The sequence below is a fragment of the Barbus barbus genome, assembly GCF_936440315.1.
Source record: "Barbus barbus genome assembly, chromosome: 17".
In the NCBI taxonomy this organism is placed as follows: Eukaryota; Metazoa; Chordata; class Actinopteri; order Cypriniformes; family Cyprinidae; genus Barbus; species Barbus barbus.
Genome location: NC_136745.1, coordinates 24302084 through 24583556, shown reverse-complemented (window position 1 = coordinate 24583556; position 281473 = coordinate 24302084). Strand labels below are relative to the sequence as shown.

At 38.3% G+C, this 281473-nt stretch overlaps 7 protein-coding genes across 13 annotated transcripts; all 7 read right to left on the bottom strand.

Moving 5' to 3' along the window:
* Positions 1 to 6531: 6531 nt before the first annotated feature.
* Positions 6532 to 13218, bottom strand: LOC306883621 (cytokine receptor common subunit gamma-like; the record flags this gene model as incomplete). Its single annotated transcript, XM_079438983.1, has 7 exons — positions 6532 to 7763; positions 7867 to 7951; positions 8473 to 8566; positions 8663 to 8810; positions 8896 to 9035; positions 11866 to 12018; positions 13203 to 13218. 7 exons carry the CDS (start codon positions 13216 to 13218, stop codon positions 7242 to 7244), a joined length of 1158 nt encoding a protein of 385 aa, XP_079295109.1. The 3' UTR covers positions 6532 to 7241.
* A 1482-nt stretch (positions 13219 to 14700) lies between these two features.
* Positions 14701 to 16277, bottom strand: LOC306883358 (UDP-N-acetylglucosamine transferase subunit ALG13-like). The gene is made up of 4 exons (XM_079438548.1): positions 16143 to 16277; positions 15821 to 15983; positions 15053 to 15191; positions 14701 to 14933 (listed from the first exon to the last, which is right to left on the bottom strand). Exons 1-4 carry the CDS (start codon positions 16221 to 16223, stop codon positions 14822 to 14824), a joined length of 495 nt encoding a protein of 164 aa, XP_079294674.1. The 5' UTR covers positions 16224 to 16277; the 3' UTR covers positions 14701 to 14821.
* A 623-nt stretch (positions 16278 to 16900) lies between these two features.
* On the bottom strand, positions 16901 to 22194 carry LOC306883470 (ras-related protein Rap-2c). Its single transcript, XM_079438754.1, has 3 exons — positions 20865 to 22194; positions 19700 to 20004; positions 16901 to 18642 (listed from the first exon to the last, which is right to left on the bottom strand). Exons 1-2 carry the CDS (start codon positions 21135 to 21137, stop codon positions 19726 to 19728), a joined length of 552 nt encoding a protein of 183 aa, XP_079294880.1. The 5' UTR covers positions 21138 to 22194; the 3' UTR covers positions 16901 to 18642; positions 19700 to 19725.
* Positions 22195 to 27547: 5353 nt separating this feature from the next.
* Positions 27548 to 77187, bottom strand: LOC306883653 (muscleblind-like protein 3). Of its 6 annotated transcripts, none has more exons than XM_079439020.1 (9): positions 76906 to 77173; positions 60681 to 61769; positions 50026 to 50190; positions 49727 to 49927; positions 47005 to 47238; positions 40052 to 40202; positions 33888 to 33995; positions 32872 to 32960; positions 27548 to 29132 (listed from the first exon to the last, which is right to left on the bottom strand). In XM_079439020.1, exons 2-9 carry the CDS (start codon positions 60852 to 60854, stop codon positions 29130 to 29132), a joined length of 1125 nt encoding a protein of 374 aa, XP_079295146.1. In that variant the 5' UTR covers positions 60855 to 61769; positions 76906 to 77173; the 3' UTR covers positions 27548 to 29129. The 6 variants fall into 6 exon arrangements, with proteins under 6 accessions (XP_079295146.1, XP_079295148.1, XP_079295147.1 ...); XM_079439021.1 differs by having other exon boundaries at positions 27550 to 29132; positions 60681 to 61765; positions 76906 to 77187; XM_079439018.1 differs by having other exon boundaries at positions 27550 to 29129; positions 76906 to 77170.
* A 730-nt stretch (positions 77188 to 77917) lies between these two features.
* Positions 77918 to 82677, bottom strand: LOC306883110 (heparan-sulfate 6-O-sulfotransferase 2-like). Of its 2 annotated transcripts, XR_013785338.1 has the most exons (3): positions 81814 to 82677; positions 78298 to 79961; positions 77918 to 78179 (listed from the first exon to the last, which is right to left on the bottom strand). XR_013785338.1 is itself a non-coding variant. In XM_079438209.1 (2 exons), the coding sequence occupies exons 1-2, from the start codon at positions 82371 to 82373 to the stop codon at positions 79118 to 79120; spliced, it is 1404 nt and encodes a 467-aa protein (XP_079294335.1). In that variant the 5' UTR covers positions 82374 to 82500; the 3' UTR covers positions 78295 to 79117. The 2 variants fall into 2 exon arrangements, 1 of the variants encoding a protein (XP_079294335.1); XM_079438209.1 differs by lacking the exon at positions 77918 to 78179 and having other exon boundaries at positions 78295 to 79961; positions 81814 to 82500.
* A 1331-nt stretch (positions 82678 to 84008) lies between these two features.
* On the bottom strand, positions 84009 to 121868 carry LOC306883078 (glypican-6-like). Its single transcript, XM_079438160.1, has 9 exons — positions 121125 to 121868; positions 98310 to 98468; positions 90605 to 91002; positions 89037 to 89202; positions 88316 to 88446; positions 88064 to 88210; positions 87820 to 87944; positions 86732 to 86904; positions 84009 to 86619 (listed from the first exon to the last, which is right to left on the bottom strand). Exons 1-9 carry the CDS (start codon positions 121276 to 121278, stop codon positions 86405 to 86407), a joined length of 1668 nt encoding a protein of 555 aa, XP_079294286.1. The 5' UTR covers positions 121279 to 121868; the 3' UTR covers positions 84009 to 86404.
* Positions 121869 to 127166: 5298 nt separating this feature from the next.
* Positions 127167 to 279492, bottom strand: LOC306882977 (glypican-3). The gene is made up of 8 exons (XM_079438015.1): positions 279000 to 279492; positions 268266 to 268427; positions 203184 to 203872; positions 189407 to 189549; positions 186853 to 186978; positions 169395 to 169506; positions 150900 to 151104; positions 127167 to 128560 (listed from the first exon to the last, which is right to left on the bottom strand). Exons 1-8 carry the CDS (start codon positions 279154 to 279156, stop codon positions 128382 to 128384), a joined length of 1773 nt encoding a protein of 590 aa, XP_079294141.1. The 5' UTR covers positions 279157 to 279492; the 3' UTR covers positions 127167 to 128381.
* Positions 279493 to 281473: the final 1981 nt, after the last annotated feature.

Sequence of the window (281473 nt, the reverse complement as noted above, 5' to 3'; positions counted from 1 at the left end):
GTAAACAAATACAAGTGTCTTTTACTCTAATCTGAGGCAGAACAAGCAGTCGATTCAGCTGCCTCACTCTTCTGGATCCCTCAAAAGTACCAGTTACTGCATCACAAGTATTGAGGGTGACCCAGAGTGCAATGAATGCTTAAAAAATAAGACCCTCTGTCCCACAAGCAGAAGGGACTTGTGTTCCTGTGTTAACAGTGAATAACAGTCTTTTGAAAAGGCTTTGGATACATACAGAAACTCACAACAGCACAAACTGATGCATAAAGAAGCAATATAAACCATAATTATTTACAAAATGTACAATCAAAGCACATTTATTCGTATTATTAATTCTTAATATATATATTTTTTAATGATTACATTGAGTAGTAAGATTTTTATATTGCATTCTAGTAGATTACTGAGGATTGGAGAAGGGGCTGGGGGAGTGGTTAATTATCATAAAACGCAAATGCAAGAAATCCTAAAAATAGGCTTAGCTTTCTTTATGCAAAGTTGAAGATTTAATTTTGGGTTGAAATATGATCCATGAAGACTCTGAAACCAAAAATAGGAAACATTAAAAATAAGGAATATGTCACAACTATACAACAACTAATAAACAAAAAAAAAATTATAATGAAAGATAAAAACTAAATAAATAAAATAAAAATTAGACCAATATCATCAACATTTTGATAAATTAGAATATGCTTTTATTTTCACTACTACTGCAGTTTCTTTAAAGTACAGCCACAAGGGGGCAATTTATACAACTTTACTTTGAATATACTGTAGTTGTACTTATACAGAATTGCTCATTTTTAACATTCATAAAAGCATAATAGTTTCTTGTCTGACATTACTGTATATCCTCCTGAGACCCCCCCCCCCCCCAAAAAAGCTTTGTGAATTTAGTATTTTTTCATGTCATTACATTGTTTAGAGCATTAGAAAAAAAATTAAAATTAACATTTTTGAAAAATTATATTTTATTAATATTTTTTTCGATGTCCTCTATAGAGGACACTAGGACTAAGTTTTCCTAAAAATAAAATGGCATGAATAGACATCAAAAAGGCTAAAACAATGGGATTTTTTTTTTAATCACCAATACATTTTTAGGTTTCAGGATTTTTTTCTTCTAAACTTTGTTTAAGGATGATTCTCAACTGTGTTATAAAATATATAACAAAATTATTTGATATACCATTTTGTTTTATGCAATATGTCTGTACAAATTTCCATAAACTGGTTTTCCCTTTAAAAACAGTGTATCTATACTGTATCTAATTTGCATATTAATGGGTTGCTGTTGGGACAGCATGTTGAAAAAAGAATTGTCATAATGGGAGTAATAATTGGCCAGATTTTCATAATAATATCTAATATTTCATAACAAAATAGATATATAATTTATTTTCCTATTCAATTGTAATGTCTCCCAAAATGCATAATAAACATAATTTTAGTCCTGGTGTCCTCCACAGTGGACATGTATGAAATGATGTCCTGTTTCATAACAGGAAGTCATATTTGAATTTGAAAACCCATAACATTTTCCTGAGATGTTGCTTTATGACAAACAATTAGAAAATTATTCAGATTTAAATGACAATTACAAAATATAATCATATTTCCGTAAGGATGTAAAATGTTTCACTAAATTAAATTCAGCCATCTTTAAAGACAGAGGAGAGGGTGTGGTCCTGGTGAAACTTCCAATCATTTAGTATCTCTATGAAGCCCTGAATGTGCTCTGTACAGGACATCCAGACTTACAACTGTGACATGTGAGGTCTCAGAGAAATTCACTAAAATAGAATGTCCACTACAGAGGCAAAAACTCCATAGCTGGGTCTCAGGAGGATATTTAACTTAATGATATTCAATAGAGCTTATGTAAAATACAATAAGAATGTGAATACAACTTGGAAATATCATCATGACACTTCCAATTTATACCAGCACCCTCAACTAAAATGTCTTTATAAACCCGTTCTAATACATATCTGAGAATGTTGACTGATATTTAATAACGAGAATGAGAAATTATTAATTAAATATACAAAATATAAAAAAGCAATATAAAAATATGCACAGAGATATACGTAGTTCACAGAGGAGGAAGTAAGGCTGCAAACCTCGGTTTTTAATATAGGCCAGTAGACAGTTTCAGTTCAGTCCTGTCAATCACACTCAATCTCATCATAAAGTATGACTATCCTTTCTATACAGCTTCCACAATAACTGACATCTGACATTTCCAAATTTCACAAGCAAGGTTTTAAAGGGAAAAAGCAGATAGGAGGTATGTGTGCTGTACAACATAGGATGTCATGAAAGATTATAATGGCCATAGACGGTAAAACTGCTAACTGGCATTTCACCCACTCATTCCTGTCTAATGGCTGCATTCCGCCCACATTGTGCTCTGGTGAAATGCTGAAAAGGAAAAATCTATGTGCTGAGTAACACATCATAAAGTTCCTGCACCTGCAAGGCCTACGTACGTCTTGCTGATAGTCTGCAGGTGCATGGATGAGAGAGACAAACAAGATACTGATCTTGAATTATATTTCAAGATATCATCATGCCTCTGACATAAAACTTATTGCAAAAATACAGTTTACACCCACCCACTCCATCAGCATTCAGACAGATTGATTGCGTACCAAATATAGATCCAAGCATAAAAGTGTGTTCAGTAACTACACACACCAATCTATAAATATTCCTCCTTAGATTCTTACTCAATTTGCACCCAGCTGGGGAAAGCTTGGTAACAAACAGGTATTCATACTAGCCAATCATAGGCAAGACGATGACCTCATCTGTTGCTGAATTTCAAGGGACCAGTGGAAAATTCCCACATTTTTTTAGAAACACAGAAATAAGAACAGACGGACGGACGGACGACCGACAGACAGACAGACGGACGGACAGACAGACGGACAGACAGACGGACAGACGGACGGACGGACGACTGACAGACCGACAGACAGACCGACAGACCGACAGACATACAGACAGACAGACACAGACAGACAGACAGACAGATAGACAGATAGATAGATAGATAGATAGATAGATAGATAGATAGATAGATAGATAGATAGATAGATAGATAGATAGATAGATAGATAGATAGATAGATAGATAGATAGACAGACAGACAGACAGACAGACAGACAGACAGACAGATATACAGACAGACAGACAGACAGAGACAGACAGACAGACCGACAGACATACAGATAGATAGATAGATAGATAGATAGACAGACATACAGACATACAGACAGACAGACAGACAGACAGACAGACAGACAGACAGACAGACAGACAGATAGATAGATAGATAGATAGATAGATAGATAGATAGATAGATAGATAGATAGATAGATAGATAGATAGATAGACAGACAGACACAGACAGATAGATAGATAGATAGATAGACAGACAGACAGACAGACAGACAGACAGACACAGACAGACAGACAGACACAGACAGACAGACAGACAGACAGACAGATAGATAGACAGACAGACACAGACAGACAGATAGATAGATAGATAGACAGACAGACAGACAGACAGACAGACAGACAGACACAGACAGACAGACAGACACAGACAGACAGACAGACAGACAGACAGACAGACAGACAGACAGACAGACAGACAGACAGACAGACAGACAGACAGACAGACAGATAGATAGATAGATAGATAGATAGATAGATAGATAGATAGATAGATAGATAGATAGATAGATAGATAGATAGATAGATAGATAGATAGATAGATAGATAGATAGATAGATAGATAGATAGATGACATACATTTGCATTGAATCATTGCTTTATTAAATTCCTTCCTAAGTGTCTTCTATCCCTCTTCTGGAAAATATGGTCCCTGAGTTTTATGTAAAGTTATAAAATCAATGTAGCAACTTTCCTGAATCACCAAGTAAAAAGATAAATAAAAGTTTAAAAGTTTTTTTTTTTAAATAACACAGCATTTCTGATGAACACGTCTGTAATTTCAATAAATTATACTGGGACTCATCATTAAGAATGAGCATGAATGCTGAATGCTCGGATGTGAGGACCTTTGTTCAGTTCCTGCTCTTCCTGTCCCCTGTGTGGTGCTGAACTTCTTCATCAGGGGCATTTGCATGTGTAACTTTCTTGCGCTTTTTAGTCTGCAGAGCCACATGAAAACAAAACACAAGATTATTGTTCACATAAAATTATATTACATATCACAAGCACCAGTGTCCCCCATAATGGATGAAACATTGTCACTTGTATGTTGTGCATTGTAGCTGAATAATATAAAAGGTGAGAGCAAAAAGAACTATAAAGGACTCACAGTTTTACTGGACAGAGCCTGAGCATTGATTTCCTCTGATGTAGCCGTACAAGTCTCCACAATATGAAGCTGCTTCAGACGAGTTTTCTCAAGATTGTCAATCTGAGTCTGCAGGGTCTCTGGAAGACATAGACATTACAAAACACACATTAACAAACAACAGTGTAAAAGCAATATATAATAAAATGCACACAACTGCTTCAAACAATTTAGGTCAAACTGTAACCCAAGAGTGATATATAGTGAAATAAATAAATAAAGATTTTGTCTGAATTTCCATTAAAAATATCTAAACATTAATTCACTACATATACAATATAGAATAAACTATATATATTTATAACTTAATAATAGTAAAAACAACTAAATTGTTTACTTACTTAAATTGTTGTTACAAAATATTATCTGAAAACAGAATTGTACTTTATAAGTAAATTATGTTCAGATATTATAAAGAAGAAAATGAAGAGTTAAAAAAAAAAAATCAGTTATCTGTTTTTGCACATAAACTCTTCAAATAATTAAGAAAATAATTGATTGCAGTGGCACCTATTACAGCAGGGTCAACACTGGATAACAGTGATGTGACAGAGTTATAAGCCCCATCAGATGTTCCTGTAAACACACACAAGAAAACAATTAGCTTCAGCTTATTAAAAAATATCACGGGACAAACTCAAACTCACGCTTAATTATGCAAACAATCAATGACTCTTTAGCCTTTAGCAGCCCACGAGCAGATTCCTGTGAATTCTGGGACAGGAAGAGGAATTTCAGCACTCCTCGTTCATCGCACAGATCTATAAGCTCTGAAACACACACATGCACACAGATTTGGATGAGTAACCTTAAGGGATATTGTTTCAAACACGTGTCAAAAAAACTGTCATATAGGCCTAATACGTGTTTACTGTCTCTTTGCAACATTTATGCACGCACAGACGCATTAGTGAGGAGGACAGTGTTAATGACAGTGGTAATGAGTTTTCCATTAGTGATGGGCTGATCCCAGGTAACGTGCCTTACTACATGCCACAGATGTAATCGGACACCGTCGTAGGAGTATGTGCTAAGAGAGAGGTACGCTGGGCTCAACTAACCTCCTCTGACCTGAGATCTCTAGAGCATGCAACAACTCGCCTGAGCTACTTTAAGATATCCTTAGGGGCCATTCACATAGAACTCGTATTTGATTGGACTTGGGGGGAAAAACAACTCCAACTCTTGAAATAAGTAATAAGCGAGATGCTGCGAAAGATGAGAGAGAGCATCATTCAAACACGTCCGTTTTAGCCAGTGTTTACACAGAAAAACGCTGCGTGAAAAAATACTATAGTCATTTATAGAAAATACGATAGTGTTTTTGAACCATACTTTAGTGAAGTACTTGAATTAATTTGTTGTGGCAATTCTATAATTGCTGTGGTAATATAACAAATCTAGTAATATAAACAAATTACGGTACTTTACTGAAGTAAAAACTAAAGTATACTACAGCATTTATTACAGTTTATCAGTTCATCATATTTAAGATTCTGTTAAATGAAAGCTGGAAAAGAACTAAATTTGACTGATTATGTGCTTATGATCATCCACATATCCTCCTGATGTATGAAACATACCCTCGAGAAAGCTGTACATACCTGACTCAGCAAGTCCCAACCTGGTTTTTATGTATTCCATGAGGACAACAGTTGAACAGTTGGTGTTAACTAGGAACTGGTTATTATCTAAATACACAAATATCACATTGATATCAGCTTCTTGTCATTTACATGAACAGATAAAATAAAGATATTTAAGTACACAGATAGCATATTTTGTCAGTTACTAAGCCATATATAAATCTAAACATAGAATGCTTGTATTGGATTGATGTTTAAGCAATGTAATTCTTTTTCAAATTAAAGACATGATTGAGATCCTTACCTCCATGTTTAATGTAAATAAACATTGTGGCAGAGAAGAACTTGACACCTTACTGGCTGCTGTTCGGTTTTTAAGATGCTGCCTGCTGTAGCCGGGGGAAGAAATTAGTGACACAGCAGACTAAGAGTAACGTAATCATCAAGACTGTGATGTCACAATGACATGGAATCAGAGTGACATGAGGAAAAACACATTTAAACTAGAGCAAGAAAGTACAACATTACTCATTGAACGTTACTAAAATGAAATAGCAGTTTTATTAATTATGTACTGTACATACCTTACAAATATTATTTGGTTTGATATTTTTTAAATAAGACATTCATGTATTTTTAACGTTGGCTCGCAACACTACTATTCAAATGATTGGGGTCAGTAATTTAAGTATTTATTTTTTAAATCATACTTTGTTTCAGCAAGGACACATTAAGCTGATCAAGACTTACAGTAAAGGCACTTATTTAATAATGCTAAAGATTTAGATTTCTAATAAAAGTTGTTTCAGAAAATGTCGAACATTCTATTTATTAAAGAATCCTGAACAAAATCATGGTTTCCACAAAAACAACTGATTTCAACATTAATAATAAGAAATGTTTCTTGAGAAGCAAATCAGCATTTTAGAATGATTTCATGTGATATAGAAGACTGGAGTTATGCTGAAATGATGCTGAAAAAATGTAGTTTTGCCATCACAGGAATGAATGCAATTTTATAATATATTCAGAGAAAAATACTTTTTTATTGTATTTATAATTTCTACTGTATTTCGATCAAATAAAAGCAGCCTTGGTCAACATAACCCCAAACTTTTGAGTACACTGATTGAGAAATGTCAACGATTACATTTTTCATCCTTCTTATACATAAACTCAGCAGATATGAGATGAGATATGAATGAGGTAAAATAAACGTGCAAAGGAAAACATTAAAATGTAGCATGTGAACATGTTCAGTAAGAATGAGCTGATAGTGCAGGTGAACAGTCAGCACCACTTTGGCTTATGAGCTCTGCTGTCCTGCAGGCTTCTTCAGTGTTTGGTTCATCTGCAGGCTCTTCGTCAGTGTTTGGTTCATCTGCAGGCTCTTCTTCAGTGTTTAGTTCATCTGCAGGCTCTTCGTCAGTGTTTGGTTCATCTGCAGGCTCTTCTTCAGTGTTTGGTTCATCTGCAGGCTCTTCGTCAGTGTTTGGTTCATCTGCAGGCTCTTCGTCAGTGTTTGGTTCATCTGCAGGCTCTTCGTCAGTGTTTGGTTCATCTGCAGGCCCTTCGTCAGTGTTTGGTTCATCTGCAGGCTCTTCGTCATTGTTTGGTTCATCTGCAGGCTGTTCGTCAGTGTTTGGTTCATCTGCAGGACTGGCCACAGGTGTGGGACCGGCGTCACAAGAGGGCGTAACCTCACACACATCACAGGACGGCTCTGTATAGTCAGGCTCAAAGGCTTCCTTCAGCTCTCTGGAGATGTGAACCCAGCTCTGAGAATATAATGAGAGGGTTACAGTGTATTCAAATCTGAAGAGCACATTTACTCTTAATGACCTCATAGGAATACAGTAGGAGCATTAAAAGAGTGGATACCTCAACATTTCCATCATGTTTATGAAACAAATCCTGTAGGTTCTTGCTAGGGTCAGGCACGACTGGAAGTAAGATGTTCTTTTTCCTGTATATAAATAATTAATGTAATAATAAGAATTATTATAACTCAGGTTTTCTGAAGAGAAATGTAAGATTTGTTAAAGACCATTTTAAGACCAGGTAAAGAAAATTGAAGACATAAAACTATTAATTTTACTGTACATTTTGTAAGATACATTTACTTAGCAAGGAAAATGACAAGAAAGTTGTGTTCGTTTTCTCAGAAAACACAACTTCATACCTTAATTTTTTATCTCAAATAAATGTATCTTGATTAAAGAATGTTTAGATATTTAAACTAAAAAACTAAACAAAAATACAGAGAAAAATATTCATTTTTGTAGTGAATGCAACATTTAATGCCGTGACTTTCTTCTCATATTTAAGACCCTTTAAGGCCCTAATTGTGGAAGGGCGTCTTTTTAAGACCTGCAGAAACCCTGATTACATAATATTATTGCAATAAAATAATCTTTAATAACATCTCAAGTATATAAATAAAACATTTTATGTCTTTAAGTTTTAAGTCTTTTAAACATCTCTCACCTCTCACAATAGCACATCATCAAACCCAGCAGAAACAGCAGAACGACTGACAGAACAGCATAAAACCCCTGCAATCCGCCTTGTCTGCTGTTCCCTACATAACACAGAAACATGATGGGGAAAAAACTGTAAGAAGACAAATGAGAGCAAATCCATCCATGTCCCTCTCTCTGTGCTAGTAGTATCTCACCGGTACCCGACTCCACCGAGTTACTCCAGTCACTCCAGAGATCTGAACCACCGCAGACATCAGCAACAGTGCTCCGCACTTGGAAAACATAGGGCTTGTTCTGTGAGACCTGAGACATACTGTATGACTTTCCTGTCACGTTTGAGGACTGGGAGCAAAAGAGAGATGAAGATGAGACAGTTGGCCGTTTGAATGCAAAATGATCATCATATGATATATATCTCTTGTTTCACCTGTCTTGTGTCTTTCTGGTTGCGCACCATATAGACTACACAGTTTTTTGCGCAGGGGCAACTGCTGTTCCAATGGAGTGAAAGTGTGCCGTCCTGCTCATTCCACACCCCTGAGAGGTTATAGGGTGGGTTTAACTGCACTAAACAAATATATGTACGAACACAAACAAATGAGCCACGGGTTTGGATGGAATTATATCAGAAAATTTACATCAGACTCATTAAACATATCTAATACAATATGGGATAATGGATCATCAGTTAGAGTCATTATAACAAAAATCCTGATAGGGTGATGAGGAACTTAATGGACTCAGTTATTACATGGTTATTTACAAAATAAATAATTAAGTAGACATTAAATATTGATTTGAGTTTAAATTATTTTATTATGCAATAAGAAACACTGTGGAGTGATAGAAGACTGTAGCACAGCTGGAATCTGTTCCCTGGGATAATGGTCTGTTGGCCATATGAAATATATTGGGCCTAAGAGTGCTATGACAAATCGATAGTAAAAATAAAGAGAGAAATAAAATAACAAAATAAAATATTCAACTGGAAGGATGAAGAACTTATGTAAATTATTAAACTACACTACTGTCCAAAAGTAGTGTAGTTTAATATGTGCCCCCCTCCAGCTCTGCCTCCCTCCCAGACGAGCTCAATCACTTTTATGCTCGTTTTGATCAAAATAATAAGGAGATCTCACTCAAAGCTGAGCATCAACCCAGTGAACTGTTGCACTCACCCCCATCCTTGCCAAGTGTTTTGAGAAACTGGTTGCATCCCACTTAAAATCCTGTCTCCCTGCTACACTAGACCCATTCCAATTTGCCTATCGCCACAATAGGTCAACAGAGGACGCCATCTCAACAGCACTTCACTCTGCCCTCACCCACCTGGACAGTCAAAACACACATGTGAGAATGCTGTTCATAGACTTCAGTTCTGCATTTAATACAGTAATCCCCTCCAAGCTGATCTCCAAGCTCAGCCAGCTTGGAATCAGCACACCCATCTGCAATTGGATTCTAGATTTTCTGACTAACAGACCTCAGTCCGTTAAGTTAGATAACCTCTCCTCCTCCATCATCACCCTGAACACCGGCGTGCCACAGGGCTGCGTACTGAGCCCTCTCCTGTACTCCCTCTTCACTTCACCCATGACTGTGTTCCTGTTTATGGCTCCAACACCATAATTAAATTTGCAGATGACACCACGGTGGTAGGTCTGATCAAGGATGACGATGAATCAGCCTACAGGGATGAGGTGCAGCACCTGGCTGTGTGGTGTGCCACCAACAATCTACAGCTAAACACCCAGAAGACAAAGGAGATCATTGTGGACTTCAGGCGGACTAGGAGTCATGCACACACACCCATCTACATCAACGGAGCTGTAGTGGAGCGTGTGTCGAGTTTCAAGTTCCTTGGCATCCACATCTCTGATGACCTCACCTGGTCCCATAACACCTCCACTCTGGTCAAAAAGGCACAGCAGCGCCTTTACTTCTTAAGGAGCCTTAAGAAAGTTCACCTGAATCCCAGGATCCTTGTGGAATTCTACCGCTGTACCATTGAGAGCATACTCACGAACTGCATCTCAGTATGGTACAGCAATTGCTCCGCATCTGACCGCAAAGCACTCCAGCGGGTGGTGAAAACTGCTCAACGGATCACCGGCACCCAGTTAACTTCCATTGAGAACATTTATCATAAGCGCTGTCTGGGCAGGGCAAGAAACATCATCAAGGATGCCTCTCACCCCAACCATGGACTTTTCACCCTCCTTCCATCCGGCAGGCGTTACAGGTGCCTACGCTCTCGCACTAGTAGGCTCAGGAAGAGCTTCTTCCCCGAGGCTGTGACACTTCTGAACGCCACACCACCAATCTAACTCCTGCACCTGCTTATTATTACTGCACTGGTCACAGTACTTTACTCACATGCATTTGCACTACTCATATTTTGCACAGACTGCACATTGTCAAAGTTATTACACTATAAACTGTATAAAGTTGTTACTATACAAAGCACAGTAAACTATTTCTATAAAATATTGCACTACTGCTATTTTGCATAGAATACATTGTTCTATCAATATTTTGCACACTCATCCAGCTGTATTTATTTATTACCACTGTTCTCACGTTTCTGCTGTTCATAATGTATATAATCCTACATTGCTCTGTTCATAATGTACATACAATCCCTACATTGCATTCCTATTTATATTCTGTATATACTCTGCTCAATACTGTATATAGCAATTCCACTGTACATTCTGTAAATCATATCTTCATTTACTCTGCACTTATATGTATATAAAACACTATATTCTTGCACTTCTGGTTAGATGCTAACTGCATTTCATTAGCTCTGTACTTGTACTCTGCATAAATGACAATAAAGTTGAATCTAATCTAATCTAATCTAATCAAAAGTTTATGTTTGGTAAAGTCTTTAAATGAAGTCTCTCATGCACAGGGCTTCATTTATTTGATCAGAAACACAGGAAAACAATTATATTATGAAATACTACATTTAAAAGAACCAATTTCTATTCTAATATATTTTAAAATGCAATTTATTTCGGTGATGCAAAATCTTCAGTGTCACATGATCCTTCAGAAATCATTTTAATACGCTGATTTGCTGCTCAAGAAACATTAATTATTATTATAGATGTTGATAACAGTTGAGCAGCTTAATATTTTTGTGGTTATCAATTTTGTCAGGATTCTTTGATAAATAGAAAGCTCACAAGAGCAGCATTTATTTGAAATTAAAATGTTTTATAATTATTATAATAGTTCTAATATTACAAATATTTTTATTATTACTCAACAAAAACAAACAAAACAAAAAAGCTTACTAATCCCAATTTTTCAAACGGTAAAAACGTGTAAATTCAGAAGAATGTTTTGAAAGACCATTGAAATGCTGTAAATCTGTTCGTTTCCTTACCTTTTCTCTGGAGGGAATCAAATTCTTTTGAAAAAATGTGGTTTCTTTCAGTGGATATATTTGTAGAAAATTGTGTAAACCTCAGACCAGGGTCTTTGAGAGGAATTCTGCAGCCTACAGTGTAACTGTGCTCCATTATGTATTCTGGACAGTCTTGTGAGGGATTATGCAGAAATCTGACGAAAAAACGTATATCATCAATATTAATTATATATATATTAGTGTTGTCAAACGATTATCCAAAATAAAAGTTTTTGTTTACATAATGTGTGTATATATAAATACAAACACATGCATGTATTTCAGAAATGTTTTATATTTATATATTAAATATTTATTTACAATATAAATTATATGAATATAGACATGTAAATACTTTCAAAATATATACTGTATGTATGTGTATTTATATATACATAATAAATATACACAAAATACACATTATGGAAACAAAAACTTTTATTTTGTATGACAGCACGAACACACACACACACACACACACACACACACACACACACACGAGAGCACAATTACAGAACAACCTACAATTTCCTAAATTTCAAGGTCACAGATTAGTCCTATTTGAATTGATCCTAACAGGAGTAGAAGGGCAGATTTTTTTAAAGCATATTTCATAAATGTATTCTGAAGCACAGTATAAAAAACAAATCAGATATTTGAAAAATAACTCTGATCAAAATTAGAGAACACTTGACACCTCCAAGTTATTGGTGTTAATTGTGTCACTGGATGTGAAAACCCAGCTAAAGTCATTTTTTTGTGATTTGATATTTTCTTCATAAAATCATCCTTCATAAGGTTAAGAACATTCTGTAAAAATGTAACCTTGATAGCTTTAATATTGACCGAGTAAGGCCATGTCAAAGATTGAAATCATAGTGAAATTAATGGTTGAAATCAAACTTTGATGCTTGTTATCTTGTAAATTAGATTTTGAGACTTCAGCCTGGATTTCACAGACAGGGTCACAATTATAAGCCAAACCCTATTTAACTGGCAACATTCATCTAATTTTCACTGATATTGCAAGATGGCAGGCTGCTCTAAAGTGACTGAAACCGTGCGACAGGAGGTTGTCCAGATGAAGGCCAAAGGGATGACCTTTTCAGCCAGTGCACTGTCATTCCCAATCTGTAATTTCTCCAAAATTGCAGCTTTACAATGACACTATAATTCAAGTCCCCCAAAAAGGCTGGCCGTCCATGTAAGAAATTCAAGAGAAGACATTATAATGCGGAGACAAGGTAAGGACTGTAAACGCACTCTCCAGTGACCAAAACTCTCATCAGCAGAAAGAGTCAAAAGGCTAGTCTAACCTTTGCTGAGGAGCATGTTGTGTGGACAGAGGAGAACTGGTCCAGAGTTCACTTTAGTAATGAGAGCAAGTTTAATTTGGTTCCAATGGGAAACATTTTGTTCTTCGTCAAACTAGGGAAAGACTGAAGCCCAAGTGCGTAAAGAAGTCAGTGAAAGGTGGAGTTTTCTACAGCAGGAGTTGGGCCTCTTACACAGATACAATTATACAGATACATAGCAGAGTGAATGCAAATGTTTATCAGAACCTACTTCAGCAACATTCAATACCTTCCCTGTAATCTCCCAATCGGCCTACAATTTTCATGCAAGACAATGCCCTTGTCACACTGCAAAGTGCAAAACAATTCCTTGAAGCCAAGAACATTAAAATAATGAAATGGCCAGCACAAAGTGATGAAAAAAAATCAAGTATTTATAGATTGTTGTCTAATTTTGATCTCCACTGTATATATATATTTGGGACGAATGTAGGGAAGGTGAGTGAAATGGGCTGTGACTTACGCACTGCTGAAGGTGTAGTTCATTGTTGGTATGTTTGGGTGCCAGAAGCACTCCACATACTCGAGGTTGATGATCGTACACCGCACACCTACATGGGCCAAGATGATTCAAAGTCATTCATGTAAAAATTCATTAATACATTTCTTCACTTCACTTTTTTTTTTTTTACTTTACTTTTGAATTAGTTTCCCGCAACCCACATAGACATAAAACTAATCAGTATCATAATCTCAAACCTCAAGAGCATCATCACAACCATCATACACACAAATGACATACAAGAGAAAAACCGTGGAAATCCCCACTAAAGCCATCCAAACACATCTCTCAATTTTTGTCTTTTAGAAAACCAAAACTAAATGCAAACATAATCAGAATCCTCTAATACAAACTGCATTATTATTAAGAATTATAAACCCAATCTTGTGATAAATCATTTGCTCGCCTTTAGTATTTAACCCCATTAACCATAAAAACATTATTCAGTACAAAACGGTGTGTAATTATATACTTACTCAGATCAACTGTTGAACAGCATTGTTGAAAGGACAGAAATAAGAACAAAAGCCCAATATATTGTTTTGACGTGTGAATGTAAGTCATGCTCTCCTCTAAGCGTCCGAGTAACAAATGACTGAGGTCTAATACTACACAGGATGTTCACTGCGTGTTTCCTTCACAACTTCCGCTTCTTTAACAATAAATATCTTGATAAGCAACCTGACATTTTTCATTGTCACTTCATAGAACAAAGTCATAAAGAACAAAAATAGGTATAAAAAAACATTTTTATTAAATACTGTAATCTGAAATTATATAATAATAATAATAATAATGTTAACTAAAATGTATTACTATTGTTAAATAACAGCTATTTTCCTATTTACACACAAATAATGTGTCATAAAAGAGAGCACTGCATAATACAGCTGCACCACTTGTGTCTGCACCATTATTATACACTCCAGTGCGTTTATCATCAAAGGTCAATTATCAGTTCGGTAAGAACCAGTTCTTCTCATACAATCGACTCCTGAGGGTCCAGTGCAGGTTCTCTCATTAAAACAGCCTGCGCTCAATTTCTCACCAGTAACCGTCCCAGTTCAAGAGAGAGCTCTCAAACAAGTCCGACGGCCTTGTCTAAAAAGTTGGCGAAGTTCTGCGGTTGACCAGGCACGTAGGTTGTCAAAGCAGACAGATCCATATCCCTCAAAGTCTGAGGCAGAGTACTGTGATGAAGGGTTAAAAGCACATAAAGATGAACATTTACAGTCAGCACATCAATTTAACCATAACAATAAACTTGAGCACTAACACAGCTGAGGAAGTGCATGCCCATAGAACAAACCTGCAAGTGCAGTAGATAAGATGTGAATCTGCCTGCAGCTGCTTTGCAAGCTCCAGCTGGTGATTGTCCATTAATTTATCATTGACCACAACGAGGAGAGGTTTATTTGCTCCGAGTGCTTCCAAACAGCTTCCTGCTCCTGATTAGGATAGAGCTGATATTACGACATATTGGGCCGGTTGCATAAACTTCGATTTTAAAAATGAAGACTCCAATTTTTTCCCAAATTTTTTAAAGTCCATTGCATAAAAAGGTAGATTAGTCTACTTGGAATTCGAAAAATAACACACATTACCCCCTTGGGTAACTGCTGGATGGTCAAACACAGTCTTAACATAGTGGCTACGTTTATGCAACCGGCCTATGATCTAAAACTCATTTGTAGGTTATTATAAAGTCAACAACAACCAAAAATGTCAGGTCAATGTTTTTTAATTGTTTAGATACCATGGATCCCAAATATGATCATCCTCATGCAAGGGAACCTCCCATTCTAAAATTTAAAATGCATCTATATATTTTCAAGTATAACGACCCAATTTATACTGTGAAAAAATATTTTGTAATATTTAGGCCCCCCCATCTCACATTTTAAAGTGAAACCATGAATATTTGATTATCTTATATTTATATCCGTCAGTATATGAACTACTGATCTGTTATCTGATGATTATTGTAAAGAGTTTCCTTAATTTTCCTGCATCAAAAACAATAAAATGAATTTGTGTTTGAACTGTAGTGTTTGGGCCAAAGTTAGCTCTAACCCACCAGCATGACTGATGACCAGATCTGAGTGTGTCATGTGCTCGGCGACCGAGTCTTTGAACCGAAACACCTGCAGTGTCAGTCCTGGACAGCTGTCTGGTTCAGGCACAGCTGACCCTCTGCCAACCTGAAGCACCACGTCTGTGTAGCCACGGTCGAGTAATGCCTGCATTCACAAACAGTCATTAAAGTGAGCCAGGCAGGATGCATTTAAAACCTCACGGCTTATTGCTTATAAAACTAGCTCACAAATACCGACAAGTATACATTCCGCTTAAGTTTCCCTTGCCGTTCTCACGAGGTTATTTATAAATGACATTCTTACCTTCACGGATTCATCTGAAGTCACGGCGACGATCAGATCGTCAAAACTCGTCGTCCCGACAGTTACAAATACAGTTTTCATTATATCAGAGTAGCAGGCTTTGCTAAATGTAACAGAAAACAGATGTGAACAAAAATGAATAAGGAAACATTGAAGAAAATACAAACAAAAAGGGTCTCTTAACACGCCATACTTCAAAATAAAAGTCCTACTGGCTTAAAATGGACCAACTAGAGTCATGTGTATGATTTTAACAGAATATAGTGGTTTATCAAATTAATTACTATTAGCCTTGTCAAAGGTGCGATTTATCTCTAAAATGATCCCCCTTCTTACTTATTTTTTTTTTTTGAATAGGAAAGTGTTTATGCAGTTTGGCAAAAAATAAAAATAAATTACAATAATAAAAAAAAAATCTTTAAATCTTCATGACCCATTCCTTCACATATTATATATATATAAATCACAATTACTGTAGGAGAACATGGGGAGAATTGTAAGCATGGTTACTTTAAATTAAAATTTTCATAGAAATATGTCCTTAAACACAGGCATATAAAAGCTTCAATGACCCACTTAATTATTAGAACCTTCTATATTAAAAACCTGTTCAGCACCCTTTAGGCAATTAAGTGGTTCAGTCAGGTGCCCTCAGAAAACTCCCAAGCGGGTGGCAAGATGACTTCAAATTATTTTAATAAATAATACAATTCTTATTAAACTGTATAAATATGTTAAAATAACTAAAAACATAAGATGTACAGTAAATACATTTATTTTTTGTTTTGAATGTTCTTAACATTTCTGGAATCACAAAATAAATTGTGGTGTGGGAGTCTTTGGGTCAAAAACAGCTTTAAAACTTTTTTAGCAGTTAATTACATCTTCAAATGTTCATAAATCTCCATTGCACACCTGAATTTGGACACTTAAATGTCTTTTTTTCCCCTTTAAATAAATGTATTCTCTAAATCAGTGGCAGACTGGATAGTAAAATCTCATCAGCCACAGCTATGATCAAGTGCTGCAGATGCTCATCATTCCAGCAGGTTTTCCCATCTCCACACAGAATGTTGCAGCTGTTATACTAATCATTTTGTTCTTGCCCATCTCCAAGATCACAGGCGGTCAAAAGGATGAAGCTTGGTTGTTTAAAATTCTTGAAGGCCCTCTCTTTTTTTGTATTTAGTGCTGTCTTAAATACTTTTGGATCTTATTTCTTTGTCTCTCAATTTCGAAAAAAAAAATGTCCTGAACTTCAGTCCTGAACTTCAGTCAGATGTGCACGACAAAATGTATTTATGGCATTAGCCCTATCCATGTCAAAATGTAACCATTTTAAAAGCAAATGAAATGTTTTAGTCGGAAAACACCCTCATCATCTACTTAACTCTGCAAGCAAACAACCTCTTTCTTCAAGCTCATCACGAGATCCTCACATTTCAGACATTGTGTTTCTCCCACAATAAGACAGATTGTTGGAACTGATAATGGCAGTTTAAAGGTCATTATCAAAAGCCTATTGTGAGGTATTGCATGCATTGATTTCAAGTTCTTTATTTAGTTGTTTTGGTTTAAACGTCTCAAAAATGTCAATGATAACCAACTTTGGCATGTGTACATTTTATGTGCTTACAGTGTTAAAAGCCAAAAGTAACATCCGTGATACTGTGCTGAATGGACTGCTGACAATTTAAGTTCATATTGAAGCAGTTGGAAACGTGTACAAAACATTGTAACTTGGGCACAAATGATATGCAAGAAACATCCTAGCAATGAAATTAAAATACAAGAAAAGAAAAGAAGAACCGACTCAACAGGGGTTTCAGACTGTAATCATTTAAGGCATCATCAATACTGTACTTCAGAAACAATGCATACTGTAGTCACAAAAAGCCAAAACAGCCAACAGAATATAAAAATGCAATATTTATCTATCTCGGAAATTAAAGACTTTAATAAATAGAGTATTAGGAGAGAAAGCAAACATACCAGTAGTTTAAAAAAATCAAAATGGGGAAAAAAGAAACGTTAGATATTGAGGTCTCAAACCTGCATAATGGCTGTTACAGCTTAATAATCAGATATCAAACTTTGTTAAAAGAAAAAACAGGGAACATTTACAACGGAGCATCTCCAGGGGTATTATAGCCCTGAGCTGACCTGCTCGTCATAACCCTTTTCCCTATATAAGAAAAATAGCTATTAATAGCCCTGTCACAGATATCCCCATTCCCAAAAGTTTTCTGTGCTCCAATTCGCAGACTTGATTTGTTTCCAGGTAACCAAAACATAACTTGAAGATATTGTATATGTGCTCTACAATCCAGACCCGGTGGATTTGAGTTTTGAAGACCCTGCGATGGTTTATTTCCGGACAGCAAAGCCTCAGGCAGATGTCTTAAGTGTCAGAGTTCAAAGGGCTCAGTGGCACAGGTGTGGCTCAGAGGGTCATACGATCAGAGACTGGTTCAAGAGAGCGTCCATCTGGATCATGTGTCTAAGAAACACAGAAATGAAAAATGTGCTGAAGTCACAAGAAAAAAATAAAAAAACATATCCAAGAGTGGGCGTGGCCATATGTAACTGTGATGTGCTTGGGCTTCATTCATTTCCTGTTGCGTTAGCTGTACAAACACTTTGTTATTCTGCTTGATATTGCAAATTGGTATTTCTTATTATTTTAAATTCTTGTCATGGGATAGTTCACCAAAAAAAAAGAAAAAAATACAATGGAAGTCAATGGCTACCAGCAACTGTTTGGTTATCAACATCCTTCAAAATATTATCTTCCAACATATCCCTTTAACACACTGGTTTGTAGCACAAAATATGTTTACCATTTACTGCATAATTCAATATTTATTTATCCATAGTGGCTAATGAATAGGAAGGTAAGCACATTCACAAAAAATAGCTTACTTTCTGATTGAAAACGAAGGTGGAGAAAATTATATCTATAGCATTATATGATACTATGCATTGCCTTTGGAATTTAACTTCCAAATAAATGAACCTGTATGATGTAAGATGATTTGTTTGACTTAGATCATCTTACATCAGCAAAACATTTGTATATAAGACTATAAAAAAATTGTTTACATAAACACCACTAAAATGGCACATCTGGGTCATCCTAAAATTCTCCAGAAGACCATTTCCTGTTTTGCGACATCACTTTCCATTCAGGATGTTCGGTTTTCCTCTTTATTCATAAGGATTGTCCCTGTTCTCATGCGCCTGACTGCTAGTCCAGACAGCGCAGTCTTTTCATGCTTCATCTCATCGGTATTGGGATTAAGCATTTTATTCTTCACGCCACATTCTTGGTGCGATCCAATGATAACAGAGCTGAGTCAGCCTAGATAGCTGCTTTCCTCAATTTTATTTTATATATTATATATATGTATACACACATATGAGATCAGACATCACAATATTATGTGAACATATTTCAATGTTTGTGTCAATCATCATGTACTCAATGAGATGTGAATGCACTAGAAAGCCTGAATGTTGGTTTGTTTTTTTTCCCTCATGGTTTTGCTCTCTCATACCTGGACTGAAAGTAAGGCCAGGACGCTCATTGCACAACACAGGCGGTGCAGCACTGCTCTTGCTTCTCGGGCAAAGTGGTGTAGTTCATCTGCCTCACAATCTCAGCGAACAGCTCATCAACCATGCTCTTGCTCTTGGCCGAGGTCTCTATGAAGGGGCAGCCCCACTCTTGTGCGAGGGCACGTCCGTCAGAACCTGCCACCTCCCGCTCGGACTCCAGGTCCACCTTATTCCCCACCAAGATCAGAGGCACCTTCTCAAAGCGCTTCACACGAACGATCTGGTCCCGCATGGGTCTGATGTCCTGCGGAGCAGAGAGAGAAGGTAATGTATAATGTATAAGAAAGTTAAAACTCAGGACTCCAAATAAGCCAGTGTATGGAAAAATTAATGCTCTTAAAGTTGCAATGAAATGGAAGTGGTGACAGATCTTTTCTTCCATACTGTGACGTACATCCAAGTGAAACGGATTAACGAAAAAGACAAAAGGGCAGGGCCTTGGTTCTGTGCTTTGATTTTGAAAAGCACAAGTGATGGCAAATAAGCTTGTAGGGGCGGGGTTTAAGCAAACTAAATGATGGGATTGATTAAACTGTTTTTAGAATATATATATATTTTCTGTACTTCATCTGGCTTCAAACAGAAGGCTTGTTAATAATAATAATCTTATTTTTGTTCTACTTCGTGTTTTAGGATCCCTTCCAGTGCTGTTGTTCTTTTCATCATGCTTTTCTTTTTCTGATTTTTGTTATTTTTTGAATAAAATGCTTTTCTTGTACAAGTATTACAAAATGTTATGTACCTCATGTGAACAATGTGTTGTGAGAAAGAGTTGGATAATAAAGATAAGTAAACAAACAAACAAATCCAGAATGATAAAAAGTGGGTGTGACCAGGATTGGCAATAGTGTATTTGAATATAAGAAGTTTCAACCTGTTGCATGTATGCCATAAACTACTTTTTAAAAGAGACATATGTTTGATTTCCTGTCATTTACAGTTTGCCTAAGAGGGCTAAGGTTTGGTGCTCTCCTAAATCACAGGAGTTTCCTTGCTAGAGTGATTTTCTGACCTCAACTGTGGTAATAGTGGGAAGGATGTCCTAATCTAAACCTCAAGTCTATATTGTACTAGCTGAGCCCAGACATGAGATGTAATACTCACCTGAAATGACTGCTGATTGACAAGGCTGTAGACTAGAATGAAGCCTTGCCCATTTTTGATGTACAGATCTCGCATGGACGCAAACTGCTCGGTCCCAGCGGTGTCCAGGATCTCCAGCACCGAGGGGGACGAGTCCACCTCGATCTCCTTCCTGTAGAAGTCCTCGATGGTCGGGTCATATTTCTCTATGAATGTCCCGGTCACAAACTGGACCGTGAGTGCGGACTTGCCCACGCCGCCGCTGCCCAGCACAACCACCTTATACTCCTTCATTTGGTCTGATCCAGGCTTAAGCTACAGCTAACTTTATCTGCTCAGCAACGGCCATAAAAACATAAAAATACCACAGCACTTCTTATCGAGGCGTTTTATAACCAAAACAACAACGGGGGAGGCGTTTAATGACCAAAACAACAACGGGGGAGCACTTTTATCAGGTTCGAGGAAATCAAAGCCACAGATTCAACAGCGGACGAGAGTGTTTTCTCTGAGTGAATGTCTAGCTAAATCCACAACACCCCTCCATCTGCGCTCTATCGCCATTGGGATCCGTTCATCCGAGAGTTTGTTAGCCACAGAGGCGATGTAAAACAAGTATTGTGTGCAGTCGTGTCCATGTTTGGCGTTCGTGTGAACGGAGCGCTACATGACTAGCGTTAGCTGGCTAGTGGTTTTCAAAGAGAGCGAGGCTGCACTCGCATAAAAACGGCCCTTTTCTGCTTTAATATCGCTTCTGGGCGACGAATATTATCACCGGGTTCAGGTTTCTTGCTCTGAGATCCTTAGCTCATACACGCCGCTTCGGAATCCTGCATTTCTTTCCCTTCTTGTGCCTCTTTTCCCCTGCCCGCCTCTGCATATCGGCCCCAGACAGCAGCAGCAGCGGCGGAGCTCCTCTCTCACTCTAGCGTGAACGAACTGTTCGGCAGAGTCGAATCTTTTCAGTGAATCGGTTGAATTGATTCACGGATTACGCGAATCGAACTGAATTGGGCCAAAGTGGTTCTCGGGTAAATTTAGCCGGGATCCGTATATTTCAAACATGTTCAATTTGTAAGACCATTTTGAGTTAATAGCCAATTAGCAGAAATGTTACAAAAGAAAATATGTTTACGACTCTTGTATGGCGGTTTTATCAGCACATAATTGGTTATGATAAATAACTAATTTAAAACGTTTTCCAACAGATCATTTTAGTACTGATTAATGTAAACTATAATGTACATTTACCTTTTACATGACTTTGTTTCATTCACTGAATGATGAACGCAACAAACGGCAATGGCACACTTTTGGGGACGTTATGACGCAATTACGCTGACACCAATGCATAGGTTTTTGAATCGGTTCTTTGAAATGAACTGTTCGAAGGAACCGATTCGCGGAAATGAGGCGGCCCCGCCGAGGAACTCCTCTTTCTCACACGCCTCAAACTGACCAATAAACATCCGCCGGAAATCACATCACTCTAACAAAAATGTGAGTTAGAGGATAGCAATTTTAAAATAATTTAAATGTCACTTTTTCTATCATCTGAAAGGAAATTAGTGGCAAAAACTTGAAATTAGTAGGCTTATATCAGTATCTTTGCTAACTACCGAAATCTAATTACTGCATGACATATTAAATAATTCATAATAATATTATTTTTAGTGCTATTTTTTATTTTAATGACTTTTTAAAAATATAAAACCCTCCGATATATTCTACACTGAGACTATATTTACAGATAGATAAAGTCTAATATTGTAAAATGAGATCAAAATGAGCAATCAATGCACAGACTATTTATTAATATCACTGGCAATTTAAAGCTTGTGTAATCATGAAGTGGTCAAAGAGCGGACTCACCTTGGGCATCAGGAAAATGTTAAAACTAATGACATTATCTTGGCATGTCCAGTGATTTGAGTAGTTTTGTATTGGTACAGTTAATAAAATTAACTTAAGACACTGTAATTCTTAAATCCAATTCGTTTTGTTGACGTCTCTGTAGGGCAGTCTGTGAATACAACCAGGAAAAACACACCAAACACGGTCCAAAACTGCCTTTAAGTGCTTTATTAAAATGTCAAACAAAAAGAACAGAAGTCTTATGTATATATTCCATACATTTATATATCGCAAAGGGATTGACAAGAAGCACAATTCTTGAAGCACATACAAGCACAATAAGCTAAATAGAAAGAGAAGCATTTCATATAAAGAGTCAAAGCATTCAGTTTTATCTTGTCCTACAGTGGGAGAGAGAGGAATCTATTACATATGGCTTTGAAACAATGTAGACATTCTTTGAACGGTTCCACACACACAATAGCATTTACACAGGCATCGGCGTCGGTCACCAAACGTCCGCCGATGCCTTTAAAGGGACATAACCTCTGCATCGATGAGCGATTTCATTCGAAACTATACAGCTTTGTACAACATTAATGTGATGCTCCGGTCTCAGGGACTTCTACAGGTTAAAACACGAACCATTGACGTTAGGGTTCCAGTCACAGAAATGACAATGACGTGACTGAATGCAGGGCACAGTTAGGTGGAAGTCTAACCTCAATGGCTTTCTTGACAGACCAGTCCTTTCACATCACACAAAATGTTTAGGCACAGGATAATGGACAGCAGAAGAGTGTTTGTCGATTTTCTCTGTCAAGCACAGTGGTAAAAGGAGCACCCCTATGTTCGCATTCAGCTTCTGGATGCAAGTCGGGACCCCTTAGTCTATGCTAAGTCCTAAGTGCTACCTCAGCTTTACAATCAAAAGGCTGAGGACCATAATCGATTGGTCCAAAGGTGCGTCTATATGCAAGAACCTACAAAAGACTCAGTCTCTCCCTCACTAATAGGGCAAGTGCCATGGCAACAAAATTATTGGCTTCCAAAGCAACTGTAGAGCACAGAATGTACAAGTTTTCTTCAACAGAGGGTTCTGTCTGGCGATTTCACGTCGGATTTTGGAGCAATTTTGATTGAGGTTATCCTGTGAGATTTTCAGGTTATTTGTTGGTCTTGGTGAGTGCACAAGAATGGAAAACTGAAATATGTTATTTTGTGTAACCTGCAGCAATGCTTTCCAGCTGCGGTCTGATCCTAAGGTGTTCTTTACGCTGCCCTCCTGGTCTTCCTGTAGGGGGCAAAGCGGTATTACACCCCCCCTTTTCATCGCGTCCCACGGGACTACACAGAAAGCAAAACTGCACGACGTAGAGGTAACAAGAGAAACAAGTTGGCCGTTCTTTGGTTTCTGGACCTCAGGATCAGACGCGAGCGGGCACAGTGCTCAGGTCGCTGCGCTTTTGTAAGCTACGCAAAACTACAAAGCCTTTTTTGACATCATTTTCTCCGCAAAATGAGAACGAGGGCATTAGCAAACAGAACAAACAACAAATTCCTCAACACCCCAGCGAAACAGCATCTATCTCTTTGACAACCCTTTAAAAGGATAACTGTTTACCTGTATTCCGAACGATACAGACATTTAATTTGAATCTGCTCTTCTACATATATATATATTTATTCATCTATGTATATTCAAAATAAATTCTGAATATTTTGAATCAGTTATGTACATAAGTGCAAACAAGGTGAATAACACACATTCGTACACCGATGGGGTGACGTGAGTCACCAGGTCCCAGCACAGCTGGGGTGCAGTCTGGGTGGGCCAAAGGGGGGACAGAGACTTAAATCAGGGGGCTCACGTATGGCTGATACCGTCCCGTTACTGACATCACAGGGCTGCATTGCTTATAAAAACCGCCAAACCTTTTCGGACCAAATATGAGACTAGAAAGTCTCTTTCCCCCAAACTGATCCATCAGATTAGTTCAAAAGCTCAGATGCTGTTTACGTAAAGATCTGGTTCTTATCTAAAAGTGATCAGCAACCCCAATAGAAAAATAATAATCATTAAAACAGAAATAACATATGATGTCTCCAAAGGGCCTTTGGACATAAAGTATCTCACAAGTCTGTATATATATATACGTTTATATATACTGTATATATAATTTTACAAAATAGTCAATCATCTCTTTTTCCAAGAAAACTTAAGAACACATTCCCTTTCTGAATAAGTTAACGTTGTACATTATTTCACTTGAAGTGTGAAAAAATTCACAATTAAGATATACAAAGGTAGCCATGTTGTAGTTTTGTTGCCATAGCAACAAGAACTTACTATCATAGGTAACAATGAATCTATCATTGTAATACATACAAATGTGAATATTGATATATAGATATATAGATTAAGTAATTTTTTAAATCTTAAACCACTAACTGCACAAACTATGATGTAGATTATTCAGATTATTTTAATTTCATGCGATGACAGACTTTACGATGTAAGGAAAGGTAAACCAAGTAACGCTAATGATCAAACTCAAACTACCATTGACAGCTGTGTCAAAACAACACACCGTAACATGACTGAAGTCGTGAGGGTATAGCTAAAACAGGTACCGTTACGAAGGTCAATAATGTGAAAAACTAGAATGACGATGACAATGCGTTTGTAATACGTACACATAGATTATTCTAGCTAACTACTTTATGCAGGTATGCACACTTCTTAAAAAGTGAGTTCTTAAAATGCTAAAGCCCCCGATGAGGCACATTGTTTTTTCTTTATCAAGTATTTCGTTGATTCCAGCTGGATTGCAGTTGGAGAAGGCATAATTCTTTATATGAGAGAGAGAGAAAGGAGCTTCTACACCTTGGCTGGGCAATGGAACTGAATTATAAAACACAATCCAACACATCAATAAACAGTAGAGATCCTTCCTAAAGGAATCCACACGCACTTGCCCCAGTATTTCTTAAAACAACCTTAAAACACATGAACATTATACAGAGATGTTTACAATACAGATACTATTTCAGTTATAACACAGTATAGTATCATCTCGCTCTGATTTTGTCTTGGTTTAGACCACCGCTGTATGATATCGTTTCACTTGTGTTTGGCCTAGATAGTGTGTTTGTGCTGATCAGCAAAAAAGTTGCAATGATGTTTTTAGGTCATAAAATCAGCTTTATGGCTCTCTCTTGGGGTTACGCCGCTGAAAAACAACATGGCTAGAGAAGGGTCTTTGAGATAAGTGACGAAAAACGCTTTTTGTACATCAACAGTGGATGGCATTGGGAGGCTTTCACTTCCTTGATATGTCGAGAAAGGTTGTAGTTTCGTTCGAGAGAAATGGTGAGACAGGCATCCAAAACCTCTCGTGACATTCTCTCTGTCTTAAATGTCACATTCATATATGCATGTAAAGGCCCGCGGAGGGGCTCGTAAATGAAGCTTTGGCTGATGAGGGCCTTTTCTAAGTGCCCAGTCTGAAAAGAATCAAAATTTCTTTTAATTGTAACATGTCTACACGAGAGCCGCAGCTTTCAGCTCACAGTCCAAATATTCAGATATCACGCAGTCATCTACACCCTTGCATTTTAGAGTCTGCCGACTTTTGAAAGTAAGGACACAGTCAGTGATTTAAACCACATGAACACAACAAACACAAGAACAACTTAAAGAGTTCAATCGGCTGTCTATCTCAAAGTCAAAATGGGCAAAGAAACTCCCCTAATGGATTGCAGGCCTCTGTGTATTGTCCGTCTGACACAGTTTTCATGTTTCCTCCATGGATAAACTATCAATAATGTATTACGGCAATAATCTAATAGAGCTCTTGGTTGGCAGAGGCCGGAACTCTATTAGCGGGTGTACACTGATGCAGTAATAAAAACAGCTGTTGAAAACCGCCTTACTGTCAGTTTCCCAACTGTAGGACTCGCCATAATGAACGGTAGCCATAACTGAGATGTTTCAAAACAAAGCACAAGATGATAGCTTGCTCCAATAGGTTTAGATTTGTCGCTTGGGTGGGCACATTTGCAATATTGCAATTTAAATCCATCTGGCTCATGACCTTGGCATGTCAAGACTTGATTGTGCAGTCTGAGTTCTCTAGTGATTGGCACAGGGTGACCTGTCTGAGAGTCATTGGCACAAAAGCAGTGCACTTGACATGTCTGTGCAGGGGGCGTGCGCATATGCTGCTGAATACAGCAAAGTAATGGGAGAGACGCTGGATATTCAAATCAGGTTCCAGTCTGTGACTTCTAGAAAGGATTTTGCATATCTCCTTGTGATTTTAATGATTGGGATTCAACATATGTGTGCCAATCTGAGTGTGTAAACCACTAAACATGCAGTTTAAAGAATAATTTTGGCAACTAATGGACACTGAAAACTGATCTCATAGTACTCAGGGTACCAAACATGGCTGAACAAAAAGTGGAGACGAACAGACTGACACACAGCAGGTGGGGCAGAGCAGGGATTTTGGCAGAAACAGTCCAGCCATCAGAAGGGGTTTGTCTACAAGAGATAGACATGGTAAAAGGGTGAATCTTATGAAAACGTCACATTTCACACCAAAATCAAAACAAAGAAAATTTGATTTTGCATATGCCTCTTTTTTCATTTTCATGACAATTAAACTACATTTCCGTAATGCATGGTATGTTTTTGCCCCGGAGCAATTGCATTTTTTCAAAATCCTCTATGATTTTCACTAGTACAACATAGCGATTATAATATAATTGTTTTTAGTATTGTATTTTGTTAACAACAGAATTAGAACAAATATAACCAGAATACTTAAAAAAAAAAGATTTTTGTGTAATTATGTAGTTATTTATTGCACATTATAGTGATAAAAGTGAGATTTGTTGCATTATGGTAATAACAATAGAAGTGCAAAAAATTGTCATAAAAATTTGTTTCAGCAAAAAAAAACATTTCTTCTGCTTTTGGGATGAAGTATGACTTGCAATATGACTTTTTGACGGTTTTCATGAAATTCACCCAATAATTGAAGAAATGCAATATATATAATCTAAAAAGGAAATAAACATGACAATTTGTTTAGAGCATTTGAATATCCAGGACATCAGACAATAAAAAATAAGAACAAAGACCAGCTAGAATAAAAATAAAGTCCAGTTAAAATTTTCTCAATGAGACATCTTTTACATCCAGAAGGCCTGCAATCAGACCTTATATTTCAGTGTGCATCACACTGCGAAACAAGAAGTGCTCATATTTAGTCTGCTTACGGCAGTTCTATTTTTAAAATGGAGGTATGAGTATGTGAACCAATCTTCAGTTTGACCGTCTCGATGTGGAGCTTGAAATGCGAGGTGAGATACTTCAGGCATGAATAACAACACTTATCTCAGTAGACCAGTTTTAGCCTGTTGGAAAGTCATTAAATAAATAATACTCTTAAGAAAAACTCACAACAACACACATCCCTAAGTAGACGGAGGAACGACACATTCTGATTCTGAAAGGCTACACAGGTATACTTTCTTAGTCTATGATAAAATGTAAATCAGTCGAGTACAGAAGAACTGGGGGGGGCAAAAGACATCCACAAACTTGTAACTCAAAGGCACGAACAACGTCATTTTGAAAACCTAAATTAACGAAAAATCAGTATCATGATAATCAGTATCAGATTATCTTACAAAAGCATCAATCATTTTCAAATAACCTTTTTTTTTAAATGTAAACATGAAATAAAACGTGCCACGTTCATTAACCATAATTAAATGTGAAAGAAATTACCACCACCACCACAACTATGTAAAATTTCATTAGGTGTCGCTCTCACACACTCTGGGTTTTCTCATTCTACGACGGAGAAACATTCTGTCTCTGCTGATGATCTGCATCGACTCTACCTCTTACCGTACATCAAACGAGTCGGCCCTGAAATCTAATGTTCACCTCCAGAGAATTGACTCTTCTCAGCTAATTGGTTTGCATGTATTCGTATGGCTGTGAGTTACGAGAGCGCTCCATCTCCTGATTCAGCATCTGCGCGCTCCTTGCGTCTCCTTGCATCGAGATGGCATGCTTCCTTAAACAGTTGTAGGTCCAAGCTTAAGTATTGCCTGTTTCAATATCAACAAACCACTGTTGACGTCAAATGAAGTGGGAATCTCTGATATGAGGATGAATGTATTGCCCGTTAAGGACGTACTGATTAGGCACACGTTTTGTTGCATTCATTTTTCTGTTGTTTGGGCACATGTTGCATGATGGGCCTGATTAGGTTGTGGGATTGCGGGAGAGGCTTACTGGATTCAGCGTCATTGGTGCAGCCACCAGGAGTTTAGGAACGGGACAGAAATGGGCCTCCATGGGAACGCACTGGAGGTCGATGGGGTCAGCGCTCAGTACCTCGGTGGCGTCTACTGGAAGACAGGTACAAACAGCCCAGAGATAAGGAGGTGAACCTCTCACAGTCAAACAAACAATATGCAAAGAGAATTTAGTCAATTCTTATCTTATCTACTCCAACATCAAACCTGTAGTTCATTTTGAAAATGAGAAAAAGAATTACAAGAGTATGAATAAATATTGTGCCATATGATCATATAATGCATCAGTTATCTTGAGACAGCGGGTGCAGACCTGCAATTCCACAATCGTAATTTTGCAAGACGTATTTCGGCAAAAAAGCAAACGAAGCAGGAAATGAGTGCTGACATCTCAGGTCTGTGCAGCGTTATTGGTCTATACCTGAACTCCAGAATTACCATTACATGCTAAACTAGAGCTGAAAACCACACCGAACATTTCGGCAGCGTACATAATGCTAAACACAGGGTTCCTACGCATTTTCCATTTCAAAATTACACACAGACTTCTCTATGGATTGTTCAGACCATACTTCATAGTAAAAAATAAACGATTAAGGGTGTAACGATTAAGTTAAGTAAGTTCAATTCCCAATATTGAATTCATAATCTGATGCTCTCACAAAAACTAGTGCTACCAAAATGTCTCTAGTCAGTACCAATACCAAGAATTGGTTCTTGGTAACATAGCAAAAACTATTGGAACTACTTTACTAATTTTATTTAGCTATTCAATAATAATAAATATTAAATAAATTAAATGAGTTAATTATTAATGCTAACCATAAGTAAATACATTAAAAGAGCATGTCACCTTCAAATATTTTTCAATTAAGAAAACATAAAAATGTCAAGTAAAAAGCTACTAATAAAATGAAGAACAAAGAAACTCATTATACATAAGTGGCAAGTCTATTAGTTTTCTTTACACTTCAAGATTTTTTTTTGTCCCATCCGCTGCTATGGTTATCATTGTGACAATCATCACAATTTCAAATTCAATCCCACATTTAAATGTGTTTGTCACTCCCCAAAAAATAGCAGTGCGTAAAAAAATTAAAACTTTTTCCAAATCAGCATGAAAAATAATACTTTTACAAGGAGTTCTGCACTCTTGTGAAAACTCCCATTATAATCATTGAAAATGTCTACACTGCACAATGAATCTCTTATTTACATTGTGTTGTTGGTTACAACAAAAGGATTTGTGAGCGTGCATAATTTTAAAGTGGACCTATTATGCAAAAATCACTTTTATAAGCTGTTTGAACAGTTGTGTGGCCGCAGTGTGTGAAAACAACCAGCCTATAATGTTAAAAATCCACCAACTAATTTTTTTATAAAACCAATAAATCATGAACAGTCTCTCCAAACGAGCTGTTTCAGATTCTCCCTCTGTTCACGTCACCGAGGGGAAAAAGTCCCACCCATTTGTGACGCTCTCTGTCCTATTAGCATAAACACAGCTCTGAGTGAGAAGCTGCAGTCCACCATTACTGGAGTTATATACAATGTTAGCACCAAAGAGGCTTTGTGTTGTGTTTTGGGATGCCCTAATGAACATACTACGCCATAATCTCCCCCCATCTGAGCCGAGGACACGGTGGTTAAATTTCATTTTCGAAGGAAATATCAAGTGTTATCAGAATGATCGTGAATAGGAATGTGGTAATTAAAAATTGCATATGAAAGCAATGTGAGTCGATCGCTTGAAGTTGTCGAGCTCATAATCAGAAGTGGGACTTATAAAGTCTGTGATAGCATGAGACCAGCTATGTTGTTATTTTTATCCCGCAGTGCTCCCCGTCTGTGTAATTCATAAACGCGAATTTATTATGCACAGTATAATCAGATGACTGACTTTGAAACCAAGTAGTTTTCTGTAAAGATAACAGGCTTGTATTAATAGTGGAATGTTTATTTGCAAAGGCTAGCACTGCTAATGCGGGAGCTCTAGCTCTTGAAGCTCCGCCCTCTTCTCCGGGAGCAACAGCTCACTTGCATTTAAAGCAACATACTCAAAACAGCGCGTTTTGGCTCACACCCTAAAAGTGGCAATTTTAACAAGCTGTAAAAATTTATCTGTGGGGTATATTGAGCTAAAATTCACATATAGGCCATCAGAGACTTATTTTACATCTTGTAAAAAGGGGCATAATAGGTCCCCTTTAAAGCATGCGCTGACAAACAACTCTAGCATTTCAAGCAGTATTAAACAAATTCTCAACATAAACATGTCTGGCCATTGAATATGCTCAACAGACATATCTGTGATTGGCTCAGTGCTTCAAAAACAATTGTAAATAGAAACCTTTGACGCTCTTCACAAATACACCAAGCACAGGGGCAACAGTTACACCTGAATAGAAATATTAATAAGTCTATAAACAAACTTTTTTCCATAATTCTTCTTTTTTCTCTACATATCTAGACCTGAAAATTACTAAAATCAAATTCTATACTTTTCCAAACTGCGTAGGAACCCTGTAAACGATCCACAATGTAGCTCTTTAAAAAATAAAGAGGCAAGCAAAACATGTCCCTTTTTCAGAAAGTGTGGCCTGGTCAAGCTAGTGGCTTGCCTATGATTCTGCAGAACACATTACCTAAACAGACTAAATGGTGAACTTTCAGCTTCCCTTAAAGGTTAAATTTAAGACAATGAAGGAAGTACAAACAAAAATTCTGACAACTGTCATCTAAAAACAGACACCCACATCCTATTCACAGAAAAACGCACAAATACCATCTCACTCTAATGTGAGCCACAGAAACAACTTGCTCCAGTGCAAAATTCTTAAAACATGGTGAAGGGGGAAGAAAAGACAATGCACTTTTGAACTTTATCACTTAAAGGGATAGTTTGTTCAAAAATAAACATTCTGTCATCATTTACTCACCCTCATGTTGTTCTGAATTTTCATTCTGATAAATTAAATCCATACCACTTAAACTGAACTTGAGAAACAAATCAGTCCAATTCTCAAAAAAACTAAAAACATTTACACTTACATTAAGTCATTTAGCAGAAGCTTTTATCAAATGAGGACATTAGAAGCAATCAAAAATCAAATACATTCCAAATGAAGTAATTTGAGAATCAGATCAAATAGTTTACCGAAAAGAACTGAATCAACAGAAAAAATATTAATTCAAGAATCATTTAAGCAATCTGGGAATCTAATCAAACAGATCACTGAAAAGACCTGGCTATTTTATCATATAAGCTAACATTTAACTTCAGAAGACTTGAAGCCAAATTGTACAGCGCCTTTTTGTTGTTTTTTTCCTTAATGTGGTCGCTATAAACTGTTGTATGGAAAGAACTGGCTAATGATTCATTATTAATGTCTAATGTTGTGTTCCATGGAAAGAAATAACAGCATACAGGTTTGGAACAACATGAGGGTGAGTAATTAATGACAGAAATGTTATTTTGGGTGAACTATCCCATTAAATGTAGCTATTTGCTCTCTAACACAGTGAAACAGACAGACAGAGATGTGAACACACATACACACACACACACACAGATACATGGTGGAACTGGGACATTGTGCTAAAGAGGTAAAGAGGCTCCTCGCTGGTCCATAGAGAACTCAAAGACTCAAGGTCGTCATGTTCTGCCATTTGGAATCAGAGAATAATTAACATTATCTTTACATAGATAACAACTTCAGAGATTGCATTTAGATTTTCAAGTCTACATATAAAAACAAAGCATTTTTGTCTATGGACCAGAGTTGGAAGCCTTACAGCTGTAAGAAGGAGAGGCCAAAATGAAGGGGCAAACCTGGTTGGAGGTGGCTGATTCAGCAAAAGGAACATTGGTGACTGGGGTCGTAGCCGACGAAACAGTGGTGGCACCGTGCATCATGGGAACTTTTTTCAGGCGAGTCAGACAAGAAACAAGGGAAGAGGGAAGGTGGAGGGGAGGAGGAATGTTATGAGTACCATGACATAATATGCCAGAAGAATAGGCTGAGTCATGGCAACTACGTTTTCATGTATTGCAAAGATGATGTATTCACTCAAGTACAAACATGCAAACAGAACTTAAAAACATTTCGTTTCATTACCTTATAGCTTAGAGAGTTTTATCCGATCACCATTACATTTAGATAAAACTATTAAGGGTAAAATAAAAACATGGCCGTCATCAAAATCACAAACATGTGGAACAGACAGGAATGTCTGACTGTCGTATTTTGATGGGGGCCGGAGAATGGATAAATATACAGTAGGGAAAAGAAGGGGAATGTAAATATGCAGTTCATTCCCATTCAAATTGCCTTAAAATAATATGACACTTTAATTCTTTGGTTTGGAGCTAACCTGATAATGAATGACATAACCGTTCTACAACACTTGTAAATATGAATTAAGAATTGAATCTAATAAAATCAGCTAAAGATAAAGAGATAAAGGTCATATTATAAGGAAAACTGCAAATTAACACAGCATGATATGTACACAGCAAGTGCATCACAGATGTCAAATAATGTCATAAAAATGTCAAATACAGGCATGCGTACAGGCACACACTGGCACACTCACTGGTTCAGCACAGGTCTAGTGTGTTGACTGGATTGTTACCAGCTAAATGACTGTTAAGGACAAATTTAACTTGGCCAGCTAAAAAATAAAAGGAGATCATTATTCGTCTATGGGCATGGAAGTGTGTGTGCAACTGCATTTCTGCTAGGCTTTGTTTGAGATTTTTAACACTGAAAGTGAGCAGGGGTGATTTCTAAATGGTAAGTTAGTGTGTGTATTCATGAGGGGAGGGGACCTAGACTCTACCCTCACCAGTATGTCCAGGCCCTGACAGGTAACGGCTTTGGGGGGCCCTGCAGCTGGTCCAGTACCGCCTCTCCCAGCGGCCCTCTGTCATTGGGCCTGGGGGTTTGAAAAAGCCTATAATAGATTTCAGGAGGTGAGGGAGAGGAGAGGATGAGGAGGAAAGGGCACAAAGAAAAAGGAACCAGTCTTAATGAGTCACTCTGAAGGCTTTGGCCTTGCTTGTTTGTGCCCGCACTGTGCTGTCAGCTGCACACGAAATCACACGCACACATGCATGCACAAACACATACGACAAGCCGAAATAATGAGCAAATGATAAGAAGCGGTGAAAGCAGACAGGTTGGGTGTAAACGCAGTGACAGACGGGACAGGTTTGGGCCTCCAGTTTGAGACCTAATGAGGGAAATGATTGTGCAAGGTGCACATGTTAAGGTGTTTCTTTGACTATGAGCACTTTTTTTGTCCTTTCTCCTGAAAGTCAATAGTCATATATTGCGTTTAACAGTATTCTTTGGTAAAAATGAAGGTGATGGAAATGAACTGCTAGATTTAAAAAAAAAAAAAAAGGGGAAAAAAAGATCACAAATTAAATATTCTGTTTATGAGTGATACATTTTAATAGCTATGAACAATACAATCATAATGTGTAAAACATATATATACACACATGGTCAGAATTGTTGGTACCCTTGGTAAATATGATCAAAGGCGGCTGTGAAAATAAATGTGCATTGTCAATCCTTCTGATCTTTTATTAAAAAAACACAAACGTTTTCATTGGAGAATAAGAATTTAAAATGGGGGGAAATATCATTATGAAATAAATGTAAAATATATCTGAAATGTATTCCCATTCATATTCACAATTTTGAGCACACCAGCATGATTATGAACATGAAATTATCCAGCCATGGCTTCCTGTTTCACAGAAGTATAAATAGGAGGGAAAACAAAGCCCAGATTCCCTTAATCATCCATCATAATGAGAAAAACCAAAGAATATATTTCTGATGTGCAGCAAAAGATAATTGAGCTTAAAGTGGTTTTAAGAAAAGAGCTAGAGCAGTGAAAATTCCCATTTCCACAATCAGGGCAATAATTAAGAATTTCCAATCAACAGAAAATGTTACGAATCTGCTGGAAGAGGACATGTGTATATCGTCCTAATGCACGGTGAGGAGGAGAATTTGAGTGGCTAAAGACTCTCCAAGGACCACAGCTGGAGAATTGCAGAAAATAGTTGAGTCTCGGGGTCAGAAAACCTTAAAAAAAATGATCAAACAGCACCTACATCACCACATGTTGTTTGGGAGGGTTTCAAGAAAAACTTTCCTAGCTCATCCAAAAACAAACTCCAGCATATTCAGTTATCAGACACGACAGGAACTTCAAATGGAACTGGCTTCTATGGTCAGATGAAACTAAAAAATTAGCTTTTTAGCAGAAAACACTCAAGATGGGTTTGGTGAACACAGGGATAAAAAGTACCCCATGTGTACAATGTAATATACTGCTGTATTTTTGATGCTGTGGGCCTATATTTCTGCTGGAGGTCCTGGACATCTTGTTTAGACACATGGCATCATGGATTCTATCAAATACCAACAGATAAAAAAATCAAAAAGTGACTGACTCTGTTATAAATTTTATAATGGGCCATGTTTGGATCTTCCAACCAGACAATAATCCAAACACAAACCTCAAAAACAACACAAAAATGGGTTACTGGGCACAAAACCAAACTTCTGCTGGCCATTCCAGTCCTCTGACCTGAACTCTGTGGAAAATGAGTGGAGTGAACTGAAGAGAAGAAGCACCGTCATGGAGCTGTGAATCTGAAGGATATAGAGAGATTCTGGATGAAGGAATGGTCTCTGATCTCTTGTCAGGTGTTCTCTAACCTCATCGGGCATTATAGGAGAAAACTCCTATACTATTTTGGCAAATGGAGGTTTCAAAAAGTATTGAATAAAAGGGTACCATTAATTGTGTCAAATATGTATTAGTGAAAAAAAATTATTTCATAATATTTCCCCCCATTTTAAATTCTTATTCTCCAATAGGTTGTTTGCAAACATGTGATTCTGATGATGCGTGAAACGCGAGGAGCGTCTCGCTGCAGCACACAAGATCCAGGGGGCGTGGCTGGATCCAGATCCAACTCCTCCCACCTTACATATACCTAAACCTACCCATCTCCACCCCCTGATCCCTAAACCCACCCCATCCCCATCTCCACCTCTAAACCTACCAATCTCCACCCCCTAAATGTGGATCAACCACACCCCCTGGATCTTGTGGTCTGCAGCGAGCCCTACTTGCGAAATGCAGCTGGAGGGCAGGAAGTAATTTTTGCTCCATAGTAATCAGTAGCACAAACTGTGTGCAAATGGTTAATAGAAGTTATGATAATATATTAATAAAGACATATAAATAGATACAAGGTAACCCAGTCCGAATTCACTCAGTGCTAAAAGCTACACGTAGACACGATGTAAATAAGATATTATTTGCAGTTCAGAGAGCTTCACTGATTGTAAACAACTGTGAGATTGCGATAAACAGCATTAGTGATTACATGGAAGCGCTATTTGCTCCTTTTCTAGGCTATAATCAAATCAGAATTTAAATAAAAGTTGTTTTACGTGCTGCTAACAGGACCCACGGCCACAAACCCTGTACATGCAGCAAAGTTTCAGGAGTGACATATATCCCACATCCCTCATGTAAATACAGGATTCACTTACAAAATAGCTTGTTTGCAGTCAGGGTAAGTTGCTTAGCCTATATCCACCGCTTCAATGGCATGCAAGTATTTCAATTTAGTTCAAAAATCGCTCCTCTTTATAAAATAAGGATCACGTAACATTGTGTTTTTCTGTTTATACCTTTCTATTGTTATAGCACCTAAACCAGTACAGTACGGACTTCTACGGAGAGCTCATCCTTTCTCTTTATTTTTCAGTCACTCCTGACACTTTGCTGCATACAGGGTTTGTGTACGTTGGTCCTGGCAGCACGTAAAGCAAAACTTATTCAAATTCTGAATTGTTTACAGCCTAGACAGCTATATAATCACTAAAAAGCTGTCACTCACTTCAATTTATTGCAATCTCACAATGTTCCGTTATAATCAGTGAAGCTCTCTCAACTGCAAATAATATCTTATTTACATCATGTTTACGTGTGGCGTATTTTCTTACACAATAAAAGCTCCTTGTGTTTTCTCGATTTGACCGATCGGAGCATTCATAAACAACGCAAAACACAGGAATCTTGAGTTTCTGCTGATTCCTATAGAGATAAAATTACTTCCTGCCCTCCAGCTGCATTTCGCACCACAGCAATGACATCATGTGCAAACAACCTAAGAAAGGTTAGATTTTTTGTGATTTTTTAAAATAATAGATCAAAAGGATTAACAATGCAGATTTATTTCCACAGCCTTCTTTGATCATATTTACCAAGGGTACCAACAATTCTGACCACGTGTGCATATTGATTTGAATACTGTTTTTTTGTTGTTGCAAATATTCACAATTAAAATGGAAATGGTTTATGATAATTCAATTTTCACAATCATAATTTTTTTACTTTTTCTCCTCAAAGTCCTGAGCATTTCTATCATATCCCAAATTATATAATATGTTAAATAGCATTCTTTAGTGGAAATAGAATGTTAAACTTTTTTTATTGCATAATTTAAAAAAACAGCAGCTAGACTGAAAGTGCCACACAATAAAAATAATAAATATAAAAAAAAAAAATTTCCTACTTTTTAAAAATGTATTTAGTTAGTTTATGTAGTAATAATGTGTTAAAAAATTGTTGATTTGAATGAATGATTTGTAATTATTTTCACAATTATTAAGAATTGAACTGAAAATGGTTTATGGTCATTTCTGTTTATAAAGGTTTATAATATTATTTCTTTGTTTAGATTAACCATACATGTGAAATGTTGTAATTCATATTGTTTCATTTTATGATGAAATTTCATTATTTGGATTACATTTCTGGTTCTGGGACAAGTGTAAAACAATGTAATCTACATATAATAGACATGTGAAAAGTAGCAAAAATGAAAGATGCTAATGTGACGAGTGGGGCAGGCCCGAGAGCCGTGGGAGCGGAGCGAGGCCGGTGGACCAGGCCTGGACCTCTCTCATCTTGCACTGTCGTCGCTCCTCCTTTTATCCTTCCGGAGCTCCTCTGTGGGACTCGAGACCGGTGAGTGGCGCAGGTGTCGCTCATTATCATTAAACTCCACCGGCCTCGCTCCGCTCCCACGGATCTCGGCCCGCCCCACTTGTCACAGGTAAGTTTTAACAAAACAAACCAAAACCAAGCAAAACACCAAACCAAAGAAAAACCAAACCAAACCAAAAAAAAACAAAAGTGCCCACAGCTGAAGAAACACCCCATGATACACTGCTGGGCCTGCTGGGAGTGGATCACCCTCCTGTCTGTCACAGATCTGAGATGCTGCTGTAAGGAAACCGCTGATCCAGTGAGACTGGGAAGTGACCTACCAATGCCTCCAGATGGAGCCATGCAGAATACGGAGCCTGCAACACCATGCACAAAGAGCCCAGGAGAAGAGAGACCGAGGAGGATGGAGGAGTGGAAGAGATGCAGAGAAGGGGGAGTGAAAGCAGCATGAGAACAAGACAAAACAACTTTAGAGTTAGTGACACACAGAGAAAGAGCAATGACCATCATTATGGGCGACATGGTGGCGAGATGGAGACATGGACACAAAGCAGGGAGAAACCAAGAGGAAATGAATCACGCTGGTAGAAAGATCCTCATCAGGAGGGGGATGTTAACCTGGCCGCCAATCCGTTGTTATGCTGATACGCTTTCTTGTCTCATCAGCTGATTAGCCTAATGCTAACAAGTCAAGCCTAATGCTTGATTTTTGCAACAGCATTCACAGCACATTTACATTTCGAAATGTGCCTTATATTGGAGTTAAACAAAAAATTCAGTGGGATCAAATCTAGGATTGAGCTTCAATTCATCCATCAGGGTTTAACTGAATGAGGAAGGTGCAAAATATATTAGCTAGGCTATGATACAGCCATTATGTCAATAGAAAAAAGCAATTTTACAAGCAGAGAAAACTATTTGCTTGCTTTAAAATAACATGCAATGCATAATCAAGCATGAAACATTTATTAAAAAAGTTAAAAGAGCCCATTTTGATTTCATATTGCCTATAAATACCTCATGAAATGGCAGTTTTCTTTCCTACGCTGATGTATTTCCTACTGAAGCTAAATGTTTGGGTGGGGTATTTTTATACTGCCAATATAATGTAGTTTCCGTCACATGCTGTGAAACATTATTTGCTCATCTACGCACTAGTCTGCCTTTACAGCCTCATTTCAATAATAATCACTCTCTTGCTAGCTATTCAAGCTTATATTGGGGTGTAGTTTATTTATAGCCTTCATTTAGCCTTTTATTTCTGGTGATTGTATTTACGCTTCAAAATTTATAAATTGTGTTCATTTCTGAAGATTATCATGATGAACAAAATGTGTAAGGGTTATATATCATAGTTGGTCACAGAGCTTATTATCTGCAATTGTCCAAAACCAAATGAACAAACCTACTGGGTTCTTGTCAAGGGAACTTATGGGTTGGCCTAGAAAAAAAATGTCAATCACTGCAGTGCTCTAGATTTGGACTAAAAGCCACAGAACTCCTATTTTGATTAAACTAGGTCTTTAATCTGCTGGGTGGCAAACGTACTGTAACTATCCACTCAGAGCCTCTTTATAAGGCCGAAGGGTTGATGCTACAGTCATTTAAGCAAAATCCAATCTAGCTTTTTTACTGATTATGTGAGAACAGTGAACATAGTGCAGTGCAGCATCAGAAAGAGAGTAGCAAATGTTCAGGTGCAGGTGCATGAGGAGACGTGGGACTGTATGCATCATGGGACTAATTAGCATGACATGTGCATAGGGTGGACTACTACGAGATAAAGAGAGCAAGTGGGCTTACAGGGAGAGAGATGGCAAGCAGAAAAAGTGCTCAAGTCCTCGTCTAGCCAGGCACTTTGTCTTTGAAGTGCTGTATGAATGCAAGCCAAACTATTACAGGAATACAGTAATATTAGAGCGCAGCTCAGGGGGAATCATCTGTCTGTGTGAGCTCACCTGTGGGAATGAACGTTGGCTGCTGCAGCTGCATGCTGGCCAAAGCCTGCTGGTAGTGGAACATGCTGGGGTTGAAGACGGCAGCCGCGCCGTTAGTCTTCTCCAGGGTCTGTCTCTTTGGTAGCTGTTGCATGGCTCCTGGTGGCAAAGCCTGAAGTGATCGGGATGACAAAGAAGAAAGAGGGGAAAAAACAAAACAAAAAGAAAGATGGTGGGCAGAGGGAATGTTAAAGATAGCCATGACACTGAGCTACAGGAAACTTTGTACTGTGTGTGTTCATGTCCATTCATGACAATAAATCTGACATACTGTGTTTGTCATTGTAAGTGTTGCAAACCATGTTTTATAAATAATAAAACATTTTCTAAACATTGATGGAGATATACTTGACTACTTCTTTTAGGATGACACAGAAAAATGTATAAACAATCTTTTTTAATCATATGTGTGTGTGTGAAGTTCAAACTTTTAAACAGTACCGAGTATATACATACTTCCAATCAGTGTTGGGGGTAACGCTTTACAAGTCAAACGAGTTACATAATCCGATTACTTTTTTCAAGTAACTAGTAAAGTAACGCATTCATTTTAAATTTACAATGAAATATCTAAATTACTTTTTCAAACAAGTATGCAATTTCCTTTGTTTTCCAATTTAATTACTGACACCTCTCCTGCAGTGAAATTGTTGCACAGGCACTTGCTTCAGCCTGAGGGGTATTCATTTCACTTTACAGTTGCCAAAAGTATAACTTTTGGGTTTCTGGTATTAAAAAAAAGTAAGCAATCACAGCCCAGGTGACAAAAAGTAACCCAAAAGTAACAATGCATTACTTCCCATAAAGAGTAACTTAGTAACACAATTAGTTACTTTTTTATGGGGTAACGCAATATTGTAATGCATTACTTTTAAAAGTAACTTTCCCCAAAACTGCTACCAATATATATTCATATATACAGTTATGGTAATTAAGTTTGTGAAAATAAACCTGCCTTGTTTATTCTTTTGACCTTTCATTCAAAATACTCACAAAAATCCAATCTTTAATTGATGCAAAACAATTGAAAATGGGGGAAACTTTCATTATTAAATAATTTTATTTCTCCAATACATCTTGGCTACAATTATTAGCCCCATTTTATTTAATATTTTTTGCAACATCCATTTGCTGAGATAAGAGCAAGGTAATAGCCTATAATGCCCTGAGGAATTTGGAGAATACCTGGCAATAGATCAGAGACCATTCTTATCTTTAGTTCACACCACTAATTTTCTATAGGGTTCAGATCAGAGGACTGGTGGCCATGGCAGAACCATTATTTTGTTTTTGATTATTGTCCTGATGGATTATCTAACCAGAACCCATTATTAGATTTCTAGCAGAGACCGTCAGGTCTTGATTTTTTATCTATTGCTATTTCACAGAATCCATGATGACATCTATTTGAACAAGTTGTCCAGGACCTCTGGTAGAAAAATAAGCACACAACATTAAACATCCAGCAGTGTATTTAACCGTGGACATTGTGTATAATGTGTGTCAAAAATGATCATTTTTTTGTTTCATCTGAGCACAGAAGCTGGTCATTTTTGAAGTTCTAGCAGTGTCTGACAGCTAAATATGCTGGAGTTTGAGCAGAGGATTTCTCTTGAAATCCTCCCAAACAACTTGTGGTGATGTAGTTGCTTTTTAATATTTTTTTAAGCTTTCTGACCTAAAGACTCAACTAATCTCAACAGTTCTCCAGATGTGATCCTTGGAGAGTCTTTGGCAACTCAAACTCTCCTCCTCACCGTGCATTAGGACGATATAGACACACGTCCTCTTCCAGGCAGATATGTAACACTTCCTGTTGATTGGAACTTCTTAATTATTGCCATGATGGTGGTAATGGGGATTTTATTGCAGCCACTTTCTATTTTGTGAAGCTGAAAAATATTTTGCTGCACATCAGAACTATATTCTTTGGCTTTCCTTATTTGAATGGATGATTAAGGGAATTTGGCGGGACATGGCAGGACAATATCATGTTTGTAGTCACCCTGGTGTGCTAAAAATTGTAAATATGAATGGGAATACGAAGGGGTGCTAATAATTGTGGCCAACGTTTATTGGAGAAAACATTTTATTCACACTGACCACAACTGTTCTAATACATGGTTTCCACAAAAATATTAGTAGTAATTATTTTAAACGATAACAAGAAATGTCCTTGAGCAGCAAATCAGCATATTAAAATGATTTCTGCAGGACACTGAAGACCGGAGTAATTATGCTGAAAATTCAGCTTTGCCATCAAAGGATTAAATTACATTTTAAAATTTATGCAAATAGAAAACAGCTATATAAGTATTTCACTTTCTCTTAGAAATGTAATAATTATGTGCCTAGGATTATTTAATAGTATTTTTAATAATCTAAAGGTTTTTATGTATTTCCTCAGCCAGTTTGTGACAGCTAGTGCTGATCACTTGTATGCTCATCAACTACATGGTGTTCTGTAATTTTAATGCAAAGCAAAGATTATTTAATTAATGGTATGCTGTGCTTCCTTCTCTGACAAATGTCTGGGAGTGCTTCTCCATTTTTGTAAAAGGGGCATCAGAAGCATGCAGCCTTGCATGAGGAAGAGCGATATCAGAGAGACAAACTGAGGTGAGGCGTCTTTATCGGCCTCTGATAATTAAACACAGAATGCTCAGTCTAGATGAAGGCATAATGAGGAGGATGTACGGCTGTTTTCCACTGTGTAATTCTGTCTGAAGACTGATATGCAACATGATAAGAGCAAGGTCAGCAGGAAAGAGGATATCTGTGATTCACTAACCGAGGGATGATGGGAGGAGCAGTCCGACTTCATGATTTACACGAGTGAACTCAATCCCACAACCTAATAATAATGTGCTGTACTATATAGAGCTCAACAGTCGGGTTCCTGAAGTAAAAATCTCAATCCAATTCTCCACAGTGAGACTGATATTAAACAATAATGCATAAACCTTTCAAGAAAGACCACCTTTGAGCTCTAAGGCTATTAAGACGGTGGTATATGTTTCTGTAGGTTGCATAAGCCAGTGATTTAAACTTCACTGAAAACAATTGCTTAACTGCCGAATTAATTACAGATGAGGTATTGCACTACCCACAATTCTGTTGCAAGATTCACCAATCAGAAGTTGTTGTTTCCATGGCAATGAGAACTGCAAACCCCACAAAATGATTTTTTTTTGTATCTATATTATTGTTACACAGCAACTTATCTGGTTAGTTATTAATAGATGTTGTAATGTAAGAGCAAAAAACATGTTTTCCAATAAGGAAACACATGAAAAAGTTAATTAATCACGCACCCTTGTGCCATTCCAAACCTGAATGACTTTCTTTCTTCTGTGGAGCATTTTTGGAGAAATGTCTCAGTGGTTTTTGTCCATACAATAGAAGTCAATGATCATCACCAATACGGTTTGGTTTCCAACATTCAGAAGAAATAAATCCATAAAAGTTTGGAATGACACGAGGGTGAGTAAATGATGACAGAATGTTCATTTTTGTGTGAACTATAACTTTAAAACAAAATATTATTTAACAGTACATAATGGAACAAGTATTCATTAATCCCTCATTAAAAAGAAGATATGATATTAAATTCCTGACCAATGCTTACAAGATGAAAACTATTTTCATGTAATTGCATATATAACTCCTAAATGCAGATGTTAAAATGATCTAAATAAATAAAAATAAATATTGACAACTAAAATCAATCATTGGTAACACTTTATTTTAAGGTGTCCTTGTTACACGTTACATGTACTTCCTATTATAACAACACTTAATTAAGAATAATTACATGCAAGTAACCCTAAACCTAACTGTAACCATACAGTAAGTACATGTAGTTAATTAATATTACTCGGTACTTAAATGTATAATTACACTATAACATGTATACCTTAAAATAAAGTGTAACCCAATCATTTTAAATGCTACAATCTGAATTTGCACCACATTATAATGTACAGTATGAAAATGGATATTTCTTTTGAGATTTGCTTGTTTGCTTATTTTGACAAAGGTAATCTAAATGTAAAAATAGAAGAAATGAGCATGAACAATTAAATATCCAATATTAATTAATATGTAAAGAACTATTATTGGATGACAAGCAATATGGTACTCATATGAACTTATTTTGCATCTCTATTAAAGATGCACTCTTGCGTCGTTTTTCAGATTTTCAAAATCTAATCAAGTGATAGCGATTCCTCTCTGAGCTAGTTGGTTTAGTTTAAATTTTAAATTTTATGAAGTGCCTGTGGAGAAAAGTATTGAGAAATCTACTTCTAGAATCTAGACTACAAATGTATTCGGTTTCATTTCACTTCTAAGACAATGATTAGTTTACACAGAGATTGTGGCTGGTTTCTTGCAGCATTAACTCTTTCATCCAAAACACAAACTGAGCTATTAGAAATGAACAAATCAGCAAACAAAATGAAAAAAGACAGAAAAATGGGTGAAAGATTAAAGTACCAAAGTGAAAGTTGGTTGCAGGCCGCTCTGAGGGCTGGGTAAGCGAGCAGTGACCACATGATGATGGCAAACCAATCAACGACAGTGGACATAAACACGAGACAAGACAATGAGCCGTGAAGGAACAGAAGCAGCTGAGGTTAGAGAGAGAGCTGGGTAATAAGCTTGTAGGACAACAAAGAGAGCTGTGAGGATGTAAAGACAATCAAGCAGTGTTCAAAAAGAATGACAGCATGAACCGAGAGGGAGTCAAATAAAGCCAACATATGATAAAGCCTCAGGCAGACCAGGTGACCGCAGGAAGCAGAGGAGGATTTTTGGATAAGGTCCCCACGTCTGTGCACTGTAAATAAACCTTTGTAAAAAATGTTACATGATAAGACTTGGGAGAGTGGGGTAAAAATGACACATGAAAAAAGTGAAAGTCATGATGTATTGTCAAGTATGGTGGCCCATACTCGAAATTGGTGATCTGCGTTTAACCCATCCAAGTGCACACACACAGCAGTGAGTAGTGAACAAATGCACACACACACACACACACCGTGAACACACACCCGGAGCAGTGGGCAGCCATGCTGCGGCGCCCGGGGAGCAATTGGGGGTTCGGTGCCTTGCTCAAGGGCACCTCTGTCGTGGTATTGAGGGTGGAGAGAGCGCTGGACATTCACTCCCCCCACCTACAATCCCTGCCGGCCGGGGACTCGAACCCGCAACCTTTCAATTACGAGTCCGATTCTCTAACCATTAGGCCACGACTTCCCCATTCCACATTATGAAAGGGAAACTGTCTGCCGTACACTCTCGGGTGGGAGGCTGCAAACTAGTGTAGGTTTCCGTGGGAATGAATTGCTTGTTTTTTCCTTTCTTATCGTTTTTCTCTTCTGCACTGCAGACACTGTTTGCAACCGATCAGTGAGCCCAGGTCTTCATACATCACACAGGAGACAAAGAGCTCGCTTACAGACACACACACACACACACCCTCCTGCGGGGGATCTGAATTATTTAATACACTCCTGAGCCTCACATTGAAGGTGTGTGGAAAGTGAGTTATAAATACACACACCTTCATCTGACACTAGTAAAACTTATAGAAAATGGCATACTGGCCAAATCTAAGGCTGCTGGTCACTTAGGTTACTCTAGTGGGACTCTTCCTGTAATATGTGTAGTGAAAGTTGCCTTGGATAAAACCTCATGCTAAAATGGCCCAGTATGACATGAGATGTGATGAATAACTAACCACATATAACAAAAAAAGATTTAACTCTGTTTCCACTGAAATGGTGCTGCGACGTAACTTCCTACATAACACCATGCATTGTGGTCTTTGTTTGTGAGACTTGTGAGTTTGAAAACAAATGTGAACATCCCAAGTAATTTAATTCAGTGTTTATGATCATGAGCTCCATAAGCTGATGCAACTGTGAGAAGTTCAAATGGAAAAAATAAAAATGAATAAAATCCAAAGAAATCTAATAATGCATACACTACCGTTAAAATTTTTTGGGGTCAGTACGCTTTTTTTTTTTTAAAGAAATTAATACTTTTATTCAGCATTCATGCATTAAATTGATGTTGATTAACGTTACAAAAGATTTCTGTTTCACACAAATGCTTTTGAACTTTCACACAAAACTATTAAGCAGCACAACTGTTTTCTTTGTGATAATAAGAACGATAATAATAAATGTTTCTTCAGCAGCAAATCAGCATATTAGAAAGATTTCTAAAGGATCATGTGACACTGAAGACTGGAGCAACGAAGCTGAAAATTCAGCTTTGCATCACAATTACAATGTAAAATATATTAAAATGATTTTCCATTGTAACATTTCATAACATTATTTTTATAATTTTACTATATTTTTTATCTATATATGCAGCCTTGGTGAGCATCACAGACTTCTTTGAAACACACACACACACCTTACTGACCCCAAACTTTTGAATGGTGTGATAAAATATAATTGAATAATGAATGGTAATCATGAATTTAATAATAATAAATAAATTATTCACTCACTTGTTATTCATTTTAACATTCATTATTTAATCTTAAAACAAAGTGCCTTGAGTTTGCAAGTCATGTTTTGACTAAGTCTGATTTATACCACAACAAGCTGCTTTTGATTATACGGTCAGAAGTTATTTAAATGTGTAACAAATTCAATTAACAGCAATGACTTTGATATATGATATTTGTAAATAATTTTATTTTTGATGGATGAATAAAATAAAGCATTTTTCACAAATTAATATGTAGCTTAATTATCAGTATGACAACTCATCCATATTGTTGCCATATTGTCTTTACTGAAAGCATCATCTTCTGCACTGTGATGAGTGTTTGTTATAATCATGAGAATTAGTGCTTGTGATGTCACTGTAATGGGATGGTCTCAGTAACTCACCATGGCAGCAGCATTCTGGCTGGCTTGGTGCTGCGCCGCCTTTATCCGGGCCTGTAAGTGAGCCGGAGGGTGAAAGTACTTGCATTTGTCACGGGTGCATCGGCCCTTGATGTAATCCATGCAAACAATGACGGAGTTCTCGCTGCCGTCCACCATGGCGGCTTCCATAGGGTGGGCATAGCGGCAGTCGTTCTCCCCGCGTGTGCAGTTTCCCCGCTGGAATTCTCGACACACCTGAGAGCAGGACAGCAGAGATTTACTACCACTCATTACTCACGCTGAAAATCACACTTAGTGCCTCAACTTCAATTCTCATCATGGCCCAATAGCATTAGAAACTAGATTTTTACATTTGGTAAAAGAAGTGTTACCCTTGCCCAATTCAATGTTGAATGAATGGTTGCCAGGGTGTTTATATTAGCGTTATCTTTTAGCATGTTGCTTTGTAGTTGCTAGGGTGTTTGTTAGGTGTTTGCTGCTCATTGGCCCAGGTCAAAATATGCTCAGCTCCAAGTCTGTATCATATTCTGGCCTATATTTTTGACTCATTTAATGCAAGTCTATAGGATTGTTCGTAACACTTTACAGTAAAAGTATATAAATAATCATATACACTAATATCTAAATTAAATATAAAAAAGTAATCATAACGATGATATGAGTCATATGAATTCATGTGTGAAAAATGACCACTTTGACTATATTCTAGTACATATTTGTTCAATTTATTAATTAACACTTCATTCATACGACTCATGTTGTAGTTAAAGGTGCACTAAGCAATTTTTGAAAAACCCTTTTGACCACACCGTCGGGCCGAGTCCCAAAACACTCCTGTAGCCAATCTCAAGGAGCGGGAAGGCCTGGAATCGGATGCTGAGGTTGTGTTGGTTCTTCTTGATAGGTGAGTAACGTTGATTTTGTTTTGTTTCACACATTCTTGTTGGCTTTTGTTTGAATATGCTTGTGTGTCATCTTCACTTGTTTCCGCGATTGTCGTTGCCATGGTTGTGTACGTACGTGTGGGGCAGAGATTTCAAAACAGGGTTTTGTTGGGGTCCTGTTGGGGTATGGGGGCGTGTTTGTTTTGGTGCTTTCAAATATCAACATCGTTTGGCAAAAATTGCTTTTCACCTTTAAGATTAATTCCTGATTTATACATGCCATAACTCATCAACAGTTCATATTAAATTAATATTTTATTAAGGTATATGATTATTAATGTACTGTTACTGTAAAGTGTTATCGGATTGGTTCACCATTTGCACTTGTTTTATCGCCAGACATGGTCTAACTATGATCTGATGACTAAAATCTGGAATACACTTCATGACTTTCTCACAGATTTTTGCCCTGATTGCAGTCTGGAAGAGTCAGCGATAGATGCCAAAAGTCAGAGCCAGACTGCAGATTTTGGGCAGTCAGATGACAGCTTTCACACAAAATTGCATCGTGCATGACGGGCACAGATTTCTTTTAGCTTCAGACAATGATTCCATACAGTCTGAGGATATCAAACATATTGGATATTATGAGCTGATTTAAGAACACATACTGAATTCATTTGTCATGTGACTTAAAATTGGTCATGAACTTAGAAATCAAAATTCCCTTGATCTTTTGATATATAAGAGGTTATTGTGCTATAAAAATATTCTGCAAGTTTTAGAACTAGAACAACTTTCTTGTTAGTCTAAAACAGCTTATACCGAAGCCAATCTGCCAAAATGATGTGTTTTGGAATATGCCACTTTATGATGTGACAGTGTGGCTAAACAGCACCTCCACAGAAGATCAACTCCTGCTTCTCCATCACTGCCTGTTTAGACCCGCCCACTCACTTGCACACATAATAGATAAATGACAAGATTGTCAAATGTAGGTCTACGCAGAAACCAAACGATAAACTTTATTTGATGAACTTTATTTTTAATGAAGATCCAGACAGAATGAAGATTTTGTTCACTTCATTTTACCGTGGATTCATTTAGCCACAAAGCCAAATTCGACGCAGGATTTTCAGAAAGATTGAAACTAAAAGACGATGCTATGCCGGCTATATTAGATCACAAGTGTGAGTAATTGTTTGCATTTACGTGATCACTATTGCTTTGTCTGTTAAACAGATCATTGGATATGTACAGAGAATTTAAGCATTTTTAACCTAAAACACAGCAGCATCTCCCTAGGAAGGCTGTAGGCTGTATAAAACATATACAAGTGTTAGCCAATCATAGCAGCGGGTGTTTAATTCTACAATCTACAATCTACTACGCCTATTCAAACAGAGCGTTCTGATGAGGGGGGTCAAAACAGGACAGAAAATAGTCTATTACTTCTAAATTATGATGTTTTTTAATGTTAAAATCTTGATAACATTATAAGTTGGCCTTAGAGAAAATAATAAAAAGGCAGTTCATGACCCCTTTAAGCAATGAGGCAAATTTCTGCATGAATTTGTTGCGTTTGGAATAACCTCAGTCGTTTAGTGTACAGTTTTTCTCTGTAAACACTAACAAAATATGCACATGTATGTGACGCCTAGTGTTTAAAAATCTGTTCCTAAAGTTGTGTAGTGTATTCCAAGCTTTAGAAAAGTGACAGCACACTATTTGACATGTTTTTAAGTCTGTAGCACAAACGGTTTAGAACAAGTTACATGCCGAATACGTTTAGCAAGATATTTCTAGAGACAGAACAAGTTGTTCACTGTGTTAAACACCTCAAGCTTGTCTGTGCGAACATGCTTCTGCGTTGAATTTCCGTTGCCCATGGCGATGCCGGTGGGGCTCCCCGGGACCAGCACGGGGGCGCTGGGCAGAAGCTCGGGCATGAGACTGATGCCCGGGCTCATGTGGCTCAGGTACGGGCTGAAAGCCATGCTCGGACTGTTGGCCAAGGAAGGCATTACTGGGAACGAGGTCTGGATGAGAGACACAAAGATAACAAGGGATAATAAAGCAACATTTTCAAGCCGAGAGAAAGGTCGTGATGTTATTGGTTATTAAAATGGGATCTTACTATGGGCTGCAGCTGAGCGCCAGGCAGCATGAACTGCATCTGCTGGGCCAGCATGGCGGCTGCGGTCTTCTGCTGGATCAGGTTGTTCCTGCCGTTTATCTCCAGCTGGGTCTTGAGATGAGGCGGAGGATGCAGGTACTTACAGTTATCACGTGTACAGCGTCCCTTAGAGGGGTTGATGAGGGAGACACAGAGAGAGAGAGAGAGAGAAATGAATTACACTGAATATCAGCTACTAAAAGATCCAAGACTGCGTGACAGGAAGATAAGGGCTCCGTGATTGAGAGGATAAATTAAACGGGAATCCCTAGACATTCAAGCTTACCGATTCCAACTTTCCACTACAATAGAAACATCCAAAACCCCATCAAATGAAAAGAAAACAGCGTAATCTCAGGAGTGCTGGAAGGAATGAATTTCAAACGATCAGAGGAAACAGCAAGATGACAGCACCGGGACACGGGCGGAAAAATGTTCACTACCTCCAAATGAATTGACAGTGACAGCCTTCTCTCTCTGTCTGTCTGTTCGCATCAACAATCTGTCCGTCTGTGCAGTTGACAGATTATAGAGCCCTTGTGGCTGTTGTACATGCTCATACTACATATGGGTTAGACATATAGCATTATGTTTATCACCCAACATGTTGAACGGCGAGCAGCAGACACGGTTAAATACACACACCAAACGTTCATGAGCGGGGTCGATTAGCTGCGAGACAAACTCAATGAACCCATGGAGCAACGCCACTTGTTCTGCAATGCGTAAGGTACTGTAATAACCCAATAGGGAAAGATGTCCTTCTTTCAGTCCAGCAGTTACATATTTCTGCTGATGGTCTGTTGATAAACCGTCTCTATTTCCCTTAACACACATTTCTTTTTTATTCCTTTTTAGGTCATTTTAGGTTTTAATGGTTAAATAAAAATAAAAAAATTAATGAAAACGCATGCCTAATTAATTGAAATCATGAAACTTTCACAATTTATCAGAAATGTAATTAAAAGTCTAATAAAAAATATTTTTTTTAGGCCCAATGTAATACATCTGATTTTTTTCCCCTCAAATTCAGGTTTATTTTTACCAAATTCTGTTTTCCATTAATTTTCTGAATTCCAATTTTTCATTCAATTTTAATAATCAAAAGCATTTGTAATTAACCAAACCGGAAAATGTGCATTGGCACCATTCATTTCCACAGACGCAGAACATGCAGTATTCATATTTCAATTGTATTTTTTCAGCTTAATATTCACAGACACTAGTCCATTTTGACACTAGTCCACTAGTCTATATTCGTGATATTCCGCCTCATACACAAATGTCTTTTTTATGACTGGATTCCGGGATTTTCCGCCTCGCAGAAAACATAGGGCCCTAATAGGGAATGGTCACAATGGTTGATTAACTGATTAAAATGCAAAAGTAATGTAAAAGTAATTAATGACAGAATTTTCATTTTTGGGTGAACTATCCCTTTAAAGCTTAAATGATCTAGACAGTTTTTTAATAGTTAAATAGCTAAAGTACAGGGATTAGGAAAAGTCAAAGTCACTGATGACAGCTGAAAAAGAACAGTGTTTGAGAGTTGGAGTGATTTTGACAGATTAAATCACACGTTCTTTCTTAAATGGACAGTACATGCAAAAATAAAAATTCTATCATCATTATCATCACCTCCACAATGTTTTTCTTTATGAAAACAAAAGACATGGCCTGCTTCTCTTTTACACTCAGTGATAATGAATGGTGTCCAAGGTAATAAACCAAGATTTATATTCAGGTCTAACTTTTGATCTGCTCCACACAGAAAGCTATCATATGGAATTAGAGTGTGCAAGTTATGTTGACTATATGGTAATTCATTTTGGGGCTTGACAGCTCATGCCCACATTCACTCTGACTGCATGGAAAAGAGCCGCTTGGTCTCTGCTAAATATCTCCTTCTGTGTTTTACAAAAGCAAAAAAACTTACGTGTTTGAAATGACATGAAGGTGAAAAAATGATGACAAAACGTTCGTTTCATTTAACATTAAGAAAAAACAGATTTAATGTAGACAATTTATTCTAAAAGAAGATTAGTACTCCTTATGCAACTCTTCTGTGCTCACGAAAACTGTACTGAATGTCTTCCTTTAATGCATTTATATCTTTGAGAGAGGAAGAGCTAAAACACATCTAAATGCGTCACATTGCTCTTGCAGACGTCATCAGCCTGATCACCTGGAGAGTTACGACTATCTGCGTCAGCAGGCATGCAAAAGCAACAATGACTTGATTTGCTGTTAAAACTTTTAATTATTTTTTGGGGGGGATTGGATAATTGGTGGGATAATTCTTACTTATGTCATCGCAGCTTTAATGGGTTGTTGAGCTCACAAACCCAATTGAGCTGCTTATCAAGGAGCGCATGGTTCCAACAAAATGGAATCTGAATGGAATCCTAACGCATTCTGAATGGAATTTGCGGAAACACTAAATCCCAATGGTATCTGTGCAATGCTAACTGTTCAGACGGAATGTCAAAGTGTCACTCCATATGAGTCAGATCTATAACCGTCCACCAGCTACTGCAATTTAAACACTTGCTTGTGTCTTCAGCAACCTCAGGGCAGCTTTTAACAGTGATGAAGTCCTAACAAAATTTGAAGTGAGCGAGTGTGGGGGTGTCTCCTTGCTGACCAGTGTGATGTGGTGCACTTAATGGAGATGAAAGTGGGTGTCTGGAGTGTCAGCGTGCAGGGACAGCGTGATCAATGTGTGCTGTCGAGGACTTGGAGATGGTCCACCATCCAACTGCATCATTCAATTCAACTCCCACACATGCAGCTCCATATGACACCTAGTCACATGTAGCCAAACCTTTGACTAAATGGCATAAAGTCTGGTCCACACTGCAGCCGGTTCTGGCCAAGAACTGCCAAATAAAATGGGTTTAACAATCAGAGTTGGAGCGTTTCTCTATAATAAAAGATAACATTTGCTGCAAACACTGTGATAGTATTTTAAAGTACAACATGACAATAAGCAATATTCCTCCATCTCCCAGCATCATCAGATTTGAGAATCATGCCAGTGCTCAATGGAACAGAAACATGTAAATGTTTTTAAATTGTAAATAAATTTTAAATAATGTTTTAAAATAATATATAAAAAATAACAAATTATCCATTTTTTCCTCATGCATTGGCTGTATTAATGTTGACGATTAATTATTTACTTGATGGCATATTTGCAATGACAATTATGACAATTTCTTCAAATATACATTTCTACAATGTATGAACATTTAAACAGAAAATACCACAAGAAAAATAGGAAAATTTGTATAAATTCCGTAATCCTTATTTCTTTCTGAAAAAAGCACAGAAATTACTTTTTTTAATCAGATTAGAGCTTGCCAAGTCAAAAAAGTACTTTTGTGGGCAATATGCATCAGACGGTCTACCAACAGACTGCTGTAGTGGTTAATGGGATGCTCGGTGGGTGTGCCGTCTGAGGCTGATGCCATATACAACACATCGCTACAGTTCTTCTTAATAAAACAATCACAGGCACTTGCATGCAGAGATGTCACAGATATGTGCAACATTGTTAATTGTGTGCCCTGACACTCGTATGATGCTTTCACACACTGACATTGAGAGCAATTGCATCAGCGGCATGTGTTGTGGGAGTGTGTGGGTAATGAGTAGACCGTCTCAAAGGAGCAGACAGGTCCTGCCAAAGCATACATGAGAAGCAGCCTCACAGACAAGCTTTAACATTCTGGAAGAGAGTAAGAACATGCCGCTCATTTCAATAGAACACAGCGAAACAAAAAAAACACGGGTCGTCACCACAGAGAGATGCGGGAAATATGCTGAGGGCTCTAACAGCGTCCCCATGAGCCGAGAAACACGAGAGATGAAAAGCTGTAAGTCATGTCATGTAGGATGGACTAGGTCAGGGATCTCCTTTGCGTAGTCATGGTAACACACCCAGCAACCGAGAGTAAGTTTTGCCTCATACTGTCTCCTCACTACCCAGGGCTCGCAAAATCACTAGCCTGACGTCCCGGGGCTATTGTGTTTTCCAGTCGGGCTACCAAAATGCATCACTGCCCTGCCCAACGGGCTACCTTAAATACAGGGCTCCCACGCAGTGTTCCCTCTAAGCTGAGCAAGCACGCGACCGCACTCTTCTTCCACCGCGGACGCGCAGAAGAAATAATGTGCCTCACGCACACAAAAATGAGTTGGAAAGCCATTTGATTGAATGCCGCCAGTAAAAGGGAAAGAATAGCAATGCTCGGGCAAACCGCTATAGAGCTGATGTCACGACAGAGTTAGAGCCGGTGAATGCGGTTTACAGGTTTCATAGAAACAGAACGATATGCACCAAATGAGTCGCTGTAGAAACTCAATACTTCAATAGTTGCGGTGCGCTCAACACGAGAGACAACGCAAACGCAATGACACGTGAAATAAAACGTCATGTATTAAAGAAGAGCGGCTTGATTAAGTGCTGGAAATAGCGGAGGATGTGCAAAGAACGGTAACAAAACTCTGAAACATGTACAGTCACACACAAGAGTATTGTACAAACTGTACTTCAGATCGATGTTTAGACAGCTATAGAAGAATTCATATTTAACTTACAGATCTCAGCTTAAGTTTTGCTTCAGTTTGTATTCTATTCTATTCTATCAGTTTAAATAGTTTGTTTTGATAATATATTATGTTAGGGCTCTATTATAAACCTGATAAATAATTGACCTTGTTTTTGAGTCTTTGACTTAGAGTCTCTTGCTCATCAAGGCTGTATTCATTTCAAGTTAAAAGCTACACACTTTGTGTGCGTGCTGTACAGGTCTGGTATAAAGAATGCTTTTGCTCAGGTGCCCGAAATGTCTGCCCAATAAAGAAAAGTTTTGCTCGGCAAGAAAAAAAATTAGAGAGAACATTGCTCCCACAGGTCCTTAAATTTGATACAACTAAACTGAAGAGTTTTTAAGGCCTTAGACAGTTTTAAATACGTTAAATGGTATAAAAAATAATTTTTCAAATTGCCTTAAATTAAGAATTCTGCAGATACCTTGTAAATAGTAAAATAAAACTCTTTCCTTGATATTCGTTGATATTTGTGTATTGAAAATGTTTTTGATTGACATTTATGGTCTTTATTTTATTTGGGCTAGTTAAATTAATTTTCGGGCTACCAAAATCTGAAGAGTACCTGCCCGAAGTGCTACCAGGGATTTAGAAATTTTGCGAGCCCTGCTACCGATTGGCCAGAGAGGAAGAAAGGGAGAGGGAGGAAGAAAAAGAGAGAAGGCACAAATGAAGAAAGCAGACTGCATATCTGATTAAACTACAATATCCTTCGATTAAAATAGCTGAACCTTTTCATGGTGAATCTTCATGTACAAAAAGCTAATTCGTAAAGAGATTTATTCCCCAGAATTAGATTTTTCCTTTCCGGATTGTTAGACTGTCAACTAACAATCTTAGTGCCCAAAAACAACATCATGTTTTTCATTTAAAATTTCTAACGTCGTTTAAAGGCGCACTCAGTACTTTTTGTTTACGTAGTGATTGTGATAATATGGTGATTTTCTAGGACTTGTAGCAAGAGGAACCACAAAGCAAGTAGCATTTAACTGGTCATGTGATTTCAACATGACAGCCCCCATAAGGGGGGAAGGGAAGGGAAGTGGTGTGTGGCCAAGTATGGTGACCCATACTCGGAATTTGTGCTCTGCATTTAACCCATCCAAGTGTGCACACAGTAGTGAACATACACCCGGAGCAGCCAATGCTGCGGCAACCGGGGAGCAGTTGGGGGTTCGGTGCCTTGCTCAAGGGTCTCACCTATTGAGGGCGGAGAGAGCGTTGGTTATTCACTCCCCCACCTACAATCCCTGCCGGACCTGAGACTCGAACCCACGACCTTCAGGTTACAAGTCCAACTCTCTATCCATTAGGCCAGTGGTTACAAACCTGGGGGTCGCGACCCCCACTAGGGGTCGCTAAAGATGTACAAGGGCTCGCCAAGCTCACTCTAGTTTGACCACAAGATGAAATTCCCGACAGTTAGTGCCTACCGTTTAATATTCTGTATTATGATTAAAACCATTTGTTTACCAGGACTATAAAAACTCACCTAAATACTGTCCAACATTAAGCAAACATAGTAGCAATCTCACACAGTCGCAGCATGCAGCGTAGGTTTCCTTTTGTTTGAAAATATGGCGGAAAGCAGTGAAAGGTTTTACAGAGGGAAATTATATGAATTAAAATATGAATGAATTTGGGGTGTGCAATATGACGATTTTTGATCGTGGACGATAAAATGTCTCCACGATCTGCTTTTGAAGAAATATCATAGTATCGTGCCAACTTTTTCTGAGCGCATACACCAGAAGCACGCACACTAAAAAGCCTGTCTAACGGCGCCTGATTACTCAACTAAGTTATCGTTTGCGCTAATACTGTCAAAACACACAAGGTTTACATACAGACTCGGTTATGTCTAAAATGAAAGTAAACTGTTGAGAGAAAAATGGATACGTGCCTGTAGATGCGTGCAGGTCTTAAAGGGACAGGACACTAAACATGCTGTCGACTGTCATTAAAGGGATAGTTCACCCTACAATTTAATTTCTATCATCATTTACTCACTCACATGTATTTTAAAATATATTCAAATAGAAAAGTTATTTTTAATTGTAAAAATATTTCAAATATTACTGTTTTTACTGTATAAAATGAATGCAGTTTTGGTAAGCATAAAGAGACTTAAATGCGACCCCACATTTTTGAACAGTAGTGTTCTTTAATATTCACATGGTACATCAATTTTGTTATTGCAAAAGGGCTAAAAGTATCCTGTTTTCCATGATATGTCCCCATTAAATGTACTTCCTGGAACAGTGTCTCTCAGTGTCCATTTAGTTGTCCTATTTCCTAAAAATAGCTTTTCAACTCATGTTCATGTGAATTAGACACCGCCAATGACAGTACATGCTGATTTAGTTTTTCAGACAGAAGCCTGTGCCAGCACCAGTGCACCATCAATAAACGAATCACATTTACATAGACTAGCTGACTGCCTAATTCATGCATCTCAGATACGTTTTCAAGCAAATCAAACCAGATTAATGGTCAATGAACAGCAAAAACGCAAGAGCAGGGGCTGATGGAAGGAAGGACACAGTAGCAGCCATTAGGGGAAGTCGATAAATTATCAGAGATATGGAGCTGTGGAGGGGCGCAGAGGAAAGAGATGCCTGGGGGGATGAGATTGGGACTGGAGATACATGTTGAAGATATTTCAACATAAAAAAAAAATAAAGATCATGACTGAAGGGGGCTACACTTAACACCTGAGATATTACACAAGATATACATAAATGTTAAAGGGGTCATCGGATGCAAAATTCACTTTTACATGTTGTTTGAACTGAAATGTGTCTTGCCAGTGTGTGTACACAACCACCATATAATGATAAAAATCCACCCAGTGTTTCTTTTTTTAAATCCCCAAAAATTCAGGTGTTCTGTTGGGTGTAATAATGAACATAGCAGTTGTCATTTACTCCCGACATCTGAGCCGCTGAAGAAGCAGAGGATTACTTTTGTTTTTAAAGGGAATGCACCCCCTGATCTACCTAAATGTGTTTATGTTTTCGCGCAAATCATTTGTGATCCAGCTTCACCTACAGAAGAAGTGAGTGCAAGGTTTTTTATGAATCTTTGCAAATCGCCTTTCCTAATAATGTGCTAGTTAGTAAGTTCTCGGCTAAATGCGGCTAAAGTTAACAGTCTCTGTTAAAAGTCAGAGAACTGCTCATCACCCCATGGAGGTGAGGGGCGGGGTAAGCAGTAGCTCATTAGCATTTAAAGCGACATGCACCAGAACGGCTCGCTGTGAACAAAGGTGTTATGACCAGATTAAAGGGTGTCGTTTTACACTACCATTGAGAAATTTTAACCAAAGTATGTTATAGACTTTTCACTGAGACCCTAAAGAATCATATCAATTTGTGGAAAATGGGAATCCGATGACCCCTTTAACATAAAGGTTTTTCTTGTGCGTGAAAGTCTTAATATTTTTTTCTGAAACTGCCACAAAGTCACCAAGCAATCAAAATGGACAATTCTTATGTTTGTATGGAATATTGCAGTGTTTGACATATTTATCCATGCACATCATTTCATGGCCTTTTTTTTTTTTTTACAGTATGTGCACTTATATGTACTTACAGTGTAATACAAGGCAACTAAATGGTTAAGATTCAGTTTAGGGGTTGGTTCAGGGTTAGTATCTAGTTATTGCCCAGTTATTGTAATTACTTAAGTAAAATTGCTACCTATCATATTTTATTCATGTGTTAGAAAACAACAACAATCCAATCAATTCGATTAGAACAGACAAAATCAAGTTCCACACTACGCTTTTTCTGGTTCAAGGACCCTTTTCACTCAGATTTGTCACAATGGAGAAAAGACGATCATAATTTCCGTTTCATGCCGACTTTAAGTGCACCTCTCCTTAGCACTTCAGCAGGCACCATTAAAACTCCTCAGAGACACACACACAACCAAACATCACAAAGGGTTTCTCATTTATTTTCTCTAGCTTTATTTGATCTCCCTCCCGCTCTCAGTCATAACGGCAATCTAACCCTGAGTTTTTAGATAGTGACAGCTAGCTGCGTTTACTGTTCTGATAAAAACAATTAAACAATTGGATGAGCAAGTAATCTACACAGGTCACTGGCGCCCAGTGCTAACAACTGTAACACGGTTCAGAGGCATTACTGTATCCAGTAGGTCGGTGCTGTTGCTAGGCCTCACGTAGATTTCTCTCTTACTGAGCTCCCCCACACATGCTGCACACAGCCAAAAAATGGCCAAATAATACATTCTAGCTCAATAAAGGAGGAGACAGCTTCTGCACTCAGACAGAGAGGGCCTTGTCTGGCTCTTTCGCTGCACATAAACACATACGCAGAAACATAAACACACAAACACATTTGTTGTGCTCATAACTCAATCCTCAGTGCCACGGTTAATGTGAGTCCTGATTGAGCCACAGTCCAGAGTGCTGCTGCTTCCTGAGATTAACATGGGCAAATCAGAAAATAAAAGGTACAACAAATGTGAGCTTATAAATTGATAAATCACTAAAATATCTTAATATCTATGACAATTCATCCAAAAATGAAAATTCTGTTATATTTTACATATTGATGTTCAAAATCTCATTTAGAATGAGCATCTCATTTAAATCTTTTTTAAAACTGTGCTCAAAATATTCAGAAAAGAGATGTTATCTGATGTTCTGTTACTTTTAATGCAATTACAATGAATGGGCGCTGAGGACTGCAAGCTCCAAAAGCATATAAAAACACCATGAATGCATCATAAAAGTAATTAATATGATTTGTGTGCCATATTTCAAGTTTTCTAATGCCGTACAATGGCTTTGTGGAAGAAACAAAATAAATTTCTTTAGATCCACTAATGACGTTCAATTCATTAATTAATCAGTCATTTGAGTCTGATCTTTTCAATGAATCTGTCATTTATGAATCAGACTGACGTAGGTCCTACTCACTGCTCACCAAGGCTGCACTTACTTGATCAAAAATACAATTAGTAATCTAATGAAATATTACTACAATTTAAAGTAACTGTTTTCTATTTGAAAATATTTTAACATTTAATTAATTCCTGTGATGCAAAGCTGAATTTATCATCATGAATGTTGAAAACAAGTGAGCTACTTAATATTTGCGTGATATATATTTTTCTGCATTTTTGATGAATAGAAAGTTCCAAAGAACAGCATTTATTTGAAACAGAAATCTTTTGTAACATACTGTAAATGTATGTACTGTAACTTTTGATGCATCTGTCAAATAAAAGTAAAACTTTTTAATGGTAGTATATATGAAGTCACTTTTTGACGCATCAAAGCTCCAGTTCCCATTCTTTACAACTGCATGGCATAAAAAGGTAAATTCCAGCAAATTCTTCAAAATTCCTCCTTTTGAGTTCCACAGAAGAAAGTCATAAAAGTTGAGTGACGTGAGGGGTTAATGATAATGGGATTTTTTCGAGTGAACTATTCCTGTTCTCTCTAAAATTACTTCATCGTGCTTCCAAAGAAAAGCAGTATTTTAAAAAAATATATAAAAAATGACCATGGATGGTTTTGTAGATAATCTCATGGCGTTAGCATGTTTTTTGGATACACCATAAAACACATCCAGAATTCATTGGTAGTCAATCAATATGCTTTTTTCAATGACATATTAGTAAACTTTGACATTTGCTATCCCTAACCTCATCTTGAACATTCGTTGACTGTCCCATAGTGCCATCACAGTACTTTTTTTTATCATAATTGACAAATCCATGACCAAAGGTTGCAGTGTGTTAGGCTGAATCTGACAGAAATCTACATTCTAAGGCTGAGAAAAATCACTCAACAGTACAGCAAAACAGCCTGGAGGTGTTAGTGATATCTGACAAAATGACCAAACACACCATGTGTGAATGATGAAATCTGTAGTAAAACATCAAATAATGCTCTAATGGTTAATATATCACAGTGCAATAGTAAAACAAACTTAAGTGTCTGTGTGCATGTGCTTCCGGGTTACCTTGAGTGAATCGAAACAGGCGATGACACGGCCATTCTCCACGTGGCAGGTGCGAGAGGGGTGAGCGAACTTGCATTCAGTGTCCGAACGCGAGCAGGTTCCTCGCTGGAACTCTCTGCACACCTCCAGCGTCAGCCACTTGGTGTCGCGACCCATGGTCACATTGACGGCCATGGCGGTCCCTCTGCGAGCGGCGGGTGAGTGGAGGGCTGGGGTGGGGCAGCCAGGCGTGATGAAGCACAAAAGCTGTAAAAAATGAGCACAGTGGCAAGGAGATCCTCAGACTACCAGTCTAGAAATGAAAACCAAACTCTCTTATGGACAGGAAGGGGGCATAGTCTGCTGATCAGCCAGTGAGGAAGTATGAAGAGAATATGAGATCAGTTTAAAGTCAGGCAGGGAGAGTGATGAATCGAGCGTGCTGAGGTGGAGTAGGTCAATGTGACATGCTGCGGTGCATCTTCGGCTGCCGTCCAGGAAAACGAGGCATTAAAAGTAGAGTAGAGCGGCACTTTGTATTTGTCTGCAGTGGTCGCCCCACTGTCTAGACTCACCCTCCGGAGCTCTGGGATTAAAATAGCCCTCTTGCATTGATGTAAAACGGACTTTCTCTAAATTTAAGCTTCTGAAACCCTCTGCCCTGTTGCCATGGGTGCAGCAGTCCCTAAAGATACTCGCATGTCTGGGTCACCAGGGATGGAGAGACTGCAGAAGTGAAGGGAGAGACACTTTGAGAACCCAAAAGGGAAACTAATCGACTGGCGTCCTTGTATTAAAAGGTGAAATGGCGAGCAGGCGGAGCTGGAATCGAGGAACAGGCAAATGGGTTGATTGACTGTCAGAGTGAAATATAGCCCCAGCCACGGCCAAGCGCACACGCACACGCTCAAGTCAGCGGGGAAGAGAGTGCTCCGTAGCGGACACAGAGAAGGGCTTCCGCAGCATCCAGATGAGGCACTTTATGGTGATGCGAGACTTCTTTCACTTGAATCGCTTTCTCATCCCTCCTGCTCTCCCTGCGTCCCTTTTATCGCACTGTGACGTGTCCTCGCGCACTTCTAAGAGAGTCCTTTGCGGCAGGAGACCTGTCTTTGCGAAAAGACACAAAAACAAAAGTGACAAACTCAGTTAAAATGACATGTCCTGTTTGAAACACATACAAGCGATAAAACACAAGTGATAAAAGTTCAAAACAACAAAGGAAATGCCTGAAGCCGCAGCTGTTTAAGTTGCAAACCTGTAACTGGGGAATACAGAGGTGAGCGACAAACAGAGAGAGGCTGAAAGCGCATGGCAGAAAGCGCGAGTGAAAGAGTGCAAGAGAGGTAGAGGAGGAGCGCAGACGGGAGGCAGGCAGCAATGCAAAGGAAAGGGCAGGCTGTGTCTTGATTAAGAGATCCAGGGAGGGAGGGAAAAGAGGGAGGAGGCAGGAAAAGGGACAGAGAGAGAGAGAGAGAGAGAGAGAGAGAGAGAGAGAGAGAGCGAGCAAGCACATGGGAGACAGCTACGTCACATTACGAGTCTGGGGTGACAAAGTCAGCTCAAAACAAAACAGCGAGACCATAAACTACGCGCCGATCGCACGCTCCCAGAGTTCAGGATCTAAACATGGCTTTTGTGATTGAAAAAGAAAGTAGAGCAGTCGACAGGAAGGGCAAATCCCCATAGCTGCAGCTGCTGAGCACGGAACACTGCAACAGCCAATCAGCAGCTGCGATGCAACCGGGCAATGTGGATCAGCCAATCGGGAGGAGCCTAATATATCGATTGTTAGTCTCCCCACCCTCTTTGTCATTGCATTGCTCCTTGGCTGAATCCGAAGGAGAGTGGCTCTCTAGCTTTCCTGGAGCGTTATCGGGGTACAGGCCATCACAGACGGGAAAAGAAAGGAGAAGTGAATGGATGGTTATCGCATTCGTTCTACACGGGATGGTGTGCGAGGTGGAGAAGTGAAACATGGGGGGCGGTGCCACAAGGGGATGTGAGTGGGTGTCTTGGGTGGGTCTGACAGCTGATATGCTGTCCCTTGAGAGAGAGGGAGACAGTACAGTGAAGAATAATCAATGGCGTGATGACCAAGCACATTTGAACCGATGCAGGAGGGAGGGAGGGAGGGAGGGACGGATAAATTAATAAAAGGACAGGAAAATGAAAACAAATAAAGCAGAGGTGAACGAGCAGACATTGAGGGGATTAGAAGAGAGGTTAAGCATTATCTGTCCCCGTGTCTCACAGCGACAGACACAGACGGAGGAGGCGGCAGGTGGAAGGGATGGGGTGGGGTTTGGTGAGCGCATGATCGGAGCGCGCAGACAGACGGTCCAGAAGGAGAGCAGTGCGGTGAGGGAGATCGGGAGAGAAAATGAGGGAGAGAAGATGGAAATTGAATTAATGACACCCACCTCCAAATACAAGAACAAAGGCACTAAATGCAGTGCAACCTAACACCACGCAAAGCAGAAAGTAGGTTTTACAGCAGGCTGACGTGTGCACCCTCCCCCAATATCAGCCCTACAGTAAGATCGATGAAGACACCCCCCTGGGGAACGCAGACCTGCATAGAGCTGTTCGTCAGCACTGAAGTTAGCACATCTCTGTCTCAGAGCTGAGCAGAGCAGAGCAGCACGGCACCTCAACCCCACCTGCTTCCTGCACGCAAAGTGAAAGGCCAATTATCTCATTTATATGTAGGCAGGTGAAAGGAGAGGTGATCCGTGAAGAGAGCATGTGGCTGTGACGTCAGCCGCTGCGTCTGAGTCCTTCCGCAGATGCTGCTATTACCCTAATGTGTAGTACAAGCGTCGCCCGCCCGACAACTGCTAATCCCCCACCCCCCATGATGATAATCATCGTTATTTCCAAAATTGGATGATTTTTATCTCCGCGGCTTGTAGAGCTAACGATCACACACTGCCCGAAACAATGGGACTGGTTATAAATAGATGTCTCGAACTGATTTCCCAACGTGATTAAGTAAATTATTAATGCAAAGTAGACCTACGAAACACAACCTGACTAGTTGGTGTACGTCTGCCCTGGTTATTACAAGCTGTAGTTACTGTACAGGCATAAAAGCAGATAACGCTAGAAGAAAGGCGTATTGTTTCATCTAGAAGGATGGCTGAATGAAAAGTGAAAAAGCAAAGCACTCTGACAGCAGCTGGCCAAGTTTACTTATAACTGGTTAAAATACAGCCAAGATATTTTATTGTAAAGTTAGTTATTTACACTACAAGAGACTAAAAACAAGCTAACTACAATCAAATTACTTAAAAGGGGCAAAAGCTTAAAAAAATTTAATATATTGGGACCACATGGGTTATTGGCTTATATTTTTTTATTTAAAGGTTTAAATGTTTTATTTAGTTTATATTGTGTCTATATTGAATCTATAGGCCATTTTTGGATATTTTCAGTCACAATGAAATTGAAGCAGGGATTTTTATTTCTTCTGTAACGTGAAATACACTAACAAGAGTGAAATGGATTATTGTAAAAGAAAGAAATGTGTAGACTGTGGGCTTTCCAATGGTTTTTGTTTGGTTGGAGGCTGATCTTGCAATCGATTGTAAGAAAGGTGCAAACTAATTGATTGGGGAAGTCCGGCATACATCACCAGATAAAAGCCAGATCGAGTTATGACATCTTAATTAAAAATTACAAGGTCAAATTTTTTATGAAACGCGCATGGATGAATTGTTCAGATCTGTAGCATGCATTTAGAAAACAGGTAGGGTGAATTTTCATTTTAAGACAATTTTAATTATTGATGCTCATTTCCACCATTTTTAGAATTGAAAAATAGATTATTTTAATTTAAGTGATCATTAGATGTGTAAAGGTAATCTAAATGTAGAAATAGGGGAAATTAGCATTTACAGCTAAAATGTAAAATCAGCCAATACCAATATATAAAAAAAAACCTCTAATGATAATTGTCATGGTACTGATATATCATGTGCCCCCAATATTTTACTCTAACAAAGAAATACAATGATACCAGGGACTGTAATCAGTTTATTTATGGTTTCATAAACCATTTGAACGATGCAAGAATGAATCAGAATTTGAATTCCCTCAGCTTGCTCAGGCTGAGCATGCAATACACTATGACATTAAAAAATTTTAATGCACGTATTGGAAAAACTAGCTTGTTAATGGAAAAGCCATATTATTTTGAAAAGAGCTGGTAACACACTACTGAAAAATTTACAGGCTAGATTAGACACAGCAAAACTTGCACTAAACCTGGAAAGAGATGAAAAAATAATGGTAGAAAAATCTCAAAAAACCCTGAAAACCTGACAGACTTCAGAGAGAATGAATATCTCTAATGCACAGACAAGACGACAAATAACCTTGTGCTCAATGCTAATAACGTCAGCTATATGTAGTACAATTTTTATAAAGCTAGTGTAAGTGCTGGTTGTGTTTACTTTGATGTTCTACAGCAGGAAGGTGGCTGGGCGGAGGATATACAGCACTGCATAAGTGTGTGCGTGTTTCTAGCGCAGATCTACAAAGGAGGCTGTAAATATCAGAAGTGTGGAGGTGGCGAGTGTGTATTGTTTCTCCAAGGTCACTGAGCTGAATACACATTGCACTTGTAGCAGTGTCCTTCAGGTGCCGCATGTGTATGCACAAGAATCAAGGAGAAAGTCAATAACTGGAATGTATAGCAGAATACAAGGCATCTGTGAAACAAATATCTTTTAACAGCACTTGACTGTGGTTTGTAGACACTAGTGTGCTGTTCAGGACCGTCTCAGTTGGAAAAGTAAACAAGAATCACAACTACTGTCTGCCTGTGAGAAATTAATGATATATTCAATATGACTGAAGTTGGCATGAAATTTTGTAAATGTATGTTATTGATCTTATTGTAACTGATTCTTCTGTGTAGTCATTCTGATTAGTCGACAATATAAAATAGCTGACGAATATTTTTGTTGTCGAGTAGTCCTTCGACCTGAAATGACCTAATGAAGCACTGTAGCGCAAGACTGTAATTCAGCCCTCCTGGATGCAATTCAAGAAAAGAAGGCACAGCGCTTCAGAGCAAACACTGGCCCTGTCCCAAATGGAACACTTCATGTGCACTTGCGGACTTACAATGGCTGCCACATTTGCGTGTCCGTTAAGTTCACGAGACCGTATGGTGTCCCATTCGTCATTTTAGCATTCAAAAGGGTGGTCGTGAGCGATGCGCCCTCGATACGCACTTCAATGGCTGCAGACTTCTACCCGACAGTCAAAGCGGCATTATGTCATGAAAGTGCGGACTCAGAGGAAGACCGTGAGGGTTTAGGGTGCCATTTGGGACAGGGCCACTGCCGAACGGCATTTGGATGAATATGTAAATATACGCTGCACACTTTCCTCTCAATAATGCAATAAACACAACAAAAGCGGTGAGAAAGTAGCAGTTAAGAATGCATCTGATTACAGCGATCCAGCCATGTTTATTTTTATAGTACTGAATGTTATAGATAGCCTTAAATCAAGCAGTATTAAACATGAAAAATCAGAGTCAGTGCCACTTGTGGGGAAGTCGTGGCCTAATGGTTAGAGAGTTGGACTCGTGATCCAAAGGTTGCGGGTTCGAGTCTCCGGCCGGCAGGAATTGTAGGTGGGGGGAGTGAATGTCCAGCGCTCTCTCCACCCTCAATACCACGACTGAGGTGCCCTTGAGCAAGGCACCGAACCCCCAACTGCTCCCCGGGCGCCGCAGCATAAATGGCTGCCCACTGCTCCGGGTGTGTGTTCACGGTGTGTGTGTGTTCACTGCTGTGTGTGTGCACGTTGGATGGGTTAAATGCAGAGCACGAATTCCGAGTATGGGTCACCATACTTGGCTGAATGTCACTTCACTGCATGGAATTGACTTTCATTGCATGGAAACATTTCTCAAATGATCTTCTGTTGTGTTCCACAGAACAAAGGAAATCAATCGTTTACCCATCCTAATTTTTGGGTGAACTATACCTTTAAATCTAGAAAAGCAGTCTCCAGAGTTTTCTGTCTATTCCAGACACACTTGCTGAATGACCTAATATTAGATCTTGGAATTATCGATTATACAGATCAATATGACAACAGCTTCCCTAGGTGTAATAATTACAGTGATCACTACAGTAAACACAATTTAGTGCTCATTTGAGGTCTATTTTAACCATTTTCAAGAAGTCTTTTACTGTAACTCACGTCCCGAATCAATCATTTGTGTGCAATAGGAGGAATATTAATTAAATTGCGGTAAACAAACATACTACAATACAGTAAAACCTTGCTGACCAATATAAATTAATAGCCAACGCAAAGCTAGTGGCTTGATAAAGCAACATTCTGCAGACGTGTCTTTTTTCAGGTCCCAACGGAGTGCAACATTTTGCTTATGTAAATAAACCAGAAGCCACGGGGCCTTTCGTATATTTTATTTTCATGGAAGCTCACACTCTTTGGGACATGACTCATGTGTGAATGGGGAAAACAGAACAATGCGGCACTTCCATGCACATAATCATAAAGCTGACATTGAATTGCTGGGAAGATGACGACGGGCAAACAGTCGCTGCATTCAAACGGCAAGCCTTTTCAATACGGGCTGCCACTCGGACAGTATGTGGTACTGAGTTCCCAAATAAGCCCAGAAAAGCAAGTGAAGTAACTACATTGGAATGACATGCAGAACCAATGCATGATTGAATCTGGTCCTCCGCCTCTGCCACACTCGTCCGCAGAGACGCCAGTGGGAGTGTGAGGGTCAGTTGGCAGAGGTCAGGGCAGGAAAGAGAGGAGTCTGCTGTTCCAACGCACTGCAGCGCTCAGCAGCACTGGAGCGCCACAAAATAACCTTCATACCACAGAGCTGACGCATGCCGGCGAGCCCAGCATGACCAGCACACACTGCAGCTCCACCAGCACAGCACATGCTCCCCACATGCATTCTGCTTGCTGCAGCTTGTACTGCATTTCTCACAGCTAGGAGAGAGTTCAGTAGCTCACAGTTAACCTTTGCATTGCTTCTTCGTGACAGTAATCATTTACGTTATTTACTCACCCTCATGTCGTTCCAAACCTGTATGACATTCTTTCTTCTGTGGAACATAAAATAAGGTATTTTGAGAAATATCTTTTGTCTACACAATTGAAGTCTGTATCTTCTTTTGTGTTCTGCAGAAGATAAAAAGTCATACAGGTTTGGAACGGCATGAGCAAATGGTGACAGGCTTTTTATTTTTGGGTGAACTGTCTCTTTAAATGTCTCTTGTGCGCCGCTTATCCTGCTGAGGTGAAACCGTAGGCAAACAGATCTAAAGTAGAAGGAGAAATGAAACTGAATCTACACTTATTCTCAGAAATAAAGACATTTGAGATTTTAACAAGCTTTGGCATTTTAATATGATTTCAAATAGTTGTTTATTCATCGTTTACTTTATTTAAAGTGACAGAACATCCAGGGCATTATTTTCTCACCCTCGTGTCATTCAAACCTGATTCTCCTGGTCACTCTTTTCAAAAGTGAATGAAGACTTAGGCTGTCAAGCTTCTTAACAGTAAAAAGCATCATAAAGTATCATAAAAGAGGTCCATATAACTTGTGCACTATATTCTGTAAGTCTTTTGAAGTCGTCAATGGCTTTGAGTGAGGAAGACTAAAATGTTTGGTAATTATTCATGGAAAATCTTCTCATCCACCCTAGGTGTCCTTAGTGTGTTCATGAGAGAAGTAGCGATACCTGATTCATAAGCAAATTATTCTTACGAGTCAGATCTTTTCAACTAATTTGGTTCACAAAACTGGACTAGTTACAAAGCCACTCCCAAGACTCTGATCTGGTTCACAGTGCACTAGAGTGGAAAAATATCAGTAAATAACTTAAATTTCACCCTGTCACTCAATAATTGTAGTGTGCAAGTCACATGGACTACTCAATACTTTCAAAATTAGCAATTTGGAAAATTGGAGCTTGACAGCCTCAGCTAACCAGAATCTCACTATATGTGTACAGGCTTATAACAAAATTAGGGTGAGTAAATGATGGTAGCATTTCATATTTGGGTGGACTGTTCCTTTAAGAAGAGTTTTAACAAAAACATGCATGCTTCTTTAAATGTTTGAATCTTTTACTTTTCTTATATGAATAGTTCAGCCAAAAATGATTAGTTCATTAATCAGACTGATCCACTTCTCAGGATTTGATGTCCTGGCTGCAATAGTTCATAATCCAATGGAATCTTAGAGTAATAACAGAAATGTTGCTGTCACACAAAGATATCAAATGGCTTAATTGAATTATAATACTTGAGACATGTAGATTACTTTAAAGGACACTTTTATTGTGCTTTTGTCAACTTTGGAGATTTATTTATCTTTTTTTTTTTTTAAATCACTTTTTTTAGTTCCTTCCTTCAAGAAGAGTTTCAGTCAGTATAAGATGGCTGCATACTTCTTTAAAAGTTTGAATCTTATGAATAGAAACACTGTCCTGGCCATTACAGGGAACAAACTGTCTGAATGACATTTAAAGGACAAGGCTGATCAGTGCAGAGAATCTCATGCAGAAGTACGACCCAAATGTAACCGATATTAAGCCATGTGTGCACTTCCCTTAATGAAAGGAAGCAATGCATAAATACATGGACACACAGTTCTCTGTTCCCCACAGCCAAAACGGCAAGTTCACTAAAGAAAATCAAAAAGAAATGGACAGTTCGTACAGCTTAAGTTGGAGACGTGCAGGGCCTAAGATGGAGAGAGGTTTTGAGACTGAAGAGCTTGTGAGACAGGACTGGCAGAGGAGAAAAGCCCCCAGCCACAGGGAAAAATAATTAGGTTAAGTATATATAATCCTTTCAGCCTATTACAGCCCCACTGCCTCCATTCATAAAAACATACAGCTGCCTGAGCTGCTCACAAACTCACAGCAAGGACAGAGACACGTACGGTGCTCTGGAGAACACAAACAAACTCTAAAATCATAGGCTTAGAGCTACATGACACATTACAACAGGCTGAGCCTCTTCCCCTCTGCCCAGCTCAGTGTAATGTTGCAACAACAAACTGGTGAAACAAGACAACTGTGAGGAGCAAGTGCACTATCAAAGATGATATTTTATGTCCTTTTTTTTTAACTGGTGCAGATTTTCAATGTAAGAAAACAATCTATGGAATACAGGGCTCGCAAAATCGCTAGCCCGACGTCCCGGGGCTATTGTGTTTTCCAGTCGGGCTACCAAAATATATCACTGCCCTGCCCGACGGGCTACCTTAAATGTTGCCTCTAAGCTGAGCACGCGCGTGACCGTGCTCTTCTTCCACCGCGGACGAGCAGAAGAAATAATGTGCCTCGCGCACACAAAAATGAGTTGGGAAGCCATTTGATTGAATGCCGCCAGTAAAAGGGAAAGAAAAGCAATGCTCGGGCAAACCGCTACAGAGCTGATGTCACGACAGAGTTAGAGCCGGTGAATGCAGTTTACAGGTTTCATAGAAACAGAACGATATGCACCAAATGAGTCGCTGTAGAAACTCAATACTTCAATTGTTGCGATGCGCTCAACACGAGAGACAACGCAAACGCAATGACATGTGAAATAAAACGTCCTCATGTATTAAAGAAGAGCGGCTTGATTAAGTGCTGGAAATAGCGGAGGATGTGCAAAGAACGGTAACAAAACTCTGAAACATGTACAGTCACACACAAGAGTATTGTACAAACTGTACTTCAGATCGATGTTTAGACAGCTATAGAAGAATTCATATTTAACTTACAGATCTCAGCTTAAGTTTTGCTTCAGTTTCTATTCTATTCTATCAGTTTAAATAGTTTGTTTTGATAATATATTATGTTAGGGCTCTATTATAAACCTGATAAATAATTGACCTTGTTTTTGAGTCTTTTGTTCATCAAGGCTGTATTCATTTCAAAAATACAGAAAAAACATTGATATAGTGAAATATTATTGCAATTTCTAATATTGGTTTCCTATTTTAATACCTATACTATATAATAGTATTTATTCCTGAGATCAAAGCTGATTTTCATCATCATTACTCCAGTCTTCAGTGTCCCATGATCCTTCAGAAATCTGTCTAATATGCTGATTTATTATCAGTGTTGAAATTGTTGTGCTCATTAATATTTATTGTGTTACCTGTGTTACTTTTTTCTTTGATTCTTTGATTAATAAAAAGTTTAAAAGAACAGCATTTATTCAAAATTTCTAACAATAGAAGTCTTTATTATCAATTTTATCCATTTAACACCTCCTTGCTGAATAAAGTTTATTTAACTTTCTTTAAACTTTTTTAAAGTATCTTTAAATTTAAGCTAGTTAAATTAATTTTCGGGCTACCAAAATCTGAAGAGTACCTGCCCGAAGGGCTACCAGGGATTTAGAAATTTTGCGAGCCCTGGAATATATTCATTTAAACTCCTGTCTTGAGAAAACATCTTGAAATTTTAATGCGACATAACAGTGAAATACACAAAAACTATATCTAAACAGTGAAATATTTTAGTATAAAAGAATCGTAACGCTTTACAATTACGTTCAACTGGTTAACATTTGCTAATGTATCAGGTATACATTATTATAACTATGCTATTGTTCATTGTTAATTCATATTTGTTCATAATACATTAACTAATGTTAATGCAACTTAAAAGTAAGTATTGTGACACTTTAGTTTGGAAAAGGAAAGGAAAGGAAGTGTGGCCAAGTATGGTGTCCCACATTTGGAATTTGTGCTCTGCATTTAACCCATTCAAGTGCACAAACACAGCAGTGAGCAGTGGACAAACACACACACACACACACACCATGAACACAAGGGAATCACGATTCACGATTTTATCACGATTCTTTGTCATGTTGGTTTTACTATTTTGGTTTTACAAGTTGTCTGAGCATTACAGCCAAACTAGAAAGACAAAGCCTTTCAAGGTAACAAAAAACAAAAAAAAGACATGGCAGATATTTAGGCCAAAGTGGGCGAAAATAAAAATCTGTCATTATTTTATCTTTCTTATTAAAAAATAAGAACAAAGATACACATTACAAATACACATAATATACAAATAAAACAAACAGTGCTTAGGTGTATTTAGCAGAGCAGTCAATGAAATTGAATGAACAAATATAAAAATAAAACACTATATAGACTGATTCCTAAAGCAACTGTATTAAAGTTTTTCAGTCAAGAATACTGAGTGATTTTTCTCTTTGCGTTTTTGTTAACGTTAAATGAATAGTTCCCCCAAAAATAAATATTCTGTCATCTGTCTGTCAATTCTGTCATAATGTTTTATTTTTATACCATCATTTACTCAAAAGTTGTTTTAAACCTGAATGCGTTTCTTTCTTCTGCTGAACATAAATGCTATTTTGAAGAAGGTGGAAAACCAAACAGTTGCTGGTCCACAGTGACTAACAGGATTTTTCTTTGCTACTATCAAAGTCAATGTAGACCAGCAACTGTTTGGTTACCCTCATTCTTCAAAATATCTTATTTTGTGTTCAGCACAAGAAATTAATAGAGCTTTGGGACAACATGTGAGTGAGTAAATAATGACAGAAATTACATTTTAGGGTGAACTATCCCATTAATGACAGTCGACAGGATGTTTAGTGTCCTGTCCCTTTAAGAGCTGCACGCATATAATATACAGGCACGCATCCGTTTCTCTCTCAACTGTTTACTTTCATTTTAGAGATAACCAACTGAGTCTGTATGTAAACCTTGTGTGTTTTGACAGTATTAGCGCAAAAGATAACTTAGTTCAGTAATCAGGCGCTGTTAGACAGGCTTTTTAGTGCGCGTGCTTCAGGTGTATGCGCTCAGAATGAAACATTTAACCAGCAAGGCTTGTGTGCAAATAATGTACTTTTGCGATCGCGAATAAGTGCAGTGTCCTGTCAGAGTAACTCTACTGCTGTATGTCGTGTTGCACAGTACATAGAGACGGAGGCGCCAGAACTGTATTTGCCATAATGTGCGCTGTAGCACGATACTACGATATTTCTTCAAACAAATCGTCATATCGCACACCTCTATTAACATATATTTCAAGTTAAAAACTTAAGTTCAGTTGCTGCCTTAAATTTTCAAGTATAATCAACTTTGTTGTGCAAGTCAACTTAAATGAAGCTGACTAAAAAAAAAATCAAGTTGAATTGCATATATCATTTTTTTACAGTGTGGAGAAACAAGACATGACATCAAAGATGGCAACGACATCTTTTTTTAAACAAGGCATTCCCGAGGCATTCAAAAGCAGGTTGACTGCTTTAAATGAAGCACAGACTTGGCAAATCCTCATTTGAGTTTGTGCAAATGTGCCCCAAATGATATTTACTCGGACAAATGGTGCATTGCATTTTACAGAATAGTGGTTAAAAGCTCATTTGTGAGTAACACAATCCAAGCGTGTCATAACCTACTTGCGAAAAAAGAGGGCAGTGACCATATTTATAGAACCCAATAGTCTAGTTCTTACAGATTCGGTAGAGAACCCATATTTACAGTAAGCTAGCTAAATATGACAGCTCAATCAATATGCTGTAGTCACTCAGAGTTTGATCATCTGTAAATGGTGTTGCTTTATCAATCCAGCACCACGTTTTATTGCCATTTCAAAGCATTTGGCATAACGTACCATATTTGGTCCAGCAAAGCGGGAGAGGGGAAATGAGGACATGTGCTTTGTGTATACAGTAACCTCACTCTCTGTTCTTATCATAAAATTTATAGGGTGAATGAAAGCGAGAGCAAAGTCCACAACGGCGGTGGCAAACGTGCCTGAACCTGTGGTGCAGTTTCAGCACATGCGCCAATATGCAGATGTGAGGTGCATGCGTGTGCACGTGGGCCGCCAAGGGGCTTCCTAATATCTTATTCCCTCTCTGCTCCCTGTGTGGTGAAGGGTTATTGCCGTCTTAGCAGCTCACCTGATTTAACCCCACACGTTCAACAAGAACAGCTTTCGTTTTCTCACGTCTGCGACTGCCTGACCAGTCGGGACTACCGGGAACTAATGGAGCTTGTCGTCCAAAAGCATTCTGTCTCCCCGTATGTAGGCCTAGTTCTAATTTAAATCAGGAAGCGAAGTATAAACAGACCCCTCGGGGAGAAGCAGGGTATGTGCTGAGTATTGCCCTGGTATTGCCATCAAGATATATGACTTGTCAGCCATGTGAGGACCGCTAAATCGCAGACATAACTAAAGGGCAGCGATGCCACTGAAGTCTGACCGACACCAGGCCACTGGAGCAGCAGGACTCCTGCGACCTGACCTTTGACAGCGCACATCACAAGGTGTGAAATCAAACAGAATGTCAACCGCCACTCACACGACTGCAGGTGCTCTCGCACCATAACTGTAGGGTCTATGTTATGCACTTGACTTGAAAGCAAATGCATTGTTGTGGCTATATAAAATGTGATATTCTTTGCACAAAACCTATGGCCTGTAACCAAATAAGATAAAAATGAATGACATTTTTAATATGAAGCAATTTCTAAGTGCAATGCAACAATTGGCAGGTTCAGGAAGCTCAATAGCTTAACGGTTTTAATTTGTGTACAGTTAAATAAAACATACTCAGGGTTCACATCCCTTTTGATAACGAATTTCAATATGGATCGTCAGAAATAAAAACTGGTGCAGATTTTTAATGTCAGATGGAATATATCAATCAGGGGCGCAGAATTAGGGGGGGACGCTAGGGACGTGTCCCTACCAATATCTAGCCACTAAACTGTCCCTAGCAATATTTTGCTCAAATAATTAAATATATGCATATGTTTTTGTCATTTCAGACTCATCTGAAACATCATATCATTGATATTACCTAACAATACGTTAGAAATCTGCACGCTCTCAAGGATGCGCATTTAATACATGGGAGAAATGTAGTCGCACACCAGACTAGAAGCGCAGCCTCTCAGATATTGCCCCCAATTTAAGACAGCAGTCTAAAACAGTTCATATAAAAGCCCACTTCAGGAATTAACTAAGTTGCATCGATGAGTTTGAAGTGGTGTTTGTTTGCCAAAACAGAGCAAACGGAAAGAGAAAGCATTATCTATGGCTGTCATTAGCTCCCTATATAAAGCATACGGATAGAAAGACAAACGTACACAACATCTTTCAGCCTATGATAAAGTCATGAACATCAACAATAATTTGGGACAAACATAATGTGATTTTTTTTGGTAAACTATGTAAGTGGCACTCTGTGGTGCAGCAGGATTTGGAACATGCATCCTGAGTCGCCAGGGACAGTCTTTTACTTTAAATTAATGTTGTTCAACTGAATGTACAAATCAAACTGTTAGCTGAAATATCCACAAAATAAAAAACAACACTGATATAAGAGCATGCACTTTATCTGTCAATCAGATGCGCAGGAGTTTCGTTACTACAGCAACAGCAGAGTATTTCAGAATCATCCTGGGTCCAATTCAATTAATATTAAATAAAATGCGATGTGTGATTAAAGGGATAGTTCACCCACAAATGGAAATTCTGTCATCATTTACTCACCCGGTATGAATTTCTTTGTTCTGCCAAACTCAAAGGAAAATATTTTGAAAAAAAGTTTGTAACCAGGCTGTTTTGGGGCACCATTGACTTCCATAGTAGGAAAAAAAAAATACTTTGGAAGTCAGTGGTGCCCCAGAACTGCTCTGTTTCCCTCATTCGTCAGAATATCTTCCTGTATGTTCAGCAGAACAAAGAAATTCATACTGGGTGAGTAAATGATGACAGAATTTTCATTTTTGTGTGAACTATCCCTTTAAGACACCCAGCGCTCTGATGCTGATGTTGTTGGTTCACAAAGTCATAATTGTGTAATTATTGTCTGTTAAACATACTATTTAAAAAAAAAACTCTGTAAGCTATATGAATTATAACCGGGGAGTTGTGGTCGGGTTTATGTCCCCACCAATGTCGAAACCTACGCCCTTCATATCAATTATACTTTTTAGTATTCAAATGTCTGTTCCTGAGAAAACATCTTGAATTTTGAACACAGCACAGCACAAATGAACAAAGAACTATACCCAGCCAATTAAATATTTTAAAGTATAACTAATACAATGGTAACACTTAAAATATTGTTACTAACTATAATGCATAATTAACTAACAATTAATATGTTTGTGCATTTATTAGTTTAGGTTCAAGTTAATAGTTGAATTTTATTAATGCAACTTGAAATTATATAAAATATATATATTTGTGCATGTAAAAATTGCTATTGCATTAGCTAATGCCAACATGTATTAATATAAAATCACTGCACAATGTCTGACTTTTAATTAATAACTTGTTAATATCCATGACTGTAGGAACCCTCTTGCTAAAAAGGTCACATAAACAGGCTTGACAGTGCAAAATAAAGTTTTTCAGATTTTTTTTTAACGAATGCACACATGACTATCGACTTTTATGCAACAACTCAGACATGGATGACAAAATAAACTAAAGCATTCAGCTTTAGACAGTTGTCTGTGCTGGCAAATGTCCGATGATGTTAAGGGTTAGCGGGTTAAAGGCCATTTAACTTAAACACAGCAAAATACAAAACCACCCTCACCCACTTTTCCAGTACCAAATTTTTAAAATGTTCCAGGAGCCCAAGGACAAATTCAGCTCCTATCGTGGGTGAACACCTTATGTTTGGGACTGCACCCAGCCCTGGCCATGGAAATTCAAATGTCAGCGTGACAGCATTACTAGTTTTAGATGCCAGACACAAAAATACAGCATCAGAAAATATATACAGCCCACTGCACCTGATTATAACAGGGGCTCGTGACATGTGAGAGAGTTTGAGCTCCATCCAAGCTGTTTACAAACTAGGCGCTGCTCAGGGCACCACAGCATGGATGGGAAGCTCAACAGCTGTCAGCAAGTGTATGATCAATCTGTGACACCTTACTTTTATTATAAGTGACGGCTTGTGCCTTAAGGTCAGTTGAGAGACCTGGCTACTAAGCATATTACGGAGAAATGTAAATTCTAGACTTCTGCGTCACGGTGCGAAGAGGCCATGTGCGTAAAAGCAAGGTTAGAGATGGAGACCCATAAACGAGCGAGCGTCAGTCGTGACAGCGAGCAATGCATTACACCAATCACATTTGCAATAACGTGTGCGGCAAGATTGGCTAAAGAATATGAACTATTGGTCTTTACGAAAGAAGATGACTCACCTGTGCAGACAGCGCGCGACTAGAGCTCGGGTGCCATCAAATGCAGCGCAAAGCGAAATAAAGATTTGTCAATAACTACGTCACAATCACTGGCTGATGTGAGGCGCGCGCTTTGGTTGCAAAAGTTCCCGCGTTGAACCGAGAGCTTTTGATCGCGCGGTGTGCTGCGTAAAGCTTCGGATAATGACCAGCGGCTGCGGGGTGTTTCGAGTTGAACGACGAAGCGAGCGATGGGGAAGCGTGAAGCGAACTTGCTAGCTGCTGCTAGGCAGAAGACGAGACGAGGGAGGGCAGAAGGGAGGAGTAGAGCGAAAGTGTGCACGGCACTACGTGCATTCCCATGTATTGCCTCCATTTTAGGGGGATTCCCACTCGACCTCAGCGCAAACTGCGCCTCGTGGATGAGGACACCTATGATGAGATATATTTGACGCTAAGGCTTCAGGATTTAAATGCATTTAGTAAATATCGTACTAGACAAGAAGATACGTCTACACTCTATAAATTATACTTTGCTTATGAGTGAATGGTGTCTTAAAGGTGAACTTAGCATTTTTTTTTAAATGAGAAAACTTTACACGTTAAAGAGTTGAATCTAAATATTATTAAAATCACTCGCATGAGATGAAGCACAGACATTATTCTTCTAGAAATGACTGTTTTACTCTTCACGGAGCGGGTCGCCCTCTCGTGGACGCAGCCATGATCACATCACATGACCTGACGTGTCACACAATTGTCTAATTATTATTGGGAGGGAAAAAAAACGAAATGATTTACTATATTGCAAAACAAACATATACATGGGCCTGGTCCAAAATGTTGTACAACTTCAAAACCACTGGTACTTTGGGGGCAAATATGAACTAAACATAAAAACGTAGGTTAAAGTTTAACATGCATTTTTCTTCTCAGGTTGGCCAATTAAACCAGTTACATCCCTTTTTTTCATTCACAATTGTAACTTGTCCTTGCTCTATAAGATCCATACATAAATTTAGGGAAAGGGAATGATAATCTAACAAATGCATTTATTTTTTAGATTGGATACAATGGAACTCTAGGTTTTCCTACAGGTCCCAAATTTGACAACTGAAAACTTTAAGAACCTACAAACACGAAAAATACATGTGTCACAAATGTTATCAGTGGGACTAAATGGTCAAACAAAATTAACCAACCCCATAACAAAATGAGCATTTTATTCTACAGATTAAGGGAGTTTACTGTGAGCTTTCATTCGCAAACAGTGAGTGTTACTTTGGCTCCATCTGCTGTAGAGAGAAAATAAAGCAAAAATTAAGACTCACCCACTCGGAGATAATTTATTAACCATCCACAAACAACTTGGATTTTTTTTTATTATTATTATTTTTATTTATTAGTACTCACAAATTTGATCCATTTTCCAGTAGAGCAATCGGTGCTCCTCAGAATAACCTATGGTGTGGTATAAATTCAGCAGATTTACAATGGCTTTTTATTTTCAAGTAACAAAATATTATGAGCCAACCCATAACCTGTGATTCTAGGAGCAAACATATAAATAAAAGGTATGAGAAAGAAAGAAAGAAGAATCTACAAAAACATCTTAAATCAAAAAATAGTGTTGGACTTTAACATAAGGCTGACTTGTGATGTGCATGGGATTGTAACATCTGAGGACACTTGAGAGAAAAAAAAAAAAATGAAATGTTACTTACAGGAATGTAAATAAAACCGTGCTGCCACCAAATTCTTCCTCAGAACAGCAAGGTCTGAAAATGGCATTTCTGAAACATTCCAATCTTTGGCTTTCACGATAAGCATATACTTTTCATTCACAGTGATTTTCAGTACATTAATTGCAGGGACTATTTCCCTGGTGCAACCTGGAGTCATAATGCCCTCTCTCAAGGGCAGAGTGGTGATGGGGCAGTGCATTTTATCATCTTTTCGGTTCACAAGACACAAGTCAGGCTGCAAGACGATAATTCAAATATGATATCTGACAGAGAACTGGTGCTAAAAATCAATATACATGAGAATTTTGATGTGCGTTCCACAAAATGCATTTGTCACAGAAAAAGCAACCCGCAAATAACAACCCGTATATGCTAATATTTAGCAGTGATTTGGGCTTAAAGGATTATAGGTACCCCAAAGTAATCAAATGGAATCACCATTTTCTAGTTCGGTATTGAGTTCAACCCTCTTCCCAAACAGCTGGTGGCTACCGCCACTGCTCTACGTTTTCTAAATAGTCCAATGTGGTTTCACTGTCATCCTCTAACCAGCTGTCCTCTACCTGTCCTTCTGTCTCTCTCTCCAGCGTTTGTCCAGCATCTGCTTGTTTTTCTTCCGAAAAAACAGGAGATTGTTCTGTCATTGGTGGCTCCTTGGTAGGTTTAAAAACAGCTTTTCCAGTCACCCCCGACCAAGGCTTCACCTTGGCACGTAACTTGCGCCTCTCCTGGAGGCGTCGCTGCCGGGACTCCCTGCGCTCCTGCTGTCTGGCGTACTGGAAGCGCTGGAGGAAAAGGTCCCGTGCGTATTCGTACAGCTCCACATCCCACTGGTTAAGCTCTCGAATCCTGCGCTGGGTCTCCGGTTCCACCTCTACGCTCGCAGCACGCGTGCCATTGAGCTGCGTGAACGGTGCGATGAAGGACAGGCGGAACGTGTGCTCGAAGAGGTACTGCGTCTTACGCTGGTATTCAGTCAGACCAAAAAAGGCCATGTTTCGCAAGTTGCGTTTGGCACTTTCCAATAGCATGGCCCAGCGCTGGCTCTCATTCATGATGGAGAGGTTATAGCAGCCCACCAGGCTGAGGTCGGCCAGCATACGGGTCTGTCTGTTGTTGGCCAGGTTGTGATGACAAGCCATGAATTCCTCTAACGAACAACCCGACCAGTCGTCACCATTGTAACAGCTGGGCAGCTCGGACAGGGTGGGTAAATGGCCATCGCACATGTGTTTAGAGGCCTTCCAGGTGGCACCTCGCTGAACATGCCTCCATTCACTCAGGTACCGCCACACCGGATCCCTCAAGATCGTGATGTAGTAGTAGTTCCTACTATAGGAGACAGGAAAGAGAAGAGTTTAAGAAAAAGAGCTCAAAATAAAGTAGTCACAATTGACTTGAAACAAAATGAAATGTAATATCGCGTATGAATCATTAAGTTGGGTAAAGCTGTCATATTTTGTGCATGTTCACATTGACAAAATTATTCATGGCGTAGTTTCGGTTGGAGCGTGTCAGGGGAGCGATCTTGATGGAAACGGAATGAATTATTGCTGGTTGACTGTAATTATGGGCATAATGAGCGAATGAGAAGAATCATCTTTCAGCTCACATCCAGAACACTTTCCATATGAATATCAATTAAGACTGTCTGGACAAATGCATTCAACAACAGCGGAGAGAAAGTCTCTGGAGAGCCACAACTTTTCCTTTACTTACAAGCCAAAGATGAGCCCATGGGATTTTGATTTGATCTAATTGTGTCCATTTGAAAAGCAGGCCTTTCATGGTTTATATCTGTATACATCAGTCTGCATATTTAACTGTGCATGCTCATTTCCCTCATTTAGACTATATTTCTCACCTTAATGTTAATATTTTAAAAACACTAATAATTTAAAAACACTTAAGCAGATCTCAATTAATATCAATACTTTACATTGTTAAATGGTGATGCTCAAATTCACTTGAAAAACAGTTGATTTTAATTTTTAGCTTTTTATTTGTAATTTAATTAGATAAAGCATAGATTTTTACTATCTGTCATCCATTGGCTATATCAACCATAACAGAATGAACTAATATAATTTGGGGAACTTGCCAAATCAGAATCCCAACTCATTCCAAGCCTCACCATTAAAAAAGAAACCATCAAGCAGGGCTCGGGGTAAACTAAAGATGATTATTGGTTAATGCTTAAATGCATTCATTCAAAAGGATGGACATCAGCATTCAAAAGATTGGGCTTAGTTTCTAAATGTTTTTTAAAGAAGTATCTCATACTCGCTAGACTGCATTTATTTGAACAAAAAGTACATTATTGAAATATTACTATTTAAAACTACTTTTTTATATTGTAATTTTTTTTTTTTTTTCAAATGTTACTTATCCCTGTGATGGCTAAGCTAAATTACTCCAGTCTTCAGTGTTGCATGATCCTTCAGAAATCTTTCTAAAATGCTGAGTTGCTGTTTTAAGAATAATTTCTTATTATTAATGTTGAAATTAGTTGTGTTGCTTAACAGTTTTGTGGAAACCTTGATACATTTTTTCCAAGATTTTTCAATGAAGAGAAAGTCCAAAAGAACATTAATTCGAAATCGAAATTGACAGTTTACGGTTGACACTTTTGACAATTTAATGCATCTTTGCTAAATAGAAGTATTCATGTTTTTCAAAAACCCTTGAACTTTCAAATGGTAGTGTACATTTAAAAACACTAGCAAACTACTACACTCGAAACAACACTTATTCATCAAATCCGATGCCTCCCAATGCAAACATGTTTGGTACACTGTTCATCCATGCCACGGGGCGTTTATTTAAAGGACGAGCCTGAGAGAATGGCAGATGTTCTGGTGCCAGCAGGCTGTCTGCCCTCCAGGGCGTCTGAAAGGGTGAATGATTATGATGATGGGTCCCCTGTTGGAGGAATGCGCTGAATGAAAGCAGACTCTCCGGGGTTGAGTCTGACCTGTTGGAAGCTTTTGTCTCCGCATAATTGACTTGCCAAGAGGCTTCAGCGCTGAACTGAACGAGAACAATGTGAAGGGAAGGAGTGGCATAGCGCACCGTGGCACCACACAACACAATAACAAAAGAAATAAGTTTATTTATCAAGACGTGTTTCAATCCATTACAGACACTATATAACGTTGCTGATAAAAACCTATTAAACTCTCACCTGGGAGTCCTGCGCCTCTCCTGAGACTCCCGGTTGCTCATGAAGGAAGGCACGCAGCTGGTGAGCTCAGTCCAGTCCGCGTGCAGCCCGCAGCTCCAGCCGGTGGAGAACCGGGAGAACAGCCAGGTGTCCCGTTTGCCCGGCCGGTAGCAGGTGCACTTCTTCTGGCCCGCATGGCACTCGCAAGGCCTCTCCAGCTGGATGTTGCGGACAAGGTGACGGCCGAACGTGGTCCCCCCGGTTTTCTGAATGTGGAGGAACACTATAACATCGTTCCCCTTGATGTTGAAATCTACAGCGCGTTTAAGGTCTTTGGTGGTGAAATTAAAGCGAGGCACGAATCGAACCAAAGCACCGTCCTCGGAGCTGTACGGATCTCCCGCACCGGCTCCGTTCATGCGATCCCCGCGTGCGCGACTTCCCAGTCTCGAGGACAATGATGCCAGGTGGAGCAGCTGGCAATCGGACGTAGGGCAGACGTATTGTAGCACAATGACGCCGAAACACAGGACCATCAGGAGTGCGATGAGGAGCCGGCTGTAGTAGGATTTTTCATCCATCTTCTCGCTGGAAAAGTGAAAGCATTACTCAGTTGCGCGGTTCCCCCAACGCGTCGCGTCGGCCAGGAGCAAATGTTGAACAAAACCTGAGACTCGAGCCTAAGCACATCAAAACATGAACACGCCCAGCGCTCTTTCTGGGTGTTTGTCTGCTCGTGTTAAACGTAGTTGATGTCTACATGTTTCCATGAGGCTTTCCTGCTCGTACCTGCTTCGCATTGCTTTAAGATCTTCAGATAACTTCTGCTGTTTACCTCTGACACAGTTTGTACTCGCTCTTCCCCGTTCCTCCGGTAGTCCACACCGCCCCCATTCGCCTTTCCCCCTTCACAATAAAAGCCCCCTTAGAGCCGCTATTTTGGAAATCACAACTGAGATATTTGACAAATTCTACACTTCTTTTTTTCTACTTCAATTATTGATTGCTTATCATATGCACGCCAAAGTCCATATGATTTTCAAACAGAAAATCGTGCTATTTATACGCATTTTTCATGAGACCGAGCTCTTTTTTTTAAATGCCACAATTATTTGTTGTACCATAAATGTAACAAAAAATAATTTGAAAAAAAGTTAATGCAATGACTTGTGTTTGACGATATTTGTCTTTATTTACTGTGATTTATGGAGTAATGTGGATTTCTTAACCTGATAAATTAAAAGGATCTGTGTTAAAATAACAGAGCAATAACATATTTTTTACATCTATGCAAATGCATACAATATTTGTAACTTAAGTAACAATAAAATAAATAAACAGTTATTTAGGAGGAGTAGCATTTGTACAGTCTTACAGTTCCTTTGATGGCAGCCTTAATGTTGAAATGGCCTTCAGTGAAAATGAGTTTGACAACCCTGGGACTTTGCCCTAAACCTACCCCTCACTCAAAACTTTCATGATGACACAAATAAAGAAATATAGTAATAATAGTAATAATAAAGGTCCCACGAGGTCAATATTTAATATATTACTACATTTGGTCTCTATAGGGAATACCCGACCACACACACATCTTTAATTGAATTACAGAATACTGCTTTACAGGCAAAGCCAATGTAATTTTTACTGGTTGATATTGTCTTGTAGGCTCCTATATTTGTAAAGCACTAGGTATATATATTTAGTGCTATAATAAATATATATTCAAAATAACATGCATAAATCTTAGCTAACATTAACTACCAGATATGAATGTCAGGTTATTAATGTCCCATACCGGATACGGTTTTCTTTAAAGTGAGAATATTTTAACATCAGGTATCTAAGCTAACATTGATTAATATTTCACTTAGAATTGACCATTTTTATATTTTGCGTAATGAGTCTGTGAAGGTGTACCATTCTCCATACATGGTCTCCATCACATTTATTTTCTATACTATTGGAAGAAAACAACAAGGGCTGGTTATTTTTGAGATTTTAATAGTCTGGTAGACTTCATCTCATATTGACAGTTTGTTGATTTAACAGATGAAAGGAAGGTTTAACACAGCAGCTTAATTAATGGCTGTGATTAATCAATGTTCATGATTGTTTCAACTCATCCTTTGTGTTTTACTAATTGGTCTCTCAGAGAGACTTTCAAAGCATTTCAGTAAAACTAATACTGGTAAAGCAGAAATGACACACATCACATTTAAATATCTGCAGTCTTTATTTCAACAAGACTAAGAAATATTTAATATAACTTTTCTCTTACATTTTTAGCATCTATCTCTTTGTTTCGCCCATATTAAATCTGATGAACATCTCTCAGAGACCACTAAAACGACTGCTTATTTACATTTTTTTATTTTCTTTCTTCAGTCTCTCACTCCTCATCGCAGATGACTCCACTGATGTACAGGGCTGCAGGCCCTGCGATCTGTCCACCTGAAGGTCAACATTCAACCTAAAGATGACATTGCAGAGGTTCATTCAAGAGTCCATGTCATCTTCACATTGACTCTGAGTAGCTTGACATATACTAAGGACAAGACACTTCCTTTCCTGGTCATTACATCAGAGCCATCTTAACATGTGACAGTGGGAAGCTTTGGGTCAAAGGTTTAGAAAACACACACATATTGCTTTCTATTCCTGGCAGCACATCAGACTAGAAAAATACATAACTGATCTGAGGTGCGTAGCATTGCTGTAGAGATCAGGCTCATGAAACCCTGACGATGTCTGAGGACTGGCCATTCATCCATAGATACTGAATAAACCTCCAAACGAATGAATAAAAATGAACGTAAAAAGTATGCATGTTACAGATACGATTAAAAGCATCATTTAAAACTCTCTTGCCGTGAGGTATTTGAATGCCAATTAAAAGTGCATGTGACATCAGGAACGATCAAGGACCGATGGCCAGCCCTGTCCTTGCATCAGCTTGTACAATTTTCACAATCCCCTTACATAAATCTATAACGACAAAACAAATGCTTACGGTAGCTCGGTTTACAAAATCTAAATATTATGTAACATGAAATTTGAAGCCAATATAAAACCATCAGTTAAATTGTGATTTCATTAGAACGCATTCATCTACAGACATAAATATTTTGAATACTGAAATCGAGATACCTAGGAAAGCGATGCTTGCGAATGCCTTTTAAAGAGACATGTGGTTAAATAACTTACTGTACAAGAGCGGGGGGACGCTAGTTTTTCTGAGAGGTGGGTGAAAAGCCCTTGAAGATCGAGAGAGATTTTCTTTTAAACCAACAAGCACTTGTCAGACATCTGAATGGGAAATCGCATACATAGCCACTTTTGAAACTAGTGTTGGAACGCACCACACACGCGGTCTATTGCTCTGTATGAGGAATGGTCTTAAAATGTGTACCGACTTCTATGGATATCAATCGGGAATGGGGAAAAGGCTAGACGTTTTATGTTACAAACAGAAATTAAAGAAAAACCAAAAGAGGCCACCCAACCTCTCAAATCAGCACCGTTTGTCACTGTGCAGTGAAATCTGTAGCAGTACCCATCATGCAGTTTTATACCTTACAATCCACTTCTAGCAAAATAAACACCTCCACATAAAACCCTGTGTAAAATTCCTCCAGACAGCTCAGTCTTAAGCCATCTTAAGCATACGCTCGTATCCAGCTGGTCCAGTAAAAAAACAACTTTACTCAGGCCACACAGTCCACATCATGCAAAATACATGATAATTTTTGAGGCCTATTTAATGTATCAACTTTCAGACAGACCTTACCCAACCAAAACTCCTCCATTACACACTATTAAGTTATTACTGAAGACTATATTCTCAAGTTATATATTATATTGCCAAGAATACTTGGGATGATGATACAGGGGCTGTGAGAGTTACAGGAAAACCTACAGAAAAAAAAAAAAAAAAACGCTTTGTGTCTGGGATCCTCTAGTTTTGACTTCACCCAAAAGGCAGCATTGCATACATTTTTGTTGGCTGCAACCCTATTAAAGGCCCCATTTATGAATTTTTTAAGGCATCATTAAGTTTTTATAAAAAAAAAAATTCAGGAACATATGAACTGAACTGATCTGCAGCCAACCAAAGCCTCCATGCACACCAAATGAATTAAAAAATATCGGAGTACTTCATACAGCTTTGCTTAAATCATACGTGTTATATGGGTTGATTAATTGTTTACCTTTTATAAAAAGCGCTCGGATGATATATACAACTAATCGTATATACCATCCACCCAAACACACACTCAGTCCTTTCAAACTAACACTTATTTAAACCATAACTGAAAAAATCATGAGTCGTCAATGATTCTGGACACTACAGACACGGAGGAATAAAACCCAGCTGACGTAAAATGCGGCGTGGAAACGTATAGCTGTACATAAATGAAGTCCATTCTTATAAACACAAAAAATACACTGAAGGGAAGTTATTTGAGTATTAATAACTTGAGTGTCTTCCCCAGATGGCAGGCAGACGGAGATCCTGAAAGCAGTGTCTTTAATGTCCTATGGCAGTTTTCAGCTCTCTTGTTCAAATTCGTACAAACACACATCCTCTTCCTCTTCTTCTGGGCCGGTCTTATCTTGTGTGTGGGGTGAGCAGGGCGAGCAGGAGTGCCATCACAGCCAGTGTCAGGCTGAAAGGTGCCAACCGTGTACCACTAGAGGGCTGATTGTCAGGTTGAATCTTGATAATGCGAGTTTTAGCGGGCACTGGGGTGGAGAAGTAGATGTCACTGTCGCAAGGGGGCGAGTCACAGCCGCTTCCGCTTTCCTCTCCACTGCCGACATCCTCTGAAGAGCCAGGGAAAAAAAAAAAAAAAAAAGAGATAAATGTTAAAAACAGGCTTGTATGATATCATTTTGACATTTCATACTGAACTGAACCACAAGTGATGCCTCGTACCATTGACAAATGAGATGTCGGTGCCAGTGTAAGCAGCCTTAAGTCGACTGGTCATTTCCTTCAGCACTGCTATCTGCCGCCGAATCACCATGTCTGGTTTGGTGATGTCAACTTCCACATCTGGATTAGACACCTGATTGGCTAAGCCATTGCCTATGACGACAGATTCGTACCTGCATGTGAAGAAAGGAAGGAAAATTGGCCGATGTTGCAGCTTGAGTGAGGAATGAAATGGAGTTTACTGTCTCTGGGTTAGTGACCAATAAGAGTGTCTTTTAAAAACTCTTAGAAATGTACTCTTTGTATTTATGTCGGTTTCATATGGTTTTGAAAAACTATAAATACCATTATTGATATTTCAATATAATTCCTCGTGGTTTAACAAGTAAACAGTAACACCTTATTTTCCTTATACTACAAGTGTTCACACCTTAATTTTCAAAAATGTTTTTCAAAGCTAATTTTTTTTTTTTTAAGTAAAATTTGAAGTGAGTTGTACCACATGATCTTGCTTTGTCATAAAAAGATCAAATTATTTTAAGAGACTTTTTGAAAAAAAAAATTCTAAAGATAAATTTTTTGCCTTTTTTTATTAGGATAGGACAATATATGAGACAGGAAGCGAAGTGGGAGAGAAAGAGGGGGGTCAGGATTGGGAAAGGTCTGCGAGCTGGGACTCAAACTTGGGACGCCCGAAGCGCAACGGCACTATATGTTGTTATTATGATGACATAATTTCCTTTTAATGCTTAATTTTGCCCCTGCTGATTTGTTGCACCACATGACTTTGATTTGGCGAACACAAGTTTTCCAAAATGTTGCTTCACTGGTTATTTTTACTACTTTTCTAAGAAATAATAAAAGATTGTCAAACTACTTTGAAAATTTCATTCTTAAAATTAAGGCATAATGATAGACTTAGCGCTCTGAAATTTCTGACTTTACACATTTTAATTTGGTAATTAAAAACATGTAATGACTTCAACATACCTTGCATATGACGAGCAAGTATAAACTGCACTTAAAAGCAAATTTTGAATAACCTTATAGATCTGTTCAAAAATAGGAGCATCACCTCGTTGACCCACCTGCTTTTGGCTGTACCATTCCAGCATTCATCGCCGACAGAAATTCGCTCTTCAACACACACAGCGTCAGGCAGGGTGGACCAGAACTTTTTGGCATGCTTCAGTTTCTTCTTAACATCAGTCAACTAGAAAACAAACAGTTTTACAGTTTAGTGTTACAAACAATACATTTTGATCTGGCAGAATCAATTGACATTTTTTTAAAGAAAATAGAAGTGATATGAGTGGAGTCCATTGTGCTTACCAGTCGATCCAGACTAGTGCCAGCAGCGGTGGTGGGTCTGGCATCAGGACTGTAGGGTCGGAAACGCCCAGGGAAGCCTGAATCTTTAGGAGAGCGCCGGGTGCGGAAAGCCATGTTGGGTTTGGGCTGCCCGCATCCCTGAAACACCTGAAACAGACAAATAACTGTCAATATATATGCACCAAAATCAAATCAAATCAAATAAAACCTGCATTACGCATGTGAAATTTTGAAAAGAAATGAAAAACATACCTTCTGTGAGACCTGTATGCTGTTTTCCTGCATATTCATGATGGCGTCTGAAATCTTCACGTCTATGGGATCCATGACTGACTCAAAGTTAAATGGTCCTTCTAGTCTCTCAGCAAGACCCAACATGGCATCTAAAATTCATGAAATCCAAAATAAATGCATTAATAAAGGGAACACCCTTATGTCAATGCTTTTAATTACCCATGCCCAAAAAAATGCAGTCATTTCCACCACTAGAGGGCAGCATACAGTCATCAGTCCAGGATAAGGAACTGTAGCTTGTTAAACAGTCAGAGGCCTGAACAAGGCGCCCCAATTAAGGTTCCCCCCAAAGCTGACAGGCAGGGTGAGCGAAGCCAGTCCCACGAGCCAGGAACACTTTGCGAGCGCGCACGAGAATGTGTGACGGGACCCGAGACCACACGGCCTTCAGAGTCACAAGAGGTCCAAAACACTTCATGAAACACATGCAAGGATAAAAACAGAGCTGCTCCCCAGTGTTCACTCCTAATCCAAGTCAATTCCAATTCTGCTTTCAAACTGAGGCTTCACATAAATTGTTTTGGCCTCAGAGCAAGTGGAAACCATTTCAATGTGACCGGTTCATTTTTAATCTGTGCTTATGATACTCCTCTGCTTAGTGTGTGGAAAACTGGCTCCATTACATTTAGTAATGGTTGAGTAATAAATCAATTACTTGAGCCATTTAACACTCTCTTACCAAGGAAGTTATTCCACTCTGTGTCCAGATCGGCCTGATTGGCCAGGCAGCCTCGCATAACATTGAGACAGTAGTTCTTGCAGGGATTCAGCGCCACTTGGCCGGTACAGTATGGGCAGTATAACATCTTCATAGCCGCACGCACACAACTTGGAGAGGCGCTTACCTGAATTAGAGGACGAACAAGAAGATTGAGCAGAGTCAGCAAAATAGACACAGGAGGAAAAGGTTAATGAGTCCGTAACCTAATTCATATGCTTGATGTTGCTGATAAAACACTGAACAAAAGAGCATCAGCGACCCCGCCACCTTTTATAAGGTCACTGCTGAAGTTGTGTTTGCTCAATTTGTCATTGCAGGTTCAATTGCTTCTACTAACTCGCTACACACACACCAAGAAGCCTTGGCCTCTGATCTTTTAATGCTGGAAGATAAACCCTGATTGGTCCATCCAGGTGTCCACCTTCACATACTGATAAACCCTATAGAAACCCTGTACTTTCGATCTCTGCTGTCCCTGATCTCTGACTTGCTTAATAAACATAAGTCACCATGCTATCCACAGTCAACTCTAGGGCTGAGTATTGATGAAGATTTCCATGTTTCAATTTGTTTCTGATTTACAAACTCTTGATTTGATTCTGTTGCATTTGATTTTATTCTGATTCGCTGGAGTATATGTCAGTTATGATTTTGTCTACATAAAGACATTCTCTGTTAGCTAATGTTTTAATCAGGCCAGTGTTTCAGACTGATTCAAACTTAATTAAACTGACCTTTTTGAACTATTCAATAAAATAATCTGTTCATAAGCAGAGTTATCTTCAACTAATACAAAAAGTAAAACATTTCTGTTAATTGAAATAAAAGTGGAAAAAAAAAAATGATTAGATAAGATTTAAAACTTAAGTTTTCAGTTAGCTGCTGGACATAATTCAACTAAAATAAAAGTTAGTATATACCATATATATATATATATATATATATATATATATATATGGTAACACTATTTTAGGGTTACATCTATTAGTTGCTTATTAGCATGCATTTTACTAGAATATTAGCCATGTATTAGTGCTAATTAAGCACATATTAAGGCCTTATTCTACATCCCTAATCCTACCCAATACCTAAACTTAACTACCTTACTAACTATTAATAAGCAGCAAGTTAATAAATTATTGAGGGAAAAGTCATAGTTAATAGTTAGCAAGTGTTACCTATTCTAAAGTGTTACCAAAACGAATAATAAAATAACAATGTTCATAAGAGTCAGGCTACACTGATAGCGATGCACGTTTTTAATTCCCTAAAAGAACAGACTTGCATCTTCATGAATCAAAACTACACTAGTCATGCTTTTTAATTCACTACAAGAAATAATCATAAGTCACTTGTTTATGTATCCGACTACATTGGTAACATAGTAATTTTTTTGCATGCAGCCCTTGAGGACAAATCACATTTCTTGCCATTATTTTGTCTTAGTATTACATCACATTCAATTATTATTATTTTTTTTTTTTGGAAGATGTACATTTTTACCCCTCCCTGGTCAAACTTCTCACCGTGGAGACTTTCCCCACCACCTCAGGCATTAGCGCTAGGCCGCGGGTGAACGTGCGAACTGCGATGAAGGACCGGGTCAACTGCAGGCGGAGCTTGCGTGGAACATCGCCGAAGGGTTTGAGCTGCTCCATGTGCCTGCTGACGCACTCCATGTACGAGTCGCTGAACTCATACTGCACGTTGACCAATCGGAACATGCGCTCCAAAAGCTCCGTCCAGAAATCCGTTAGCATGTCGTCCAGGTTGACGGCGCTGCTCCCGTTGTTGTAGTAGCGGCGTAGCTCATGGAAGAAATGCTCAAAGAGCTCAGCGTTCTTCACATACATCAAGCCGTAGGTCCGCACGAACATGTCATTGAGAGATTTCTCTGCATTGCTCAACAGCTCTCTGAAGAACTCTGAAAAGAAAAGATAATAACGAGAGAGTTGGTTAGTTGTAAACGTTAAAGGTGATGAAGGCTTTCAAGTGCATTCCTTATATGACACCTGCTGGAGTGAATGTTCTGATAAGATGCATTGAGTGTGCATTTGTAGTGTACATCAAATCTTAATGATTTGCATAATGCATATATATTTTTAAATTTACTTATTTATTCATTAAGCATAAATAAATTAGTTGTTTATTAGGGATGACAACCACGATCAACAGCACATAACATGCCTAAACAGCGAGACAGAGAGAGAGAGAGAGAGATTGCCTGAATGACAAAGTCAAATTCCATAAAAATCCCGTGTTTTCTTTTCAGTGTTTTAGGGTAACGTACTCCCTCATGTCTGGTGTCAGTGCTATAAAGTGAAGCATCATCTTCAGCTTTTCCCCTGTTTATCCCAGCGTGTACCCCTCACATCACTAGCTCTACATCACTCTGCCCTTGCGCCATCACTTGTGACCAGAAGAGTAGAGGAGTCGTTTTGATGGGGAGGGGAGGTTAACGTTTTTGATTAAACATTACGAGGGCACATGAATTAAAAAAATTTAATTATGAAGTGCACAGATAAATTATTTATAATAAACACTACAGCATTCCATTAAAAAAAGAAGAATATTCAATTTTCATTTCATGCCGACTTTAAGCTTGAAGTTTTACTTTAAGCTACTATTAACCATCTTAAATATTTTTGTACACTTATTTTGTTGACTAACATATTAAAGCACATGTAACTTTTGTTAAGTGTGTTAACACTAGTGTGTTATTTGATAATATGCTACATTTCAGTTTCATCATTTCAAATGTTTAACTGTCAAAAACTCCAAAAAGGACCAGAAGGTAGTCTATGTACTATATTCTGAGTCTTTTGAAGCCATATGATAGCTTTATGTGAGGAACAGATTAAGAGTGATTTTTCACTCACTGCAATTCTCAAATAAAATATAGTGCAGGTTTGACATTATGATGCTTTGTTATAAGATGCTCAAAAACCAATAACGATTGATTAAGTCCAACCTATAGGTTTATTAAAAGTTATTGTCTTCAAAAGAGCTGGAATACAGGCAAAGTCATCCAGACTACATTTACAGTGCTTTTTTGCCCTTTTTGAAAAGTTACAGATGTGACCACTACGAACTGTCAGAAAAGATCTCAATGATTCATTAAAAATTCCATTTAGAACAACATGGCAGGGAGCAGCTAAATGATGGTCATTTTCATTTTTGAGAGAACTACCGTTTTAACATTCATTAGTTGGACATTAAGAAACTTTTTGCAAATGGGTATTTTTGGCAAGCCCTCATTTTTAAAGTATTCTCGCATAAGAAATCAGACAAGATAAGAAATGAGATCTCTATATCTTATCTTAAAAAGAATGTGCACTTACTGGCCATGAACACAAACATAATAGATATGAACTGGAGCACATGAGTAACATGGAACAGAGTATGCACGCAGAAAGACTTCACTTCAGAAAAAGCACACAGACTGTCAACTTCAACACGTATAAAATGAATTGTTATTAACTTTGGAACTTCAGCTGGCAGCACGTCCGTGACTTTGTCATTGCAATGATGCCCGAGAGACAGCGATTTAGTGCTCCGCAGAGCCCTCGGCCTAACTTGCTCTCACTGACTGGAAAACCTACCAGAACCACAAGGGAGGCCAGAAAAGCACACGGTTATTATCTAAACAGATTAATGCATATTCCATTTGACCCAACGCAAGATTTTCACTCGCTACGCTCCAGGAAAATAACTTTTGTGTCTAAGGAGAAAGAGCTGAGAGCGCAGAAAGGATGAAGGGCAGCTAATGTCTCGCCCATCAAACCGGCTGAGGCTGACCGCTATCAATGGCATTTGCCTGTTGTCACATTCCATTCGCTTTTCTTTCTCTCCGCACTGCTCTCGCTCCATCCTTCAGAAGGCTTTTCAATAGGATTACTGAATAATGCTGACCCCCCTCCCTGAAAACGGACCTGTACCCCCCCGGAACCCCTTGCACTCGCTGACTCTCTCCTGCTTTCAGTTCATCAGTGGCTTCAGAAGGCTCTCTTCATTGGAGACGGGGAACAATGCCCTACTTCATCCTGAGGAATGTCAGACCCCCTTCCCTCCCAGCCTCCCCAAATAATCCAGCCCCTCTCTCCCATGAGACCCCCTCTCTCTCCCGGGCCGGCAAACCCTACTTTCTTAATCTGAACAAAATGAGAATTCCAAAGAAATGCTTCACCTCTCTTCCCGCACTCGCCCCACAAAGCGCACCATTTGTTTTCTGCCTTTGTATCACCTTTCTCCTCTCGCTAAAAGCCCACTGTCCCACAGCACAGATGCCCTGCACATAATGAGTGAGACTTTGAAGTGTTAAGTGTCCATGCATCTGTGTTCTCGTAAACCGTCTTTCACTACCCATAGGCTTCGTCGACACAAACAAGACACCTCGGGTTTATAAACAAACAAAGCACGCTGTGCTGCTGTCAATTCCAGCTCAAGCTAACACACAGCCAGCTGAATGACAAGAGGTGTGTGTGAGAGAGACGGACAGGGGAATGCGAGTGTATTTGAGGACTTTTCTAAATGCCCCCATCCTGCTGTGTAACCACGGATACCGGAAACACCGCAGCCCTCGCATTTAGCTCCCCTCCCATGAGCGGCCCTCAGCCCCTGGCCCCACACAGGGAGAGAGATAGAAGGCAACCAGCTCCACGCTCCATTGACAGAGATTAAACTTTAAGGGCCACTGCACCCGCCTTCCTTCAGATCCCCAGGAATGCCAGAGCTGTCACAAGTTTAAAGTCAGGGGGAGGAAAGAACGAGGTGAGGGTGAGGAGAAGATTTTCCAGGTTTGCAAGTCAGTGTGCCTTTACCAAAGAAAACACGAATTTACATGAGCCACTTGTCATAAAACCACTTCAAGGAAGTGCATGCTAAATCACAGTCAAGCGAAATGAATTTCTGTAGTTCTTGGAAGATTTTTGTGCAAATGCATCAAGGCATGACTAGAGACAATTATACCCCAGCTAGATGCAAAAAACATTTGTGAAACTGCTCATGGGTCGATGGCATGACACTTTAGTCTAGGGACCAATTCTCTCTATAAACTAGTTGCTTATTAGCATGCCTGTTATAAACATATTGCCAGTTTATTAGTGATTATAAATCACATTTTCTGCATGACTATATTGTACATCCCTCATCCTACCCAATACCTAAGCTTAACAACTACCTTGCTAACTATTAATAAGCAGAAAATTAGGAGTTTGAGGCAAAGGTTGTAGTTAATGGTTTGTTAATACTGAGAACTGGACCTTAAAATAAAGTGTGACCAGTTTTTTTTTTTTTTTATCTAAATTTAATAAATTACTTAAAAATACTTAAATGCGAATCATGCATGTAGTGATTACCAGAAAAAAAGCAGTGAAGCACATTTTTAAAGTATTAGTATAAAAAAAAAAATAACTAAATAAAATATCTTTGAGACTATGTGCAGATCCTTATGACTGTCAAGGTCAGTAAGTCTCATAAAATATCAGATAGACTGACCTTTAGATGAGAAGAGAAGGCAAGGTTAGTTTAGTTTGTAAAATGTCAAGGGAAAAAGACATCATGTCCGCTAAAACTAAATAAAATTACTGAATTTTTATTGAAAAAAAAAAAAAGTTTTAAATTTTTTTTAAGACATACATTCACATTTTCAAGGTGTGTTGAAAATGTTTTCACTTATTGTGTCATGTTACAACATAATTTTTTTTACTTTTAAACCATTTAAGAAAAAATAAATAAAAATCCAGCACAACACAGCACATTTGTTTTAAATGAGTTTAAAAGATTTTCCCTTTTCTTTATCGTGGACACCAAGTTGTGCATAAAGCAAAGTCAGTCACTCAACATTCACCATCCCCCACACTCTTTCCTCTCCACATCCTTTCCAACATAACTGCTGAGATTTTGGGACCCAGTGTTGTAAGCGTTACAGTTGGAGGGGTGTTACTCAGGCATCCTACTTCGTCATTAAAAGACACTTTATGATACACGGGAGTCTGCCAACAAGCGGACTGCGGACCTCCCTTCTGATTTTTCCATTAAAACGACCTTCCCGCATCGGTTTGGAAATATGTGGGAGAGGTTATCCGGGAGCGTGAACTACAGAACCGTATTACAATATCTATGAGGAGGAATAGAAAGTGTTGTTTGGACTCAACAAATGCCTCAACACAGGTCCCAAATCTCTGAGCGCTCAAACATGTTCCTCAGACATCCAGAGGAGGGAAAACTCCTTATTCACTGTCCCGCCCTCCACACCAGCGTATTCCTCTACTCATCCCCCTTTGATAACTCTTCTTTATCCCAGGCAGTAATTGTTCCCCATTTGTGCCAATTAGTTGCTCAGCTTCTTTCTTTCCTTGTGGGATTTCAAACCCCCCTGCAGAGGCGTCGAGGATGAGAATTTGGTAGGGGGTTAATCCTAATTCTTACAGCGCAATCGCAACTCCTCCAGACGGGGTCACCTAGACCCAGACCGGACGCACGGGGAGGAACAAACACACCAAGCTCTAGAGGAAAACTATTTCTGGAAGGGGACTTAATTGCCCGTGACTCCAACCTCGAGGCTTTGAAAGCAGAGGCTGCTTCCAGTGCACACGCACCCAAACTCACTTAAGTGTGTGTGCGCTCCCCATGTTGCGGTTTGTGTCCGTGGGGGGCACTCGGTGCATGTTTGCATTTAGTTTTTAGGGATATTGTTAAATCTTTTGTTTCTTCTTTTTGAGGTGTAGTTTGTTTTGGATTTGTGTTTGGTCATTTCCTGCTCAACAAGTTGTGAGTAACCATTTAGTCTTCATTACCTAATATAAATACATTTAACTTCTACATCCTGTAGGCCTGACCAGCACGGAAGAAACGTCTTGTTTGTGCATAAAACAAGAAAAATGGGTTTCTTCTACAGCAAAAACACTCTCAAAGACACTCAAGCATCTCATTTACACCTTAGACATTTCCAAAGCAAAGAAAATACTTACGTTTCAATGAAAGAACGCATTGAGGGTGTCTTTGTTTGCAAGCATAAAAGCTACTGGTATTTTAAGGCCGTTTAGCTCATTAAGTCACATGCCAGGGTCTAGTGCACATTTTACGCAGACTGGCGATTCAGAGCGTATTCCCACGGTAAGAGTTCAAAAGACCTGAGAACCTGGAGATGGAGGAGAAATGAAAGGCATAACAGACTTATGGCAGTGAGAAAAGGGGGAGAACGGGGACAAAAGGCAGCAGAGAAAAAGAGCAGAGGAGGCAGCGGGCAGGATCTGGCCACTGCCGCATTCCGACACGTCACATTCCTGCTCGCATCTGGCTGCAATACACACGATCCCTGTTACCATTCACTCCCTGAAGTCTCACTTTCATTTTACATTCACACAAACAGGCAATCGTGAGAGCCGACCAGGTCACCTCTCACTTCCATCGATGTTCCCTGCAAGCCATCACCTCTGATTCAGTTCCCTTCCTCCACAACAGGGATGCAAAAAGGTGTTACTTCAGTACCACGATTCTACTCAAACATAAATGTAATAAATGCCTAATAAACCAATCTAATATGCCTGATAGTCCTGTCTATTATCATCAAACACTGACAAGAAAAAGAAAAACACCTTACACCACAAAGCGAAATGAATATGCTATTGAAGGCACTCGTATCCAAATGTAGGAGAAAAAAAAAGCTAATCCAGTATTTTTTTCTTGTTAATTTTGTTTAATAATAATAAATACTGATAGAACAACAACTATTCTTATTATTTTAATAATATCATTAATATTAAACAATTAAGAGAGGAAAAACTATGAATTTTTATAAAAATTATATTTCATAAGTTTCTTTTTTAAGAAACTTATGTTAATTGTTAATTAAGTTGCTTAATAATTATTATTGACAATAGAAAATTATTTTATTAATATTAAACTAGACAAATTAAAAAAACATGTTTTGCTATAGTTTTGCAAATATAAGTAATGCAAATATTTTTCTTGCTAAAAATGTTGCTTAATATCAATATTATTAATTAATTTTTGATAGAACAATAACAATTTATTGTTAATATTATTAATTAAACAACATCAATAGCGAGAAAAAGAAAACACTGCCTTTTATTTATTATATAAAATAAGCATGTATGTTCAAAAGCATATTCATTTTTTGATTAATAGAGAACTGTGGAAATTTCACTGGTATTGCTTTTGACTATTGAAAATTTAGCATTATGACAAACTAGTCCACACAAATGCTCACATTATCATCAGATGTTGTTACACATCATTAAGGAGTTTGCTTCAAACAACCCAGAACATCATAACACACCCCAGCTCTCGCAAAACTGGCCAGAAAACCATCTGTGTTGAGTCCATTTAAAAACCACTTGGTTTCCAGAGAAACAGCGCTTTGGTAAAGCTGGATGGCCACATGTGAGTTAACATGGGTCTCATTTAGAAATAGCTGCGGCTCAGAGCGGATGGGTGACGAATCATGTGAGAGTGGAGGGAGATGTGTCATCAGCACTTCATTTATCCTTCCTTGTCTGTCCAGTCATTGACCAATCAATCCAAACACCATCTCACCATTTCATTTCAGAGGCTACAGTCCTTTACAGTCCTGGCTCAATTCTAGCTACTCAGAGAGATGTTTTCTTTAAAATGTACCCTTGATGAACTCGAGCTGGATGCGTGTGATCTGGCCTTTAGTTTGTCTCACTTTTCCTCATTTGACACACTCTTTATGGCATGAAGAGAAGCAAACACATAAAACAGGCATTATAAACCGGGCAACAGTGTGTGTGTGTGATAGCTGGCGGAGTGTCTGTGGGGTTTTCCCCTCCTGAATGAGTCAGCAGTGTCGATGCATGTTCCCATGCACCCCCTCTGCCCTGCATTGGGGAAACCTGATCCCGTTCTCCCAGCCTGATATTCACTGCCACATGCACTGCAGAAAGGAAGCCAGGCCTCTGCATGTGTGTGTGTGTGTGTGTGTGTGTGGTCTGTCCGTAAGCCTGAGAGTGTGTGTGTGTGTGGCAGATGACTGTGGGATATTGAGGGACAGGTGGAGAAATGGATGTATAGACTGTGTGTCTGGCAGCTGGGGGTGTCTGTCAAACTAACTGTAACAGTGTACGGAAGGGCAGCATGAGCGGATCAACAACTGATTAACCGACAATATCGCAACACATTTTGATGCAAATGACGAGCAAAGCGTTCAGATTTGCATGCGTGAACGTGTGCAAGAGCTGTACTGACGGTCAAAGTGACTGTGTCTCTGGGTGAAGGTGTTTTGCAGGTTGGAGCTGAGCTGATGAACGGGGGCTTTCAGGTCTGTGTGGCTCTGCTGACTCAGTTTCTCCTCCATCTCCAGAGTACAGCAGGAGAAACCTTGAGGACACACCTTCAGATGATTTCCTGAAAAAGACAGAATTGTAAGAAATGTAAACGGGAGTAAAAAAAAATCTGACAATATATTGTTAATTTTATTAGATGTAAACCAGCTTTTCACTGTTATGCTATGTAATTTGTAAATGAAAAGGCATTTTCAGTAGTGGTGTCAGACTTTTTGGACCCCACTTTATAATGTAATATAATGCTCTGACAGCATAAAACGGTTTTAAAATGGCAATAAAGCGCTTGCATTTTAAATGTTAGAGAGCAAGTCATTTTATTTACTCATTCTTCAACGAATGAATTCGGTCTAGACGTTTGGCGACCTGAAAGCTGAAAACTCATTTCCAATACAAATCAAACAAAGAACAGAACTGAACACAATGTGCTTACAGTATAAAGTGAGCTGACAAGCCACAGGCATCCAAGATAAAAAGAAAAAAACTGAATATTCAAGACCCTGTGGACGCATGTTTCAGTAGTTCTAAGGGAACCTGGGCTTTCTTCATGATTCGCCCTCTCAGAAGACAAGTCTGCGCTGCAGTCGTCGAGTGAACGGCACAGATGGACAGCGAGCGGCTGGATTAAACAAGGCGTCACATTAACATGGGGAGTGTGAGCAGGGCGGACTGCGAAGTCGCAGCTGCAATAATGTTTTGTTTTTCTTTCTTTTTTTTTTAATGCGGTTGTTGGAATTCAAGAGAACACAAGGGTCCTTTCAGTGGACTGGACTCCGACCGGCGGTTTGGCTACCCATGCTGCTTTTCAGCGAGACTGGCCACTCAGGATAGCGATGAGAGATCCTCACTCTCAGGCCATTTCTCAATGTGAATATACATTTAGCTCCATGCATTTCATATTTATTAATTGAGATTTAGATGGTTTTGAAGGCCACTGTGTTTCCGCTGAAGGATTATTGGGGCACAAAAACAATCTGAAAAGATTGCAACCTTCATCAGCATGTCTCATGAATATTAATTAGGTGACAATGCTCATCCAATGGTCGTAAGTGACTTATTGAAAAACAGATTAGGACCATTCAATAGACTGATCTAAACGCATGAAAGCACCGTTATATTTTAAGATTTGACATTTTTTCTTTACAAAATGACCAAGCAAAAGTTTTTAATGAGATTTCTGACCAAAAAATACATTTCTAAAGTGGCTATTTATAATGTTTGTATATAGTTATAATAATTGACAAACTTGGGTTTACTCATGCACACTGCTCACTGTCTGTAATGCGTGCAGTGCATTCTGTCATATGCACTACGATATCTGTGACACGACTCGTATCGGAGCATCTGCTGAACACATCGGCATGGGTGAAAAACGAGGAGCTGTTGAGAGCTTACAAATAATCACCATCTCACAAAATATCCAAGAGGAATTGTCACTAACCATTGCCAAGGCTTGTTTTACACAGGCGGAGCAGGAAGGAGAGGCAGCGTGTGTTTGTGCATGGATATGGTCTGCTCTTTTTTTAATAAATATCAGTGGTATTGACTGGTGTATCAAAAGCCTTAATCAATCCTGAACTGAAGCAGATTTGCAAAAAAATCTAAAGAGAAGTTATGGCTTCATACTCTAGGAGTCTGAAGGAACTGGTCTACAAATTTGAGAAAGAGCAGCACCTTCACCCTTCCGCGGCCCCAGACCAGCTATACCCCTCAACTCCACTGGGACCCCCGTCCAAATCACTCGCTCACTTTCACACACTTGGCATCAGGTACATACAAGACCTGTACATCATATCTCAGCCCAACAGACAGCTCTTTGTATATGAGCATTTGGAGAGAGCGAGAACCTAACCTGTAAAAGCAAAGCAAATATTCTAGTAAAAACACAGAAAATGGAACCAAATTTAAAGGTCTCGCAAATTACTGAACGGGGAAAACAATTCTGAACCTTTGACCATTTCAATACAGACCATTAACTAATCAAAACAATCAACGCAGGGGAAAACGTGATTTCAGTAACAATTTTTCAGCTATGCATGCACTGTTAAAAAATTGCTGTTAATTTACGGCAGAATTTCAACAGTATAATCCTATTATGTTCAAAAGCAGTACATTACTGGGTTTTTTTTTTTTTCCGTTTTTGTGAAATGTATAAACAATATAACGTCATTTTACTGTATTTATTACTTGAATGAAATAAGACATTACTATCCAGTATTTTTGTAAACTGGTTTTATTTTGGGGTGAAATAAATTTTTACAATACACAATTTACAGTATACACATTTTGACTCAAAGGTCTGTCAAGACCAGTCCACGTTGAAATGCTTTTCTTATGTCAGAAATGCAGAATTCTGTGACTGTTTAAAATGATTTTAGTTTTCCTTGTATTCATTTGTAATCTGGCAATGTCAAATTAATGTTATGTCAATGTTGAAATGTGTTTTTCTTTTTAAGGTTCAGGTGAAACACCAGGAAGAAGAATCCAGCACTGGATGATCAGCCTTGAGGAGCACACCATCCAGTCGGCTTTTCTGTCTGGGCTTGCAGCTGTTTTTTCTACTTGCAACCATTTAAATCTTCAATACCAAGCTGAAGACGCATGCACGTTGGAATTTATTCAAAGGTTAGATACTTGGATGCATACATTCAATTCACTTCACATTTTATTTGTATATCACTTTTTACAATACATATATTTTTAAAGCAGCTTTACAGAAAATGTATGTTTCATTGAAACATTTGGCCCTAATAAACAGGGAATCTATCATCAAATAGAGAAGTTTCCCATCAAGGGGACCAAGGCTGGAGGAGTCATATCAAAGCGGACGGGGAAGGTCACCCAGAAAAAGAAAACCGTGAACCCTAGTGTCTCCAGTCTGCCTAAAATATTGATGGATTTTGAGTGGGACTTTATACAAGTATTACACACCACAGACCACACACACACTCACATCACACACACACACACACACACACACACACACACAGTCTCTTGATCTCTATTTTTTCAGGTATTCATGAATTTCTATTCACAGAGTTCATTTTTTGGACAGCCTGCATGACCTATTAGTATGAATTGTTAAAGAGTTGTTAATGCAATTTATTTATCATTTATACAGCTGAAATGTACGTTTATTGTCATAAATGTAATAAGCTTTGGGCTTTATTTTACAATTTGTTTTCATTTTGTACCAATGTTCTGTAAGTCAGAATCGGATTTGGGGAATATTTTGAGTTTATTTCTGTTATGACCACTTCTTCCCATTAAATTTCAATTATTTTCTGTTAATGTTATTTAGGTGTTTTCTAAGAAAGTTTTTTTTTAATAAAGCAGAGACATGTTTTGAAACAACACTTTAAAGCTGCTTTACTTGTGATACATTTCAAGCCACTATTTCAAAGGGTATAAATATATATTAAAAACCAAGAGGAAAATATTGTCCTTTTTATTAGCTACCAGTTCTTTACTGTTTTTTTAACAGGAAATTTTTTTACAGTGTAAAAATACAGCCTTCAAAATGTAAAAGTGTATGATTTCTGGGCCATTAGCTGCACTGAACATCATTGGTTGAGCCAAAAGTTGACACATCAGCTTGCTAAAACAAACAGTCACCATATTTCACATTTTACTCAATAGGTTTATAATCAAAATTCAATGTCCATCTTTTAAGAGTCCAAGTCAATACGCCTGCATGCACAAGCTAATCTTGGCAGATACATGCAGAAGGGAGGCTTCTGTGATTTCATGTTGCTTTAACGCAAGGCCAAACTTTTTGACAGCAATAAGATCCATTTCCATGTGATCCTTAGGAGTAAACCACCTGACTATAAATCTGAAGAAGAGATTTGTTATTGCTGTCTCCAATTAGTCACTTCCTGTTGCTGTTCTGGAGTCCCAAGAACATTCTGTTTTGCTGACGGATGAGGGGATGGAAATTGCCCTGTGGACAAAACCCAGATTACTCCTGACGCCCCCCCATTCCCCTCTCTCCTTCTTCCCCAGCCATGACGTGCCCCCAGCCCCAGACAGACTTCAGCCCCCATAACCCCATGCCGCTAGCCAGCAGGCTTAACCACAGAGGTCAAAGGTTAACAGCCACTCCTCTGAGACAGGCCATGCACCGTGACCCTGCTAGGGACTGACCAGCAGACCCACCACCCACACATATTACACACACACTCTCAATCACAGGCCGGACCCTCTGAGTCAGAAGTCATAAATTCTCTGGGGGATTATTTCAGGCCGGCCGTCACTATAAATCGCTCTGGCCACCACATCAACATTCTGTTGCCAAAAGAAACATCCCTGTTGTCTGCCTAATAAGACACATGCGGCGACTTCCACATGCCTGCACGAGTGTCAACAACACCATCGCTTCTGCATACAACCATCATATCAGGTGGATATGAGCCATGGAGAATCATCATTCAGCTTCTAATATGAAAAATAAAATCCTATTTGTATAGCCATTTCGCAGCTCCCCTTTTCCGCAATAGAATAGATTGAAACATTTTCAAGTCAAAATGATAGAATAAAAAAAAACAAAAAGGCAGGAAACCAAATACACAATACTTTGGAATGACATTGTTGATGTTCGTCACTCAAAATTGAACTGTCTTTTCATATTTACATAATTAACTGTGATTGGTCTTCTTTCGTGCATTTATTTGCACACTGAATTGTATTGGACAAACAACCTTAGGTAAATGGCATATTTAATTACCATGAATAAAAACAAGGCTGAGGGATAGAAGTACACTTCACAGGGCTGTAATATGTAGCTGACGCAACAATGGAAAATCCTGGTGAAAAAAAAAATCTAAGGAAAATGCGTTGTGAAAATTATGTGACATAGGATCCAGACATTTAAACTGACTGGATGTCTGCCCCTCACAGCTTTGTTTTTAACAACAAAAACATGCCTACCACAGTGTTATTTTACTATAATTAATATATTATTATATTACTTTAATTTTTTTAGTTTAATTGCATTACTTAATCTTATTTTCAGTTAGTTGCCAAGGTAACATTTCTAATTTTCCAAAAAAAAAAATTCAATTCCCAAATAAGTTTAAATTTTTTCCAAAAGTTTAAATTTTAGTAGTTTCAATAACAACACTGGCCTATACCCGCTCTAAGGTCAAATGTCAAAATAAATAGTTAAATAATTCAGTATACAAAATGCAAGAAAAACAACTAAAATCACAAACAAAGGTGTCATCACTGTCCATTATAATTTAAATTAAGATGAAAAATGTCAGTCAGTGGAAGATTTCCAGACTTTAATCTTGAAAATGTCAAAACTTGAATGTTAAGAGGTTTAAGCTAGTTTAACTGTAGAAAATGGAGCATTTAGTTTGTTTGAACTTTAGTTTTAAGGTGCAAAAAAGACAATTCCTCACAGTGATGAGAGACATTCAAAATGGAAGTGACAACATGATTCACACACTCCTGTGAGAGTTAACTACAAAACAACATGTCCGACATCCCAACACCAGAGCCATCTTTACACAAGCACAAGCTGCAGTTAACCACAGGAAGAGGGGAACTACTATTTGACAAGAAGCTTTTTTCTCAGTTGTGGCCTGGGGTTCGAGACGGCCCGACCCAACTAAATCAAATTTGTTTTTTTGGCTAGATTTCATAAGAGATAACAACAACTTGCAGATGGTGATAAAACATCAACCCTTGAGGGGAAATGATCCAAATGAGTATTGCTTGAAACCTTTGTGGAATGAGCGTTTAATGAGTACACTCCCTCCTTTTGGCAGACGACGCTCAAGCATTGCTATTAGCTTTGAAATGAGAGCGGTTTAATGGGATAAAAGGCAGAGCGAAAATGAGCGTAGGCATTGCAGACAGATAAGAGCTAGATATTTGATTTCTAAATCATAGCCTTTCTATTATACGGTTGTCTCCTCCAAAATGTGCCTTGCATGTTCAGACATGTCTCTGCTGATGCACTCTCCTGCTTACACACCATCTGCATGAAGACAGATCTCAGCACTCCTCTCTTTGTGTGGCCTGAGGCTATCTTTGGACTGTCCATTCTTCATTTACAGACTCATGAATACAGGGTGGAGGAAGGAGAGCTTTCACAATGTCTCCTTCCCTGAATTCTGTCTAATGGCCTGAATGGACAAGCACCTTGGTATCAACAAGTAGGAAATCGTAGAACAAATACAGAGACCGATTTAGACCTTTTGTTTTAGCTATATCATCTAGTCTTGGTCACCATTAGCACTGATTCTTTATTAAAATCGAGCCTTAAAATCTAAATACTTTGTTTCACTCAATGAGCATGTGAGGCCACAACTGTGCTCATGAGGAAACAGCTGCCGCTCTCTATTAATGGAGTTGTACAGAAGGTAAAGATACAACTCAGGTTTTCATTGTGGAGCGTATTCAAATGGGAAAACTGTAACAGGAACCCATTATTACAGAGCAACTGCTCATATGGCGGTAATAAAGAGGGGAATTACTTTCCCTTTCTCTCCAAATCCAATCCAACATCTCTCAAACGCTGTCATGACAAGTTTACAACACTATTGCCAGCACAATGATGCCTTTCAGAGACTTGCAATAAATGTAGGATGGCTAAATGGAAATGACAGCAGAGCTGGCCGGTGCATACGATCACTAAACAAAATGGTGGATGATGTCAAGGGGGTCGTTTTATGGCACTTGGAGTGAAGCACTGAGAAAATCAGGACTCTGTAAGGAGGCACTTAACGCTTACATGTAGGCCATACTGTCCTGTAACATTCACTAGATTTAATGAGACAAGCTTTTATTCTCTCAATATCAGTCTAAATGACTACCTTTTTCCCCTTCTTAAACAACATTCTATACTTTTGCATTTTATTTTAGTATTTTAGTAACATTTGTCAAGTTTTCTTTTTTTCAGGGCACCATAAACAGTTTTTAATGACTATTTTTGCTTTCACTATAACATAGGCAGTTTTTGCTATTGTACCTGCAATTAAAGCTGAAGTGTATGATTGTTGTATGTTAAAATAAAATACTAATGCTTCAACTAAAAGCAAGCAATTATAGGCCGATTCCCTGGAAAAGACTCGCCCAAACATTAAGGCATGATCAAAACATTGCTATGTTTGTTGCCGTTTTAAGACCAGGGTCAGCCAATGCCATGCATTTGAGCCGGAACCGTCTGAGAAACCGGTAAATGGTCAATTCCAATATGAAAGTGGCATTTGTTATGATTAGCTGGATATATTTGAACATTTTTGTCAGCCAAACCATTTAAACAAAACATTTACTTGAAATACCCCCTGAAATTTTTGGTAAATTATTCAATAACTTGCCAATAATAATAATAATAATCATATGTTAATACACTAATAGTTCATCATAACCATGATCCATTCAGAATGACCCACTTTTTCCACTTATTTTCCACAAATGAGCTTGATGAGCCTTAGAATTTGTCTACATAGAAGATCAATCTCTGATTCAAAAGAGCAAAGAAAATCCTATTTTCCCCAAACAGGCCAATGCACTCATGCGTGTTCTGTTGAAGCTGTTAACGGCCCTAACAGGCCTGAATGCAGGGGTAATGTGAAGGGGGGGCGATTCAAAAAGCTCAGAGACTGTGCTCAAGGACACATTCCTCAGGTCTAACACTATGAAAACATTAGCAAAAACTCACTTCACAGGTCTGTTGACCTACAATCAGAGTGATGTTTTTCTAATCCAGCCCCCCTTTCCATTCCTGATATATCCTCCTCCTGCTCCACGGAGAGCACCAACTATTCCCTGATCCTCTGAGGCCACATTCACAGGATACACTGCTGATCCAAAGCTGGGCATTTTCTATAGTAGGTTGTTTACGTGCTCCATCTGGTTGATCCATCCGCAGAGGTCAAGAATCAGACCTCGTTTGGAATGAGCGCTGCTAATCCCTTTTGCTATTTAATCTGGAGTTATGAGCGATATCCTCTGAGTGACACATCTCTCTGCAGCCCCGTGGGGCAAGTGTTATATTAATGAGGAACTGAGTTAACGAGCAGGATATCCCACGCCAAGTGGCCCAATTGACACTCGTGCAGGGCAGGAAACCCTGTTACAATACGGTACAGTCCAGCCAAGCGGGGACACGCGGGCTCATTCTGCAAACTATGGCCCTTGTGTCCGGCAAAGCCGAAATAAAGCAAGCAGGACACAGAGTGATTAGACAAAAATCAGATAACTGCCAGATAACTGCTTGGCCAAAATATTCAATTCAAATTCATGACAGGACAACAAGTTTAGGACTAGGCAGACTTTTCCCTCACCTTCAAATTGTTAATTAATGGTTTAACAGAGGTAATTATGTAGTCAAGAATGTGACAAATTTTCAACAGCGGTTGATGGGTAGTTGATGCAAAACATGTCCATGAATTTTTTAAGGTTATATTTTATATATATAAAATACATATTGCATATATTTTATATTATACATAATGGAAAATGCATGTTTTAAAGGGATTGTTCACCCAAAACTTAAAATTCTGTCATTACTCACCCTCATGTCATTCCAAACCTGCAAGATCTTCTTTCATCTTCTGAGCACAAATTAAGATGAAATCTGAAAGCTTTGTGACCCTCCTCAGACAGCAATGCAACTGACACGTTCAAAGCCCGAAAAGGTAGTAAGGACATCGTTAAAATATTCCAAGGCCAATTTGTCTCGTAGCTTCATAAAATGAATGTTGAGCCACTGATGTCACATGGACTATTTTATAGGGATGCATCGATCCGATACTCAGGATCGGTATCTACTCCGATACGGTCATTTTCTGCGGATCGGGTATCGGTCAGACGAGACAGATCCAAATCTGATATTGTGCGTATACTATTCAGTGTTATTGTTGAGCCCCACGAAAGGCACAAAAACATTATAAAGCACCATAAAGTTTTCGTGCACTATATTTCAAGTGTTCTGAAGCTGTTCCACGGTTTAATCTGAGGTACAGATGAATATTTAAGTCTTTAAATTCAAGTTCAGGTAAACTCTTCTCTCCGCTGCGGCTATCTGTCATCCTCCATTCAGCAATCAAACTACGTGTCACGTTCGGTTACTACAGTCAAACTCTTCAAGAGCGCACAGTTACTGAGGTTTAAAACTGTTAAAAGAAAAGTTTCTATGCGGACTCCGTGTTGCTTCAAGCGCTTTCTGCTGCTCTATATTGGAGCCTTACTTATTATAATACTTTTGCGCAAGGAAAGATTATTAACAGTCTTTCTTGTTCTCTCCTATCTATCATATGTTGCTGCCTTCATTACGGTGCTATATATTTAAAAGAAATGTCTTTTAATTTTATAGTAGCTTATATATTTATATATAAATGTATTTGCTTGTTTTTTCATGAATGTATTTTACAACAATTCAAAGAGCAATGTGTATAATTTCGCCAGATTTAGTCCTACACTTATTTAATTTTAATTAAAATGAAGTTATCTATATGTAGTAGATTGTGTTTAACACACACAGAAGTATAGAAATTCTACATCGATTTAAAAAAAATCTGCGTTGGTATCGGATTGGATCGGTAGGTATCGGATTGGATCGGTATCGGCAGATACTCAGAATTTTCAGGATCGGATCGGTTCTGAAAAAAATGGTATCGTTGCATCTCTACTATTTTAACAATGACCTTACTACTTTTCTGGGCCTTGAACTTTTCAGATCCATTGCTGTCTATGGAGGGTCAGAAAGCTCTCAGATTTCATCAAAAATATTTTAATTTGTATTCCGAAGCTGAACGAAGGTCTTATGGGTTTGGAACGATATGAGGGTGAGTAATTAATTACAGAATTTACATTTTTGGGTGAACTATCCCATTAAGTAGTATTACTTACTTTTTTACGGTTTTACCTTCATTTTAAAATGGCCTTGCAGTATATCAATACATTTTTAAAGTTGGCATGATCTGTTGGCAAGTATGTTATTGATCTCATTGTGAATGACTGCACACGTTTATTTTTTATTTTTTGACCTTGTTCGGCAATTATTTAGTGTATTTTGCCAGTTATTTAATGTATTTTAATGCTGGCCCTTTCTTGCAATGGACTTTAAGCCTGCATTCAGCCATGAATATAATCAACAACTGATGGACAGAACAAAGAGTCTTCCATTTCTATTACATTGTAACTTAAAAAATAAACTCATAAAAACAGCATAAGAATTATGCATAAAAATAGTTTGAGATTAACTACATTAGGTTGCATTTGGTATGCTAACATACCAAAAAAATATTTCATGTCAACTACCCTTGTTTCAGTAAAAACATCTAAGAGTTACAGTCAGTGTTACCTACATCTGGTTGCACTCACATAAATCACATCCAAAAAAGATTTAGACCCACAGAAATGGTTAAATCCACTTCTTGCTGATCTCTTCATTCAAATCATATAAAACAAGCACTCAAAGTTCGCTTTGAAACGGTTCAGAGATTAGGAATTTCAGCTGAGGAGAATTAGAGTTGAAGACACATGGCAGTCTGCCACAAGGCCAAGAAAAGCATGTGTGCGAAATTATGCTTCCTTAAATTAATCAGGGACTAAAATCTCACACACAGCTGTCAAAACACCAAACCACCAACATCATCTTTTCAGATGGCACGTGTGTTAATGAAGAGGAAATAAATGTGCAAAAAACTAATTAATACGGCTGTTTTCACCAAAAGTCAAGGTCCTGATCATATCCTACCAAGTCTTAACTCTTGACTCTTAATCACAAGCTTATGAGTCTAGACGTTTGTGTGATCATTAACCAGGGTTAGAGCGCAGCAGTTAAACATCTCCTGGTCTTCTGTGGTGCACTTACAGGCACAAAGCAACATCAAGACTACACAAAACATAAACCAGATGTAAAGTATGATGCCGGGCAGGGAGCCTTAATACCACGTAAATCCTCAAAAACCCTGAATCGGTGCAGTGAGACACACATATGTTAGATTGATGTACACACTTGAGCGATCACCCACAAGCTCTCATCCTTTTGTACCAGTCAATCTCTGATTGCTATACCAGAGCAGGGCCTCTGGCCAATTAAAACTCCCCACTGGTAAGCATTCCAAAAGGCTGCCATCCATGAACATTTACCCAGAAGTCCCTGGGGAGATTCCACAACATCGCTCCGGCCTCTCAGTCCATGTCTGTCTCTCTCTCCTGCCCCAGTGTGCCGTCTCCGGCTTTGTCTCCGCTCACAAAAGCTCCCTGCCTACACCACTTCCCAGGTCACCTCATTGTGAATCATTTAACTTGGACTGGCTCTTTCACAGACACATTAAAAGTCAGGACACTGCATGTTTGGAGTTTAACAGAGGAATCGACGGATCTCTGTTGTTCATTACTGATAAAGTCCTTTCATGAATGCCGGAGTGTGAAGTTTCTCATTCAAACTTCATGGATGTCAGTTAATGACCAAACAGGGTCAGATCTCATGGACGAAACTAGACAACATGGTGATGAAAAGATCAAGTTCAATACATTGATTTCATAAAGTATTAAACATTGGTTTGACTGCACATTAAAATGTTTTGATGCCCGATTTCTATGGATGCACTGATATGGCCAAAGGAGATAACTAATTTATTGACCGATATTACATACCACTCTATATTTTAAATGATTAAAGTCACTTAAAAGTTTACAATACAATCTTATCCCACAACCCTTCAGTCTTTGTTATTCCACAATTATTTAACAAACACTATGAATCATTGGAATGAGGATTATACAACCATATCCTTAAAAAAGCTACAAAATTTAAGTATAAAAAAGATTGTAAGAATTTAAAAGGGGAAAAAATAGTTCAACTAGAAATAACTAATATATCGATCAAATACAATAACATTAGAGAATAAACTTTACAAGATCACATGTATTGGCTGATCCTAATGACTTGTGATTTCAATTGGTGAATTTTTGTTGAAAAACAGGCAACATTATAACATTACCCATCATGTTGTTTAGGCACCATAATTGAGTACCAATAAAATTTTCCATAGTGCGTGAAATACCAGAGAACATGGTTGATTCATCCCCTTATGGAACCAAGCATGGGACGTGGTGAAGGAGTGGACACACCGGCTCCACAAAATGGAGCAAAGTTCAGTTGGAAGCAATTATACACCTCCAGCCAGAGATACAATAAAAGACAAATTACAATGAGCCTGTGCATAAGCAGAGACACTGACAGCCTGGAATGCACCGTTTATTTACCCATGAGGAAAAAGGGGGCAAAAGGTACAAGCCAGGAAGAGACGAGAAGGAAGAGGGGGTTGAAAAAGATAATAAGAAAAACACATGAAAAGCTGATGACACAGCTCACTCTGATGATACAATGAAGGAATCCTCAAACCCTCTCCAAAAATGAACATCTGTGCACATGTTTGCATGAGGACACACAAAGATGGATGACAGTGGAGAGGTTAGCAGGGGGTGGGAAGATCCAACGTGAGAAACTGCAGGCCTGGCTGAGCAGTGACAATACATACATCACCTAAAATAATCAGTCAAATGGTAACAAACGCTCTGGGGGATTGCAGGAAACTCAATTTCCCCTCAAATGGCAACAGTCCCAAACCAAAGCTCTGCTGTAAAGTAAGAGTTACACTAAGAGGTAAACATAGGATGATGCACATCATCAAAATGTAATAAAACCATGCTTGCTGCCCCTCCCAAGCACATCTTTTCATGAAATTCTTCATGACAATATGGAATAAATGAAAGAGCTTTAGATTAGTTGCTATGTAACAAAAACAAACAGCATAAGCGTGCTTTCACTGCTAGACGCGCTTCAAACGTCTATTGTGAGTGATTAAATCTTAGCTGAATATATTAGCAAATAATATAAATATTTTGCATGAATTGAGTGGTGACTGGCAGTTAATTAACAAAAAAATCGATTATGATTGCTCTGAATATACAACACACAAACCTATTAAAAAGCCACCACTTCGATCAACATTCAAACCACATGAAGTTTGAGTTGAGCGGATATGTACATCATAACGTATAAAAAGAGTCACCAGAAGGACATTTCCCACACAACTCAACTCTCTGTATATTTCTCTGTCTGCGTCTCATACAGTAAAGAATGGAGCAAAGAGAGCTCTTTAACTTCAAACAGCCGTAGAAGATCCACACAAACAAAAAGGGGGTTCAAAGGGGGGCTATATCTAGGTCAAAGCACGTCTTGTTTGGAAATTTTGAAAGCCCACCATAAGCCGCATATGAACGAAACCACAAACACCATCACTGCATGGCTCTCCAATTCTAGATCCCCTTCAGTTTCACATTTATATTCTTCCTGACTCCCAAAATCCGCCTTTTAAAAACAACATCTACTTAACCTTCAGCATATGAAAGGTTTTAACGCATCTTTGGTAAAGCAAAGCAGCGGAAGCCCGAGCCGTTCTCTGACAGTGTTTATAACCGACATCTAAGAGCGGCTGAAATCTACCAGATGTCAAAACTGACGGACAAGCATCGAGGGAATGCGCAAGCTGTGTGTTAGAAAGAAGAGGGGATGGTGAAAGAGAAAGGGAAAAAGAGGGGCCCACGGGCAGGATAAGGTCAGGCCAAAGATCATATTTCCAAGTCCTCAAAGCTACAACACTGCAACAATGATTCTGATATACCTGTTGGGCTTAGGAAACTGGATAGCCGTGAAGTTGATGGGAAGAGCGGCGGCTATAAGCGATTGTACCGGGAGTAAACCTACACGGGATTAACTTACTATGCTTTTGACTGACATCTCGACCCATCTAGGATATGCACAGGAACGTCAATAAATCAACCAATAAGAGGATCTTCTGCTCTCAAAGAGTGAAAGGAGATCAAATGTGGCCATTTTGAGGTTTTCAGGCCGGTCCTCCATTTTGTTTTCGTGAAATCATCGCTATGACTTTGCCCCACCTCAAAAACGTTCATCCAGGGTCTGTCTGAGTGACTTGTGGCAAACTGAACAGTCATAGTAGAGTAGGAAAAAAAAAAGAAAAAAGCACTTAAACATCTGAGCCAGAGGTGGGACCGGAGCCGAGGCATTTGGTTTTGATGACCGTTTTAAGAGTTCCCATCACCTCGTCAGTTAAATTGACGGAGGTCTGCGAGGGAGCTCTTTAACCGCCTCCGCCCGTCTGCCCAAACACACCACCTCAATTCTCCATTCTCTCCAAAGGCTTTTTTACATGAGCATGAAGTGCAGAATTAGGTAATCGAACGGGCTGAAACAAGCCCTGGACTGATAGAGGCTCATCAGGGGGATTCTTGATGTTGGCTGTGGGAGTAATTAGCAGGGATTAAAGGAAATCTGGAACATTCCCAGAGTGCAGGGCTTCTGCCCAAAACCCAGATGAGCCCCTGGCCTACATCTCTCGGCTCTCAAAACAGCCGCAAATGATTGTGAGAGGCGGGAGAAAAACCACAGACATAATATAATCATAATTATCATTACTGCTGTACATTAAGGCTGTTATGATACAATCATATCACATTTCTGTAACACTTTACAACTGAGGTTCAATTTGTTAACATTAATGCATTTGCAATGTCAGTTGATGATTCAATACTTCCACTGTATTTATAAATATTTTTACAGATACTAATAGATTTTAAACATTAAATTTCGTAAGTTAACAGTTAAAATATTATGAATGAACATGAAATGCTCATAAAATAACAAATGCTTTTAAAAATTGTTCATTGTTAGTTCACGACAATGCATTAACTAATGTTAATGAATTGAACTTTATTCTAAAGTGTCACCAACCCAAAATTTATTTGTATGGGCATTCATATTGTTTTGTGTCATGATGACATATACCACCCTTTAAAAGTTTAGGAAGATTTTTTTATGTTTTTGAAAGAAATCTCTTATGCATTTGATCAATAATACAGTACAGCACTAATATTGTGAAATATTTTTACAATTTAAAATAACTTTTCTATTGGGATATTTTTAAATATAATTCTTGGTGGCAAAGCTGAATTTTGAGCATCATATCTCCAGTCTTCAGTGTCACATGATCAATCAGAAATCATTCTAATATGCTGATTTGCTTAAGAAACATTTATTGCTATTATCAATGTGGAAAACAGTTATGCTGGTTAATATTTTTGAGGATCCTATGATACAATAGTGGGCATATTGTGATGTACTTATATGCACCAAGTAGTTTGTTTTACATACATGTTTGTGAGACACAAAACACAAGAGGAGAAAGCAGAGCACACTAAATCTATGCTTAACCTCTAGCATTTCTCATTTGGTTATGTTTATGCAGGTTTATGTAGAATTTATGAAGTGAGGAACACACCTTGGGAGAAGGTCTCTGAGCACTGCTCACTGCTGGAGGACCAACACCAATGTGACTGAAACCAATGAAAGAAAAAAGACACACCACCTCTCAAATAACACACACAAGGAGTTTTGCAGAGGAATGAGGTTAGGGGAATGTCCCAGAGGAGAACTGTCTCCCAAAGCTCAAGACTCTATCTGCTCGAATACTCCAGCACATATCATCCATGCTAATGCCTGATAACAAAGCCACGGGAGGAAGGGTTTGAGCAAACAGCAGCCTTCGCTGTGGCAGTCTGTTTTGGTATTTAAATCATCTGGAAAGCTTCCCACTCACAGAGCAGATAGGGAGGTGAAAAGAGTGGGACAAATGAAAGGAACGGGGGGATAACACTTGGACAAGACTATGTAGAAATCCAGGATGGATGAAACGGCACAAGGAGAGGGAGAGAGTGAAAAAAAACAAAGTGTAGAAAAGCTGCTTCGGCACAAACACTTCCTACAAAGCCATCCCTATCCAGTGGGATGCGAGGGAACAGACCCACCGGCCAAGTTTGGGGGCCCAGGGAGTGTCGATTTAACAGCATGCAAATGGGAAGTGTTAACAAGGAACTTCAGTGGCAGCCTGTATCTGCCTTCAAGTGTGGAAAGCCACAAACACAGGGCCAGATTTTACACAGCACCCATCCGACATCACTCTGTACGGTGCCAGATTTACTCAGGGAAAACCACAAACTATACTAACAATGTCACAAGAGAGACACGTCTTGAGCAGAGGAAGAGTGGGGCTTTTTTTCTTCATGTCTGTGCACATCTGCCCCATTCGGAGTGTACAGATGACTCAGGGTGAGTCAGAGCCCACAAATCTCGCCCAGGGCCACATTTCGAAGCGTTCCACACATTCCCCGCTAGCGGGTCACACGCTCTCGCTCAATCAAACACGGTGGCAGCACCTCTTACTAACATGTTAAGTTACCTCTCAGTGCAGCCCTTCTTCTGTCAGTCAAAACTCCCTCCTCTTTCATTCAACGGTGAGTCAATCCTCTGTTGAAGATCCTCCGGCTGAGTCTTTGTTGCCGCTCCTGGCTCTAGGGTCCCAGTGAGGAGGTCTTGGTGGTCCCCTGTGGAATGCGCTAAGGAGGGGGCAGACTTGGGCTAAAAGGGGGCGTCCCATTGTTCCCACACACTGCACTTACCCCCCACTAGGCTGTCGCTCTTGGGGTTTTTTTGGAGGGGGATTGAGAGGAAGCAGAGGATGAGTGAAAAGACCTTCTCCATACCTTTTCCTTACTTAGACCATGACAAAAGTCACAGATCATAAAAATCTTGAAAAGAACATGGATGTAACCCAGGATCAGTACTGCATCCAGGATTTATTTTGGTCCAAGCCGATCTTATGAAAAAAATGATCTTTTATATGAAGTAGCAATTTCATATGAATTTGCGTAAAGTATGACTTTCAGAAAAAAAAACTAAATAAGCATGACGTTCCACCCCTAAATCGAACCGTCAGTGGGGCATAAGCAGATCATACAAAAATGTACCAATAAGATTGTATGACTTCATATGAATCAGCCAACAATTTTCCAAAACCTAAAATAGTTATGAATTATCATGAGTGTGTGTTGGCCCAGTCGCATGGCACTACTACGTTCTCCTCCTGCCTGCTCATTACCAAACACTGCTCGGGTCTCATTCACTAGACCACTAACTCCTGATAGCCAAACTCAATTACAGGCAGTTATCCACTGGGCTCAGGTCACTGAGAGCACAGCGCACAGATCAGTCTCTCCCACAGCAGAGCAAGCGTGCACTGCAAACCCACCTGACCATCTACAGACAGTGTAATAGTTGACATTTTAAACAGCAAAGGCAATGTTTTGCAGGGACACATGGGACAAAAACTATTTTAAAAACATTATAATTTTAGTAGAATTATTATAGAAGCAATTTTAAGATCTCATATTGATATTAGTACATTTAAAAAATTAATTTCACTACCTGACTATAAGCAAACGATTAAAAAATGTTGAAAAATAAAAAGGTGACTACTGAAATTACACTATAAACTACATTTCAGTCAGTAAGATTTAAAGAGATATTAATAATAGTACCTGTATTGAGAAAGGATGCATTAAATTTAGCAGAAGTGACAGTCAAGACATTTATAACATTATTTATAACGTAAAGATTTCAATTTAGAATAAATGCTGTTCTTTTGAACTTTCTATGAATCAAAGGGTCCTGGGAAAAAAATTCCACAAAAATATAAAGTAGCACAACTGTTTTCAACATCGATAATAATAAATGTTTCTTGAGCAGCAAATCAGTATATTAAAATGATTTCTTAAGGATCATGTGATACTGAAAACTGGAGATATGCAGAAAAATCAGCTTTGCACCACAGGAATAAATTACATTTTACAATACATTAACGTAGAACAGTATTTTAAATTGTAATATCTCAAGTAGAAGGACGATAATGTGCATAATCATTGTAAATCTATTAATTCACCAAATAATGAAGCATTTTTTATTTAATATTACAGTAATATCTAATTTAATGAGTGACATCTGCTCTGATAATAGTACAAACAGCTGTCAATAGCTACAACAAACATGATTTGTTCTTTAATTATCACACAATAATTAATTATCAGAGTGATTATCCTCTGATTAGCTGGAGCGGTGGGGAGGGGGCTTGCATGCTCTGATCTGACACAGTGACATACAAGGGTCTCATTAACATGGCATTAATGAACTTCTTACTGGCATGATCAACATCTTGTGACTCATCCCATCTGACTATCAGTGGAAACAGTCATTTGTTTGCATTTTACAGCTGAATTACAATCTTATCTGTGATGCACTGACTGCATACCCAAACCTCCATAATGGATTTAGACATGGTAAAAACAAAAAAACAAGAGTTAAGAGTTCAGCAATTCTATCGGTAGCCGGAAACATTATCAAATTAGCTGAAGTAGTTAATAAACACACAAGGGTCTAGAAAAGAGCAGAACTACTTCCTGCAAAGTTCTGTGCTCAAAGATTCAATGTTGGCCTGCTTATCTATGACGTGACAATCTTTCAACTCTTTATCAAAGTGAAAATACAAGGCAAGCAATAATAAAAAAAGACTGGCATGCAAAAATAAATCTATTACGTTGATGCATCCAAGCTACAGGCCAAAGATCAAGTATGTCCAATTCAGATCTGATCTGTACAATATCAAGAGGCCAGTGAGGTGAAGTCATCACCTTTCCGAGTCTCAATGTACTGAAGTAATTAAGAGTGGGATGAATCTTTCAGTAGAAAGGGGAGGAAACATGTTTGACCTTTGCCATTGTCCATACCCAAGGCATGACATAAGAGCAAACTGCCAACGTAAAGCAAAGCAGATTTCTCCAGAGAGAGCAGGGAAAAGCATTCTGCTAGATTGCTATGAGGAGCTGTTGACAAGGTGAGATACCGATCTGGTGAGTATTAACCACCCCTCCTCTGAAACTTTTGAAGATGGGCCGCCTGCCACTGGGCGAGAGGCACTTGACAAACGTGGTTTACGACATCTAGGCCAATCAAACCATCACGAGCAGCGAGGCTTTTTATAAGGAGGCCAGGCAGTACTTTCAGTTTAGCTGAGGATTGGAGGATACGGGCGGTTTAGTCGTCAGCAGGGATCTATGTACTTCACGGCTTAAATAACTATGAAGCTTCCTAAGGTGCAATAATCCGCAGTCCTCTCAAACTGAGAGGATCCAGAGAGGCACTCTGACCATGAAGAATGATCTTACCTCTGCTTAACCAAATGCTCCCTGCTCTCAAAATCTCCTTATAAAACCATGCTTATCCAGCAGAGAAACACACAAAGTTTCTAACACCAATTTCACACCACAAACTCCACTTGAGTACAGCTCGGCTGAAATGGTCGCAAGTGTAGATCGCAGCGAACTTGTTTCCTAGGGGTCCAAAATATGATACTATAATTAATTAAAACCATAAAACTTTCATTAAAAAAGTGCCATACACTTTCTTCCTGGAATCCCACTTGCTTTTAAAGACACAATTAGCTTTTAAAACATTTTGCTTCAAGGGTCAAGGGTTGTAGTGAAGTATTTAAGTAACTCATCATCATTCATTAACCACATTTGTTGAAAAAACAGCTAGAGGCTATAAGAAGCTAAATTTTAAAGGGATCATTCCAAACCTTTATGCACTTCTTTATATAAAGATAATATATATATATATATATATAAAGTTGACAATACAGTGAAAGTCAAAGAACATCACTCAACATATATTCTTATATAAAAATACATCATAAAGGCTTGGAACAACATGAAAGTGAATAAATGAACATTTTCTTTAGAAATTTGGGTGAATTACCCTTTTTATAAAAGGGTTTCTTCTGAGAACTTCTGGCTAGCATTTAAAGACACAAATAGCATTACAAGAAAGAATTTGTGGTGGAAATGTGTGATATTAGCAACCAAATTACTTCCTCATTTTAGGTGTACTTCCATATAATATACAAGAAGCCTTTAAGCATAAGATCTCAAGTTAGAAAGTTTAATCGTCTTTCCACTGCAAAAGATACTCTTGGCTGCAGGAAATCTTGCCGTGTTGGATGTCATGCCTGCAAAAGCCATAACATTCTAAACTTCTGATTTATGATACTAACAAAAGCAAAACAACATTCAATCGAACTGGTCTTTGAAAGAAACTGGCCTTCCGAATGGCCTTTCTTGACTAGCATGAGTCACACGAAAAACGCCTCTGTGTATAATTATAATATAATATCTTTCCTGGAACGCAGAAAAAGCGTCATGCATGGGACTAATTTGCCTGATTAGTGCTATGTGTAGGACAGGCTCAAAGCATGAGGATGGAACTGAGCTTCAGGACTACAGAAGAATAAAGAAGACATGTTTTGACCACAAGGTGAAGAGGGCCAGCTCTGAAAGCCAGAACCGGGGAGCCGCTACCAGTTCAATTAGGTTCTCCTGTGGACCATTTTCTCCCTAGCAACAGGAGACATTGTTAAGCCAAAGCAGGGCTGTTTGTGCATCCTTTTTTGCTTTCTAAGGACCTCCACCCCTCAGCGACAGAAGACCTTGTCACTTTCTCTGTATCAATTATCCCAGTCTCTTATTGACAAAGGCATACTAACTAAGGTTAGCCTTGCGCAGGGTCCCGACGCATATTGTGCACCATTGTGAGAGGCACACGAGCATTGCACCCAAACCTACCCTCTAAACGAGCCTTTATAAATCATTCTTTAAAGCAATCACAACAAAACTAGAGATTTGACACAATAAAACATGACAAATGCAGGCATATTGTGGAACACTCAAAGTTTGCATTACAATGACACCTCTGGGAAGACAATGGACCTGTTGGCTTGGTGTAAAGTACAGGGAAAATTAAACCTCGGTTGTTCCCCTTCACCTAGCTGCAGTCATGCAAGCAGCCTGTTCAATTAAGAATTACAGGAATACATTATAGATATTATGCAACAATTCATTCTGGTCCTTAAATTTGATTGAACAAAGTTTCAAGAGTACAGATATTTAGTTTACATCACCAAGCTTGCATGTGTTCCCTGCATTATAGATCATATGTGTGCAGTATGTGGCTAAAAGGGATTGATACGAAGCCCAGAGCAGTGATGAGCTCAGATTGATCAAATCACAAATCATATGATGTATCGACGCACAGTATTTAACAGTCAATATTTACTTAGGATTTATGTATTTTTTTCCTCATTACGCTTTTAAAAATAAAGGTTCTTCATTAGCATCTAAGGTTCCATGTAGAACCTTTAGATTAGATTAGATTCAACTTTATTGTCATTTTGCAGAGTACAAGTACAGAGCTATGGAACCTTTCAATTGCACAAAAGGCTATGTGAAAAAAGTTTTTTTAGATGATTAAAATGTCATTCACGTTAAGAAAAAAATGTAAAATATGCACATGCATAATACTGTTTGCAGGCCCCTGAATATAATCAAATTGTAATTGTACTGTGACATGCTTTGGTACATGAGGTATTTGCAAATGCTATATAGAACTGTCAGATTGTATTGTGATAAACTGTTCGATTTACACCCCTAGTGAGGAGAAAGCTGTCACTGTGCTCCACACATGGACTCATCCCTCAACTGCTTCATAACACTTTAGCTTCTTTAGGGATATTTTCACTGGTGGAGAGGAAATATACAAACTATTTTACTTGTATACTCTTAATACCTGTAAACTGCTGTATGTAGTTGTGCTGTTGACCTGAATATCAGCATGGCTGTGATTACCTGCAGCATCATGCCAACAACAGCACTCTTGCTCATTAGAAATTGCTTAAACTTCATAAAGCATACACTAAATATGTCCGTTTCAGATGCAAGTTATCTAGTGAGTTTCCTTCATATCTTTGCATTGGTTTATGAATTTGCACAACTCCATGTAGATGTAATGCCTTAAATACAGAGCATAGAGGAAGGTCTCCTTGAACTATTCTAACCGGTGTTCAAGTCGGGAAAACTTTCTCTTTTATTTACGGGGAAATAAGGCAGTGGTTATAGCCCAACTGTGTCCTGAGGCTAGTTTCCCCTCCTCGTTCAGGCCTTGAAGAGGATCTAAAAACGGCAACTTGTTGCACTCCCCCGCTCCAGATAAAATCAGTGCATTTACATGAGCATTAGTGCTTCTGAATGACAATCACTGTCCGATGACTGACTCTCGCTTACAATGACAAAGCACGACACTTTGAAACAAAGCCAGCAGCTGGGGGTGCGGAGGGGAGGAACGACTGAACACTTGTAACTATAGAAATTAAATCACAAGCTGCATCCCGTTAAGATGCAGTGATGCCTATTTACAATCCGAGGTGCGGTAACTTACACGTTAGCCGGAGAAAGCGACTTAAAGGGACAGTTCATACTAAAAAAAAAAAAGTTTTCCAAGCCTCTATAACTTTTCTGTGGAGCACCAAAAATTATGTAGGTAGAATGACAGCCCCACCATTCACTATAATTGCATTAATTTTATTCATTTAATGCAAGCGAATGGTAACTGAGACTGTCATTCTCCATAATATCACCTAGTTCCACAAAAGAAAGAAAATAATACAGAAATAAAAATGAGGACGTGTAGACGGTATATTTGCATCATATTTGTAAGTAATATGTTAGTCACCTTAATGACCTAAGCAATCCTTTTTAAAGGACAATATGATGTGTAAACAAAATATTAGAAATGCAACAACAGAACATCAATACGGGGTATGGATACACTATACAATTTAAACACAAAAGTAGAAAAGACATTTGCAGCCTTTCTGTCCCGATTTTTCAGAAACACTTGATTTCCAAGTGTCACAAACTACTTCGAGTTAATAAAATCAGTGCAACTCACCATGAACTCCTTTGTTGGGAACATCGTTGACGTTGAAACCTTTCGAGCTGTAGGCAGTTCTGACTTCATTGCAGTTCTTTACCTTCTGATCAGCTTGAGCCGACGCCAAAACCACCAGCGACATGCATACAGTGAACACAGCGAACATCTTCATCGCTGACTGCTCGAGCAATCGAGAAAAAAAGTATAAGAAAACAAAGTCAAGTCAAGAAATCTCTTCGATTCGCGCTTCTGGTTTCCTCATGGGGATGCGGCGTATCTGTTTAACTTCTTCTAAACGCACGGATCTCGCGGACTGGATTTTCTTGGAGCAATAAAAACCTGGCCTCTGAAGAACAACGAGCGAAACAATCCCGCAGTATGTGACGAATAAAATGCGACAACAAACAGTGAAGTGCTCAAGACTTTGCGTTTTTTTTTGCGCAACTTTTTTTAACGAAAAACAAAAGCAAATCTGCGCTACGTCCAGCGCTATGCACGCGCACACATGTTCAGTGCTGTAAAGGTAAGGCACTTCTTGACCAGTTTCTTCTTCGGTTGAAGAGTTCCGCGAAGTAGCTTGCTCTTTAGGAGGAGAAGCGAGAAAATTGGGGTAAGAGGTTTTAAGAAAGTTTTCTCCTCTTGCGCTGGTGTGCAGTCTGGACGCAGAGTGGAAATCGAGGAGTCGCTTGTGCGCGCGGCGAGATCTCAGAGTCAGGACTGCGCGTGCACGCAGCTGAGTTCCGGACAAAGAGAGCTGGCCACGAGAAACACACGGGGTGGAGCATGACGTGCGCAGGAGGTTACACTGTCTTCTTAGAACATCAACATTTGCAGTCTGTCAGTACATATTGTTCAAATCATTCTCGAACCGAGTAAATATATTGTTGACATTTTATAGGAGTTTTTGCCACTTTAATTGATAAAGTGATAGTTCACCCCTAAATTAAAATGATGTTATTAATTACTCACACGCATGTCCTTCCAAACCTTCATTCACCTATAGAACACAAATTAAGATAGGTCTATTTTTTATTCAATCTGAGAGCTCTCTGATCCTTCATAGACAGCAAAGCAACTGAAATGTTCCCAGTCACAAAAACGTTGCAAGGACATCAGTAAAACAGTCAATGTAACATCAGTGGCTCAACTTCAGTTTTGTGAAGCTACGAGAGCTCAGAACAGCTCAGAAGGGCTCTAAACATAGGTGAGAACTTAACCTCAGAAATGTCTGCATGTCATGAAATGTGACACAGATCTGTAAGAGCTGTGGTGTGAATAAAGTCCCAATGACAGTCAGGAGGAATGGGAGAGAGAGGCCAAAAGAAACAGAGAGAGCGAGTGAGAGAGACACACACAGTGGAATCTCAGCCCTGCTCTCATGACGAGCAACATAACCAAAACATCTCACTTAGATTATGACAGTCCTCAGGGACAGCAGCCCGTCTTTCCAACAATGACACAGGCCATAATTAGAGCGGTTTTGAACTGTGCTTAAGTGTGGTTGTTTTGAAACTCCTGAGATTTGAACTCTTTCGGAAAGTAAAGATGTTTTATGCAGTCTTTATATAATAGATGAGAAAGTCATTATTGGTTCAGATTGTTCTGTATCATTGTTATCTGCAATGATGCCTGATGTTCTCTCAAATGCTTTTCACGTGGAAATGGGGCCTTTATTATACGCAGTGCTTTTTCCTTAATCTCATTCACATTGCTAATCGTTTTCCGTTCATTGTTAACCTTGAAGTGCATGAGCACAGAGAGCACACGTTGACATGTATGGATGTGCTGGAGCATGTGTATGTTTCCATGTGTGTTGTTGTGGTTGTGTGTGTTTGTATATGGTATATGGGGGAGCTCTTAGCAAACTGACATCCCAACTATTGTGTCCCCACATTCCTCAGCCTACCCCATTCATGCTGTGTGAAAAAAGCTGAGAAAGCCAGTGGCCAATGAGAACCTGCGAAGGGGTTCTGGGGTCCGTTGATTGTGGATATGAGAGAGTGGACCGGTGGTACACTCAATAGAAAACAAAAGGTGAGAGCTCTTTTTCCCAGAATACTTAGTAACGGATATATATCCGTCATATATCGTTTCGGTCTGGATTTGATTTCCTTTACAGTTTGCTATGGCCAAGAAAAATTATTTATGAATTCTGAATGAACATAGATTAAGTACATTTCCATTTTACAAACCTAAATTGATTGCACACATTGAAATTGTGATAAATTGTTCAAGATGTGTGTTGCTCTAGCTTGTTTTAATTAACGGAAATCCATTTGTTTGAATGCATTACCATAGTGGTCCATTAGAATGGAGATGATTTTCACCCACAGAATCACAAAAGCAGCAATAAACTAGTAACAATTTCTGTAGAACACAATTAGTCTGACTAACTGTGCCACCCTAAACAAAGAAGACCAGTTGGTCCTAAAAATGGGGGATCCCTGTATAGCCACTTTATTACCCTAAGAAAACATTCAACCTGCGCATTTCAATGGGCCTGTTTGCCCATTCTTACTCGTCCATTAACATTCAGAGTGTAACCAACAGCCCTGCTCAGCCCCTCTGCTGTTCTCTCGCCTGATAACCAGCCTCCCTTCACCGCTTTAGGAGAGAAAAGACCAGAGGGACGCAACAGGATCTGAATCTGTGAAAAACATGAGTGTGAAAATAAGTGCATAGCAGCCTTGAAGTCAGATTAGGTTAGTAACGAGATACAGTCTGGTGTTAAACACACCAAGGGGATTGTTGTGTGTGTGTGTGTGTGTGTGTGTTTGGGGTGGGTGGGGAGGGGTGACAGAATATAAACAGACTAAATAAGGTTTAATTTGCAACTGTAGGTGTGAGGCACCACAGGTGTGTCTGACAGCTTTAGTCAGCTAAGAGAAGATCATCAAGACAAAATGGAGATGAGGGGAGTTGATTATATGCTATTCATTTGCCTTCACTTTCTGTAATTAGGTCAGCATGCATTTTTTGATACTACTGAGACACTGGATTTCGAAAAGACATCCCTCGACTGGTTGGAATGAGAACTGCATACAGACACGGAAACATATACACCTCACACACTTGTACGTATCATCAAAAACACACTTTTTAGTTCTAGTAAGACTCCAGTATTTCACCAACTCACAACTGTTAGAAAAACATCACAACTGCAACTTTAACATTTTATTTGATTATCGTTTACATTGAAACTTTTAAAATTATAACACATGTACTTTATTGTCACAAATAAACAGCATTTGCACTCTGAACGTTCAGTTTTGAGCAGTATTGACCACCTAACATTCTGTACACTAGGTTAACCAGAAAAGCAGGTACAGACAGGACGGTTTCTCCAGTAATTTAAGGTCTGAGTAACTGTACCCTGGCGTGAATGAAGGGCTTAATTTTATCCCCCTCCCCCGTCGCTCTGGTTACTGAACGGCTCAAGCCAAGCTCAAGAACTCAAATGTGCCAAATGGCCCCTGAATGCACCCCCACCGTGCAATCAGTACCAGTATAAACAGTATTGCAGAATTCAGAGTTTAATTACGGCACTCAACACATTCCATTACACATCCTTCATTTAATGCATACAATATGACAATAAGCTATTTGTTTCAATTAAACTGAGATTTTTGTATATCAATCATTTAGCCATAGTTTGTTTTTAAAAGTTTTTTTTTCTTTCAAACTGAATGCATTAAGCCTCCTTGCAGCCGAGGGTTTATATTACTTACAATTTTACATAAAGCATATTACTGTAAATATCCAGTGCCTAGCAAAAGACCAAATCTATTTTTGAATAAATTGTGGTATTTTTATTTGTAAGCACTTAAACTCAAATGTATTTATTTTATATACTGTGAAATAAAAGGAAAGCTCAAATAAGCAGAAGCTCTGAGTTTACACAGATGCAAAACAATTGCTGCAACCATTGCCTCACAATTGGCCTCTACCTGTGACTCATTAAAATAACCACCACATTTTCTGGATAAAACCCACAGTTAAGTGATCATTATCTAGGCTGTGAATGTGAAGGACAGCTGTGAAAATGAAGACAAAAGAGCATTACGGAGAAATTTGAGCTGGAGTAAAACAAATGTTTGAATTAGGAAATCGCCACAAAACATGAACCAAGCGCCTGGATGTCCCAGCGGGCACTGTTGCGCAGTTATCAGTAAGTTGGGGCTAAATCCAACCCTCCAGAAATTGCCCCAAAACGATTGTCCCTCAAGGCTCTGTGCATGAACAAGAGAGCTGTGAGGTGAGCTACAGAGAGGCCAGTGATCAGTGAAGGTCCACCAGTCAACCATATCAAGAGCTCTGCGTATCACTGGCCTGTTGGGGAGAGGGGCACAAAAGCTCCCATTACTGCTAAAGAATCACATAAAAGCATAGCTGCAGCCTGGCAAAAAGCATAATATTGACTGAGCTGCAATGTGTGAAAAGATTTCTTAGTCAAGTGGGACTAACATATGTGGCATGACATGTGTGGAGTAAATCACAAAGAAAATACCATTCTTACTACAAAGACTAATGCTGTAAAGTCTGGGGCATCTTGTTAAACTAAAAGAATTGATGTTGGATAATACAGAGAGGTAAAGCAAGAAAACATTATTTAGTCTGCTACAAAACTAAACTCAAAGAAAATTAATTTTTCAGCAGAACAGGAACACATGGTTGAATGATGTATCATGGTGATGCATACTCAACTCGGCAGAAAACCTTGAATTTCAGCCATTTGATTTTTTAAATGTATTAGTATTAGGCAATATTCAGTATTTAAAGGGGTAATTTACAGCTGGCGAGAAGGGTCTTTAATAAAACTTGGCTGTCTATAGAAAGGCAAAACATTTTCAGAAATCTGTGCTACATGACTAGAGAAAAATAGCTGCAACTTTCCTTTTTGGTAAAAACTTCAATTAATTTTTTATTTTGGTGCTGCCCCTCAGTTGATCCAAGTGTCCTTAGGTGGGAATACAAAAATATTATGGAAATTTAATGAATTGAAGTAATAATTCACCTCCAAAATTAAAACGTGCACTGAGAATTGACTCATCCTCAGGGCATCCAAGATGTAGATAAGTTTGTTTCTTCATGGGAACAGTTTTGTTGAAATTTAGCATTACATAACTTGCTCACCAATAGATCCTCTGCAGTGAATGGGTGCCGTCAGAATGAGAGTCCAAACAGCTGATAAAAACATCACAATAATGCATAGCAATCCACACCACTCCAGTCCATCAGTTCACATCTTGTGAAATTAAAAGCTGCATGTTTGCAAGAAACAAATCCATCAAGACATTTAACATTGTTCTTTCCAGTGAAAAAGTCACCCTGTCTGAATCATAAGAAAAATATGCACAAATCAAACACCGTTTATAAGCAAAAACAGTCCAAAACAGTTCTAAATAAATATGCTGGTGGATTTGATGTTAGACAACAACAGGGGAAGGACTTTATCATTGGAGTAAACATTACTATTGATTATGGACTTGTGTTTCAGCCAGAATTGAACACCTTAATGATGGATTTGTTTCTTACAAACACACAGCTTTTCACTTCACAAGATGTTAATTGATGGATTGAAGTCATGTGGATTATTGAGATGTTTTTATCAGCTATTTGGACTCTCATTCTGACGGCATCCATTCACTGCAGAGGATCCACTGGTGAGCAAGTGATGTAATGCTAAATTTCTCAAAATCTATTCTAATGAAGTAAAAACTCCTTTACATCTTGGATGGCCTGAGGGTGAGTCAATTTTTAGACTGTCTACATGAAATGTATATTTTTGCCACTAGTTGTACAAAATGGAATTGACAAAAAAAAAAAAAAACAGGTTCCCAAAACACTTTGATCAAACAGTTTTGATCCAAACTTGAGTCTCTGGTTGAATCAAAGGTTGACATGACCACTCAAACAAACAGTGTTTTGAAAAAGCCCAGTGTTTACAATCTTTGAGGAAGTCAATCTACAAATGGATTTGGATGGTTTTCTGAGAAGCTGGGAAAGGAGGCACAAACACACACACAAAAAAATAAATAAATACATTACACTCTTCATCTTCAAAATGACTTTGAGTTTAAATGCTTTGAAATAATACAACAACAGAAAAAAAGTGTATGGTTTTAAATTGGTAATCATCTGAAAACTTGCAGGACAATTTGTCATTCCAGTTGGGAGACGTCTAACACAATGAAGCTGATTCTTTCATTTTGTTTAAAACACACATAGCAGACGATGACATGCCTTTGAGCACTGTACAGAGAACAGTAATGAATTACGTCACAGGTTATGAAAGGAAAACTGTGTCCATTTGTAAACACTAGTTTTCCAATTCTGATCTGAAATGACAGCTTTAGCCCTTTGTATATGAAGATGTCCAGAAACAGAAAACTTTACAGATACACAAATCCAAGCCATCTTTCATTGAATGCAAATGCTATAGTGACCTGGGAAAAGAGGGAGGAAAAAAACAGGAGGTTTTGTGGGTGTCCATTTAAGAGAACGCTTTAATCACACGATTATAATACAAGAATAGAGGAAATTAAAGAAAAAGGAAGAGAGATAATGAGTGACGAAATCAAAGAGAGATTATAAAATACCACAATTTCTGAAAAGGGAAAGTCAGCATTCTAATAAAACAGTTTAAAAGCATTTTTTTGTAAATGAAGTACAGCTGTGTCGTCCTGTAAGGAGAGGGTTTCACAACGACATGCCGATGCCTTGATGTCCTCCACTCCAAGTGTCATTTACTGCACAGGAAATGAGCGGCAGAGGAGAAGCTCACTGCAGTGTATGTATGAGAGACAGCCTGAGCCACTAGAGCGATCGTACGTAATCTCAGACTCTGTCAGTCACGCTTCCATCTCCTTAAGTGTGCCCATTTACTCACAAAAGCTGAGCCTCTTTGTCTTTTCAAAAGCAATTTAGCTCCTTTTCCTCCAGAAGGCTTTGGCCTTTGTGTTAAACTGCATGTGTATAGCAGAGGGGAGGCGATGCTCAATGTTAAACACATGGCTGTTGTGTGGCATACGAGTTCGGAGGGAAAGAACATGATTCTTGTATGTATAAGTAATGCTCTTCATGCTGTAGAAGAATGAGTTCATAGTCTGAGCGTTCAGGTGATATTGATCTGAGGTCCACACAAAATATAGAAAAGAAGAGGTTTATATAGCAAGACTTGAGGCTGAGAAAAGGAAAGGTTCTTGTCCTTGGCCAAAATCATGGAGCTATATGTACATATGGGCATCAGTAGCGTTTCTCTTCAAACAGGTGCAATCACTGAAGGCCCAACATTATGAAGATGATGATGGTAAAGATGAAGGTTGCACTAGGAACATGTGCCGCCCGTGCGGAACCAGGTACGGATGCGCCGCCGTGGGTGTCTGTGGCCAGTCTGGGAGTCAGGAGCAACTCGTGAAGCGTTAAGTCGTCAATTGCCAAGTTATCCGCCAAGTCTTAAAAGAAAAAAGAGAGGGAGAAAAAAATTATGTGGACAGACATGCTATTATATGGCTTCAGATGAGTCTAATATTCTTTCTAGTAAAGCAAACATATACAGTGCAACTAGTGTAGTCTGATTTTCGAACAGATGACTTTAATGAGTCAGTTCATTTATTATATAGAATGTATGTGAATATGCATGATTATAACATGAACATAAACATTTCCAGCCATCTTGGCAACGTATGTGTGCTTACTCAGTCTGGAAAAATAACTGCTTTCATTGTCTAATAACCAGTCATTAGTTATGTGTTATGTTGTCATCTTACTGGAATGAATGAGGAATATGGCAGCATTCCACCATTTAACAATCTTTTTTTGTCACTAAAACATCTTCTCATTTATCTCAGCATCTACAGATGAGGTGTTCTGTCTGGCCAATGTCAGCCATGAGGGAGACAGAACTATGAGGTGAAAATGATGAAAAAGGAAAGCGGATATCAGTAATAAAGTCAAGTATGGAGAGGCACGCCAGCTATGTGTCCCCTGTGAAGTGTCCACCTAAACTGAGGAGAATCAAATTCGTTCAACACACAGATGAGCTATTGCATGTATGCACACATGCTCCCCTGCCTTATGTAGCTCATACCTTAAATTCCAGTTCTCTGTCTGACATAACTAAACCATACAGGCAATATACAGAGAAAACATGAGACACACAAAAACCTGGGATTTAAAAATGGAAAAAAAAAAAATCTTCAAATTGAGAAAACTTTTAAATGTAAAAGAGACATAAATAGAATAAGAAAGACATCAAGGTCACTGAAAAATACAAACGTTCAGATTAGTGCTAAACATACTCCTTGGTTAATTTTCAAATCATGCTAGAGAACATGGTTATCAGAATTTAAACAAACTCAGGAAGTGCATGTCAACTTAAAAGCTGCTGGGGATCAAAAAAATAGAGACATTCTTAAACTCACATTCGTTTTTTTCTCAGTTCAACTTTTCACCCAAATCATGCAAAAAAAAATATTAAATTAGACAAATTTATTTATATATATATATATATATATATATATATATATATATATATATATAATAAAATGCATAAAACATGGTACATTTTTCTCAACATCTTATTCTAGATTGCTCTTATAGTTCCTTCAAATATTTTTTTTTAAATGTATTTTTTCATATATCTATTTAAAAAAAAAATTATGTAATAGAATCTTAATTGCCAATTATCTTAATTCTTTTGAGCTCATTTAATTATCCAAACTCCAGGATGAGACAAACATTTTCACCTCAAATTTTTTCTTCTTTAATGATACATTTCTCCACGTTTCTGGTACAGCTATGGGTACCAAAATGGCACCTGGTTTTGCGTGCCTGTTTGTAGGTAAATTGGAAGAAATATTATATAGTAATAATTTATTTTCATCCATTATCTCTTGGAAACGTTATATTGATGACATATTTTTTACTTTGGGAAGTCGCTGCCCTTTTGGATTTTGTATCATTTTTAAACAGTCATTTTTTGGGGGCTAAAATTTACAATTAATTATAGTAGAGATGAAATTCAGTTGTTAAATATAAATGTTAAAAGAATGGGAACAATTTTAACATCTTCACTATATACAAAACCTACAGATAGAAATACAAAGCTATCATCCGGTGGCCTTGAAAAAAGGTTTACCTATTAGCCAGTTAACAACAATTAAAAGGATTTGTGAAGATGATTAATTTAAGAAAGAGAGAAACATAATGTTGCCAATATTCAAAAAACTTTAAGAAAGGCGGTTAAGAAAGTAGATCTTAAAAGTCGAGATATGCTTGTGAACTCTAAAAAAAACACCTAAGACTACTCCAGACCTTATTTTTTGTACTACATATTCCCCAAAGACAACAAACATTAAAGATATTTTATTGAAGTATTGGTACGTTTTGAAAGATGACCCAAAACTTAATGGGACATTTAATAAAGAACCATTAGTTACATACAAAAGGGCTAGTAATATAAGGAATAGAGTTGTAAAAACATGTTCCACTAAAAAACTTTACCAAAGTACCCTTACAGGTCAGGTTTTATTGGGTCATTTTAAATGTGGCAATTGTGTTAATTGTCAATTTACAAAAAAAATTAAGTTTTTTAATCATCCTGATAATAAAAGTCCAATTTTAATTAAGAGTTTTATAACATGTAAGACAAATAATGTGATTTATATAATCCAATGTCCATTTAATAAAATTGATGTTGGTGAAACATCCCGCTCATTAAAGGAAAGGATCACAGAATATAGAAGTGCAATAAATAGAAAGGATCTAAAGAGTCCTGTTGCAATGTAACCATAATATGTCATCTTTCTATTTTCTTGGAATTTAAAAGATTAATCAGAATTCAAGAGGTGGTAACACTGATTGCATAAGAAAGAAGCGGGAAGCTTTTTGGATTTTTTATTTGAAAAGTCTGTTTCCATGAGGATTTTTCCCTTAAAGAGTTTCTATGATGGTGGTTTTATGTGTGTTTTTCTGATACGTGCTGATCTGAATCTGCTCTGATTGGGTGATTACTTTATGTGGATAGTTAATTCCTATTAATTAGTGTGATGACTTGAGTTAAGCTTGTCAGCTGTTGCTAATTTGTAAATGTGCAATCCTATATGGAGAGGTGCCTTTTAAATGATTGTATAGAGTGTGTATAACACCCTGAGGAAGGCTCTTAGGCTGAAACGCGTTGGTACTGTTATAATAAATATCTCCTTATCACAAGTAGTGCTGGAATTTTTCCTCACACCTCACTATATATGCATACAGATGTACACACAATAATCAAACAAAACAAATACAATCTGTGTTTATCATATAGTGATGAACTCAACAGTGGTGGAAGGCTGAGCACTTAAAGGGTCTTTAGAAATCAGTTTACTCAACATAGTGGGAGATTTTTAATTATAGACACACTGGTCCCATCCATATTCTCTGCATCTTGAATTAAATTGACAGGAAAGATGTGTTTAATCTCATCTACTAAGATCAAATGCCATATTTAATACCCATCACACCAGTTTGAGGGGAATTTTAACCCAACAGGGAGGAAGTCCACCACTTGGGCCAGCGGCTGCGTAGTGGTGGGATCAACAGGAGGGCATGCAACTTAATTAATTCTAGGCCCTGAACTCAGCATGCCAGCCAGTGAGAACCAGGCAGAGAGCAGGAAAAGAGATGGAGGCCTTCTTTCAGGGGGTCCCCTGGATACCCGGGGGCCCATTTCAGCACAGTCGACTTTAAAACAGAGGAAGGAGGCAAATAAATAAAGCCTTGGCGCTGAAACCTCCTTGAGATTTCTGTGCAATTACGACAGAGCTTGAATGTGCGCCAGAGAACAATTAACTTCTTCTTTCCCTCCGTCCACTGACAAGCCAGCGGTTAAACATTCCACGGGCCCTGAAAGGCCGATTTTTCAATGTGACAGCGGCACACTGTACCACTAGTCCAATTAAAGCCGATGTGTAATTCAATACAGCTTTTATACACACTATACCCTAAATCAGACGAGATGTGTTTGTGGGTATAGGCAGGAAAGTGAGGATTGTGTGTGTGTGAGGTTATTGTTTGCTGTGTGAGTACAGAGAGGTGCGAGTAAAACCTGAAATGTTCATAAAAATAAGAGGATTGGAAGATATGGAAATGACACTGAGTGCAAACCATGTATAACCCAGCTCCACAATGTGACTAATAATATCCAGTAATAATGAGCCGCGAACACTTGCAAATAATGATGAGAGTGACGGGATCCACAAAATGGCTGACGGTCCGGTTGACTCTTGTTTTGGATCTGATATCCATACAGTGGCAATTAGTGGGATGGATGTGTGGAGGCTGGCATGCTAAATATAGAAAATAGACAATCCAACCGACAACGAATGAGCATGAGATAGCCTGACCAATAGCACAAAGGCTCGCAAAGCCTATCAGTTTTCAGCAGTATCAGTCTCCAGGGGTCTCTGCCATGCAAGCGGAGCTCTGACTGGCTTTATCACAGAGTTACGAGCTCCAGTTACGACACTGGTCAGAGGTCAACAGTCAGCCATTGATTGGTAATGGTGGGCTTGGACCGGCTCAATGCCCGCAGTGCAGTACATCACAGGCACGGCAAACAGGAACACTGAAACAAGTTTTAAATATTTATTGCAGCCCTCCATAGTAAGAATAAGACACTAGCTGACTGCAGAAGACTAGTTTGTTTCAAGACCTGGTTAAAGAAGATTTATAAGCTCTTAGGGTTTAAAAAGAGGCGATGAGGGTGTTTAAGTGCCTCATACTATATGCTTTGCTCATCTAAACTCAAGAGGATAATCTTTGTTCTTCCAAACAACTTCTAAACAACAAACTATGCTACATGTAGTGTGTGGAGAATTTTTATTAGGGTGCTTCCTACTATTACTACAACTCATTGTTTGGGTTAGAGATTTTAACAACTTAGCCATATATCTCAAACAACTTTTGACATTAAATTGACATTTTGTTGATTTTAGTTTATGTCTATTAGCTTTGCAATGTACACTTCCATTGAAAGTTTGGGTTTTTTTTTAATGCTTTTGACAGAATTTTCTAATGAAGTCTCTAAGGCTGCATTTATTTGATTAAAAGAAAGTAAAATTGTGAAATATTATTACAAATTAAACTAACAGTTTCTGTGGTAATATATTTTAAAATATAATTTATTCCTGTGTTCAAAGCTGAATTTTCAGCATCATTAATCCAGTCTTCATTGTCACATGATCCTTCAGAAATCATTCTAATATTCTGGATTGGTGCTCGAAAAACATATCTTATTATTATCAATGTTGAAAACAGCTGCGCTGCTTAATAATTTTGTGATTTTGGCTTTTTCAGGATTCTTAGATGAATAGAAAGTTCAAAAGAATAGCATTTATTTGAAACAGAAATCTTTTGTGACATTATAAAATCTTACGGTCACTTTTGTCCTGGTTTTATAAAAGCATTATTTTCTTTTAAAAAAATCTTTGAAAATTTGTGTGTATTTCTGCTTTTTGCAATAAAATCACTTTTCTGTGCATCGAGTGTAACCCTGGAGCAATACTCTGGGCTGGGCAATAAGACTCTGTTTGTTTTGTATCTTAATGTCTGTCGGGAAAGGATATTGATATGAAACATTTGGAAATGAAAATGTTCCATTTGACACCTGCGCAGCACAAAACATGCTTTATTGGTTCCAGACAGCACATCTAAATCACCATAATCACCCATAAAAGCCAAGTCAGTAGCACAGTCTAATGATATTTTGTGATTTATAAAAAGTGTCTTTATATATGATACTTAAACTGCTATAAAAATAAAAAGATAACTGGAAAAATTAATAATCAGATAAATATATTGAAGGAATGCTCTATTACATTTTTGTCATTTTGTGTGTTTTCATAACCCCGGCTCCACAAATGTAGCAGCAATGTAAAGCAGTATTGGCCACTTTCATAAGGAACACCTGTGTTTGGAGACTGACATTCCGTCCACTTATCTAGTCCTGAAGAACACCTGTAAGGAGGACGAGAGCTCCAGAATAAACACGACAACTGTATGTCCAGGTGGAGGTCTGTCTGGAAGTAGGCAGAGATCCTGTGCTGTCTGATGAACTGCATTTCAAATCTTTTTGAATCTCTCTAAAGAGCTATTAGATTTTGATGAATGTCCTGCATGGAGGCTGTATACATTGTTAACTATGAAGGCCAGACTGATGAGAGGCATATGTTTTCTTTTTGTAAGCATTTCAACAGAGCAATAATTCTATAAGGACTGAGCTTATATGTGTACACTTTGGTGCCAAATGAGCTCTTAGTTTAGAAATCTATTTATATTACATTTAATGAAGAAAATGTGACTGTCCACCAGTGCAATGATGCTAATTTGTTGTGGCTGGTTTGCAGGATGTTACTATGTTGTTGCTGAGTAGTTGTTTGCTAGCTGCTGCTGTGGAGATGATTGTGGACTTCAGGAGAAACCCCCCTGCTCTCCCTCCACTCACCATCATGAACAGCACTGTGACTGCAGTGGAGTCATTCATATTCCTGGGCACCACCATCTCTCAGGACCTGAAGTGGGATATTCACATAGACTCCATTGTCAGAAAGGCCTAGCAGAGGTTGTACTTCCTTCACCAGCTGACGAAGTTCAGTCTGCCACAGGAGCTGCTGAAACAGTTCTACTCCGCCATCATTGAATCCATCCTCTGCACTTCAATAACTGTCTGGTTCAGCTCAGCTACCAAATCTGACCTCAGGAGACTACGGAGGGTAGTCCGGACTGCTGAGCGAATCATTGGTACAACCCTCCCCACTCTCCAAGAACTGTACTCATCCAGAGTGAGCAAAAGGGCTGGTAAAATCACTCTGGACCCCTCACATCCAGCACACAGAACAACCAGACACAGCAACAGTTTCTTCCCTCAGGCAATCCATCTCATGAACACTCAACAATAAACACGGAACACACAACTATAATACATTATCCATTCACCACACTCACTAATTTTATTTTTATTTTCTAATTTCTAATTTGCACATACTTGACCTGTACATACATAGTTGTCTATATTATATATTGTGTTTTTGCTGCTTTGTACATTGCCTATTTGGATATTTGTATATTATTATTTTATTATCTGTGTCCTGTCCTGTTGCTGTCTTTCTGTTGCACTGCGGAGCTTCTGTCACTACAACAAATTCCTTGTATGTGTAAACATACTTGGCCAATAAAGCTCATTCTGATTCTGATTCTGATATATAAATCGGTAGTGTATATCATATATAAAATATAGTATATACAAGACCTCTGTATATACAATACAAGATGTCAACACATGTAAGACCCTCTGTAAACACACTCTATGCTCCCACATACAGCACAGAGTCTCAGGCTGATGCTGCTTCTGGTGAGGACAGATGGAGGAATGTGAGCGTATGTCTCCACACCCATCACCCTGACCACAGGCCCACTCCAGCAGGCAGCCAGCAGCTAGCCAAGAAAAACTAGCCAGCCATGAGGAGGTCAAGACACAATTACAGAGCCCTGAGACACAGCTAAAGCACATCCAGACACAACTAGATTAGAGACGCCACTACTGCACACTGAGCAACAGTAATACTGTTATGTTGAGATATGCTTGGGATATCGTTAAGAAACGGTTTTCTGACTGACATGTAAGACGACCAATCACAATTGGTATGTTTAGATTTTCTCAACAGTTTATTTGTTCTGTCGGTGCCATTAACAATAGCGCTATTGCGCTCTGGGCATCCCGTGTTCGAGTCCCAGCTGGCGGACCTTTCCCAAGCCCCACCCTCCCTCTCTCTCTCCCGCTTTGCTTCCTGTCAACTTACTGTCCTATCCAAAAAATAAAAAGCCATAAAAGTGTTTGTTTGTTCTGTTATTAATACATTTTTAATAAATGGGGAAGTCGTGGCCTAATGGTTAGAGAGTCAGACTCGTAATCCAAAGGTTGCGGGTTCGAGTCTCGGGCCGGCAGGGATTGTAGGTGGGGGCAGTGAATGTCCAGCGCTCTCTCCACCCTCAATACCACGACTGAGGTGCCCTTGAGCAAGGCACCGAACCCCCAACTGCTCCCCGGGCGCTGCAGCATAAATGGCTGCCCACTGCTCCGGGTGTGTGTTCACGGTGTGTGTGTGTGTGTTCACTGCTGTGTGCACTTTGGATGGGTTAAATGCAGAGCACGAATTCTGAGTATGGGTCACCATACTTGGCCGTATGTCACGTCACTTTCACTTTTCATTTTTGATTAACTTCATTTGGAATTGGTTTGGTGACCACTTATCAAAATAACTTATTTTACAATACCATAAAAAAAATCAGCAAAGATGCATTAGATCAAAAGAAACAGTAATTTTAGATGTATCATTTTAATTTATAATTTTACAAATGTTTTTATTTCATATATTCTGCATGACCATATTCTACATCCCTAATCCTACCCAATACCTAAACACTAACTATTAATAAGCAGCAAATTAGGAGTTTATTGAGGCAAAAGTTGGCCAGAATTGGACCTCAAAATAAAGTGTGACCAAATGCGGTTCTTTAGAATTTTCTGTTCATCATCCTGAAGAATTCTAAAAAATTTAAGCAGCACAACTGTTTACAACAGGAATAAACTATTTAAAAATGTATTAATATTTCACAATATTACTGTTTTTACTGTATTTGTATCCAATAAATGCAGCCTTGGTAAGCATAAAAGACTTCAGCATGAAATCTTAGTTTGCATTGAGAAGTATTTCATCAATATATGGCTGAGGAAGTCAAAAGGTGGGAAAAAGGTGGAATTCTGGGAGGTAAAGTAGGAAAAACTCTTTAGCAAGAACAGAATAACACAGTATAAGAATGTATGTTTGAAGAAATGTTTTTTTTTTCTTTGTGAACCATCCTAACCTCATGTCAGCATTCCCCATCAACTCTTCAATGGGTGCCATTGTGGGGCAAATTCAAGTCAACACATATTAATTAGCAAAACCCAGTGTGAGCGAGGCCACTGGTGTCAGCTATAGTGCTCCTCTCACTAAATCTGCACATAATTAGATCTTCTCAAACATATTTTTAGCTCTGAAGTTCAGATTAGACACAGAAAGAAATGGAAATGCACAAAACAAAGAGGGATCAACAAGATTCAGAGACAGATCTTACCACAGTGGGAATGTGATTTCCTGTGGGATGGTGTAGGCCTTAGTTGCGTATGGTGAAAAGGCCATTTCAATGAGCTGAGCTAATGGCATACGTGAACTCAAATGTTCAGAAACGCTTGTAAATGCTACTGTTAGCACCAGAGAGGCTGTGGACATGCTGACTGAGTTTAAAAGATGAACCAGTAGAACCTGAAACCTCATGAATGGGAATGATGATGGCAGGTCATTACAAAAATGGGATATGAGAGATTACTCCAACTTTTAGTCGCTCTGTCATTTCATTTTGATGACTAATGCCAAGAAAATGCAAGTCGTGCTTGCATGTATCGTCACAATGATGTGCTGTGCGTGGTTGCCAGGGTGTGGCTATGTGGTTGCTATAGGGCACTGTTTGATGCTTGCTAGCACACAGTTCTTCGACAAGCCACGTGAATTAAGGTATCATTAATGCTCATACTGCAAAGTTTACAACTTTATGTATGAGTGCAACAATCACTGTCCACTTTTGTCAATTCAGTAAAGAGTTCTAAACCATGAACCAAACTAACCATCTGAGATGAATATCATAACATTATAAACTTAGTTTTCAAGCAAATAATTTGGAACAACCCATGAAGCATTGTGAATGATAAGCTTAGTCATGTCTTTTATTTTGTAATTCCTCATCATCATAGTCTTGTTCATGGTTTCACGTCATATGATCTGTATCCCGTTTGTTTCCTGGGGCATGTTCTCACTGGTTCATTGTCTTACTATCTTGTCATCAGTTCTGTCTTCTCACTGGTTCACAGTCATTGTCTTGATATCTTTTTCTATTCTGTCGTTGGTGGTTTTTGTCATGTGTTCCCTGGAGATTTAAGCCCTCATGTTTGCCTTGTCATGTATTGAAGAAAGTTATGCTGTTCTGTGTCCACGTGTTAGGTCATTGTTTATTGTCAAGCTCATAGCTCATCGATTTGTTTCATGTCTTGGATTAAGTTCATAGTTTGTTTTTGGATCATTATAATTTTAACTAAACCTACACTTGGGTTCTCTGTGCCTTCATCCTCGCCTGCTTAAGGCCAGGAAAGTTACAGAAATACCAACGGATTTATATGTTGTAATCATTAAACATTTTCTCTATGGAGTAAATGAATGGGATTTTTACTTTCATTATCGGACTGTTACAGTCTATAGTGATGCTTGTCATAGCATGGTGTTTTGGTAAAAACTATGGTTACTATGATGATATTTTGTAACTATTTTCCATAAATGCACTGAACAGAAATAACTGTCACTAAGTAAATCCCTATTAACCTCAAAAGCATCCTCACGGCTCTTTCTGTGCCTCCCAGTTTACGGATGACCCACAGTAGGTGAGACAGTTTGTGTTTCCAGACGTTGTGGTGGCTGACAGACATGACGCAGGAAGATGTCTGGAATCAATTCTGGACGTCAAAAGCTCCTGCTAATGTAAATAAAACTCTTACACAAACAAACACTTTCTTTTGGGAACTCTCAAGCACAAAAATGTATTGGACTGAGAAAAAAGGTGTGAAATTTGATTTTAATTGTTTTTTTGTTTTTTTGTAAAACAACTGTCAGGCTTCCTTCATTATCCTCTTGTGACAACATCACCTTTGTCAGTCTTTGAAGCCAGCCTACCGCATACAACAATGTTTGGTGAGACGCCATAAACTCCCAGCCACCATGTTAAGCCTTCCACAATGGGACTGACTGTAGATGTAATCCATCCAGCTCTTGTGCATATCGAATCAGGCACTGTTTACACAAATGCTGTTTAGGTATCATTATTTCTCTGTGTATGTGGTTATCTGTTAAGTGCATACGGTTGAGTGTGTGTGTGTGTAGGGAGGGATTGTTGTTTATATACAGAGGAAGAAATAAGGACCCCTTGTAGAAGGAGCCAGATCCACTGGGCTGTTTCTCATGGCAAACTTCCTCTCTCTGTGATCAGGATTATTTGCAGATGCGATGGTGCCATTGCTTCTTTCTCAAAGAGGAAAAAAACACCATCTGCTCTCTTTTCCGTTTACTGATCTCACTTTTCTCATGTTGGAAACAGCCTTAATCTAACTCTACAGGTCATAAGTGCAGAGATTTTACCATTTTCTGTTGTTAGGTGAGAAATCTTAACATCCTTGAATTCATTTTGAAGCTTGAACGCTTCCGTGCCCATTCATCTGCTGGTACATTCTTCATAATTTCTCCTATTGGGTTCTACTGACGAAATAGGCCACATGGGTTTGGAATTTCATGACAGATTTTTTATTTTTGGGTGAACTATCCCTTTAAGAGTTGTGTGCTCAAAGAACCCAAGATATAATAATTTCTATATAAGCTATACTTAATGCAAAACAATTAACAAATGAGGAAAGAGAGCAAAGAAATAGACAAAGAAATAGGAAGCGGCACACCTGTACACCAGATGGTTCTAAAACTGCATAAGGGAATATTAGGAAATGTTAGAAAATGCTAGAAAACATACACTCTTAAAAATAAAGGTGCTTCACGATGTCATAGAAGAAATGGTTCCATAAAAAACCTTTAACATCTGAAGAACCTTTCTGTTTCACAAAAGGTTCTTTGTGGTGAAAGAAGGTTCTTCAGATTATAAAAAGGTAAGCAAGAGATGGTTCTTTAAAGAACATTTGACTGAATGGTTCTTTGTGAAACCAAAAATGGTTCTTCTGTGGCATCGCACCTTTTGAAGCACCTTTATATTTAAGAGTGTACTGTATATTAACCACAAACAACCATGTTTCTCTACCATTAAAAAGTTTGCAATTAAGGATGCATTAAATTGATAAAAAATGGCAAAACACTGACATTTATAAACATTTGTAATATAAAAGAGGTTAAATGCTGCTCTTTTAAACTTTCTATTCATAAAAGAATATTGAAAATATAGTAAGCAGCACAACTGTTTTCGACATTATTAATAATGATAAATGTTTCTTGAGCAGTAGATCAGCATATTAGAATGATTTCTGAAGGATCATGTGACACTGAAGACTGGAGTAACGATGCTGAAAATTCAGCTTTGCATCACAGGAATAAATTAAATTGTTAAATATTTAATACAAGTAATATTTCATATACTATATTTTCAATCAAATAAATGCAGCCTTGGTGAGTGAGGAACACTCTCAGTCTTATTGGTTTTAGTCTTACTGGGTTGACATTCACCATATATAAGGGGAAGCTAAAGATAACTGAGAAATGACTTTACTCTTGCTCATTTCCTGAACATTTTGGCCCTGTTCATTTCCAGGTGTGTTTCAAGTTTACACTGAGCAGACATCTGTGTTGTCTGTAGCTCCAAGCACCTGGGCCACTGCAGCCAAACATCTGCAGTCCAAACACCACTGAATATGCCCTTAAACACACAAACATGACATGCATTCTCATACCTGCATACAAACTCCCATACAACAGCAACACACGCACATTCACACATGTGCACACTGTTTATCTAAATCATAACGCACCGTAGACCTCTGTTGTTCTTATATAAAATTAAAAACATAAATATTGCAGATTAACTCAAACTCTAAATCTATCTTAAAAATGTATTAATTAAATAAATAAATGTATTTAAATATTGGACATTTTTATTTAATCAAGTAAAATAACTTAATGTAACCATGCAAATTTAACCAGATTAATGTTTTTGGTAACACTTTAAAGTTAAGGTTCACTTAACATTAGTTAAAGCAACAGCTAACATGAGTTCATGGAAAATAACAGTAGCATTTTACAATAAAGCCCCATTAGTTATAATTAGCTAATGCATCAAATTACATTAAATAAAAACAGGCAAACCATTTATTACAGTATTTAATACATCTTAATTTAGTTAATAAATATACAACTGTTCAATGTTAGGTCATAGTTCAGGTCTAATAAATAATATAAACAGATAAAAAAATGTGATTTTAATCTAGTAAATATCAGGCAATGTACATTAACTAAGATGAATAATATTGGTAACACTTTGGGAACACTTATTCACTATTCACTACGACTTTTCCCACAATAAATTCCTAATTTGCTGCTTATTAATAGTTAGTAAGGTAGTTGTTAAGTTTAGGTATCGGGTATAGGGATGTACAATAAGACCTTAATATGTGCTTAATTACTACTAATAAATGGCTAATATTCTAGTAATATGAATGCTAATAAGAAACTAGTTAAGAGACCCTAAAATAAAGTGTTACCATATGTTTTCCCATTGCTAGACCATGTTAACTAATTTAGATAACTAATGTAAAAAAAATGAAACCTAACTGTAATGTGTTACCAAAATAACACTTAACATATGTGTAACATTGATATATACATTGTTGCATAAAGTTGTATTAATTAACATTAATATTATTAAAAACACATACTATATTTGGTTACAGTTTATTTTAAGGTGTTCTTGTTACAGTGTTATTATTTGAGTACTGAGTAATATTAATGAACTAGGATTAGGGTTACTTGCATGTATTTATGCATAATTTATTGTTATTATAATAGTAACATGTGTAATGTGTTACAAGGACACCTTAAAATAAAGACACCTTAACATAAAGTGTTACTATATATTTATATTGTGACGAGTTGGCTGCCTCCCCCCTTATTGTCATCACCACCCCGTCCCGTATTCGCCGCCCTTCACCAGGCTCCCGACGGGAGTGGGTGTGTGAGAGGAGGGGCGCTGAATCAGCCAGGGCTGGCGGCGTGTGATGAGGCGCACCCGATGTGAATAGGGCCTCATCACCGCCGCTGTTTAAATGCCGAGCGCGCCTCTCCTCGAGAGACCGGTCTCTTCCCCGTGCATGCACGCTGGTGTCCTCGTGGGTCCAGGAAGGGAGTGTAGAGGGGACTCCCGCACCGCCAGAGACGTGAGCTGCTGGACCCGCAGTCTGGACGAAACTGCACCCGTGAGATGGCCGTCGGGCCAGGATGCCGGGCCGACTAGCCCCGTCAAGTAGTGCCATGGACCAAGATGTAGACGAAGCCGCTGGAGAAGCCATCGGACCTCAGAGGGGAGTGCGTGCGACCGCCGGACTCTGCCCCTTACCTGGACCCTTCCTTCCAGAACACTGCCCTCCCTCACAAACCCCGCAGCACGACGAGGACACCAGATCCCCTGTTTATTTTGGACACTTTATCCCCTTTGGACACTTTATTTTATTATTTCTGTTTAATAAAAGCCTCTCCGAGGCCTGACGCCACACCCACTGTGTCTGTCGTTTGCTCTTCCCGCCACACTATATTAACTATATTAACACTATATTAAAATGAATAAATGCTGTAAAACGTTGTTCATTATTAGTTTATAATACTTAACTAATTGAACCTCACAGTAAAGTTTTACCAAAAACTTTAATGTAATTTATTGAATCAATCTGAAAATATATTTCCCCAAAAGGGAGATGTTTTCATATTTAACTAGCTTCAAAGCAGAGCTAATTAAACCCACCCACTCACACACATTCACATAAACGTATACTTCCTCACATAAACACAAACACACACGATTAACAGCGCATGCTACTAAGACTAGGCAGGCCGGCCTCATATGCAGCTTGTTTACGGCTGCGGCACAGAGCGGCTGCAGAAAGCCTGTGCTGTAATAGAAAACGTGTGCTTTGCTCCTCACCTATCAGGTGCTAGAGGTCAGAGGTGACAGATGGAGCCTGTTAGCATTCCAGCCTCAACATCAGAGGAAGGATGAAACTATTTATGCTGCAAGAAAAGTGCGCTTGCATTCGAATGCTTGCGCCTGTCGTTTCGCCTCACAAATTCGCACCATCCATCACAAAATTTCCTCTCCTCTCCATCTCTCGTATGCTCTCCATATCTTAAGTAAATCTGTAGCAGACCTGAGATTCGAGCCCTGCCCAGGCTCTCACAGCGAGCTGCGTGTTTCACATTACAGGCATATTTCCACATTGTATTTTACTAACCCTCGCCTGCTGATAAAGGGCCAAAGAGCTTCAAAGAAAAAATGCTCCTCAGCACTTACAGTGACCAAACGTCTGCTGAGCACTGGAAAATAACAAGAGCTCTTTTGACAGGGCCCATGCTGTGCGGCGGAGTGGTCAAGGCTGCACACCTCGACCGGCCCTCTCCAAAATCCCCCCACTCCAGGGTTTTGGCCTTTCGGTGATAGCTACATTCATCAACTCCTCCTGGGCTCCTCCTTGATAAAATGAAGTGCAGAGAGGGTGGGAAATGTCAGGAAAGCAGCTAAGCACTTGCACCAGATAGGTTCAATGAGATACTTTGTTTGGAGATAAATAATGGGGTGATCGTTCAGAGTCTGGATGGAGAAAAAGATGAGAAAGTGTGATAGAAAGCGGCGGAAGCTCAAAGAATGAAAGGCAGTGATGACAGCTGGGCACGAGGTTTATGGTTTGGCGTGCTGTCCTAACTAAAAGTGATGAAACTGAGAGAGCAGGTTTATGTCTTGTATCGCTCTCGAACACTCACCGCTACGCACTGCAGTTTTCAATTCCACTCATCGAATACAATTTTGTAAAATAAATATGAAATCCATTCCTCTGAGTGCTGATATTACTTTTCATGTTTTTTGTAACACTTCAACTGATTAACATGAAAGTATATTTGTTATAATGAACTAATTATGAACAATTTGCATAATATCTTTAAAATTATAATATATTAATAATTCTATATATAATATGTAGTATACTGTTATACAATATAACTAGAATTGTAGAATATTTCATAAATTATACTGATAATTATTTTATAATAATACAATTTTTCAATTCCACTAATCTAATACAACATCATAAAAGCCAAAGCACCATTTCAAGAGTGCTGATATTACTTTTATTGCTTTTTTAACAATTTACAGTAAGGTTCATCTGGCTAACGTTAAAGTATATTTGTTATCATGAATGAATTATGATCAACATTTTTTATAATATCTATCTCTCTATCTATACAGTATATATATATATATATATATATATATATATATACACAGTGCTCTCCAAAAGTATTGGAAAAGTAAAGACAAAATTGCTCTATTGGCTGTGGAGTCAAGACATTTACAAATATGATTAAAAGATGAATATGAGACAAAACTACAGAATGTCTCATTTTATTATTGGGTGATTCAACACATGGATGTTTTACCAGCTAAGAAGTTCTGCACTTTTAGAGTTTCATCCCTCTATCTGCTGTGAGCATAAGTATTGGGACAGTTGCCTCACAGGTCTTTCTAAGTGATCAGCTGTGTCCTGTTGTATTAATTCTTCAGATATTAAAAGCAGGGAATGTGTCGTGTCAGTTATATCCATTACTTCTGTATTCTGAATCTTGCATTCGATGATGACACACACAAACCAGGATGAAGACGAGGGAGCTTACTTTGAGAGAAAAGCAAGCAATTTGGATGCTAAAAGAAAAGAGGAAGTCAATTAGAGCTATAGCAAAAACAAAGGGCATGGAGAAATCAAGAGTTTGGAAACCACCAGCGACACGAGCAACCAACAACGACCTGATCGGCTGAAAAAACAACAGTAGTTGATGACAGACAAACAATAAAAGCTCTGAAAATGAACCCTAAAATACATGTTTGTAAAATCACCAACAACTTCCAGAAAGCTGGGGTGATGCTCTGACAATCTACTGTCCTCAGGAGACTTTGACACAGAATTACAGATGCTACACAGCATGATACAAACCTCTGACCAGCACCAAAAATGGAAAGGCAAGATTAGAGTTTGCAAAAAAGCACAAAGATGAGCCAGAAGAGTTTTGGAACTGTGTTTATGGACCAATGAGACAAAGATGAACCTTTATCTAAGTGATGGGAAAGCAAAAATGTGGAGAAAAAAAGGGAACTGCAATGATCCCAAGCATACAGCGTCATCTGTAAAGCATGGTGGAGGTGTTGTCATGGCATGGGCATGCATGGCTGCCTCTGGAACAGGCCCTCTCAACTTTACTGATGACTTAATGTATGATGACAGTAGCAGAATGAATTTGGAAGGGTACAAAACCATCTTGCCTACCAATATTCAAGAAAATGCCACCAGATTCATTGGGAAGTGCTTCATATTGCATCAGGACAATGACCCAAAACACCCTGCCAGGTCAGTCAAGGAATTTATAAGGGCAAAGAAATGGAAAGTCTTAGATTGCCCAAGTCAATCTCCAGATTTAAATCCGATTGAATATGAATTTCACCAGCTGAAGAGGAGAGTAAAGGCAGAAACTCCACAAAACAAGCAACAACTGGAATTGGCTGCATTAAAGGCTGGGAAAAGTATTTCAAAGGATGAGACCAAGAGTCTGGTGATGTCTATGGGTCACAGACTCACTGCTGTGATTGTGCGCAAGGGATCTGAAACTAAATAATAGCTTTTAATCTTTTATATCTGCCTTATGTTCAACTGTCCCAATACTTATGCTCACATCAATGAGTGGGATGAACTCTAAAAGTGCTGTTCTTTTTATTTGGTAAAACATATATGTGTTGAAACAGCTAATAATAAAATGTGAAATCTCATATTCATCTTTTAATCATATTTGCAACTGTCTTGACTCCACAGCCAACAGAGCAATTTTTTCTTTACTGTTCCAATACTTATGGAGGGCACTGTATATATATATATATGATAGATAATTAGAATCATATTGTTTTTTTTTACATACATTTGAAAGATAATTAATTTATAATTAATTTTACATTTTTATTTAAATTATTTATTAACCTAGCTTAAAGTTAATTTATAAATATACTATTGATTTGTTATTATATTTCATATTCATTCACAATACAAAAATGTAAAAATGTAACGCATTATTGTAATTATATCCAGCTTTAAAGGGTTAAACATGCTCTAGTATGTATGTAGAAATGAACATTAACCAAGATTAATAAAATGTAATATAAAAAATGTGTATAGAACCGCTGTATAAAATATATATCACATTTGGAACAGGTCTGTTGTACAAAAATCAGTCAATTGAACACAAAGAAATAAACAGAACTTTTTAAAAACATGTTTAAAATCATGCACATTAACATGAAACCACTTTGAGATCACATGACTGGCCAAACTGCCAGGCACTGACCGCAGAGGACAGGATGGATTCCGATTTTGTTATACACTTTTGTGATGTATACAATTATTTATTACAAACAATTTAAGCAATACTGACATCAATATTTCAGTTCTAAACTATCTCATATGAACCCTTTCTCATGAAGCAGCATTAAATATGTGATAACAGCATGTTTGATTAGCGCTGGACTGCACCACCGCTCACATAATCTTGTCCAAAGCGGGCAGTTGACATTAAAGTGAGTGTGGTGAGGCAGATGACACGACCTCAGCGATGGCTGTGTGTCTCTCAGGGGGTGTGCACAGGACACACACAGCTTGTGTCTTGGAATAGCTCTGTTGGCCTGGAATGCGTGGGTCGGTATGGGGGTTGGGGGCAGTCCTGGGGGGTGAGGAGGCCTGGAATCTCTGCCCAGAGCGAATGACGATTTATCAATCAATCCAGATCATTCAGAACATCCACAAAATTACTGTCCAGCTGACAGCTTTGATTCACGGAGGGGTCTGGGCCCGAGGTGCGGCCTGTCTGCACCTAGTTGTTGTTCTGTCCGTCACGCTCCCCAGGCCCCTGTGTAGCACCGAAACTGCTTCTCTTTTGAGAAACAAGATCTACGTCGTCCATCTCAGCGCACCAGGCACAGACAGGACTTCCATTAGTAAACCTGCCTATGGATGACCTTTGGCATTCTGGCTTCCTGACCCCTCCACGAATGACCAAAATGGGATGAAAAGACAGCAGGGCCGAAGCGTGTTTTACTGGGTCATCTGCAGCTATCTGCTGTTATCTGTGTACCTGTTTCATCAGAGGCCTAAAGGTCTACACTAAAACAAACACACGTATTTGAACAATACTTGAGCAAGAATATTGGTCAAATATTGAACAACATATAGATATGACTGTAAACTGCATAAGTATGACAAAATGTAAAATATTAAACATAATATTAGCCGAATAGGAAAACTGATCATTTTGTAAATGCATAAACAGCAGAATTGATCACCACTGTTTTTGAAAGTTAAAGGGATAGTTCACCCAAAAATTTTAATTGCCTCATGATTTACTCACTTGCAAGCCATCCTATATGACTTTCTTCTTTTAGACGAATACAATCAGAGTTATTTTTTTTTTTTAAATATCTTGGCTCTTCCAAACTTTATAATGGCAGTGAATGGGTGTCGAGATTTTGAAACCCAAAAAAGTGCATGCATCTATCATAAAAAGTGCTCCACATGGCTCTGGGGGGAAAATAAAGGCCTTCTGAAGTGATCTGATGCATTTGTGTAAGAAAAATATCTGTGGAACGCCACTTTCTCGGGAACGTGCACACGTTAGCAGAAGCTAGAGATGATGGTTTATAAAGTTTAAAATATGGATATTTTTTAAATATGGAAAGTCATGGACACTTAGGATGGCTTGAGGGTGAGTAAATCATGGGGTAATTTTTATTTTTGAGTGAACTATCCCTTTAATCGCCCTTATTATAGTAAACAGCCTCCTCTGATATTTAAACATGACTTGAAATGTCTTTAAAAATGTAGCACACGTGCCTTTATGCTGAAAAAGCAGCAAGATATGTTTTTGGTAATAGAATAGGGAACACATATTCACTATTAACTACAAATTTTCCCTCAATAAACTCCTCATTTGCTGCTTATTAATAGTTAGCAAGGTAGTTGTTAAGTTAAGGTATGGGGTCAGATTAAGGGATCCAAAATATGGTTATGCAGAGTAAGGCATTAATATGTGGTTTATAAATACTAATAAACAGCCAGTGTGCTTGTTATATGCATGCTAATAAGCAACTAATAGCGAGAATAAGTCCTTAAAATAGTGTTACCTTTTTTTCTGATTACAGTGGAAAGCAGAGCAGTTTAATACAAAAACATGTTCTGCATGAACCAACCTTAAATGTGTGTCAATTTTACCATTGTATGCAATTTGTGCAGCCTCAGTTCATTTAAATAGGAAAACACAACACCCAGGAATTTTGCATGAGGACGAAAGATTTCCCCACGCAGATCTCGCAACAGGTTCAGGTTGGTCATTCAACATTGCCAAGCTAACCAAAGGAAAGCTGTTTAGATCGAAAGGGACTTTTCAGCTGTGCTTTATTACATCGCTACACTATTGACAATTGACAACAGACCTTTTTGCCTGCATAATGTTGCCCAAATGTAGCTAATTAACACACAGAATCAACACAGGGCTAAACATACTATTTAGCATTAACCATATTAGCAGATAAACTTGTGCCGAAACCTCAAAGTTTTCACAGCCTTTGACATCAACAATAAAACATTTCAGAAGTGATTTATCCTCCCTTTTAAGTGTCTTAACCTGAATGATTTATTCTTGTATGGTTGTTTTTTATTATTAGCATTTAGCATTGTTTTGCCCTGCTGTACACAACACTATCAGAACAATCCTGTGATTCATTCTTCGGTCGCGACCCACCAATTTAACACACACACACACACACACACACACACACACACACACACACACACACACACAACAAACAGAGAATGAGAGAGGACTGGAGAAGAGGAGCGGGATATAACATTCCAAGACGGGAAAGATATATCGCCAACTGTTCATCCCAGCACCCAAAACGCATTCTCTTCATTCTTAATAATTAAAGCAGTAAATCTTCTGCAAGAGGGAGGGAGGAGGCACACACAAACACCACCAGCTCAGAAGTTCAGAGCGCTTTCAGACCTCAGCGCTTGATGCTGGACATTTTATCACCGCTTCACTTCCTCAGTGTAAACTTGAGTGCTGATATGTGCGTTATCCTGTCCTTCCACATGTGCTTTATAAGTGGGATTCTCAGTGTAACCCTGGGCCCCTTGCGGCGCTACCCTGAGAGCCCAAATCTCTGCCACAACAACACGACCAGGACGACAACTCCCTCTGTTGTGTTTGCTCAGCTGGTCCGGCTTTGTCAGTCAGTATCAAACTCCTTGTTCCTGCCCTTCTACTGTTATTCTTTGCCTCTGTTTAGTTTCTTTGCACTAACATGGTTTGTTGGTTCTTTTGTGCTTTGTTTTGCATCAAAGGGAACATCTCCCATGTACCCTGTTTGTTCCCTCCGACAATGATAGGGTCGTGAGGTCACTGATTATACACAGCTACCTGTAACCTGTGAAGTTGGGGCAACAATAAAGGGTTAGTTCACCCAAAAATGACAATTCTGTCATTAATTACTCACCCTCATGTTGTTTCAAACCTGTAAGACCTTATTTTTGATCAAATACGAGAGCTTTCTGACCCTGCATAGACAGCAACACAACTGACATGTTCAAGGCCCAGAAAGGTATCAAGGACATCGGTAAAATAGTCCATGTGACATCAGTGGTTCAACAGTAATTTTATGAAGCTGTAAGAGAATACTTTTTGTGCACAAAGAAACATAAAATTATTCAACAATGTCTTCTCTTCAGCGTCAGTCTTCGATTTTAATTTGAATTATGTCCTTACAACCTTTCTGGGCCTTGAACGTGGTAGTTGCACTAATGTCTAGAGGGTCAGAAAGCTCTTTAAGAATATCTTAAAGGGGGTCACCGGATGCAAAATTCACTTTTCAAGTTGTTTGAACATAAATGTGTGTTGGAAGTGTGTGTACACATCCACCCTATAATGATAAAAATCCACTCTTTTAAAATCCCTATTTTAAAATCCCCTTTCTCAAATCAGGCTGCTCTGAGATTCCTGTCAGAACGACGTAGTTCTGCACAGGTCTCTCCCACGATAATTGATTGACAAGCCGTCTTACTTTAGACCTGCCCTGAGAGAGCTGAGTGAACTGAGAGCTGTCCACCATTGTGTCGACTCCGGTGCAGGGGAAGACAAAAATGTCTCCTACGTGACTGAGGTGTTCTGTTGTTGGATGTAATAATGAACATAGCAGTCGTTATTTACTCCTGAAATCTAAGCCGCTGAAGACGCAGTGGATTACGTTTGTTTTTGAAGGGAATGCGTCCCCGATCTACCTAAATGTGTCTATGTTCGCGCAAACCATTTGTGATCCAGCTTCTACAGAAGAAGTGAGTGAGTATAAGGGTTTTTTATGAATCTTTGCAATTCGCCTTTCCTAATAATGTGCTAGTTAGCAAGTTTTGCGACTGAATGCGGCTACAGTTTACAGTCTCAGAGAACAGCTCGTCACCCCATAGAAGAGAGGGGCGAGGTGAGCAGAGCTCATTAGCTTTTAAAGGGACATTCAACAGAACGGGTTGTTGTAAACAGAGCTGATTTTGACAAGGTAAAAATGGTGTTTTTACACTACCATTGAGAAATTTTAATCAAAGTATGTTATAGACTTTTCATTAAGACCCTAAAGAATCATATCAACTTGTGGAAAATGGGCATCCGATGACCCCTTTAAGTTGTGTTCCAAAGAACAACATGAGGGTTAGTGCTTACTGACAGAATTAAAATTTTTGGGTGATTTAACCCTTTATTCAAATTTACAGCAGCACCAGTTAAAAACTCACTGACACTAAAAATGAGTTCCAATGGGTGCTATATCACTGACCTGCAAAGATGCGCAGGCGTTTGCGTCTCGGAGGCGGCCCGAGTCCAGAAACACCAGTACACTCATCTTCATCATCACAATCCCCGCTTTCCAGACCCTCCTCATCCTCGTCTGCCTGGCCCTGTCCGGCTGGGTCTCTCCTCGCAGCGCCCCCTCCTGGTCGAGCCCTCCATCGCTTTTCAGGCAACGTCACCCTCCGCAAAAGCTACAGAGAAAAGAGTGAGTGAAGTGACATACTGCCAAGTATGGTGACCCATACTCGGAATTTGTGCTCTGCATTTAACCCATCTATCGTGCACACACACAGCAGTGAACACACACACACACACCGTGAACACACACCCGGAGCAGTGGGCAGCCATTTATGCTGCGGCGCCCGGGAAGCAGTTGGGGGTTCGGTGCCTTGCTCAAGGGCACCTCAGTCGTGGTATTGAGGGTGGAGAGAGGGCTGGACATTGACCGTTAGCATTGAGTGTGGTGGAAAAATAGAAAAAACATTACACTTCTAATGAACAGATATGCTATAACCGCTATTGGATGCTACTCTAGGACAGGGTTTCCCAAACTGGGGTATGGAAATGTGTTACATTTTTTAAATGTTAACTTGAAAACTCAAGGGACACTTCAAGTAAACATTTTTGGTTAAAGAGGTTGGGTTGAATGTTTTGGAATCCCTGCTCTAGAAAATGTATCGTATATCAGTATGAGATTAGGATTTGTGTTCAGATCATAATCACACTGTAGATGAAAACTGTCAAACAAAGTCATGGTGAAATTAATTTGTTAGTGCTAAAAGTCAAATATTTTTTCACAGTGATTTCAGAATACTGAGAAAAATGGCCAACACGATGGGTGGAAGCTAGTTAGATTTACTGGATAAACTCTGAGTAATATCTGAGAGATGACTGTGGAAATTAAAATCCAAAATTAGATTTAATTTTGGGTTAAACAGATCAGCTGCTTCCTGACAAAAATGAAATTTCATAAATTGCTTCATATGTGTGGTATGTGGCATATGTGGTATGTTTAAAACTTCACATTGAGGATTGATTTTGAGCATGATAAGGTTAAATATATAAAGTTAAATGATCTCATCAAGCAATTTATTTCCAAAATACTTTTTCATGTCTTTCTTTTTAAACAGTACTGCACTGAAATAGAGTCAGGCATAAAAGGATGAACGTTAAATGAGTTGATTCCTACATCGACCGCTGTTGTGTTTTGCCAAACTATAATTGCTGAAAATTCCATAGTCCCCCTCCGACCTCTGCTTTTCCTTTAATCTTTCTACTCTGTCTCCTTCTTTTGTTGATTTCCTTCCGATGTGCGGACACAAGCATGTGCTTGTTGTTGTTGGGGTTTTTTTCGTCGCTGTTGTTGTTTTTGTCTACAGGAGAAAATTGAGATCAGATGGGTCTGGCTATGGATGGCTTCGCTCCGAAACAAATCATAGGGCAACAGCTTCTGACCAGCACACAGCTCTCTCTCTCTCTCTCTAAAAAATGGATAATTATTATTATATTATAACCCTCAGAAGATAAACAGGCCTTAGTAAACATACAAACCCCTCCATCTGTGATTTAATGTCAGCACATTCTCAGGAGGTCAGCAGGGAAAGTCATACAACATATTCCACCAGATCTCCACACAGGCCTCCATTCAAGCCTGAAACACGGGAGGCACAGACCGCCTCTGTTTGAACAAGTCCGCAGGGCCGGTTATAGAAGTGACAGAGAAACTGATTCATTTATGCAGTTTGCCCACTGGCAATGACACCAAAAAGCATAAAACGGACAAAAGATGCCTGATAACGGTGTGAAAATGAGCTTGGGATAGCGCCACCTAGTGAAACTGCACTCCCTCAATGACTTGTGCTGTTAATGAAACTGAAATAACAACAAACGCGCCTGTTTTCCCTGTGTGAGGAATGGGCCTTTAATGCACTCAGCTCTCTTGTTTCAACAGCATGTTTTTGGAGAGCTGTATGAGTCTAAGCCCTAAGCACATTTACTGAGGGCTCTGAATTCCTTCCTGAAGACCGTTGCCCAGTAACAACGTGAGACGGGCCGTCCCCACAAACCATTTAAACTCTGAAAGCAAACAGTCGTAAAGAGAAAAAGAGAGAGAGAAATGCGGTCAAGGGTATTTTAAAACAAACTCTAAAAAAGGTAGAGGGAGAAAAGAAAAGAGAAAAGCTTAAGGACAACTGTTTGGCTGCCCGTTTGGCACTGGGTGTATGGAGAGTAGGCCGTATGGATGGAGCACAGCCACTTGCCGCCCTACACACACACACACACACACACACGTGCAGTGGCCAGCTGAGGTAGTACAGGATGCTTTGGTTTGGCTGGTTAGAGTACATTTCTGGTGCCACTGTGTTACAGTGAAGGAAAAGGGGAATTTATTCATGCTTTAAAGCAGTAGTCGGCAACAGGAGGCCCGCGGGCCAAAAGTGGCCCGCCAGCAATAATATCTGGCCCGCGCCCGTAGCCAGATTATTTTGATAGCGGCTGGTTCTGAAATAGATCTGTCATGACAGCAACAGTTACTCACAATCAGAGTATGAGTGGAGCGGTGTGATTTTGAATGGAGCGAGGAGCGGATTTTTTAAAAGTCGGAGTGTCGTGGTTTTCACTCGCTCCATCACCGCTCTGTCACGAGTACAATTAATGCCAACGACCCATAATATAACTGCATATTTAGCAAGAATTCACATGTTAAACATATTTAGCTAGCTAGATAGAATAGGATCACTCAAATCAGAAAGAATGTGAAGGCTATGATGACTGCAGTGGACATGAGCGGGAAGGTATAGTTCTCAAGGAATTTACTTGTTCCTTCTGAATATTTTCAGCTGACAGCTAACTTTTTTTTTCTGAGAATTGCGTGATATAAACTCGCAATTGCGATTTAAAAAGTCATAATTCTGAGATATAAACACACAATTATGAGAACATATCAGTCTTCCCGCCCCCCCTCAAAACTGGACTTTAACTCGCAATTCTGACTTTATAACACGCAATTGCGAGTTTATATCTCACAATTCTGTGAAAAAAAAAAATCTGAATTGTGAGATAAAAAGTTGCAATAAGCTTTTTTTTATTTTTTATTGAGTGGCAGAAACGGGCATAGTGATAACTGTGATATTTCAAACTTGCTGAAATACTTTAGATGCGGAGCGGTGTTTCTGATATCAGTGAGCTCGGAGTGGAGCGGGAGCGGAGTGATTATTAAATGCTCGGAGCGCGGAGGAGGAATTGTTGATGCTCCACTCCGCTCACATACTATGATCGGACACTGCCACACAAATGTGGCTTTTTGACTGTCGCAGGATTTTACACAGAGTAACAGCTCACTACCAGTTACAAAATACACTGTAACAGTCAGTCACAGGCAATTCTGGTTGCATTTTCATCAATTAATATCTTAAATGGCCCACCATCTAGTGGTGAAATGTTTTTTTGGCCCGATTCCAAACTTACTAGCCAACCCCTGCTTTAAAGCAATAAACTCACATTGCATGCAAAGGCAGTATGCATTTATTTTGCTTACCATGTTAACAGATTACAGCATTCACACTGAACACAAAGCTGTATAACAGAAGAGCATGTGCGACTGCTGACTAGTATTTTGGAGTCTATTTTTGTCACACATTGTGTGCTGAATTCAGCAGGAACACTATGAAAATTCACTACAAACCTATTTAACAACTCAGTGTTTTGCAATATAGGCTTTTATGAAGCTATATAAAACAATGGAGTGAATTACTCACCCATTGTTTGAAAAAAAGACGTGTTACACAGTGACAGGCGCACAAACACTGTCTATTCAGCAAGCCAGACAACTTAAGCAGTATGTAGTCTATGCTCTAAACATTGGGTTTGGTTCCTTGGTAAATGTGCCCCCCTTTACTGATATTTACTTACCCTATGCCCTATGTAATAACTGTGGTAACAATTCCCAATGGCCAACTCATGATAAACACTGATAAATATTTTCAGTTAATCAATATATTAACCCAGATATCACTTTTATTTTCTTAGATCAATACTGTCGGTGTGAGGACACAATGCTATGTGTCAGATGCAGTAATGCTGCTGCTGTGAAACAAGCCTGGCACATACTGGAGAGCCTCAAGGAAGCACAGAGAACACAAATAAAACAAAATATGCTTGATAAATCAAGAACAAGCCTCATACTTGAGGACTCCCCTCCTCCTCTTTCTCTCTGCGGTCCAGAGGCTTCGGGAACACAGAGGAATGCAGCGGAGCTCAATGCAAAAAATGCAATTAGTGTCTGTTCAGCCATGCGATCCCTTCTTTCCCTTACTGCACAGAACGCAAAGGAAAACTCAGCTCACAAACTCACAAAAGGCCAACACATGGCAAAGTGCTCAGTGGCAAGAGAGAGGCAGTGACCACAGACCTGTCGCTGAGCCTCACGCCAGGCCTGAACTCTGCTCAGGGTCAGCACTCAGAGCAATATAGTAATGCCACATGGCAGTTTACCGTTTAATCAAGCAAACAAGCAATGGAGCGTGTATAAGAGGAGAAAACTCAGAGACAGGTTTCTGGAAATTATAACACCATGACTAAACAATGATTAGCCCAGCGCAGATCTCATCCAGAAAACCTGCTGCCGTGACAATATGGTCTTGTGGGTGAGTGTTGCTTTGGGGTTGCTAAGATTCTGTAAATAAATATATATCATGTTTTTCTACATTCCCTTGCAACCCCTTGAAATCCCCTGATTTGAGATATTCATGTATTTGTAGCATAAACAAGAAGAGTACAGTGAAGTTTAAACTTAAAGTTAGGAGCTTGTTTCAATCTTTAAACTGATTTTTTAACAGCTGTAATAGTTATTCTTGTATTAAAACGCACCTCAAATATGCCTAGATTACCTCCATTTTATGAAAGCATGTTTCAGACTTTTTATCTCACGAAACAGGTTTCTGACTTTTTTCAGAACTGCGAGATATAAACTCAAAACTGCATAATATGAATTCAAAATTGTGAGATACAAACTTACAATTGTGAGACAAAAATGAGATAAAATGTTGCAATTACCTTTTTATTTTTGATTCCATGTTGGAATTGCGAGATGTAAACTCATAAGTGCAAAAATCTGAATTAATTCTTACAATTTCATGAAAAAAGTCTAAATTAAAGTACAAGATAAAAAAAAAAAAAAATTACTTTTTAAAATGTCTTTATTGGAAATGTGGCTTCCAGTCCATCTCTTTCCGTTTCCTCTCTAAAACAAGTTTTGCATCAAAAGTTCTCTTTTGATCTCTTTCCTTAGTCAGTCCTACAATACATCTCCAACACTGACAAAAAACAAGTCCACCTACTGTGGAGAAAACATGAGAGGACAAGACTTTTTTTCTCCGTCTCTCTTTCTGGTAACCACAACACACGCTGTGGGGCGGCAGTGAGCAGTTGAGGGTTGTGTATGGCCGGGGTATAAAGACCCCAGAGGGGACGGAGATAAAGCCTGTGGTTTGGCCCTCGCACTGCAGCACCATATCCAGCGTGTCACCGCTCTGAAGTGAAACCCAAACAGGGTCAGTACAGGGACACAGCTTCCCTTTACAGCAGCTTACATGTTTATGTGTTTGCGAGAGAGAGAAGCCGAGAAAACCGGATGAAATGGAGCGAAGACTTTTTTTCATCCTACCTCTGATTAGCATCATACCGTGTATTGTGCCTGTTCAAGAGGAAAAACGAACATGTCTGGACTTGTGCCATAGCTTGTGGTCTGTTCATATGGTGCTCTGCATGCTGCTGTACTATATATGAAACAGCTCCACTTACATGCACTACAGTTCAGAAGTTTGCGGTAAGATTTTTTTCCTGGAGAGAGAGAGAAATTACTTTTATTGATCTGATCAAAAGTGACAGTAAAGACAATTATAATGTTACAAAAAAATGTGTATTACAAAAGAATGCTGGTCTTTTGAATTTTCTATTCATCAAAGAATCTTGGAAGAAAATCTATCACAGTTTCCACAAAAATATTAAGCAGCACAGCTGTTTTCAACATTGACAATAATGTTTCTCGAGCAGCGAATCAACATATAAGAATGATTTCTGAAGGATTATGTGACACTGAAGAGGACTGAAGAGAAATTGTAAAAATATTTCACAATATTATATTATTGTACTATTTTTTACTGTATTTTTTGCTCAAATACCTGCAGTCTTGTTAAGCATAAATTTCAAAAACATAAAAAAATCTTACTGATCCCAAACTTAATGAACAGCACTGCTGCGGTTTAATCTGGAGCACTATGAACACTCTCAAATGCTCGCAGGGCACATCGTTCTTTAGAAAAGAATCTGAATAATCGAATAAGCCTGGTGCTTAACCTCAGTGTAATTTCGTTTGAATTGTAATTTCCTGCATTCTTAAAATGATTACATTATGACCTCTGCCCTACATACAGTGCTTTTGAATTTCCTCATTTATATGAAAACAACTAAAGGTCACACACACAAAAACAGCCAGAATGAGTGAGTGAGGACCTTACAGCCACTTTAGTTGTTGTGGTTCATACATGAGGAAAGAAGGGATAAAACTGGTACATTTTCACTGTGTTAGTCATGGAAACTTCAATACAACCCCGCATGCGTGCACGTTTCATGCATTACTCAACATTTATTGAATGTGAGGTGATGAAGAGAGGGGTTTTGTGGACCTTTATTCCCTTTCTCTGTCCCGGCATCCCCTCTCACCTGTCTGAAGCAGAGGCAGTCACGCAAGACACAGTACGTCTGAGACAGATGAAAGAGACAGATTCATTTCCTAGAACTAATACCTGTTGGGACAGGAGCACAAAGAGCAGGCCTCCTCTAGCGGCCTGGGTGTGGGCTTCTCCAAAGATGATTTATGAGTGTTTTACCACATTCGTCTGAATCGGTTCCTTTGCAATCTAAACAAGTTTCTGTAGTAGCTTCCCCAGTGCTGTAACATTGCCATTTATCAAAGAAAGCAAAACAAATGACAGATTTGCGTGCCTTTGAACAAAGAATTGATCATTTGAAGAAAAAAAGGGAGGCAAAGCTACACAGATTCAGAAAGGTGGGCTTCATTGTTGTTTATGTTTGTATAAAAATATGTCTGCAAGATCTGTGATGAAATTAAATTTATATATGATTTATCTTGCACTGTTCACAAAAAAAAAAAAAAAAAAAAAATGAAGTCAAAGAAAGAGAAGAGAATTTGCAGTACTTTTATCTAGCAGTGTTAATGTTGGCATGTTTGCAGTAAATGCAGGCAATTGTTTGACAGAGCAGTGGGAGCTTAAAGAGTTTCGGATACGAGGGCTGCTGGCTAAATCTAATTAGTGTCTGAGGACAGGCTTTGTTTGTCTTCTGCTCCAGGGCTTGACATGTTATCGCCATCGTTCCCAGAGTCATGTGGTCTGAAAGCAGTGCATCTGATATCACCATCTGATTCCCAGCTCAGCATTCTCTCATGGACACACATTGTGTACTTTAAAGCACAGATTCTCAACTAGGGAGCCGGGGCCCACTAGGGGGCCTCAGCAAACTTCCATGAAGACTTAAAATGATTTAAAACAAGACAAAACAATCATTAAAACAATATAAAACAACTTATCTTAATTCATCCCCTCAAAAACTTTTATTTTTCTTTAAAGAACTAGGGTTCCCATGGCCTTGAAAAACCTTGATATATGAGGTAATTTTAAAAGCGTGATTTAAACACACATAGTAGTCCACATGATTCATGTGCTACGTATATATACACTAGAGCCACACAATAGGTTTGTGAGAGAAAAACTGACATTTAAGTCCTTATTTTATAATAATCTTCCCTATTAGTGAGCTGAATTCTATAACAAAAAAAGTCAGTTTCATAATTTTAATTACTGACTGATCATACATAACATTAATACTGATTCGGTTAGATTTTAAATTAAGTTTGTTTTTAGCACAAATTATGTATGATTTTAGACTGCTTCTAGCCAAAAGAAGTGTGTGATTTTCTCTTTTGCTTGTCAATATTGCTGTTTGATTAATTTTAATAACATAATAGTCAGTAATTAAATGTCTTCGTATAACACCTCCCTATTTCCAAAAAGCACTCTGTATTATTAATTTCATATGTGCAGTATTAGGCCCCGTGTTATCTAAAATCCTCTTGTGTTTCGCATAATTCCTCAAGCTCCCTTTGGTTTTAAAATGAGTCTGACAACTCTGATCTATAACCTCACCACTTTTTCACATTTATGCAGACAGATGTAAGAGTTAATATGATCTATAGTACAAGCAGCTTGAAAAGATCCATACATGCAGTCTAGAAATGTGTGTGAGTATTTTCAGAAACGTCCCAGGTCTCGCTGAAGGCTTATCTTAAGCACTGACACTGAGCAGTATGCCACATGTGTGAGTGCTGCCTCCTTCCTCTTCTGCCTTTCTCATATAATATAACTGCTACATTGTAGAGACATTGATTTGCGCTATGAGGCCCCTGTAACAAAAGGAAAGAGAGACAGAGGAGACCCTATGATGACCCTGCACGGAGAGGAAACAGGAAGTGAGACCTCTGACCCCCCGAGAGGTTCCTGTTGTGTTTTCCAGTGAGGCCGCTGATGGAGTGCCGCGTTTCTCTGAGGTTCCTCTCTCGGCTCACGCTGGGAGATACGGATGAGTCATGAGAAACAGCACATAGAGGCAAATCTCACAGAGAGCCCAGGGGAGGCTTGAGTTTCACTACAGCCTGAGAAACAACACGGCCATAACCCTTCCACCTGTAAACCTCTCTCCCTCGAACACAACCACATCTCAATGTATTCAGTTTACAGCACTCACGAGGCAACAAGAATCATGTTTGTCATGAACACTGACCCCCAGATGCGAGGCACGGCTCCTGGTGGGGCGACAGAGCATAGACCATATACTTTCCTAAACCAAAACTACTCATGTAAAACCAAGCTTAAAAAAATTAATTAAACGAAAAACTAAAATTACATAAAACTAACAACACATAGTTAAACTACACACACACGCAATAATAATCATCATCATCATCAAAAATAATGTTTAAAAAAAAGTAAAGGTGTTCATAGTCATTAATATAGCAGAATAATCAGAACTTTTGTGAATCTCTGCATGCTTTTGTCATTTCCGTCTAACCAAATTAAGCATGCTTTGCTAAATTTCCACTGCTTACTCAAAACATTCAATATACACAACCGTTTAAACGTTTAGGGTCTGTAATAGTTGAATTTTTATGTTTTTGAAAGAAGTCTCTTATGCTCACCAAAGCTTCATTTATTTAATCAAAATACAGTAAAACTGTAACTGTGAAATATTATTACAATTTTAAAATAACTGTTTTAATTAATATATTTTAAAATGCCATTTTTCCTGTGATGCAAAGCTGTATTTTCAGCATCATTACTCCAATCTTCAGTGTCACATGATACTTATAGATATATGCTGATTTGCTGCTCAAGAAACCTTTCTTATTATTATCAATGAAAAGTTGTGCTGCTTAATATTTTGTATACATTTGATGTGTGATATACTTTTTCAGGATTTTTTAAATAGAACTATATTATATGATATTATATTACATTATACTATCTGAATCAGAAATATTTTGCATTATTATAAATGTCTTAACTGTCACTTTTGACCAATTTTTGATCATATTAATTTCTTAAATGGCAGTATATAATAATAACTATTCAACTTTTCCTCTTACTTTAAATGCATTGAATTGCTTGCCTTAAATTTAAGTCTTAAATGAAAAGGTCTTGCTTATTTTAGATTTAAATGACTCTGGAAGTATTCTGGTAATTCCTCAAGTAAAACTGCTAAAATTCAAATATATAAACAAACCATTAATGAATCTAAAATTAAACGGAAATTTAAAACAAATTTTAAAACAAAATCAAGAAATTCAAAACTACAATATTCTTGGGGGAGACACGGAGAATGATAATAAATGTTACGATACGTTTAACTTCCTGAAGAGTTTGTATGAGCAGTTCAACATTAAATCTTCTAGCTCAACCAATGGTGAGACTATCGGTCTATCTGCACAGCTGTAGATGAGGTGAGACATGTGTTTGGGAACACTTCAGTTAATACATGCACTTTTGTTTATTTTGCATCCCTATTATAGTAAGTACCGTATTTCTGGTCGGTCAGTGACTCAGGAAGTGCCCTCTGTAACATTTCCATGTCACAGGAAGTCTTTCCAGCAAATCAGGATAACAAATACGTCCTGTTAGTAAACAGGTTTGCCCGAGACCATGTAAGGTGTATCCCGTTTCCTTCAGCACAGATGAGCTCTGGTTATAGGGCTGTTGGCTGGCTGTGTAGTAATTGTAGCCAGTGGGGCAGCTGAAGTGGGTGGGGGTAGATTGGTGGCAGTAGGGGGCACAAAACTTCTGGCCCACGGGATGAGGGGGCTTTGCTGAAAGCACTGCTGGGAGGAGGGTCCGGGGGCTTCAGCCTCATTAGCAGCTAACTAATTGGAAGGAAAAGACCTCTCATGTGCTCCGTCTGACCTCCTAGACAGCAGGGGAGAGAGGAACAGATAGATGAAAAAGAGAGGGGGATGGAGGAGAAGGAGGGAATGTGAGAATCTACTTTAGAGGGAACGGCAGTGGAGAGATGTAAGAAAGTGCCCAGAGGTTGCCCGTTTCATAACTCATGAGACTTCATGGGGTTTTATTTAACTATCAATTTTGTCTCAGGTGTTTCTTTTAAAATTCCTTAGTGGAAATAAAAATAGACATCAATGAGACAATCAGAAACGACTTTGAAATTAGTTTTCAAACTACCCTTTTGAAAAGTAGTTTAACTTTAACTACACTGCATGCTATTAATAAAAAGTGGGTAACTACAGTTAACTAAGCTTTTAAGGCAGCAAAATCTCTAAGATGAACCAAAGTGTCTCTCAAATTAAATTTGACTGTACTTTACAGACCTTTGGCCTCTTTATCACCATCTGTGGTTGAGACATGAAAATGCATGATACTTCAAAAGTGTTTAAGCACTGATTTCTGTGTGAATGAATCAGATGGTTTTAGTTATTGTAGTTGTTTCCCTGTGATCAACATACTGGAACAGATGTATTATTCTACTACAAGACCTGCTAACAGGAAGAAGAAAGTCCTACAACACTCTTAAAAATAAAGGAGATTTTTGCAGTGATGCCATAGGACCATTTTAGGTTCCTCAAAGAACCTTTCAACAGTTCTTAAAAGAACCATTTTTTCTTAGTGTGAAGAGCATTTAATAATCTAAAGAACCTTTTGTGGAATGAAAAGGTTCCACTGATGTTTAAAGTTCTTCATGGAACCATCAATGCCTGTAAAGAACCTTAATTTTTAAAATAAACCTACATCATTACAGAAATCAAGTAGCATATCTGCTGCCGGAGACCTTTTTTCTCTATTTGTGGATATGGCGTGGCCACACAAGGATGAATGGCATAAACCTGAAATATTTTTGAGATTGATTGTTGATAAACAGATAATGACCAATTAATGAGCACAGTATATAACATTGTTGAGATCTCTTCTAAACATTCTTCTAGAAACATATGAGATTACTAGTCTTTTTCTTAGAAGGCAACAACTTAAAAGCATTTTGCTCTCCATTTATTCTCATTGTTTAGGAGAAACAATCAAAATATTATCATTTATGGCTACTGAATGAAAATTAGAGTGGGCATAAAAAAACTAAAGTAGAGAATGAAGCAATGAAAAATAAAAGGTGAAGTGTTTGAAAGCAAAAAAGCATAAGAGAGAAAAAGCTGGAGAGAGACCACGTGAGACACATTAAGGTTGTCAGAAAAAGAAGACTGCATTTTTTCTAAAAGGAAAGTTATCTATATGGGAGTTTTTGGTGCGAGGGCCACAGCAAATCAAGCCGTTGAGAACAGAGGCATGCAAAGGCCATCAGGTGCGGCGCTGGGATGGTGGTTAAACGCAGCCCCCACTCTACTCTGGATTTATGGAGGTCTTTCTAGACTGCTTTAATGTCAGGTGTCACAGTTTATTTGAGAAACCCTCATAGTTGCACACCTTCAAAAAGACCGGCATCCACTGAAACACATTAAGCTACTATTTGAAGTGTGTGTGTGTGTGTGTGTAGATAATTTGCCTAAATATGTGTTTGTGTGTACTTAGACTCAAGCGACCATGGCAGGATTCATTTAATAACCTTCAAACTACCACCCACAGTTGAACCTCATGTACTTCACATACCATCACAGAAGTTCAAGGACTCAGATTAAACCAGTAAATTTTATATTATAAATAGTACAATACAGTTTAATTTAAAATAATTTATTCCTGTGATAGCAAATATGAATTTTCAGCAGTCATTACTCCAGTCTTCAGTGTCACATGATCCTTCAGAAATCAGATTCATTCAAAAGATACTTTGATGAATAGAAAGCTCAAAAGAACATTATTTAATAAGCATTTTTTGTAATATTATAAATTTCATTTTTGATTAATGTTGATTCATCCTTTCTAAAAAAAATTTTTTTTTTTTAAGTTTTCAAAAAACAAAACAAATCCATTCCCAAATCTGGCCCAAATTTTTTAAATATTATTTTGATATTACTAAAAAACGAATAATTGTTACCATGCCCAAATTCACATAAAACCTACTGTATTGTACAGAGCAAATTTGTCAACCACTGCCATCTTTTAGTCCTGGAGTAAACTTGGTTTTCATTCAGATAGATGGTTACTTGTTTAACTTTAGAGTGCACAGACATTAATCTGCAACAGTTCCCTTTTTTAGCTCATGTCTGATGTGAAGAGGCCTTTGGAGCTTGGTACATTTTTGTACTTTTTACTCGAGTAGATGAGGTGTGGAGTGTACAGCTCCTGGTGGAGTCAGCGGCAGCAGGACGTGAGGCTGCGTGCTGGAATGTGGAGCTCTGGTTTGTTTTTCTGTCTGCTCTCCTGCCTTACCTGCAGCCCTCCCTCTCTCTCCATCCCTGCCGCTGGATCTAATTAGAGCGAAGGAGGGCTGCGGGACTGGAGTGTGTCACATACAACTCAACACAGTCAGGAAGGAGAGCGGGCAAGAAAGTGGGATTAACATGGGAGAAAAAGCATAAGAAATGTAGGGTGGAGTTCAAAGACAGAGAGAAGAAGAAAGTGAGGGCATAAAACGGGGGGAAAGAAATGCAGAGAAAAGTTCCAATCAGGAAATGAGAGAAAAAGTGAGTGTGCATGAACAATCTAGCCTAGAGTTCTTTCCCATACTACGTGAAAAAAGAAAAAACAGAGCATCTAATTTTTCACAGAACATTCCACAAATCTAGGACAACATGAGAAGTGACATGTAATATATGCTCACCTCTCTGCCCTACACATGGTAGACACATCTCAACGCTGGAGGGAACTTCTATAATCAAAGACCAATCAGATAATTGCAGTGTTTCACCACTATCCCCTGAGCTCCGCTGGGAACAGGCCTTTTTTTGAACAGTAACTCAATACCCTGGAAAGTCCAGATGGTCCTGATGACGGCACTAGCAGAAAGACATATTTTACTAAATATGAAAATCTAATTTAGCAATATGCGAAAATTAAACTATATATGTGAGGTCGATTTTCTAGACCTCTGTCCTTGGTACTCCAACAATATAGGTTATTCCAAGTGCTTACATCTCTGTGTTTATCTCCATAATGTCACAGATTATATCTAGATATCAGATAACTTATTATAGCTTCATTCATTAGAAATATCCAAACAAATAAACACTGATACGTTTGGCCTTGCACCATGTCCTATCCAGGCACAATATGTTTTTTGTCAGCAGCTTGGTTCCTATTTCATGCAAGATAGCCTCAGTGGTCTAAAATATAAACCTTAAACCTCTAATATATTCTTATTGTGCAGCTTGTTTGTTTTCATTCTGGACAGACAAATTACTTATGTCTGTCTGTGGAAACTTTGTTTCAGCATGTTAGTCTTTAAAAGTTTAATGCAGGGGAATTTTTTACCCGTAGACTGATATGAGGGAGATTTTACACATTAAGGTTAATTTTTAAGAACAAATTGGAGGTTTTGTAGTTTAACAACTCCCCTCAAAGAAGTAAACTGTCCACAAATGACGTACTACTCTTGTATAAACACGAAGAGACGCTGCAGACTTTACAGATCAGCACGAGTGAATGTTTGACAGTCATGGGAACAAACACAAAAACACATGAAGACAGACGGATGTGTGCTATATGAGCTTCATCTCTGAACATCTCTGCCATTTCCACCAGGCAGAAATAGATGGCTGATAAACATTAGCATATTATGTATGCACTAACATACAGTATATGTAGGGTTTGAATTTAACACTTGCCAACCCGAATCCAGAGGCTGTTTACAATCCTGCTGCACAACTCACTTTTTTTAATTAAACTGCATTAACAACGATTTGAGACAAATATTTTTTCAAAGTATTAAGCAGCACAACTGTATTTAACATTGATAACTGATAATTACTATTGAAATTTATTTGCTAATTACAATTGAAATTACATTGACAATTACTATTAAAAATATTTCACATATACTTATGAAAAAACATGTTTTATATCAAATGTACCATTTTTTCCTTTATGCATGTGTTTGTTGCAAATCATCATATTTGGGGGTCCTTGGCATTCAAAAATGTGAAACCCCTGATTAAATATCTGAAGATTTAACTCTGGCTAATGCGCTAACTCGCATACATTTAGACCTGAGAGATCTGTCTCTGACTGAGTCATGTTTAGGCATGCAGATAAGAACACACAGACTCTTTGAGCACTTGCCCAGTTGGAATAGCTTGAGCACCAAGTCATTTTTTTCATTTATAGAGACGAGTTTACTCTAAACTTGGCCCCGCGCAGCCATTACATCAGCCGCATTAAGCGTGAGAAATCGGGGTCTGCAGCGCTGAGGGAAGGTAAAGTTTTGTCTTTTGGTGTTCAGTGCGCTCCCCGGTGTCTCTCATTCAGAAGAGGCCCAAATCTGAGCCAACAAGCCATCTCTAGTGCCGTTACACAAACGCTCTTTGGGACACAAGCTTGTTACGCTATATACTCCGGGAACAGAAATATTTCAAACACTGTTAAGAGCTTCCAAAAACATTATTGCTCCATAAAATCAAATGGGTCCACACCCAAAATGTTTTATAGAACAACAACTGCTGGAGAACTTGCTTAGAAAATGTAGCACAAACTAAAAGTAAGAAGCCTCCCAGGCTAGAAGATGAGATCTTGGCTTTCTGAAATGCAAGGAAAAGTCTGATATGAGTGTTCTGTCTGTCCGCTCTGGGAAATAACTCAAACCCCCGGCTATTGGAAACAAATGAGAACACACATTAGCACGGTGCCAGATAACACCAGATGTAAACTATTATCACAGGGTTAAGTTAAACTGAACATTTGATTAAAACATGTTTGAGTTTCTGCTGGTCAAGTAAAGGAAACACTACCAGTCGCACTAAAGCCTCAATCGCATTGGCATAATCGATGGAGGTCAAGAGACAGATGTGTCATTGAGAGTTAGTAAATAGAATGTCACTCTGTTTTCTCAAGGAATCAGTTTTCTTCATGTTAAAAGAATGTTTTGTAGGGGAAAGTTTTGAATAGAAATAGCAGCAGCATGAACACGATGAAAGAGATTATCAATGCATGAACCAAAAACCATTGGTAGAAGCTGCTTCTTTGCATAAAGTTAAACCTTTCTCAACTTTGTAGACTCACTGGAGCTCTATCTCCATCAGCCGGAACTCTAATTGAACATGAATTATTAAATAATGAATCATTTATGAATGATTTAAACAGTCTCCATCATGGTGAAAGGGGCTTAATTAGGTACGTTTTCGATTTCTGTGAAATCGGCTAACGCTGTTGCTTATGCCGTTGGAAATGGTTGTGTCTTGTTCCGTTCTGTCTCATTAAGGACATTGTGCACTGATTTGACTGCAGTACTATTCTCATGTTTGTCAGAGACTGACATAGTAAAGACATCTCATACGTGGACACAGTTTAATCAACAACCCACACAAATATCTTTTCCTACATGACTGTACTTGTGAGGCCCTCACTGTTCAAAAAAAGCCTCACTAATAAAGTGAAACCTGTTGAACACAGTTGAACCTGTTTGACCTCGCTAGTTTAAAAAGCTTATAAATGAATTGGCCAAAACATATATATATATATATATATATATATATATATATATATATATATATATATATATATATATATATATATATATATCACTAACCTAAAGAAAAACAATGGAAGTCGATGACATAATACGGTGAAACAAACATGCGTCTACGCATTCTTTTATGTGTTTACAGGGGCCGCAGATGTGTGTAGGCTATACATAGAGGTCTTTTGAAATGCACTTGCCATTTGCCTACCAGACATGAACAGCACTGACATCATACAGTCACCAGGTCTATATCATCTGTGTGTGTGTATAAACACATACATCAGCATGAGGTTCCCAACCATGCTGCAATTCAGATCAGCTGCACAATTTTTAGCGTGACATTGCTTAATTATATTTTTTCCTCTCTTTCTAATACACATGACAGAATACAATAGAGGTCTAGGGTACATCTTCATTTTGATTGTATGTGAATTATTGTCATATAAAAAAATAATGTGATGTGTCTCTTGAAACAACAGTTGGACACTTCACAGGAGCTGCGTAGGAGGAAGAAACAGATGGGAAGAAGGTCACAGTGAGTCTTTCACAGATAGAAGAGAAGAGAAGAGAAGAGAAGAGAAGAGAAGAGAAGAGAAGAGAAGAGAAGAGAAGAGAAGAGAAGAGAAGAGAAGAGAAGAGAAGAGAAGAGAAGAGAAGAGAAGAGAAGAGAAGAGGAGTAACTGAGAAAATGAAATAACCGTGACTTCACAGCTCTTCTCCACAGCCTGAGGGCAGATGAGACCCACAACTCATCTGAGCTGCTCTGATGTCTCTGTGGTCTGTTTAAATAAGAGCGCTGCGCTAATCCGCTCATATGGGGCCATTGAGCATGAGGCCGCAATGGGTTTCTATAACACACACACACACACACACACACACACACACAATACACGCAAAGCAACACACATACATATCATCCTGGTTTAAGGCAAGATATACACAGGACCCCACACTCTCTTACTTCTCACTTAAAGTAAAATTAAAGATTAAAAGAAATTACATTTAATTAATTAACAAGACTAAATTAAAACGATTAAATAAAAATAGTGCAAAGGGAATTAACAAGTAGAATTAACAGACAAAATAAAACAGAACATCTAACAACAAGAAAACAGTCTATGATAAAAAAAGGAATACAAAAAAAAAAAACAGTACAAAGAAGAAACTAAATAAAATATTTTTAACAAGTAGTACTAAAAAACAAAACAAAATAAAGCAAACAAAACAAACCAAAAAAGTAGAATTCAAAATAAAATAAAGCAGAAGAAACACAAATACAAAACAACACAATACAATACAAAAATAAAATAAAATAAATCAACTGTCTAAAGTAAATTTGAAATTAGGAAAAGGAATAAATTACAAAGGTCTCATTGATTAAATGAGTTATAAAGGAGAACTTGGGTTTTTAAAACTCATCTCTTTCACCATTTTCACTAAATCCCTCCCTGTACCTGCCTTTTCTACTTTGAACTATTGTTATCACTTCTTGCTTGTTGTATTCCTCATAAGTTGCTTCTGATAAAAGAGTAAATGAATAAATGTATCAAAATTTAAATGTAAAAGGGATCAATTAAATGTGAAAAAGCAGGGCTAAATGTGCCAATAACATACACGCACACACACACACACTTGGATTGAGCTTTACTAACTGTAGCCTATAGCCATTCATAGTGAGGTTGCATTGCAGCATTCATTTAAACCCAGCCAAAAACACATAACCTGCAGGTACAGAGGAAGCACAGAAAGAGGTGTCCTTTAGATCGCCCGGTGAACTTCCTGTGGATGAGCCAGATGCTGTTCTCTCAGGATTACCAGAGTATATACACAGAAAACCCTAAAGGGTCAAATATCACTGTGGGATCTCGATCACAATAGGGAACGAACTGTACATGAAATATAAGCAGACACACCCTGACTCACACACACAGTCAAGGTGATACGACACGCAGCTGTTGTTTTTTAAAGGCAGGCAGGAAGAAAGTGAATGAAAGCCTTTGCTTTTTCTGCATTAGCGTACAAATACCAGCAGCCCCTATCACACATCCTGATAATCTACAAGACTGCGCTGCCATAAAACAGCATGCAGACATGTACATCTGTGTGTGTGATGACAGGCAGACGGTTGTGAGCTTAAAGCAGAGGTGTTGAGTTTATGTACGGCTGTATGTCTGTGTGCTGACTGACAGCATGGCAGCGTATGATTATTCACAGATGTGCACTGTGAAATTCACATGTAAAGTAGTGTGTGCATGTTTTCTCATATACAGTAACTCACCTGATTGATGTGTTTGAGTTTGTCGATGATCTGGCTGATGACGGGTTCAGGTGGTTTTTGTCTGGATTCTGAGCCGTGTGGATGGACTTTCTTCAGCCCTGGACCTGGAAACCTGCAAAGTATAGACACAAATGTCCATTAGTCATATTAAAAACAAAATGACAGGTTTTAATGCACTCTGTCCATGAAATGAAAGTGATATATGGAGATTGGGGCTAGTTGTCGCAAAAATACAAACAAATTTACATTTTGAAATTTAATTTCACAAACAATATTCTGAATTAGGACAATTTTGAATCACATGGGTGTCAGAAAGCAACATACTAAGCCACTGCTAGAGAAAGCATACAATTGTGTAACTGACTTGAAACCTAATAGTGACTGAGATGAAGCCCTTTCCCATGTGACAACTAGCCCCAATCTCCTGTATATGAGAAAGAAATTTCATTCAAATGAACACTCTCATCTTAATAACTTATCATTTCATATTATTCACTATTCAGCAGCAGTTCCTGGTTTTCAAAGATATTTGACCAAAGCTGCTGTGAACGGCCACAAGTATAGGAGCACTAAAATTGGCCTCTAGTGCCACCTAGAGGCAAACATGTGACCATAGGAATTTCATTTGAGCAAAGATTAAACATAATAAACCTTTAAATCGATTTGTTTTTACAATTCAGCACACTCATTTAATCATGCTGCACAAGGACATTCAAAGATTCCAAATGCACTTCACGACTTAATAATAATCACCTATTTTTGAAGATATTGCTTTTGTTTTCAATTGTTCTAAATTTTCCAAGGCTTAAAAAAAAAAGAGCATAAATATGAGTGGTATCTAATAGTTAGTCTAATTCTGCATTATGCCCCCCCCCCCAAAAAAAATCCTGTTTTGTTGTAGCTCTTATTATAGCACAGATACACACACTTAACCCAACAGTACAACCGCACAACTAGGTCAGACATGTGCTGGCATCTGAATGTTTCTGAGCAACTGGAGCATATGTTGGGCATCATCAACTGCTAAAAACGTGTGTGTGTGTCTGTGCCCAAGTGTTCCCCGATCCCCCGGGCCCCTTGGACTCATGTTCCAGTTAATTACTCCCTATTAAAAGCTAATTAGTGTTGATGCACACGGGCATATTGGTGCAAGCACTGAGGCGACAGAGAGACAGCGAGTGACAGATCCGATACCGTCACGGCACCAACCTCAACTTATCCACTGAAGCCCATGCTCATCAAGAACATACACTGTACTTTTGTGTTGTTTTTCATTAAAAAAGTATTAAATATATTCATATAAAATATATATGTACTTATATATGTACAAATTGTACTGAAAAACAAGACAAAAAATGAATATATTAATATATATATATATATACACACACAATAAACTGTATGTTACATACTTATACACACATATAACTAATTATGAATATAAAAAGTAATCATTTTCTGTCTCTTCCTACACTGTATATGAATTGTATTTTCTTGCCTTTTATTTACTGTATTTGTTTTATATTGTGCAAAACAAAATATAAAAATACTAAACTAATTCTTGAAACTAAATAAAACTTAACTCAACATGCATTATTATGTTGTTTTTAGCACTTTTAAGGACCTTTTGCTAAAAATAAAAAATATAAATTAAGAAAAACTCTGATTTTTGCAGTACTGTGAGCTTTTAGAGGTATGAGTCAAAGATATGACCTCATGCTCCATTCTTAGCGATGACATAAACCTGAACAATTCTATCCAATCATCTTTCACGGCGCCTTATTTTACATGCACTGCTTATTCATTAAGCCAAATTACATTTCCATACTTATTTATTCTCCTTATTACTCCCGTTGGCAGCTCACCTCCCGCTTTTAATTATCACATTAATAATACAGACATGAGATCCATTAGAAGGAGGAGATCAGAAGACATGGGCAGCGTTTAATGGAGGATGAGATTAGCTGGAGCTTCATGCATGAAGCGCCCACCTGTGTGCTGACCAGGGTCGAGCAGCATCAGGTCAGCTCAATCCTGCGTGCCTGAAAAACTCAGCTTTGTTCTCGTTAGGATGGTGGGCATTTGTGATGAAACAGTGGGAAGATACAAAATTAATAATACTTTAATACAGAAATGTAATGGGTAGCTGAGAATTCTTTCAGCACAAAAACATCTTATGCATTCCAATTAGACGGGTTTTAAATAAAAAAAAATTATTACTCTAAAACAACAGAATTAGTTCTATTTGGCCAATCACATTGCAGCATTGAAATACTGCACAATATACTAGAAGTATTATTTGAAACTTTTAATTGAATATGCAACACATTTTCTTCATTTATACAAATTACTTAAAATGTCATTGTATTACGTAAAATGTCATTTTCCAAACAAAATGGCGCCGCTGATGGCAGCTATTGTGCGTTGCTCCTCGGTGTTTGTATTGTTTTTGTTTGTTTTTCCTGTTTTTTGTTTTTCAAATAAGATCAGCTTTACCAGGGATGATCTACTGAACATTCGGCAGAACACACCACAAAATCTTCTACCGGTTTTTGATTTTTCGGACGTTTTGCTGGACATTGTAGTTGGCGGAGCTGTAGCTCTGGTCAAACGCTTCAGGAGGCGCAGACGGGGAAAGAGAGCCGGCGCGCTCGTGAAACTTCGTCAGCGCGGATTTAGAACGGCGTTGCCTAGCATCCATCTGGCGAATCTCCGCTCTCTACCCAACAAAACGGACGAACTCCTTCTGCTCTCCCGGACAAACAAGGACTTTTCTAACTCTGCTGCTCTATGTTTCACGGAAACCTGGTTGAATGGCGACATACCGGACAGCGCGATCCATCTGCCTAATTACCAGCTGATAAGAGCAGATCGGGACACAGAATCAACGGGGAAATCGCGCGGCGGCGGGACATGCTTTTACATCAATGAGAGGTGGTGTACAGATGTAACTGTTTTAAAGAAGATGTGCTGCTCAGATCTAGAAACGCTCTTCATTAACTGCAAGCCGTTCTATTCGCCGCGGGAGTTCTGCTCGTTCATTCTCGTGAGTGTTTACATTCCACCGCAAGCGCACGTGAGCACAGCTCTACAGAAACTCGCTGATCTGATCACAGAGAGTGAACAACAACACCCGGACTCTGTTTTAATCATTCTCGGGGACTTTAATAAAGCAAATCTCTCCCGTGAACTGCCAAAATACAGACAGCATGTTACATGTCCCACCAGAGACAGTAATATATTGGATCACTGTTACACAACAATAAAGGACGCATATCACTCGGTTCCACGAGCAGCTTTAGGACTCTCTGATCACTGTTTGGTTCATCTTATTCCATCCTACAGGCAGAAACTTAAGTCTGCGAAGCCTGTATTAAGATCTGTTAAAAGATGGACTAACGAAACAGAGCGGGATTTACAAGCCTGTTTCGACCTGACTGATTGGTCTGTTTTTGAAGCTGCAGCAAATGACCTGGACGAGCTCACAGAGACTGTAACATCATATATCAGTTTCTGTGAGGACATGTGCATTCCTACCAGGACTCATCTATTCTACAACAATGACAAACCATGGTTCACTGCCAAACTCAGACAGCTCCGTCAGGCCAAAGAAGATGCTCACAGAAAGGGGGATAAAGTCTTGTACAAACAGGCCAAATACACACTGGAAAAGGAGATCAGAGTGGCAAAGAGGAATTATTCTGACAAGCTCAGGAACAAATTCTCTTCCAGCGATCCGGCTTCAGTGTGGCTTGGATTAAAGGACATCACCAGCTACAAAACACCACCCCCCAGCACTCTGGAGAATCAACACCTGGCAGACGACTTAAACGAGTTCTTTTGTCGTTTTGAACGATCACCCCACACCCGCCCAGAACACCCCTCCACACAACCATTCACACCTCCAGCAACCCCTCTCTCCCCCACACCTACAATTCAAATCAGCGAAGACGATGTGTGCCAGGTCTTCAGGAAAAACAAAAGAAGGAAAGCACCTGGTCCAGATGGTGTGTCACCAGCCTGCCTAAAAATCTGTGCTGAGCAGCTGGCCCCCATCTTCACACAGATCTTCAATAGATCACTGGAGCTGTGTGAAGTCCCCTCATGCTTCAAACGCTCCACCATCATCCCCGTCCCAAAGAAGCACAAAATTACTGGACTAAATGACTACAGACCTGTGGCACTAACGTCTGTAGCCATGAAATCATTCGAAAGACTGGTTCTGGCTCATCTGAAGGACATCACTGGACCCTTACTGGACCCCCTGCAGTTTGCCTACAGAGCAAACAGATCTGTGGATGATACAGTCAACATGGGACTGCACTTCATCCTGCAGCATCTGGACAGACCAGGGACTTATGTGAGGATCCTGTTTGTGGACTTCAGCTCTGCTTTTAACACCATTATCCCGGAAACCCTTCAAAATAAACTAACTCAGCTCTCCGTCCCCACCTCCGTCTGCCAGTGGATCAACAGCTTCCTGACAGACAGACAGCAGTTAGTAAAGCTTGGCAAATTCTCATCCAGCACTCGAACCATCAGCACTGGAGCTCCTCAGGGCTGCGTACTCTCCCCACTGCTCTTCTCCCTCTACACCAACGACTGCACATCTAAAGACCCCTCTGTCAAGCTCCTGAAGTTTGCAGACGACACCACACTGATCGGCCTCATCCAGGACGGTGACGAGTCTGCTTACAGACAGGAGGTTAAGGAGCTTGCTGTCTGGTGCAGTCTCAACAACCTGGAGCTTAACACGCTCAAAACTGTGGAGATGATCGTGGACTTCAGGAGAAACCCCCCTGCTCTCCCCCCACTTACCATCATGAACAGCACCGTGACTGCAGTGGAGTCATTCAGATTCTTGGGCACCACCATCTCTCAGGACCTAAAGTGGGATATTCACATTGACTCCATTGTCAGGAAGGCCCAGCAGAGGCTGTACTTTCTTCGCCAGCTGAGGAAGTTCAACCTGCCACAGGACTTACTGAAACAGTTCTACTCTGCCATCATTGAATCCATCCTCTGCACCTCAATAACTGTCTGGTTCAGCTCAGCTACCAAATCTGACCTCAGAAGACTACGGAGGGTAGTCCGGACTGCTGAGCGAATCATTGGTACAACCCTCCCCACTCTCCAAGAACTGTACTTATCCAGAGTGAGCAAAAGGGCTGGTAAAATCACTCTGGACCCCTCACATCCAGCACACTCCCTCTTTGAACTGTTACCATCTGGTCGACGCTACAGAGCTCTGAGCACCAGAACGACCAGACACAGGAACAGTTTCTTCCCTCAGTCAATACATCTCATGAACACTCAATAAATAAACGTAGAACACACAACTAATACATTATCCATTCACCACACTCACTTATTTTATTTTCTCATTTCTAATTTGCACATACTTCACCTGTACATACATAGTCGCCTATATTATATATTATATATTGTGTATTTTTTATTTTTTTTGCTGCTTTGTACATTGGTTATTGGCTATTTCCTGTTATTTTGTTTCATTACCTGTGTCCTGTCCTGTTACTGTCTTTCTGTTGCACTGTGGAGCTTCTGTCACTACAACAAATTCCTTGTATGTGTAAACATACTTGGCCAATAAAGCTCATTCTGATTCTGGTATAGGCCTATTGAGTCTTAAATAGAGTACAGTGTAGTCTGTTCTTCTGGCTCATGGATTCTGAAGCTGATTTTAGTATTTAAAGATTTATATAAAGATGTTCATGTTATAGGAAAGAACTGAAAGTTTGACGTATTAATATTTAACCATCACACAATATAGCTTCTGTTTGATTCTAGTTGACATTTATAATAAGTAGAGATGTACTCTGCATGAATGATGCCATTCAGACCATTAGAAATAATTTTTGTGGGAGACTTTAAAATTAATGCACAAAAGGAAATACACTACTGTAAAAAAAAAAAAGAGTTGGGGGCCAGTAAGATTTGAATGTTTTTGAAAGAAGTCTCTTATGCCCATGGCTGCATTTATTTGATTAAAATCTATAGTCAAAAATAGTCATATTGTAAAAGATTATTTCAATTTAAAATAAATGTTTTCAATTTGAATAAAATGTGATTTATTCCTGTGATGCAAAGATGAATTTTCAGAAGCCATTACTCCAGTCTTCAGTGTCACATGATCAGAAATCAATGATGAGTTCATTGTCATATTGCATATGTAAAATTATTCAAAGTAGACAGAACGCAGTTGGCTTTTTCTGCTTGTTATGAAGTAAAACTGACTTCATTGTATCCGCCTCTTTATGACTTCAACATTATGATTCCTAAAAAAATAAAAACAACACACCACAGGCATTATGGTACAGCGGGAGCACAGGCAACCCAACTGCTAGTACAGGAAATGACTAAACACCCTGTGGATGTACAGTCTGGACCAGCTACTCATGCTGAACCTGCTCAAACTCATGGCTCTACTGCGCACCCCTCAGAGATCCAACATGCCCCACTGCCCAAACCCGCTGGAGACGGTGGGAATCAATCAGGAGTATCTTCAGCATCATGAGCTGACTGAAGCAGAGGGGGTTATTAAGTGCGAGGAGCAGCAGGTTTGCAAAACATCCCAAATATCCACCAATCTTGACCTAAAGTTAAAGACTTCTCGAAGTTAAATTAATTATTAAACAAGCCTGTCTGCCACACCCTCCCTTCAAACATAAAGATGAAGAGGTGAGGTGGTGTAGGCAATAACAGTGATTCCTAACCACTCGGAGAACTTATATAAATTAGGAGTTTTTATATTATTAGGATTGTCAAAATATTGTTAAGAAGTTAATTAACTGCTTCACACATTCTGCTACTTTTTAAGGAAAGAAAACAAAATAACAGGCCTATGTTTAGTCAATTTTGTGGATCGCACTTACTGTACAACATAAATGCATGTGTGTTACGGTCCCTGATATAGATGTCTAGAAGGCAAGAGGGACACATAACATAATAGACGGACAGCGACTAAAGTTTCCCAATCATTTATTCAAACATAAATTGCTCACAAAAATAACCAAAATAACAGAGACGGTCGGGGGGCCCAGTAACAAAGAAAAGAATAAATAAACTAACAAAATAAACTGGGCCTCCCCGCTCCAAACTAAAATTACAAACAAAGAAACAAAAAGCACGTGGCGACGTGGCGGTAGAGAAAACTGAAGCTGGTGGAGAGAGACCGAAAGCGTCCGCCTCCTTCCTCTTTATAGCCTCGTCTCCCCAGCTCAACCAATAAGAAACTAGAATAAAAAAAGATAATAACAATAAGCACTCATGTTCATTTGAGGACTCTGGGCTGGGGCGTACGCGAGGCGCGCGTAACACCCCCACCCCCAGATGGTGAATGGTGGGCCAAAAAAAAGGGAAAACCACCAATCACCATGTAACAACACGCGACAGTGCATCTGCCAAAACATTATTTTTGCCGGCTATGTGTTTTATTTCTAGATTAAAAGCTTGAACAAACAAAGCCCATCTCATTAGGCGCCGATTGGAATTATGCATTTGATGAATAAAAGTGAGAGGGTTGTGATCTGTATAAACAGTAACCGGACGCGAGGAGGAACCAATATAGACCTCAAAATTATTAAGGGCCAAAATTAAAGCAAGAGCCTCTTTTTCAATCATTGAGTACGGCTTTTGATGTTTTTGAAACTTTTTAGAAAAATAGCACACAGGGTGCTCAACGCCATCAGGCCCATCCTGCAACAAAACAGCACCTGCTCCCGCATCACTAGCATCAACAGCTAGTTTGAAAGCACGGTCGTACACTGGGGCGGCAAGAACAGGTGCATGCATCAGGAGGGCTTTAAGGGACTCAAAAGCATGCTGGCATTCTGGTGACCACTTAAACGCGGTTTTCGGACTCAGCAGGTCAGTGAGTGGGGCAACCACAGAAGAATTTTTTTTACAAAAGCTACGGTAATACCCCGCCATTCCCAAGAACCGCTGTAATTCGCGACGAGTGGAAGGAACTGGGAATGACGTGATGGCCTCAATTTTTGCATTTACCGGCTTTACCATGCCACCACCCACAATTTTACCCAGGTAAACTACTGTTGCTTTAGCAAAATCACATTTAGCCAAGTTAACAGTTAGATTTGCCTCAGCCAACCTCTGAAAGACCTGCTTTAACTGACAGATGTGCTCATCCCATGTTGCCGAATGAACTACTATGTCGTCCAAATATGCCTCACACCCCTGCACCCCCCATAAAACGCGGTTAACTAGCCTCTGAAAAGTAGCAGGGGCATTGCGTACCCCAAAAGGCATTACAGTATACTGTAAAAATGCATCAGGGGTAACAAACGCACAAATTTCTCTGGCACGCGGAGTTAAAGGCACCTGCCAATACCCTTTAAGGAGGTCTAACTTTGTCACAAAAGCTGCTGACCCCACACGGTCGACACAGTCCTCCATGCGAGGAAGAGGATGACAATCAGGCTTAGTGACATTGTTAACCTTCCTAAAGTCTGTACAAAAACGGTCAGACCCATCAGACTTTATAACGAGAAGACAGGGCGAACTCCATGAACTAATACTGGGTTCCGCAATACCATATGACAACATATAGTTAACTTGGTTTTGGAGGCGCTGACGTTTTTCAGGGTTAACACGATAAGGGTGCTGTTTAATCGGCGTATTGTCACAAACATCGATGTCATGCTGCAGTACGTGTGTTTGGGATGGCACATCTGAAAACAACGATAGATGATCATTGATTAACTGTACTATATCTGTGCGCTGTGTGTCAGAGAGATGCAAGAAACAAGAGTTAAGATCCGCAAGCATCTCAGAATTGTTTAAACGGTCTTGAGCTGTAGCAACTGAAGGACTCTCAATATCACCACCAACTTCAAGAGCAGACAATGACTTACAGACCTCAAGGACAGTTTCAGCACCGGATGGCAACACAGACAGATCATGTACCTGCAAAGGACCAGACAAAAACGAACACACAGTTGGAGAACACTCAGCATTGGACAAGGCCAGGACTGTGTTCACATCACCAGAGCTGGGTTTGTTCAACTGCTCACGATCATAATAATGTTTAATTATATTGATGTGGCAAAGTCTGCTACGACGGGCACGGTCAGGAGTAGCTACAATATAATCCCTGTCACTGACTCTCTTCTCTATGACATAAGGACCACTATAGCGTGCCTGAAGGCTGGAACCAGGTATAGGTAAGAACACCAGAACTTTATCTCCAGGCTTAAACTGTCTTACCATAGCCTTTTTGTCAAACCAGCCTTTCATCTTGGACTGAGCAGCAGACAAATTTTGTGTAGCCAGCTCACAAGCACGATGTAACTTGTAGCGAAAAGAACTGACGTAATCAAGCAAATTTTGCGATTTAGACTCGTTCAACCAATCCTCCCGAAGCAGTTTTAAGGGACCACGCACATTATGAGCAAATACCAAATCTGCTGGGCTAAAACCAGTAGACTCTTGCACAACTTCCCGAACTGCAAAGAGCAGAAGATGTACGCCATCATCCCACTCTTTTTCAGATTCAAGGCAATAGGCACGGAGCATGGACTTAAGAGTTTGATGAAACCTCTCCAGTGTGCCCTGACTTTCCGGATGGTAAGCGCTTGAAAAACAGTGGGTGATGTTCAGTTGATCGGCCACCTGTGCAAAAACACGAGACATAAAGTTTGTCCCCTGGTCAGTTTGAATTACCTTAGGGAGTCCAAACAATGAAAAGAACTTAACGAGTGCTTTTACAACCGCAGGTGCAGTGATTTTACGCATAGGTATAGCTTCAGGAAAACGTGTTGAAGCACACATAATGGTCAATAAGAACTGGTTGCCAGATTTAGTACGAGGCAATGGACCCACACAGTCAACAATAACGTGATCGAATGGGGAATCAACAGCTGGAATAGGATATAAAGGGTATGATGGAATAGGTGGGTTTGACTTTCCAGAGATTTGACACGTGTGACATGTTCTACAATGTAGCTTCACATCCCGTTTCAACCCTGGCCAAAAAAACTGGCGCAAAACACGATTATAAGTTTTCGTAACGCCTAAGTGACCAGCTAAAGGAGTGTCATGTGCCAGGCTGAGTATTTCATTTCGAAACTTGTTTGGAACAACAACCTGTGTTACAACGCTCCAGTCATCTTGTGTAGATGCATAAGATGGTGTCCACTTACGCAGCAGGACATCATTTTTAAGAAAATAGCCAGAAGCCATGTCTGCAAGCTCTTCTTCATAGACAGCCAATTCAAATAAAGAGGAGAGTGACTGATCACGCTTCTGCTCAGAAATCAAGTGTTTCCGGGACATGTGTGCGCTACCAAGATTCTCCAATCGCTTCTTCGGTTCCAGCCCAGTACGGAGCGAACTGTGCACGCCATCTTCACATGACGCTGTAGGATCAGAGACTATATTTGGAAGACAAGCAGCAGAACTACTATCAGGGGATAACTTAGAATCTGTGTCAGGATTTATCATAAAGCTACCCTCTAAACCATCATACTCTAAAACATTAGCTTTTGCCATATTCCGTGTAACAGCACACACGGGAAACACTGTAGGGTATTTAATCTGCAATTCATCTGGGCCTTCAGATACAAGGGGCACAGTAGTAACCTCAGGATTTACTAGAATTTTACCTCCAGCCAAATCGTTACCTAAAAGGAAATCTACTCCTTTAATGGGAAAAACGGTGCACACAGCCACCGCAACTGGACCAGACACCAAGTCTGACTCGAGTTGAATAGAATGCATGGGCAAGTTAACAAACTTCATTCCAAAACCCTGCACCAATTCACCACAGTTTAAGGAGGTTTTATCTGAAAGAGCCAACACACTTTGAAGAATAATGGACCTAGAAGCAGCAGTATCACGTAAAATAGTTACCGGGACTTTTATGCAGCTACCAGGCAATGAAACTGTACCCTTCATAATAAAAGGGGAATAAATGTCCAAGTCCATACATTCAGATAGAAAGGATTGTGGTGCTGTAGGTGTTTTAACCAGCGCAACTGCCTTCGGTTTCTTTTTATTCAACAGAAAACAACTATTGATTAGATGGCCACGCTTTTTACAATAAGCGCATACAGGCCTCACCTTAGCTGTACCGTCTTTAAAGCTTACATGCTCACTAGAGTGAACATGCGTGACGGGACCACGCTGTGACAGAGGAAAAAAAGGCTTTTCAAAGCTCTCTCTGTGAATTAGAACATATTCATCAGCTAGTATAGCAGCAGCAGAAACATTAGTGACTTTTTGTTCATTTAAGTATGTTGCAATTTTGTCTGGTAGACAATTTTTAAATTCCTCCATGAGAATTAAATCACGAAGCTGCTCAAAGTTCTTCACCTCTTGTGCAGAGCACCAGCGATCAAACAGTACCATTTTCTCACGGCCAAACTCAACATAACTCTGGCCCTCGACTTTCTTGTAACGTCGAAACTTTTGCCGATAGGCCTCAGGAACCAACTCATAAGACCTTAGAACTGCAGACTTCACCTGGTCATAATCTAAGCTTGCCTCAGGTGAGAGAGAAGCATATGCCTCCTGGGCTTTACCCGTAAATACACACTGCAGAAGAAGAGGCCAAACCTCTTTAGGCCACTTTAAAGTCGTTGCTACCCGCTCAAACAGTACAAAATATTTGTCAACGTCTCTCTCAGAAAAAGGCGGGATTAACCGAATGCATTTATTAACATCAAAATCTGTCTCCATAGTAGCAGAATCCCTGCTCAACTGTCTAGCCCTAACACGGACTGAGTCACGTCTTCCTGTCTCCTCTATTTCAAATTTACGTAGCTCAAACTCATGCTGGAGCTCTTTTTCCTTGAGCTCCAAGCGCCGCATTTCCACCTGTAGCTCCAATTTACGCAGCTCAGTATCGGGATGCGCAACAGCATGAGAAGGAACAGCACTAATGGGAGGAAGGAGTTTTCGTTCAGCTAACACCGTGTGCAATTGATACTTAATATCTTGCTTTTTATCTTGTTTTGAAATAGGCACTTTGTAATGAGCAGCAATAGAGAACAGATTATTTTTAGTGCATTGTTCAAATTCTTTCAGGCTCGGGTGAGCCACAAAGTCCTCTAGACTAAATTCCATAACGAGACTAAAAAACACGCAGTCAAATTCAAAAAGGAAAACACTTAATAGAGAACAAAAAAGACTGCGTCAAGCCTCAACCAGCCAACAGCAAAATACCAAAATAGCCACAAAAACCAAAATACACAATAGCCTATTGCATGGGAAATGCACTGTGAAGTGAAGTGGTGACTCAAAATAGTGCACAGCATAAACTAGAAGCAAACCAATGCATCCCTCTACCTGTGTTTACCTAACAAAAAAAATAAAAAAAAATAAAAAATTCTCACCTATCTCACTCAACCCCTAATCTTCACGCAGGTTCTGCGGCGGGTTCTTATGCACTGCAAACCAGTAGGTTTGTGAGGCAATCTACAATAGACAACCACCCAAAATCCTACGGACGTGCTCCCAAGATAACTGCTTTCGCAGCTAACACTAACCGCTCCCCCACGACACTATTAACAAAAAAGTCAGGTGAAACCCAAAGGGCAGCACCTCTTCAGCCTAGCAGGGGAGCAAAGGCTGCTATACATAAAAAAAAACGCAGTACACGAGACAAAACACTTCACTCACCTGCATTTCCTACAAAAGCACTCTATATAAGAACGCCAAAAAAAAACAAAATACGCAACGTACTCCAGCGCGCACGCGTTCGTTTATAATGCGCCGTACGGAATACCCGATGACTGGAAAGCCCCTCATAAACTACGTCGCTACAGTTCCGCCCATTCAAAAATAGATCAAAAGCTTGGCGCAAATAAGGAACAAAAAAAAAAAAAAAGATGACGAGCCCCCAATTATGTTACGGTCCCTGATATAGATGTCTAGAAGGCAAGAGGGACACATAACATAATAGATGGACAGCGACTAAAGTTTCCCAATCATTTATTCAAACATAAATTGCTCACAAAAATAACCAAAATAACAGAGACGGTCGGGGGGCACAGTAACAAAGAAAAGAATAAATAAACTAACAAAACAAACTGGGCCTCCCCGCTCCAAACTAAAATTACAAACAAAGAAACAAAAAGCACGTGGCGACGTGGCGGTAGAGAAAACTGAAGCTGGTGGAGAGAGACCGAAAGCGTCCGCCTCCTTCCTCTTTATAGCCTCGTCTCCCCGGCTCAACCAATAAGAAACTAGAATAAAAAAAGATAATAACAATAAGCACTCATGTTCATTTGAGGACTCTGGGCTGGGGCGTACGCGAGGCGCGCGTAACAATGTGTAAAAACAGCTTCTGTGACTGCTGTTTAATCTCACTCACACACATGAGTATAATACTTCATCCTATTGTCTCATTCGATCAAGCTAATATACATTTTAGTTTTAGCGGCACATTAAAAAATAAATAAATCTAAGATTACAAGATTAAAGTAAAAATATTTTGAGAATAAAATCGAAATTAAGAGAATAAAGTCAAAGTATTTTGACAATAAATTCAAAATGACGAGAATAAAGTCAAAATATTTTGAGAATAAAGTCGAAATTTTCAAAATATTTATTTAATGTGGCATAACAGATTGATGTTTTCACCTCAGTTTAAGCGGCATGTGAATCAATCATTTTTTCAACTTTATTCTCAAAATATTTTAACTTTATTCTCAAAATTTTGACTTTATTTTTGTAATTTTGACTTTTTTCTCAAAATATTTTGACTATACTCATAATTTTGACTTTTATTTCTCAAAATATTTTGACTATTCTCGTATTGCTACGACTTTATTCTCATACATTTTTTTCTCAAAATATAAAGATTTTAATCTCGTAATCTTAGTTTTTTTTTTTTTTTTTATGTGTCACTAAAACACTGTCATAGTTTCTCACCCACAGAATCGATTTTTTATTTTTTCGTTTAACAGTGAATTATTGCATTCATGACATTTTATAAATCTTGTTTATAACACCCAAAAAATATCTAGTATAATATGAGGAGCGCGATTGGTTTGGAGTCGATGAGGGGCTACTTGAGTCGAACTGAAGGGCCTGTGGGAGCACATAAGACAAAAACTGTTAGGAAACACTGGCTAAAATGAAGAAGGCAGATATTCAGGATGCTAAAATTGATTCTCTAGAAGGCAGAAATCTGTGCCAGAGTTTTAGTGACTTGATCCTTGACATTGAGGGCGCCTCTGCACTCTCTTCAGCACAGGAGAAAAACTCAGTTCTAGCAAAGACCAGGGATACTAGGAATGAACTTTACAGTCAAATCATCTTTTGCAGTAATTGTTCATGAAGTAACATTTTGGCACAGTTTGTATTTTGTATGAAAGAATGAGCAGAAATGTAGTTGTAGCTGCTCAGTGTATTTATGTGACGGTGGCATTTAATGAATTTTCTTTATGCTTTGACATTTTTGAGTCGACTATTTAATCTATCAAGGCCACGTAAACAGTGACATTCTTTGGCACAATCAAGATGGCTTTCTTCCCAGCACAGAATGGGAAGGATCGCTCCGTCTTCAATACGTCACATAAAATGAATCTGAACGCATTCCAGAATTAATTACGATATTTCACTAGAAGCCAAGGAATGACATTGAGATTCGGCAGACATTTCTGGCATCGTTATTCTCGTTCTCTCTTGGGTCCTAATTAACTCCTGAGGGCCTGAGAGCCCTCTGACACAGCTGTCAGTCCCCTAAGGCCAACTGTTCACTATGCTGTTGTGACCAGGCCATTTCACCCCCACTTACTCCTCAACTGCACTTACTGGAGAGCAAACAGCTGCAGCTAACAGTGCATAATGCAGTAATGTTGATGCATACACTCACGGACACACACCTTCAGCAATTACAAAACAGATACACTAAACAGACAGGGCAAGAATGGAAAACAGGGGGATATGAATTAAATACTCACATTACCAACACTCAGATGCTCACCTGTACTCAGCTCTGTATGAAATGCAAAACACGCATATAAGATCCATAAATATTTACATTGTTATTGCTCACTTGATTTAGTTTTACCTCTTTAGATATGATGCTGCGGTGTCTTGGAAGTGTGCCTGAAAGTACCTTCATGCATAAAACACTGCCTGTATAGTAACTGACTGACTGGATTTGTTTTTTTGCTTAGCAAGACATTAGTTGATGGACTGGAGTCATGTGGATTACTTCTGGATTATCGTGATGTTTTTATCAGCTGTTTTGATTCTCATTCTGACGGCACCCATTCACTGCAGAGGATTCAGTGGTGATCGAGCAAGTGATGTAATGCTACATTTCTCCAAATCTGTTCTGACAAACAAACTCATCTGCATCTTGGATGGCCTGAGGGAGAGACTTTTCTTTTATTATAATTTGATGTTTTAGTTTTTAATTTAATTTGGCCCATGGCATCAATTCTCAATTAAACATGTGCCCGACAATCGCATTTAGGTTCTAATGCAAGACCACAAGATTTTTAGCAGTTTTAAAAAAAAATAATTTGCCTACAAAAATAGTTCCAAACAAAGCAGAACAGTTGTGTCTCACAGCAACACTGAGTGGTGTTTAATTTTTTTATTTATTTTTTTATAATTCAGTGCTTTTGAATGAAAAGTCATTGATTCAATGACCAATTCTTTACAGGGGTCACTTGCTACATTCATGAATGAATCAGCTGCTTAGAATTAATAATTAAATGAATGATTCTGTGTTTCATTTATTGACACTTGCAAGAGTACATTTTCAGCAAATTTTCACGTTTGTGTGAACTAGTCCTTTAATAGTGCTGAGTTGTATGCGTAATTCTTTTCCAAGAAATTACATAAAACTGTTCATTTTTTTATTAGGCTATGCAAGATACTGTATTTGAACATCTAAACTGGGCAGGAATCAATTTGATTGTAAATAGTGGCGATTTGATATTAGAATGGAGCCGGACTAAACAAGAGTTTGCTAAAACAATGGCTAAATAGCTATTTGGCTTTTGGTTAACATTATCCAATAGACAATTAAGGAAACAGGAACGTAGCTATTACATTTTGATTAAAGATTCAGATTTCTTTTGAATAATGTGCACCGATAAATCATTCCCACACAATAAGGCCAGGAACAAGCATTAAGACAGTAAACAGAATCCATTTTGATTTCATGCTGACTTTAATGATCACTTCAGTTTTGAGCTGATATTTCCAAGTCATTAGGATGAGATACTGCAGCTCTTAAAGCTTTTCTGTTTGGGTGAGGGATGCACTGATTTATTGTCATTTGCCAACCTTAACTTGATTCGGACTGTGAGAGAGTGAGAGAGTTATGGGACAGAAGCATGTGGGACATGGTGCACTGAAATATGACAATTTTTAAATTGGGTTCCAAAGGGTGCATGGAGAGCCAGGCACAGGCAGTCACAGAGCGAACGACGGAAAAGAGCAATTAGCCAAGCACAGGGAAGCCGCCACCACACCACCACCCAACATCAGTTACCCCACAAAGACCACATCACAATTCACACCCTGTTGCCTGTCAGATGGAACTGGAACTGGCCAAACTCATTAGATACACTCATACAAAATCATCCGCTCAGCTACCAGCCACTTACGCTGTCTCCGTTTAATTCAGAAAGCTTTTTAGACTTCAAGATTTGTGACAAGCTATGGGGCAATATGTCTCTTCGGGGCCATTTTGAGATTGTAGTAATATTGGAAAGCATTTAGGAGGCTGATTCTATTGTAATATATGCTACTTTTACCCACTTAGCAAAAACTGTCAGAATAAAAACACTAATAGAGAGAGTGCATGGGTTGTAGAGAGATAAAAGCCTCTTCCATTTTGAAATAACGTATATTATACAACATTTCAAAGACTTCTGGATGCTAATTGGTCAATATAGCATTCCAGCCATCCTAAAATACACAAAATAATCCTTAGTGAGGCAAGACACCATATTTAATCTGGCACAAATGAAAACAAGGCTGCAAAGGAATAGCTGTACAGTCCATTCAATAGGTTGTACTGTTGGTCCCTTGATGCCAATCTTTCGGCTGATAAAACAATGAAAAATGTTTCCAGTGGACAAAATGCTCTGGGAAAACATGGGTTGTGAAAATTAAACGTGAACTGGAACCTTAAGACAGTACAACTTATTCATCAGGCTGTACTCATTCCCTTGTGCACTCATTTATATTCGTATCAAATTAAACATGCTGTCTACCCTGGCAAGGGTCCATAGTAACTGCAATGATGCAAAACACTATTAATCTTACTCTACATGTCAGAGACTATATCTGTAAGTAGAATGATGCCACTTAATGAATTGATTTAACGTATTAATGAACATTTATGTCCTTATTATACACTAAAACACACTATATTGTGAATATATAGTCTAAAATGGAAGAACACAGTATTTAATATGTAGTTACACGGTCATCAGGTCGAAACACTCACTTGTCTGTTATCTCCTGTCCGTTCCAGCAGAGGGAACTGTTGAGTGCCGCCGGCTCTTTGCTGCACAGAGCTTCTCCGAGGCCACTGTAGAACTGACTGAAGCCCCTCAGACCCGAGATAAACTCCCTGCGCCAGATAGAGAGGAAATTGAGAAAGTAAGAGAGCAGCAGAAAGAAGAAAGAGAGAGAAAGTGGACTCAAAGAAAGATAAATTAAATTAGATGGTGTGCACAAAGAGGCAAGATTAAAAAGAATCCGTGGAACAAAGATACAGGGATTTATGGTAAAATTGAGGGGCATGGAGAAAAAAAAAGAGAAAAATCAGAAAAATGAAAATGTGCTTTGGGTAAAACGCAGTGTGAAATGTGATCTACTCCATTACTTGTCGTTTTCTGTCAGGCTAAGTTGATTTGAGACGCTTTGACTGTTAATTGATATTATGCTGGAGAAATAACAGCCCACTGTGTTTGGCTTGGCCGCTCTCATCTGTTCAGCAGAGCGAGGGAGAGTGGAACTGCACAGGACAGAGGGGGCAGAGGCAGCTCAATGTCACTCACACGGCAGGAGACAAAGCCTGTGTTAATGAGCATCTCTCTGTCACCGTCAGCCTGAACACACATCCACACAACCACACTGCAACTAACAGCACAAATACACAAACACACACTGCATTTCTCATGTACATACCTCCACCCACAATGACACGTGCCAGATTTTTAAAGCTGATTTTGAAACCAACTCATGTAAATGTAAATATCTTAATTATGACTTTATGTAGACTATATCATTCAAAAGGTTGGGGTCAGTAAAAGATTATTTTAATTTTATTTTTTTTCTTTTAATTCATACTTTTATTCAGCAATGGTGCATAAAATTTATCAAAAGTGACAGTAAAGACATTTATGTTACAGAAGATTTTTATTACAAATAAACGCTTTTGTTTTTTCACATTTTCAATTAATCAAAGAATCTTGAAAAAAAATAGTTTCTACAAAAACATTAAGCAGAACAACTGTTTTCAACATTGATAAAAATAAGAAATGTTTTCTGAGCAGCAAATTAGCATAGAATGATTTCTGAAGGATAATGTGAAAATTCAGCTTGGCATCACAGGAATAAATTGTATTTTCAAATAGAAAACAGCTATTTATTATATAATCAATTACTATAGTTTTACCTTTAGAATGTGTATATACACTACACACATACATATTAATAAATACAATGCATTATACATAAATCAAGTCAAAATTTGAACTATTAGAAGTAGAAGAAAAGAAGGCTACAGAAATAGCAAAAAAGGTGCATGCCTCCCCTGCACACAGCATCTCTCAAATACTCAAAAGCACAGAATAGACTGTTTGATTTGGTTGTAAGACCCCTAAAAAGGTCAGATCTATACAGCGAAAACATGAAGGAAGAGAGCGTCTGCGTGCTGAAGTGGACAGTCTATTACAGCATTTCAATGCACTCCACAAACAGCATCAGAAAATGTGAGCTGTATAAAGAGATGCATTATGAGCACGGCATTATGGTTGACTGCAATTCCATAAAATGTACATTTATTTCAAGTCAGCTTTGTGTGAGAAACAGACTGGAATTTAATTCATTGTTTGTGTTCAGCCTGTGAAATATGGTGTTAAGAGTTGTCGCACAAGGTCTGAAATCAGAATATTTGGAAGTGCAAACAGGCATGTGCACAGACCCAAAGTGATGCACAAACACCTGCCCTGTTGGTCTTTTAATTGTTTTTATTTTATTCGTTTTTAATAAAATTTGGCCCATGGCATCAATTCTCAATTAAGCCTGTGCCTGACAAGTATGTGCCAGTATTTAAGTTCTGATTATGCAAGATCACGAGATGATTAACTGTTTTTGCAAAAACTATTTCACCAACGAAAATAGTTTGAAACCAAGCAGAACAACAGCAACACTAAGTGGCATTTCATTCTGAATATTTCAGTGTTTCAGAATGACTCGGGTAAGTCAGTGATTCAATGACCAATTCTTAAATACAGTGGTCACTTGCTTCATTCATGAGTGAATCAGGTGGTTTGAATGAATCATTAAATGAATCATTCTGTGCCGCACTTACTAAGACTTGCCGCCACACACTGGCGGTTTCATATAAATAATAGTATCATTCATTTTTCTCCCAACATTTTCAGGTTGATTTAATGTTACGATCTAAGGGAACATTTTACTTTTTTTTAATATATATATATATATATATATATATATATATATATATATATATATATATAACAAAATTCAACATTCTACTCAACTACTTTTAATTCAAGCTCAAATTCAAGATCAAGTTCAGACATTTTGATTTAAAAAATATATAATTTTGTGATTTAAAAATAATTCCAAGCTAAAAAAAATACAACAAAAGCACAGATTAATCATTCACAATAAGATGCATTTAGAAAGTAACTTTAGGACTTGAACTGTTACTCTAGGAAAACAGTTTTCATGTTAACTGTCTGCTGTTTAAAAAAAATAAAAATAATTAATATACAAACTTTTGGAAAACTGAATTATGACATTACCTGCGCCGTCCAAAGAGGGTCTCATCGGGGTCAAAGTTCACCGTAGGACGATTGTGGGGCACCGGCGAGGCAGCTGCGTGTTCTGCTGACAGTGCCGCGGCACGAGACACCCGCGGGGGTGCGTGTGCACATATCCCGCTCACCTGTGAACAGCAGAAGATTGGAGGGCTAAATGTGATCACTCTTGGACACAGTCCTGGAAGACATCCAGCTGAGAAAGCAATTAATGAGACAAACTGTCCCTGCAAAACTTCCTCCCCATTCAGCTAATTGTCTGGCTGATGGTGCCGCATTTGCCTCCTGTTTGTTTGTTTGGGTTTGATGACAATAGGATTTACATAACAAAACGAGGCATTGTTGGGTCTGTCAGACACTCTGGCTGCGCTCTTTCAATAATCATAACCCTTTGCAGACGCAGCGAAAGTAAACAAGCCTCTCGTTTCCTTTCTCATGAGCGCTAAACACTATTGTTTTTATACGGGACAACATAATAATAGTAATACCCCTCTCCCACACTGGCTGTGTGAGATAATGGAGTCTTGCCATTCTTTCAGGTGCAATAAAAATGCAAATGCCTCTTAATGTTTAGCTTGTGGTTTAATGATTTGCTGTTGGTTTAATTTCCCATGGGGACTGGTCCAGGGCGTAATTTTGCCATGTAATGCTTGTGGCATATTGTGCCTGCTTGTTCATGAATGAATATGTGTGTGTCTGGGTAAACAGGCTCTGGAATTCTGATGGGATCTGGGACAGGAGATCAATAGTACAAGGACATCTTCATGCAGACTGTGGGATAAGTCGCTGTGGCTAAACATAACAAGAAGATAAACTTTTGAACATGTTCTGGAACATCAGTGGGTGGGGTGATCGGATTCACCCAACAGTTACTCATAAAATTTGCGCACACTAACAAATACAGCAACAAACTGCTGTTGAGCTAAACGACACGATTATCAGAGTAGATCAATAGAAGCTCTTTCTAGCAAACAGCCCGGGGGAGGGTAAATAGATACTGTTGATGTGCGTGAATGTGTGTGTGTGTGTGTGTGTGTGTGTGTGTATGTGTGCGTGTGTGAAAGAGATTAAGAGAAAGAGCAAAACACAGAACAAGACAGAGTCAAAAGCAGTACGGCGAAGATCGGATCAGAGCGCCTTGACACAAATGCAATCCTGACGCAACATATTCCAGCACTGCAACACTCTCTACCATTGCTTTTCTGTATTTGTCTGTGGTTCCTCAGGTAATATGATATCTCACTCAAACCCAAGCTATTTAAAAGTGCAGGTATTGAAGTTACAAACTACTTTAAACAAAAATAGCCAAGCTATGTTCAAGATACTCATAGCATGTGATGAAAAAAGTGGAAAAACATCTTACAAGTGATATGTAATATTTTTTATTTTATTATGCTTATTTAAAAACATCTTAAGGTAATTCACTGAACAAGAACATGACTTGAGTAACTTATATTTTAGTTACTTTCAGTCAATATAGTTACACTATAAAGGCAGATCCTGTATGTTGTAGCCATTTAAGAAAGTGTTTTTATTTTAAATTATTTGAGTTGAAATATTATTTGTTTGTGTTTTTAGTTCAATTTGTTAATTAAGAAAGGAAACTGTAAATGCCATAAGGGCGTTGAAAATCACGGCAGGACGCCAGAAGATTGGAAGTGGGTCAGACATAATTTTTGAACACTTAATTTTTTTTTTTTTTCCCTTGTTTTGGAACGAATTTCGTTTTGTACGATTTGAATCTTAATTTTAATATATTTTTTGTTGATCAATTATCTACCTAAATAAATAAGAAGGAATAAAAGTTTTGTGCAATGAAGTGCGTTCATGACGAATCCCGCTGCCATGCTTCCAAGACAAAAGGCCAAAACACTGTATGAATCAGCGTTTTTAGCAAATCAATAGAGTGAATGATTCAATTACTCACTTTTAAATAAAATCACTTGCTTTGTTGCTGAACGAATCAGTGTTTTTGAACAAATCGATTGAATGAATGATTGCCTCACTCTGTGACTTGCTGCCACCTGCTAATTTTGTAAATTACAGTTTTTTTGAAATACGCATCATCGGATGCAAAATTCACTTTACAAGTTGTTTGAACAAAAATGTGGGTTGGACGTGTGTGTTCACATCCATCCTATAATGATAAAAATCCACCAGGTGGTTTTTTAAAATTCCCTTTCTCAAATCAGGCTGTTCTGAGGTTCCTGTCAGAATGACGTAGTTCTGTACAGGCCCCTCCCACGATAGTTGATTGACAAGGCCATCTTATCTTAGACCAGAGCTGAGTGAGCTGAGAGCTGTCCGCCATTGTGTCAGCTCTTGTGCAGGGGAAGACAAGATGTCTCAGATTAAGCGATTGAAGTGTTTTGTTGTTGGATGTAATAATGAATATAGCAGTCATCATTTACTCCCGACATCTGAGCCGCTGAAGACGCAGAGGATTAGCGTTACTTTCACTTTGAAGTGAATGCACCGATCCCTGATCTACATAAATGCATCTATGTTTGCCCGAGTCATTCGTGATCCAGCTTCATCTACAGAAGAAGTGAGTATAAGGGTTTTTATGAATCTTTGCAAATCGCCTTTCATAATAATGTGCTAGTTAGCCAGTTTTGCGGGTGAAGTTTAGAATGCTCCATAGATATATATAGATGCCTCATTATCGACTGTTTCTATGGGCCGCGATACATAAGCCATCCTCCATTTTTGTAACAATCTGCAAATCTTTGAGCTCATTGACTGTGTGCGTCTACAACAGCAAGTTATACGCTTGTATATCTTTGAATATTCATTGATTATTATGGTGAATGCGAGATGGCTGACACGTCAGCGTATCTGGAGCGGTCGAATAGGGAATCTACACATCTATGGTCGGCTCGTGACTCCACGGAAGAGAGGGGCGGAGTCAGCAGAGCTCACTAGGATTTAAAGAAACATGGACTAGATCAGCGTGCTGAAAACAGAGCTGATTTTGACAGGGTAAAGAAGGTGCTTTTTACACTACAATTGAGAAATTTTAAACAGTATGTTATAGACTTTTCATTAAGACCCTAAAGAATCATATCAACTTGTGTAAAATGGGCATCCGATGACCCCTTTAAAAGTCCCAGTGCTTTTTGAATGCCGATATAAGCTATAAACAAGCACATCAATCACAATGCACAATGCTTCCTCCTTAAACCCCTCTAAAATGTATTTTGGGATGCAACTCATCATATTAATATAGTGCTAACACTAGTTAGCAGTAAACCTGTTGTTGCCTCACCTGAATATTTGTGTTGGATGTCTGTGACATGAAAAGCAGCTTTATCTTCAGACTGCAAAATATATATTCAAACATGTTCCCTCCTCTCCGCATATGACAAGTATTAGTATAATATAATGCATGTAGTACTGCACAACATACAGTAGCACATGGCTGAAAACACAAAGGCTTCTCTGTGCAGTTTGAAAGAACCATTGAGGATCTCAGCAAATCATTTAAATTGTAACAGCTCCTATTTATTCTATTGTGACTACAGTGATTCAGACCTATTGAAAAGAACCGATTCAGAAGAGTCATATCGTATGTAAAATCAATCATGCCAATAAATCGAAAATAGAATACTGTACAAGACTTGTTTGCTCAAATTTTGTGGTTTCAGCACTACTTAATAAAATAGCATGGCTGCTGAAACACGTCATGATAAAAAAACAAAAAAAAAAAAAAACAGCAATGGTACCGTTTATTTAGCTAAGCGGATTTAGTTAAACTAACAGCATTGCCACTTTTAAGCAATGGTACTGCTTAAACCTGGAGACATCAAACACTCTCCTCTGCTCATGTTAAAACACTCATCCTGATGAATTCTACTCTAACTATCAATTGCAAACCTGCATGTACACTATTCACTCTAATCCCAAACACCCACACATTCTTCCCTAATACTCTCTGTGGTGTGTGCTCATGGGAAATCATTAGTGGCCAGTCTGAAACATGGCTCTTTCCTGCTGTAATTTACTCTGTCTTGCAGGTCTGTGTCCCTACGGCCTTGATTAATGTGATTGGGTGTGTGTTTGTCTCTGTGTTAATGTATGTGTGTATCAAGGCCCTTGGGGAGCTGTGGCACAGGAGTATAGAGCGGGTTTGTGTATGTGAGACTGTGTGATTGTTTCTCTCATTAGAGGGGTATTAATATCAGGCAGGCGACAGAGGATGTGCTGGCTAACAGTAACACTGAGATAAGCGGCGTCTCACAGAGAGGCTCTTTAAATATCCAGCGCCTTTTATCTGTACCTCACACACCCCAGAGAGGAGCATTAGGACCAGACACACACACATACAAACTCATTAATATAAAGCAAATACACTCTCACATACACTTCATGACATCAGTGCGCAATGTTTAATACAGACATACATCCTAAGCTGAACCAATGGCTTATCAGCACAGCTGAAAATACAAAATGAATCATATGTGAAGTTTAAATGATAAACAAGGCCCAAGTAGAAGACAATACTGGGATTTCTGCTGAGATACTAAAGCAATAAGCCATTCAAGACCACATGATGCAGTGATTTTATATTGTCTAAGGAGTTAGCGGTTCTTGAACAGGGGCCCGGGGCCCACTAGAGGGCCTCAGGAAACATCAAAGGGGGCTGCAGGATGATTTTAAAAGTATTTAAGTTAATTATTATTAATATTAAATCCAACAACAGGGAAAAAAAAATCAAGCACTTGCATGCTTGACAATAAATACCATTAGGCATATAAAATACTTTCATTTGTAACTACATTAAAATGCTAAAAAACACAAAATCAACATGTGGACTCGATTAAATAACTATTGTTTTTACTGAAGAACACGCAGTTGTAATATTGGGTTGGACAATGGGGGCCTTTGAGTAAAAAAGGTTAGAGTAAAGAGTAGTGCTGAAAAACCCACATATGTTAATAGAACTGTAATGCATCGCCATTGTTTAATACTAATAATAATAATAGCCAGATTTAGCCAGAAAATGGGAGTGGTGCAAAAGTTACTAGCACTAAATTGCTGATTAAAATGCTGCCAAATTCAGCCGATGTGTAGCAACAGGTGTGTGTGTGTGTGTGTGTGTGTGTATGGGCTATTTTACAATGGTTCTGAATACAGCTTATCTCATCAGATGTCAGGAGTAAGATCCATAAGCGCAGATTTAGCTAGGGATAAAAGATTTAGCTTCGGGTATCTATAAAACAGAAATTGTTTTGACAGAGCATTTGATGTACAGTAATGAGTAAGCTGCTTTTTGAAGGCGTAGAAAGAGCCATGTCAGATTGAAATTAAGTAAGAATACAGCGATCTCCTGGACCTGTCTTTCACGATTCAGAGTGGGTTAGTGAATATGCTTTAAATGCCAGCGCTTTGAATCTTGATCTACTAAACAATTTATAAAATAAATTAACAAAGCCACTGTTTGTCAGTAGATTATTGTCAGTAACTGTGGTATATTTGATTGTATTTTATTTAGCAATTTCGTGTAGAAAACACTGCCGAATGGTGAGAAGAATAATACATGGCAGTTCACTCAAAACTGAAAATTCTGTCATCATTTACTCACCCTCAAGTTCTTCCAAACATGTGTGAGTTTATTTCTTCTGTAAAAGATATTTGGAAGAATGTTAGTAACCAAACAGTGGCTGGTCCTCCCTGACTTCTATTGTATGGGGGAAAAAATACTATGGAAGTCAATAGAGATCAGAAATTGTTTGGTTATTTAATATTTCTTCAAAATACCAATTTTTTGTGTTTAGCGGAAGAAAGAAATTCATACAGGTTTGGAACAACATCAGAATGTCCTTTTTTTGGGTGAACTATCCCTTTAATGTAACTATTTGTTTTCTATCATTAATTTACTGTTAAGAATAATCAAGCAAAACAAAGACCTTTCTAGATTGAATTTTCCCAACAGATTCATTCTCCGAATGTGCTTTTATACCTGCTGCCATCGTTTTTTCCAATGTAGACAATTTTTATATACCATTGTAATCAAAGTATGGGGTCAGTAAGAGTTTTTTATTATTATTATTTATTTATTTAAAGAAAATAAAAGTTTTATTCAGCAAGGACACATTAAATTGACCAGAAGTAACAGTAAAGATATTTTAATGCTACAAAAGTTTTTTGGGGTTTTTTGTATTTCAAATAAATTCTGTTATTTTAAAATGACTATTCATCAAAGAATTCTAGAAAAAAATGTATCACGGTTTTCACAAAAATATTAAGCACAACTGCTGTCAACATTGATAATAATTAATGTTTCTCAAACACCAAATCGGCATTTTAGATTGATTTCTGAAGGATCATGTGACACTGAAGATTCAGCTTTGCCATCACAAGAGTGACTTTTTAAAAAATAACATTAAAACAGAAAAAGGTTATTTTAAATTGTAACAAGATTTCACAATATTAATGTTTTTTACTGTATTTTTTATCAAATAAATTGAGCATGAGATTTGTCTAAGAAATCTTTCCAGCCCCAAACCTTTGAACAGTATATGAACAGTATATGTCTATGTCAGATCTATTGGGAGCTCACTCATGAAAAGAGAGATTTTCCCCCAGGTGTTCAGTCGGAGAGTTTGGAGGTGCTATAGTCGGTGTGAAACAGCGCAGGTCTGTTCTGTTCTTGTCCTCAGTGTCAGGTGAGACGTAACTACAGCAGAATCTGCCTGCACCTCCTCGTTTACAGCTGCGAGGTCAGAGGAGGAGGAGCTCCAGTCCCTCGGGCACACATCGGCTTCCAGAAAACACGTTTCTGCTCACTCCATCACTTTCATGCACCCTTAAAGTATGCTTTTCAATCTTGTTCTTTCTTCCTCTCTCTCTCTCTTTTGTCACCATTGCTCCATCGCTTCTGCTCAGTAACTGGTAAAAATAGTGCTTCATAAATCATGCATTTTTTCCAGAGCAAAGAGAGAGGGCGCACACTTTAAAAGGAGAAATGAGAGAAAGAAAGCGCACATTCAATGAGAGGTTTGATGAGTGAGATGTCACACTGCTAGATAGAACATGCCCACAGGGCTCTTCACACTGAGATGTAATATCATTGTTTTACAGCAGAATTAGATTCAGGTAAGAACAAGAATCAGTCTGGAAACGTCTGAAGGTGCTAAAGCCAACAGAATGAAAAATGGTTAACAGCCACCAGAACAGACACCACTGAAAAGATGTAGGTTCAGTTTTAATCAAACTATACAGATGAAATATAATTTATCCTACACAGTGAAATAACTTGTGCTCCTAACCAGTTGTTCTTATTTTGGAAAAGTCATTTATTTATTTGTTTTTGTAAATAAATATTAAATAAATAGTCTTGAGGTAGCTGTTTATTTCAAACTAATAAATAACAATTATATATTTTTTTAAACTATTTAATATTTATTTAAATATTTCATTTGTACACTGAATAAAATGTCCAAACACTGGGGAAAGAAATCAAAAGTTGAGAAAACTTTTAAGGTTAGAGAAAACTTAAAATTTTTAAGTTTAAGGCAACCAGCTTCAGGAGATTTTTGAATTTTCTCAACTTTTTGTTGTATAAACTGAAAACAGCAAGTTGAGAAAACTCAAAAATCTCCGGAAGCTGGTTGCCTTAAAGGGGTCCTATTATGCTTTTTCACTTTTTTGAATTTTAGTCAGTGTGCAGTGTGTATGTTTGGGCATAAAAAGATCTACAAAGTTACAAATCTCAAAGTCCACTCCAAAGGGAGATATATATACATTTTTTTAAATCCCGTTTCAAGAACTACACGAACGGCTCGTTTTTGGACTATAGCATTGCTTTCCGGTGTTTGTGATATCACAAAGCGGCCCATTAGAATATCATTCAAATAAATCCCGCCTACGGAAACTCGAATGGTTGGCGCGTGGGGAGAACGCTTGGTTGAGCACTGCACGTTTCAAAATCAAAACCCGGTGCGGGTGCTTTTATATCATTGTATTTCTGATGGAAACCGACTGTCTTCAGAAAATTTTGGATGTCATTTTCATTTAATCTTGCATGTAATGTCTGATAAAGCAACATTTGTGAGCGAAGCTCTGCTTTGTGTACAGCGTTACCGGCGAAACCTTGAGCTCTCCTGCTCCAACAGCGCCTCCCGCTGGAAGAGAATGAATTTGTATATACTGTATTATATATTGCATATACCACTTAAATATGTCTTGCAATATCCGTGTGTGCACAGGTTCTGCGCGATCCTCAATTTTCTCGGGGTCTAAATAGATATAGCAATACTGCCGAACTTGCTTAGCTATTCGCCAATCACAACGCACTGCGACAGCTAACCAATCACAACACATTTAGTTTTTCGGAAGGCGGGCCTTCATCAAACCCTGAACTAATCGAGCCGTTTGTGCCAGTCTGGGGAGAGAGCAGTATTGTAATAATGTAAATTTTGTGAAAAATAATGCGCTTTTCGAACCACCAAGCATGAGAGCATGTTCTAGTACACCCCCAAAACAAAATCAAGACTTTGTAAAAGAGCATAATAGGACCCCTTTAAACTTAAAGTTCTCAACTTTAGATTTTTTACAGTAAAATACTTAGCATAGCATAAATAACTGCTAACACGTTACAATAAGATTTCTTATTTGTTAACTTAATTTGTTAAGTAAATTAGTTGACATGAAATAACAATTAATATTTCTACAGCATTTCCCATCTTTATTAATGTTAATATCAACATTAATAAATTTTTAAGCAATAGTTAATGCACAGTTAATATTTTATCAACTAACAGCATCAAAGGTTAAAAATGCTATGCATTAACTAGAGCGAACAAATGACACCTTTCATTTTAAAATATAATATAAAAATTTATACTACGGGGCCGTTGAATGCTTGAATCTGATTGGCTGACGAACGTTCTGAGGTGTGCAATTATTTTCAGGGAAACGCACGGCGAACGTAGTTCCAGGCAGCTTTCTTGACCGCATTACAGTTCCATATCACTTCGCATCGTTGTCAGCGCTGCCCTGACGATTTTATCAGTTAGCCTAGTGTAGCAACTTAAAGGCTACACATGACATTTCTCACTAGCGAGGTAATAACAGCGCTGCATCTTAAAGCAGACTTACAGTTTAGAGACGGTGCTTCAGAACACTGTTGAGGGACACACAGAGGTAGCCTAATTCATACAAGCTCTCTCTCTCTCTCTCTCTCTCTCTGTTTCTCTTTCTCTGTGTCTCTGTCTCTCTCGCTCTCTTTCTAATAACTTCATTATTAACTGCATTAGTCTGCTATCAACGGCTCAAGCCTCCATTGCCAGCTTTAAAATGACGTTTTGGAACTAGCAAAAGAGTCGTTGGATGAGATGCGGAAGAAATAATCCTACTCACAATAGCGATTTAAGTAGAAAAACCGGACGAATCCCTTGAAATATATAATCTGATCGATGTCTTGAGGTGTGGCAACCGTAGTATAAGCGGAATAATTGACTCCGGACCGTTGAATTATTAGAAAAATAATGCACACCCGAGGTGTAACGGCCACTCCGCTTCGCGTCGTGGCCGCATCACCACCTCGGGTGTGCATTATTTTTCTAATAATTCAACGGCCCGTCGTCAATTATTCCTTACATAATTATTACTTTTAATACCTGCTGTATATTATAGTTGCAGGAACAAAATGTGAATGTTTACACAAAATTAAATGCATCAGTTGATATTTTGTTTAGACAGACCCTGTTTGTTGTGATATAAGGTCAGATCAAATTTTATTCAGAAGTCTATGATAAATTATAAATGTATCTGAAGGGTACAGATACATTTTCCTGCAACTGTACTTTCTGACAACTGCGATTGCTAGAAATATTCCAAGGGATTATTCAGCAGTCTTTTAAGACATGTCCCTATCGTCCATACTCAAATCTAAACCCATACACCTTTGGCTTAGCAGTGGCATTTTGACACATTTAAAATGTCAGTCTTCCTTGAATTCATTCCTCCACAGACCATCCTAGAACACAGGTTATGTCTAGGGAGGAAAATCATAGTCAGTCGGCTCGGATCAGGCCTGCAGACGGCACTTTACAGCCAACTGACAGACAAACACACACACAGGCACAAACACCGTCTTCAGCCTAATTGGCCATTCTCCCTGTGACATGTCCTTTGTATCTGGGTCGACAGATGTTGATCATCGAGAAGGGAGAAAAAAAGGATAAGCGAAGGAAAGAATAAGAGCACAAAACCCCTTTTCTTCACCATTGTTCCCTTGAAAAGAAAAACGCAAACAGAAAGAGCTTAAACACAGATAATCACACACCGGAGTGAAGACTGGCATGGATGTCACAAAGTTTCTGATCGATTCTTGACAGAAGCTAAGCTCTATAGCTGTTGAACTCAACCAAGGACTTTACTATTTGTGAAGCTTTAGCTTTCAAAACTCAAAAACTGCGTGGAAAGGTCACACACCTACACATGTGCTCTAACCATCAGTGTTGGAGAGTTTAGATAAAAGCATCAATGTCACAAACTTAACTACATTTTCACTAGTGTCGGTATTTCAGCTGTTTTCAGAGTACTGTAGAATACCTTTCTAGTAAGTAGAACTGTAACATTATAAAATTATTATAAATGCTGCTTTTTGTTACATAGAATCCCTACAGTAATCAAATACTGTCTGTCCTGTTTCATACAAACTCATGAATAAGTTTGTTTGATTAAAAAAAAAATTCTCAGTAGTCAGAAGTCAGGTGTATTACATAAATTAATCTGTTCAAAATAAATAACTAAAATGTAGCAAACTAAAGTGCAGCAAAATACTTTTTTTAATTTTTTTTTACTATTTTTAAGCTAAATAGATTCATGTGTTTCTAGATATTCTACTATATTTACCACTTTACCAATTCATGTTCAATGCAGTCACCCAATCCACATTCTTTTTTATGCCAAATAAATACTACTATGACTGTAAAAATAAATATCATCTGACAGTTTTATATTAAAAAAGATATAGTGTATTTAATGCATTAAAAATACTACCTCCTTTCACAGTTTCAGTTTAAATATTAAATCATAAATAAATTCACTGTTAAGTATTTTAAATTATGAGTAAATATTAGCTACATTTCTAAGTATCTTCCTATACAATAGGTTTCTATCGTGAGTGTGAATTTATTTTATGGAAAAAAAGTAAAAGCAAAGTGAATTTTTGATGCACATCAATAGGAATTTATTTGGTAAATGTGTGATAGTTCATGCATGACATTCAAAGAAAAAAATATATTGTGGCCATGAATTAAGAATTGATTCCTGCAACTTCATCTATGCCCACATTTTTGCCACAAAATATTGTTTTTATTCCTGGATGTCATGTGTAAAGCTTCATATTTGTGTGCATCTTCTTGCTAAATAATACATATAACCACCTCAAGAAAGTGCAGTTTTTTATTTTTATTAGAATTTATTTTTATTTTTTTTGCAAAACTATTGTTTATGCGATGAATCTAATACATGGATGCCCAACTAGTGCTAAACTCAAACCTCTCTCTCCGTCACACGCACTGTCCTGTTATTAAGCAATAAAGTTCAGAACCAGTTTCACAAGCATCAGTGTCAATGGCACTTTACACTGAAGGACGCACTACCATATATATGGAGGTCTGGCTAAAGATACAAACACCTGTACTGAGTAAACACAGACTTTAATATCGCATCTCTCCCACATATCCAGAGCATGGATTTACTGACCGTTTCTAGAGCACAGATATTTAGACAGAGACATATGCAGGAGAGATGTGGACATTTAGATGTAGAAATATCATTCTGTGTGATTGCATATATTAACAGCTAATAGCACTGTGCAGTGAGGTTATTTTTACATGTGCATCAAACTGTAGTGCTTTAATGTGAGGTTACATGGCCAAAAGTATAAGAGGTAATAGTTCCTCCAGGACCCTGCTGTTAAAACTTCACAGGAGCCCCATCAAGCAGCTCGATTACCCCTTTAGGAATAAATAACATGTTGGTATTCCTCTTATCAAAGGCCTCTCTGATCTCCACAAATACTGCGTGAACCAAACACAACCACAGTTATAAACACACACTCACTCACACACATCCATGCCGTACTGGCATAAACCTAAGGTGGAGTATCTTACACACAGCGGAGGAGGGAATAAGTGGAGATGGAGCTTTGATGAATAATGTGAGTGCACTGCGGTGCGGTAAGCGTGTGTGTAAGTGTCTCGCGCCGATGGGGAACTCAGTGTTAAAGTGGAAAGTTCAGCACGTCATCCCTGTCATGCAAAAGCAGTACAAGCTCCACCATTGCTTACGTTCAATATTTCATGAGCACTTGCTCTCCTGATCTCGCTAACGTACGCAACTGGAGTGTGTTATTGCTGTTTAAACTCCTACTGCCCCAGCAAAAGGGCCATCAGTGAGAAAGGTTCATAGGTTCCTGAGTAAATGTTTGGGTAAAAATGTTTTAGAGTGACCTTACGCAAGATGAACATCTGAAATTGTTACAGAAGGAAAATGAGGGGAGAATTGAACACTCTTCCACAAATAAACACCTAACCTGTGATGAACCTTCTCTGATTCACTTGTAATATTGCAACTTTTGTGTTTACTGAAATATTTTCAGTAAAAAATCCCTATTAAGACAATGTTATGGGGAAAATATGAGATTGATGAAATTACATAAATTATATCTCAGTGCTTTTGCATTCCTTTCTCAAAATGCTTGCGCTGTATTGTAAAAGTACTGCCTTCCCTCAGAAACTTTCTATTAGGTCAAGTCAGGTCATCTTTATTTATATACCGCTTTGTACAATGCACATTAACTTGCAAAATGTTTTTTGGGGGAAACACAAAAGTATTCATTTTTGCAGATAAACTTTGCATTTTCTCACAAAAGCATTAAATTACAGTTCTTCTTTTCAACTTCACCAGTTTTTCACTTGCCTGCAAAATCACTAAACTTCTGTGAGCAAACAGTTTTTTGGGCAAACACAAAAGTTTTTGAGTGGATGCAAAAACACTGAAACATAATCTTCACTCCCATGTAAATTTTCCCATTATTCTTACTGGGCTCCGTAGTTTTTGAAATCTGTTTTAAAGTTTTGAAAATTTATTATTTATGTATTCTAAGACCCCCAACCTATTTTATAGAGTACCACAATTAAAATGTCAGTCTTCCTTTTTTTATATAAATATGAATAAATGAAAAGTGTTATCACATTTTACACAGTCAAGTAACGGTCAATTATAGGATTGCATTTAAACTGCCTCTAAAAAGACGTAAAAGTCATTAAAAAGTCTGTGTAAATATTTAGCGATAACTTTTCTAAATGTATTTATTTAAAATGTTCAAATGTTTATTCCTTAAAAGTACTAAAAATCATAAAGGAATCTGAATCTTTAAGTAGAATTGGAATCGTGTCATGTTAGACAGACAGATGAAGAGCTTGGCTATATTTAAGCATGTAAATGTAAAACTATATATAACTATACTTAAAGAGGTGCCCTGAAAAATCCTGATAGCTTTTTAGATTTTTATAGCCCTAGGCTCTGTTAACAGCCAATCAGAAAACTAGCCAATCAGTAACACTCTTTCCCTGTGAATCATTTCACTCGTTCTGGTCCGCTGACACTGGGTTTGCTGACATGTCTTTGGAGGTTGAAGTTTCGGAACAAGGGTGTTAACAAAACGGCTGAAGTTGGCAAAATGGCTGGAATCGGCTACAGCGCTCAAATTCTCACCCCATTTCTGAGACCAAGTGTCACTCACCTGTGCGCTGACTTTGCTTTTGGCTGCCACGGCTTGTTTGAGAGCCTGTCTGATGATGACGTGCAGTCTGAGCACCACGGCCTCGATGTCCTGCTCCCCCTTCATGGCAGCGGCGAGTGACCCCAGTTCCTCCACGTACGCCCTCCAGTGAGGCTGCACCTCCGCCGCTCCCCCCAGACACGCCCCCATGGTGCTGACACACAGCGGGCGGCACGGCCGGGCCTCCAGCAGGCCTTGACAGTGCGGGCAGTACCAGAGCTTCAGCAGTGAGCGCCCGCAGTCCCTGCCCGCACGCAGGTGCTGGGTGGTGTTGACCACTTCGATGCCCAGGTTCAGCGCTTGCAGGAAGACCCGAGTGGCCAGGAGCGAGCGAGACAGCCGGGTCATCATCATCTTGGGAAATGATCCGAACGCAGAGGTTCCCCTCCAGGCCCCACGGAGGCATTCTTCTGAGATGCCCGTCACCGCCCCGTTTCCAAGCAGACGCCGGTAGGTGAAAGGAAAAAGGCGGGAGAAGAAGGTGGAGACCATGTCGTTTACGTTAGCATCCGAGCCCAGGATGTAGAGAGACATTTCTAGGAATAACTGTGTGACGGCTCCGCTGGCTCCGGCCCACAAACCGGGAAATTCCTCCCGTAACAGAGTCAGAGTGGAATTACGACCCAGACGGAGGACCATGTCAAAAGCCTCTGAAATATAAGAGAAACAAAGAGATGAATGGAAGAGTGATGACAGAGTCTGTAGGGCTGTCCACTAATTCTCATAAAAATGGTACAAAAGCTGTCACTGGGGTTGTACTCTGTCAAAAGGTACTAATGTGAACCCTTTAGGTTCTAATATGCACACTAATATATACCTATAGGTATTAATATGCACAATTCAGAGGTTAAAATGGTACAAAGGTGACAACTTTTTTTGCACCATTAAGCTTAGTTGAAAAATAGTCCTAAGTATAAATAAAATATTTGCAAAAGCCACAGACCAGAAAATAAGGGTTGGATCAAAATGGCAGACAGTTGGATTATATCAATGATATTGTGTTTTATGTGACAGACTTTAATCCTTTAGACACTTACAATGATTTTGACATTTACGCTCGTTTACATTTTAAGAAAGAGAACTTTATATGACTAAATGATTTCTTAGTGGCTCTCAAGCATGAAATTGGTCTAAACTACACATTTTCCTGTGTCCATAATGCCAATTAAAATAAGTAAATGTCTACATTTCCAGTTTATCTTGTGCCACTGACTTAGATGCAGCTCCAGAATATACATTATTTAAATGTCTACATATACTATAATATAATTTAAATTTAAATATAATCATTTTATGATTATTTAGGTATCATATTTCAATGAGAAGTTGAAAGTTATAATATGCGAATTAAAAAAAACATTACTGCTCAATACACTACTGCTTTGAACTTTCTATTCATCAAAGAATCCTGAAAAAAATGTATCATGGTTTCCAAGTTTTTTAATGATTACTAGGAACATCAAGCAGGTTTGCTGGAGCAGGCTCAACTGGCCCTCCAGGAACACATTTAGACACCCCTGAACTGAGGCACCAAACCTATTCATTGACACTATTAAAATTTTACTGATGCAGAGAGGTCACTGACAAAAAAATAAAAAACCTTGGATACGCAATAATCCACAGAATCTCTTCCTCACAGATGCACACACAATCCTAATCCCTGAGAGACGATAAACAGTGAGAAAAAAGGAAGATGGAATTAAAGCTCCCCCTCTAGATGAAAACCACGATGTCCTTTTAAAACAACAAGGGTGCTTTTCAAGAGCCTTATAGCTTTAAAAGGCGTTCATTCATCCGTGCTGGATGCTGTGAGAGAGATGCTGAGATCTCCAGAAAACAGAGCACAAAGCGACGAGACATAATCAGTGACATCTGAAAGCTCTCAGTGAAGCCTTATCAGCATGCAGGCAAAGAGGGATTGCTACTGAACCCACCCAGACTAACGGGGAGACCAGAGACGGGAGGCTGAGGGGATTTGGGAGCATGTGGAGAGGAAAAATGAAGGCTACAGGAAGCAAGGAAGAATGACAGAGAAAAGAAATGTGAGTGAAAGAGAGCAGAGAAGGGCCTTGGGTTCGTCATCCAGACAGTGTGAAGGTGATTGAGAGGTGGGGAGTCTGCAGAGTTGTGATATAAGCATACTGCCGAGCAGACTGTTCACAGTCACATACGTGAAGAGCTCCATCCATCTCTCCCAGGGAGTCTGGCTCTCAGTGGCACAGGATCTTACATCAGCACAACACGCTGGAGGAGTTTATGGATCGTACTGATTGAGATGAGATAGAAATCACTTAGCACTATATCAGCGCAGTTAAAAGTCTCAAGGTGCTTTTAGACAACCCGGAAATTCACTCTCAGTGGCCATGTTTGGAATAGCATACTACTACATACTCATATTTAATCACTGTTTGCATGGAATAACCAGATGACCTTTCACTCATTATTTAACTGGACCATTTTTCCAAAGGCTTTTTCAAAGTTTACAGAAATGAGGGTAACACTTTAGTTTAGGGACCAGTTCTCACCAATAACTAGTTGCTTATTAGAATCCATTTTACAAGCATATTGGCTGTTTATTAGTGCTTACAAAGCACATATTAATGCCTTATTCTGCATGACTATTTTAGTTCCTTTAATCCTGTGCCATAACTAAACTTAACAACTACCTTACTAACTATTAATAAGCAGCAAATCAGGAGTTTGAGGTCATATAGTTACTATTTAGTTAACAGTGAGAATTGGTCCACAAACTAAAGTGTGACCAAAAAAAAGCTTTTACATTTTTGATGATAAATGGACTCTACAATTTACTTCATGGCCTCAATATGTTTCAGAATAGTAGTATTTGAAATGTTAATTCTGCATTATTAATATTATTAAAACTCTATATACAAAAGTTTGGGGTTGGTAACATTTTTTTGTGCTTTAAAAGGAAGCATTTTATCCTTAACCAATCTTCATTTATTTGATGAAAATACAGTAAACCCATAATATTGTGAAACATTATTACAATTTAAAATAACCGTTTTCTGTTTGAATATATTTTAATATGTGATTTATTAATGTGATGCAAAACATGTCACATGATCCTTCTTATTCATATTTATATCATTATTAAGAACAGTGTAAACTATATGTGGAAACTGCCATACTTTTTTCAGAATGCTTTAAAGAACAAAAAGTTCAAAAGAACAGAATTTATTTGAAATAGTAATAACATTATAAACGCTCTTACTGTCACTTTTAATCAATGTAATGTATCCTTGCTAAATAAAACTATTCAGACCTAATTGTCTCAAAAAGAAAGTGAAAGAGCATATAGTACTTAACAAATAAACATTTATAATACATAGCTGTTATACGACCTCAACAGTGAGTGGAATCCAGTCATATTAATCTCTGTAACAAATGTTTATTTCGCATTTTAATCCCATTTTGTATAAAGAATGAAACCTTTTGGCAGTCTGATAAAACGATGAGTCAAGACGTAGGTTAAATATCTCAGTTAATATTGCCTCGGGTTCATTTGTCACACTGGAAATAGAAGGTTAAGTGGAGCGCATTGCATTGTGGGATACATCATCTCATGCTGTGCGCTCTGCTTGCACACTGTAAGTTTTGCCAAATACAGCAGGTCACCCGGGTATTCAACAGCCTACAGGAACATATTTACATACTGGGCGCACTATACATACTGCGTACTGCAAAAGTCGCATGCCATTTTGAGACAAACAGCAAAGCGGCTTAGAAATCGGCCTGCACAGACATACACAGTCAGTGAATGATGCTGGGGTGTGTTTTGCTGAGATTTACCATTGCCGTGTGAGTAATGTGGTGTTTAGGGAGACAGTGTCTAGTGCTGTGTGCTGATGTTAGCAGTAACGCAGCGTCTCGGCTGTGTGTGCTTGCGCTGGGGACAGAAGCGGGTATGTCTGCGGCTCACTGTGAGTTTGGACTCACTGTGAGTTTACCCACCGAACAGACGCACACACACTTCTATCTGTGAACAACAAGCTCTCAGACGCACTGAATGCCAAACAGGACGCTCAGGGAGACACTCTCACACGTTAAAGAATAACAACAGACACACATACAGAATGTCACACACACGTCAATTCATATGCAAACACATTCATCACAGCGCACCAGCTCATGCTGTTTGCAAAAGCACAAGCATAAATAACTCATGCCTATACACTCATCATATGACAGACAACAGTGTTCATATTTATGAATAAACATAGACGAAATGTAAAGAGAAATCACAATGACATGAGCTTAAAACCAGTCTATATATATATCAGAGTTGCAGTTAAGATACAGATCTAGACTCAATCCAAAATCAGATCTCTCAAAACTAAGATCTAGACCAAAACCTGGTTCCAAGACTTGATTTTTCAAGAAGCAGGATGTTCATTTTACTGAACACTGGATACTAGGCTTGCCTGATTGTGCCAAAAATCATATATAGTGTCATGTGTGTGCGTATATAAATATATACATATTACACATTTTCTGCGATTGTTAATTTTTAATTAATATAATTTACAGAAATTTTTTTGTTTTGTTTTGGGTAATTGCATGGTATATTCTTTATATAGGCTACACATCTAACGCTAAATTAATGCATTGCTGTTTATACATCAGTAAAACAAGACAAAAAAGTCAATTTCTCATTGGCCCTCTTAGCAGCATGAAAACAAAAAACTGTTGTTCAAATCTTGAATAAATTATACACAGAAAGCGAGCATCGTGACAATATTAGAACGCCCCCCATTACAAAAAAATCCTTCACTCAGTTTACACAGTTTCAATTGACTCTTTTAGTGCATATGTGCCATCACTGACATAAATGAAACTTTGGTTGGATTCCATTTAGCATAAATGGAATTTTCCATCATTTTCCATCTAAATGGAATGATGAAATAGGCTATTTTCACCATTAGTTAATCGTAGAAATCATATTCTTTAAATGCAATTAATTATTCAAGTAAATTAAGTGATATTGTTCAACAATGTCATCATCACTTTTAGTATGATGTAAATGGACTACATTCTTGTCAGAGACCACAGGTTAAGTCCCACATCCAGACTAAGAGTCTATATTTAGAGACCCAGACCAAGGCCTCAATTAAGCGTTCTTAACAGATCTGAAAACCAAGATTGCAAGATTAAGTCTCCATCTCTAACTGATCTATATGACTGCTGCCCTCAAACACCATAATGTAAGCCATCAAAAGCATAGTCACACAATTTCACTTTTAATCATGCATACACAAAGATTATATCCTCTGTGTTACTAATGTCTTGAGGTGTCTCCTCCCAAGCCACCAAGAACAAAAGATGGAGTACTAGAGAGAGAACTCTGCTTCTTTTCTCTCTACTTCATCAATCTCTCTGAAAGCCTTGTGTAAGGCAGACAAAAGCCGCTGTATCACTTACAAAGCCATAGTGGGCTTTAACAGTGGGAGAGAGTGACTCGCTCTTTTAATGCAATGCTGTATTTGAGCAGAGGGGTCATACAGATCACTGTTGAATTCAGTCTGCTCTTGTTTCCTGCGTCTGATCTGGGCTTCGGGTCCACGGGTGAGTCTTGTATCAGGTGTCCACTAATGGGGTGAGCATAAATGTCTTGCAAAAAAAAAAAACAGTGCAATGGTGAATATGGTGGTTGTATTTTGTAGACTGGTCCAGTAGTAGCCTGACAGAAAATCACCACTGGATAAGAAAGCCGTCTGACAAGGAGTTACTTATCAATGTTATAACCTCACGAGCGGTTCCATCGTTTGATTTGATGCTTGAATCTGCTTGAACTAATAAAATCTGCTTTGTGCCTTAAAATATGCTGATAACTACCATAATAATACAAAGAGTAAAATAAGTTGTCATTAATTGCCCATTCATAAACCATGACCAATATCATATACAGATAGTGTACAGGGTCATACAAAACCTCAGGGTAGCACACATAAATAACGCAAAAATATGAACTAAATAACAGTATTTAAAGTGATAGTTTACCCAAAAATAAAATCCTTTTATTGTTTACTCATGCTGTTTCAAATTGTTACAGTTCCTTTCTTCTGTGGAACATAGAAAGTATATATTTTAAAGAATCAAAGAACTAAAACAACACTAATTTTCACTGTATAGAAAGATAAAAGCAGAAAGAAGACGGAAAAACTATTTACTGTAGAAATACGTGTATTTTCTTGTTAAGTATTAAATAAATGTAAACAATAAATTATATGATAATTCAAACTACAGTATATATATCTAAAACATTTGTCTCCTGTTTTATACATATTGAATTTAAAAACTATCTGCCAATTAATTATTTCTCAGGCTGCTTCCCCACATTTGTTATCAGCATCAGTAAAACTCACTTTTCATCGACACTGCAACAGAAAATCCAGTTGCTTGTGTCCTGCTTTTAAAGGCAAAGCATTATTGCCGAACATGCATGACATTGACAAAGGATGAAGCTGTGTTTAAATTTTACATATACATCACATCTGTTCTGTGTTGTAAAGAGGAAAATTATATATCCTTTCAGCTCACAAACTAAGCACCTCTTCAATCATGGTTAAGAGTTTAGATAAGAGTTACTCTGCTCTAGGATGTTTCACAGGTATCTGATTTCCAACCACTCAGGTGATTTATCATTAATGCCAATGGATGTGTAACCAAGGAGCTCTGATGGTGCTATATTTATGATCCAACAGATAGATGAACGCAAGCCAAAACCGTTCAGTCATAGCATAAGGAGTATGCATCAACGAGGGCAGGGTGAGTTATGGCACTGCAGGAGCCCAAACTTATGAGTGCAAAGTAATTAAGAAATTCATAAATATGTATGATATTACATTTAAGTCACTGTATATGATTTGTAAGCTAGAGAGTATCTTAAACACTAGTTAAGCCATTTGATAATACACAAATCAAACAAACATGCTGCAAACTTAGTAACTGTAAAAGCTTTGTATGTTAAGCTTGTTTACCTTCAATAAATGTGTTTGATTATATTTGTTATGGTAGTTTGGTCTGTGTGTATTGAAGGGCATGTGAAGCTAGTATTGCAAAAAGGCAGTATTGTGCTTCTCCAGGATCAAACCAAGACCAAGCACAAGGTGTTTTCAAGGTCCGAGAGAAATTCCCATCAAGACACCGACCACGTGACCCTGCACCTCATGACCCTTTACAATAATGGACTTCCGTACTTTCAAGGACATAACTTTTTCTAATTTCTTTTTGTGCACTTTAGAAGAATGAAATTTCATATTTTCATTTGCAAGAATGACCAAAAATAACATTTACAGTAAGGAATACATTAAGGTCAGTGTCACAAATGTTATTTGATAATCAACCAAGAAGTGTAGAAGTGTAGAATTTTTTATTCTTTTCTTATTCATTTCATTATTCTATATTATTAAAAAAATAATAATAATAATAAAAAAATCCTAAAACTTCCAGGTTAATTTCTGGGTTAAAATGAGATTTCAAAAGAATTCAGTGTAGTCTCTGATTCCTGGACTCGACTGTTGATGTTAACATGAAGTGGTCTACAGAGGTCCTATCTGATCTTTAATTTAAAAAAATTAAAATAAATTATGATATTATTAATATTAATACAACATAAAATAACAGACAGACAGATATGTATTGATAGATATGTATTGATAGATAGATAGATAGATAGATAGATAGATAGATAGATAGATAGATAGATAGATAGATAGATAGATAGATAGATAGATAGATAGATAGATATGTATTGATAGATAGATATGTATTGATAGATAGATATGTATTGATAGATAGATATGTATGGATAGATAGATATGTATGGATAGATGGATAGATGGATAGATAGATAGATAGATAGATAGAGACAGTCAAGAGAGAGAGAGACACAAAGACAGACAGACAGATATAGATGGATGGAACCCGAATCATTCCTTTACTCCCTGTATTTATCTTTAGAGAGGAAGCAGACCTACACTGCACCTGCTCCACTTTCTGCAGGTCCTACAGCTATCAAAGCAGTCAGTTTGAAAGGTGAACATTTATAGAAGAGTATTAATTTAGATTAGACTTTAATCAATACATCAATCCAGCGAGTGCTCGCTCTAAACCAGTTGCGTGTTCTGACATATACAGGGCCGCTGCGGTAATTCAAGCTGCTCAGAAGCTCCGCTCGGACATCCATCAGAGGCCCATACACTCATTATCCCCGCCAGGCGCAGATCATCAATAAATTGGCCATGCAACGAGCCCAATCAATTTCCCTGATGGAGTGTCACCTCTAGCCGCCGGGGAGAGTGATGGGGGGGAAAGCAGTGCCACCTGGCCCCTCCCCTGCCGGATCGCCACAGAGCCTGGAACCATCAACGCTAATAAAGTCTCTATCTGCCAGACGCGAGGCGCGCTTAATACATCAGCCGTAAGTTATGTGCATTCAGAACGGCTCCATTGATTAGGGACGAGTTTGTTTGCCGTACGAAGTATGAGGGAGCGTGCGATAACTCAGAGTGCCCGTGTAACTTGAGCGCCACACCTGCGAAGAGGTTTCAAATGGGTGGTCAGGGTCTGGATGCTAGGGGGTGATGAAGTAGTGTGCGGGAAGCTGTAAAAGTGCAATGGTGGAGTGGTAAGAGGAGGATAATATTTCCCGTAAGGGAGGAGAAGGATTTCTGGTAAGGTCCCGATAGTATCGCTCTGGCCACGGACTGGACGGCATTGGGTTACTAAGACACTCACTCTCCTCTGCCTCTCTCTCTACTCCTCACCATCTCCATTGCCTGAGAGACCTCTCTCACTCACTGACAAATGGACTTCTGGGAAGACACCGATGACTAACCATAGAACAGGAACTGCTCTCCTTCTTTGCTCCTAGATCTTATTATGAGAGAATCAAAGTGGGCCATGTAATGTAGCATGTGCACATGCATGTGATATCAAATTCTGAGCATTAGTCCTCATTGTTTATTAAATGTTTATAAAAGAGTCAGTGGATGCAGCATTTGGCGCCAGGAACACTGACAGAGTGACCACAGTGACTTCTTTTTTTTTGAATGGATCACATTGATTTCCTGTTCTGTGACTTTACAGTGGGCAAAGTTGAGTCCAGACTCCAGAGGAAAATAAACACAACCTCTGTGCTGCACTGCAGCTGCTAGGCTCTTTAACAGTAGATGGCTAATCCCATGGGTCCACACACTCACATTTTTGCTTTATACAACAACCTGGCGCCACTTAATCTAACTCTCGGTATGGACTGCATTGATTTCTGGATCTCAGAATCTCCCTGTGAGCCGGTGAAGATAAGACAGCACTGCCTTTATACAAATGGGTGAGTGAAATATCCAGGTTATGTTTCACTCTAGGTCACAATTTGAATAAAATATTATGTCACAATTACATCACAATGCAACAAATCATAAAAAGGTATCAGAAGCATCATACCCATGCCATGAGGAGGCAACTAAATCAAAATATTTTGTATTATTTAATTACTTATTAATTTATTAAAATAATTTAATAAGTTAATTATTAATAAGTTTTATTATTAATAAAACAAGTTATTTTGAAAATCTCAAATTTTCTGACGACAGACAGACAGACAGACAGACAGACAGACAGACAGACAGATAGATATGAGACAGCCAGAGTAGACAAAAAGACAGACATGTACAGATAGACAGACAGATTACAATCACATGAATGTTGTAGCAGCCTAAAAGCCAACCAAAGTCGCAGGAGCTGAGTGCGGAATAACTTGTGACGCGTCAATCATCTGTTGTTTGAGGTTCGATCCACCAAAAATTTACAATGAAAGACTTCTTGAGGCATTTGAAGATCATTTTGAATCAAGGAAGTTTGATGAATTTACGGTCAACAAAAAAATGTGTGCTCCCACACTCACCCCTTTCCTTCCTTCCTTCATCTCCCCACAACAGGTGCTTTAATTCTCACATAATCAGTGGCACTCCCAAATTTTCCCATGGTCACATGGCATCACACATAAATGTTTACATGGCTCCTATATTCCAGTCCCTAATTATTATAATCTTAATAATAATTACATCCAATTAATACACATAGGAGACATAGACATTTGACTCAATCTCAAAATACAACTTTGTTTTTTTTCATACATTAATGTCTGTGTATTCGATGGAGTCCATGTAAATTCCTTAACGCTTTAGTGTCAATTAGTGATTTTAACTCAAATGTGTAATTCAATGTGTAAAGTCAACATCTATATTGACCAGCAGAAGGCAGATTTTCGTTACTGGTCTATTCAAAAAATTGGTCTTAGTCTTGAGTTGTACCTGACGAACAAAACCCTTTTTGTCTGGAAAGGTTTGGATCACTTTCCCAATTATCCATGAATTACGGGGTGCTGAATCATCCACCAAAAGCACAATATCTCCTGGAATGAAGTTGCGGGTTGCAGTGGACCACTTCTGTCGCTCTTGCAATTGAGGTAAATACTCCTTTGTCCATCGTTTCCAGAACAGATCCGATATGTACAGCACTTGTTTCCATCGTCGACGAGCATATATATCCTCTTTTTGAAAGATTCCCGATGGTAATGGTGCAGTTTTTAAAAGCAACAAATGTTTAGGTGTCAGTGCTTCCAAACCGTTGGGATCAGCAGATTCCTTAGTAATGGGACGTCCATTAATGATTGCTTCTGCTTCGCATAGAACTGTATGAAGACAATCTTCATCAAGGGTTTGTGTTCTTAAGGTAGCATTAAGAACCTTCCTAATTAAACTTTCCCATGTGCCTTCGTGATGTGAACCAATTGGAGGATTAAAAATCCACTTGATTCCTTTCTGCAGAAGCATGCTATTAATCTGGGATTGGTTCCAATCTTCAATAGCTTGTCTCAACTCATGTTCCGCTCCAAGAAAATTTGTACCATTATCAGATCGTATTTCCACGTCTTGCGATGCGTCGTCGCAATGCATTTATAAAGGACTCTGTTTCCAGTGATGGCACCACTTCTATATGAATAGCACAAATTGCTAGACACGTGAAGATAACGCCGTATCTCTTCACGATACTTCTCCTGCTCTTAATTTCGTAGGGTCCAAAACAGTCAACTCCAACATAAGTGAATGGAGGTTTATCTGGAGAAACTCTATCTAGAGGTAGGTCTGCCATCTGTTGATGCACTGGCGCTGCCTGTAAACGTTTGCAGATCACACACTTGGATAATTTCTTCCTTATGGCAACGCTAGCACCAGGTATCCAATACTTTTGACGCAACCTTGATAGCATATAGTTTCAGCCATGACCCACTTCTTCATGTATATGTTTAAGAATGATGCTTGAGATGTGAAAGTCCTTTGCAAGTATAGCGGGATGTTTTGCCTCTTGAGGCATAGCTGCCCTACTCAACCGTCCCCCTACTCTTAAAACACCATCTTCAAGGACTGGATTGAGTTTATAAAGGTGACTGTTCCTTTTCACTTGTTCTCTTTTTTGCAAAATTAAGAATTCATCAGGGTATCTCTGTCTTTGGCAGTAAAGAATAATATACAATTCAGCTTTCTTCAGCTCCTCCACAGAAAGCTCCCTTTTGTCACATTGAACCTTTGTCTTCTCCATTTCATCTTTCAATTGTTGTCTTTGTTGATTTTCATCCATTCCAGATTGTGTTAAAGCCATTTTCAATGATTTCCTCTTCTGACTTAGATTTAGGAGTAACTGCTTAAATCTGAGAATCCAAGCTACTGACCTCTTTAACCGGCTCCAAGAGGAGAAGTATTTGATAAAGTATGTCATAACATCCTTCTCTAATTGTACAGAATTGACAGTGACACTTCTTTTCACCTCTGGTGAACATTCTCCCAGGTCAGTAGGATCAACAGGCCATTCCTTTTCAGGCAAAAGAAGAAACAACTGTGGTCCGAACACCCAACTTCTGTTCTCCAGAAATGATTCCACTCTCAACCCTCTGGAAGCTATATCTGCTGGATTTGCTGCAGTGCTCACGTACCTCCATTGTGATGATTGAGACACCTTAAGAATTTCAGAAACTCTGTAAGCCACAGAAGTTCGATACCTAGAAACTTCGTTTCTGATATATTTCAGTACAGAGGTACTGTCCGTCCAGAAGACAGAGTCTTGGAGGCACATACACAGTTCTCTTTTCCACAACGAATCCATTCTACTTGCTAATGTTGCAGCAGTAAGTTCCATTCAAGGGATAGAAACTGCAGCGACATGCAATTGTGAGTTAACTAATCCGTAACCATCTTCACTTGCGTCAGAAAAGTGGTGCAACTGTGCTGTGTTCATCTCTTCGAAGCCCACAGGTTTAAAGCATCTATCAATCTTAAAGCTTTCCAACTCACGCAAACCAACCAGTTGATCCACTCCTGAGTATTTGTAGCAGGAATCATATCATCCCAGCCAAGTTTCTTCCTGCACAAATCTTGTGAGATTGTTTTTGCACACAAGGTCACTGGAGACAGAATTCCTAAGGGATCTTAAACAGAACTCACAGTAGCAAGGATCCCCCTTCTGGTTGAAGGCCTCTGCTGCAACACAATTTTGAACTTGAAGGCATCAGATTGTATACACCATTGTACACCTAGCGCTCTCTCTACGGGAAGTAAGTCTTGGCCCAAATCCTTCACATTTTTTGCTCTGAATTCCTCTGGGATTCTTACCAGCACATCTCGACTGTTACTTATCCATTTCGTCAATGTAAAACCCCCCTTTGCACAAATAGCCACGAGGTTGTGATGCAGAGAAACGGCTTCATCCTCTGAATATACAGAGACAAGACAGTCGTCTACATAAAAGCAATGCAAGATTGTGTCAATTGCATCCTTGCTGAAGTCTTTGTTATCTTCTGCACACCTTCTGAGGGCAAAATTTGCACAACTGGGTGATGAAGTGGCTCCAAAGAGGTGCACGACCATATGATATTCTACCATATCTTGAGTAAGGTCACCGTCTTGCCACCAAAGAAATCTCAGCAAGTCTGCATGATCTTTCGGTACCCGCACTTGATGAAACATGGCTTCGATATCTGCCATGATCACAACTCGCTCTTTCCTAAATCTAGTTATCACCCCAATCAGTGAACTGGTGAGGTCTGGACCCTGTAATAGCTGGGTATTCAAAGACGTAGTCGAAGAATGTAGCTCCGCAATCATATACAACACGGAGCTTTCCTTTTCGGGGGTGATAAACACCGTGATGGGGTATATACCATACTTTACCATCACTACGTCCCAAGTCTTCAGCTGGCACTCTCTCCGCCTTTAGAAATAAGATCTTTCATGAAAACAGAATATTCATTATGAAGTGAAACATCCCTTTTCAATCTTTTCTTTAGGTTCAGAGCACGCTGTTCTGCAATTATTTTGTTGTCCGGCATACGAACATCTTTATTCCTCAAAGGTAAGCCAATGGAATAGTGACCCCCTTCCAACTTTAATGAGTCTGTTACCATCTCAATGAACTTGTGATCGTCTCTTGAAAGCCCAACTTGTTCATTTTTGCTACATTCAGGAAAATCAACTTCAAATTGCTGTTGCCAAAGTTCTCCCAAGTTTGAAACAGAAATCCTGTTGATTGTAACATCAGGGTACTTAGAAGCAGACTGATTGCCTCCATCTCCTATTAGTGGACCATTTACTGTCCATCCCAACCTAGTTTTAATTGCATAGAGTCCGTTATCAACACTGCGGATCACTTGAATCGGCTCCATAACCCTTGGGGCATTTATTCCTATAAGTAGTTCGATATCAGAGTCAATGTCAGGCAAATTCACATTTCAAATATGGCCATCCCTGCAAATCCTTTTGCTTTGGTATGTTTCCGCTATGCACAGGCATAGGCTCTTGTGTGTAGGCATCAGGTAACTCCCAAAAGTCTTCTTCATTCAAACCAGCTTCCTCTAAACCAGAAACAACATGGGTAGTTGTAACTTTCTCCTGATCCATAGTACGCAAGAGAATATTAGTACTTTTACCCGGAAGACCAAGTCTATTCATCAATCTAGACGTACAAAATACTGCTGTGCTGCCTTGGTCTAGAAAAGCATAAGTAATCACAGTCTTGTTTCCTTTTTTAGATTTCACTTGTACAGGAACAATAGCAAGTTTATATTCATATTCACCAGGCCCAATATATCCATTGGACTCGACAGATTTGGGAGCACTGCACATTACGGTGTCCATTTGTTTCCTCACTTGCTTTGAATCGGTCACATTTTCTCTTGGATAGATGTGAAGTATACTAGGGTGTTTAAGATTACACACTTTGCATGAAAGGCGATTTTTATAATCTTTACTGATGTGCCCTGAACACATACAGCCAAAACAAATGCCATTCTCTTTTAAGAATGAAATCTTTTCACCATGACTCCTCTTTTCCAATAGAGGGCACAATTCCAAAGTGTGTTCACATTTGCAAAACAAACAACTCTTGTTACTGAGTGAAACCGTTTCCTTTCTATTAGTTCCAATTTCTGATTTCCTTTCCATTGCTGTAACAGTAGTAGCAAAGCTGCTTCTTTTAGTTTTAAGATAAGACTGAGACTTGCCTTTGTTCACTGATTTACTTCCAATTAAAGTTGGGATATCCTGTATGTTTCCAAAAACTGGATCAGTAATTACTTTTACTTGTCTTTCAACAAAGTTAACAATGTCGCTGAAGGTAACTCTTTGATTGACAGTTTCCTGTAGTTCACAGACCTCTGATCTACATTTCTCCCTTAATTTGTATGACAATTTTTTCACTAGAGTCAACATATTAGAGGGCGTATCCATCTCACACAGATACTGAATATTTTCCATGGAGTTACAACAGCTTCTTAAGAACAAACTATAATCTTGTAAAGCTCTGAGATCTTCACTTTTGATGTTTGCCCATGAGAGAGCCTTTTCCATATAGGCAGATGCAATTTTGTACTGATCACCAAAACACTCTTGTAGTAAAGCTTTGGCCCTTAAATACCCATGATCTACAGGCATATGCTGGCAACTTTTTATAATCTCTTTTGGATGACCCCTGGCTGTTCAAGAAAGTATAAGCGATCACTAGGGCTTTCAGTTTTACTCTCCACACCACTTTCAAAGGATTTCATAAAGGAGTGATATTGCAAAGGGTTGCCATCAAACACCTGAATTTCCCTTTTAGGCAAAGATGACAGACACTGTTGTTGAACCAGCAAAGACGTAAATTCATTTTGTTTATCCATAATATGGGAAATTTGATCAGTATTTCCTGATCCAGCACTGAAACGGCTTCCATACTGGGCACTTACATTCACATTCGTTGCATGAGCTCTTTTCATGGCCGGTATAGAACCTTTGATCACATTCACATTTAGTTTTTGTTCTTTCTGTAGTTGTTCAATTTTATTAGCCAAAGCCTTTGCGGTAAGCTGAACCATTCTTTTACCTTCATCCTGTTCAGGTTCAACATCCTCACTGGATTCACATTCACTCATAATTACCACATGCGCGTCTCGCACGTCCTGATATTGCCGAGTTAGATGTGTTCCTGGGTCAACATATTTAATCCAAAAATATAATCTTAACCATATTCCTACATCTAAACCCAATCTTACCCATGAGTAATCCCTAAAATCAGAGGAACTGATAGATGAATTACACTGATGCACAGGCACCAAACACTGATTGTAATCCTAAACTTCACAAAAATTATAAACTGGTTCTTGAAATCTGATTGGTTAATCACAATGTTGTTCCAGGGTCGAACATGTCGCACTCAGCAATATCAGGTTGCTGCGTGTCTCAACGCGTCTGTTCAAAACACGCAAGCACTACCCAAAACACGTGAGCATAATCCAAAACAAAACATGGGTTGTAATTTTTCCTTCGCTGGTGTTTGCTGATGGTTTGAAATGGCTCAGCAGTTTCTGTGTTGCTGTTTTGTTTGTTGTTGATGTAGCGCTGTTGGATTGTTTTGAGCCGTTGTTTGGGATTTTATGAAAGTTTGAGATAAGGACAAAGCACATGATCAAAGACGTTCATAAAAACTTTCATAAAATCCCAAACAACGGCTCAAAACAAACCAACAGCGCTACATCAACAACAAACAAAACAGCAACACAGAAACTGCTGAGCCGTTTCAAACCATCAGCAAACACCAGCAAAGGAAAAATTACAACCCATGTCCTACCGGTTCGATGTCAGCAAAACATCCAAAGTCATCGATCCTGTTCCGAAAATCCAAGCGTGCAATCCTTCTCATTAGAACGAGTGAGAGTAGATCCATACTCGCGCTGCACTTGCTTAATTCCAGTCATCCAGCCTCCTTGCATAATCCTAAATCGACTCAATCATCCATCCACGAACAGGATTTTTTTGTTGACTAAATTGTAGCGGCCTAAAAGCCAACCAAAACCGCAGGAGCTGAGTGCGGAATAACTTGTGACGCATCAATCATCTGTTACCATTGCATCTTGAGGTTTATTTCGATCCACCAAATATTTACAATGAAAGACTTCTTGAGGCATTTGAAGATCATTTTGAATCAAGGAAGTTTGATGAATTTACGGTCAACAAAAAAACGTGTGCTCCCACACTCACCCCTTTCTTTCCTTCCTTCCTTCCTCTCCCCACAACAGATGCTTTAATTCTCACATAATTAGTGACACTCCCAAATTTTCCCATGGTCACATGACATCACACATAAATGTTTACATGGCTCCTATAAATGTACTGGACAGAAAGACAGACGGACGGATATGTATGTATGTATGTATGTATGTATGTATGTATGGATGGATGTATGTATGTATGTATGTATGTATGGATGGATGGATGGATGGATGGATGGATGGATGGATGGATGGATGGATGGATGGATGGATGGATGGATGGATGGATGGATGGATGGATGGATGGATGGATGGATGGATGGATGGATGGATGGATGGATGGATGGATGGATGGATGGATGGATGGATGGATGGATGGATGGATGGATGGATAGATAGATAGATAGATAGATAGATAGATAGACCAGGACAGTTAGTGAAAAATATTGCATTTTCTTTCTGTAAAATATATACTTTTGTGATTTTAAGGTGAAATATGACCCAAAACTAAGAGATTCGATCACATATATGCAGAATCACAAGTTAATGTGTAGGTGAGAGGTGATGGGACATACGTAGGCGGGTAGGGATATGGGCGGTATGTGATCTGGAGGAGGAGAGGAGAGCGGGTGAACGAATCGCTCAGAGCACGTGCCAGTTCATGTGGAGAGAGACACTCACAGCCTGATCTTTGAAGCTCCTATCAAAGGCTGCTGGAGTTAAGAGATGGCAGCAAACCAGACACATGAAACACGTCCTCGCAAAAATCCACCAAAGTCACCACTGTGACGAGACCTTGCAGTTAAAGCTCCTCAAGACCTTGGAGTTACTAACACACAGTTTAACAACACATGAGGGTCACTGTTAATACACTCCCACACAAAACCATTTGAGAGCTCTGAATGAAACGCACACATCGTACACAGCACATATTATATCACGAGCACAGAGCATTCCACGTGTTTTAATAGAGTAAAACTCAAAGGAGGATAAATTAATACGAGAATGACTGAAAGAGGAAGCAATAACAGACAAGCTGGAACAGGCATCCGCTCATCATCAAGATTCCCCTCCAACACACTGAAACATCTCTCCACGCATGACCTGTGGCTCCAAATAAACAGAGCGCTGTCACTCCACACCTCTCCCATACTCTTTCCCATCCTTCTTCCTGCTAAACATCCCTCCCTCTGTCCAATTATCCTCCCTGCTCAATTCATACACAGTCTGATTCAGAAATGTACACAAATATTGGCCGATGAATGCATATTAATAATGCACCCATCTGCGACAGCTGAGGAAATTCAGGGTCTCACCAGCAATCATGAAAACTTTCTATTCAGGGACCATAGAAAGTGTATTGACTCAGTGCATCTCAGTGTGGTATGGAAACAGCTCCAATCAGGACTGCAAAGCACTACAGAGAGTTGTGCGCTTAGCTGAGTGCATCTCAGGGTCTGATCTCCCCTCTATGCAGGACATCTACCTCAAACGCTGCAAAAGTAGAGCTGTCAAAATCATCAAGGACTCAAATCACCCTGGTAACCGTCTATTCACTTTGCTTCCATCTGGTAAGCGCTTCCGTAGCCTGATGGCAAAAACTGAGAGACTTAAGAGGAACTTCTTTCCCCAGGCCATCAGGCTCCTAAACTCTAACTCTGTGTCATAACATCATATGACTCCATGTAAATATCACTATATCAATAAGTTATTCATAATTTTTCTACCTCGTATTGCTGCTATGTGAATACCCTGTACTGTGCAACTTTTTTGCACATTCTTTTGCACATTCCTTCTTATATTATTATTTAAGTCAACAACATACTGACCTGCACATTTATATTTATATTTTTATCTTTTATTTTTTTCTACTTTTCTTTTTCTTAATATTTATGTACATTCAGTGTTTTGTATTCTATATAATTGCACTGCCCTTGGAGCGGACCTGACTTACATTTCACTGCTGGTTATATTCTGTATAATTGTCTATGTGACAAATAAAAATAAAAATCTTGAAAAAATCTCGAAATCTTGAATCTTAATAAGAGTACTTCACTGATAATGAAGGGGAAAAATGTGTTCCTTTTTGAAGCGAGGTTTTAAAGTGGATAGACGAGCAAGGGGTTGAATTTTAAAGTGGAGCAGCGAGGGGATAGAGATGTGGTTTGAAGTTCTTGTTCCAGATGTGAGCGCGAGCGAGGGAGTGATAGATGGTGAGAGGAAAGAGAAGAGAGTGAGAGGTGCACAGAGACTGGGAGAGACACTTTGGGGTCATCTGTACTTTAAATGTGTTAAAAGGAGCACCAGACGCCCTCAGACGAGTCTCTCAGTCTAAGCTCTTTACACAGGGATGAATTATAATACCTTCAACTGACTAACAGCTTATCAGTATGGACAACAAATTGAACTTTATCTCCATATTAAAGGTGTTTGGTGTGGTATAATGCACTCTTGAGAATTCAATTAGGGTGTGTTTGTACAGATCCTTTCATGTCAAGTAAACAGTGACATACTACATATCTTAGGCCTGTGAGGAAAAAGATGGGTCCCGCCCACAAATGTTGACATCATGTATAGGCATTTGTATTAGGGTGCAATAATTAATGTTACAGCTGTCTAATGTGGATTATATATATATATATATATATATATATATATATATATATGGATATCATATAAATATAGCTGCAAGCAGCAATTAGCGGGCCAAGCACAACAAAATGAAGAGCTAAGGAGATGTCTTAAAAGACATTTTTTGATACAGCATTTTACTATAAGAAAATTAGGTATTGTTCGATTCGTTATGCTGTTTCGAATCTAATGAGACCAATTTATGATTTTTGGCCAAACTGGTCAGAAGTCATAAGCAAAAGTATGTCATGTTTATATATTTTGACCAGTAGGTGGCGCTGTGCCAAAACTACTCATGTGCCCTCAGTTCATGCTTGGTAAAGCATGCATCAAGTTTGGTCAGCGCTTTACGAGAACGGTTTGGTCTGTCAGAAATCTTTTGATTTCTTTTTCTTTTTGAAACTTTTTGCTGAAACTTTATTGTCTGAAGATGATCTGAAAATGATCTGAGACAATTTTTGGTTAAAATCAGACAAACCGCAAAATTCTAAATTGCAAAAAATCTTGACCTAAATCTTTGATTAGCAGAAATAGGAGTGCAAATTTGGCCTGTTAGTGGTGCTAGAGAGTTTCAATTAAATATGCCAAATTTCATAATATTCTCGCAAGCGGTTCTATGTGCAGCCATAGACTTTCTGAGCGGAGAAAGAACAAACAAAGGAGAAGAAGAAGAAGAAAACAATTACAATAGGTGCTTATGCACCTTTTGTGCTTGGACCCTAAATATATATTTAGGAGTATATTTAGGCTTTTTTTTAGGAACAAAAATAAATTATGTCTCAAAAGAGCACCAGTTGGTGCTTCAAGAAAAAAAAAAAAATTAAAGCAATACAATAATGAAAGAAATATTTTTTTAAAAATTAAACAATAAAAAGGTAGTATTATAAAAGTTATAATATTATAAAAAAGATAGTTCTTATTTCTTATATAATTATAATAAAAATTATAATAAAAGATAAATATTTTGTAAAAAAAAAAAATATAATTAAATTATATTCCACCAAGTGAATTTAAAATCAATTTAAAATCATTGTAATGTACAGTATATAAAATATATATATTAAAATCTAGGAAAAATAAATTAAAGCAAAAATAAATGCAGTGAATTCAAGATTAATTTAGAATTATTAAAATGTACAGCATGGAAGAATATTCCTTTTGAATTTGATTAGCTGGGTATTATGGAGTTTATTGCCCCTTTCAAAGTACAACAATTTGAAAAGTTTTATTTATTAAAAAAAATCAATACCAAATATTGCATGTGTGCAATTTCTGCCGTTTAGAAAGCATAAATCCGGTGAGCTACAGCAGGTGTACCTCAGAAGATTTTAACCAAACAATGAGTGACATAAATGAGAGGGAACAGATTCTATTACTCCAGAATGAAGCTCCAAGCTCAAAACTGTCCTTCACATCAAAGTAAAGCAGTTGGACGGGCATAGGCTCCTGAGGCATCTTTACACCACCACTCCGTCATGTCAGTCAGCATGTGTCTTGTTTTTGGTTCGCTGTGCACATGAATCAATAATCAACATTCGAGCAGCTAATACGCTGTTTCTGTGATGGTGATTGAACGCCGTGAGGGGCCCCACCGCAGTCACGAGCAACTGGAAAAGCAACACAATAGTCTAAATGACTGGTTTGGAAACTTCCTCTGCTGTGTGTGCAGCTCATACCCCCGCCGCTCGGCTTTGGCACAGCTTCAAGAGACACCGCAAACACATGTGGCAATCAATTCCCACCGCTTTCCACAATCTAATCAGATTTCTTTCCGAGGCATCCATTAATCTCTAAACTGCAGATAGATCAGCTGAAATATGATCGCTTCAGCAAACTCTAAAACTGCCTTACGGTAAAGGTTAGATATACGGAGCAGCTTGTGCCTCATTTTGTCTCAGGACACTGTGCTGAGATCTATGGATCAGTGTTGCTATATCAGCTCTGATTCACCCAGTGCAGCGGGAGCCCAACCGTCAGCCAGGCCAGACGTTAGTTCTGCTCTGTGGAGCAGCACTGGGTCATGATGTCCAGACAGGCAAGATCCGTATCAGTAACCGCGTCTTTGACAGACCTAAATGTGAAGCACACAGACTCTTCGCAGGTGTGGCAGTAGATCAAGAGGCCCACTTTTTTCTACTTCAATTAACTTTACAGGAGCTCAGTGGCAGAGCTGGGATCAAACCGTGTCTTTTTTGGCTAGATAGGGCACTGGAAAAGGCTGCGGGCTGTGACTATCAGGATCTGATATAAGATCTCACAAGGAGTTATAACTCACTGTTAAAGAGCGAGATTGCTAGCGGTGAGGCGTTTTAGCGTAGATGGGGGAACAATGTTAGACCTCCTTGGCCTCAATCATCAGCATATTATTCTTTATTTGCATGCTTAATCAGCATGTCTAATCCTACAGCTTCAGTCAGCTGTTTGCAATGTGTCGTTTATATTTTCTAAAGGTCATTTCTCCAAAATCCCTTTAGCCAAACAATGTAGTACATTTTCAAGGTTTATGCTGATGGGCCTGTGGAAGCAAAGCACAATTTTCACCTCTTGGCAGAAATGCGGCAAATAAATGGCATGTTCTCCCTGTGAGTCTCAGCTATTTGCAGATGATGCTGCGGAAGAGTTTACACTTCTTTCCCCTTCATCCTGTCTGACACTGAGGGGAGAATCTCATTTCTGTAACTCCCAAAAAATATCAAAGGTTACCTGCTTTGTGGGAATGGATATCCCCATTTAGGAAAAAAAAAAAGTCTGGCTGTGAATTGCAAGGCTGGTTAAGAAAAGTGTAGACGGGGTAGAGGAGGTTTGGTGCTAATCTTGCAGGAAGTGACTCATTTCTGTCATTATGTGGTCCCTGACATTTCTATTCAGCAAGGAAGCATTACATTGAACTTAAATTGAAATTTTGAACTTTCTGTTCATCAAAAAACCCTGAAAAAACGATTTCCACAAAAATTTGAAGCAGCAAAAGCTGTTTTCAACACTGATAATAAGAAACGTTCCTTAAGCACCAAATATTAGACTGATTTTTGAAGGATTGTGTTACACAAATGTAGATTCAAATATAAAATAGCTTATTTAAACTGCTGTAAAATTTCACAATATTATTGTTTAATCAAATAAATGCTGCCTTGGTTTAGATTTACAATGTTAAAAACATGAAAAAGAAAAAAAAAAAACTTTTTTTTTACTTTTTAGCGGTTGATTCTAGTTTTGTTTTTTGTTTTTTTATGTGATTATAGTAATTTCTTACATTCCTCGTTTTATTGTCATAGTTCAGCACATTAAAACAAAGTCAGAAGCTACATATAAGCATTTACAGTAAAGAAACACATTAATTATCATATTAATATTAATTTATTTATTTTGGCTGAAGAATCATTTAATTTAATCATTATTTTATAGTTATTCATAACTTTTAATTTATAGATTATTTAAATTATTTCAATGAAATTATTCTATATTATTATGTTTTATGAAAATTTTGGTCACACTTTATTTTAAGGTCCAGTTTTCACTTTTAACAAACCATTAACTACAACTTTTGCCTCAATAGACTCCTAATTTGCTGCTTATTAATAGTTAGTAAGTTTAAGTATTGGGTAGGATTAGGGATGTACAATCTGGTCATGCAGAAAATGTGCTTTACAAGTACTACTAAACAGTCAATATTTTAATAATAGGCATGCTAACAAGATTAATAGTGAGAAATGGTCCAAACATTGCATGGAATGAAAACATGACCAAAAGAGAGCTTGTGAGTCGATGACTTGAGAACCATTCAGTCTGATTCGTAAACAAATCGCTCAGTTTTATGAAGCAATTCAACTGATTCATTGAAATTATTTGACACATAATGATTTGTTCCAAAATCTGTGTTCTCTCCTAATGGACCAGTGAATCCACCAGCACAGACTTCATGATAAAACTGTCTAAAGTAGTTCATCAAGTGAACATCTGCAGGTCAACAGTGATACCAGCAGCCAGGCCTGGGGAAAATTCTAGGAAAAGCTCTAAATGTAAACATTTCCTCTTTAAACTGAACTCAAAGCTTTTCAGAGCGCATCTTCTGCTTTTGCTGTCACTGCAAATGTGTTTGTGCAGAGGAAAGAGATAAGAGAGGTGTGCCACCCACTGCTGCGGTGTCTGCTCGACGACGGACCTCTCTGTTAGTTGGTTTGTTTTTGTCTCTAGTTTGTTAGTTCTGTCCTTGATGTGCTTCACACAGAAGCACCCCGGAGCCTCCGCCGCATCAGGTGCTGCTCTGATCAAAGGCTGACGCGAATGCTGCGCTCCATCCTCTCCCTCTCTTACGATTGCTTTTCATTTCTTTCTTTTTATGTCTGTTCATTTGCATCATCTTATTCTCTTAGACATGCACTACGTTTCAGGTCTCCTAACTCCCATTTTACCTTATTTCCCTTACCTTTGTTCACAGACCTTCTTAAGAGAAAACGTCGCCTTTGAAAGGAAAAACAAATGTGGTGGTGCAAAGCACATGCTGAGGGAGGTTATAACAGCTAAAGGCCTGTTCACACTAGGGCTGATTATAATGTTTTAAATAATCATCCTAAATCTATGAGAACACAGAGGAATGATATTGTTGAAATTAGTTTTTTCTAACTTATGAACTAGAAAAACATTGACAGCCAAGCAGAATCCATCGGACTTTAAGGCCTGCTCACACCAAGAACAATAACTGTCAAGTTAACTATACATCCATGGTGCAGCTGTTGTATGAAGTGAAGTGAAGTGACATTCAGCCAAGTATGGTGACCCATACTCGGAATTCGTGCTCTGCATTTAACCCATCCAACGTGCACACACACACACACACACTGTGAACACACACCCGGAGCAGTGGGGTGCCTTGCTCAAGGGCACCTCAGTCGTGGTATTGAGGGTGGAGAGAGCGCTGTACATTCACTCCCCCCACCTACAATCCCTGCCGGTCGGAGACTCGAACCCGCAACCTTTGGATTACAAGGCTGACTCTCTAACCATTAGGCCACGACTTCCCCTTGTATGTTGCTTTAAATGCTCAAGCTCTTTAAAGGTAGGTGAATTTTGATTGGCTGTATGTTTCTATCATTCATTAGCTGCAAAAAATCATTCTGAAAGTGATTCCATTAACATTGTTTCACTGTGCTGTTATTGTAACAGTTATGGTAAGGCCACGACTTCCCCTTGTATGTTGCTTTAAATGCTCAAGCTCTTTAAAGGTAGGTGAATTTTGATTGGCTGTATGTTTCTATCATTCATTAGCTGCAAAAAATCATTCTGAAAGTGATTCCATTAACATTGTTTCACTGTGCTGTTATTGTAACAGTTATGGTATGGACTCGACTTCCCCTTGTATGTTGCTTTAAATGCTCAAGCTCTTTAAAGGTAGGTGAATTTTGATTGGCTGTATGTTTCTATCATTCATTAGCTGCAAAAAATCATTCTGAAAGTGATTCCATTAACATTGTTTCACTGTGCTGTTATTGTAACAGTTATGGTATGGACTCTGCCACTCTTTTAAATGTAGAATGATTTTTTGTTACATTATCATTCTTGGTGTGAATGGAACTTTACCTAACTCAGGCTCAAACCTGCATATGGCATCATTTCTTGCAAGTTTTGTGACCCTTTAAAAGGGAAAGTGTGTTGTTAAAAACAGTTGTCAGTTTTATTTAAAACACACTACACAATTATCCAAAACACAATAGGGCACAATGTACTGTATAATGTTAAGTAATTTTTCTGTATTTATTTTTCACCAGTATTTTGAATTTTACTCTGCATTGCATTGTGTTTTAGAGTGTGCTGTGTAATAAGCAGCCAGTACTGTTTCTGTTATTTTTCAGATTTATTTTTTTTACAGTGAGATGAACATAAATGAAATTTATGGTGAGTGGCGCTAGAGATATATATAGATAAAATGCATTTAATGGAGAAACCATGCCATTTTAACTTGCTTCTGCGTGTCTTTACCAGGTGAGCTACCGAGCAAGTTTACTATGTCAGAAAAGCCATATATATGGAGCTGACTATATGTGATGTAAACGTCAACAATTTATTTCTTTCACAAATCATGCACTAAAAGCATTTTGAGCTCATAACATAACAGTATTGTGCAAGGAATAAATCTGCCCCTGTAGTCATAATTGGAAAAAATAAAAGTTGTTGGTGTGTAATTCCAGTGAGCCTAGGTTGGTTTGTCCCCTGTACGCCTCAAATCCCCTGGAATTCTCCTCGACAGAATGCCCCAACGTCCTTCATTACGTCCTTCCCATCGTCCCCGAGTGCTCACCTCAGCAATACATACATTATTATGAGGACTTCTGTCAGCTACACAATAGAAACATCCCTACTTTTAATCATAGCCCCAGCCAGCTGGGAGAGAGCCTCCTTCACCCCTCCACCCTCTCCTCCCTTCTCATGTTTCTTCTTTTTTTCTTGTTCTATCCATTCATCTCCCTCCCTTTCTCTCTCTCTCCCAGAAGTCGTAGTGATGAATAGTTCAGCGCTGGCATCTGATGCCCACCAGCAAGAGGCAAGGCCCTTTTCAACAGCTCTCCTGGATCAAGAGGGGAAAAGAGATTAATTAATCCGGCAGACTGGGAGGCAGGACACTTTGGGTATAGAGTTTGTGTGTGTGCACAGAGGCTGATGAGCTCTTTAAATAAATGCCACAAGGGTACACACCAGAGCAGCCAGAGGCAGAGCATATGAGACCGTCCTTGACCTCCCAACACATACACACACACTCCCAAAGTGTTCCCTCAGAGACTCCTGCCTCACAAACCCACAGTCCACCGCTGATTTTCAGCCCAGACTTTGGGGGGAGGGTAATGTGCCTGGGTCTACTCTTAAATGCACACCGTGCCTCTGTGCACCTACATTACCACGCCATATGATACTGTATGGAGGAGGTAAATGATGTCATCATTCTGACCGCTGCCGCGTCCTTCAGACCAGCTGAACAGACCTGTATACCTGCCGCTGACGGATTGGTAATGTTAGGAGATGTCATTCTTTACAACAACAACAAAAATGCATTGAGTCCTTATCTAACCTAAACATGCACTGCAGTGATGGTGTTCAATGAATCTAACATATATACATGAAACTCCAAAGAGTGTAAAAGAACATCATGGTACACTATTATATATGATAGTCAGGTAACCAAAAGTTTAATGCGGTAACATCTAACTCTGCTCACTGGTCTGGTTTTAATTAATGTACTTTGCACTATTTTACTATGCTAATAAAAGTAATAAAACATATTTTTGATAAACCTCTATGGTCTGGCAAATTATTCAGTGCGCAAAATAAGACATTTTGAAAAGCTGTTTTTGTCCAGTATATTATTGTAATTTTTAGTGGGCTCCAAAACAATATATAAAAACACCCTTTACAAGGATTTTCTTTTAGAAAATATCTTATTTTATGTTGCACAGAAGAAAGAAAGTCATGCAGGTTCTGGAGTGACATGAGGGCAAATGATAACAGAAGCTGAATTTTTTGAAGTTTTGAATGTATAAATGATCTTTATAGTAGGATCAAACATATTGATGCAATATCATAATATATAGATATACAGTAGTAAAACCATGATACTTTTAAAATAAATATTGAAAGAAGGATCTATTAATATTGTATTTGATGCAATATTACCTTAAATAAATAAATATTGATAGAAATGTCTAAAGGATAGATGCAATATCACAATATACAGTCATGGCCAAAAATATCGGCACCCTTGCAATTCTGTCAGAAAATGCAACCCTTCTCTCAGAAAATTGTTGCAGTTGCAAATGTTTTGGTATAAGAGTTTCTTACACCTCTCAACTGGAATTTTGGACCACTCTTCTTTTGCAAACTGCTCCAGGTCATTCAGATTTGAAGGATGCCGTCTCCCAACTGCTGTATTGAGATCTCTCCACAGGTGTTCTATGTGATTCAGATCTGGACTCATTGCTGGAAATTTCAGAACTCTCCAGTGCTTTGTTTGCAACCATTTCTGAGTGCTTTTTGAAGTGTGTTTAGGGTCATTGTCCTGCTGGAAGACCCATGACCTCTGGTGGAGATGCAGCTTTCTGACACTGGCCACTACGTTGCGCCCCAAAATTCTTTGGTAATCATCAGATTTCATGATACCGTTCACACAGTCAAGGCATCCAGTGCCAGAAGCAGCAAAGCAACCCCAAAACATCTTTGAACCTCCACCATGTTTGACTGTAGGGACTGTGTTCTTTTCTTTGAAGACCTCATTTCTTTTTTGTAAACAGTGCCATGATGTCCTTTACCAAAAAGCTCTACTTTTGTCTCATCTGTCCACAGTACGTTCTCCCAGAAGGATTGTGGTTTTGTCAAACTCCAGTCTGGCTTTTTTATACCTTTGTGTCAGCAGTGGTGTCTCCTGGGTCTCCTACCATAGCGTCCCTTTTCATTCAGATGGCAACGGATAGTGCGAGCTGACACTGTTGTACCCAGTGTCAGCAGATCAGCTTGAATTTGACAGTTAATCTGGATTTTTTATCCACTATTCGCTACAGTGCCATGGGCTGTAAACCTCTTGATGATATTGCGCAAAGTGGACACAGGAACATTAAGATCTCTGGAGATGGACTTGTAGCCTTGAGATTGTCCATGGTTTTCCACAATTGTTTCTCTCAAATCCACAGACAACTCTTTACACTTCTTTCTTTTCTCCATGCTCAGTGTGACACACAACACAAAGATTGAGTCAACTTTTCTCCATTTTAACTGGTTGCAAGTGTGATTACTGTATTGCTCACACCTGTTACTTGCCACAGGTGTGCCTAAATACAAATTACAGGAGCATCACATGCTTGAAAAGCAATAATTTCTTACAATTTTAACAAGGTGCCAATAATTTTGTCCAGTCCATTTTTGAGTTCTGTGTGAAATTTTATCAAGTTTGACTTTTCTTCTCTGTTTTTTTTGTGTTGTTGCAGTGCAAACAAAAACAATAAGCATGTGAATACCAAAACATTTCCAATTGGAACAATTTTCTGAGAGAAGTGTTGCACTTTCTGACAGAATTGCAAGGGTGCCGATATTTTTGGCCATGACTGTATAGATATACAATTGGTATGATTGGTTCTTTTTAAAATAAATAAGCTGATAAAATTACCTTAAGTACTAATGCAATTTCACAATCTAAAAATATGTTGTATCAATGCCTTTTGGTTTTGTTGTTGTTTATGAGAAATCTAGAGAAGCTAACAGTAGTGACTCTACAAATAAGGGCCATATTATTATTACTTAGCAGCTGCAATTTTTCACATCCAGATATGAAACCAAATTAAAATATGACTTCACAACCTAGCCCCTAAAAATACTATTTGGTGTTTTTACTTGTCATTTAGCAGATGGCTTTCATCCAATGAGACTCACTCTAGACTAATTTCACAGACGGTCTCATTGGAGCACCTGTGGTTAAGTGCCTTGCTCAAGGGCACAATGTTGATAGAGCGGGACTGTGATCTAGCAGGAACTATTGAGTTTCTGGGTCATGTTACATGAGACTGAACCAGCAACCAAGTAGCAGCTCAGATCATTAAATATTAGGGTACCAGCACATCGCTGGAAAACCACTAGCACATCTGCAGCCCTAAAATGTCCAGCGAACAGGCTTTGTAATCTAGGCTATGATGTTCAACAGAGATAAATCTACAGCGTCTCCTCTGGAGACACAGGAAGAGACACAAAGGAGAGGAGGACCTGGGGAAAACGGAAGGCAGGAGTGGAGGGAATTTCCCATCTGTCTCCCACCCTCATGGATGAGTGCAGTGACCCAAATAGAGGGGATGGGAATAGCAACAGGGTAGAGGAAGAAAGGAGAGGAGGAGGAATGCATCAGAAAGAAAAGGGCAGATAAGATGAGAGATGTTCTTCCTTCTTTGCATGTCTTCTCTTGGGCATATCATCAAACAAGATCCACAGAGAGAGCTGAAGTACTGGAGGCAGGTAGGCATGAAATAGACTTGTGAGGGGAAATAAATAGATATATTTTACACTGGTTAGGTCAGTTCATACTTTTCAAATAAATAAATAAATAAAATGTTGATAGAAGGATTTAAAGTATTGATGCAATATGAAGGTTATGATAGGTTATGACAGGCACTTACAGGCCGCTTTTAATTATCACTTTCAATTATTACAGCAAATATATTGGAGTATAACGAATCAGATTTATTAGGATGTCATTTATATTGGTAGACTCAAGACCAAATCAACATCATGTAGCAAAGTGTCTTTTGGACAAAAGCAGTGAAGACGCCTTGCTTCAAAAATTCAGATAAAATCTGCAGACTCTGATGAATCTGCAGACTCTGTGGCCTTGATGAAAAATGAAATGAAACCTTAAGTTTTGAAAACAAGGACAAGTACACCGCACCGGATAGGTCATCTCAGGCCTCGGCCGCTGGATAATTGGATTTGCAATTCAAAGGCAAAGTCTTACTCTTTTTATATTGTACAATTTTTCTACCCCTCACTTATCTGCTTTATTCTTTTGTGAATCTCAGCCGAACTTTTCATCTTGTAAAAGCAAATAAAAAGCAACACATAATAAGAACAGTCAATAAAAAAGCTGCTGATTCCTTCTAAGAAATAGGCAGAACAATATACTATTGATGTTGGCAGTATAAGGAAGTGAGAGGAAATTTGACAGATCCAAATTTCCAATATGCACCATGATACTTTGATGCCTCAGAAAAACACATGAACCCCACAGGATCAGAGTGTGCTTTCTGCTATAAGATCAAGAACACACAGGGATGGGTTTGGAGGATGAAAAGCTCTAAACCCAAGGAAAAGCTAATCTTATCATTTTTAATGTTGAAAACGGTTGTGGAAACCATGATATTTTTTTAGGATTCTTTGATGAATAGAAAGTTCAAAAAGAAAGCTTTTTTGGGGGGAGGGGGGGTTACAAATTAAAAGCCTTTAGTATCAATTTTGATTAACTGAATGCATCCTTGCTTAGTTAAAATATTAATTTCTTTAGAAAATGCTCACTGACCCAAAATTTTAAAAGGTGTATTTCATATTGTCATTTCAAAAATGCATCATGTTAAAATGATGTTCTTACTTTAAACATCTGATATTGTTTCAAAGTTAAAAGTAACCTGTTGTCCCCACCATAAGAGAGAAAACTGACAGACATCTGATCTGAGTAGCATTCCACTAATCTACAAAATATCATACAGTACATATTTAAAAATACATTAACTGATGAATCTTATGGTTACTACATTTTAACAAATGATATCGATGGAGTTCTTTAATAGCACCTAATAGAGTACCCCAAAAATGATTAAACTGTAAACAAAACAAAAAACATTTTAACATGCAGCATTAATGTTTTTATTATGCGTGTTACAGAGTACCCCAACAATGGTTAAACAGAACAGAACAAATAATAGCATAAATAAGAGCTTTATGGGCGACATAAAAGGACCGTTCACCCAAAAATGAAAATTCTGTCATTAATTACTCTGTTGTTCCAAAACTGTAAGACCTTTGTTTACCTTCAGAACACAAATTAAGATATTTTTGATTAAGTCCTAGATCTTTCTGACCCTCCATAGACAGCAACACAACTGACATGTTCAAGGCCCAGAAAGGTAGTAAGGACATCATTAAAATAGTCCATGTGACATCAGTGGCTCCGCCGTAATTTTATGAAGCTATGAGAATACTTTGTACACAAAGATGAACAAAAGTCTTATGAATTTGGAACAACATGATGGTGAGTAATTAATGACAGAATTTTCATTTTTGGGTGAACTATCCCTTTAATAAAGACCTCCTCATCCTCTGTTTTTGCTGCTTTCAGCTGAACAGAATGTAGCTCCTGAACTCCCACCCAGTGAGTATCTCAGTCTGACCCATTTGTGCATGAACCACAGTCATGACCTAACGGCTCTGCCAAGGAGTGCAGAAACTGCACACACATATGACCCATGAGGCCAACTGAGTATTACCAAACAGGAAATACACTCATCAGTTATAGCTAAATATACAGTGATTGTCTGTCCAACCACAGGTCCATTGGGTTATTATAGAGCTCTCACACTGACTTAATGCTCTGTCTATTGATTCTGTTCTCACCCAGAGCCACATTATCATTATCCTTCACCATTGTTAGGACATTAACCTGTCTGGTGTATCATAACAAGAGGCATCAATGATAATATGCCAGTTTTTATACCATAACAGAAAGAACATTGCTATGAATATAATGACTGTCTGTGGTTTCTAATTACAGTCATTTTGCTAAAATCAGTCAGTCTCACCAATAAAACAAGTGACTATTAAAGTTGTCGTTGGAGCATTCATCTTTTACATGGGGCAACAGCTGATTAGGATGAGCATGAGGGCTTTAGCGCCTCCTATAGGAAGAGTCTGACAGAAAAAAAACAAGGGTGCCAAGAAAAGAACTAGGAAAAATCTTCACCATCCCTTCCTCTTTGTATTTCCCCTTTGAAAAAAGAGATGGCTAATAAAATATTTATCATGCCAGGCAACAGTTTGTGTCAAGATGAATACAGTGGTGTGAAAAAGTGTTGGCCCCCTTCCTGATTTTAAATTTTTCTCCAGCGAACCACAGTGAGAGCCATTATCCACAAATGGAGAAAACATGGAACAGTGGTGAACCTTACCAGGAGTGGCCGGCCGACCAAAATTACCCCAAGAGTGCAGCGACGACTCATCCAAGAGGTCACAAAAGACCCCACAACAACATCTAAAGAACTGCAGGCCTCACTTGCTTCAGTTAAGGTCAGTGTTCATGACTCCACCATAACAAAGAGACTGGGCAAAAATGGTCTGCATGGCAGAGTTCCAAGACGAAAACCGCTGCTGAGCAAAAAGAACATAAAGGCTCATCTCAGTTTTGCCAGAAAACATCTTGATGATCCCCACGACTTTTGGGAAAATACTCTGTGGACTGACGAGACAAAAGTTGAAGTTCTTGGAAGGTGTGTGTCCCATTACATCTGGCGTAAAAGTAACACAGCATTTCAGAAAAAGAAAATCATACCAACAGTAAAATATGGTGGTGGTAGTGTGATGGTCTGGGGCTGTTTTGCTGCTTCAGGACCTGGAAGACTTGCTGTGATTAAATGGAAGCATGAATTCAGCTGTCTACCAAAAAATCCTGAAGGACAATGTCCGGCCATCTGTTCGTGACCTCAAGCTGAAGCAAACTTGGGTTCTGCAGCAGGACAATGATCCAAAACACACCAGCAAATCCACCTCAGAATAGCTGAAGAAAAAGAAAATGAAGACATTGGAGTGGCCTAGTCAAAGTCCTGACCTGAATCCTATTGAGATGCTGTGGCATGACCTTAAAAAGGCGGTTCATGCTCGAAAACCCTCCAATGTGGCTGAATTACAACAATTCTGCCAAGATGAGTGGGCCAAAATTCCTCCACAGCGCTGTAACAGACTCATTGCAAACGCTTGATTGCAGTTGTTGCTGCTAAGGGTGGCCCAACCAGTTATTAGGTTTAGGGGGCAAGCACTTTTTCACACAGGGCCATGTGGGTTTGGATTTTGTTTTCCCTTCATAATAAAAACTTCATTAAACTGCATGTTGTGTTTACCTGCGTTATCTTTGATTAATATTTAAATTTGTCTGATCATCTGAAACATTAAAGTGTGACAAACATGCAAAAAAATCAGGAAGGGGACCAACACTTTTTCACACCACTGTACATCTCTGACATTAAAAGCTCAGGAGGTGGAATAGAGAGATGAAACCAGAAAAGGGAGAGTGAAGTATATATGGTTTCATAGATGATGCTGAAGCAGTGGGGGTGTGGGGAGGAATGTAAGAAATCAATGTAAAGACAGGGAGAAAAGGAAACGAGGGAGAGGCAGAGGAACGCATGAACTTTAATCATTTAAAGAGGTTAAGAGAAGGTTAAGAGAGTGTTTTCAAAGATTAAATACATTAAATGAACAGTCTGAGACACAGGAGAATGTGTAGGGAGCAGACAGAGGTGTAGTAGATTTCAACTGAACACAAAATAAACAACCTAGAATTGACTTTAAGCAAGTATAAAGCAGTGCAATGTAAAAGGATAGGTTTGAGCCAACCTTATAAAACAGACAGACACGTTTTTAGAGCAGCTGTGATCTCATGCTTTATATTAATGTTTAAAGTTGCCATCTAGCTTGGTTACAATCCTGGTCCTGGAGAACCAACATCCTGCTAAGTTTAGCTCCAACTTGGCCAACATATCTGGAAGATTCTAGTAATTCTGAAGACCTTGATTACATTTGTTCAGGTGTGCACATTCCCTCCAGGAGAAGAACTAGACACCCCTGATTTAGGAAAACTAATTGTATTACTTGGATGTTTCACTTTAGATATTCCACTAAGTATAAGTGGCCTCCCAACAGACATTCTACTGACTATAAGCAACTATGCAAGTACATGTCTGCTTATATTCTAATGAGAATTAGTTGACATGTAGATGCAAAGTTACTTATAGTGAGTAGAACTGGACTATTGAAATAAAGTGTAAAAATTATGAATAACAAATTTGAATTAATAAATACATATATTTATAGTATTTTGGTATTTATCCTATATTTATATTGGCCCGGTTTCACAGACAGGGCTTAGACTAAGCCAGGATCAGGCCATAGTTCAATTAGGACATTTAAATATTTTTTATAAACATTCTTAGAAAAAAAACATTACTGGGGTGCATCTTGAGACAAAACAAAGGCACTGATATATTTTAAGATCAGTCAGTGAAAGTTTATTTCAGTTGAAACAGCTCAGACTTACATTTTAGTCTAGGACTAGGTTTAAGCCTTGTCTGTGAAACCGGGGCCCAATCTTCTAAAATCAATAAGCCATGACCTTGCATGAATTTTTGCTTTATGAAACACCAAGTCTTTTACAACTTATCAGGAACAGTGCCATCATTGTATGTCAGGGGTCTAGACTCATTCTTCTCACTGGTCGCACTTTTGCGATTAACTTTCTCAGTTGGTCGCACGAGCGCATAATTTGGTCATAATGCTTTTTAATTTTTTTTAAACAACATTTGATTAATCAATGCATGCTGATTAACTTTTATCATAGTATATTATAGTTATATGGTAACTAAATTGTTCAGCATTCAACACGTTCTTTTTCATCAGTATTATTTGTGCGCTTTCACTTTCACATTTGCGATCTTGGTGTCACGTTTTACAAGAAAAGATAATTGTCTGTTTTGCTTTTATCAATACACCTTTCACTTTTTTAAGACTAAAACAAAAGATGGATTCATTGTTATTCTTAATTAATAAGCACAACAAGAAAACAGTAGGCAGCAAAGACAAACTGTCTTGCATAACATTTATGACCCTGGACCACAAAACCAGTCATAAGTGTCAATTTTTCGAAATTGAGATTTCTTTATCATCTGAAGGCTGTTTCATAAAATATGCTAAGAGAAGCGTGGATTAAAGTCCAAAACCTGACTTGAAATAGCCTAACAAATCAATCGGGACTAAAGCAGTTTCGTAAACGACAATTTAAGTTCACGCAATCTAACTAATTTGATCCATGTTCAGTGAGTCAGGATAATATGATGTGCACGCTTATTCTTAATGTTATTCTTTAATGTCAAACATGGATCAAATCGATCCACCATAGCAAACAGCGAATATTTGTGCTGTTTAATGCATTTGAGACATTGTGTTTTCCTCAGTGCATAACTGACACGTCACATGTATATTTTTCATCTGTAAATGTTAGAAAGTCAAGCAAATTGATCCATTTTGCTGTCAGGAGTGGGCGAGGCTAATGCGAACAAGCACTGCGGCGCGCATGCGCGCTACACAGACGGAGCAGAATAGAATAATTGTGCAAGAATTCTGAATAAAATATACATTCTGCTAAAATATTTGTTGTTGGACATTAAATGTGACACGTAGAATTTTAATCCTATTTAATCCATAAAAGTGTATTTATTGCAGTAAATGCATATTAAGTGTATGATTGCAGTAACTGTAAATCAAATGTAAGCTGGCTAATACAGCCATAATAGCTCAAATGAGTTAAATGCGTGTTCCTCTTATCAGTTAAAATGTAGTCTGATTTCTATTTTTTATTTTCATTTTTAGTTCAGTGATTTTAACTTTTGATTTCGTGTTTTAAATGCTTTAATACTTTAAAGAGCCAATTTAGATTGTAATGTTTTAATGTTCTAATAGCCATAAAAAAATGGCCGCAGTCTAGAGCCCTGCATGTACATTGTATATTATACAACATGAAACCTTTACAGCCTGTGTGCAATAAACAAACAAACAAAAAAGATTTCTAAATATATAAAGAGACGTAACACTAGATTGACTATGTTAAGACATTTAACAGAATTGCAACCAGATTAAATTTCTTTCAAATGTTACCGGTTAGCACATTCATTTTGACAGCCCTGAAAATAATAACAAATAAATATTAAAATATAAAATGTAAGTAACATTTTAGTATAGGGCCCAATTCTCACTATTAACTAGTTGCTTATTAGCATCCCTATTATTAACATATTGGCTGTTTATTAGTACTTATAAATCACATTATTCTGCATGACCATATTCTACATCCCTAATCCTACCCAATGCCTAAACTTAATAACTACCATACTAAGTATTAATAGGCAGCATATTAGGAGTTTGAGGCAAAAGTCATAGTGAATGGCTTGTTAATAATGAGAACTGGACCTTAAAATAAAGTGTGACCAAAATGTAATACTTTAAAAATGATAACTTCAAAACTGACCTTGGTAATGTGTTTCAATATTGATAAAATGTGCATGACTGAAGGCCACATACACCTCCTAAATCTATGTTTAGAATCACTGGAGCTGTCCATGGTGCTGAATCATTTGACAAGTAAACCACCAGCACATAAACACCCTCCTCCCGCAGAGATGTGTGTGAGTGTGTGTGTGTGTGAAGGAGAGAGAGGGAATCACAGAGTAAACATCATTGCACGCTGACAATCAGCGCTGTCTCTTGCTGTCTTCATAACACCACCGACATGGCAGATATCAGTGAAGTGAAACTGACGACCCCAAGGACAAAGGGGCGGGTGACACAGCTAAAGGCATCGAACCTCGTAAGTGACAGGCCCTCGGTATGAATGCGTGCCACCTAAAAGCCCTACATCTGAGCCCTGAGCGACACACGATCACTGCTGCGAGTGAGTTGAGGAACCAAAAGTTCAGCACCCAGCGGGAGACCATCCCAGCTGTGTCTACGGATGCACTCTCATGCATGCCGCAGTATCTATGCCTACAGCCCTGGCTACACAACTGCCACTGACACTAACATGCTCTAACAGACTCAAGAATTGCAGCCTGTCACAATGGGCCATTAACCTCCTATAGGGGAATCCTAAAGACAGAGCGAGGCCGAGCAAGAGGCAGGCCATCACTGGGCTAAGCTAACAGGCTTTCCTCACCGAATGCTGCCTCAGGGGGGGATCTCTGAGGCACAGCATTTGGCAAGGGGAGATAGCGCTGCTGGACACGGGGGGCCAATACTGTGAGAATATGTTTTAAATGCCTGGAGGCTCTTTCCTGAAGAGCTGTAGCACTGACCCAATACAGTTTGCAAGGGTCTGCGGCAAGGTGGATGCATTGTTGTTCACAAATATGAAAAATATCTTGCATATAACTGGTTGGGTTAAAAACAAACTCTGGTAAAGATCTATTTAAAACATTACAAAATAAATACATTATTGTTTTCTGATGACAGGGAGAAGCACCTCTGACAGATCCATTTAAATTTAACACGACATCTAAATTGACACCATTTACATTTATAATTTAGTTTTATTGCTTCTTTTTAAGAAATTAATACTTTATATACATTTACAATATTAGAAAAAAAATACATTTCATATAAATATGATTCTTTGGAAACTTATATTAATCAAAGAATCCTGGAAAAACATTATGCTTTTAAAAAATAAATAAATAAAAAATTAAATAAAGCAGGACAACTGTTTCCAACACTGATAATAATAAATATTTCATAAGTTTTATTGAATAATACATACAACTGGAGTAATAATGCTGAAAATTCAGCTTTGTATTAAAATGTATTAAATAGAAAACGGCATGTATTAAATGCATTCAAATAGAAAACATTCATTTAAAATTATAAAAATATTTCACAATATTATTGTTTTTACTGCATTTTTCTATCAAATAAATGTAGCCTTAATAGCAGACTTCTTTTAAAAACATTAAATCATTTTACCAACCCCAAATTATGTCACAGAAAATGTCTTTTGAATCTTTTATTAAATGATCCATCTTTGAAAATACTTAATTTTTTTTGGCTTGATGCAAGAGGGCAACTGATTAATGCTAATCAATAGCCAATCTAACTAACAGTTACCACAGTAATTTAATGCTGATCGATTTTAATGTTAGAAAGTTTACAGCAATGATAGGAAATAAAGTTAAGAACTTGAAAAATAAATTCTATCATTGTAATATTTTGTGTTGTTCTCAATTTTCAGCTTTCACGTCACAGTGTTTTTTCACAGAGGCAAATAGTCCATGGCGATCTACTGTAAACTTTAGGTATGCCTTGCCATTTCTTTTTCTTTTAAAATATCCATAAATATGCAACATTACAGGAGTAAAATGGGTTGTGAATGCTGTTTAATGTTGACTTTAAAGGGATATTTCTGCCATCATTTACTCACACTCAAGTTGTTCCAAACCTTTATGAATTTCTTTCGGCTGTTGAAGACAAAAGAAGATATTTTGAAGAATGTTGGTAACCAAACAATGGCTAAAGTCTACTGTTTGGTCACCAACATTCTTCAAAATATCTTCTTTTGTGTTCAGCAGAAAAAAGAAACTCCTAAAGGTTTGGAACAAGTGGAAGGTGAGTAAATGATGACAGAATTTTCATTTTTGGGTGAACTATCCCTTTAAGTAGAAAAGGGGAGAGGAACAGGACAGCTGAGGTTTTAGAAAAGTGAGGACCTGATATGAGCGTAATTGATGATTTCTGGCAGGACATTTGTCTCTGGTTGAAAAGAGAAATCAAGACCATCTCTGTAAGATAGAACAGCTGACTGAACACATTATACCGCACTATTGTTACAGATGCACAGTTTCAGCCAACACTGTGTTCTACACATCTGCCAAACAGTTAAACATGAAAGCTCCCAACAATGACTCCTATGCATGCTGTCACATATTTGTAAAAGAAAAATGCAACAGGAGTGGACAAAGCCATTCAGCCTGTCCTAAAATTCCAAAAGATATATCAGTGTAGTTTGTGAAGGAAATTACAAACTCACTGCCATATGTTGAATCAAAATGAAAAGTATCAGTAAAAGTATTAGTAAAAAGCATAGCAGTACAAACTGAAAATGTTATGCATCAAAGATTTAACTGCTCTCTAATGACATACACAAGCAGTCTTAGCAATATCTCCCAACAGAGATCCAAGAGGTCCTCTGCATTTTCCCCACCTGTCCAACTGAGCTCTAATGAGGCCAATGAAATATCAAACCCAGCACGGAACCAAACGCATTCCCATGTTCGCTGTTCCAGTTTCACACTTTGGAGATAAACAGATCAACAGATCAATACTGCCTTCAACACACATCCATTTTGGTACCAATTATGTTTCGGAGGCACTTGGAGGGTGTTATTACGGCTGGAGCTTTGCTAAGGCAAAGCTCTGTAATGTACTTTGTGGGGTGCGAATAGATGTGAGGAATATAGTATTACGTAAGACACCGAGAGGATGGCAGAAAGGCTTTTGTAATTATGCTGGCTGGCTTTGATCCAGTCAGTCAGGCCTCCCTGATCTTGCCACCTGTTGGAGTGCAGATCCGTCTGAGGTAGGTTAATTAGACGGGCTAGAACGTCCTCTGCTCAACCAGACAGACAGAAAACACACACATGAAGGCAAAAGTTACTGTCAGGTTCATCCACTCACAAAAACAAACACACAAACAAACCACACACAGGAAACGGGCCCAGCAGCACCTGTTTGTTTGCTCTGGCATTGCGAGACCAATTTGAGATGCTCACTGTACTTGCATCTGTCTAAGCAGCAGCAGCCTTCTGGCTCTATATCACAGCGTACAGCGGCGCTGAGAGTTGAGTCATCCTCTAAATCCGAGGATACATCCGAGGATACTTTTGCCCTTCTGCATAAGTTGTGTGCGACTGTCACTGAGCCCGATGTCCTTGGTCACAGCAGGACCATGGCATCTTGGCACTCGGCTGGGACACACTAATTCAAAGACATCCAAATGCACAAATGTTTTTCTTTCTTGTGCTTCCTTTCAAAATAACATTCACAAGGTCAATTAGAGTCAAAACCAGAATGCACAAATGGATTTGCATATATACAAATGTGTATATAATGCATTATACATAAAGATTAACACATATGGAATGAGACCTTGATAGGGATGGGTGTAAAGAGAAGAAGAATAGACATGAGTGAGCACATGACCCAGATAGCAAGATGTCAGTAATTTAGTGATGAATCAAAACTGATTTCAAAATTAAATATTCTAACTGAACTACAACTGAGCTGAATCGTGGCCTCTGTGTGTAAGGATAAACCAATACTGAATAGGTAATTTCATATATTTCTTAATATAATGTCAGCATTAAAGTTTTTTAATGTGAAAAAGAGTCATATTTTAGACATTCATGGCCATTTCATACTCTTTCTTAAGAGTCATGTCTATTTTTTTTTTCACTGGAATAAATTACATTATTATACATTTAATATATTTCACCAGAAAACAGTTAGTGTAAATTGTAAGAATATTTCAGAATATTACAGTTTTTTTTTAACTGCAGCCAGGGTGACCACAAGAGACTTATTTACCCCCCCCCTCCCCATCCCCATAAATAAATTCATTACAAAAAGAGATCATTTCTTCACTGTATGCACTATTTATGTGATTTCAGACTCAGCTCTAGTGTTAGTTAGTGCAATTAAAATAGTCTTTTCCAGCCAATTTTCAGTAAATTATTTCCTAAAACTACAGTATACAACAACATGATTTGTCATGATGTGACACCTTTAAGCAATACAGATTATGTAAATGAAATTAATATTACTGTGTTTAGAATGTAATTGAAAAAGAGGCGGTATTGATTCAATCAATATTGATTTAACGTTGAGGATGTGAAACTAAGCACTCAACCCAGCTGAAAGCAGGAATGTAGTCATGTAACAGAGAGATATGAAGCTCTCGGAGATTTAGCTTGAGAGAGAGAGAGAATACACAAAAAAGAAACAGGTGCAGCTGGTGGGAAACGAGACAGGGGAAGGAAGGAAGACAAAAAGAAAACCGTCTCTCAAAGACAGCAGGGATCCAAAGCACAAGGAGGTTCAGAGACACGTACAGTGAGATAATGTGTGGCTGCACTGTGTTCAGTCAGAACCGAGCCTGAAGTTATAGCAACAGAGCAGAGGAAAACAGAAACCATCACTGATGCTCCTCTCCTCTTAAAATCCGTGCCTTTGATCTCTATGTCCAAAGAAAACATCTCAATGCTGTAGAAATATTGAATATTGCTGTAGAAATATTGCTCAACTTGGATTATGACTAAAACCCAAGAGATTCAGCTCAAATTTAGCTTAAAACAACATCAGACCAGTTCTTAATGGAATATTCCTCACATTTTCAACAGGAGAAAATGTTCTTCAGGTCCAACTAATGCAACGCAAGACAATCTTCTCTAGTGTTGGCTATGAGGCATTTCTCATTAACATTATATGCTCAGTGAGGTGCGCCGCTCAATGTGCTTTAACAACAAACATATGCTCTCTCTTATCAAACCTGTCTGACACATCTTTAAGTTTTACAAAGTTACAGACATCCCAGAGCCCCATACAGAGAGACTGAAGAAGTTAAGAGATATGAGAGCAGTCATTCTCCATGAGATGAGCGCTGGTGATCCATCACAAATACTGTCATCTTGTGCTCACGTTACATCATTTACTCATCATCCAAACCCGTATTACTTTCTTTACTCCATGGAACTCAGAAAGAGACATTTTGCAGAACGTTGATCCTGCTTTTCCTCTACACAACCAAAATAAATGGTGATCAGGGTTGTCAAGCTCCACAAAATGCCAATAAAAAGTACCATAAGGGTTTTTTAAAAGTAGTCCATACACTGTAAATACATAAATAAATGTAAAAAAATATATATTTTGAAAAACAAAAGACTGTAAAAATCTATGGTAAATGAAATTAAAATAAGGCCTACATTTACAGTTTTTGGAAGTCATCTTATAATTTACAGTGAAAAAAAAACATTAATTAATTTTTTTTTTTAATGAAATGACAATGTTTCTTTCTCGCTTTTTCTTATTAGTTAGATACATCTGGGATTTATGTTACATCTTAAGTTGATAAATTAATTTTTATTGCATTATTTTCATGTCATTTATGTTATCATGATTGTGTTCTGTATTTGTGTCATTCTCATGTAGGTACATTAATATTATATCAGTTAATGAAATAAAAAAGTTTTACTTTTAAGTTTAAGTTCAATCCATAAAACCTAAAATGTTTCTATTACAATGTTTACAGTAAAGTTCTGGCAACCACATCTGCTGTTTTTACTGTAATTATTATTATTATTTGTTTTTTGTTTTTTTTGCAGCGTACAACTAGTCCACTATACTATATAGGTCTGTCATATTGTATCAGTGGACCTGGAATACAGTACACTTGTAGTATGAACATTTATGATACTTTTTGGAGGGTGTGAACTATCCCTTTAAAATACAGGTGCATCTCAGTAAATTAGAATGTCGTGGAAAGGTTAACTTATTTCAGTAATTCAACTCAAATTGTGAAACTCGTGTATTAAATAAATTCAATGCACACAGACTGAAGTAGTTTAAGTCTTTGTTTCTTTTAATTGTGATCATTTAGGCTCACATTTCAACAAATTAGAATACTCCATAAGACCAATAAAAAAAACATTTTTAGTTAATTGTTGGCCTTCTGGAAAGTATGTTCATTTACTGTATATGTACTCAATACTTGGTAGGGGCTCTTTTTGCTTTAATTACTGCCTCAATTCGGCGTGGCATGGAGGCAATCAGCCTGTGGCACTGCTGAGGTGGTATGGAAGCCCAGGTTGCTTTGATAGCGGCCTTCTGGTGATCTGCATTGTTGGGTCTGTTGTCTCTCATCTTCCTCTCGACAATACCCTATAGATTCTCTATGGGGTTCAGGTCAGGTGAGTTTGCTGGCCAATCAAGCACAGTAACACCATGGTCATTGAACCAGCTTTTGGTACCTTTGGCAGTGTGGGCAGGTGCCAAGTCCTGCTGGAAAATGAAATCAACATCTCCATAAAGCTTGTCAGCAGAAGGAAGCATGAAGCGCTCTAAAATTTCCTGGTAGATGGCTGCGTTGATTGTGGACTTCAGAAAACACAGTGGACCAACACCAGCAGATGACATGGCAGCCCAAATCATCACTGACTGTGGAAACTTCACACTGGACTTCAATCAACATGGATTCTGTGCCTCTCCACTCTTCCTCCAGACTCTGGGACCTTGATTTCCAAATGAAATGCAAACTTTACTTTCATCTAAAAGGAGGACTTTGGAACACTGAGCAACAGTCCAGTTCTTTTTCTCCACAGCCCAAGTAAGACGCTTCTGACGTTGTCTCTGGTTCAGAAGTGGCTTGGTAGCCCTTTTCCTGAAGACGTCTGAGCGTGGTGACTCTTGATGCACTGACTCCAGCTTCAGTCCACTCCTTGTGAAGCTCTCCCAAGTGTTTGAATCGGCTTTGCTTGACAGTAGTCTCAAGCTTCCAGTCATCCCTGTTGCTTGTGCACCTTTTCCTACCCAATTTCTTCCTTCCAGTCAACTTTGCATTTAATATGCTTTGATACAGCACTCTGTAAACAGCCACCCCTTTCAGTAATGACCCTCTGTGACTTACCCTCTTTGTGGAGGGCGTCAATGATTGTCTTCTGGATCATTGCCAAGTCAACAGTCTTCCTCATTATTGTGGTTTCAAAGAACAAGAGATACCCGGAATTTATACTGTAGGGATAGTCATTAATTGAAACTCAAATGTATTTTGAGATACTGATTTTTGACTTTCATGAGCTGTAAGCTCTAATCATCAAAATTAAAACAAAAAAAACTTCTGAAATGTTTTACTTTACATGCAATGAATCTAAAATATATGAAAGTTTCACTTTTTGAAATAACTTACAAGAAAAAAAAGAACTTTTTCACGACATTCTAATTTACTGAGAAGCACCTGTAGAAGGTGTGCTTAGGATAGGCAAACAGCTGTATGGATACCTCATAATGAGCTTTGATTATATTGCCTGTGGTACTGCCTCTGTCCTTAATGAGGATGACAAACACCAGCCAACTATTTACTTGACCATGGGTCGAACATCTCCCAACACTCACACACACACAGCCCAGCAATCAGGTCATTAAAACACTCAGAAGATGCCAGCAAAGGACACAGGCAGATACACAAAGGCTCTCAACCGCTTTATTGCTGTACTACAACAACAGCCAATTAGGCAAAGATGCAGATGAATAGAGTGGATAGAGAGAGAAGAGATGAAACAATGATGGAGGGAAAAGAAAAAGACATGACTGAGAAATGAGTCACAATGGGAATTTTGCACTAGTGGTCAAGTTCCAACTAACTATTATATTAGTCTGAGCCTCAGATGACACACTGAGACATGGTTTATGTACAGTATACTGCACAAAAAATTTCAAAAGCTTTTTTAAAATTTTAGATTTATTACATTTTATTCAATTCAATGTTTTTCAAATTAGTCTCTTATGCTCACCAAGGCTGCATTTATTTGATAAAAAATACAGCAAAAACAGCAATATTGTGAAATATTATTAGAGTTTGAAATAACTGCTTCTATTTAATATATTTTTAAATGTAATTTATTCCTGTTATGCCAAAGCTGAATTTTCATCATCATTACTCCAGTCTTCAGTGTCACATGATCCTTTAGAAATCATTCTAATATGCTGATTTACTGCTCAAGAAACATTTCTTCTTATCATTGTTTGAAAACAATCTGTTCCAGGATTCTTTGATGAATAGAAAATTCAACAGAACAGCATTTATTTAAAACTTTTTTATAACAATGTAAAGGTATTTACTGTCACTTCTGATGAACTTAATGCAATTCATTGCTGACTAAAAGTATTAATTTCTTTATAAAACAAGACCATACTACTTTTAAACTTAAAATAAATGGTAGTTCTATATTATTATTAATTATTTATTCTTTTTAATTATTAATTTAAAAAACATTAAATTAAATTAAAATAATTTGTAACAAAATGTCTTATAAATATTACACTTTAATCATCTATACAAAATAAGTCATTAGAGTAACTGATTAATTATTAATTTAAAGGTTAGAACATCATTAATCTAAGCGCAACTACACAATTCACTTTTTAAATTAGTACATTTTTTCAGCTGAAAACCGATCCTAGGAACCCCTGCGCTCTGGGTTTAAAAGTAGACACAAACTACTACACACACATTGACACACTCAGTGCATGTCCTCTGAGGGCACAGGTGAGTATGTGTGTGTGAGGTGTGAGGTGTGAGAGGCGTGTACAGTGACAGATGGAGAGGGGCTGGCGGGGACAGGCCACAGGGGCAGGATGGACTGCGCAGCTCAGCTGACTCAAACAGAAGATACGCTGTGGGGCATGGAGCTTTTCCCTCACACCTACAGGAGGCCAAAGTGCTCTCAGCCAATCAGAGAGCAGGTGAGAGGGGGGAGGGACAGGAGACAGGGTGGAAATAAATTAGGGGCTACATGGCAACAGCCTCATAACAGATCCCCTCTCAACATGAGACAGAGAGAGTGAGAATGAGAGCCAGGCAAGAAAACAGAAATGAGAGAGGGAAAGAAAAAAGAAGGCAAGAGGAAACCAAAGAAAAAGATTGTAAGAGAGAGAGGTGCGTCTGAGGAAGAGGACAAGGTCATGGCAGTGCTGAATGCTTGAGGGTCTCTCTGATCACCATGTGGCTCTGAATTATTCACCCCACAGATTAAAAGAGTAAGCGTGCATTAGCTGTGGACTCCATCTTCACATTCAGTGACAGCTGTAACGTACCACAGAGAGAGAAATCGTGTAGAAAATAGAACAGCAAAAGTGCAAAAGGAACAGAAAAAGTGTGAAAAAGAATTAAACGTGCTAGACACGCACAGGGAAAGAGAAGAAGCAGGAGGGAAAGAATCCAGGATGAAGTAGGTTCAACAATTAAAACTGCATGAACTTCTGACCTTCCTTTGACTTCTCACCATGTAGCAGTACATGAATGTGAGAGACCAGAGGGCCGCTGGGGAGCCAACCCAACACATTCAAACACATCCGGAGATGTTCAAGGAATATTGTACCCTCATGTCATATCATTAAATGAATGCAGGCAAGCTGTCAAAAAAAGCTGTGACTTGTGCACTGTACTTCATAAGAATTTTTATGGTTATCGGTATCGGCCATTTTCAAAACCGATTTGACAATAAAATAATTATTTTTGTTAACAATTGTTTATTGAATTTTATTCTGTGGAACAGAAGTACAAAACAAAAAGCAGCTGTACAAATTTAAAACCCACCCCAACCCATTCCACCTCCTGGTAGACTTAAAAAAATAATAATGATAAAAAAAATTATAATAATAAACTTATATTAATTAATATTAATAGATAAACAAATAACAATAAAATAATTTATACAAAGATTTTAGAAAAGAAGACAACATTAAAAACTCAATGCCATGAATTTACAGTTTTCACATTAGATCCATTTATACGAGAAGTAGAGTGTTCCATCGAGATAATGTCCAACAAATACACAGTCCAGGTTCGTCTGTCCATTGTGTGAGGAGGATTCCAACGGTTTACTATCAATGTTTTTGCTGCTGTGAGAGCAGCTAACAGTGAAGATCTTTGTTGGACGGACAAGGTGAAGTCCCAAAAGTCATTCATGAAAAAATGGCGCGGAGTCAAACGTATCTCAGTATCCAACAAATATTATCGGTCCTGTGAGAGCTGATTTATCTATTAATATTAATTAATATATGTTAATTATTATTATTATTTATGTTATTTTATTTATTTTTTTAAGTCTACCAAGGGGTGGGATGGGTTTTAAATTTGTGCAGCTGCTTTTTGTTTTGTATTTCTGTTCCACAAAATAAAACTCAACAGTTGTTAACAAAAAAAATAATAACTTCTATCTGTTTTCACACAAAGCTATGATATGGCTTCAGAATACAAGGAATATAGTGCATTAGCCATAAATAAAATGCCTTTATGATACATTTTTTTAAAAATGTAAAGAAAATGAGGGGTGATGGGGGAAAAAAATCTCACCAAATTGGACAAAAATGCCTCTGCACAATTAAACTAAATTATTACTGTCATGAATAAAGTGAAAATGAAATGAAAAGTGACAGTGGGATTAAATTTAAATGTGCTCATGTTATTTCTTTTTACAAGTATTTACAGTGTTGCACATTATAACCAATCACACGTGATTCTTTTGAATTTATGAATGCAACAGTCAATAAGAGGCCAGAGATTTGTTCAGTGCTTGTTGACTGAATTCTGCACTCTGGTGAATTATCTCATCATAAACAACAAAGTTCAGATGTACATATGCTGTAAGTGTAGACAGCTTTTTTTTTTTTTTTTGCTTTAACTTAATGTAGATATTGTTCTTAGATGTTCTTTGCTTGCTTTCTCTAAATAATTTATTTGCTTAGTTACTAATTAGTAACTAACAATATTTTTATTAAATTGTGATCATGTTAAATACAATGAATGCTTTATGACATGACACCCATATCTGTTATTTGCCTAAAAAGACAGCTTTAATTTGTGTGTTGCATATTTCTTATTTCTTAACAGTCTAAGTACAAACAACATATGCTAAAACAGCAAGCACCACAAAACACCACTTTCACTATCACATTTTTTCCTTTCTAATCTAAAAAAGAGGGAATGGATGAAAAATAAATTAATTGGTCAAAATGGTACAGTGGTACACAGCATGATCTAAGCTGACCTACAGAGCAAACATATTCAGCTTGACAGTGAAAATAGTGTGTGTTTGTGTGTGTGTATGACTGAGGACTCCAACCGTGTGTTCAGCATGAGTAAACAGTTGATATGGCTGGACTTACTCAATTATTAATACAAGACAATTTCCTCAGCTGGCCAGAGCAGGGGATCCGATGCACAGCAGCTCACCCTTGACCCTGACAGCAACTATCCCTCAATGACATCTGCCCACACGCTTCAACCAAGAGCTCCTCATTCCTCTTACAATGCCATAGCAGGTAGACAGCCTTGTGTCTCACAGACTAATACATGCTTTCAAAGTTCAGAGCCTTACTTCCTCATTAATGCTTGTCAACAAGATTATCTGTGACAGACTATAGCAGGAATGACCCAAAGGAGAACACTGCCTCCCTGCTATGCACTGTGAATCTGTTTCTAAATTGATGTAGACCAGACCTATACTGCTGCAAAAACTGTGTGCTACATATAGTCTAAATGAAATTAATGAACTTCAGAATGTTTTTGTATTTCATTTTTCTCTCTTTTTCTTTAATGAAAGCAGCACACCAGCTGCATGAACTCAACCAGTATGTGTTAAACATGATGAAAATGTTCTCCAGAATTTAACGAAGAACATCTGACTGTCTGTATAAAAACTTCACTTATATGACTGTCACACACTTGACTTCAAAATAGCACATAAACAGAGTAATTTACTCAAAACTGAAATTTACTCTTCCTCAGGCTATCCAAGATATAAATGAGTTTGTTGCTTCATTAGAACAGATTTGGAGAAAGTTAGCATTACATCACTTGCTCACCAACGGATCCTCTGCAGCGAATGGGTGCCGTCAGAATGAGAGTCCAAACAGCTGATAAAAACATCACAATAATCCACAAGTAATCCATACCACTCCAGTCCATCAATTAACTTTTTGTGAAGTGTAAATCTGTGTGTTTGTTAAGGCCGGGACACACCAAGCCGACTTCAAAGAACTAGAGGCGACAAAAGCCAACGGTGTTGTCGCCTCGTGTCGGCAGCGTCAGACCAAAAAGCTGCGCTCGAACAAACCGCACAGACTACAGCCGACGGCAAACAAACATGTCTATTAACTGTCTATTTCAGCAGCTATATAGTATACATTCGTCATTCAAAAGGAGAAACCGATACAGATATATACAAGATAAACGCAGATATACGAAACGAAAACAAAGCAGCGCTTTCTTACCATTTTGAATATCAGTAACGTTGATAACTTCAATTGTTTTAAGCGGCTCACGTTGTTATGAAAACATTCACGTATTAGAATGATTGGGAAAGATCACGTTACATTTAAACAGCCTTCTGTCTGTACCGCCTTCATTTACGTGCTCATTTTCATCACTTTCACTGTAATTCTCGGGCACTGACTCGTTCGTTAAACCGAACATCCAATCAGAGTTTTCCCGAGAGCCGACGAGTGGAACACACCAAACAAACTAGCCCGACCCGGCCTTTAGAAACAAATCCATCATTAAGGAATTTCTAAATTTAAAGCACTGCTTCTGGGCCAAAATAGTACATAATAACACTTCCTCCACAGAAAAAGTCCATCTCCTGTTGTCCTCTCACATCAAAATCCATTTGTTTACAACTGTTTCCGATTGTAAACTGGGCTTGATCTGTGCGTATTTCTCTCCTGGTTCAGAGAAGACGAGTTTTTCACTGGAAAAAGCAATGTTATGAAAAATGTCTCTTTTTTTATTTTTTGCCAGAAAAAAACATTAACAGTATTAAAGATGGATTGTTTAATCACAAACATACAACTTTTGACTTCACAAGAAGTTAATTGATGGACTGAAGTAGATTATTGTGATGTTTTTATCAGCTGTTTGGATTCTCATTCTGACAGCACCCATTGCAGATCCACTGCAGAGGAACGTGTGAACAAGTGATGTAATGCTAAATTTGGTAATTTCTCCAAATCTGTTCCGATGGAGAATCAAACTCATCTTGGATGGCCTGAAGGTGAGTAAATTTTTTAGCAGATTTTCATTTTTGGGTGAACTATTCCTTTAAATATTTTGTTCATTTTGTCACTACCCTTCATTTATTTATCTTAAAATGTTCTATTTATTTGCATGTTTAAATTAGAATCTCCATCCCAGATTTTCAACGAGGCCTCAGACTTTTAGACCGCACTGAATGTATTTCCTAATGCCCCTTTTCCATTTTATTAAAAGAAATGCCCTGTCTCACTCCTGACTCTCTATCAGTCATAACCCTCCCTGTCTGATTGTTTTGAGAGAAGAATGAATTATAAATGAATGGGTGCTCAATCTGGGCAAAATCAATACTAACAAGGTCCAAGTTAACTGTGCCGGCACGGTGCTTTCCCTCAGTCTGCCATCCTGCCACACCACACACACTGATCCAGTCTACAGAGACATTTCACCCTCTTTGCATGCAAACTATCAGCAGGCCGGGCAGCAACCGAGCCCTTTCAGCAGATAATGAGGATTGCTTTTCAACCGATACGGCTTTTCTCTGCAATAACATTCACGCTCGTAAATGAATGGAGAGAGCATTAAATGCCTCCTCCTCCACTCCTCCAGCGATCCATCTATCAGCACGGGTGGCCAGCGCTGTCAGTCGGACAGAGGGGTGGGAGGGGAGAGTGATTGAGCGTGGCAGAACCTCCTTCATCATGCCACTTAGCCTCACAATTCCTCCCAGGGATCTACGCTGCCGAGACGGGGGATTGATGAGAATCTCGCCAAGTCCCTCTGTTCTCTTTCCCCACCCAAACATTTCTCCTCACATCAGCTCATCCAAGCAGAGAGACCCTCACTTACCCTCCTGTTTCAGCTGCCCCAATCTCCAGGGCATCCTGTCCCCACTTCACAAGCTCCTGCTGGGCTGACATATCCTCGCAACACGTTCCCATCTTAAATTATTCACCTACACTGCTAGGGTTCACAAACCCTGCCATAGACGAACAGGAACAACGAATTGTTTTAAAGCTGAAGGCTTTCTGCTGAAGGGTTTCATTTCTGTGCCACAAGTACAATGAAACGGTATTGAAAAAATAATGAAGTTTTTAACAGGTCAGGGTTTGGCTGGTTAGCATGGCCCCGTTTGCTTCTGCTGATAGATGCAGCAACATCAAAAAACTATTTTCTCCATTGACAGCCACTCAAAATTAGCCGTGTATTGTGATGGAATACTTCTTTTTTTTTTTTTTTCAAGCAACACATATTGCTAATATTTTATTATATAACAGCAGAAGAGTAGATGTGATTTTTCAGTGCCTGATTTGAAAAATTGTGAAAAATGAAGGTGGCAAACCAGTTTCACATAATGGCTCAGGAGAGAAAGTTGAAAACTGTCACTGAAAAAAAAATGGGGTGAAACTATTTTCACTTGGAAATTGCTAGAACATTTCACAAATAAATGGAAAATAACACTGAATTAAACACGTGAAACAAATTGTGAAATAGAAAGAATGAAATAGCGTACAAGTGTACAAAACATAGACATAAGGTAGAAACCTTGATTAAAATTAATAATTGAATAATTGACCAAATTACACTACATATGTGTGAATTAAATTAACAAACATAAAATAATACAAATTAAGTTAAACTAGTGTAGCTATCATGTCATCAGTTAATCATGACACAATTTTCCTGTGGCTCTAGTCATGTTGTCACATGACATTCATGAGTGATTGTTCATAACCTCTTAATGCTCCTGCCAGGTTCTTCTGAGCCAAAGATGCAGAATCATACTTCTGGTGTGTCTCACACCAGCCCAGCAAGTGGTGTTGAGATGATAGGAAATGCTAACAGACAGTGTTCCACAGCTATAATAAAAGGCAATGTTGTTGGTCAGGGATGCCCAAAAAAGCAGAAATGTATATACCATCAGAAAAAAATGACACACTTCAGGTTTAAAAGACTGGCTGTTTGCCCAGATTAGCAGTCACGATGTCTTGTTTCTGTGGCTTTCCGACCTTGATAGATGGTTTGAAGCAATAGTACACTAAATGGTAATGTAAACGCATTTAGAAGCATTGACTTTGTCTGCAGGTGATATTTCGTACATCTGACCTGCCGATCTTACTCCCACATGGGCCGAGCAAAAGAAACCTAAAACGAAGACATGGAAAAGCAGTGAATTAGAGAGTTAGATAAGTCAAGCTCTTCCACTCTGCTCTCAGGTCTTTGACATGGCCGTGGCAGAGTTGCACACGTTACGTATTGCATAAGCTGCTCAATAATGCAAGGCACTGAATGAAAAATACATCGGCCTTGACTTTGAATGCACAGGCGTTAGTGGGGCGCCGAGAGCCTCATGAGGACAGGTTTAAGATGACAAACACAACCTCCTACATGCAAAAGGACGAGAGGTTAAAGAGAGACAGTTGCGGAGAGAAACGATGATTTATGTATTTCACGGCTGGTTTTGTGTACACCACAATTTCAAATCTGCTTTTAACTGATCAAGTCTCTTATGAAGGTTGAGACTGTGACAAGACTTTGAATTCTAAGCTTCATTGACATTCAAGTCAAAAGACATTTTTCAATCTCACACCCACCTTCTAGAATTTGCAACAATTTTACAAGGACATCACACAAATGTTGCAGCACTGGAAGAGCAGAAAGATATAAAAGACATGTGGGGGGCTAATTTGAAAGAAACTGCTCATTAAGGATAAAAATAAAGAAAGAAATTAAATAAATAATAAATAAAATAAATTATATTTGAAACATTAATTTAGTCAAAGTCAAATAGCATTCTTATGTTAATATATATATATATATATATATATATATATATATATATATATATATATATATACACACACACATAGATATACATATATTGTTTGTGTGTTCTAGAGCCTTGCATTGTCAAAACAAAACGTCGCAAAAAATTTAACTTGTTGGTTTAACTTGTTGCTCTACACAATTTGTGCAATAAAGCCAGGGTTAATTTCAGTAAACACTTTCCAAAGATAAAAAAGCTTTTACTATTTACTTTTGAAAAATTTAAAGTTCTTTTAAAATTTACTCACTCTCAAGTCAATCCAAACACATACAATTTTGGTTAACCTTTGATAAACAAATTAAGACATTTTTAATTAAACCTGAGAAGTCTCTCTTTCTCCACTAAAAGTCCCGGTAACCAGAACTTAAAAAACCCAAAAAGTGAATCTTAATAAATGGCTAATTAAATGGCTGAATAAATGGAATCTTATACAGAAGCTTAAACCTGCATGAGTGACACACCAAGTGAGGTTTCTTTATGTGCATGCTAATAACACATACATGAGCTCCCATGTTTAGCATTTTTGTATGCTCTATGTATGCATGTTTATGTGGAAAAAAAGTGTAAATTAAATCTGTTCAAGCAATCACATCTCTTTAAAGGCCAATTCACACCGCACAGACAAACGCCAACAAACGCCACCAAACTAGTCTGTTGGAGTTTGTTGGATCAGTGTGTTACCCCTGTTGGCGTTGGTTGGAGTTTGTTTTCACCCGACTGTGCATGCTTATAGATATAGGATCATCCATTTTCTCCCCAGTCAGTGAGAGTTGGTCGGTGTCTGTTGGTGCAGTGTGAACATGACAGTTATTTTCCATAAGATTCTAAATCCAACTTGAGCCAACTTGTTTGTTGGAGTTTATTGGCGTTTGTCTGTGCAGTGAATTGGCCTTAAAAGATATCAGAGTCATCTTAAGATGTCTTTATGACCTTCTGGGAACATTTGATTACCTGGAATTTCATTAAAACCTCTCAGGTTTCATTGAAAATATCTTAATTTGTGTTTTGAAGATTAACCAAATTTTCTGGGTTTGGAATGACACGTTAATTACACATGAGTTGATTATGGCAATCAATGAACCATCATTATCAAGTATAATGATAATGATTTTTTTACTTTTACTCAAATATGCTTTTAAATTGATTACTTCCTTCACTTATGCTAAATTTCCCAATATTTTGCCACTTTACTTTATTCTAGTAAAAAATAAATAAAATAAAGAAATAAATCAGCTGCTCTGAGACCTCCATTTTGTTCAACATCTTTGGTGTATTGTGAACGCTAAACCCAAGTGGCTTTAATGTGTCTGAGCCACTCGAGAGGTTCCTGTGGTGAAAGAGTGAGTGCTGTAAAGGAGTGTTGTTTTTGGGGAGGGTGGCAGGGAGTTGAAAGTGGAGCTCAACTGACGGGGTTTTGATGCTACTATTTCAGAAAGCTCTTTGATCCAAATACAGCTCTTGTTTGTTTGTTTTCCATGATGAAATATCTCAGCATGGGAGTCATGCAAGAATTTGGATCATTAGCATAGCGTACACAGCCACTGCACGGGACAGAAAATAGTGACGGATTACTCCTTAATATAATCCGCTGTTTCTTCACATCCACTAAATCGCGTTCTCATATAACCTGACCGTCATCAAGTCTACTGAACTGTGACATTTATGGCGGCAGATTGTACATTTGTGAGAGCTCATTAAGCATAATTACTAAATGTTCCTTGCTCTCAATATCACTGAGACAAACAGAGCACAATCTTACACCTTACGGTGCTGAAAATGACTTTGCGGTTTTGCATGATTAGAACAGAATAGAGCTGAGTTGAGGAATCGTGAGCGAGATATAAAGGCCTTACGCACACACGCATTCATCATTCGCAGGGAAAACCGGCCTGTATTAGCACATGTACACAAACGCTGCCAGTGAGATTCAGCATTTAACAGCAGCTCTGAGGGAATAAGAGGTGAGACAAACAAATCCCATATAACCTACTGCCACATTGATATAGTGTCACAAGGCCGCAGGAGCAAACCGGCACTAATGCCCTCCGTAGTGCATATCTATGAGTGGGTGGCGAAGTTTATGTGAGAACGCAAATAGAAAACAAAGAACGAGAGAGAGAAATCGGAACATGTATAATTCATGTCCATTTAGCCCATTGTTTGTCATTTGCAACTTGTCCCTCTTCCTTTTTTCCCACTCCACAGAGACTAGATGGGCCTTCCTAGCGATAAAAAGTCACAATAAAACACGTCTTCATCAAAGTAAAGAAATAAGCCTTTGTCTCCCCCACTGCAAGACACTAGAAGGAAATACCACACTTTTCACTAAATTGAACTCTTGGAGAGTGGTTCGCTTTTCTTTCCGGAGCGATAATGCGGCTGCTATTGAAGATTTCCCGAGCCACGGCCACAATGAAAATGCAAATATACCCCATGCAGAGCAGACTGGATGCCACACTATCAACAAAGAGACAGCCGCAGAATTTGGGCAAAAGTGTGGTCCAAATCAAACATCAGGAGAATGATTAGAAACACACAAACCCAACAGGACAAAGAGCATGCTTGAAAGCAAAGCAGGGGGAAATACTCGTACCTCAGGGGATGCAACCACAACGTTAAGCCACAGGAGCGGGTGACAGACAGGAATAAGCTGGTCAGGGAGGAGCTGAAGGTGTAAATGGGGGCTTTAAACATGTTGCAGAAGGATTTGTTATAGTAGACTTGCTACATGTGCTTGTGACAGAACTGGGGCACAAAGGAACTTGGGTGTAAGGTTGTAATGTTTGAGATTTCTGGGCCAGAAATGTGTGGGCGGGTATTAGAAACAATCTGCATGAAGGAATATATGATGAGCTGTTGCCCTGTGATGCCCTTCCTCCTCGGTGCTGATTTTCCCCTCAGCTCGCCGTCTCTCCAGAGCTCGCATGGACACTCAGGAGGTCGTTCTCCTCCTCACCATCTGCTAATTCAGGGCCAGACTCTAATCACCTGCTCCAATGCACCACTCTCATTCACAAACACCAGGCAAACCGTCTGCCACCTCGCAATGTAATTACTGTCATAATCAAGAGAGCACTGCTACCTCATAGCTTTACTCATGTAGATGCATGCTAATGTATTAGTGACAATTAGACCTCAATGGCACGTCATCATGGTTAATGTTCAGATGCACATTTCTGCACAGTGAGTCATGATGTCTGATGAACATGTTGTGAAATGGTTTTATACTTGTTTGTTTAGATACATTATGTAAATTTGCTTTAACTGCAGTTTCATGGAAAAATGGATTTTTGTTGTTCTTTTGAAAGGAAACTAACCTGGGTTGTTCAGAAAGCATCATGGAATTGATGTCACAAGCTTGAGCACAGTAACATATGGCCGTATATAAAAATAAAAATATAATCCAGTAACATATAATATAATATAATATAATATAATATAATATAATATAATATAATATAATATAATAATGCTCCTTAACTAATTTGGCCAAATAATAAATTCATTATAAAATAAATATAAACTACAATATAGAATTATACTAATGCATCGTATATTTTTTACAAATATAATATAATGTAATATAACATAACATAACAAACATAATATAATCTAATCTAATATAATAAGGTCCCTAAAATGGATTTTACTAAATAGTATTATAAAAAAGAATAAAACATAAAAAAATAATAAAAACTTATTTAAACACAAAATATAATTTAATTTAAGTGTAAAATAATTTTTACTTATTTACAAATTTATTATATAAATATAATATATAATGTTCTTTAAACTGATTTGACTAAATAATAAATATATTATACAATAAATATAAACTATAATATACAATTATACTAACAAATAATTAAAATATTTCAAAAATAAATAATAATATAATATAAAAATATAATAAAAACATTTAAACGCACTGGCTCTGAAAACTTAATAATTGCCTGAATAATCTACATAGTTGAATACCATTTAATTGCTCGTAATGTTTTTAATTTTTCAAAGCTAAATAATTACAGAAAGAGCCTGAACATACAAAGCTATCTGAGAAAATAATGCCCTTTACTTTCAATTAAAGGAAAACACTTTGTTTTAACACCTCAGAGCTCTTGGGCAGTTACAGAGCAGTGCTTAACTTAGAAAGCAATAAATAACTGACAGCATAAGGCTCCACAGAGCTTCACTAACTGCAATGTAGTTAAGGCTCATCCTAAGCAAACACTATTGAAGTGTGTGTCTCCCGGCGCGGTCTGCAGTCTGAGTCTCCACTGAGTCACTCTTCAGAGACAAAGTCACTCTCTAAGCTGTTCCTTACCCTCCGATCTTTTGGTCTCTTTACCACAGCACAGAGTCTGGGGAGAGAGATCACTTTGAGGATTACACCAGGCTGGATCAGTCTCCACTAGGCTCATATTCAATCAAGCACCAAATACAATGACGAGCCTGCACGCCCCTACGACACCAGCCCATAAATATCCACAGAGCCTGCGAGAGAAAACTAATTATAATTGCGAGAGAAAGATGCGGTGATGGCAAGTATATTTTCACTCATCAGGCAAACGAGGCACAAAGGGCTTGTTTGCGAGATGGCATAGACGTTTCTAACCATCATTAAGTTATTAAATTCGCCCTAGGCGGTGAGTAAACAACTTCAGATGGCTTTCACGGCTGGCCCAGCTCTCTGTCAGCCAGGCCGTTATTGGGTTATGGCGAAACTTCGACAAAGAGCTAAATGACTCCGGAGAGAGAGCGGAGCGGGCAGCATTAGAGAGGAGTATGCCGGGAAAAAGCGGGATGGGGGAAAAAAAACATTGAAACTAAGACCAGACGCCTAAAGCACTTAAGATCGAGCAGCGCTAACAAGGTTGGGATGAGAATTGGACATGCAGCGTCAACTGAAATAACCTTTGATTACTTGCTTTTGCACTGGATAAAGTGGCTCATTGAGGTATAGAAGCACTGAATTGTGCGAGACTATTGCTAAATTTTGCTTGGGACCAAACAAACCACAGGCTGGCATAATGTCTATAGCAACCAGATATCTAATTCAAGGATGATGTAATGCTTGACTGAATATGACTTATAAGTCTGAACTTTAGGCATGAAATCAGCATGGAGTCTGAGCTAAATGTAGTCTTAATGGATCCTCTACTGTGAAGTCTAAAGTACTTGTGCTCCTCTAAAGATCTGTTTGGGTTAAAACCAGAGAGCCAGTAACATCTGTTTTGTCTAGAGCCGTCAGAAAGTGTGTGTGCGAGATCTTGCCTTCAACAGCACATAAAAAAATTAGCTGTGATTTGCTGAACATGAAGAGATGGTGAATACAGTCTCCCCTGTTACTCTGCCGATAAAGTCTGAGCAGAATAAAAAACCAAGCTAAATAAAAATGTATAGTACTATATTTATATATTTACACTCCGTATGATGCTTAAACTGCAATGCCAATAATCAACACTGATTTACTACTGTTCAAAAGTTTGAGGTTGGTAAGATTGTTTTTTGTTTATGTTGTTCAAGTTTGCATTTTATTTGATCGAAAATACTGTAAAACAGTAATATAGTGAAACATTATTACAATTACTGTTTTCTATTTTAATATTTTTTATATAATTTATTCCTGTAATGAATTTCCAGCATCATTGCTCCAGTCTTCAGTGTCACATGATCCTTCAGAAATCATTCTAATATGCTAATTTTCTGCACAGGAAACATTTCTTATTAATTTTAATATTGAAAACATGCAGGCGTTTGGTCTCGTACTATATCGCATACCTTGTCAGTGTCGGGCGCTTGCTTGGCCATTTGTTTTGATTAATTGAATTCAGCTCAACACACTTTCCTGTTAGTGTTTAGTCAGATGGGTATAAAAAAAAGCTTAGTTTACCGCAGCAGCTGTCGTGTGAAGACCGAAGAGTGTAAAGACCATCGACTCCACACCGACAAGGGATATAAGTATCGCTTTTTATTTATCCTCTTTTCTACTACTTGTTTCAGTTTTTATAACCATTTCTTACTATGTGCAAGTAAGTTGTTGTTTTTAACGTGTGTTTGGCACAGTCTTGTTTTTTAGGATTATTGTTAATTTAGTTTGATTTGTATATGTTATCTATTTTAATTTTAGTTAAAGTTGTAGTAATGTTTGTCATTTTATTAGTTTTTTATTATGAATCTATAGATTTTTTATTAAGTTTCTGTTTTATTTAATTTGAGTTATTTTAGATTTTCAACAAACTAAATGGAAATGAAATAATATATATTGCATTTATAAACACATACATATATATATATATATATATATATATATATATATATATATATATATATATATATATATACAGTATATATATATTTATTTATTAGGGGTGACCCTGAATAATCGAAGATTCGATTCTTCGATAGGAGGAGCCTGATTCGACTCCCAATCTCACAGTCGAATATTCGCGGGGTGTTATGTTCATGCCATTTTGGCTATATGGGGGTGCTGAAATGCCTGATTTCACATAGAACTACCGGTTTTCTCCCAATAAGTTAATATACAGCCTATTAAGATAATGCTGTAAATAAGAATCTGAAAAGAAGGAAGCTTTAAATAAATATTTAACGTGCGTGAATAAATCCAGCCACCCCTAAGTTTCACATTCCATAATTCCATAGGCGTTCAGATGAGTCGTCGCTAAAATGTCTGTTTTCTCTTCACTCGCTCGCTGACTGAATACCTCTTTCTGGCGAATTCTCTCGTTAGAAACAACAAAGTGCAGATGTGTGCATGAATCTGTAATAAAGATATTCATTTCACAGTGTAAACAGCTTCAGTGATTTTAATGAGATTTTTGAGAGTGCTTGAACTCTAGAGTGTCAGTGAAAATGTTCTTTGATAATGTAAATGTTGTTTGCTTTCTTTCTGTACAATGAAGTGTTATGATAAGTATCCTAACTTACAATGTTTTTATTCACATTAACTTTCAATGTTAAATTCACATTAAATATAAAGTCAGTTGTATTAAAAATAATTTATGGCATGACACCCATATTTGTTACTTAAGTAAACAGACAGGTTTTTATGCATAATAGGCTACATTATTAGGCTACTTTGACCATCGCCCACTATAGATCAACTAACATAATCTATAAAGGTGAGATATGAGATATTTCGTGATATCTCACGAAATATCAGGTCCTATTTAAGTGATTTCTTGATTGCGAACAGGTGTGGCAGTAATCAGGCCTGGGTGTGGCTAGAGAAACTGAACTCAGGTGTGATAAACCACAGTTATGTTTTAACAGGGAGGGGGGGGGGGGCGCAAACACTTTTTCACACAGGGCCATGTGGGTTTGGATTTGATGTTCCCTTCATAAAAAAAAACTTCATTTAAAAACTGCATGTTCTGTTTACTTGTGTTATCTTTGATTAATATTTAAATTTGTTTGATGATCTGAAACATTAAAGTGTGACAAACACACACAAAAAAAAAACAAACAAACAAAAAAAAATCAGGATGGGGGCCAACACTTTTTCACACCACTCTATGTATGTATGTATATGTGTGCATGTGTGTGTGTGTGTGTGTGTGTGTGCGTGTGTGTGTGCGTGTGCATACACATATGTAGTTGTTTTTGGTGTTTGGCTTAGTGTTATGTTAGAATCATTATTATACTCTTATACCTTTTGTTCTTTTAATACTTTGAATTGTTTTTAGCTTTATTTTTTGTTTTCATTTAAATGTTAAGTTTAGAAATTTTGTTGTATGCATTTGTCATTTTTATTTAATTTATTTATTTTTTTATGTATATGTAGTACTTTTAGTTTTGGATCTGATTTTAGTTGTTTTAATACTACAATTGATTGTTTCGTTTGTCCTCATTTGTAAGTCGCTTTGGATAAAAGTGTCTGCTAAATGACTAAATGCAAATGTAAAACAGTTGCAGTGCTTCTTATTATTATTTTTTTTTATTATTATTATTTTTCTGACAATTTTTTTTTTTTCAGGAATTTCAATAAATAGAAAGTTTAAAAACAGCATTTATTTGAAATAGAAATATTATGTAACATAAATGTTTTTACTGTCACCTTTGATACATTTAATCAATACTTGCTGAATAAAAGTATTAATTTCTTTAAAAAAAAAAGACTGATGCCAGACTATTCAATGCACTACAGACTAATATAATACAGTGAGCAAACTAATATATAATATAGTGTGCAGACTAATATATAATGTGGGAAGGGCACTGAAATATTCAGCTGAGCTATTAATATTGTATTTTTATTTAATACACATTTTCTTTTTTTCCACAAACATTTGTTCGAGATCAAACAATAATTCGCAGACCCCCTGCCGTGCTGCCACAGACCCCCTGCTGAAGACCCCAGATCTAAACTGCTTTTTGAGTCTCCATTATATGACGATATTTCAACCCGTAAACAAAGATTTACATTGTGTTTTCCATATCTTTTTTACTAGCTCTGTCCTAGAGCAATAAACACAGAACACAAAACAATCATTTTGTGTGTGTGTATGTGTCTGTTTGTGTCTTAAAGCATCACGTTAATTTGCACTTCTATATTGTTTGCAGTTTTATGATAAGCTGTTACTGGTTTCAAAAGGCACTACTACTAAAGTTGACTTTTATCTTATTTTGGGAAGAATTTGTTATGCAGCAGACACACTCACCCAGAACTCATTCTGGCTCTCTGTGCTCACACACATCAATACCTAAAGCGTGTCTTTCAAGGGTGGATCTGAGGATGAGAAAATTGATAAATTAAGCATGCCTCTCTTTTTATATTACAGTCTTTGAAATGGGGATTACCTGTTAATTTGTTTCCGAATAAAAAAAAAAGAGTCAGTGTCATTTACATGCTGTGTACCTTCCCAAAGCGGTTAAAAGCAGCTCTGTGTGCCGCTGAAGAACTTGCTCTGTCCTGCTAACAGGAATTAGAGATGTCTGTCAATCTGAATGACATGTGAGACCAAAACACCTCACTGACTTGATTTTCCACCAGGGTTTGGCATCCAGCTTTAGCTCTAAACGATCCCTTCCAGCACTTCATTAATCACCGGTTCAGTTTAACAGCTGGCAGAAATACTGTGTAACCAACAAACATGATCTAGATGAATGTTCTTTCTTAACTTCATATAAAGAACAATGTCTACTATATCAAGATGTCATTCAGTGAAGCTCAAACATATTCACATAATTCATAAGGTTCACTGAAATTAACTTTTCCATTAAGAGGCATTTTTTGCCCCCTGAAAATCTATTTTTTACATTTGTGAGAGCAATTTTTATTTCCACCTTAATAATTGTATCTGTGTTTTCTTTAATCTCAAATGCTTGAATTTAACCAATTACTTCAATCAGTCAAAATACTTAAACTGCTGCTAATAACAACTGACTGTTTAAAATTGTATCTGGATTATATGTTTAAAACAGGAGCTATAGGCTGCAATATTATGACAAAAATCATTAGTCTTTTTGCTCTTAATATTGCAATAATGATTAGTAATGTTGAGTAATAGAATACATATAAAAATGTGTTTTGCGTCTGCATTTTGGGGAAAAGGCTATATTCTAGCTCTGTCCTCACAAACAAACATATCTGTCCATGACGTTAGTCTAGTCTAGTGCAAGTTATGCAGAAACTCCCGTCATAATCATCGAAGCTATGAAATGAATCTTTTATTTACCTCATGTCTGCACAGTGTTGTTTATGATAAGTCAATCAGTTTCTTATGAATTCAATTGGTGAGCGTGCACACTCATCAACATCTCCAGAGTTTTCAGCGCTGACTAATCTAAGCCTCTCTGATTGGTCATTGCATTCCTAAGCTCAAAAGTGTTTTTTAGTCTATGTTGCTTTAAATGCTAATGAGCTCTGCTGACCCCGCCCCTCTAGGAAAACTGGCTAACTAGCACATATTATGAAAGGCGATTTGCAAAGATTCATAAAAACCCTTATACTCACTTCTTCTGTAGATGAAGCTGGATCACGAATGATTCGCGCAAACAGACGCATTTATGTAGATCAGGGATCGGCGCATTCACTTCAAAATGAAAGTAACGCTAATCCACTGCGTCTTCAGCGGCTCAGATGTCGGGAGTAAATGACGACTGCTATATTCATTATTACATCCAACAACTAAACACTTCAATCACTTAATCGGAGACTTCCCCTGCACCGGAGTCGACACAATGGCGGACAGCTCTCAGCTCACTCAGCTCTGGTCTAAGATAAGATGTTCTTGTCAATCAACTATCGTGGGAGCGGTCTGTACAGAACTACTTCATTCTGACAGGAATCTCAGAACAGCCTGATTTGAGAAAGGGGATTTTAAAACAGGGATTTTAAAAAACCACTGGGTGAATTTTTATCATTATAGGATGGATGTGTATGCATACACACACTTCCAACACAAATTTATGATCAAACAACTTGTAAAGTGTATTTTGCATCCGACGACCCCTTTAAATCATAGAAATATCATTATTACCCCATAAGATTTTATTTATTTTAACAGATTTTATAGCAGATGCTCCCACCGTTATGTTGTCTCATTTTTCAGATTGTTTCAGAACTCCTGATTTGTAGAACAGACTGAATCACAAAGTGAAGTCTCAAAAAACTTGCCACGTCTCTCTTTTGTCACCCACAGGCTGATTGCATTTAAGATTTTAGAGGTTTTTAACCAAGCCATTGACATGAATCAAAAGAGACACACTGTGACTAAATGCGATATGAGACCGATGAGGGGACCCGAAAAACTGGCGCACGGCACTCATCATTATAGACGCCCTGAAAAAGTCCCTGTGACAGAGCCTCTTAACTTTTATGATTGTTTGGCAAAGTTGACTTCAAAGAGAGGATTCTTTGGCACTGCTCGTGGTGTGTGAGAAAGCCAGGCTAGTGTGGGGAGGGGCAGCAGGGGCTGATGGGAGTTGAGTGAAGGGAAGGAATGAAGGATGCTGGAGTGGAGAGCAAAGCCCTTTGATCTGTGTCAGCCGCAAAAAGTACAAAAGAATCAAAAGCAATGGGGAGAGCAGCACAGAAGATTGCAAACAAGGCCCACTCGCAGTTCCCCGCGGGAGCGTGCCAGGGAAAAACACGACGAGACAAGAGCACATTTCACAAATTCTGCAGGCTGTTTGGGAATTTCTCTCAGGCCTAATGCTGAAGCAATTAGCATTGAACCACCTCTCTGAACAGACAGGGGCTAGCTAAATCCACCATGCTAACATTGTTAGTGCAACACAATTAGTGGAGGCGACCCAGTGATGCCAAATTACACGATTCATTAAATTGACCAATCAAGAAGATCCATTTTTCAATCAACGTGAATGCTACTTTCTATTTGTAATTAGCTGTCCACTTGTAATCAGTGCTGGGGAAGCAACTTTGAAATTAAAGAAAGGTTAGAATGGAAAATTTACCTACAGCAACACATAATAGGCCTGCTAGAAACCTAATCTAATCTAATCTACACTACCACTCAAAAGTTTGGTATCGGTTAACCATTTTAATATTTCTAATAGAAGTCTCTTACCAAGGCTGCTTATTTGATCAACAATACTTTAATATGGTGAAATATTTTTACTATTTAAAATAGCTGTTTTGTATTTTAATATATTTCAAATGTAATTTATTCCTGTGATGGCAAAGCTGAATTTTCAGCACTCTTTGATTGACAGAAAGTTCAGAAGAACAACATTTATTGTAAATAGAAATCCTGTGTATCATTTTCAATTTCTTTACTGTAACTTTTGACCAATTTAATGCATCCTTACTGAATAAAATGTAAATTTCTTTAAAAAAAAAAAAAAACTACTACTGACACCAAACTTTTGAATGGTAATAAGGTCAAAAACAGTGATGAATAGCAGAATTTTACTGTTAAATATACTGCTACAAAACGAAGATAAAATGCTACTGCTATTTGTATTAGAGTGTGTATTGCTGTAGTGTAGGTCATATGACAAAAAATAGCAATATAGAAATTTATTATGCAACACCACTACTTGTTGAGCAAAGCAGTTTGTTTCATTACTGGAACACCAACAGTGTTTAGAAAACCGCTAAACTACTGTCACACTGCTGAAAGTGTAGTTACAATTTAACACTAGATAGGACTCACTTTGAAAGACTTTGCTTTATAAAAGTAGACAAAAATTGCATATTCAATTTTTGTTAAAAGTGCTCAGCTGCTTGTGTCATGCTCAGACATTTTATTTATTGCCTTTGCAATAAATATACAGTAAGCCTATGATGCCTGTTTAATGAGGAACCAAAAGGAGTGAACTGATGACACAATCAACGAACACTTCACTGTTGCACTGTTGACGCCACAAACACTTATTTCTTAACTTTTTAAGTTATGCTTTAACTTTTATATCTGACATAAAAGACTAATCGGCCTTGCACCTTAATTAGGATCTCATATTGTAGAATATGACTAGCAAGAATCACCAAAAAAAAAAAAAAACTGCACAGCCATCCGAATGTGCAGTCACATTTACCGTTGTCTCTTTCATTAGGAAAACATGCGACCAGGAATTCTGTGTGTGGGTGAACGTTTTTCACATTTCACAACTAATTAGTCACCATGATAACCAACAAAAAGTTGCTTGGTTTGAAAGTGACCATTTTATTGACAATGAATGTTTTTGGCCCATAAAATATCACAATGTGACTGCACCTTTGTCAGTTGACCTAAAAACACTGGTTCTCATTCATGAATCATGATCAGAATAAATTTCTTTACAACTTCATAAAGCAAAAATGTCTTAAACTGAAATTTCATAAAGTTTCATGAATCAGTCCCAGTGTGTATTATTAATTGCGTTGTTGCAGAAACTCACCTTGAAAGAGGGCGGCATTCTGAATGATGAGAACTTTGAGCTGAGCGCTGGTGGTCTGGAGACTGGACTCCATATTCTGTTTGGCAATGAGCAAGTAGCGCTCCTCCATTTTGCGAGAACAGCAGGTCAGGCCTTTCGGCTGGCACACCTGCAGATCTGAGCCTGAAGAATAGGAAAGAGGCACAAGATTTGTTACAGCCCTCGCAATAAACAAGTAAACCGACTTAAATTCCATCTGAAAGCATGTTTGCTTTATGAGTCAAGCTTCAGAGAGAGATGGAGAAAACCATTTGTTTTATAGAGCACATTGTTTACGTTACCTATTCAAATTTCAAACACAACAAAATGAATACCTGCATGCCTCTTAACTGAAACATGATATTTAATTTCTATGCAATGCATTTCATCCTGCCAAACTGATTAGCAGAGAACAAACACTCATTAAAGGAAAACAAGATAATCAGGGAGAACGTTTCGGTAAAGACGGACCCCAGGAGACTACTACTATGCAAAATCTGTCCATTTAAAGTCTGAAGTAGTGCAAATCCCATTGTGGATTGGACGAAAGAGACACGGATGAACAGAAAAAACAGTCAACACATTGACAGGAATGTCTTGTTGAAGTGAATGAAGAGGTGACGGGTGATTTGTTGACACCCGTTATACTAGAATCGAAGTTTGAAGGTTATCTATTAAAGAGGCATAATTGGATTTGTTGGGAGATAAAAGCCTATTGAGAAATACGCTCTCTGGATGAAGGTGCTTCAGTTCGTGGATCACATATGAATAATAATCTAAAAATGTTCGTGCCCTGTGGGGAGAGAAAGAGAGCGATGCTATCTGATCTCTGCTGAATCAAACATCAAGGATACAGAAAATAAAAATGACCAATGCCTGATTAAGTCCCCCATGTGTTAAATTTGATGGCTATGAGGTGGATGTAAAAATAATAAAAAATGCACACAATCGAAATCTTACAGAGGTTCATTTTCACATTCTTTTATTTATCAGCTCTTTTCGCAAATAAGCATAAAACATCAAATCTTCTTACATTTTAAATGTTACTTTGTGAATTGCAAATGCTTTCCTACTGAAGTAGGAAAAAAAAACTACACACAATACTCACGTCTCATCTTGCAGAACCTCCAACACTGAATAACACATGTAAAGGGTTGTTTTGGGCAGAGTGCATTGTGGGATTCCATTGCATTCAGGTCAAACAGACCTCTCTGCATGTGAACCAGGACTAGGAAACAGCTGCTGTGAAAATCAGTAGGATTATTGCAACTGTTTTCCCCGGGGGCGCGGATCCACATTTGGAAATGTGGCCAATTATCTTGCGATTACACATGCAAGGAGAGAACTTACGCTCCGCAAATCCTCAGCCCTTTCAAATTTTAATTTCCATTATTATTTTGAAAGAGCATCCTACATGCAACTTTGTTCTCAGTCACTTCTCACCTCTCTGTCATCTCATGCATCTCAGAGCAGCGCTGTTAAACCAGAGCCAAATGAAGTGTGTGAGTGTGTGTATGTCAGCTACCTGAGGGGGTGGAGGTGGCACTAGGTTGATTGATAGTGCTGTAAACAAACTTCAGAGGAGTCCCAATGCTCCAGTTCATACAGACATAGAAGATGATGATGGGGTAGGAGAAAAAGAGGGCATAACACGATCTGGGCAGAGACGAAAGTGTCACTGCTCTCTTTAAGAGAAGCTTTTTGCTGCACTTTGGAATGCTGTCATAACTATTGTAGAGCGTTCGACTAAAAGGGCGGGATAAAAATAAAACAGGATAAACATTCACAGTGTGATGCTATCAGATAGCAAATTTCCTCATGGAGGAGACCTCAAGAACATGTTCCCCAGTGAACAGCAACAGACAGAACCGAAAAAATTAGAATTCTGTGATCGTTTACTAATCCTCTTTTTGTTACAAACCCGTTTGACTTTTTTCTTCTGTGAAACAAAAAATTAAGATATTAGGGGGGCGGGTGTCCAAACAACACTGGACCCCAGTAACTTTTTTTTTAATATATCTTATTTTTTAATCCTAGAGAAAACCTCATACAGGTTTGGAACGACATGAACGTGAGTAAATAATGACTAAAAAACGTTTTTGGGTCAGTATCCCTTTAAGGCCTAAATTAGTGTAGTTACTGACTAGTTGATCATATGATAATGATAATTATGACATTCTGTCAGTGGTATTTTATAAAAAAATAAAGGACTGAATGAAATATACCACATTTTTTGTTCTTAGTTGTTACACATTTACTATGAAAATGATCCAAGCACTTGGCAACAGAATTGTATTTCTGCTTTCCAAATATTTTCTCACATTTAATCGTTAATGGAAATGTTACGATTCAGAACCAGAATCATTAAATTCCTTTCGATTCTTATGCTGAAAGACTGCTGAATAAATTACCACATTTTAAATTTTCAATCCTTGCCAGTTCAACAAATCCAACAAGAAGTCCTAAAAACATACTCTACAAGTTTGTTGATTGAAATAACTTAATAGACCATGAAAGAGATTAAAATGCAGGAAATTTAAGTGCTGACAAATTTTAAATCCCATATGAAAATGTGAAGACAAAATGTCAAAGAAATCGCCTTAGGGGAAAGGAAAAAATGCTGATCTACTGAGCACACAGCGCCTGTTAGGAATGGGTAAATAAACCCATTAACATCACATGCCATCAAATACCAACAAGAAGCAAGAAAAACCCAACACTTTCTGATCTGCCCCAATACGGATATGAAACGAGAAATCATGGGCAAACCTGCCATATCGTGCAGATGGCACATTTCATATGCGCACCGACAGGCTTAATATCCAAAATCAATACTTGCAAAGGCCCGGCGACAGATACGATCGAGCTAATTTCAGATTCCAAGGCAAATTTATTAAGCTGTCAATAGCCTAGCGAGTGGAGGGGCGGGGGGAGAGCTAGCAGAAGGGAACAGGTATGAAAAGAGAAAGAACTCAGACAGATTTAGTAATTATCTTCAGCAAAACAGACAATTTTATCAGCACGTCTGCTGTTTGCAGATGATAAATGTACTTTATTAGAGAAGTTGCAAGCTGTCAGGAAAAAGTGAAGGACTTTACAGGAGGGAGATTGCTCCCAGCAGAGAAGCATAAACAAATATTACATCACAGTCTCTAACTAAAGACTGCTCATAAATACGACTGATTAGATTGTTTGTCTTCTGAAAATGGAACAGAAAACATTTGTTCGAAAAGAAAATGTAGATGCCTCAGTCTGAGAATTTGACCATACAGACGTCATTTGTTTGCCTTGTTCTAGCAGCAGTTTTCAACTCATACCGCCAGTATAAAACATTTTATACTTACATATAACATTTTATAATGGCTTTTATTAAGATAAAGGAAAAAAAAAACTTTTAAAATGTAGTTCAAAACATGTAACAAAATTTTACACCGTTTTGAAAAATCTTTTAGACCATTTTAAAGGTGCCATAGAATGCATTGATACAGTATTTTTAAATTGTTCTCTGATATCTACACAGAAGGTATGTGGCTTAGGTAAGGGCAAAAAATCTCCAGAAACGATTTTACATGTCCATTTACAACCCTAGGATTCAGCAAGAAGGAAGCACAGGGAGGAAAATATATATTTAAATACTTTCTCTCGCAGTTATATCGTCGGGTAATTATACTGTATATAAAACGCGGGCATCAGGGAGCCGTTATTAATATGCGAGGCATTGAAACTGCTTTTGAACGATCCATCGATCGCGTTATAGTTTCACTTTCAAGAGACGCGATCACACAAACTATGTTTACATTATGGAGCAACAGTACTTACCACACATTTCACAAGATCAGATGCTTGTCAGTGGTGCTCAGGATCTGTAAGTCATTCGCCATCATCCTCATCTCTCCTTACTGAGAGTGAAATCTTGTGTACTGTCACAGGCTACCGCTAGCAAGGAGCTAACCATGTCCCTTTAGTGGCTTGCGTTATTTGCTTTCTGTGCCTTTCTGAATACAGACACCAACCCATCCGTGCACTTCACACCCCCTGCACGGCCTGGAACATAACATTTATTGTGTTATTTTCGCTGTTGTCCGCGCTTGTTTATTTACAATACCTGCAGAGCTTCTGATGGTTCGGCCGGCTTAGAACAAGGGCGGGTTTATGCAAATGTTGGGGGCGTAGTGATCCCGACTGTTGCGTCACAGTCGGTGTTATGTTTTGATTCGCCTGTTTTTCAGTGGTCTTTTTTAATCACGAGATTTACATATGAAGGAGAAAACTATGGTGTTTGAGGCTCACTGTATGTCATTTCCATGTACAGAACTGTTATTATTTAAATATGCCAGGGTAAAGACAGTTTTTCATTCTATGGCACCTTTAAGCAAAAGTAATACATATTGAGAAAATGTGATAACATATTTTCCAAAGTATGAATGTACACATCATGTTTCACAAATACCATAAATTATCCATTCATAAATATCGGTACGTTTTTGGGAGGTTGCTTCATAAGACCTTTTAAAACCTGAACTAACCAGGTCAAATTCTAAGATATTTTATAAGATTTATTAACCTTTTTCTAAAAAAGTAATACTTGCAAACATTCAGTGAGAGATACAATCAAGCTACTTAACTGAATTTTTTAATTAAGATTTTTAATCACAATATCAGGGCAGTTGTATCGCCCTGATATTTGACTTTATATCCTCCCAAATATTCAGTTCATAGCATTTATATACTGTGAATTAAATTTAAAAAGTAGAATCATGTCACTGACCATAAGAACATTAACACTGCTAGATTATGAAATGCTTAACATATCTTTAGTTAACAGTAGTTAGAAATGTCACAAAGTGTATATGGTGCTACTTTTCCTCAGACCCCCTGTGTACCTTCAAGGACTCCGGCTGAAAAACATGGCTCGAGCCTCTATATAGTTACGACCTCTTCCATATTCATTGTCCACCGAGTCATGACACACTCTCTTCCTTCCTTATCGCCTAAAATTTCTAGAAACTCCTAAATTCCCCCTCCCTCCTGCAGCCTCAGGTGTGTGAGTATCCCTGTCGGAGCCCAGATGAAAAAGATGGCTCTGACGGAGACATGGTGAGCACTGTATACACATTTCAGCCTCACGCTCCTCCTTAACAAGCCTGAAGACACAGAGCACAGCCAGATGCATGCATAAGCGTGATCTTAAGAACCATTTATAAAGCTATCAGCATGCAAGTTTAATGGGGGCTGTGGGGAAAACATGCTGTGTTAAAATACAGAAAATGTTAAAAGGATGTTATTAGAAGCATGAATTATAGAGCAACGACACAGGAATTATGACGTTTCTTTCTAGACTCGCTTCAAAGACATCAATATGTGTGCACAATTAAAAGAAGTGGAAAGTCAACGGGTTGATGAAAGTATACGAAGTATATGATTATGAATCGGGCTCCTCTGCCAGGGAGGCAGGAGAGTTAATGGACTAAAGCAAAGCCGTCTGTCGTCTTACAGTGCCATTGGAAGTATTTAATGAAAGAAAGTACCTCAGACTTCCACAGCATGGAGCACACGAGGGTGAGATTCAGTTTGGGAAAGATAAAGTAAATAACAGCACAATAAATGCCTGCAGCTCGCACAAACACGCCGTGTTGCTCTGTTTCAATCAGCCCAGGAAAATCCAAGATATGTGCTTTAATAGAAAGTCTGACCACAGTCATTAGTAGAAACTTTCATGGCTTGTGGGCATGTGATCCCTCACCTTCAACTTTAAATGGACTACCAGAGACATTGACCTAAGCCATTATCTCATAATTACAGAAACTGTGTGGGCATTTATCAAAATATGAAGGTACTTCACTGCCCAAGGCACTGTCTACTGCCCCTTGACACTATACGAAAGTCTCTTAAGGAATTCACATACTGCTACGAAAAATGGTAGAACCTTCCAACCATTAAATATGTGAATATATGAAGTTATCACTGCATGTGAAAATTAATATGTGCATTGAAAATACATTATTGTTATACAATAATAATAATAATAATAATAATAATGCTTCATTTATTCTACATAAAAAAAAATTATAATATATGAAATATACTAAAAATACAATTTAAATAAAATACGTAACATTTAAATAATATAGAAAAATATTATTGTAATTCAATTATTAATTTTAAATTATAATGCTATAATTTGTTTAAAAATAAATACATTTAGTAGAGGAAACAATATGTACTTTTAAAGTAGAAATATGTAATATGTGAATGGTACTAATATGTGAATAAATAATAAACATAATAAGCGAATAATAAATAATGATGATAATCAATTTGATTGAATATTCATACATATATCTTGAGTTATGTTTCCAAATATTAAATTTTTAACTCTCGTGTTTAAAAATGCAGCTATAAATCAATGCATTTTTCTATGATAAAATACTTCCTCAAATCTCAAAGACAACAATAAGTAATCCATTTGTAGATTGATTTCCCCCCAAAAGTGTAAATACTGTGGTAACTTCAAAACATTTGAGCATCCAGACACAGGCTCAACCGATGAGATTGAAACAGGACTTGACTAACCAATGGCAGATGTGGTTTCCCTATTTACAATTCTTTTTGTTGAAATAAGACGGCATGCTTAGCAAGGTAGTTTATAATTTCTACAAGGACTTGCTTTTGATAATTGGAACAACAATACTGTCAGCACTGAGAGGATCTAGCCTTTGATGGGGTGAACAAGGGTCTCTGAAATGCATTCTGCCATTACTGACATTAAAACAAGCGGCACAGAAGCCCCTTAACACCCTCTTGAGGGAGGTCAGTGGCACTTCATTAGCTGGATCTCATTCGTGAGTACCAACGGATGGGAATACGGCTCCCTCTCATCTCATGTTGATCAGAGAGACTGCTGAGAGATGGACCCTGACTTCACTTTGTACTCAACCCTCTGAACCCCTCATTACTCAGACGCTCTCTTCAGCCAAACTATGAGTTTAAGAACGGTCATCCTTATTTGAGCACTCATTATCTAATAAAATATTTGCAGGGGACGCCACATCAAAACGTCAGATTGATGTAACGACTGTACGTGCGAGCCAGAGTAAAGGTGCCTTTGAGACTACAAAGACAGTCAGCTGTCTATTGTGCTTTCACATTCAGCTCTTCCTCTCGGGATGAGGAGGCCGGGATGAGCGAGAGAGACATCAACAAAAAAAAATGGAAAAGACGTGTCAGTGGAGAAAGGGAGAACCTCTCCATTGGCTTTTTTGGTCTTGTGGCCCCCTGGCATTACATGCGGTATGATTAGAATTCAGTTCAATCTTCCTGTGGGCTGCATGTCTCGGCTTGGCCTTCTTGTATTCCATTGTAGATACATCAGTCATCACATCCTCTCTTCTCTCTAATGTTAGTCCATCCGTTTCTATCTCTCTCTCCATGCTAAAAATGCTCCTCTCTCCATCCCACTCAGAGAAGCCAGTAGAGGTCACATTTGGCAGCTGAACAGAAATCACAAATCAGCCATACATCACCACGAGTTTAAAGCCCACCACCGGGTTTACTGGGGTCACAGGGCAGCGGATGCAGCTGCCTGTTGCGTGGTTCAGAAATAGGTGTCTCTGAAGGTGAACGCTGCATATAATACGAGAAACAGACCAAGAGAAATACAAGTTTCTGTAGCACAGCAAGTGTGAACTTTTGGAACCAAACTCACAGGAACTCAGAACATGAGATGCGATACAAATCAACCAAAGCATTAAATCTGCAAGCAGGCCGAGAGAGAGAGTAAAACTCTCAGTGGAATAAATAAAATCACTAGAAGGTGACAGCAACACTATACGGCCCGAAGTCGTTCCCATTTCCAATTAACATTAAGGTTGTCTACATTCATTTGCCACTTCAAGGCCAGCAACGTGCACTGGGTTCGGAATAGATGCTCCATTTGAAGGAAATTGGATGGCTCTTTTTGCACAATGCTCTTTGTGTACAAACAAGGCTTAATAAAATAATCTCAAACGGTCATTAGATTTGATAAATTATGATGTTATATGATTGGATTCATATAATGTCAACAGGGACATTATATGTCTTTAAAAGGGAAAAGTTATTAAGTTAACTTCTTTCCTTCACACATCTATTATGATGACATTTTTCTAAACAAGTATGCCTCTTAAGATGCATTTGGCCAACACATAAATCAATACCAAATAAGGGGGCAAACAATTAACCTCACATTCTTTCATAGTCTGACATAATACAAGGACAACCAATTAAGGTTTCTGGCTACATATGCTGGAGTCGCGTAGTATCGGTTCATATAATGAATCAAAATGAATAAAGCCAAAGGCTTCTCCGCACCACTAATTACTGCACCAGGCATAAAGTCCAGAGCCCGGTGCCGCTGGGATTATCAGGACTCTACACCGCCTGCGGCACACTTCCGAAAGAAAAAAACTCACAGTTAGTTCTTTCTCTGAAGAGCAATGTTTAGGTTTCAAAATCTAGGGCTTCAAAAAGGCTTTTATTGCAGGATTGTACCCATCTGTACATGAAGTCCCATACCAGCTACCGAAGAGGAGCGCAACCAACCCAAAATGCTTTAGAAGAAATTCATATGAAAACTGCAGCATATACGAGTTTCATATCTTATGCATGCAATCTGGTAAATTTTCACAATAACTGACAGTAGCACATTTAATTTAAATTATACCAGATAGTGGATGCAGGTTCTTGCAGTCCAGTAAGATATGCAATGCAATCACTTACTTTTTTTTTTAGATATGCAATGTTACTTTTCTTAAACTCTGATAAAGGTTAAAATGTGTTAAAATTCCTCTGAGAAGGCAAATGACTGAGAATATCACTCTGTTCCTCGTCCTTAACCCAATTGCAATCCATTTAAATTGCAAATGCGAACTCTGCAAAAACGAACAGCACCTCTGATTAAATGGAACTGGGAAGGTCACTTTATATCTCCTGAAAGCAGCTGAACCATAAGGGATCACTCGGGTTTTACACTCATGCACCTACAAGTCGAATGACATGGCGTTAGAAAGACTCATAATGGTTCAAATTAAGTAAATAAATAAATAATAGTTTTTTTTAAACAGAAAACAACTTGTTTGTCTTTCTCGATTTTAAAATGCAAAACTTGTAATGTTAATTAACTTAAGTGCAAAAACGAATGACTGGAATAGTGATGTAAGCTTATCTTGAGTTCTTTTTGAAGCTATTGCTACCACGAGGGGAATAAATGAAGATACTTGCACATAAAGCAGCCTAACAACAAAATGCAGTCACTAGGGAAAAGCAAGATCCTTTTCAGCAGAATTTTTGTTGTGAGGGCCAAACAAACTCTCTACCCCACTTCTCTCCAGCCTCCAGTGGAGACAGAATTAAAGCTTCAAGCAGCTAAGGGGAGATGTCAAGTAGAGAGCCAGCCATCCATCCTGTCATTCATCTCAACTCATCTGTCTCCTCAGCTCTCCGCTGGGAAATGTAGCAACCTCACTAAACAGACTAACACAATTCGCCTTCTCCTGCATGACAGGTAATTCACACTATATGGCTAAGAGAAATACATTTACAGCTCTCCTCGGGCTACTTCTGCAGCCACCGCTCAGAGCTGAAGATGACAATCCAGTCAGGATTTCATCTTCAACCTACTGATAGAGCTTCACATCACGCAGAGGGTGAAAATAATATCCCATGAAATGATCTACAGGAAATGCAAACATAAAAAAAGGAATTGTATGGCAAGTCATTTTAACATTTGGTTTTTAAAAATAACTAGTGACTAGTAGCCTATCCTTTTCAATTTCACTAGTGTAATACTTCAGTTTAGTACTAGTCACTAATTTGCCTATTCATTTGCTACTATAATCCCTTTTCCAATACTGAAAACTAAACTACTTGAAACACATGTTTTTTAATTGAATTGGGGATTTGTGGTTCAGATATACTAGTCACTTTTAAGTAGTATGCATTCTGGTTGTTGCTGGCACCTTCTACCAGTATCTCAATTTGAACGAAATGAACAGACACTATATTCATATTACAGACTGTTACAAGTAACAACTGGCATACATGGTCTCACAGATAGCGGTCTAGAATGTAGCTATTAAAGCTGGAATATATAGTCCTATGTGACATGTTTGTATTGGAATATATAGATTCATATAGAATTTATCAAAAATGTGCAATTTGTTAAAAGTTACTATAACAACTACAAGAGTATAAACACTACTAGTGAATAATTAATAATTGGGAGAATATGCTAATCACAGTTGAATTAATAACTATCAATAATTGAAAAATACAGCCTACTAGTTAAAGTTAAAAAGGAAAGCTATACGTTTTTCATTTCGTTTTGACAGCAGTTTAATACTGAAGGTTTATAAATTGTATTCGATTGCTCCTGGGTTTTTACAGCATTGCAACTGGAATATGGCTAAATTCAGGATTACTACATGTACTTTTATACAACGTTTCTACGTGGAAAACATCAGGCTAACAACAGAATCATATCGCACTGTATTTTAATAGGCTACATAAATCCACTCAATATCTAAAAGACAATAAACATAAAAACCACACACAAACATAGCATCACACTTTATGTCAGGTTTAAAAATAATAGTGCATGTCTTATTAAACGGCAGGTAAAACTTTTGGACAGTGTTTAGAAACCTTTTTGGACATATTTTAATTCGCAGCTCGGTTTACCTGAGACTGGCGTTTCTGGGGTCCATTTCATCCCCGGGTACAAAAACTGAAAAGAGGAGCGCACTTCGAGACAGTCCAGCACCTGACTGTCCGGCCGAGAGAACTGCAGCATCAGGACGCACAAAATCAGCGCACCGTTCAACTTCAGTCCAGGCATTATGAATCCAAATGCGCTGAAGTAAAGAGATATGTGGCGCAAAAACGCTTCCTGGTGATAGATTTGATTATAAGCGCAAATGAAGAGAGCAGGAACGATCTGCGTCGCCTGAAGTGAGCAGAAAGAGATGTGCTGGACTCAGCGGCAGCATCACTGAAGTGAGTGAGAGGAGAGACATGAGGAACTCTTCATCTCCACCTAATCATTAACAGACACAAACTTCATGCCCACAAATCAAGGTCGATTTACACGACTCTTGCATTATTTAAATGAACCGGTTACAGAAGAAGCCCATTTGGTATTTTACTCTTTCGTTGATATTAAAGTTATGACTATGAACAGGAGGCGCGTAATGAATCCCCGGTCATGCGCGCAGAGACCAAGATCAAGTCTGGGCTACTACACAAAATTCAAATGGACTTTTTTTCCCCCTACCATATCTCACTCACATCTTACGCTAATTTAATTGGTTAATATATGAAATGTGGTAATATAAGCAGGGGATTGGATTCCAAGAAAAGTCTATGTTATGTGACTAACAAATCAACATTTTCAAATTCATTTGAATATGCAGCAAACAACAAACAGTTTGTCACATTTCCAGCTATCTGCTGCCATCTGGTGCTGGTGAGGGTTATTGCAACATACAGTCACTAATAAATCTCTGAAATTAATTTCATTTTAAGAGGGGTGAGATAGAATAATAAATAAAACTTTATTGAGAATTAAAACAATTTAAATAAGCACAGTATACATATTCAAAATGAAGAAAAAAAAAAAAAACATGCAGGTAATGCAATCTAGCGGATTACAGATGGATACCGTGCAATTTTTGTTGGAGGATTTTTGCCACTATTAAAATTGCAGAATCATCCACCCGAAAACAGCAAGACATTTGTATGAAAAATATATTTTATGCATACGTTTCTTATCTCGTATTATTAAAGTACTGACTTTTATCAATATAGAAATCCATGCATCTTAAATTTTTTCTCTTTTGATATCTTGTCTTAGAATTATGACAGTGAAAAAAAGGAAGAAAGAAAGCACTTAAAATAAAAGAAAAATAAACTTCTTGCTTACTAACTGCATGTATTTGTAACAGTTGGAAATCATCTTCATTGTAGAAGAAGTTTGTCCCTGGTGCAGCGAGTTTTGCATGGATTTGCACAGCATGTTGTAACAAAGCTGGATGCAATCCTGCAAAACTCACCACGCATAACAGGGCTTTTCCATAAGCAGCAGCAGCAGCATCTAGCACAGCTCCGGAGAGACAGGCAGAAGGCGACCGGCAATACTTGAAGTGCAAACACTGCAGTAGATTCACTGGCACTACCTGCACTGTGAGCACTTTGGAACTGCCAGGACAAACTAGATATCGTGCAGATTAATTAACAGAGTAATAATGTCAGAGATGAGCATGCAAACAAATCAAATAACAAATGAACTTGGGTTTTGCTTCCATGTGCTGAATATACAGCTCCTCCTGCCAAAAGGAGCATCTAGCGCAGTAGATACTATACTACTTCACTAACTACACAAGATGCACCTTAGCAGGAAGGCCATATTAAAATAATGTTACATTTGGGATGCGTTCTGGTCCTTAGTTTCGGGGAAATGCTTCATTAATCATTAACACGTCTAGGAGGGGGAAAAACACAAACAATCAATAATCTTATAATTATGCTTTCATTCCTTAATTAAAACAGCTTATCTAAATAATCAATTAATTAAAATACAAAGCAACAAAATACAGTTTAAACAGCTTTACAAATCTCTATAAAATGTTTACACCCATTTAGCAAGTTAAAATAATTTCTGTACTTTCTGCTTGATTTTAAGGCATTGCATGGTTTTCTACACATGCAAACTGATTTTTAAAAGTGTTTCTACACATATCTTTGGGTTAAGCTGGCATGTTTAGTAAGTTGAAATGCTTCACAGTATGTTTTGAGTCGTTTATTCTCGTTATTGGCACGCTTTGCTCATGTTTCACTGGGTTTCTCAAAACGCAGGAGTTTCAACTCAAGATTGAAAGCTCTTTAATCACTGCTGATTAAATAAAATATAATTAAATAGCCTAAATATAAGGTCTACTGCCCAAAGAGTCACCTTAAAACTTAAGCACATTTAAAATGTAATTCCCTCCACGCCACGTTGTCTAAATTTTTTTTTTTTTTAGATGCATTTTAATGCGTTTCATAGTCATAGAAGCGCATTAGGCTTATTACGCATTATTTCCAGGACTGACTGAAAAACGCATTAGATGAATAAGTTAAAGCAAATATTAACTAGGCCTTGAGGTCGGTGCTGTGTG

Coding starts and splice junctions, on each gene's coding strand:
- LOC306883358 (XM_079438548.1), bottom strand. CDS start 16,223: ATGAAAACTGTATTTGTAACTGTCGGGACGACGAGTTTTGACGATCTG. Junction 15,192..15,820: donor TCTGGTCATCAGTCATGCTG/GTGGGTTAGAGC, acceptor TATCCTAATCAG/GAGCAGGAAGCTGTTTGGAA. Junction 14,934..15,052: donor CTTATCTACTGCACTTGCAG/GTTTGTTCTATG, acceptor CCTTCATCACAG/TACTCTGCCTCAGACTTTGA.
- LOC306883470 (XM_079438754.1), bottom strand. CDS start 21,137: ATGAAGGAGTATAAGGTGGTTGTGCTGGGCAGCGGCGGCGTGGGCAAG. Junction 20,005..20,864: donor TCAATCAGCAGTCATTTCAG/GTGAGTATTACA, acceptor TCTGCTCCGCAG/GACATCAGACCCATGCGGGA.
- LOC306883653 (XM_079439019.1), bottom strand. CDS start 60,854: ATGGCCGTCAATGTGACCATGGGTCGCGACACCAAGTGGCTGACGCTG. Junction 40,203..47,004: donor GCCAGAATGCTGCTGCCATG/GTGAGTTACTGA, acceptor CGATCACTTCAG/GCTTTGCCACCAGGAGCCAT. Junction 33,996..40,051: donor GCCAACGTTCATTCCCACAG/GTGAGCTCACAC, acceptor AATCTATTATAG/GCTTTTTCAAACCCCCAGGC.
- LOC306883110 (XM_079438209.1), bottom strand. CDS start 82,373: ATGGATGAAAAATCCTACTACAGCCGGCTCCTCATCGCACTCCTGATG. Junction 79,962..81,813: donor GAGAGGCGCAGGACTCCCAG/GTGAGAGTTTAA, acceptor TGTCTCCTATAG/TAGGAACTACTACTACATCA.
- LOC306883078 (XM_079438160.1), bottom strand. CDS start 121,278: ATGAAGATGTTCGCTGTGTTCACTGTATGCATGTCGCTGGTGGTTTTG. Junction 91,003..98,309: donor GAGACACAGTCACTTTGACC/GTCAGTACAGCT, acceptor TTTTCTTTTCAG/AGTTCTTCAGAGAGCTGTTG. Junction 89,203..90,604: donor TGGTGGGGAAAGTCTCCACG/GTGAGAAGTTTG, acceptor CCTCTAATTCAG/GTAAGCGCCTCTCCAAGTTG.
- LOC306882977 (XM_079438015.1), bottom strand. CDS start 279,156: ATGCCTGGACTGAAGTTGAACGGTGCGCTGATTTTGTGCGTCCTGATG. Junction 169,507..186,852: donor GGACAGGAGATAACAGACAA/GTGAGTGTTTCG, acceptor TATACTTTGCAG/GTTTCCAGGTCCAGGGCTGA. Junction 128,561..150,899: donor ACGCCTGCGCATCTTTGCAG/GTCAGTGATATA, acceptor TTTTCTTTTAAG/ACTTGGCGGATAACTTGGCA.